The sequence below is a fragment of the Ixodes scapularis genome, unplaced genomic scaffold (genome assembly GCF_016920785.2).
Source record: "Ixodes scapularis isolate PalLabHiFi unplaced genomic scaffold, ASM1692078v2 PGA_scaffold2__306_contigs__length_199485367, whole genome shotgun sequence".
Classification (NCBI taxonomy): domain Eukaryota; kingdom Metazoa; phylum Arthropoda; class Arachnida; order Ixodida; family Ixodidae; genus Ixodes; species Ixodes scapularis.
The window spans coordinates 75,781,780-76,070,137 of NW_024609857.1; the positions used below are offsets into that span (position 1 = coordinate 75,781,780).

Consider the following 288,358-nt stretch of genomic DNA (forward strand, 5'->3'; position numbering starts at 1 on the left):
TGGGCGGGCGCCCCCGAAACAAAATCCTGGCTATGTGCCTGCACCGTGCAATGACTTAAATGTCGGCTAAATATTGCTTTGCGGCGCTTTTGGAATATGTGCCTAATAACATGCCTACCCTAACCGATCTGTACCCACGCACAATAATCTCCATAATACCTCACCCCCTTCCTCCTCATGCCTTCCACATCTGTCAGTTGGAAGAGCTGGACGAGCTGGACCGCCCCACCCCGGGAAGCACAACTGACAAGGCCTCAATTAGTGTCACACATTCTCAACGTCGCAGGGACCATGCTGCCGCCCTCACTACCAGCATCTTTTTGACCGCTAATGATCGAGATGCAGATAATGCGGACGAAGCATCATTGTAAATAAAATTTGTCTCCCTCTCCCTCCTAGCTGTTAGCCAAACGTCTCCAATTAGATAAAAGTAATTGGTTTTTCGGCTAAATGGATACAGGCTCCAGCATGTTAGATTTCCTCACACCTGGACTAACCATAAAGGGCAACTCCGCTTCATTTTTGGTTTTGAAAAAACAATCCAGTCCTCTTCAGTATCGCCTAGGAAGACCACACGTGAAATCTTACGACGCAGTTCTGTCTAAATGTTTCTTAAACGGTCCGGCAAACTTTGCAACTCGCCAAGTTGCCGAAATGGGCTGACTTGAGCGGGCGAATTCAGGTGCAACCAACAGCGCAGTCAAGGCTACGGCATGGGCGGAGCCAACATTGAGCTAAACGCCATCTACATGGCCACCTTTTGCTTGTTTTCACTTCTCCGGGCGAGCGTAGCGCATGACGTCAGCAACGTTGCCTCTCAGCGCCCAGCAGTGTCCACGTGATAGGCGTAACGCGCCTGCGCAGCGCGTTTCTTGGGAGCCGTCCGGCCGCCCGCTGTTACTGCTGTCTTCCGCGTCACAACCGCCGTCGTCGTCTCACCAATTGTGATTATTGTCTCTCGGAGTTTCGTCCACACTACGGACACCACGTGCGCGCACGCTTATGCCGCAGTTGTGCAGACGTCGTTGAATGCCGTAGACACCAAAACGTGGCGAAGAGTGTGGTGCAGACGACACCCGCGCCTGCCACACGCCCGCCCCAATCCCGCCCGTCGTTGGGCCGAGGATCACGTGACATCTCGTACCACGTGATGGCCATGTACTTGGCGACCCGAAGCCAATGTTGCCGGGCGGAGCCGAAGTTTCGGTTTCGATTTCCGCTCGTGTTTAAAATCAGATTTAAAAATATATATCCCATTTTTCACGAAGCAAACGACGTAGTGTGTTTTACTAGGGCTTTTTAATTCGAAATCAATCATCATCCCGAAATCTCCGGAATTGAGCGGAGTTGCCCTATAAGGGCTGCATGTGACCCCCCCCCCCCCCCCCCCCGAGGTCACGTGACCCCTCCTCCTCCGAGGTCATGTGACCCCCTCCCCCAGGGTCACGTGACCCCCCCCCTCCCCCCCCCCGAGGTCACATGACCCCCTACCCCAAGGTCACGTGACCCCCACCTCCCCGAGGTCACGTGACCCCCCCCCCCCCGAGACCCCTCCTTGAGGTCACATGACCCCCCCCCCCCGAGACCCCCCCTTGAGGTCACATGACCCCCCCAACCCAAGGTCACGTAACCCTCCCCTGGAGGAGATTCAAGAATGAGGGGAGGAGGAGGATAAGGAGGGAGGAGGGGTATAGCTTCCGCTCACTACTTCCCTCCTCCTCCTCAAAAGCTGCGCTCTAATTCGGCGTTACACGGCTTTCATTTTTTAACTCGAGATTAAAGAAAGAATATTTTATATGGCAAGATTTGTAAATTCACTCAATTAGGTATGATTGGCTGTCTCTATGGGATTCATTTTATATCAGATCCGTCGTTTACTTGCCATCCCATGACATCAGACCTTCTGAGGTCACAAATATTTTATAGTTAAACATACCTTAATATAAATGAACAAGTAGAACAACCTTCACAATTTTAGCAGGGTTTTCGTCTAAGCATATAATGCAGTGAAAGGTGTAGGAAAACTTTTCAATATTCAAATTGAAAGTATTTGGCGAAAACTTTTCGCTTCAAACTCAAAATCCACTTTTGCATATGACTATAACTTAGAATCAACTGTTTTTCAAAATTGTCATTGGCCTACATCAGTTAATGTTTTTGTTTATTTTTTACCTTGAAACGACTGAGGACACGGATGATCGCATAATTACCTCACGGGATATACTCGGAAGCAGGCCTGAACGTAGCGGGTCAAACAGTTTCAAAAGAATATACAGGAAAGGAGACAAAGTGAGGCCTTCTGGTGCTCAACGAGAATGTACGACGACCACTGCGGCGTCTCTGTCGAAAAAGCCATCTGTGGTTCCACAACAAAGTGTCCAACGATTGGGGTGTTGCTTGAGGCTATCAACGAAAAAGGATATTTCATTTGAACCTGCCTTCGTGTTTACTCGAGCGGCTCTGAAGAGAACAAATAAGTGAAACAAGCGCCGACTTTCTGCACACTGAGGGGACGGCTTCCTTGAAAACTAATAGGAAAGAGGAGACGGTGACCCGCTGGGTGTAAAAATGACAGCACAGACTTATCCTACAAAGGCGAAGGGAGAGGGGGGTGCAGGTACAGCCCAGACGGAACACTCCGGAGACATATTGCACGAGCACCGACACCCGCAGATGGTCCCCACATGAGAAGAGTGAGACAAAGTCGGTGAAACGGACATTGTTTGCCGCCCCTACCACCGCGGATGCTGCTTCCTTTATCTCCCGGTTTCGTGCTGACTCGATTCTCAGTCGTGTGCTAAACCAGACAATTTTTTGTTTGTTTAATGCGTGGAGTTACAGTTACAGCTACCCAATACAAAAGAAACAGTCTTACAGTTACAAGTTACCAGCAGTAAAGAGTAACTCGTTACCAAAAAGTAACTCTAGTTACCAGTAACGCATTACTAGTAACTAGTTACTGCCCAAGACTGCTTGTCATGCACGGTCTGGATACGAGTGCTTCGCTCTTACCAGCGCTTTAGTCGTATAAAAAGCGGCCTTTGAAGCGTCATCTTCGATGTCGCTCATCAAAAGCATTGGCTTATCAATCATTGCAAATAAATTGTGCACATCAAAATGCTGAAATGGGGAATCACGCAAAAGAAAGAAACACCCTTTGGGTTTAAATTTTTCTAATTTCTCAGTTTACCTTTCTTCTTACTGTACAGTGTAACAAATAAATAATATTGTTTTGGTTTGTGATTTCTTAAGTTCAATTTTTGTACTGTGACGAGAAAGTAACGGCGTTACTCTTTTTGCGGTAACTGTAACATTTTAGTTTTTGAAGCCGGTGACTGTCACTGTAAGAGTGTTACTTTTCCCCCCTAGGTATACTGTAACTGTAACACTGTTACTTTTTGCTGTTAACGTGCCCACGACTGATGACTAGGTTCAATTTCTTTGTTATGCTGTGGTAGTAAATACCGGGCTATGGGGACAAGTTCAAATAAAGTACCCCTTATAGTTTGATCTCCTGCCCATCGTATTATCGGGCACCGAACAATGGTTCTGAGCACTGCGACACTTTGCGCACCATACTGCTCGACATTTAGAGTCTTTACCCAAAAGGAGACTTTGCTATCTTTGACGACTTAAATTTTCCAAACATTGACTCGGTTCATCTTACCACGAGCAACTCAAATGCTGCACGAGAGTTTTTCAATAACTGTTTGAATTTTAACCTCACCCCAGTTGTTGAACAACCCACCCGTGGCGACAATATTCTTGACCGTACCCCTACAAGCACACCAGAAATAATAAAAACTGTCAACTGTGTTGCTGGCTTAAGTGACCACGGCATCTTGATCATCGAGTTATCTATCCCTGTGCCGACGCTGAGCCCAACTGTTCAAACAATTCGTGAGCCATAACAAAGGTGATTACTACGTCACCATAAATCGGAACGTGTCATCGTTCTATCAGTCCAATGTCGAAAACCTTCGTTCAAGATCGGTGGAAGAAAACTGGTCACTATTTAAAAACAAACTTAATATTTTAACTGAACAATTTGTTCCGAATGTTATTGTACACAGCGACGGGCAACCCCTGGTACAATATAAAACTTTGCAATCATTATAAATAACAAAAAGAAGCGCATGTATGGAAGAGCTAAAAAAGCAAATAATAACAAAGTCCATGACAAATAATTTTCATGTCTCAAATCTTGTACAGAGCGTAAGGTTGACGAAAAAAAAGTTATTTTCTTTGGGCCTGCCAAGAATTCTGCGAAGTAACCCCCAGAAGTTAAGGTATTTTCACCCAGAGATAATACTGACTCTATCCGACTAAAGAATGAAAATGTAGATGCCGTGTCTGAGCCACATTGCGCTACAGCTTTGAACAAATATTTCTCTTTCATACTATCAAACGAAAGCGTTGATCATATACCTATATAGTTTGCCTTGCTCTGGTTTTGAGCCCATGGCCCCCATTGACACTAACATTTCTGCTTCCAGAATACTTTGACCTATAGGTTTAAAACTCTCATCATCTTGTGGTCCAGACAATATTAGCCCCAAAATTCTTAGCAACACCAAAGTAATATCTAGTGAATTCCTCACATTCATATTTTCTTAGTCATTACAGCAGTATTGCCTATACTCCGTTTCACCTCCAGTCCGAGCGCAGCGGACGCTAGGAGCTATCCCAGCCAATCCAGCGTTGAGAGAGTGTCATGTACGTGACCTTGAGCTCCCTGCGTCGCTCTGGCCAACTGAAAGGTCACACGACTTTCTCCCGACGCTGGATCGGCTGGGATAGCTTGTGACATCCAGTGTGCTCGGACTGAAGGTGGAACGGCGTATACCATTGGACTGGAAGCTGGGGAAGGTCATTCCGGTCTTTAAAAGCGGTGATCGTGTGCTGGCCTCAAACTATCATTCCATATCATATTTAGAAGCCAATCATATTTTTTTACAATCATGCAATCAACATGAATTTCGTAGGGGTTTTTCATGTGAGACGCAACTGTTTGAACTCAAACACAAGTTAGTCACTAACCTTGACTCGCAGGGCCAAACCGATGCTGTATTCCTCGACTTCTCGAAGGCATTCGAAAGAGTTCCCCATCGTCATCTAATTTCAAAACTTTCTATCCTGGGTATCGACCCTTTGGTCCTTTCTTGGATTCATGACTTTCTCTTTTCTCGCACTCTGGCTAACAACCACATGTCAGATTTTACTAACGTTATATGTGGGGTTCCACAGGGGGCATTACTAGGTTCACTACTGTTTCTTATTTTTATTAAAGACTTATCAATTGTAGGCTTTGTCTCTTTGCTTACGATTGTGTCCTATATCGCAAAATTACTTTGTCTGATGATCATTTGAATCTTCCGAGTGACCTTGACCTGATTCATGCCTGGTATTTCAAATGACTTATGTCATTAAACATGCCAAAATGTAAAGTACTTCACTTTACTTGGAAACATGTAACACCATATTTTTCGTATTCCATTGGCTCTAGACTAATCATCTCTGCCTGCCTACATCTATAAATATCTTGGTGCGACACATTGAAACAGACTCAGCAGAGGCTTCACACACTCTCGGGTACATCAAAAAAAATCTGAAGGTGCCACCATCTCATCTCCAGAAAATGGCATATGAGACTTACGTTGGACCAAAGTTACAGTATGCAGCAGCAATTCGGAATGCTCATCAAATTTATCCCATTAACCATCTTGAGTCAGTTCAAAATCGCACAGCCAGGTTGATTCTTAATGATCATTACCGAAGAACTAATGTCTCTGCACTGAAATTCCAGCTGTATAAGTCGCGCCATAAGATATCATGCTTAACCCCCATTTCATAAAATTTTCTATTATAATCGAATGCTTCATAACTCACTCCTACTTCCTCCTAGAAGAGCATCGTCACGACTAAACCACACCCCCCGTATCACATGTATCTCGGATCACAAACTACTTCAACCAATCAGAGAGGGAGAGAGAATAAACTTTTATTCTGAGCATTTCAACACGGTGGTCTGTGCCGGATGGAAGGGCTTCCCCCTTCACGAGATCCTATATGCTGCCTTGTCTGCCTGGCCCCTGTTGACCAATTGAAGCTGATTCTCCAGGGCAGGGCTGGACAGCAAGTTCATCACTCTACAGGGGGAAGGGTGAGGGTAGTGGGTGGTCTTGATTGAATCTACACTCGCCTATTTTGTGACGGAGGGTTCCTATCTCTTGGCACACTGGGCAGTTCCCACTGTATTGAGTGGGGAACATATGCAACTGAGTAAAAGGGGGTGGGGGAAGGACCTTGACTGACTTTGCCTATACGCTACCTGTTCCTCCAGCGTTAACTTAAGATGCGGGGCTGGCAGTCTTCGCCTTTCCTTGCAGTAGAGTGCCGTATTTCCTTTTAGGTCACCATGGGTTGGTCCTGCACCTCTTCCATGGCTGTGGCCCGGTAAGTCAGCGTGCAGGCCTGCTGGTGAGCAAGTTTGTTGCCCTCTACCACGGAGTGGGCAGGTACTCATTCAAATTCTATGGGCTCCTTTGGGGGTCTATTGTTTTTGAGCATCTGAAGCGCTTTTCAGGACACCGAGCCCCCGACTGGAAGCTCCGGAATGCTTGGTGTGAGTCGGTGATTACCCTGGTTCTGCCCGGCAATAGGCGACCCTGTCTTGTTCTGCAATGCTTCGATTACTCTTTTAGCTAGTGTATTTATGTACCAGTTTTATTTCACACACACTTGTTCTCACTGTTTATATTACTCACCAGCCCTGTCGGTGTAAGCCACCTGTCTGTATTTATGTTGATGTTTTGTATTTTTCATGTACTTCCCCCCCCCCCCCCCCCCCCTTCTTATGTAATGCCCCAGTTGGGACCTTTGAAGTTACAATAATAATAATAATAGTAATAATAATTTAAAAAAAAAAAAAAAAACTGCCAGCAACATTGGAAGAGTTTAGGAGCGGGGGTGGGGCCAACAAGTTTGAATTCCTGTGCCGACGCAACTTCACACATAACTTGAGCACAATATATCACATTTCCACTCGATCTGATCGGCATTCCTAATCAGTTTTATTTTCATATGTTCAGTGACAATGCAAGCCAGTTTTAAACACTCTATTTTTATAATATTACTTTTTCGTACTTCTCAATGCAACATTTTCATGACTGTTCCCCAGATCACGAGAGCCGCGCACAAGTAGCGATCCTCAGTTTGGGCATCTAGGACGTAGTACGTAGCTGTTGTGCGTCTCGTACGCACTGCAAAATCTGCGTAAAACGATCCAAAACTTCTTTCAGCAAGCGCTGCGACCCAAGGGGGTATCGGAAGTCGAGCGTGTTAGCGCACCGCAACTCGTACGGCGAAAGGTCCCACTGCCAGGGATCCCCACCCCCACCCGATTCGATCTGTTGTGAGGCACAGACCCCAGGCTAGCAGTCGTACTGTAGTGGCTAAATTTTCTCATCTACAGCCTGAAACGGTGTCGCCAGAACCTAGACAGGGCGATCGCACGCTATTTAAAATAGTGAGCGTCCTATTTTCTTCCGCTGTGCCCAAAATGACGACAGGGCATGCGATTGAAAGACCAGCGGACAGGCGGGCTACCACTCTTGCCTTCGAATCGTTCGGGAGTCGGGCACCTGCATTTGCACCATGATTGAAGAAACAGAAAGAAGCGACGTCAAATCACATTGACACAGAATCACTCCAAGCTTCCTTGCTTGTGCCCTTCAGCTCTGTGCGCCGTCAGCCGTATCAACGGTAATCAAAATTAACAACGCCTGCCGCGCGCGTTCCGCTGCTCATACAAACAACAACAAACAATCAGGGTATTTTGCTGCAGAAAGTTACTTCCGCCAGTTTTAGCGAAATACGGATTGGCTCAACCCCTGCTGAACCGGCGTTATTCAAGGTATTGAATTTGGCGTAAGGGTAGTGTGTTTGGGGTATGCGAAAAAGACTACGGTATTGACTATGGCGTACGCCGAAATGACTACGGTATTGATTTTGGCGTACGCCATAACCACTACCGTAGTCAAAGCGGAGGGGTAGTGAGATCCGCGTCCTACACCGGCGTATGTTCCCCTGCTTTCACCGTCCTTCTCCTCCTCTCCCGTTTTCCATGCGCGGCGGCGCGCGCGGCTCCGCTATTCGCCAAATTTAGTCACTTGAGGAGCAAAGCATCCAAAGCGTGCAGGAAAGCCGGCGCTCCGAGGCTGAATGCGCAAAACTCTAGTCGGATTCTCCCGATCCTCCAGTCCTAGGGAGGCTATCCAGTCCCTACGACCGCAGCGCCGCCGTGTACATCCGATACCTACCCGCGTGGGCGCCTGATCCCACTACTTTCTAGTATGCGCCGCCTTTTCCACCGCTTAGTGGCGGGTATGTCGAGAAGTCATTTCTTGTTTCCGCACTTTATAAACTGCATTTGTTTCTTTTCCGATCTAAAATACTGAACAAAATCTACTTTTATACATAACTGAAACGGTTTACGCCACTTATATTTTGTATTTCGACTAAAAAGAAGCTTTTAGCGGCCCTGACCAGTAGTAAGCCCAGGACAAAAGACGTCATATATCGCGCGCTTTCGGTACCGCGGGTCGCACCCGTCGGTGGAGGTTTCCGCGTTGTTCGGTTAAAATATGACGTACTCATATTTAGTTACTTTCTCCGTGCCCGCTGGCTTGCCCGAACCCCAAGAGACGTGGAAACCGCAAAAAAGGTAGATGCTTAAATATGACTGCAGGTCCCCTTTAAGGCGCAAGAAACGAGGGACACAAGAGAGAAAACAAGGACTTGCAATCCAATCCAATCCAAGATATCTTGCAGTGCGTGCCAGCGCGTGCGGCAGAAGCTAGAAGCATAGACCACAGGCATAGACGACTTCGGGTGCAATGCAGTTTGCCTGACATTTTATTTATTTATTTATACTACTGGTCCTTGTTCAGCACCATTGTAGGAATGGCTACATTCATAAGATTACAAAATAACAAACAAACACAAAAAATAAATGACACTAATATGTCACAAAAGGAAAAACATGCAAGCAAGTACAAATACAATCTTCACTCAACATTGAAATGTTTTTGTACAGAATCGAGAAATCAAATTAGGGAGCTAGAGCTCGTTATTTCAGCGAGTAAGTAATTCCAATCTTTGAAAGTGCACGTGATCCTACAAGTTTGCTCGGGACTCTGGTCACTCACAACCTTTATTCAAGACGCCGCCACTCGGCAAGCTCTGCTCGACCCAGTCTACCACGGAACCCTCGACGTTCTCCACAGTAGCAACGGATGCCTCGGATCGACGCAGATGCCGGCCCCAGGGTAGTCCTGGCGGGCCATGCAGACACAGCCCGTTGCCCAGTGCCTCGGGCAGGATCTCTGGAACCTTGGGTTGCACTGGAATGTGTGGATAGAACACTTACAGCTTGAAAGCTGCATGAAAAAAATCGCCTGGCTTTTTGGACACTCCTTCAAATATGCACTTGGCGGGGTTTTTAACGAGCAGAAATTTCTACCGGATTTAAACGGATATATTTCTTCCGCTAAATCTAACTCAGAAATTGCGATGCGACAGTGACATGTTACGCCGCTGTACCATGTGACGGAATGTGATGGTGATGTCACGTTCCGCCAACTTGTTTTTTGTTTGAAACATTTAAAACCACACAGTCTCAAAAACAAAAAAAAGTTGGGTCGAGCTTTGTTTTTGACCTTGCGGTATTAATGGTTATAGACCGACACGCTGTTTACAAACAAGCCGGCGTTTGCCCACACCAGGTGTGGGCACTGCGCGTGCGCAGAAACCGAATTCGCGTGAAGGGAAGCGTCTGCACATGCGCAGTGCCGCCGACAGCGCCACCGCAGCTGCGTGACGTGAGGGCCGCGTGTTGGTCTATACAACTGAAGTTGGTTCATCTCTGCTGTGGAATTTAAAGAGAAACTGGTGATCCTAATAGCATTTGATTTGGCTGAAAAGTGGCAGACTTTCTGATCACTTCTCGCCAAAATATTTTATCGAAATAATTCTGCCAAAGCAACTCCAGAGAAAAATAACTTCCCACGCAGTCACTGGTTTTCCAGACTACACTGTTCACACAATTCCAGAAAGCGACTATATACTGACAATACTGGGAATCCTTTTGTTCTCGCCAGAACTATGGTGCTTGGAATGTGTCCCCGACTGGTGTGTTTACCGCGTCCCAAAACGTGGTCCCTCGATTTCTGCCTGATGACGTCACAGAAGTGTCATGCTGTCTCCGGTCGCGATCCTGGCGGCGTCCCAACAGCTGTGGTGTTTGTGGCAGACGTCTGTTCTGCTGCAGGTCGCTCTCCAGCGTAGCAGTTCACGGAAGTTTCAGCAGCCAGAGGTTGGGACGCCATGACGGCAGCGACATTCGCGTTTGGTTGCACTACTCGCAGCTTCTCGTTATCATTTCTACGACCAATTGCCAGGATCGTGACATGCAACAGCATGACACTCCGGCTTCTGTGGTGTCATTTGTTGCGCTTTGGGACCCCTTTTGATGTATGGGCAGCAGGACGCTAAACACACCAACCAAAGACGCACTCCAGGCACCATACCAGAACAATTGACCGTCGGACTTGCACCACGTGACCCCTCTGTGAGCGATAGAACGTGCAGAAAGTGTAATCGTGTAGCGCAGATCGGATGGTTCCGTGGTCCAACGGGCATGCACCTTCTATACCCCATTCACCCTTAAAGACTGCAGCCAGTGCCACAAGCACGAGAGCTTGAGGTTGCTGCTTTAAAGCGTTCTTCCGCAGAACGAGCACTCGCGCTTAAAATGCATTTTTCAATGTCAGGAGTGCGGGTATACTGCCCTGTCAGCTTACCAATGGATGGGGTATAGGTGCGCAAGGTGGCGCTGCTACCTGCTCAAAGATTATGCTCTTCTCTGTAGGCATGAATAGCGGGATTAGCCCACCATATAGCTCGGGATTCAAGCTTCTTATATGTATAAAAATAATCGGCTGTCTCACTCTCTTTCCTCCCCTTTCTCTAGAAGGTTTTTGTAGCATTGCGATTCCAGACACCAGCAAACATGAACGCCACCTACTGTTTCATCATACAATGAACTGCAGCGGATGCTACGAGCCATCCCATATATACAGTATAGACCACTTACAACGTAACCGCTTATAGTGCAGGACCGGGTATAACACGGCTTTCTTAAACCACCGGTTCGCCTCCCATAGAACTCCATGTAATTACATACCGCTTAAAATGCAGGCGCACGAAGGGAAATACCAGTTATAGTGCGGTTTCTGGAACAGTAGCCGACCGCGCCAACTGACCACGCAACGAGTACGCTTCCCTGTGTGACACTAGATAACGGCGCGAGCCGCAAGCGGCACTTGCGGGGCAAGGAGGTTGCTTGAAGAAGCGGGGAGAAGCGAAGAGAGAGGCTTCAGTTGCCATAGCGACGGAAGGACGCACGCACGTGTCGTTCACGTGCGTGCGTCCCTCCGTAGCGTTGGAAACAACCGCGACGACAGACTAATCGCAGGTTGAGAAGTGTTCGCGCGCGTTGCATGCCGACAAGGCATGCCGATCGCGGACCGGCTGCTTCTATCTGCAAACATGGCGTCGGTTGTGATCGCCGACGTAGGCGGCATGGTGGATGCTCATCGTTCCGCGTAAAAGCGCTATCCTTGACTGCGAATTTTCGTTGTGTGTCACTATGATAACCCAGCACGTACCAGAAGGGAAGATCCACCTACTCGTGCGGCGATGTTGTGGCGGCACTCTCAAAACGGCAGAAACGCCCGTGTCGTCCTGTTTGTTTACTTCGACTACAGTGGTGCTTTCTAAGCATTTGTGTTTTCGAACATCGCCCGGATATTTCTTATTTGGAGCATTTCATGCCTGTGCTCAAGTTGAAGGTATTCCTGGCACGTACCGTATAAAGCAGGCACGTAGCCAGGGGGGAGGCCCATGGGGCCCGGCCTCCTCCCTCCCCCCGAAATCTGGCATTTTGCTGGAACCTCCTCTCCCCCCTCCCCCTCATTCAGCATTTTGTCATGGGCGGGCCCCCCCAGAACCAAAATCCTGGCTACACGCCTGGTATAAAGGATGCGAATTTTCATGCGTTTTCATCACCGGAGAAAAGTGATTAGGGTTAGCAATCCTGAACGCTTGCAACGTCCGTCCGCAACCCGCGACGCCGTTAAAAGGCTGTGCTAGGCAAAAATCGCTCATTTCTTTCAAAATGTGTGACACACTTGAGAGAGAAGTGTACTAGTATGGTGAAATAAAGACTTAATTTCCTCAAACTAAGCTTTATTTTTCATCTAATATAAAATAAATTCTTTTACAAAGGTAAGTTGTCTGATCATGCATTTTGGCCTGAAAAATTGATGTTTTGGTTATAGCGCGGATTTTCGCGACTCCCGCGACATACGTTATATGCTGTCTACACTGTAGACGTGCCATGGACATTACACTTTTCCCCAGAGCCGTATATGTAGAGAGTTTGGCCATTCGTTGGGAAGTATAGGAGACAAATGAGGCGCCATTGGCTGAAAGCGGGCTGGGCGTGTTCCAGGGCGTCTTCAGAAATTCGAATGTGACCAACCAGAAGCCGGAAATAATGCCCTGGCGGTGGTGGCGAGAAACAAACCTCATAACTGCATTAGAGTAACTCTCGATGACTGAAAATATGGTACACGTGATGTTTCAATCACGCTCATCCAAAATGATGGTGGAAGAGTGCGACTAGCGGAACGATCGACATAATCCGTACGCCAATTGCCGAGGGCCGGGAATCTGCCGTCCAAGCGGTCACACTCTGTCCGATCAAAACAGAGTTGAGCGGTGCATTCGTTTCTTACATTTTTCTGCATAATCAGGATCAAAACAACACGTGCGCGTGCCCTATTTCCAACTACAAAGAGTTACTATACTTCACTCTAACGCGCTTATTAAAACCATTTACAAACATAGACCTTTGATCAGAAGTGTTGCTCGCTACCACCGCTAGGGGATTCTTTTCGGCTTCTGGTTGATCAAGAAAGCATGCCAACCCCCCTTTCCGAGTCTGGTGCACGCCCTGGCTCTGCCCGCACCTCCCATTGACCAAACTCTCTACATATACGGCTCTGCTTTTCCCCAAAAACACGCCAATAAACATCCATCGGCATCAAAAACACAGATGAACATTCGTTAGTTTTCAAAATACAAAATGTGTTAAAACCGAGAAAACACATTTCTGGGAATTGTTTTTTCTCCAGCTAGGGCTGTGTTTGTTGAAACCCTCCCCTCTCAGTTTTGACAGTTTTGACGAGAATTTTTTCACCGATAATCACCATTTATAGCGTCCGTTCGAGACAAATCAACAAAATACACTGACATTTAAAAAAATAAACGAACACCGAAAGACACTTGCATATTTCCTTTATAAATAAACACCAGAAAATCTACAGCCTATATATAATGCCCTTCAAAATGATCCTTATTTAACCCTCAAGAGTCTCGTCTTCGCAGGAAATTTGTTGAGGCAGTTAATTGATGAAACATTTTGACGGATTGGGGGGGGAAGAAGCACTTACGTTAGCAAGACATCTCGCATGCTGCCACCAGTCGTTGCTGAAGGACGATGACCTGCACCCAAACAATTATTAAAGCTTTGCAAGCCATGACGTAATAAAAAGTCTACCGTAAGTGATTTTCTGAAAATTTCAATGGGAAAATGGCGGCCGACGGAGTCTTCAAACACATGGGGCTCTATGGCACCAAAAACCGAAAACGGGCAAAAATGGGCTCCATTTTCCAATTGAAATTTTTAGAAAATCACTTATAACTTTTGATTAAGTTATCGGATCAGGCTGAAACTTTGGCATCTGGTTGTGACCTCTAGCTCTACCTTTGGGCGGAGAATGTGCGTTTGGTGATGCCTAGTTTATTTTTGCGGTAAAAAAGACCGTGCAAATTTTCTTTTGTGACACCCTGTATATTAACAAAATGGATAATTGGGCAAGTTCGTACAAATTCATCTAAAAAGTGTAGCGGAGGCAGAGTTTTTGAAGACCGCTCTTCCCTCTCCGCTGTGCTGTCTGCAACGAAGACACGGCTACTACGCAAACATGCCGCTACTCTTGCCTGCAGAGTTCCGGATTTCGTAGCGGGTTGCAGAGAGTGTTGTGGGATAGTGGAAACTATTACGAGAGCTCCCTGTAGTCGTGGGAATGCACCAGGTCGAATCGAGAAAATTAATTGATTTTTTGGCCCGCATAAATAAACTAGGCATAACAAAAAGTTTAAACTTTGCAAGGATGCAACGCTAGCGGTGGTGACGGAACGAGAAAGTTTGAAAACGTGACATTACTTGGATTGAATAATAAAAGAGAAAAATGCGCCTGAGCGTATAATAATCACCAATCTGAGTAATGACATGGTGAGTACCTGTAGCACTTATTTCAGGGCAAAAAAACTAGGAAATTAAAAAAACGTAGCAAGGAAACAACAGAATGTTGTCTGCCAGGCATAGCTAGCAGATGACAGAATGCGTAGTCTGCTCGCCGCGCCTATTGGGGGATGTCACCACAAGTCACATTCTTCAATAACTCGGTCATCTGCGAACGCGCCCTCCATTGACTCTGGCAAGTCTGTAGGTCTTGCTTTTTTGCAGAAAGAAAACTAAGCCTTGAAATTTCACAAGGTAAAATCCAACACCTAAATGCACATTTGGTGAAAGTTGGAGCTTTCTACGTGCAAGCGCAGATTTTTCCGGTTTGTTTTATGGCGACTAAAAACCGTGGCCACCTTATATTTTTGATGGGTCACACGGTAGCAGTGTATATGGGGAGCACTGATCTAAGTATTTCATGCATTGCGCCTCTACCTCGTCCACTTTGAGTCTTTGCTCCATCCACTCTCTTCCCGCAAAAGGCATCACAGGTAGGACTTACTCTGCACAGGCAAAGAGAAGGACCAGACAGGCCAAGAGCAACATCACCTCTCTTCGCGTACATGCAGTCCTGCACAGCAACCGCATGTTTGCACACTCGTTTGCTTCCGAAAGACATTGACGGATGAGGGCTCTTTTTAGTACTGACAAGCGAGGCTGCAGCCAACGTCCATCCGTAAACAGTCTCGAAATATCTCAGAATCAATATCCTCAGGTAAAAAAAAAAAAAAAAAAAGAGACAATGGCTAACGAAAGAAACCGCCCGGTGAGAAGACACAGATAGAGTGCTTATGCATCATTTATCACTTTGGCATGAACCGGTTACTGCTTGGGATGATGATAAAAATTGTATTTTATTTAACGATACTGCAGCCCTCCCCTTAATGTTAGAAGTGCAAGTCTACACAGTACACATCTTTGCACCAAACAAGCGAATGCTGCGCAAAATGCAGGTTGGGGCAGAGTGCTTCGCCATGGTTTACTTCGTTGTGCGAGGAACCACGGCGAGAGGGAAAGCGCTCTCACCTCGATCATGCAGGTTTTCGTGTTAAGGCCTTTGCTGTTTGTTCCCTTCCGTATTCCGTTCGGCTTCTGTACTCCATTCACCCCTAACCTGATAGTGCTGTGAAAGGAACACTCTCGCCAGACCCAATCAACCGTCTCTTTTTCATCACTTAACTCCGCTCTCCAGGCATGGGTGGGCCACGTGACAAACGATGCGACGTTTGACTAATCCAACAAGCACATTGCTTCCAGCGCACTGTCAGCTCAGGAACAGGCCTTGCACAAAATTACTCGGTGGTCTGACAACACTGAGTGTCGCCATTTTAATGTTGACAAGCGTCGTCGGTACTGAAGCATGGTGAAGGCATCGGCGAGAACCGAACGGGCAGCGTGCGATGGCGCTGCAGCTGTTTTTTGCCTTACGAGCATGGAATGTGGACAAACAGTTTAATTAACCTACTGAAACTGTCTGATGAAACTCTCGAGAAGGTTGAACCTCGTTGAAGCAGCGGAGCAAGTCCTATGCCTTTGCTGTGGAAGCTTACAGGCTGCCTTCTTTGATAGGATGAACCTCTGTGATTCAAGGTATGTAAACTGAGGCTTTTCTGTTTGACAGCATAAATAGGCACGATGCTTATTAGTTGGTAATCAAATGGGTGTATGCGTATTGTACCTGTTGTTAACCGAATGCTGTGCGTGCATTTTGTAGCGCGCTCGGAGTGGCCTCCAAAAGTTTCGTCAGACAGTTCTGTTCGTCCACGTTCCATGGTAATGAGGCGGAAAAACACAGCGGCCGCGCCATCTTACATTGCCCGTACGGTTGTCTCTGAAGCCTCCACCATGCTTCAATACCGACAACGCTTGCCAAAATTTAAATGGCGACGGTTTGTGTTGTCAGACAACCGAGGAATTTTGCACGAGGTCTATTAACGGAGCATACAGGGATTTCTCCAGAGCTATTAGGTCGTATAAATAAGGCAACAAATAAAGTTCAATAAAACATCACAAAGATTTCCGAAAAGAAAAACACGTTAAAACAGCATCGTTGGTGCTGCTACTGAGAACTGGCGTCGTACAGTTGGATCTGCTCTTGGGCGTTCGTCTTGGGCTTTTCAAGTGTCTTCTTCCATATGGTGCCAACTAGACCGTGTGTTTCCGTTTTCTCCCGGTGCAGAGCAAATAAAGTCTCATATTTTCTTACATAATGTTTTAGAAATCTACTCGCAAAATTTTATTACGATAAATGCACCACTTGAAGACACCTCTGGAATTTCAATGCACTCCGTTCAATGGCTTATTTATACAATTTTCTTTTTACGACTGAATGGTGCTCAAAACACCCTGTAATTTAAGGTTTCTCAGGTGTTTTTTTTTTTTCTTTTACTAGCTTTTGCTACTAACGATTTTGACGTTGAAAGAATTCGCATCTTCTATTTTTGAAATTGTTCACCTTATCACAAAGGACAGGAAACACACTTCCTTCCTTCGAAATGTTGCGATTCTGCCGCGTAATCGCGAGGGGAAAATTACAATGTTCCCCGAACTGCAGCCGCGAGCGGTGGCCGTGAGAAACACGCGGCGTGACGTCAATGGGGGTCTTGTAGTAGAAAGATAGCGAGTTGTGCGAATACCTGCTCGATAAAAGGTAACTTTTCTATAAATCTTATAGTTCAAACAAATATAAGTGCGTCAAAAACCTGGTATCATTAACAAAACTTTTATTATACGGAGTTTTAGTGGCGCCATCTATCCTAGATCCACAAAACAGTCAGCTCTATCTGCTCCTGTGAACAGCCGCCAAAAGTTGGAGGGGGAGGGGGACAGGGTCGGATGGGTATGGACGGACCCGGACAAAACTTTCCTCCTTTCACCATATTGCTCGCGCTGCGCCCGCCAGCACGTGGTCACGCGATCGCGAGCGGATGAGTTCTCGCTGCTCATGGATGGCTCTAGAGAGAGACCTTCACCGGAACTCCGCGCCAACCCCATTGACGTCGCAGCGCACGCGACTCGGAAGATGGTGTAGTAGTTGAGAGGCGCCGAAAACCTCAATCTTCGTTCATTTTTAAAACAAAAACTAGGACATGCAGGCAAAAGCGTTTTTTTGTTCTCTAGTTCAGAAAGGTCGAGGCACCAACTCCCAAATTATTTAAGCAAAGCAATGCAACTAGCACAGCTCCTTTAAAGGCAGACCAACAAGCAGAAAAAAGAAAGCTCGCCCTCGCCAACCCTTGCTTTCCTCCTCGCCGTTTCTCCGTCAACAAAAAAAGAACTCCTCCTTCACATGGCCACTTAGAATTAGAAAAGATTAGTCCAGTGACCATTTAGTATAACATCAAAAAGAGATGCAGAAGCCATGTGTCTTTCCTTCCCCCAACCCTTCCCTGAAGCTACACCCTCCCCATCATCTTGACCCTCGGATTCAGCCGACAGAATTCGCTACGCCCTCCTCGGACCAGTCATATTCTACCTTTTGCCATGTGATTAAGCTCCCGCCCAAATCCATGCGCGGAAAGCGGAATCGGAAGATAAAAGGGAAGCGGTCGATTGGTTTGGCGAGTGCGTAGGACCCACCACGCCGTCACCTTAAAGCTGAACGGAGTGAAAACTAAAGCTCAAAAAAGTCTGGCCACGATTCTTCCCGCATGTTGGCACCTGCTTGCCCCATTGAGTTCCTCCTGTGGTTCGTTCCCAGCAGTCTAGATAGCATCTTGCCCCCAAGAAAACATCAACGACACCATTCTTTTTGTCCAAAGTTTTCTGAACATCATTTTTTTTAACCCTTTCAACAACTGCATAAAATACTGACAACGGCTCAATTTTTGCGAGGACCTAATCTCGATAAATTTCGTGATTTAAAAATGTTGAGGAAAATCGATCGCACGAATACATTGCTCCGTGGCAATGGATACATATCAAATCACCTTCAGTCCTAAAATTTCGCGCCTGCAAGATATTCCCGAAATTCATACTTATAGTTGTGGAGGTCTTCGAGCCTCCATCCCACATTCTTCTAAGAACTAATGTGCAACAAAAGCATAAAAGATTACACGTCATAGTAGGAGGCTCCAGCACAGCATAGGCTCGGCGTTTCCGCCAAGGTTGGCATGACAACGTTCGACTTTTGTCTAAAAGAAGCAAGCACTGCAAATGAAGGCGATTCACCACTCGCTTCGACCATGAAAGCTCTGCTGTGCCTTTCCGAGACATCAATGGGTTCCCTCAGAACCTCTCCAAAATACAGGTTTAAAGTGACATGCGAGACACTGTCAGACTGCACATCTGCGCTCTTAAGGGTGCTCAAGACATCGCGGGACCAGAGGACAATTTGTCCAGAGATGCTTGTGCTTTTGCCATCTGCTGAGACTTCCTGTAAAGAGTGGTCCATTTAAAATTTACCTTATGAAGAATACAAGTATGTCATAAAGCACCAAGGAGAATAAGCCGCAAGAGGGCGGTTTGGAGAAGTGGGGCTAGTGGTCACACCACAGAACATACATCATGCTGCCACACCTGGCTTGGCGCATGATAACAAAAAGAAAACACAATTAGCAACGCAACATTGCCGACCCTATAAAAAATATCTGCATTCACCCCTGAGCTGACAGTTATGCACCCACCGAGTTAACCAACCGCCTCCCTTTCGTCGGCCAACCCCGCTCTCTGCGTGTGGGTATGGGCAGGAGCACGATTGCCTGGAGGAAGATAAATGTATGACTGGTTCGGCGAGCACATAGATTCCACTGCAGTGCCAGCTTAGGGGTGAACGAACTTGAGTCCCTCGTCCAATACTACTCTTGGGCCCGTCACGAAACGGCCCGAAGAGTGATCCACGAAAAAAAGAAATATAGATCCAAGCTGCTGTTCGAGTCAAGCGAATGGCAACACCCCTTTCGGCGCCTATTTCTTGCCCGTGTGACGAACGACCGTCGTTAAACTTCGAAGGGTTCCAAGCCGCTGCAAAAAGCACGTTAAGACAGAGAGCAGGAAATGGGAGGGGAAACAAAGGAAAAGATAGAAAAACTTCTGCCAGGAAGAAGAGTTTTGCAAGCCGGGCTTTAAGACGAGTCTGCCCAGTCCCGGCTTGAAATAACACAACGCGGAAGTCGCAAGGGTCACGCAGACTTCGGTCGCGCGGACAAAGGAGACGCACAAACTGCCGAAGATGTTTCCAGAGAGCTGAGCACGCTGCACAACCAACAATGCCAGCTGCTTTTCCTGTTTATTACCATTCCTCGAGGTACAACACAACAATTGATTTATGACTTGAGGCAACAGGGTCCACACGCGATATAAACAGGAGTCCAGTAAAAATGCACAGCATCAACACCTCTTCTTTCTACCAGTCATGTCGAAGAGTTTACTCGTTTTAAATACAAGTTTGGGGGAAAGGGGAGGGGGGGGAGGGGGGGGTCTTGAAGTGCAGCTTGTGAGACGGTCCTTGCACGTCTTGCCCTTGTTGCAAACGTCGCTCGGTTGTGGGAACCACTCGCTCCAAAAATGCTTTCTAGTCACTGTCGCAGAACACTTGCTGCCGAAAGTCGCAGACAACCCGGGTGGCGCTTCATTGTCGCGGTCTACCGGCACTGCCGTCCATCGCTGCCCTGCCGGTCGATCGACTTGCGACTGTTTTTTTTTTTTCCTGGTCGGAGACAAGAGAACGCCTAGAATAACGGAATGTGCCTTGGCGTGCCTTTGGTATGGGTTGGACTGACTGCTCAACACAACGTTAAGGGGAGCAAACAATGGTCGGTGCACAGATAGACGACTCCTGCCACGACCTCGACGTAGAAGCTGTTCCACGACAAAACTAGACAGACGTCGCTCAAACAGTTTCACGGGAAGCTTTACAGCGCAACGAAAATGTGTGCAAAACCACCTAATGAGACTTCTCGTGCCTCTGCCGCTTGTGCATTATCATACGCCCGAAGGTCTAAAAACAAGGTAGATTAGCTTTGCAACAAAAAAATAACTTAACGAGGTTGACAAAAAAACAAACAAAAAAAAACCTTCTTGGTGCGAGCGGCAAATGACCGAATTACATCGCGGACGGGGCATTCCTCTTTGCGGATCGATAAATTAAAAACGCCGGAGAGGAGGTGCGGCAATACCGTTATGGGCTACCGCACGCCATATCTCCTACTTTGATCTTGGACAGGAGACGCAAAGAAATCGCTCCGAAAGAGATCCCCGAAAAAACGGGACGATGCGCCGAGAGAGGAAAAACACGACCGACTGCATAGATCAGACAGCTAAAAGTGCCGGCGGAGCAATGCACCGTAATGCAGCTTTCTAAAGAAATAGGGATGACCCGGAAATCTGCGCAAGAAGAAAGACCACGCAAAAGCCGGAGCGGGCGTCTCGGCCCGCATTGTCGATGGTTGCGAAATGCACTCCAGGACACCGAGTACGTCTTTGTGGCAAAAAGCGACCGGAGCGCCTCGTCGTCTGCGACGGACACTCGGAAGCCAATCCGTAGATGCCCAACCTCATCCAAACGGATTACGATGTCAACCCAACTCATTGTTTAAGATTAAAAAAAAAAAAAAAAAAAAAAAGAAGAAGAAGAAACAAGCAAGACAAAATCTATTCTCCTCGAAACAAGCTAAAGTCATGTTCCGCCCAACGCCCGGCACGAATCGGATGAAACCGGAACGAAACGTCTGCACAGAAGTCGGCCGGGCAACAAATGCCGATCGAAGGCGAGCAGTTGGATTCGAAACTTTAAGACCAAGAAAGTCAATGTCCGTCGTCCCATGCATACAAAAAAGAAGAAAAAAAAAAGGGGCATTTCATTAGCAGATGACGCGAGTCACACTCCAGACGAGGCTGATCGTACGGTGACTCGGCGCACAGGACCCCCGCACAAAGGGTGGTTCGTCACACGTTTCCCGTCGCGTCGCGCGCGGCCACCCGGACACTCTCAGCTGACCGAAGAGGACTGCGGGTAGACGAGCACAATGGTGTTGGGCACGGGGGCGGCCGTGAAGACGACGGTGGTGGGAGCCGTCTGCTGTGGGCGGTCGCAGTCGTCTGAGCCGGACACCTGGAGGCACTGCTGGGCGGCCAGGGCCTCCTCCTCGAGCCGCCACTGGTCCGGGAAGTCACTGCCCGGGTGCTGCTGCACGTGCAGGCGCAGGATCAGGTCCCGGATGTCCGCCCGCTTCTGGGCCACCCGGTCCTCGGGGAACCAGTCCCCCAGGTCCAGCTTGAGCAGCTTCCCCAGGTTGGGTGGATTCTGTGGGGGAGGGACCACGCAATGTCCCTCTCTTTCTGAGATCGTCGCTACAAAGACCCCCCGTGTCTAAGTAGCTAGTCAGCCAATGACAGTCTGAGCTCTCGCGTCTGCTCTGCAGTTTTACGCATTCCCCTCGCTCGGCTGAAGCCTCCAAGTTGTAAGTGCACTAAAAGTAATTGTGTTGGTAAAAAGTAATGGCCAAAAGTGAGTTGGCCCCAAGCGGAATCTGGTGTCTCAGCTTCACCATAAAATTCTAGAATTCTGTAATGGCACCCTCTTAAAATGAAGAGATAAATGGTGAAAAACATGAGGTGGGCTATCTTTGGAGATGAGACAGTCAAACCTTATATTAAATTAATGATAGTAGTAGTAAGCATTGTCTTAAGGGGGGACACCACCCAAAAGAGTAAATTTTTGAACCACTTGTCGGATTTAAATTATATTTACACTGCTTGTTTCTGTTGATGTTGAGAACATTTCTGCCAATTTTTGTTAACCCGGGTGAAGTACAAAAAAAATTGCAAACGTTCAAAGACGAAAGTGGGTGTGTCTGCTTAGGAAAACTATCATTTTGAAATTACTTATAAATTTGTTGTTTTCATGTGTTATATTGCATTAGGACAGTTCAAAGCAGATAACTATGGAGCTATATTTCTATGTTATACCATCTTTCATGACAAAAAAGCCACATAAACACAAATACAGTTTTTTAAATTTCCATCCTTTGTCCAAACTTTTAGTTCTTGAGCATGAAAAATGACAAAAATAAAAAATACAAGCTCATAGTTATCTTCCCCTTAAAATTTCACCCCAGAAAAATTCATAAAAATGAATCCAAGTTGCATAATAGCAAAATGATAGTTTTCCTAAAGTGAAATTTATGCCAAAAAGTGGAATGGAGAAAAATGCGTTCAAAGTGCTCCAACCTCTACCTTTTCTTTAGCATCAGTGGACCGAAAATAATTTATAAAAAATTAACTGTGCAGTGTAAACTAATGAAACTTTCTGGGAATACTCTCTAGATGTTGGTGGATGTAAATATGACATTTTTTAAAATGAACTTTTTTTTGCAGAAATTGTTTTTTCTGGGTAGTGTCCCCCCTTAAGACGGAAAACCTGAACAGTTGGCCACTCCTAAAAATCGGTGCGAGTCAGTTCACGGTTGGGGAGTGGTGACATAAGAACTGAGACTGCAGATCGTGGACACGGCAAATTTGCGTTTCACGAAGTGATAAATGTAAGAATTTGCTACAACTCGCGTGTCACGGGAAAGGATACCGTAGATTGCGGATGCAGCGGATTCGCGCTCGATGTTATGGATATTTATCTAAAGAAACCGGATGGGCGATCTTTCGCGGGAGGTCGTTGATACAGGATTTTATGGTAGACGAGAAACTTGGCCAGCGCAGTACCACTGCTGGCCTGGTGTCTTTGACGTGCATCACGCAATAGTGATGCACAACCGCATGCCGGCACGATTCTCATCTAGATCAAAAAGGGGCTGGGGAGGGGATTGAGGCCAGGATCCCTGGGTTCCGCAGTGCGAGCTTTCGCTGCGTGTCCTCCGATTTGCGATGCGCTAACACGCTTGGCTACCGATGTCCCCTGTAGGTACGCTACAAAACTGTATATGTGGGTCGCACCGACGTCGCGTCAGCGGCCATTTGGGTGGTGCTGTTGCTGAGCGCGTACCTTCTGTAGCAGACATTTCGCACTGCAGAATTTATTTTTCTTGGGAAGAACGAGCAGGAATGATTGCCAGCAGGATGCGACGACGTCACGCGCGAGTCACGTATAATGCAAAAAAGGCAGAATCACAAAGGTACGAAACATACAAACCTCTGTGACACCTTTTTGTTTGCTGTTTGAAACATCCAGCATTGCAACAACTCAGAGTTGGATGTTCCAAAAGAGGGCCAAAAACCAGCACTGATGTGAAACGAACAACCTCCCTTTCTGCCTTTCTAACAATCTCTCCGATTCAAACAAGAACCTCCAAGCTGAAACGATCTGGCCCCTTCAGCAAAATGCTGGCCACCATTTTAAGGTCTTCGGAGACTCTGCCCGATATCAACCTGGTCGGTAGAGCCCAGTTGTTCCCTGCCATCTTCTGTGCTTCTCGCAGATTCCTCGAGCTCCCGCATTTTCTCGACTGTCCCTGCCCAGAAGTAAAGCGTTTTTGCAAGTTTGTTCTATTTTGGCAGATTTCAGCCACTCGTTCGTGCACAACATTCCCTAGTATGAGTATTATTGCTCAGAGTCTCTAGCCTGCTTCCTTTCTTTAGTGTGGAGTCCTGGAGGGGCTTCTAGGTTGCCATTCAAGGCAAATATGGGTTCTCCAGCAGTGAGAAGTTTGAAACCCCCGGTCAGTACACACGGTGAAATAACGCTTGAACAAACTTTGAGGAACCTCCAGAAGCGAAAGTCGACTCAACCGAAAGCACTGGACACAACAAGCTTTTGTTAGGGAATTTTACAAAAGCTCATTCCTACGACCAGCTTGTTCAACTGGAGTTTGTTCAAACTGTATTTCACTGTAGACAGAAATGCACGTGAGGGGCTGTCCAAACAGGACATGTTTGCTGCATTCACAGAATTTGGTGTGCCGGAGGTTTTCCTCCAATCCTAATCCGCTTTGGGAAATTTTTTTTTTCTTTTTTGCAGGGGCGAAACGCTTTTTTTTGATTTCGTCCTTGGACAGGGGCTTGGAGCGTGGTTTTGGGGCCTTCACCGTTGTCGTCGTCAATCCCAACCTTCCGAAAACAAAATAAAAAGGGGAGGAGAACACAGGAAGGAGGCAGAGAGAAAAGCCATGCAGTTTGCTCGGTTGATTACCTCGTTCGACACAGAGGTGCGTGCTGCAATTTTCATGTCTTTTTCAGCGAATTGAAGCTACTCAGGGCGACATGCTGGCTAAGGTTATGGCTCTCCAAAATGAACAAAAAAGTATGAGTGCTTCAATAGGTCAGCTGTCTGCGAGAGTAACTGCTATTGAGGCGGAGCTGGCCGAGGCAAAAGCTGTGTCAGGTGCTGCAACATCGGGCGTCAGGTGTCGGTTGAGATAGCTAACATTCAAAAACAATCTGATGATCACAAAAACCGACTTCGACCATGTAATCTGTCATTTTTTGGCTGTCCTGACGCTCTGAATGAAACGTGGAGTCAATCGGAAAAAATTGTACTTGCTTTCTGCTCAGAAAAACTGGGCATCCAGCTGGACCCCTGCAATCTAGAACGGTCGCACCGCTTGGGTAAATTTCAAGATGACAAGAACAGACCTATTATCGTCAAATTTTCTCGTTTTAAAGACAAAGAGAGTATATTGGTTTTCGGATTTAAGCTGAAAGGAAGCGATTTTGCTGTCCATGATGATTTTTCCGCTTCAGTGCGACAATCTCGAGCCAAACTATTTGAGTACGGAAAGAGCCTTAACGTATCTTTTAAGGTGCGCTTTGATAAATTACACATCAGTAACACACGCTATTTCTTTGATCAAGATTCACAGTCAGTTGTCGAGCTAAATGCATAGCAAACAAAGCAAAAAGCTAAGGGAAAGATAATCAGTTCCCGCCACATTGAACCGCGCGATAAAAACCAACTACATTCTGTTCTTTTTACCAACATTCGAAGTGTTATACCGAAGCGCGATAATCTTTGTGCCGTCACGGCGGACAGTGAATCCGATATCGTAGCCTTAACAGAAACATGGCTTCATCCTAGTATTGATGACAAAGAAGTATTCCCCCATAATGATGACTGGAACATTTTTCACCATGACAGAGCCATTCGATGAGGGGGTGACATATTTATAGCTATAAAAAAAAAAGTATTTCTTGTTTTGATGTTACGATTTCAAATAGAAGCATCGAATTTTCTGCGATATGTGTTTGAACGCCATCCAATAAAATCGTTATGGCTGTATGTTACAGACTACCTGACTGTGATTCATCGTTCACTATCACTCTTTCCTCCATATTGGTTGATATTAAAAACCGTTTCCCAAAAGCTGACTTGTTGCTTTTTGGTGATTTTAATCTTTTACTAATCGATTGGGTCAATGTATTATCTGATGGGTCACGCACATCGACAGAATTTCTTGACATGTGTCAAACCTTTAATCTGATGCTGGTGATTAACCAACCGACACACACTGGTAACATTCTCGACCTCATTTTAACTACATCACCGGACATTGTAAAAACAGTACGTCATTGTAACGGTTTGAGCAACCATAGTTCCCTTCACGTTGACCTGTCATTCCCGGTATTTGTCAAAAACCCAATCTGTAAAATTATTCACGATTATAATAAAGCCAATTACGTAGCAATCAACAATGATTTATCAGATTTTTATAGCTTGTACGTAACTGAATTCTCGATAAGATCTGTTGAGGAAAACTAAGTACTTTACAAGAATAAAATAAGTGAGCTGGTTAGATTATACGTCCCTACTTTACGTATTAGGACGGACTCATCGAATCCATGGTATAATAAAGCGCTCTGGTCATTGTGCAATAGGAAAAAACGACTGTTTGCAAAGGCAAAACAAACTAACTTATCTGTTGCCTGGGACGCTTGCTACACTACGCTCAAAAACTATGCCCAAACCATTAAGCAATCTAAAATTAAATTTTTTTCCCAGGACTTGCCCGCAATCTTGCAAAATAATCTGAAAACATTGTGGAAGCTTATGTCACCTAAAAGTGGCCACGTAAATATCAATCTGAAAGATATTGCTGGTGAGCCTGTACCGGAGAAGGAGTGCCCTTAGTGCTTAATGAATACTTTTCTTCTGTGTTTACCACTGAATCCCCACAAAATGTTCCAACTGTCCCTGAAGAGTGTTATGATTCCATGTCGTTGATTACTGTTAACTCATCAGGTATCGTTAGGCAAATGGAAAAACTACCGCTCACTTCCTCAGCTGAACCAGACAATATTAATGCAAAGATCTTAACAAAAAATACCGCCAACATTTCCAGTGAAATTCTCAGCCCCATCTTTAATCAATCTTTTTCCGAGAGTTGTCTGCCTTCCGACTGGAAGATTGGGAGGATCGCCCCAGTCCACAAACAGGGAACTCCATCTTCCGCCTCAAACTATCGTCCCATCTCTCTAACCTGCATTGCGTCAAAACCTTTTGAGCACAAATTACATATTCTAACATCATGACTCGCCTAACGCCAAATAATTTTTTCTTCAGGCACCAGCACGGTTTTCGTAGGGGGTTCTCCTGCGAGACCCAACTATGTGAATTTGTTCATGAACTGCAGACTAACCTAGAACGCCATATACAAACCGACGCCATATTTCTCGACTTTTCGAAGGCATTTGATTGTGTTCCCCATCAACGTCTGCTTTCTAAACTATCCTCCCTAAATTTAGATCCCCTTGCATATTCATGAATTAGCAGCTTTCTCGCGTCTCGTATGCAATACACGGTTGTTAACGAGCATGAATCAAAGCTAACAAACATCACTTCGGGTGTACCTCAGGGTTCCGTCCTTGGCCCACTGCTTTTTCTTATTTTTATTAACGACCTCCCACATGACAGTTCCTGCAAAATACGACTTTTCGCCGATGTCATCCATAACACCATCTCAACAGACACTGATAATCTTTTCCTTCAAATGATCTCATAAAATTAACGACTGGTGCGGAAAATGGCTCATGTCGCTTAACAAATCTAAGTGTAAGCTAATCCATTTTACCCGCAAGAAAACTCATTTACCCTTTCATTAAACCCTAGACAAAGACGTGATCGAATCAGTTTCAATGTATAAATATCTTGGCCTTAGACTAACGCCTGACCTCTAATGGAAACCTCACATCGAAGCCGTTTCTGCAGAGGCTTCCCAGGCCTTCGGATCTGCGAGACGCCCCTCCTCAAGTCCGAAAGTTGGCATATGAAACTTATGCAAGGCCAAAATTAGAATATGCATCTGCAATCTGGAGTCCTCATCAAGTCTATCTAATCAATCACCTGGAGTCAGTATAAAACCGAGCCGCCCGATTTACCTTATCATCGTATGACCACTTCACTAGTGTCTCTTCTCTAAAAAGTCAACTCGGGCTTATACCCTTACTCATTCGAAGGAAACTCTCCCGTTTATGCCTTCTTCATAAAATTTATTATCATTGCCCAGAACTAAAGAACGCCCTGCTCTCAACCCCCGATAGAATATCCTCCCACCTAAACAACTCTTGTGCAATAAAACATAATTCTAAACAACTCTTGCGCAATAAAACATATTTCTGGTAAAACTAACTCATTCCTCCCATATGCCATCACACAGTGGAACCAGTTGCCATCCTCCATCGTCAGCACCTCTGATGGAACAGTGTTTTACGATAATTTACTAGCCCATTATGTATAATTTCTCATGTTCTTGCTTATAGTTACTGTTATTGTTCTACTACTGCGTCTGCTATTGTATTCTTTGTATTACTGCACCCCCCCCCCCCCCCCCCCTTATGTAATGCCCTAACCGGGCCCTTAAAGGGGCGGTGCAATGATTTTAACACTGAACGAATGTGCAGCTTGTATTTTTTATATTGTTTACTTCGGCATAAGTAAGAGAAAAAGTGCCGCCATACCCCGAACTACCTCTATTTCTCTGCGTAATCGCAAAATAAAAAACGTTTTTTTCCCCAACCTGCGGCCACATGGTGGCCGCAAATGGAACCTGCGGTGTGACGTCATTCGGAGTGGTTTTTGTAAGTGATAGTGTTAGGCAATTGTAAGCTTGATTTAAGGTTAAGTTTAAAAAAATCTTGTTGTTTAGGCATGCAGAAACGCTTCAAAAGCGTTTTTGCCGCTAAAAGGGTATGAATTATTTGTGGCGCCATCTACCGCAAGTCAACAAAAGCTGCCGTCATCCGTCGACGCCCGAGGCGCCTACGGCGGCTACACGAGCAACCCGGACGTTTCGTCTTTCCCTCGCTCGACGGAGTGCGTTGGTCGTAGTCCGTAGTATCGTGGTATCGTTATTGTTCCTGGTGTCTCGACCTCGACTTCGACTTCGACTGCACGCCGCGTCGACTGCCCGCCTCACAAGTCCAACTGACTTACTATACGCAAGCATCTTGCGCTCGACGTCGCTCAGGCCGTCCGCCCATGCCACCATGTTGGTCGGAATTCGGCGGGAGAGCGGGAGAGCGAAAGAGCGGCGAGCCTGGCGAGCCGGCGAGCGCTGGGGAAACGGAAGCCAGAAGAAACCAACCGGAAACCAACGCCACTCCGAATGACGTCACAGGCGAAGCTGGTGCCGCTTCAATGTTGAGTTGAGGGGTGCCAGAGATACCAATTTCTTTTATTTTTTTTAATGAAAACTAGGGCAAGCAGGAAAGAATAGTTTTCGGTCCTTCGTTTTATATGTGTCCGGGATCAATTCCCGCAATTAATTAGCCAAAGTCCCGAAATTGTTGCACCGCCCCTTTAAGGTGAAAATAAATGAAATGAAATGGAATGAAAGTGTGCGTGGCATTTGCTGTGTCCCGTTTGGATGGCCCCGGGTGTCGATTTTTCAAGGTTCTAGCCGCAAACGCCGCGCGAAAAAAGGTTCTTCCGGGAAAAGGGACCCCACCTCGAGGAAGCTCTCGACATACTGCAGCAAGTAGATGCCGCAGTCGCTGTAGTTGCCCTGCTGCGGCGTCATGGGGGTGTACCCCCTCATGTTGGAGGCGCAGAAAACCAGCTGGCTCTTTTTCTTAGCCCGCCACTCCTCCGTCAGGTACCTGGGGGACAGCAAGTGGGCGGGAACAGGGTGACTCAGCGGACGAGAGTGCGGTCGGCCCGGCGACAACGCCTCGGACGAAGACTCTCCCCCGAGTACTTTGCGCTCTTCTTAAACCCCCAATCTCGGGTTGTGAATACATTGCGTGGTTCGAGTTGCTAGTCGAGAGCGTTTCACCTTGTTCTTAAGGGGAGACACTGCCCAGAAAAAAGAAATTTCTGCAAAAAAAAGTTGATTTTGAAAAATGACATATTTACATCCACAAACATCTAGAGAGTATTCCTAAAAAGTTTAATTAATTTTCACTGCATAGTTAATTTTTTATAAATTATTTTCTGTCCACCAAAGCTAAAGAAAAGGTAGGGTTTGGAGCACTTTGAACGCATTTTTCTCCATTCCACTTTTTTGTATAAATTCCATTTTAGTCAATCTATCGTTCGATAATGGAAAAACAGGGAAGACTCATTCTTCCCTTTTCCTGACTGAAATTTAATAAGGAATGCGGCTACGGAACTTTTTTGTCACTTAACGAATGTCTTTTATAAAAAATATTTTGTCGAAGACACAGAAGACCAAAAAGTTGACCAATTTTGCAGAAGAGAAAATTTATAGAAAAAAATTACTTCTTAGAAAAAACGTTCCATAGCCACACCCTCCAGGCATTCTGCTACATATCTAGTTAATAAAAATCTTGAATATCGTGATAATTTTCTGACGATAGATTAACTAAACAATGTAGGCGTGTTGCTGATGGAAGCTACTCTAATTACCTTTTCATTTAACCGACAGACCTGAAATTTTGTTATACACCCTCTAGCATGACCACCAGCCTACCCTGTAAATTTAATTAATTTTAAGACAAGGGTTCAAAAGTCGACCCCCCTAGGAGGTGTGTCCCCTTAAATCCCGAATCTTGAGTTGCGACGACAGCAAACGGTTTAAGTCGTTGCTGTTTTTGTAGCCAATATGGAGCAGAAAAGTGTTGGATTTTGACGTAGACAAAACCGTCTATGTCAAAATCACCAGAAAACTATCAACAGTTTTACTGTTTGACGTCGGGAGTACCGCCGTGGTGTCTGACGCATCCCCAACTGGAGTGTTTATCACGTCCAAAAATGCGATCCTTCGATTCCCGCCCAGTGACGTCCCGGATGTGTCATGCTGTGGCGGCATCCCTGACACCGGTCACGGACGTGTTCCAGACACCACGGCGGTACGTGCGACGTCAGACAGTGAATAGCTTTCTGGTGATTCTGACGTGGACAGCTTTGTCTTCCAGGCGAAAATCAGTCCACTTCCAGCTGGATTATGGAACTCGAAATGAGGCAGTTTAGCTGGAAGTGGATTGATTTTCGCCTGGCAGCTAAGATGAAATCTTTTCCATTTCCACTCCATACCGGTTGCCAAAAAAAGCAACATTGACTGTCTAATGCTTAGGAGAGCGTAGAGTGTGCTCATCTTTCGTCTTCCTCTCCAACATAATTTGTCGGCAGCGAAACGATGCTTCGTCGCTGCAAGACCGAAGAATTCCACGATGACAGACTGCCAAGAACACAGTTTATCTTATATTTTAAACCTAAATGTGGAGGACAGCTTGGTGTACAACTCTACATTGTGGACTAATTATTTGCTTAGTTACATTCCAAGCCACTTGGTGTTATGCACTTGCTCAAGAACCCCCATCAACATGTGGAGATTGGTTACTTTTACCAGATCGACGGACACATACGAGCACCGGGAATCCGACCAATGATTAAATTTTCTTCTAATCCAGGTAATTTATAAAACTACAGTGACCGATGTAAACATTGGTAATACTAAAGCTCGCTTTCCTGACTGCAAATAGAAGTGCAATAACCAAAATGAAGCTGAGCAGACGTTTCAGTCTACATAACCACCCTACACTCTACATAGTTCCAGTGCAACAACCTTAGGCTGCTTAGCAGAGAGGAACTGCTAAGTGACAAATTTACTTTGCAGTGAAAGAAAAACACTTGGAAGTTAAACACAAAGACCAGAAGCCCTTCATATAGCAACTCTTTTTAGAGCTGGACACACCATTTTACTTTAAAACACCTGCAAAACGTAAAAAAAAAAAAAAAAGAAACATTTTTTTTTGCAATATTTTACTTGCATCAAAATTTATTTAAAATCGAATGCAAAGAGGGGTGTGATCCATGCGAATTTCAGGGGGCAGTGAGGCTTTATGACGATGCATGAAGTCGTAGGTATACCGTAAAATTCCGAAAGAACGCCCGCCCAAAATGAAGAGATAAATGGTGAAAAACATCGGGTGGGCTATCTTTGGGGTTGCCACAGCAAAACTTCATCAAAAACCGGCCACAAACCACGTGATGCAGGAACTGATACCGCAGATCGTGGACACCACAAATTCGCGTGTTACGATACAATGAACAAGTGGGAATTTGCTACGAACTCCTGTGTCACAGGAAGGGATACCACAGGTTGTGGACGCAGCAGATTCGCGCTTCACGGTGCTAAGGACCCGCGGAAATCCGCCGAGAACTCGCATCACACGGGAACGGATACCATGGTGAAAAACATCGGGTGGGCTATCTTTGGGGTTGCCACAGCAAAACTTCATCAAAAACCGGCCACAAACCACGTGATGCAGGAACTGATACCGCAGATCGTGGACACCACAAATTCGCGTGTTACGATACAATGAACAAGTGGGAATTTGCTACGAACTCCTGTGTCACAGGAAGGGATACCACAGGTTGTGGACGCAGCAGATTCGCGCTTCACGGTGCTAAGGACCCGCGGAAATCCGCCGAGAACTCGCATCACACGGGAACGGATACCGCAAATCGCAGACGCAGAAGATGCAAGTTTTATGGTGCAATAAACATGCGGGAACCCGCTACAAACTTGTCTGTCATGAGAACCGATATCGCGTGCGCAGATTGCAAACAAAAAGGCAGGAATCCGCTCCAAACTCGTATGTTACGGGAACAAATGCCGCAGATCGCGAACGCAGCAGGTTCGCATTTCAAAGTGCAACATACACATGGGAAACCCGCGTGTTACAAGAACCGATATCGCGTGCGCAGATCGCGGACAAAAACGCGGGAATCCGCTATAAACTCGCTTGTCAGATGTGGCGGTACAGCAAATTGCGCGACTGATGCGATTCCCATCGGCCATTGCGTGACGTCCGGCGGGAATCGGGTAGTGGGCGATGTTTCGGAATTTTTTTGTTGCAGAAATTTAGCCAGAAAAACAGGATAAGCAATCTCTCGGAGGCGGGCGTTCTCTCGGAACTTTACGGTAGTTTCCCTAGAGCCCCTCTTCTCCAGTCTCTCCTAGGACCTTCTTCGGGTAGCTATCTTTGCATTGTTTTTGTGAGCTGAGCAGGCAAGTCTAGCCGTCAAAGTTTGAATGCCACTTTGCGCCGACCGTCGTCGGATCCGTAGCCAAAGGGATCGAAAACCGAGCAGCAGGTCGGAACTATGACCGCCACAACAATGGCAAGTCGTACATGCGAGCTTCAACTGAAGATCGTTCCACGGTCCAAAGACCGGTGCATACGCTCCCTTGAAAAAGTGCTCATGAAGATCTTTGAGGAAAGATGTCCTGGCCATGCCATATCGACAGAGATCGGGCGTGGCCGCAGCATGTTTAGACGAGATGGTAAAGATGTTTAGGAAAGTGCTGCATCAGAAATCGCTACGGCAGCATGGATGACGACGCTGTCTGCGACAATGAAGGTGCCCCAGACAATAGCTGCGGGGACTGCAGTGATGAGTGTATTCAAAATAAAGGTAGGGTTTCTAGAAAAATCTGGAGATTGCTCTCCGTAACTAGTGCAAGCAATATGCGAGGTATTTTTTTTTCTTGTCAAATTGGCACGTAGGAGGTAAGGGTTTTATGCCGGAGCAGATAACACGTGCAAAAATATGATAGGTGAAAGATGACATAAGGTCATCAGCATCCAAAGGACGAGTGAGGTACAACAGGGGGTGCAAAAGCCACTTACTCTCTTAGCGTGGACATTATGCGACACTTGTTGCCTTGGCCTCCTCGAAGAGAGTCCAGGATCAAGATGTACGCTTTCCTGCAACATCAACGAAGAAAAGAGTGACTGTTCAGGACGGCTCGTGCACCAAAAAATCAAAACAACACAAACAGAAAAAAAGAGGAGAAAGAAACACCAACAACAAAAAATTCCCTTTTTAAGTAAAAAAAAAAAAAAAAGATTCCAAGGACACCTATCGTAAAATATCGGGCAAGCGCCCACTCAAAATAAAATAATCATGAAAAAATGGGGCATGGGCGCTTGTTCGGTCATCAATTCTACATATAAATGTACTGTGCATATTTTCTCAGATCTTACAAATTTGGGTATGGGCGCTTAATGTGGTATGGGTGGATGCACGGTATTTTACGGTAAGCACTTCTTATGAGTTGCAAGTGCGAAAGCATGAATGTCGTTCTTCCGCTCCCTTAGTTCGTCTGCGGTGTACTGACGTGGACAGCCACGTTTTGCTACTGCCGAGGTTGCGGCCGCCGACGGTATGGACGCCTCAGGCGCCGCCATGCTCCTCGGCACCGAGAGGAGCAGAAGCAGCCGCTGGGCCCCCCGGCAAGGACTCCAGCAAGGACCTCCAAAAAACAAAAGGTAGTGCCCTTGGCCACTTTTTTGTGTTGTGCACTTGATTGCTGGCCAATCCATCAAGCTGAATATGTAACAACAGCTTACTTCCCAAGTTCGGAAAAACCAAATCCGGGAAAGTTTCTAAGGGGCGGAGGGTTGCGATTCTTAAAAAGAAATATTGATAACAAATTTCCATGAAGACAACTTCATTACATTTATATTGGACTGCTCATGCTAGCGAGATACAGCTGGGCCTCGCTATCATTGCAGCCATAGGTTGTAATCACAAAGATTCCTTGTTTAAGTTGCTGGGAGGGGTAATTTGCGTTTTCCGGGAGATCTTTCTATCAACTGGGAGATTTTTCTGTCAATCATACAACTGTAAAAATTTGTCGAAATTTAGGAGTCTCCAGGGTAATACGGGAGACTTGGCAGGTATGCCATAGTGACCTATACAGTCTAATCTACGGTCTACTGCAATGTAAAACGAAAAGGGCTTCGGCAAAGAGGATGATAACAAAAACAAAAGGATAGTCTAGCTTAGGAGCAGCCCTCTGGAATGTTTCATAGCCCTGTTTCTCTCCTGCAAGTGTATGTGTTGTGACAAGACAAACTAATGTGTTTTTATATTGTCTTGCGAAAATCCTGAGAGGATAAAAGACACATGGAGCAGAAATAAGAAAGCACAATGAAACGGCTGGTCCATCCCATGGGCATCATAGAATCTCAGTGGCCACACCAAGAAAACCTGGTTCAACTCATGGTTCAACTTGACGGCACAAGCGACAGGTATCGGAAGCTTATCAAGAGGCCAAGAAAAATGAGAAATCTCAAAGTGGTCTACAGACAGCAAGGTCTACACAGTATTGAGGAATATGTCTGGAAAGATTTTGGCTCTGGTCTGGGAACAAGTTTGCCTGAATAACAATGCTTTGTGTTAACTTTTTATTTACATGAAGTCAGAACGACACAAGCTTTCAACTGGGCATGAAATCTTTTGGCCATGCTTCTCGAGACCTTTGAGAGACAACGTCCACTGCATCAGCAGGTTTCTCCTTACATGACTTTTATGGGGCAAGATCACAGAGTAACAGAAGCCTCTGAGCATCCACTTTGGTCAGACAAGTTGTTAGCCTGCTGGTGGCCAACAACCTTTAGGCAGACTTTTTTGGGGAAGATCCGTTGCCTCAAACCGTTAATACCAGGCGACTACTTGGATAGTCTAAATTTTCTTTGAGATGTCAAGTTTTGCTGGACAATATTGGACCCACTTAAATTTGCTTTATTGTCTTATTACAGAGGCTGAACAATTGATTTTTTTTATCATAAATATACATTCAGGATGGTATTTGAGATTCAACAACATACCACACTGATAATGCTGTTTGCATACAACACTCCAGCAGGGCTGCATATTTACTTCAATCTGGGTTTGCTTCTTGTAACACATATCAGAAATAATAATTAATTGCGTTTTCATGCCGCAAAAACGGACATTTGTTTGCTATTAGTCTTGTCTCGTTAATATGGACCTGTGTTCCCCAAAACAATTGTTCATTATGTTAGTGTTTTATAATCATGAATCAATGTCAAGATCACAAATAATAAACAATGAATGATATGTTACACGTTTTTGAAAAAAAAAACTGGAGACGCAAACAAAGAAGGGGACGAACACAAAATGGCATGTTGTTAATGTTTGTCGTCGGCAATTGGATAGGGAAAGAAGGGCAAGTGAACCGGCTGGAAACCCCTAAAAATTTTAACCAAATTGTCAGTGCCCAGGTCTTATCTGACCACAGTGAAGATCTGAGTTACTTCTGTAACCAAAGAGCTTCACTAATCTTTTGTTGTTTTTCCCCCCTTTTTTTTTGCACTTCTGGTTCGTCTTTGAAATGTCCATATAAAAAAAGAGAATAAAAACATGTATTTACCATTTCGCATTTCTGTATTTAACATTAACAAGGTAGAATTGTCCGAAAACCACTGTAACAAGACACAACTATATTGTGTTAATAAATCGCAGAGATATTTTTGCGCCATACCGTATTTACTCGCGTAATGAACACACTTTTTTTCCCCGATAAATTGACACACTTTGCGCAAATGTCATTTTAGGTGCCTACATGACACGGCAGGGTACTGTAGCATATCTCCAATAAAGGAGGCACACCCGCAACTGATTGTGGGTGCGCCACGGTAACCATGCTCTGTAAATTGCGAATCCTTTTTAAGGGGGGACATGGGTCTTTGGAGCCAAAAACTTCCTAAAACTGCATTCTTTTGAAAATGGCGATGGCTGTTGTTCTTCTCAATCTACCAGGCTTCTAATTTTATGGATGAATGTTTGAGCTATATATCAATTTATAATGTCTACACGGGCTGAGTGTGTATTGAAGTTGACTGTAAAACATTATTTTCACAAAACACAACTTTTGGACTCATTGAAAATTTGCAGGAGGGCTATCTCAGCATCTAGCGCAGATAGAAATATAACTTTTCCTGAAATGTGTAGCTAAATGTGTGATGCATACAATGTTGAGAGTAGATTTTTTAATATAAGCCTAGAAAGTTTTCTATTTGATCTTTTGTTTTATTACTTGTTAGCCCTACACTGAGCACTGAACTTCAATGTGCGGTAAAATCACTAATAATGGATGTATCTTAAAAGTACTTCCAACATTGTATTCTCTACACTTCATAGTATATAGCCATGTGTTAAAAATGATATTTTGTTGAGCGTTTTTTTTCCTATCGTTGGTCCAAACAAAGGCAGGCAAGTTTGAATTCTCTTGAGGACAATTCTACTGACTAAGAAAATAACCAGATATACGAAATCAGCACAAAACGCTGAACAAGCTTATGCAGTTTCATTGGGTTCGGTCATAAAATAAGAAAAAAAGCTCTAAGACCAGTGTTCCCCCTTAAGGGCAAACTTTTGTCCAGAGCAATAAACAAAACTTGAACTACTCGCAATACATCTGAGTCAAAAGCAGTTCAACTGCATGTAAGGTAGTAGTAGCACAAGACTACCAAACCGCAACCTGTCTTTCGATTTAAAACGCATTCCATTTCTCCTTTTGGAGAAGTGCTTGTGTGACCGGGAGGGAGGCGGGGGAGTGTGGGGTGGGGGGTTAGGGGAAGGAGCCGTGGGCCGCACTTTAACACGCAAAGAGCCGCAGCTTGGCCACCCCTGATAAAGAGTATTGGAGTCTATTTTGTAACTTTTGTTTGTACCTATGTTTTACAAGTTAAAAACAAAAAAAAAAGGAAAAAAATTTAGAATTAAAAACAGCGCTGCGTCCGTGTTACTTTTTCGTCTGGTCCTCGTCTTTTCGGGCTGTTTTCAATTCCGAAGTATGTACCAACTCGCCCAAGCCTCAACTTTCTCAACTTTAGGAAAAAAAAAACATCAACAACACACACTACTTTGTCTTCATTCCTTTCCCATGAAGCGCCATCATCAAGCTTCATGTCTGCCACTGCAAGTGCGGTAATCGGCACTCTACAGTCAATGATACAATGGCTGTAGATACCTCAGGAACAATCCTTGGTCAGGTTTCATACAAAGAAGCAAACCATTAAATAGTATTCTTATTCACAAAGAAAGCTCGCGAGGTTTTGTTCCCCAGAACCATCAATAAACTCGGCTCTTGTCGGCATGGAAAACCAATAGACCTTTTGCTAAATGACTAAAACACTACGGCGCATGCTAGGTTTGTAGGCACATGCATTGCACATGCTTGTCCTGTGCCTCAGAAAGATTTAAAGTAAATGATCAAAATAAAAGTTGTTCCTTTGCCATTCCAGTGCAGCAAAGGCAGAGGTAACACAGAACGTGATGTGTTTTTGTGGAAAAACTATGCACGCATGTGCAGAGCTGTATATTGGGAGAGTCTGGCTAGTGGATGTGGCGACAGAGGCGCCGGAGAGGAGAAAAGTGAGGAGGAAAGGGAGGAGAGCACCAAAGGAGAGAGGAAGGGAGAAAAAAGGGAAACGAGCGCCATTTTGACGCAAAACTTGCAGGCGCAGAGCACTTTTGAGGCTATGCGTCGTCTGCTACGAACTCATTTCTTTTTCATCTGAATGAAAATTTGCGTTCAAATATGGAGAAACTTCATTTGTTAGCTTTTTAAGCCACCGAGGAATAAGACTATAGTCAAACCCGACTATATCGAACCCGTTTACATTGAATTATCCCTTATATCAAACTTCGTGCACAGTAATGTTACAGTGATAATATACAGCAAAAACCTACGGTTACATTGAACAAAAATAGCATCCGCTACCGATATATTGATCTGCCAATGGCGCTGTTTTGCTCTGCAAGCTAGCTCTCCCCCAAAGCAGGCGGCCAGCAATCTCATTGATTGCTTGGAAGAAAAAAAAAAGAAGACTTTTGTAGAAAGAGCGGTGAGAGGGTGCCCCTTACTCCCTCTCCCCGCTCCCTCCACAGAAGAGAATGTTAATTTTTCTTCCAAACAATTACCGCTGCCGCCCAAAAAAAAGCCAGCTTGTTTTGCTAGCTGGCTTTCCCCCAACGCCTGCCTTGGGGGAAAGCCAACTTGCAGAGCAAAACGACGCTCTGCAGGAGAAGGTGCGCCTGCTCGGACGTGCTCTGTGCTCTCGGCATAGTTCGGCGCTAACGCGCGAATATAGAACGCAGCGGCCCTAGCATTTTGGAGCCCGTCGATAGCGTAGAAAAATATTGTTATCGCGGATGCAATGAAAAAAAAGCAGCAGAAGATGCAAGACTATTTCATTGTAATATGTCAGCAGAAGCGGATTTTTGAGAGTCAAATTCATTAACCCATTCGCTACCGCGCGCGTCGCGCGCTGCCGAACGTCCGTATTGCATGTTTTTCTCCTAAAACAGGGCCACACTACGTGTGACTGTTTTGCTTGTATAATAAGCTTTTCAGTAAAACTAAGTGCAGAATATAAAACTCGGCGCAGAAAACAAGAAAACATATTTATTTACATGCTTAAGTGGTTCTTCAAGTCTTTAAAGGGGTCATGAAACGCTTTTCCAACTTTTTCCTGTTTAGCTTTCCTCCTCAACTTATAAATCGCCCATTCCACCAAACAGTTAAAGAAGACGAAAAGAAGGGAGGCCCCTCTCGCTCGGAATCTGGATTGTGTAGCCGGACAGAGCCATTGTCCCCCTAGAAGATTAGCCCATCGTTCAAAATTCAGACAAAAGTTGCTTTCCCCACTCCGTTCATCCCGAAGCTGACAGTGCTGTTGAAGCTACGTGCTCCTTGGGCCAGCCACACTTGCCACGTGAGCGTGGCAAATGTGGCTGCAGAGAATGAAGTCAGGTGATGAAAGGGGGGCGGCTGATTGGTCCGGCAAGCGCGTAGCTTCCAGCACAATGTCAGCTTAGGGGTGAAGGGAATAAGTGAGGTCCGGTTGCGTGTGACGTCAGCTTGGACCCGATGACGCGCTTTTGGGACCGTGGATGTATCACAGTGAAAAGGCAGAGAGGTTGCGAAGGGGAGGAGGTACGAAATAGTCCGCTCTGTTTTCAAATTTTCGCACTGAAAGTCGGACTTTTGACTTTCTACCTTTTTTCTTTTGGTCCACTGAACGATGTGCTATTAGTAAAATCCCAATCTGAAATGAGTTATCCCAACCCAAAAATCGTTTCATGGGCCCTTTAAATCAATAGGCCCTCGCAGATTCTTCCTCTTATGAAAGATCTCGAAACACTCCCTCCTCGGTCGCATAGGCGTCTCACAACGAGTGCACTCTTGTCGTGATGCAGACTCAGAATTGCTGTCGGAATCGCTCCCTTCGTCGACAGAAGGCTGCGAAAATTCACTATTCTAACCAGACGTCCCGTAATCATCGCTGTCGAAGAGGATATCTACGATTTCATCGTCAGAAAGGCGACACCGTACACTGGATGCTGCCATCTTCTCCAAGCAGGCAGCGATCGGGCAGGAAAAACGACACACAAAAGAACAAGCTCAAACAAACACAGCAAACAGAACGACCCTCGCCATCTGTTGGCAAAGTATCTAACAACACTATCCTAAGTCTACATAGCGCACTATTTATGATTGGCTCTTTAAAACAGAAATTCATGCAGACCAGCGAATCACCGGCTTTGACAATATGGCCCCTGATGGCACGCCTGGCGATTCAACGACTTCGGTAGCGAATGGGTTAGAACGTTTAAATCAAATTACCGCTATATCGAACCAGTAGACGTTTTTTTGCGAGTTCGATATAAATGGGTTTGACTTATATTACTTCCTTGTCAGAGCCTGCCAAATAAAAGGAAAGAACTGAAATTTAGATGTTGATTCTATGCATTCCACCGGGAGAATAATAAAAACGGCGCTCAGCTGGAAGGAGCCGGGAGTTCACGCACATGTGCTCACGCCTCTTGCGCTACAGTGTGGGCTGATTGGCTGACGCGGGAGGGGGACGTTACGGCGGCGAGATCATAGACTGGCCAAACTCTCCCCATATACGGCTCTGTGCATGCGGAGAGTGGATGGCACGAAGCGGCCCTGTGCCGTGCAAGGCGCGAGAGCTCAGTAGATGCTTTGCTTGTGGGTGCCATCCTCTGCAGTTGCGTCGTAAATGCGATATTCTCGGAGCCTGATGGAATGCGAGATGCAGCAGACGGAGCTTGCGGAAAACAGAACAAGTGGAACGCGGCAGCGCCGAGCAGAGCCCTGGCACCAGCTAGCGGCGAAAGAAAACCAAACAGTCGAAACTATCTAACCCGTTCCGGCAAAGGAGTACTATGGTTTTTTTTTTTCTTCTCTGCTTTTCTGTTGCTCTTGCACTCTTTTTCTGGGGTAGGCAGGAGTTCCCTCATTCTATGGAGCAAAGTGCCACTGTATGTCTGATTATGTTGCCACTGTATGTCTGATTATGTGATGTTTTAACCCAGCCGGGTGTAACACGGAGGCACTTGAGGAAGAGGTCTGGCTGGCACTGGTGTCAAATCAGTGAGGAGATGAGCACTACGTCAGCATTTGGCTGGCAGTCGGCCTGTCGACTTCCGTTGCTGGCACCTAACTGAATATGGTTAGGTGCCAGCCATATGACTCATTCTGAATTAAAACGATGACAAATGCACGTGCCGACTACCATTCGTATCAATTCTCGTTTTAAAAAACTAATGCTGTAGTAGCTACCATATGTTGCAAATATAAACACATACCCGACACGCTTTTTGATGATCAAGTCACTTGGCAAAAGGTCTACTGCATGACCCAACTATTTCCTCTCACTCACAAAATAGCGAAACAGTAACCTTTGCTATAACGAGGAAGTCGAGCGGATCGAGCCATTTGTGGTGCACTTACTCTGCCGTGGCATCAAATGACTTTGGTAAGGGGTTTTCGGCATCTTCTGCTTCCAGAGGTTCCTCGGGCTCCGAGTCCAAGACACTCTCGCCATCCTCCTGACTTGAGTCTGCATGTCAGAAGCGCCGCCGACATGTCTTCACAAATTCACAAAGCCCCCCGCTATCCCATTTACAACGATTGGAAAAGCACACCCTCACCCTTCAATGGCGTGCAGATGCAAAGCCCAGCAGCGTGGAAACAAGCATTCTGAAAACTGCGGTTTACACTGAGGAGTCTCGAGGAATGCCTATCTCGAGGCACTGGAGAAATAAAGCGGAGCAGAAGCTACAAACCTTCGAATTGACAATGAACACACTAGGAAGTGCTTGGCACATAGTTTTGCACGAATGGATGGCTCAGTTCTGCAAAAACAGTGCCTAAACTGGAAAAATCCTTTACTTTGAGGCAGGAATGACTGAGGAAATTTGGAAGCTTGGGGAAACCCCAAAGGGTACTCGACCCCGGGTTCTACAGTTTGAGAACACTCGCTTTGGAAAAGAGACGCAAGTCCTCAAAACTGTTTCCTAGAAACAGAGGTTCCTTCACCTCTCAAACTTGCCCAACCATACCCATTATAAGCAAACTGCTTTTGCGTTTCGTCAAAACTAAGCACAGCACGACCGTATGGTACCAAGTGCGCCGTACGACGTAGTTAGCCCAAACGGGACACAGGCACTTTTTTGCATATTCAACCAGACGATGCAATGACGGGCACCCAGATTTACCACTTAGGTTATTGCCCCGAAAGAACACTTTCCACCATGCTAATACTGTTGAGACCGGTTATAGCGAAGTCAACGGGAATCGAAAATCACTTTGCTGCATCCGCTATTTCGTTATAATCGACTCCGGTTAACGAAGCACGAACGGGGAAGGGTAAATCGTAATCGCTTTGCTGTAGCCTTTATTTCGTTCTAACCAACTTTGTTCTAACCGGTCTCGACAGTAGTTTTAAAGAATATTTTTATGGTCTGTTTCCGAGCGTAGAGTGCCGTGAAAAGTTCTCACGAAAGCACAATGACAAAGGTTGCGACGGGATCATGTTGCCATGTTGCCCGGCATCGGTGTCCTGTCGTGTCGTGACGGGACGGGACGCTGCGACACGACGGATGCAGTGTCAAGGCCCTTTCATACATTTGCATTCGGAGCGACCACTATGCTTACGAACGAATGCAACCGCTGCAACTTCAACAACAGTACGCGACGTGTACACACACATGCAACCGGATGCAACCACACGAATGAACAGCAAATGAGAAACGAGCTTCAGCTCTTGCTCCTAGCCAATAGTAAGCAACCCAGCTACGCTTACAAACATGGCGGACGGTTTCCTGCCCGACGCGAAGTCCACCATCCTCACCGGAGCAGCCGGAGGTTTCAGCTATGGCGTACAGTCACGAACATCTGCTGTGTGCCTGCAATAGCTGTGCAAAGGCTGGTTCAGACATCTGAAACAAACCCATTATCCACGACTGCATCCGTTGTGACCAAAACGAACGCTCTGCGCCGCGCGTACACTCCTGCAACCACTGCAACAAGCGCAGTGCGTCGGCAGCACGGCGACCGCCTCTCCGCCGTTGTCAGCTATTTCAGCGGTGCCTCTAAAAAGAAGGGGACGCGCTGCCACTCACTTGCGTAACAGAAAATAGGCAGACCGTCTTCTACGACCACAAACATAATTTTTTTTATTTTTCAGGGAACGCTTGCAAAGTAGTGCATTAAAAAAAAAAAAAAAAAGATGCCATACGCCGTCTTTTACGATCACGACTTTAATACACGACTTTGCCAACAGTTAAAATCTCGCCACACGCCTTTTGTATGATTATAAAAGACAATGTAATCTTAGGAGCGATATAGCAACATAAATATAACAGACCTGCCAACCCTACAATGCTGAAAATACTACAGGGGATGCCAAAAAACACTACAATTGTGTGAAGAAATATGAAAACTGTTTTATTCTTCAAAAACTTGGTCTGGGTAAGAAAAATGCCTCAACTAGGGCACAAACACATCATACATTGCACAAAATGTCTTATTCTTCAGAAGTAGAAGGCTGGGCCAACACCGAGGAAGTTGCAGCTTTTGCTTTTCTTAGGAAGTTGTTGTCGAACACTTGTTCATGGCACTTTCCGGACTGGCTGCATCTCACAACTAACGACTGTTCAAGAGTCTTTTTCGACATAGAGGAGCGGAACTGCGTGTGTTGAGAAGGTAATTCCCAAGGCAATGACGTTTGAAGCAGACAATTTTTGCACGCAGAGGAGATAGGCTTTTTGGGTTGGCCGGAGCGGGTCACGTGAACACTGTGATGTCGCCGCGACGTCGCCTCGTCGTCTGCTGCATGATGCCGCTCATGGAATTTTTTAAAAAAAATTACGTCCTTACTTGGCACACAACTCAGCACAAAATATTCTAAAATGTTCCTTTATCATATCAAAAACTATCGTCGTTCCGTACATCTCCACAATACTGAAGAAACAACGATTTTTTCACGTTCTCCCCATGCATTTCTGACCGGAGTCGGAACCTCCGGGAGTTCGCCGCTAGTCGCCGAGAGATGGCGTTCTAGATTGTGCTACTCTGCTCTGAAAGAGCTATAGAGTGCTCTAGCCCGGCCCGTTTTCAGCCAATGGCGCCTCCTCATTTGTCTCCTATACTTCCCAACGAATGGCCAAACTCTCTACATATACGGCTCTATAGCGGCTATACCACCCGTTACAACACTGACCTCAATGACAATTGCCTCACAACGACGAGCGGTAGCTTGCGCCTCCTGGCATACAAGTCAATGTACCAGTGTTGCCAACCCCAACTTGTAAACAGGCGAGATGCAGCTGAAACAAAAACTTTTTTTTTCTTTTTTTTACACAAGGTGTGGAAAATCATACAAATATTGTTGTTAATACGATAATCGTAAGAAAGCGCTAAAAAGCGGACACTTTACGATAAAATCGTAAAACTTGGCAGGTATGAATATAATTTCGTGATCAGACAGACGTTGCGAGAGAGACGTTGCGAGCGTTCAGGATTGCTAACACTAATCAGTGATCACCTTTCTCGGGTGATGAAAACACGTGAAAATTCGCATCCTTTATACGGTACGCACCAGTAATACCTTGAACTTGAACACATGCATGGAATGCGCCAAAAAATAAATCCGGGCGATGTTCGAGGACACAAATGCCAAGAAAGCACCACTGTTGTCGAACTAAACAAACACGACTGCGCAGACGTTTCTGCTGTCTTGACAGTGCCCCCCCGAGATCGCCGCACAAGTAGGTGGATCTTCCCTTCTAGTACGTGCTGGGTTATCATAACGACACACAACGAAAATTCACAGTCAAGGATAGCGCTTTTACGCGGAACGCTGAGCTTCCACCACGCTGTCCACATCGACGATCACCACCGACGCCATGTTTGCAAATAGAAGGAGCCCGGCACAACCGGCAGGCAACACACGCGACCGAGCTCTCCTCGACCTGTGATTGGCCTGTCGTTGCGGTCGTTCCCGAACGTAACGAAAAAGTTCAGCCCGGCTCAACTCCTTGCGTTGCGAACGAACGAAACGACCGTTTGGCGCTTCGTTGCTATGGTAACTCGTCATTCCAACCGGTTGCATTCGTTCGTAAGTGTAGTGGTCGCTCCGAACGCAACTCTGTGAACGGGCCTTCACGCGATGAAATAGTCTCGTCACCCACCTATCCTGTCCTCGGGCACCTGGGGACTTGCTGCGGGGCTCTGCTCGGCAGAGGCGACCCTCTCCTCCTGGGGCACCTCCTGCGGGGGGCAGGAGCGGGCCACTAGGCCCGGGAAGCACACCATGGCCAGGAACCAGTGCGAGTTTTGGTTGATCGGCACCACAATAAAGTCCTTGGCAAAGATATCCACGTGCCGCGTCCACGTGCGCACGTTGCGGTGCCGACGGGCCGCAGGCCTGCACGGAGCGAACGCACGGCCAAGGCTCTTCACTCCCGCTTTTCGCACGTACACTGAAAAATTACAGCCACCTAGTGGCAGTCCCAAAGGCTCCTACACTTCTGCAGTAATGGCAGTGATAGGAGAACGAGATCACCTAGATCGCTGACAGAATGTGAACTTCCCCCTCCCCCTCTAAAAATATGCCCCTGTTACGGTTAAAAGGATACTCCAACGAAATTTGAAATATTCCCGTCGTGTTCAAAGATAGGTTGAATATGATCCACAATATCCGTAAATGACCATCGCACGTTTGTATTTTGAGCCTGGGTGGCTGTATTTTTCGTTATAAACGGCCCACTCTGGCAAGCGCTCGGAGAAGGCCCAGCGGACACCACGTGACATCCAACGCAATCATGACGTAGGTCGTCTCAGGACGAGCAAAGCTACGGCGAGGCTGACATCGAGAGGATGGCCTAGTCGTTCCAGCCACCGAAGCGGCTGGTTTTGTACGAATTTTGAGTGATGGGTTAATCTTCTGTAATCTTGTAGAGGGACAATAGCGACTTCTGCGACACACAAAAGACATTCTCGGGAACAGAGGAGTTCCTCCTGCCCCTCTTCTCTCGTCGTGGCCGGAGGCGAGACAACCTTCGTCACTAGCTGTCAAGGTTCCTAGACGGGCATTACAAGCGAGGCGCTAGCGACATCCACCAGGTGCCCTTTGCTAATCGTTTAATTCGTTTTAAAATTCCTTTTCGTGACTTTTTTAACAAGATATTGGTATGTTCAATGTGATGCTGCTCCGTTGAACACATATAGACCATAAAATAAGCGCCGAAATTTCGTTGTAGTATCCCTTTAAGGCTGCTACAGTAGAACCTTGTTGATACCATTCCCGGTTCATACGTTCATGAGTGAAGGCATGGGAAATGTCCCATAGAGTTGAGCTGTTGTTTTTCCGGTTAACACGATTCCCCGGAAAGTATGCTCAACATTCTGCCGAATGTTGATAGGATTATACGTTTCTTGGCAATCAACACTGCACTCGCATATTCGGTTTAGAATATGCGAGTGCAGTATATACATCTAAACTGCATATACATCCAGTTCAGATGAACCAGCGCTAATCAGCCGTCCTCAGGGGCATACAACTGACATAGCACGCGCATTTGGAGCCCGCTGATAACGCCGCTGCTGCGTCTATTGTTCTCCGCAACTTCCGAGAGCCGTCCGGGTGCACAAGGGCGTTTACAGAACACACAACACGGTTTTACTGTCTTAGCTCATTATTCGATTACTGTATTTACCTGAAAATAAGTCGACCCCTACTTGCTGAACCCACCGAGAATTTAAAAAAATAATTCAAATATAGGTCACCCTTTTCTTAAACAGAGGAAGTTTGGGCAAAAGAAAGAAACAAACATTTATTTACAGCACTCTCAGCTAAATCACAACGCAATGCCAAAAACTCAATCATTGTCAGACCTTCCGAAGATGTCATCGTCGTCGTCGGAAGCTTCGTCAGCTTGGTAGACATCCTCACAAATTCGCAACAATACCTCACTGACACCGTTGCAAAATGACAACAACAAACGAGAAAAAATGGAGACGGGCGAAGCAACGAAAGACCAAATACAAACCGCGAGCAACGTGCCAGCCGCCATGATCAACAAAAACAAAAATAACCTTTGTGTTTTTGTGCATGTTTGTGAGGGAGAAAGGGAAGGAGGGTAGAGGAGGGGCAAGGAGCACGGCACCATCGCGTTTCTCTCCCTCCCCTTCCCCCCTTGCATAGCGAGGGGAATGCGTGAACGGTGCTGGCAGCAGACAGTCGCAAAACCCGACGCCCGAGGGATGCGTGCGAGCGGCGGCCACGGCGGGCAGGCAGCTGGCTGCTGCTGTTCGGTTGTTTTCGTGCACCAAAATCTTTTTGAAACAAGAAGTGACGCGGCTCTACGTCGACGCCAACTCGGTAGCTCGATAACTCCATGCCCTCGGTAGGGTCGCAAAATTTGGTTCCGATTCATTCTCGGTAACTCCAGAAAGCACTTAAGACGCATTCTTCGGAAGGCTGAAAGCACCGATTGCAAGAGTGCGCAAGAGTAACTCTAGACTAGGACGTACAAGGGAGTAGTAGCGGTAGTAGTAAATGAATGAATCTGGCATTTCTTTCTTTCTTTCTTTGCGTTGGCTCAGCCCTGGTTACTTCATCAAGTTTTGCCAACGCTTCGGCAGCTTTGGCTTCGCGGTCCGTCCCAAGCCCATGCCATCCTATTTCACTATTTTTCCTGTGCCGTGTAATCTCGTTTCGTTCTGCGATAACGTCGTGAAAGCGACGCCATCGCAGAACGGTTTGTTTTTGAACCACTGCATTTTTTTTTTTGTGTGCGTGTGTGCTTTTTGTATGTTTTCCAGGATTGTACAGGTTCCAGGGTAATATTTTTTTTTCTTGGGGTTTCTTTAAAACGTATCAATGAGGTTTTACTGTATACGAGTCTTCAGAATCTGATCCAAAACCAACCTCCAGGCATTCGGTCCCCAGTTCGTCATCCACAAAGTGGTAGAGTATGCTCGTGATGTCATAACCCTCGACGATTGTACCAGTTTCTTTTGGGATACAGCCCGAACCATGAAATATCCCGCCATGACGGTGGATGCTCTGCGGTCCGCAAAGAAGGTGAACTCACGTGAGGCCAGCCTGTCCCTGCGCCCTATGGTTTAGCCTCTGGGTGAGCCGTGGATAGAAGAAGGAGCTGAAGACGTGGGTTCGCCTCTGCACCTCCTCGCACACCTTCTCCTGCATCAGGTATCTGCACAGGCAAGGGCACCTCATGTTCTCACACACTAAGCAGGCTGCAGAATCAGTGCCCGATTAGGGCATTTGGGGGCCCTGGGCTGAGGCTATTATGAGGCCTCTACCTATGATAATAGTGGTGGTGATGATGGTGGTGGTGGAGGTAACAATGACGACGGGAATATGTATATTTTTGAACTTGTTAAATCTAGATATGTTTCATCGTATGATTATTGTCGAGCCTTGTTTAGATCCGTAGATTCAATGGAATTCAAGTTTTCCTTTCTGGCATTGAGGTGGAAGCGATTGTTTAGAAGCTACTTTGCAAATAATCAACCGCTCTAGCAATTTACAATATAGTAATTTTGAGGTACCAAAATTAAATCGAATAAACATTGCGGAAAATATTAGGATTTGTCGTTCACATCCAGCAACTTAACCACAAAAAAAAACCAAAAAAAAAACAACACTAAATTGCTTTTGTTTAAAATGTTGACCCCGTTCATGAATTTGTTTGACTAGAATTACAGCTAGATTAATAGAGTACATGCCTGGGCCAGTTTATACAAATTGGTAACAATGTCGACTTGTAGCACAGGTGACCCTCTTGCTAACATGTCGAGTGACATCATTAATCACACATAAATTGAGTTATGCAGCAACCGAAAAGGTACCTGCAAAATTCCCGTTCTAATTTCGCTTCCCCTAAATGGCATGCCTCGCAAATCGACAACTGCCACGAAAATCTAGAGCCCTTATTCTCGTAATTGTTCCAAATTATTGGAAGTGTTTTAACCTCTAACTAGCCCTCTGTTAATTAATTACTGGTCTGAACAGTGAAGGAAGTGACATAGGCAAGGAAGAAATTTAGTTGGTTGAAGCAGTCGTTTTCGGGATCAGACTACTTCGTAAACGCTCCTCTAATAGCAGAACCATCGTTTCGCAAACAAACACAGACTTCCATATTTAAAGCGTGCGATTCTAAGACATCGACCGCTGTCGTTCGGGCACATTTGCGTTTAAAGAATTTATCACGAGAACATCAACAGATGTTTTCTTTTTGTATCTACACGCTGTCTTTTTGAATGGGGAAAATGTTTTGCATCAGATTTAGTACTAATCTTGTTCTTTTTAAATGCAGTAATTTAGACCTCAGTGGCCATTTTGTTCTGTGACTCAATGTTAAAAAATAAGAGGTTATACCTCAGAGGTTGGTGAAACCATTGCAGTATTCGTATCAGTCGCTGGAAGGAAGAGTGTTTAGTTGCACTGGCAGACCAGATATCGACTCTAGAGCACTTCCTTGCAGCCAGTACCCATCGAAAACTGTTGAGGGGCGTCTTAAGAGCTGGCTCCTTGAAACGTCTCTTCGTTGGTGGCTATAGAGACGGTGTCTGAATCGAAACTTATCGTTCTGGAATAAACTCCATATGGAGTTTCGCGAAAAGGTCTAGAACAACATGTGTGAACCATCTGCGTTGCTTGCTTAACTTCCTGCCCACAATTGTCTGTAAAACACGCTAAGGGGGCCCCAGTACAAAAGAAAGCTCCATAACCGTCCTTCCATCAAGCTCCAATTAAAAAAAAAAAAAAATCTAACAAGGCTCGCTCTTGTACAACGAGCACACAAACGCCAGCTGATCTAGAGACGAACTTTATGGCATCTTTGTTTCCTTGTTGAGGAAAAGAGAATGAGAAGGCCATTGCGCCAGAGGCCCTTCGGAGTGTTTCTTCTGCTTTCTGCCTAAACTTTCTTAAATATATATATATATATATAAAAAAAAAAAAAAAAAAAAAAAAAAAAAAAAAAACTAACATTTTTAAATTTTCAGAAGCCAGCATGGGGCCCCCTGACAGCCTGGGGCCCAGGGCTGCAGCCCCTTAGCACATACCTTAATTCGGCTTTGTACAGAATGACAATCAAAGTGAGTTAATGCAACTTTTCACAAATGGCGTAACCACCGAACCCAAAGAATCCCAGGATGAAGTGAAAATGCCTTATTGGTCAAATTTTGGTGCATTGTTAAAGGCCCGTTCACACTCTTGCGACCGAGTGCGACCGAGTACGACTGAGAGAGACTAGTTCTCTTAAAACTTGTTAAATGTTTTTAAAATGAGGGAACAAACTGGCATTGTGGCGCCATCTATGCGGTGACCCTGGAACTGCATTTCACAAGAGCGAAGGTTTTGTGGGGATTTCCGAGGTCAAATGTGCGTAATACCCATAGAAAGGCTCGTTTATAACATTGACAAAAGTTTTTCGAGCCAAGAAAGAAAGGATAATGCGCGAGAAATAAAAAAAAATATGCGGACCACCGAGTTTACACTGCTTCCCAATATATGGCGCCAGTGTGTTTTCTGGTTTAAGAAGTTGTAAGGAACCTAGGTTTAAGAGGTCGCAAGAGTGTGAACGGGCCTTAAGTAGTAAGTCATAATATTGTTATAACCCGACAGACAACCCCTCCCAATTTTCACAAAGACGGTCTTGTAAGGCAGAGGTTCTCAAACTGGGTTCCAGGGAACACAGGGGTTCCACGAGCTGGTCTCATGGGTTCCGCAAACACACAAATTGCAACCCCCCCCCTTCCCCCCCCCCCCCCCCCCCCCCCCCCCCCCCCCTCCCCCGCCGCAGGCTGCGCGGCAGGACCATGCAAAGCGCATTATCTCACTTTGTACTGACATCGCGACTGATATGGTGGGGATATATGGGAAGCAACACAAGCAAAACTGCCGACGATTGTCCATCGGTTGCTTCTCGGTCGGCAAATATAGAGAAAGGGGGGGGAGGTTCCGCGGCAGTTTTTGAGGCTTCCTGGGGTTCCGTGAGACCAAAAAATTTGAGAACCCCTGTAATGTAAGGTATTACTGTAACAGAAGGATGGGTCACTCAAGTTTGCAACAGCAGTTAAGAATCTGAGCAAATGGTGTAAGCCCCTATCACCTAATACGACAACTTTGTCGTCGCAAGAGCGTATGAATCATGTGGCACTTATGTCAGCCACACATTAGCTCGCAATAATCGCACTGCCACTTTCACAAGGTACCTAAAGGGAAATTTCTAGATTAATGTTTTCACACACCAGGCCGCAACGAGAAAGAAAATGCCCGCGATCGACAAGACAGCATCCCCAATGACAAATCCCCCCATGCAGGATTTCTCCCAAAAGCTTGGCACATTCTTCACCACAACAGAGCCGAAGATGCTTGACGAAGGATATATCGCATCATAATCTGTGACGAGCAAAATGGTTGGCAAATCAGCCGGAAACATAGGAATGTGGTCGGTGTCAACTGCCACCGATTCATGTGCTTTTAACCATGTTGCGGGGGTTCTCACACTGGGCTCCTCAAGATCTCAAATTTTTTTTTACTGTTTCTGCCTCTAAGTGTACAGTTGAACCTCGATTTAACGGAGTCGGTAAAATCCGCAATTTACATCGTTACATTGAAATTTCGTTGTATCGAAATTTTGTGCCTAGCACGTAAAAAATCAACGAGATGTGTTACAAGTGCAAACACTCACCAGAAGCAATCTTTATTTGCGATGAAAGTGGTCAGTGACCTTCGCCTGCAACTTCTGCGATATTAATAACGGCGTCACACGGCGTCACACGGCGTTCAAATGCCCACAGTGCATGCATCGCACCTTGTTGCTCATATGCACTGATGTACCGCCTCAGTACGTCAATCGCGTCGAGCACCTCACGGCTGCTCGGCACCTCGCAAGGGTCATCGGCGTCCGCCTCGTTGTCATCGCCTTCCGATTCGCCGAGCACGTCCTTCACGATGGAATCATCGGTAACTTCTTCCGCAGTGATGACGCACGAGTCCCCATAGAGAAAGTCCTCCAGAGCGACACCATCCGGAACAACTCCGTCACTACGATGGGACTGCCATGCTCCCGAAAGAGTCTCTTGGTCTTGCTTGTCTTCTTTAAGGAGAGCGTCTTAGCTTTCATCGCACTAACTTTCTCTGTGAATGGTAGAGGAGGACGAAGTCCCTCCGTTTGGTTCCTTGCTGTCCACTTCCTTGGGAGCACTGGCTGCGCGTGTTTCGAATCCAGCTTTCCTGAAGCAGTTCTTGATGACCTCCTTTGCTGTGACCTTCCACGAAGCAGAGAGCATCTCGAGGGCTTGAAAGATGTCCACTTTTGTTTGGTGCTTCAAGCGAAGATCGAGCAGAAGCTTGTCAATCAGCCGCTGCCGACACGAGCACTTGATACTGTTTATGATGCCCTGGTCGAGCGGCTGGATCAGCGACGTGCAGTTAGGCGGGAGGAACTTCAGCTCCATGTTGGTCAGTTCCAGGTCCTCAATATGGTGGGCGGAACAGTTGTCGAGCACCAGGCACACACTGCGGCATCGTTCCTCATTTCCTCAACGAACTTCTGGAGCCAACCGCAGATGTTGTGGGTCATCCATGCCTTCGAGTTCAAAGTGTACTCAATCCCAAGCTCTCGAGCACCTCTGAAACATCGCAGCTTCTTGCTCTTCCCAATAATAAACGGCAACCGCTTGTCACTGGCAGAACTGTGGTCCGCAGCCCGCTCTGTTTTCCCCTGTGGCAACGATCTCCTTTGAGAGCCAGCATCCGGTTCGGGAGCATTTGGTAGAAGAATCCAGTTTCATCTGCGTTGTAGATGTCTGCCGGCTGATAGCACGTCAGGATTCTGGGCATCTCTTTCTCGAGCCAAGCAACAGCTTCAGGCTGACGCCGACTCGCCACTCACCATCTTCCCGACGATCTCTTGCCGAGCTTTGACCTGGTGGAGCCATCCACTGCTGGCTTTCAAGTCATTGCGGTACAACAGGCATCCAAAGTCCTTCGCCTTCTGCTTTACGACAGCACCACTCAATAGAGCGTCTCGTGCCCGGGTATCCATAAACCAGGAGAAAACTGCCTTGCTGACGTCTGGGTAGATGGCGGAATTCAGCAGTTTTTGCTGGGCACTTCTGCCATTCTTCAGAGCACCAAGGATACTCTATTTCGCTTTTAAAATCGTTGAAAGCGAGCTCTGCGGTATCTCAAATCAGGCCGCGACATCCTTATTTTTGCCGTTCGAAATGGCTTGCAGGATTTTTAACTTCTCTTCAAGTGAAAGCATTTTGCATATACCGCCGCTCATGGTGGCAAAGCACGTGAGGGTGAACAAAGTATGTACAGTTAGACGAGCGAAGCGAAGCAAAGCAAAGCAACGAAACGAGGCTTAAAGAGAGACTGGAGTGCCCAGGCCTGCACGGAATGCACGCACATGCGCTAAACACACGCACACCCGCACGTTACACTCAACACCACGCATCATGCACACCGCACTCTGCAGAGAGCACCTCACGGGCATTCTTTGAGATGGCACTTTCTGCGACTTCGCCTCCCGGTGCTGTTAGCATCACACTCAGAAGCCCGTCCGCGTGAAGTAACATCTTCAATCGCTCGCGGTCGCGGTAAATTCTTTTTTATATTCTTCACTCCTTTTACGAAATATTCCTTTAGGGCCTTCTTTTTTGGTATTTTACGGCGATGGCACTTTGTTATATTGAAATAGCCGCAAAAATGACTTCATTATACGAGGCCGAAAATACATGGTGTTCTATGCCCAAAAAGACCTTGTTAAATCGGGAATTTGAGGTTCAACTGTAGTGTCCCTCCAATTTCAGCACCGTTTTAGCAGATCTGAGCTACTTATCGATGTATAACTCTGCACAAAACGCTCCCCAGCATGCACATTGTTTAAAAGGTCTATCGGCTTCTGCATTGCTTTACTGGATCAACGCCGAGACTGGGAAAGGTTTGTCGGTAATGAATCAGGAAAGATGGGGGCTCCTCGAGATCAAAAAGTTTCTGAACTCCTGCCCTAGAGTACAGTGGTGAATTCAGGGGGGGGGGGTCCAAATGTCCTGACCCTGACCCCCTCACCCCCTTCGACATCCATATGCGTAAACTTTTAGGGTGGGGAAAAGGGATGGGGGAGGGCGTTTTTTCAAACTTCTGATACGCTGACCTCCCTCCCTCTGGGAACATGTTCATCCGCAACTGCTAGTGTAGCCCTTTAGCACTGACGGTGCCATGCACGTGCCCCAAAACGGGTGACCCGAGGGTGCCGGGGGGAAGCTCACTTGAGGTAGAAGTCAATGATGACGTCGTTGAGGAACTGGGCCTCGCCGAGGCACCGAAGATCTGCCCTGTGCACGGCGATTCCCCCCGTCTTGGGCGGAGGAGGGTACACCAACAGCCTGAAAGCAGGACGGAATGCGACGAATGTCAGGTCCCGACGGCTGGCGAGCACGGGCCATGCACAGCCGACCCCTCGACTGGCTCGGCTTGCTGAGGGGTGGCGGCGTTGCAAAAGACTACACATGCTCCAAGGGCGGCACCATACCTTGAGAGCTGGGTACTTTTCGAATAGTAGCTTTCCCTAGAGTCACTACCAGTTTCATGAAAAGTATATTTTAGTGGTGCATTTTATCTTTGAAAATTTCATGGCATAGCTCCCTTTTTGCTAGCAGACGATCGCATTGTCTGATTTCGACCTAGTGCATTGCTTGTTTGCTGCGCCTACTATATTCAAATATGGTGACTAAACTCGGACAAAACAAAGCACACTCGCCGTATTGTCATACTTTTTGTCACAAACTTTTGCGGCACTTTAAGTTCGGAAGACAGCCCTAAAACGCGCTCAGCGTTAAAGTGTGATCAACATATTACCATGCTTTGCATTCTCTAAGACTACAAAAATAGAGGGATTGAGGGGGGAAGGGGGTAAAACACCTCTCACAAAAAGCATCGGACAGACAAAGTTCTGAAGTTGCTTACTTGATGTTTGGCCCTGATGGGACTTCTACTGCGGAGGTAGCCTAGTAATGACAAGGGAAGAAAAAAGTGCAAGAATTAATCGCAGCAAAACCCCAAAAAAATTGAAGAGCAAATTTCCAACCCTTGAATTCCAGCCCAAGTTCATATTTATTACTGCAACCTAACATTTTTAATACATACTTTCATAGCTTCGTGTTTTGGCCACCATGCGCCACGAAAATTAGGTCTTTACGGCGGGACCGCCGAATGTACGCTGCACAACTTTGTGCTCCAGCACACAGCCGCGTTTCCTGTTTGCTCATATTGAACAATAACTGCACACAGAAGCACGGTGGACCGAAGAACTGAAGGGAGCGCACTACCTCCGAGAGAAAATTTCAGGACTGCCACATCAACCTTAAAGGGGCCCTGCAATCATATTTAAGCGTCTACCTTTTTTGTGGTTTTCACGTCTCTTGAAGTTTGGGCAAGCCAGCGGGCATGGAGAGAGTAACTAAATATCAGTGCGTCTTATTTTTTTAACCGTACGATGTGGAAACCTCCTCCACCAACGAGGGCGACCCGCGGTACTGAAAGCGCGCAAAATGTGATGCCTTTGGTCCAGGGCTTACTACTGGTCAGAGCCGCTAAAAGCTTCTTTTTAGTCGAAATACAAAATATAAGTGGCGCGAACCGTTTCAATTATTTATAAAAGTAGTTTTTGTTCGGTAGTTTAGATCAGAAAAGAAACGAATGCAGTTTATAAAGTACAGAAACAAGAAATGACGCGTCGACAAACCCGCCACCAAGTGGTGCAAAAGGCAGCGCATACAGAAGGGAGTAGTGGGATCAGGCACCGACACAAAAAGGTCCCGGATGTACGAGTCGGCGCTGCGGCCGTATCGACAGGAGGATCCGACCGGCTCCGAGCGTTCCGAAGGCCTTCGGTACCTTCGGCGAGAAGCTTTGTCTCGCGGTTTCGCCGTTTCGCGGTATGGCAGCGCGAACTGATCTATACCCCGTGTTTGCTGTCGTTTGTGGCCAATGAAGTGTCGTGCCGAATTAGTGTTTAATCGCGCAGCAAATGCAATAAGAGCCGCTCTGGCCGCCCGCTGCATACAGCCTATCCATAACATGCTTTAGTGGTGCCCCCTCGCGCCGTCGACACGGAGTGCGGCAGCCGCAAGCGCTCGCGATGAGCCCACTACCCCTCCTCTAGTTCACGGCCACTCAAGCAACCAAGGACGTCATGAGGGAGGTTATTTTTTGCTTGTTTTTTGTAATTTTATTTTGCCTATAAATTTTAAAATAAAGCAAATTTCGAGAAAATAAAAGTTTCACTAAGTTACTACAGCAAAACCTCGTTATAACAAAACGAGATATAACAAACTAATGGATATAACAAAGCAATCATAATTCCCCTTGCTTGCTAATAGTGGGAAGAAATGGACATTGGCTATAACAAACTACATGGTTATAACGAAATAATTACGACCGCTCCTTCAACTTTGTTATAACGAGGTTTTACTGTACATTCAGTGCGCTCAGGTTCGGTGCAAGTTAAAAACCAGTAAAAAAGTTCTTGCAGGGCCCCTTTAATAAGCACAGCAAGGTAGAAGAAAATATGTAGCGAACGAATTTGTACCAAATACTTGGCGAAGCTATCACTTGTCAATGGTAGCAGGAAATCGTTTTGCAAGCTGGATGTGTGGTATGCATACCTGCCAACCTGTGGACTTTACGGTTACGCGAAGCGATGTGCAGCTTAATGTCAGCCTGGCCAGCGTGCGAAACGCTTACATCATACGTGCACGTGCTGCAGAATCCAAACTTCTCTCGCTTTTTAGGCGGCACGAAGCACGGAAATTTTGACATGTAGGACTTCAGGAACACCTGAAAGTACCTCTTTTGATGTTTGGAGTTTGGCATTGCGTCGCAAAGCCACAGTGACCAGGAGAATGCTACAGGTACACGTGCAACAAGCACAGATGCCGTACTTCTCGCCTCGAAACTGGCCGAAACAACGAGGCCCAACAACTTCTGAACACGCCGAACCAACGTGCACCCGTGCACCGCCGAACACACTAACAGAGGCTTTGAGCTTTGGATTGGTTTTCGATCCGTGGCCACCGGATAGTAAAAACCACGACGCTGCTGTGGATGGTACCTATCGTCCTCTTGTGGCGGTGCAAGATACCGCCAACAACAAAGTTACAAAAACACAAAAAAAAAAAAAAATAATAATAATAAGATAAAATAATTAAAAAAAAAATTAAAAAATATATTTTTCGTAAGATTTGAAGCAAGATTCGTAAAATCGTAAAATTAGTCCCAATTCGTACATTTTACAAAAATTCGGAAGAGTTGGCAGGTATGGGTATGGATCGTGGTTATATACGCTGTTGACCATTTGACCGCAGCGCCCTCTCGTCTATAAACGTTGAGCCAATGCATGCAAAGTTTAACGCGATTATATACGCATTTGACTGCATAGCCCTCTCCTGAATAGATGTTGAGCGGCTACATGCAACGTTTCACCCCTAACATCCCCACCTCTTGAGTTACTACATACCACACCTCAAAGCCAACTCTACTCGTACCGCAGTCATGGCCGAGTGGTTAAGGCGATGGACTAGAAATCCATAGGGGTCTCCCCGCACAAATTCGAATCCTATCGACTGCGCAAACATTTCTCTTTTTTTAAGAAGACAGATGGGATGGCAATCGATGTGAGCACGGACGCCAGACAGACGGACAAGGAGAAACTCTAAAAGCTTCGCCCCTAAAAGTGGATATGCGTAAAAGTGTGCGTTTTTACTCGCAACAGCTACTGCTGTCGATTCTTTGCACACTGTGGGGAAAAGTTGCCGATTGTTTGAGGTGGCTACGAGGCTGCGTTAGTGCGATCGAGCAAACAAAGAGCGGATATTTTTATAAAAGTGCACGTCATTATGCGCATTAACAGCTACCGTGGCGAAAAGCTACGGATTTTCATGGAGGACTAAGTCACCGATTGATGCCTCCAGAGTCTCGCACGTAATGGTGGATCCCTGCTGTAAAAGAAGAGCGCGGCCCCACCTGCTGGCAGTTGGCACCGGCGTTGGAGGAGGTCCGGGTGGCCCGTGAGCCCGCGGAGGTCGTGGGGATGTTGTGGACCACCACGTGCGTCACCCCTGAGGAAGAGCCGGACTGGGGCAGCAGCACAGATGTCCCGGGACTTGCTGCAGCTTCGTTCGATGACCCCACGCCTTTCTGCGCATTGCAACACGTCGTGGAATGCCGACGTTACTTCAAAGTGTCATGGACGCAGAGTTGATGTAATAATCTAGGGCAGGGGTTCTCAAACTAAATTCTGCGAGCACCCAAATTGCAGTGCTCCCTCCCTCCTCCCCAGTTTAACCTTCCACGGACCCAGCCATGGACGAGATGGTGTTGCGGGCAAAGCAACCTCACCCTTCGCACTAATATGTATATATATATTTTACATTGTGCGCCAGGTTAATCTACCTTCTTATTCTCTATAGTCGTCCCCTTTTGTCTTACTCTGTCAGGTTCACCATCCAAACGCCTTTATTGCCCGGTATTATTCATTTTGAGGCTTGCAGCGGTTCCCTGGGACGAAAAGGTTTGGGAACCCCCTGATCTAAGTGGAAAAGTCTTGCACGTTTCGGCCACTTCGGAACGGCAGGGCATAGACGCGGACACCGATTGTCCAGGTGGGACCATGTTGCTAACTACGCTTCGATATACACAAAGCAGAAAAATGTCACTTGCAAGGTCTGTACCTAGTGTCTCTATGGCTTTATTTTGTACAAAAACACCAATGTCATGCACTGTATAAAAAAAACATTTACCAGCCTTGTGTTAATTTATTGTACAGTCACAACGATAGCTGTGAAACATTACGGGGAAGTCGTTGGGCATCGGCGTTGCGATCATGCGCTGTGGGGTGTGAACAAAAGCGTTCGGGACAAAATAGACATCTGACCACTTTGTTCAGAACACTTTTGTTACTTTTTAGTTTTGGTGCACATGAAAGCACGTCTCCTGGCACCAGCTCCTGGGATTGACGGTACCTCGACATCATTTTGTTATCAACTACAGTCAAGCCCGGTTATATCACGCTCGGGGTATTTCTAATTTTTGTTTAAGGGGACACACCCCCTACGAGGGTCAATTTTTGAACCCTTGGCTTAAAATTAATGCAATTTACAGGGTAGCCTCGTGGTCATGCTAGAAGGTGTATAACAAAATTTCAGGTCTGTCGGTTAAGTGGGAAGGAAATTAGGGCAGTTTTTATCAGAAACACGCCTAGTCGGAAAACTATCTATTCGCTAGATATGTAGCAGAATGCCTAGGAGGTGCGGCTATGGAAAGCTTTTTGTAAAAAGTCATTTATTTCTATCAATTTTCTCTTCTGTGTCTCCGACAAAATGTCAACACTTTTTGATAAAGACATACGTAAAGTGACAAAAAAATTCCATAGCCGCATTCCTTATTAAATTTCAGTCAGGAAAAGTGAAGAACGAGCCTTCCCTGTATTGCCCTTATGAAACGATAGACTGACTAAAATGGAATTTGTAGCAAAAAGTGGAATAAAGAAAAATGTGTTCAAAGTGCCCCAAACCCTACCTTTTCTTTAGCATTGGTGGACAGAAAATACTTTATAAAATATTAGCTACGCAGTGTAAACTAGCAAAAATTTCTGGGAATACTCTCTAAAAAAAAAGTCAAATTTGGGGGGGTTTAACATGCCAAACCAATGGCGGGCATCTGGCACGCCCCAGCGAAGGAATGAGGATTATTTTCGACCACCTGGGGATCTTTTGACGTGCAACTGAAAGCTCGGTTACACGGCGCCTTCTCCGCACTAAGCCTCCGTCAGATTGCGGGCACTTCGGCCGGGATTCAAACCCGCCACATGGGGATCCGTAGGCCAGCACTCTCGCCTTGAAGCCACCGAGGTGGCTGGGAATACTCTCTAGATTTTAGTGGATAGAAATACCTATGTAATTTTTCAAAATCAACGTTTTTTACTGAATTTTTTTTTCTTTTTTCTGGGTAGTGTCTTTTCTTACATCACAGTCCAAACATCCCCTCGAAAATCAGATGTAATAGTTAGGAGCGTTGTCCTTTTGTATCCAACTTCCATGGTGGGGGCACTGCATATAGCAAACGAAGCCCAGTCGCCCCTTGCTTTTTCGTGATCCGACTGCGCCAGTGGCGGGCGAGCTGCGTTGCTTGGCTGGCAGACTTCCAAGCCAGCATACATGCAGGGAAGATACGAAGATACACAGCGAAAAAACAGTTCTGTTGGGGGAAAAAAAAAAACAAAAAACAAAAACAGCACATCACTGTAAAAAAGAAAAGAAAAAAAAAAAGAAGATGGCAAAAGCAAGGGGAAGGGCATGGGCGTGCGCACGCAGGGAGAGCAAGGAGTGCCCGCTGTCGGAATGTAACGGTAGCCTGCGCCCTTCCCCCAAACACTGTTGATGCTGTACGACTCCCTCCCTGGCCCCAAAATAAAATACCTAAGCGAAAAAGAAAGTCTTCGGCAAGTCGAGTGTGCCGACGGTTGCGCAACCGCACTTTGAACGCTTTATCTTTGTTTACCTTTTTCTTTTGCCGTTATTGCTTTGGCCTTTTTTACAGCGGAGAGCTGTTAAGGGCTAGTTTCCCAAGGATCGTGTCCGGTACCAAACAAATATCGACACCCATGGTCGACACAACACTCTGGTTGCTGCCGTCGCTCATAGATGGCGGCAACGCTTTTTTGGAGGAAGAAGAGCGGGAATGGAACGAGCGGCGATGTGCGCAGCAGCGCCAATGGTTCTGCAATCGCCGCAAGGCCGCTATCACCTAAAGTTCCACTGCGTCGAGCGATTCCGATTTTCTTGCGAAAGAAGAGCAGATCGCTCGCCTGGAAAGCCACTGCCGAGAAGAGAAGCTACAGCTCCACTGCTCTTCCTTCTTCACAAGAAGGAAAGGCTGAAAGTTTTTTTTTTCTGCCTTTTGTTTTTTGTCAGAATTTAGTGAGCTTCCTTGTTTGTTGCTTGCCTAACTTTTTCCTATGGTTCAAGAGATTTTTTTTATGCATTTTACTTTTCCGTCTTGCTTTCATTTTTATAGAAATTATTTTTGCGTTTTGTCGCCATGCTGTGTGGAGATCCCAACCAGGTGCGCGAGTAAGCGTGGCGGTGTTTGCAGTCTCCGCCAACTACGCTCTACTGCATTTAGCATCTCTTGGATGCTCTATTTGGTAAGCTCCCGTTTGTCGCGACCTGCGGTATTAGCAGAGACGCCAAGAAATTTCAACTCAAGCTTAACTTATTTTATTTATCAAATTATTCATATATCAGACTATTTACGATCCCCTTTGAATTCAATATATCCGGGTTCGACTGTATTTTTGTCTTTTCAGAGAGTGCATGCAGTGGACATCAAATACTACAAAGAACACTCTTGTTTCTTTTTCCAGGGCACATAAAAGCATGTTTTCCGGCACGAGCTCTTGGCATTGACAGTGCTACAGTGGCAATTTGTTATAGACTATTTCTTCACTATTTTTCAGACAGCACATTCAGTGGGCATTGCATTCTACACAAGCTCTATGTATAAGACGGCTTGTTAACACTGTGGCGTAGTTCCGTGGTAACACCTCTGCTTCGCACGCAGCAGACCCAAGTTTAATTCCCACGGGTGGCAAGCAATCTTTTTCAAGGATTTGGTAACATACACGGCGGACACCTTACTATGTCAAATACAACATAAGCAACAGACGTCATTTTCTCTGGTGGGAAAAGCGTATAACAGCTATCATTGTATAGAAAAGTTAAGCAGCATTCGAGCAACTTACCGCAATATACCAAGCAAGTGCACATCTAAAATTAGAAGGTAATTGCAAAAAAAAAACAAAAAAACTTTCAGCCTTTCCATTTTGGTGAAGAAGGAAGATCAGCAAAGCTCTACCATGGTGAACCGACCTCAAGGACAATTTCTTGGACGACCTCAAGGACGACGACTAGAGTAGGACGTCTAGGACGACCTCAAGGACGATGTCTAGGACGACCTCAGGGACGACATCTAAAACAACCTCAAGGACGACTTCAAGGACGATTTCAAGGACGATTACTAAAACGACCTTAAGGATGACTTCTAAGACGACATCTAGGACGACTTCTAGGATGACCTTGAGGACGACATCTTAGATGACGCCTAGAAAAATTAAGCCTTTCCACTCTAGTGAAAACCAGAGTGGAAAGGCTGGAAAGGTTACTGCCATCTATGAGCGAGGCCGGCAAGCCGGTTGTCGCCATCGCTCATAGATGGTGGTAGCTGTCCATAGCGCAAGACATTAAGATGTCAAATTGCAGAGCCACCAAAGCAAAAGCCTCACCTGTGGGGATGGCCTCAAGGATGAGCAGTAGGGTGAGGGTGTCTGAAAGACATCAAAAGTGATTCAATTAGTTAGAATAATTCTGAAGCACTTTTTGGAGCAGTCAAAAGTCCATTCTGGAGCAGACAGAAAAACCCTTGGAGATTATACAAAAGGATGACAATAGCCATAGTTTTGTACAAAATGCTCCACTAGAGCAAATAAAGTTATAATGTATGCTAGAGGTTGAACTGGCGCCAGTGCCTATGCGACTTCCGAAATGCAGATTGAAGCAGACAGCAACCAGTCTACTTTTTGCGCTGCTCCTGTGCATTCCTATGGGAAAATGCACATGCATTTTGTCTCTTTGCCAGAGAATGATAGGAATCACCTTTGTTACTTGGGTCGTAGTAAATACTAGGTAGCTCTGTTAACATTGCAAAAGTGTAATTGCTTTGGTTACAGTATTTTTCTTCACGAGTGAACAATGTTAAACTTTGCTATATTTAAGGCCCAGACCTGTTTCGTAGCAGGTCTGTAAAAACGAGCAATGATTCTAAACAAAATAGCAACCAAAAGGAATGTAGAGTCTGTTCAAGGTTCGCCAGCATTTCGGCGGCGCTTATATATTGGTGATGTGCCCATCCTGTCACTATAAGAAAATGACCCCGTCTTGCATCTTTTCGAGCAGTTAAAAACACTCAAAACGTAAAGTATAAGGTATGTGGGTTATGAAACGTGTTTCTTGTCATTAGTTCTTATGCCGGGCAGCTTTAATTGTGCACTTGTTCTCTGGCGTCTCCCTATTATTAAAAATTTAGTGCATTTGGGCGATGTTTTGAACGCAGAACAAGCATCTTCGCACATATTCATGAGCAGAAAGAATAAAGCGGTACTTATTTATTCCAAATTCAAACTATATTACGTGGCCTTCAATTTATTTTGATTGTCTACATGCACAGAGAGTTACTGATCCATTGTTACAGCGTAGTTCTTTTCCAGACATCCTTCGTTCGTTTCGCACGTATATCCCCCATACTGGAAAGCGCCGACATTGTGTTCGCACTAACAGTGTCCAACAGTGCTCATAAATGCACGTATGAAGCTGTTTTAGCAACGTGTTTAATGCCATGAATGTGAAAGAAAAACGCCGTAGCTGATCAATTATTTTGGCTGCGTGACCAAGTATGGACAAATTATTTGCGATATTTTCTCTTATTATTAAGCGCAGGGAGAAAATGCACTCCCTTTTTCCCATAGAAATGCATTACCAGAAGTAAATTTTCGACTGGTTGCTGTCAGCTTGAATTTCAGACAGCACACTAGCGCCAGTTGAACTTCTAGCATACATCATAACAACACTATGACTGGAGCAATCAATTTTGAAATACATGCTGATCAATGAAGGACACAGCAAAAGCTTGTGATAGTGGTCATTTAAAGGGGCTGTGCAAAAATTTTGGGACATCGGTCAAATAATTGTGGGAGCTGTTCCCTCTCACGTCTGGGGTAAGAACCTGAAAACCAACTTTGCTTAAAGGGCAACTCCGCTTGATTTCGGAAATTTTGAGATAGTGGGTGATATAAACGTGAAAAATACTTCAAAACAACCCTAGACCGTTTGTCTCATTAAAAGCAAAATATTTTTTGTGCGATCTTGTTATTTACCACAATCGCAAACCGAAACTCAAACTTCGGCGCAGCCGGGCAACATTGTACTCACAACGTCAGTTGCATACGCACCCACGTGGAATAAAAGGGGTCACGTGATCTACTAGCGGTAACCCAAGAAAGACGCGGATGCGAGGGGAAGGGCGAGGACAGAGGAGGGAGGGCGGGCCTAGCCGCGGCGGCGAACAGGCAACGCAAGCAGCAACGAAGCAGGCTATGTAGGCGGCAACCCAGGCGGCTAGCACCGGTTGGCAGGTGTGTCATAAATTCATCCCGTACAACTCTCTCTTCCTCTTTTTGTTTCTCTTGTTCTCGTTCATTTTTTTTTTGTCTGTCTCGCCCACTGATTTTTATTGTAGTAGGCTCGCCTCTTTGCTTGCTCAAACGTGGAGCGCGTCCGTAGCGCCGCCCGGTAAGCTCTCCCTGGAAAAGAAAATACAAAAAAAAAAAAAAAAAAAAAACTGCGTATGCAACAGACGTCAGCCACAACGGAAATACAACGTTGGCTGCGCCGCACGTCGCCCGCTAAATTAGCGGATTTTGGTGACTGCGTCTCAGTTTTTGTCGGCCGGTTTAGTGATCTTTTAGGCGGTATTACGTTATAATATTTGACATTCGGTCTCTCTAGATGACACTAAAGAGAGTCGCAGTGTTTGGTAACAACCGAGAATGGAGCGGAGTTTCCCTTTAAGTGCGTTAGTTTCTTTTTTAGACTGTCAAACAGCTGAAGTTTTGGACGCCTCCGAACCGCATTCATCTCTTACACAGTCTTCCGGCGCAGTGACATGTAGCCAGGTGCACTGGGGACACAGTTTCCGGTTGGTTTCTCTTTCAGAGCCTCCAGAGCGTGCTGCCTCTGCTTGCGATTGTCGATGCACATGGTGTCTTAAAGGGAAACTCGCCCGCGTCTAGCGTCGACGCGAGCAACAGCGTCAATTGAACCAGCACCGTTGAGCCAATGCCCCGATGATGATCGAGCTAGGGAATCGAAACGCAAGCGCTACACGTATCACCGCGGCGCCAAGCCATCAGAACGCTTCCCCAGCGCGACCTCGTGGTTCTGGAAGGAGTTCATCGAGAAACCCTTCGGCGCCACGTGTGTGGCCGCCTCTGGTTCGAGCCAAATTCAACACAGCGAATCCCCATTATAGCTAAAACCCAACATAGCAAATCCCACCAAAGTGCCACCTTCGCTGGACTTCCCTTTTCGCGAGGTGGAAGGGCTTTCAATTTTTAGTTTCTACTCTGTATTCTGGCGTTTGTGCTTCTGCTTTGTACATTTCGTAGACCAACCAACTTGACACAGTGTGCCATGGTTGAGAAGAAATAGCATGCGGGCAAAGAGCTCATCTTGAAGAAACTATGAAACAAGCATATCTCCAAAGTGGCAATGGTCAGAAGGAGCTGAACAGCGACAATGAGTACAGTCAAAACCTATACATCCCGGTTCTCGTCCCCTTTTCATTACTGCTATGCCCTCGTGTACTGTAACCTTATGTTTGTGTTATAACAGTAATATCTTTCTTTGTTCTTTTACTTCTAGGGGCTTTAAAACCTGCCCCTGCATTACAGTCGTGGTCATGTCATGTACGTGCAAATACGGTAGTCCTTTATATCCAAACATACGTTATAACAATATCAGTAATGAACAAAGTTGGCTCAATGGCATAGATAGGAAGACCAACCAAGCTTTACGAATCAATATGTTATAACTGAATGTCTGCCGTAACTTAATCTGTTGCAACAAGGTCATTCTACACCAGGATCGCGACGTTTGACGGCGCGACACGTTGGCTCCCGCGACACAATGTTTTGCCACTTTGGGACTGATGCTGATGCACGCTCAGGATAGAACAATAAACACGCCAGTCCCAGACGCACTCCAGGTACTGTACCTATGATAAGGTTGCTCCATACAGAAGAAACACGACGAGAGCGCAACGGTGCATAGTTACCGGAGGCACGGGAGAGGACTTGATGAGAATTTCGTTTGCCGCCGTCTGGTCGATCTCGTCCAGCAGGTTGGCTGGAAAGACCGTCCGCAGGAAGTATTTCTGGTCGTCCGTCAGCGCCGGGTCCGGCAGGAACGTTATTCTTTTGTGCCGCTCATCTGCACCGGACGTCCACGTTGCAATGTCAGTTTTTCTCTCTGCCCCACTTCTGAAGCCGCGTTCCCAGGAACCCCTCCCTTCGGCACAAAAATTCCGCCGATGGTACTGGCCACGTATGAAGGGACTACCCAGTTTAAGCAATACCTTAGGATTTTGGAGCCGTGTCCCGACACACATGACCATAAGTCGGAAGCTCTCTTGTGCACGCACGAGCACACACGAGGGAGCGAAAACTGGTTCACGCATTTATGTTTGATCGTGACCGAATGCGGGGAGGCACGTGCAGGAAAAGTAAACTGTGAAGTATCCAACAATCGGGCGCATGTTTAAAAAAAAGAAAAAAATTTCTGCAAAGCACACTGATTTTGAAAAATGTAATATTTACATCCACTAACATCTAGAAAGTATTCCCAGGAAGTTTCATTAGTTTACACTGACAGTTAATTTTATATATAAATTATTTTCAGTCCACTGATGTTAAAGAAAAGGTAAAGTTTGGAGCACTTTGAACGCATTTTTCTCTGTTCCACTTTTTGGCATAAATTTCACTTTAGAAAAACTATTGTTTGTTGATGGGACAAAAGGAAAGACCCACTCACTGTTTTTTTTAACTGGAATTTTATGGACAATGCAATATTGTTTTTTTTTATTTTGTGGATGTCACTGCAATGTTATCATAAAATAAAATTGCAGTGGACTCCTCTCAAACGGAACTCGAAGGGACAGAAAAATTTGTTCCGTTTATCAGAAGTTTCATTAAAGCAAAGCACATAAAATGAGTGAAATATGACTTTATTTCACAAGCATGATGTCCAGCTAATGTAGCTGACTAGAAAAAAGAGGTAATGGTAGTTTGTTTTGCATTTTGTAATCGCTTTTTGACGAAGTAGGTGTGCATGCCTTGGAGGTACAAAGGTTTCTGTTGACTGCTGCACCTTCCCCAGAAATAGTCTTAAAGACTAGGCCGTGGCGCTTTTTAAAACGGCTGAGCCAACCGTCGCTCATTTTGAAGTTATCTATTCCCAACTGAGACGCAATCTCTCCAGCCTTTTCTTCGAGGATGGGGCCGCTGATCGGGAAATTAGCACTTCGCGCGCGCTTAAACCAGAGAAAAAGGACGTTCTCTATTTCCTCAAAAGGCGTCTTTCGCATCCTCCTTCGGTCGGTGGCAAACTTCCGCGCTTTACAGCGTCTTGAATCTTTTCTTTGTCCTTTGATATCCTTGAGAGTGTAGACTTCGGGATATCGAACTTCCTTGCGATCTCCGTCTTCGAGAGGTCACCACGATCCAGCTGTTGAAGGATCTTCATTTTCGTAGCAAGCGAGATCGCTTGGTGCGGCCGCTTTTTTACCGCTTCCATCACAACACGGCAAGCGGACGCTGGTTTGTGTACTCGATGGTAAACGTGACGCGCAACAGACGAGGCGCTAACCCTAATGGCGGTAGAAAGACTGGATTGGATTGCCTTAATATAATGGCTTGGATGGATGGATGAATGGCTGTACCGTACCCTTTGTAACGAGCGGCACCTCGCGTCACCTAGCCTAACAACTTTTTTTTTTTTTTTATAATAATATTGGTATAAATTTTGTTCTAACACAACCCCTTTCCCTTTAAAGTGTCCTCAGTCTTGGCTATTGCGTACTCCATGGTTGTGAGACTGCTGTAGCTATTTCCGATGTCCGCGGTCGCCATGGGTAGTTTCGGTTTCGGTCCCGTTTAACCGAAGTAAGCAAAAAGGGGGGTTCCGATTACCCGAAGAATTTATCATTAAATACATAGGAAACCAACTGAAACAACCTTTAGAGTTCCGTTTATCCGAATTTTCCGTTTAAGCGAGTTTCGTTTAATGGGAGTCCACTGTACTTTTAGGAAATTTTGTTTCCACAATTGCACTCTCCAGGCATTCTGCTGCAGATCTAGTGAAGAAAAACATTAAGTATTACATTGGTTTTCTCAGAATAGCTTTCCTAAACAAAGTCAGTAAGTTCCTGATAAAAACGACTACAATTTCTCTAACAACTCATGTATATAGATGAAACTTTGCACTGCATTCTGCCTCACAACTGCCAGTATACATTGTAACTTTCATTCATATTAAGCCAAAGGTTCAAAAGCTGACCTTCTTGGGTAGAGTCCCCCCTTAAGGCGGAGAAAATCGTCCAAGGGGGAACTTGCCTGTGCCGTTGGGGTCGAAGTAGCAAGGCAGGTTGCGGGACATGCCCAGCTTCTCCCGCAGGGAGCGCCCGCACTCGAGGGTGGTAGTCACGTACAGCACGGGCATGTTGCGGGACAGGTGACCCAGCACCTTGGTCACGTCCGTCACGCCCAGGCTCAGGCTAACCTCCTTGCCCTCTGCGGCGGGACGGCAATGACATGCACCGCATGAAAAGCCGGCAGCCATAGTCTCATCTGTCAACCGTCACTGGTATAATTGCAATGTACGAGAAACGATGGGTTTGTATGGTATTTTGATCCGAGGCACAGTAATTGCAGTTTGTGCATCGCTTAGAAACAGCTTCAATATTGGTCCTAAAACAGCTCCATCACTGGCCCTATCTCACGAGTCACACATGCCGTTACCAAAGGTAGCGGTTGGAGAGAAAGGAGTAACTCCCCTCTTACCGTCTTTTGCAAGTCCCAGATGTCAGTTATGTCCCCTTTCGAGATTAGTCAGTCACTCAAAACCTGTACAAAAGCGGCCTCCCTCTCCTTCCGACCCTTGGCTTCCATAACGCACCCAACTACGGTGTAACCTTGTTGCAACAGATCTGGTTACAACATACATTCGGTTATGGCATACCGATTCATGAAGTTTCGTTGGTCTTCCTATTTATGCCAATGAGCCAACTTCGCCTATTCAGGCTCGTTCACACTCTTGCAACCGAGTACGACCAAGAGAGACAAGACCGGTTTTTAATCCTCTTGCGACTTCTTAGGACCGGGCACGCTGCTGCGGAGCTGGTCCTAAGAAGTCGCGAGAAGATTAAAAACCGGTCTTGTCTCTCTCGGCCGTACTCGGTTGCAAGAGTGTTAACGAGTCTTTACAGATTTCGTTGCAACATACATTCCGATATTATTTACTATATTACAGTGTTTTGTAAGAAGTTTACCATTTCATTATAGCAGACTCTTCAATAGCAGCATTATTTCGGACCTTGTGCGGCCCTGGTTCGGTGGTGGCGCCATCCATTTTGCCAACTGCTGCCATCGCACCTGGCACCTTGCGGACCTCATATGTCCCAAAGTATGCACTGATGACAATCGTCGGTACAGCTTAATTAAAAATCACCACCTTTTAAAGTTCATGAGTTTCAATAAACCAGCTCTTTTCTAGTATCTTATCACATTTTATCAGTATAACTGGTTAGAGCAAACTGCCGTTGTAATCCACCTCAAAGTAGGCAGTAAGAGTATCTGCATTCTGCATACCCCTATTACAACAGACCAAAATCTTCGTCACTATCGAGATCTCTTATAATGAGCCTAGTGACAATATTGTAGTGAGAGGATAGTTTTGTCGCATCGATGACAACAAGAACAGTTTAACGAAAGCTTTGAGCAGGAAGCAGAGCTTCTGGATGCCATGGCAACAATATTTTAGTTTTTTTTTTTTCCCACAGTTGCATGGCCGGCAGAGCTCGTGGCATGAGCATTTGGCAGCTGGAAAAGCTCTCTTCCACCGTGGCAGGCGACGGTTGTGATGAGCCAAATCAGTTAATTTATTGAATAAGAATGCAATTCCACGTTAATAACTGGCCTTTACCTGCCAGGCCAGTGGAGGGTCCCTGCCGCTCCCCAGAGATGGGCTGGGGATTAACATACACCAGTTTGAAGGTTGCATGGCGTACAACCAAACTTTAGGTTACATGGTGTCTGCTCCACAATAGACCTTCCTCAGATCAGAAACACTGTTCTTTTACGTGCACCAAACAAACAGTGTGGGTCTATGAGACAAGACATTATTGCACCCTTGCAATGCCCTCCTGGCCTATCACCAATCTCTTCCATCTAGCCAAAAAAGAAAAAAAGAAAAAAAAAAGAGACGAGACAGAACAAATTATAACGAAGATGATCCCTCATCTTCGTTATAATTTGTTCTGTCTCGTCTCTTTTTTTTTTTTTTTTCTTTTTTCTTTTTTGGCTAGAACTGCAAATTCCTTCGTTAAATCGAAAATGGAATTTTTCTGGAACTAAAGAGATACTTCAACGAAATTTGAAATATATCCGTAGTGTTCAAAAATTGGTTCAATATGATCCACAATATCCGTAAATGACCATCGCACGTTTGTATTTTGAGCCTGGTGGCTGTATTTTTCGTTATAAACGGCCCACTCTGGCAAGCGCTCGGAGAAGGCCCAGCTTAGAGCGCGTGACATTCGACGCAATCGTGACGTAGGTCGTCTCGGGACGAGCAAAGCTACGGCGAGGCTGACGTCGAGAGGATGGCCTAGTCGTTCCAGCCACCGAAGCGGCTGCTTTTGTACGAATTTTGAGTGACGGGTTAATCTTTTATAATCTTGTGGGGGGACAATAGCTACTTATGAAACACACAAAAAGGGTTCTCGGGAAGACGGGAGTTCCTCCTGCCCCTTTTCTCTTGTCGTGGCCGGAGGCGAGACAACCTCCGTCACTAGCTGTCAAGGCTCCTAGACGGGCATTACAAACGAGGCGTTAGCGACATCCACCAAATGCTCTTTGCTAATCGTTTAATTCATTTTAAAATTCCTTTTAGTGACTTTTTTAACAAGATATTGGTGTGTTCAATGTGATACTGCTCCTTTGAACACATATAGACCATAGAATAAGTGCCGAAAGTTTGTTGTAGTATCCCTTTAAATTTGATAAACCAAATTCTAATATAACACCATACGGAGTGCTAGTGTGATACCACATTCCCGAAGTGCTCACACGCCAAGAGTGGGATTTACAAACACACGAGTTTAGTCCATGAAGACGACCTGTACCACTAGTGCGTGAAGGAAACCTTGAATCTCTTGAAGGAACTATTTAGTTTTCTTTTTCCTGACACCACAATCTGTGACCGCTGTCCACCCGTATCGGTCAACTGCGAGAGCCAGTAGGCTCTCGCACTGAAGTCCACATAGCCCACTAGAGACGGAAAAAGAGCGGCCTTTCTGATCCAAGCATGAGTGATTTCCGGGTTTTCTTTGAGAGCGAACACTTTTCAGGGGTGAAGCTCCTTAAGGTCTTGCCTTGTCCGTCCGGCGTCCATGCTCACATCAATCTTGCCGGTGCTGGTGCTGGTGCTTGTGAGCTCACGTGCTCGTGTAAGGCAAAAAAAAAAAAAAAAAATAATAATAATAAAGAAAAAAAAACAACATGTCTGCACAGTTGACAGGATTCGGACCTGTGCGGGGAGACCCCAATGGATTTCTAGTCCATCGCCTTAACCACTCGGCCACGACTGCGGGATGAGTAGGGGGCTCTGAGATATGGTAGTAACTCAAGAGCTGGGGATGTCATGGATGAAACGTTGCATGTAGCCGCTCAACGTCTATACAGGAGAGGGCGCTGCGGTCAAATGCGTATATAATCGCGTTAAACTTTGCATGCTTGGCTCAACGTTTATAGACGAGGGGGCGCTGCGGTCAAATGCTCAAATGCGTATATGACCACGTTCCATACCACACATTCTCTTTCTGACATGGATAAAAACGAACGAAAGGCTCGGCATGCTGCCGCTCAGCGTCTACGCAGAGAAGCACCACCAGAGCTTCGCCCCAATCAACATCATTCACCACGTGGAGATGCGGTCAATTTTTTTCTTCGGGGCTTTGTTTCACGGCGACGCAGAAGTCGGTGATAGGAGAAAAGCACAATGTCGTCGTCTCTTTCCCAAACCCAGCAACCAGTGTACACGATTCGTATTCCATCGTACGTTGGCTGTACATGCATGCCGAAAGATTTGAGACACTGGAGAGTCCGAGTAGAAAGCGCGCGCCGGATGTCGGCTCCATGATAAGTGCCGAGCGAGGCCCTTTTCCGGAGGCGACGGGAGCACGAATCGATTCGCCGTCTTGCGACGATAGACGCACTCATTCCAAAGCTCCTCGAGGTGTTGTCGCTCACCGTTTTGCACGGTGCGAAGGGTGAACTCGAAGCCCGCCTTGGTGGCCGTCACCCAGTGGTGCCCCGCCGCCACCTTGTGGGAGCCCACCCGGATGCTACGGCACCGGAAGCGCATGCTGTCCGGCAAGCCGCCTGGGGGCGGCCCCACGGGGGTGGCCCGGGCCCTGTTCGCCCCCCGGGGGGTGGAGGGCGCCACGCTTGTGCTGTCTGGGGAGGCCGCTGTGCTGCCCGCCGAGGAGAGTGGCGACGACGGTGGAGACGACTGCGACGTCAGCACCACCACCGTCGGCGTGACCGGATGGGGCGACTCCCGCTATGGGCGGAGGCGGGGCAAAATGTCAGCAGGCTTTCGTGGGTGCAAACGAAACGCTTGCCCCTCTTGGAATAAGTAGGGCATGCGCCGAGAAAGTGAGAGAGAGGAGAAGACCAAAGCGCGCGGAGACGTCTGAACGCTGAGCTTCAATTGGGAAGATTGGTGGGTAGACCTAAAGCTAGCTGTCTTTGTCTCCACTGCACTCGTGAAACATGTACGAATGCGAAAGCCAAGCGCCAAACACCTGCATTCTATGTTTTAAAGTGTTTGACAGCAGAGTGGTGACAAAGGCAGCTAGCTTTTAGTTCTAACCAGAGCTCTGTGTTCTGATGTCTCCACAAGCTCTTGTCTCCTCTCCCCCACTTTCTCGGCGCACTGTGTTTTGGGGAATCTACTTATAAATCCCCCCCCCCCACAAAAAAAAAAAAGAAAAAAAAAAAAAAGAAAAATTTGAAGAAAAGAAAAATTACAAACAACCACATAAAGTGTGCTGCGACTGCCCGAGCAGACTCTCGCTCTGGCCTGCTCAGTGGATCTCGGGAGCCGGTGCGACAACAATAAAAAGAAGAAGAGATGCCTTTCGCCTAAGCTCCGGGCCGGGCGTCTCAAATTCTTTTCCGGTAACTTCGAACACCGCCGACACTACAATTACACGTGCAACAATCCCACACAGACGCCGCACTGCTCGCCTCAAAACTAGCCAAAACAGAGAGGTCCAACCATGCCTGAACACGCCGAACCAACGTGCGACACACGAACAAAGGCTTTGGGCTTTGAATTGGTTTCGGATCCGTGGCCACCGGATAGACAGATAGTAAAAACCACGACGTGGCCGTGGACGGTACCTATCGCCCTCTTGTGGCGGTGCAAGATACCACAAGCAACAACTTTTTTTATATAATTTTTTTTTCGTAAAAATTTGAAGTAAGATTTGTAAAATCGTAAAACTAGTCCCAATTCATACATTTTACGAAAAATTCGGAAGAGTTGGCAGGTATGCAACGGTATCATTTTCCGTGACACAGGAGTCCGTCGAAATTCCCGTGTTTATCGCATTGTGAAATGCGAATTTGCGGTGTCCGCGATATGGAGCATCACTTCTTACGTCACGTGATTTGCAGCAAGTGCCCAAGTGTTTATCATTAATTTTTGATAAAGTTTTGCTGTGGCATTCCCAAAGAGAGCCCGCCCCATGTTTTTCACCATTTATTTCTTCATTTCGGGTGGGCGTTCTTTCGGAACTTTACGGTGCTATTGTCTTGCTCCTGGCAACAAATGTTCCGTTCGTCACCCGACATGTAACTGTCTACCCCAACCTTATATATATGATCCATGCGTGATGAAATATAAAACAGATGATTCAGCAGTCGATCGGGAAGTAATGGATTAGTATGGCACACCTTATAAAAGAGACAGAAGCGAGCTATTTTTTGGCATAAAGCAAGGTTAGGAAATGAAAGGGTCGGTTTCATGGAGATTATGACGGCACACGTCGGAGCCAGGTTTAACGTCGAGAAATTAAGCTAACACAATAATCGAGGTTCATGCTAAACGACTTTCAGAAGTCTTCGACACGATTCTTGTTTCGAGCTTCCGGTGGTACCTACACGATTATTGAAAAGCACCAACATTGCAGCAAAGAATTGCATTCAGAACTTTCAAAGAAAAGCGTGCAGCAATGTAATGTTTCTTCCCAGCTTGCTACCCAGATCTTTGCACATTTTCCTCCGACTCTCAAACATTTTGCCAACATTTCCAGGAAGGCTATCTTTTCCTACGATTTGAGGCTTCTTTTCCAAAAAGACACGCGAGGGTATTCGTGGATTCAGCTGGTGGCGGGTGGATGTCCTTCGTTGCCTCACTCACCAGTGGGCAGTGCACATCCTTGTAGAGGACGACGCTGTTTTCCCGGGTGGCAGTAGTGGTGGTCACATGGTGGTTCGTGATCACCCTGGGCACCTCCTCCTGGCACTCCACGTCCATCTCCTCGTCCGACGAGATGGTCAGGCACTCTGCACAATCACACGCCATCACTTGGCCATTGAGCGTCGACTTATCGTCGACACGCAGCTTACAGTGGGGCCCCTCCATGCTTTGTTAACGGTAAAGTTACTTCCACTCTGAAGGACGCCAATGCAAAGCGAATAAAAATGCGGGTCCCGGCTGCTTCTGGTATTTTAGGGCATTTTAAGAGGGGCAAAAAATATACTTGCAATTCAACCTGTCTCAGTCAAAAGACGGCAGTAATGTGCATCGAGCAAATAAATCACAATCCACTTTCGGACAGTGAAATCGTGAAAGTGGTTAGGCCTAATTTTACACACTCCAGGTAAATGCAGCGGGGTGCACCCTCTGCTGTAGGCTGAGTGTGTCTGGTAGCCTCTCCGTGAACGAAACTTGATCCGTGCGAGCAGGCTTCGGGGGTCCGCGGTTAGACTTTGTACGGTTCTTTTACACGTAGTCGTGGATTATACCTGAGCGTGCCCGCCGGATACTAGCAATATATATTGTCTTACAAGTTCTTGTCTCGTGAACGAAACTTGATCCATGCGAGCAGGCTTCGGCGGCGGTGGAGGGGTTGGATTTCGTAAGAGTTCTTATACGCATAGTCGCAGATTATACCCGAGAGTGCCCAATACTAGCAATATCTATCACCTAACTAAGAATGGTGGTGTTGCTTTGCGTGCTGAGGCACCCCAACGGCACCCTGAAAGCACCCTAAAAAGTTTGCAATTTATAAAGCATGGTTATTGTGGCGCACCCCCGACCAGCCGTGGGTGCGCCTCCGTCACTGGAGACAAGGCACAGTACCTTGCCGTGTCATATTGGCACCTAATATAACATTTGCATGAAGAGTGTAAATGCAAAAATTTTACCCCGTGTAATGAATGACACCCCCCCAAATATGTGTCAATTTTTCGGGAAAAAAAGTGTGTACATTTTGCGAGTAAATACAGTAATGTCGGCTGCCGGTGCTTACCAGGCTCCCTGCGTCCCCTGCGCCCCACGGCGCGTCCCAGCTTGGCAGGCGTGTGGCCCGCTGTCGACAGCAGCTGCCGCGCAGTGCTGGCAAACGTCGGCATTGCCTTGAGAGGGCTGCGGCCGTTGGTGGCCGGCACCGCCCGGGCTACCACCAGGGCAGAGCCTGGCACCTGCCCGGCCCCATCCACCGAGGCGGCCGCGAGCAGGCTGGACTTCTTGACCACCGTCACCGCGCCCGTCGCCTCCACGGCGGACAGAGACACCGTCGTGGTGACCTGTGTGGTGGTGCCCGTCCGGCTGCCGTAGAATGTGCCCTTAGCCAGCTTGGCCTTGCAAGGCGCGTGGTTGGGGGCTGTTGTGGGCAGGCGCCGCTTGCAGTCTTGCGGTACCCTGGACCTGGGGGTTGAAAGTCCGATTCGGTGGTTTTACCGACACTACCTACAATGATAGAACAACACTGTCGCATACCTGCCAACCTGTGGACTTTCAAATTCGTAAAACTCCCGCGGCCGCGGGAAAGAAAGGGGGGGGGGGGAATAGTAAGAGGCAGGCACTTATCCCTGCTGTTAACGCGAAGTGATGTACAGCTTAATGTCAGCCTTGCCACCGTGAGAAACGCTTACATCACACGCGCAAGTGCGACAGAATCCAAACTTCTCTCCTTTCTTGGAAGCGTGTAGCATTCCAGGAACATCTGAAAGTACCTCTTTTGAGGTCTGGAGTTTGCCATCGCGCCGCGAAGCCGCTGCGACTAGGGAAATGCTACGAGTATATGTGCAACAAACAAAGACACTGCTCTGCTTGCCACGAAATTGGCCAAAACAGCGAGGCCCAACACGCGAAACCAACGCGCGCCGCCGAACACATGAACAAAGGCTTTGGGCTTTGGATCGGTTTTGGATCCATGGCCACCGGATAGACTAATAGTAAAAATAAGGTAAAAACCACGACGCTGCCATGGACGGTACCTATCGCCCTCTTGTGGTGGTGCAAAAAATTGCCAGCAGCAATTTTACAAAAGAAAAAAAAAAGAAAGAAAGAAAAAGAAATTACAAAGAAAAATTATACATTTTTTCTTGCAAAATTTGAAGCAAGATTCGTAAAATTGTCAAATTAGTCCCAATTCCTACATTTTACGAAAAATTTGGAAGAGTTGACAGGTATGCTGTCTTCACGGTCGGATAGCGCCAACTCGGCAATCGGATCTGAGCCCGATGCAGAGCGTCCCTCGATGCGCTGATTGGAAACAAGGCTCATGTCCAACTTGTGCCTTCGCACAATCTCGCTGCGATCCCGTCACAAGTGCACGGGCTTTGAGTGTTCTAGGTGGTGTTGGTTTTGCGTGCCAAACCAGCAAGGGCATCTGGCATGCCCCAGTGGAGGACCAAGGATTAATTTCGACCAGCTGTGGTTCTTTTGGTATGCAAGTGAGATCCCTGCTACACGGAGCCTTGAGGTGGGAAGGAGTTGGGGTTTCGAGATTAACTTTACAGTTTGAGATGTTGCAAGGATTTTAGAAATTTCACAGATTTGAATCTGACTGGTTCCAAGTAATTGACTTGTGTAGGGGAGGAGGAGGGGTGGGGGTGGGAGGCGGAGCTTTTTAAAACATGATCAGACACAAAGGCAACAAGAGATGCTTTTTGTTCGAGGGCGACATATACCGTAAAACTTTCGTGAGCACCTAATCATTTTCGCAAAAGGTAAAAACAGAAAGGCAGAGCAGCTAATTAACCTGGTTGATTATACCAGTTGGCTACTCCGTGCTTGCGGAGGAGGGGGAAGGTGACGAGAAAAGTTTTTAAAGACGAGGCCAAGCAGAAAATAGAGGTGTAAAAAATTGTAGAGCCCTTCCACTTGGCATGAAGATGGAGGACCAACGAAGCCGTTATCTATCCGACGTTTAGGACAATGCCTAGAGGACGACGTCATGAACAACCTCAAGGACGACTTCCAGGACGACCTGGAAGACGATGCCTAGAAGACGACATCTAGGATGACCTCAAGGACGACCTCAAGGACGCCGATTAAAGGACGACCTCAAAGATGACTTTCAGGAAGACGCTAGGACGACCTCTCAGACGACGTCTAGGACGATCTCGAGGACGCCGCCTAGAGGATGACCTCAAGGACGACTTTAGGGTGAAATCGAGGACGATGCCTAGAGATGATAACAAGGGATCAGGACCTTACTATCTAATAATGTCAAGGAAGGCTGACTCACGCTGGTTGCCCCCTTTTTATTTTTATTTATTCATACTTGCCACAACCAATGGGGAGTTTAGGAGTTTCCTGTCAACATCTGCAGACACATTTTTTCTCAGATCCCAGCCAACTAAATGCAATCGCAGCACTTGTGTGGCGTTCTTCCATCACAAACGTGTGTCACGGAAGCTGACTAGGAGCAAACCATGTAACGCAGTTTCTGTTAAAAAAAAAAAAAAAAGAAGAACATTAATGATGTTTTTTTTTGTGAAAAAACTAAAATTCTAAAATATCTTTCAGCCTTTCCACTCTGGTGAAAAAGGAAGACCAGCGGAGCTGTACTATGGTGGGACAACCTCAAGGACGACTTCTTGGATGACTTCAAGGACGCCTAGAGGACAACATCTAGGACCTCAAGGACGACGCCTAGGACGACTTCTAGGACGACCTCAAGGACAACATCTCGGACGACCTCAAAAACGACTTCTAGGACTACCTCGAGGACGATGTCTAGGACGACCTCAAGGATGACTTCTAGGAAGATTTCGAAGACAACCACTTAGATGACCTCAAGGACATCTAGGACGACCTCGAGGAGGACTTCTAGGACGACCCCGAGGACGACTTCTAGGACGACGCCTAGAGAAATTCAGCCTTTCCACACAAAAACTTAAACATATAAAAAAGCGAGGACGAGGACAGGAACAGGACATCTTTCTTCTTCCACTCTGATGAAAACCAGAGCGGAAAGGCTGGAAAGGTTGCCGCGATCTATGAGCGATGGCAACAACCAGACAACGGAAAAGCCGGTAGTCTGGTTGCCGCCGTCACTCATCTGTCCAGTGTTTTGTGTCGAGATTTATTTGTCCACGTACACGAAACTGGGGAAACTAGCCCTTAACAGCTCCGCTGTAAATTAATGTTTCCAACTCCTTAGCCTCCCGTGCTAATTCTTCTGTGAAGCACAACACAACATGCAGTCAGCGAAATTTAAACCCAACATCGTTCCAAGGCTCCTTTAGTTAGTCAGAATTAAGGATGTTGCGAAACTGCCGTTGTTCGAGTTCAAGCAGGTTCGACTTTTCAAACGTTTGTTGCGAAGTCAGACAAATGTTATACGATTGTTCGCATGCGCGGGAATTAAGAACGAGCCGAACCACCTGGCGAAGGGGGTGCAATGTTTGTTGGGTATATTGTTTAATTGTTTTACATTAATGAGCCAACTAAAATGTACACATTTCTTTTACATTGCATAAGCACTGGCATTTATTTCATTAAATATAAAAAAGCTTTAGAAACTATTTGTTCCTTAAAATTATAAATTTTCGCGTAGCAGCCAGGCAACACCGTAAGTCGATCTTCATTAAATTTTGCTAAAGGCTAGATAGTCTGCAGCTCAAGTTCGACGGAAGTTCTCGACATCCCTAGTTAGAAGTGGCATTTGGCTCCACAGGAACTTCAATCGAGGCGTCGTTAGGAAAGCCCCTTGAAAGTGCCACCCACGACCTTAATGAGAAAAAAAGAGTGCAAGGTCTGCTCACATGTGGTGGATCTTGATGTTGGCATCGAGGACCTTGCTGCAGAAGTCGCACGTACGCGGGTTGTGGCTGACCTGGCCGCAGTGGGAGCACACCACGTACAAATTGTCATCGCCACTCTGCAGGGGGCCCTGGAACGACAGATGCACGCCCCGTTTCATTCATTTACGCCCTCCATAAAATACGAGAAGAAAACAGCATTGGGCAAAGGAGCACTCGACACTACAGCCCAACAATGCGAACCAAGGCATCAAAACGACTGCCTTCTCAAACCGGGTTCCTAGGAAGCCCGAGGTTAACCAGAGTACCCATATGGGTACCCCAAGCTCCCAAATTCCCTCGGCCGTCCCTGCACCCCACTAAAGTAAATTTTAGCAGACCGGAGCCCCCCATTGATGCAAAACTATAAGCCAAATATGTATCCGCAGTATTGTTTACAAGGTGTCTGTAGGCTTCTGTGCTGTCTCATGGATTGGTGTCAAGACCGAGATGGGTTTCTCGGCCGCCATTAGAGAGAAGTTTTCCAAGATAAAAAAAGTTAGAGAACTCTCGGCCTATGCAATCTCGAGCGACAGCCGAGGGACGTCTATTCCTTCTCACCGTTCTCCGAATAAAACAATCGAGAAGCTGACGGAATCTGTTAACCGCAGTATGCACGCTAGGGAAGGAAAGGGTAATGTTTTTGACTTCCGTCATGTGCCGGCAAATGAAGCGACCAAATCGAGCCAACCCTCTGTAGCCGAGCACAAACCAGGCTCCTGCTATGCACACTTTGCTAACTCCAACGAAGCAGCAAGATCGTAGCTTTCTATACTTTGCTTCACTTCTCGGGGGGAATTGAACCTTTTGATCTTGAGGAACGCTTACCGCCCTAATCGATAGCCGGGCAGCCCCTCTGGATGTCGGCATCGATGCAATTAGCAACGCCGAGGCCTCCAGAGTTCGTAAACTATGACCAGGTTGTCTAGCAAATTATTATTTTGAAATTCCCCAACTTTTTCAGGCTTTCCCTGACAATTTCAGGTGAAATTCCCTAACCACTGTAGAGGCGGTTAAGTATGTAAGACCATCACAAAACAAGGCCTTGAGCATTGAGCACTGTGAGGATCATTTTGCACGGGCTTAATTCAACCTATATGTTCCGAAATATTAGGGTTCGTCCAGTCCGGATTAAACTGGTGCTTTCTTGCCGCCGACATCGTCAGTGGAGAGGCCACTTCCGGAAACACGACGCTCAACCACATACATCAATAAGCGAATAGCAGCATGGCCGCCAGATGCACACTTCTGGATAATTTCGGCTTAAGGCTTGGATTAGATAAGGGTCTGCGGCTTTTCTATTTGTTACTAAATCTAGTAGCACTAACTCAATACAGCCTAGTGTAGCGCACTCAATCCAATCAAAGGCTTGGACTGGATTTCTCGGCTGTTCCTTTTGCATTAGGTAGCACACTCTACATCGAAGGAGCAGAGCTTGCGCTCCGCTCTAAGCAGAATTCATTGCCAATTTTTCTGCACTCAAGTCCTCAAGTCTTTGCTCAGGGCACTCGCTGGCGTTTCCGGCTAATTTTCCCTGACTGGGCTCGCTTTTTGACAATAATTCCGAGTTTTTCCGGTCATTAAAATTTCCCTGACAATTCCCGGCTTTCCCGGTCGCTAAACACCCTGATGACATACCTACTGGGGAGTATTTGGCAGATAGCTATGCATCAAAGGATGGCTTGCATCCTCTAAAATAATGCATAAATTCTAAGGACGCTTTATTTAAGGGCAGAAATGGCCGAGGAACTTTGGGAGCGAGGGCACATCCTGGGTGGCAACACTGCCCCAATGTCCTCTCCACACTACGACGTTACCAATAGGGTGAGAGCGGCAGGGGGAAACTTAAAGGGGCTGTGCAAAAATTTTAACGCTGCAAGAATTTGCAATCTTCTACTTTTAACATTGTTTATCTTGTGCCAAAGGGCAGACAAAAATCTCCTTTCATCGAAATGTTGCGATTCCACCGCGTAATCGCGAGGCAAAAGTAAGAATATTTCCTGGCCTGCAGCCGCGAGCGGCGGCCATGAGAACCATGTGGCATGACGTCAAAGGGGGACTTGTAAAAAGATAGCAAGTTGTGCAAATACCTGCTCGATAAAAGGTAATTTTTCTATAAATCTTGTCGTTCCAACGTAAATTTAAATGTGTCAAAAACCTGTTATCATCGACAATACTTTTATTATACAGAGTTTCAGTGGCGCCATCTATCCGAGGTCAAAAAAAACCGTCAGCTCAATTATCTGCTACCACGAAGCCAAAGGAGGACGGGGGCAGAGCTGGACCCGGACGAGCCTGTTGGCACTTTCCTCCTTTCGCCATGTTGATCGCGCTGCGCAACAAGCACGTAGTCACGAGCGGGTGAGTTCTCGCTGCTCACTGATGGCTTTAAAGAGAGCGCTTCACCGGATCCCCGCGCATCCCCCATTGACAACACAGCACACATGACTCGGAAGGTGGTGAAAGAGTTTAGAGGCGCCAAAAACCTCAATCTTCGTCCATTTTTAAAATAAAAACTAGGACATGCAGATCGCTCGAAGAAAAGGTGACTTACCGTTTGGTTTGCGCTGGCAGTCAGCTTGCCCGGGCTGCAGGGATTGGCGTCGTGGATCCCCGGCCTACAATGTATGCACAGGTGTGTCCGACCCCAAAAAGCAAATTCGAGGGTTCTACGTGCCAAATCGACGAAGGGTGTTTCGCACGCCCCGGCGGAGGATTTAGGATTTGTTTTAACCACTCGACATTCTCCGGATTAAGCCTTTGTCCGAGTCCAGAACCTCGGCCAGAACTCGAACCCGCCACTCAGTGGACGGTAAGTCGACGCTTAACCTTGGAGTCACCGAGGCGAACTACGTGTCTGATCCCCCACCCTCGTACGGGAAACGCCCCGTGGCAACATTACTGTTATTTTAATTAATTTATTTATTTTTAGATACTGCAGCCCCATCGGGGCTATTGCAGGAGTGGGGGGAAAAATCACAAAACATTGTACAATAAAATCAACCACTGTCAATCACACACAAAAACTCGTCTGGAGGCAATTAACAAATGTTACCAGGTAGCAAATTCCAATGTTCAATTGATCTAGGAAATAAAAACTGTATTTGAACATGTTCGTATGTACATAAAACGGTGCAATGTTTAGGTAATAATGGACTTTAGGATCTCAGTGTGACGTTTATTGGAAAGAGGACTTAAGCTTAGAGCAGAAAGTTTAGAGGATGAGGAAAAATCTCCGTCGTAGAGGCTGAAAATAAAATGTACTGCTTTCTTTTGGATTGATTTGATTTTGTGAATATTAAGATTGTTTCCAGGGATTTCAAATGATTGAACCATACTTGAGGTTAGGGCGTATTATTATTATTAAACTTTGCTGTAACCACGTCGAAACCCGTGTTCAAGATCACATAAAATGTTAGTTTCAAGGAACACCATGATGTGTTTGTAGATTATATGTTATAATAACTTGCATAAATGAGATGTTAAAGAAATTGGCCTGTAATCAGTTAATGAATGTTTGTTGCCGGATTTATACAATGGAAGGACTTTAGCAAGTTTCCCAAACCAGGGAACTGTTGCGGTTGACAGCGATTTCTGAAAAATAATAGCGAAGTACCCACTAGTCCAAAGAGAATACCGAACAAGAAATTAATCATAAATGTTGTCAAGGCCAGGGCTTCTTTTAGTATCTAAATTCAACACCATGTTTAGCACGCCCTCATCACACACAGTTACATCACCAATCGTACAATGTGAATCATTTTTGAAGAGAGGAATTTCGGAATTGTCCATTGTAAACACCGATTGGAAAGACGGTGAGAGTGCAGGCGAGCTCGTGGTAGCTAATCATGTCGTATTACACCTGAGACTGCGGTGGAAGAAATCGGAAGAACTTTCAGTAGAAGGAACAGACACAGAGAACGGAAAATCTTTTCTTTCTGTTTTTGTTTGCGCCGGACATCCCATGACGCATCGCGCTCTCCGCTCGCTTCTCTTCGAGCGCTTGCTCGAGTGCACCGTTTGGAACGAAAAATATGGCCAATCGTTCAAAATACAAACGTGCGATTATGATTTACGGTTAATATCCGTCATGCTTGACTCATTTCCGAACGAAATTTGAATATTTCAATTTATGTTTCCCTACCCCTTTAAAGGGGTCATGAAACGCTTTCCCAACTTTTTCCTGTTTAGCTTTCCTCCTCAACTCATAAATCGCACATTCCACGAAACAGTTCAAGAAGACAAAAAAAAGGGAGGCCCCTCTTGCTCTGAATGTAGTTTGTGTGCCCGGACAGAGCCATTCTCCCCCTAGAAGATTAGCCCGTCGCTCAAAATTCAGACAAAAGTTGCTTTCCCCAACCCGTTTACCCCGAAGCTGACAGTGCTGTGGATCCCAAGTGCTCGTTGGGCCAGCCACCCTTGCCACGTGATCATGCTCCTTCGCGCATATCCACGCGCAGAGAATGAGTTCAGGTGATGAAAGGGAGGCGGCTGATTGGTCCGGCAAGCGCATAGCTTCCACCACAAAGTCAGCTTAGGGGTGAAGGGGCTAAGTGAGGTCCGGTTTCGTGTGACGTGTGTTTGGACCCGATGACGTGCTTTTGGGATCGCGGATGTATCACAGTGAAAAGGCAGGGAGCTTACGAAGGGGAGTAGGTACGAAATAGTCCACTGTGTTTTCAAATTTTCGCATTGAAAGTCAGGCTTTTGACTTTCTACCTCTTTTATTTTGGCCCACTGAACGATGTGCTATTAGTAAAATCCCAATCTAAAATGATTTATCCCAACCCAAAATTCGTTTCATGGGTCCTTTAATCACAGAAAGATAGGCCACTCCAAGTTATTTTACTGTTAGAATCAATGATGACCTCGTTGTAAATGCGAGCTAGTTAGCTATGGTGGGATATAAGCGAACATTGCTGATTGGGAAGTAGAGTCATCTTTGCTTCATCGTTCTTTGCCACAATAACAAGTTTGACAGGAAAACAATCTAAAAATAGCGTTTTTATTCACCTTTTCTTGATTCACATTGAAAGGTAGCCCACTTCTTTTTTTCACTAGGTCTGCTCTCAATTTTAGGTGGGCCATCTAACGCGATATTACGGTATACACGGTGTTACTCGAAGCAATGGACAAATCGCACCTCTACAAGGTATGCATCACACGGAAAACAAAAAAAAAAGCTGATCTCCTATTAGTTTCCTGGGAAAATAGATTAATGGTAAGCAATTGCAGCCTATAGTAACTTTAGTACCTCTGACAGACACAGACTCGCACACAGAGAGATAGAGGGGGGGAGAGGTGCTTGAAAGTGTAGGTCACCTGACAAGGCTGTGGCTCAGGTCGGTGGCAGGCTGCCTGGGAGCGCAGCCAGTGTCCATGGCAGGCAGGTCTCTGCCGGGAAGACGCCCACCATGGGAGGGGCCCTAGCGACGCCCGCCCCTCCTAGAGGCACAGCAGAAGGCACAACTTGTCAGCACTTGTGGGTATTTTTTGGACAGCACCCCCACGCCCTGGGGGGATCGGTGGCCGAGTGGGCTGAAGCGCACACCCAGCTCGACGCGCGTGGAGCGAAAGCTCGCGCTGCAGAACCCAGGGATCCTGGGTTCGAGCCCCACCCCTGCCCGTTTCGATCTGGATGAGCATCGTACCGGCGTGCGGTCGTGTATCACTACTGCGTGGTGCACGTTAAAGACCCCAGGCTAGCGGTTGTACTGCACTGGCTAAATTGCTCATCTACAGTGTAAACCAGTGTCGCCCCTACTGGCAGACCAACCTTACGCTGTATAAATCACTAAACGTCCAATTTGACTTTGACCCCCACGCCCTTCCCTCTCAACACCCCTGATGCATTTCATTAGGCATGCCTTCTCCAACTGGGTTCCACAAAGTGCCCATGAGGGTTCAACTGCTTTTCCAGTTTAAACTCTATCTTGGCACACCTGACAAATAATGATGAGCCAAACATTCTTTACTAGTATGTGCACTATTCTTCACAAGGTCTGCTGGCTTCTGCTCCGCTTTATAATATTAATGGCGAGATTACAAGTCAGAGAGATGTTCCTTAAGATAGACAAGTTTGAGAATTAAAAGAATTCGGAAGAATTTAATTTTTATGCGAGAGCGTTAAGGAGCTCGTGTAGCAGACAAGCCAGCGTCCGCAGGACGAGAAAATCCTGATTGGTCGATAGGGTCATGACGTCACAGCCACATGACCTCACGCAGGAATTTCAAACAACCCACAACACTCGCATGAAACGTGATGTCACACGTAGAATGAAAGTAATTAAAACATGACCTGTAATGCGAATTAAAGGTTGCTGCATGTCTCAAGTGATTTCACTTAATAAAGTAATTAATTTGCATTAAAAAAATTCAAGGATTTTAGGCATGATTTAAACTCACGACCCTTTGGTTGCGAGTCAGACACGCTACTGATTAGGCCATGCAGACACGCTTGCACGGCATTAAGCATCCTCCCGTAATTCTTATTCCATTTCTAGATTTCTTAAAAGTTTCTTTGTTTTCTTTAAGGACATTACATAAGGACTTGGCAAAAGTAGCAGTGCCACATGATAACCAACAACAAAAGCACAAAAAACAAGAGTGAGGCACTAAAGTGTGATGTAAAAGGAAAACAAAACATCAATCAGAAAACTATAAGACATGTTAAAAAAAAAATGACAATGAGAGAACAAGAAATAAAATGACCACTTGTATATCTAACACCAGAAAGGACACAAACATAAATTATAATGCAAATAAATGCAAAGGTGCAAGCGAGCTGGACAAGAATGACAAAAATAATCCCTGGAGAAGGGGAACAAGAGGGACAAAGGACAAACACAAATCTCCAAACACAGCTAGGTGACTGGTGCGCGGCCGAAAAAATCCGCCTGGTCCGGGAATCGAACCCGGGACCTCTCCATTACAGGAGGAGCGCTCTACTGACGTCTAACCCCTGGTTAGCTCAGTTGGTAGAGCACTCCACCTGTAATGGAGAGGTCCCGGGTTCGATTCCCGGACCAGGCGGATTTTTTCAGCCGCCCACCAGTCACCTAGCTGTGTTTGGAGATTTGCGTTTGTCCTTTGTCCCTCTTGTTCCCCTTCTCAAGGGATTATTTTCGTCACAAATATAAAACCTGATAGCCCCTCAAAAAAAAAAATAGAATAATTGGATTTCTCAAAGCCTGGGGGTCAGTAATTGACACGAGTGTGTTGGGAAGATTGTTCTCGTCCACAATAGTGAGTGACAAAAATGAGTTATCAAAAGTGTTAGCGGAACCAGATATGCACTGATGGTGACAAGAGCTATTAACGCCACAAGACAATCATGCAGGAAGATGCAAAAGTAATCTCCACTTTAAGAACAAAAATACAAGAAGCAAAAAAACAAACAAATGTCTCGCTCCAAGTAAAGAATTTCCTGAAGAACCACTCAAACTTTTGCAGCCTTGTCACAATAAAAGGACATGTTCACTACAAAAAGTGAAAGTGTTTTCAGTCTTTTCAAAACACTAGCTTGAAGCACAGGGGAAGTAAAATGTTGCCTATAAAGTTTCCTGATCTTGCTACTGCCGAAAGACACATCATCAGGCAAACTAACTGGTACACGGACATCTGTGTAACATATTTGTTTTGACACTCCCAATGCTATACTTTGCCTCACTTTAACATGGACTAACCGTAAAGGCTGCGAGCGAGAGCTCCTTGTGCTTGACCGCGCCTCGGCTGCATGAGCGCTTGCATAGTCGGAGCACCTGTCGAAGCTACCCATTCACACTCATAGCCACTGCAGTTAGTCCGTAATAAGGGGAGAAAAAGTATATAAGCCTTTTCCGGCAATAAGATATTTGGATGAGACTGAGCAAAACATTATTAGGAAGTCTTAGGATAGCGCACGCAAAAACTTTATGCATGCAAAGAATACCATCGTCGCCACTGCGAACGTGCCGAGCGCTAACCACAATTTGGGGGCGTCCTTTTTCAAAAATTGCGCGCATATGCAAAAAGTGTGCGTGCCTCCAAGGAGGATTTGCGATATGCCAAGACATGCACAGAAAAGACCGGCTGCGAGGACTGCACCTGCGACCGCCTGTTGCAAGTGCGACGTCGGAGGCATCCTTGTGACTGCGATTACACATTGAACTGTTGCACTCCTATGGGAGGTGCATGTCACAAATAGTTTGGAAGACACAGCCAGGTGGGCAATGATCGCTGTCAACTTCGGACGTGCGAACGCTTCTCGGCGAAGGACGGTATACGAGAAATCTGTTGCCGAGGCGATCCGAGCAGACATGACCGACAGGACTGCTTGCATCACATTCTCATACTTAAACAAATCTAATATGTTACTCTGGGCCAAAAACTTGTTTTATTACTTTTTTTTTCTCAAGTTACCGCATTTTGCTGTGTGAAATAAAAATTGTTACTCTATCTCGGTGGCATTGGAAGAACGAAATGCTTGGGTCATGCGTTGCGGCAGAGAAACACAATTCTAAAACCCTCTAGCGTAAAGTGTGCTAAAATTCTGTACATTATTCTACAACTCCTTAATTCCCCCGCTATATAGGGCAAAATTTAATCTCAGTTCCATCGAATGACATTATATCATCAACCAATCGTCCACCTGCAGTCAAGATCATGAGCAGCAGAGGAAAATGCTATTTGATCCACGGGGGAAAAAGAAGTGAAGAAAGCTACTGTTATGATGACCCACACAATAGAAACGCACAAAAGGGGGTTTTGTCCCCCTTTTGTGGTTTTTTTTATCTCCCACAAGCTATAACCAGTAGCACTGGGCCCTTCTAGTCTGGAAGTGATGCAAATCCAGACCCTCCACTGGCAAGCCTGTATCATAGATCATTACAAGATTAGACCCCTCAAAAAAAGGATTGAATCAATTCCGATATCAGACGCCTCCGCAACTGCAGGCCAACAATGAGATAAGAGATACGAAGCGTCCGACCACCTCGCATCTCACTGCATCAGTCTTGAATGAGACGCTCGACCGACTCGACCGTAATAAAACAAATTGCCAAATTACCCGAAAGCACACTCTCCTACAACAGACAGGAACATAGGCAAACACGTTCCGACGACATCCTTTGCAAGAGTTGTGAAAGTGTTTCCTCCAAAGGCAGGAACCAAGACAAGCGCTGTGTCAGCTGAGCTGTACTTGGCTATGTACCGACACTAGCTTCAAGTAAGCTGGACTCGAAAAATCACTCCTCCACTATAAATAGGCCATTAGAAATGTTTAGCTTTAACCAGCCTTAATACATTAGGAAAGTTTATTCATTAAAAAAAAAAAAAGTGAGCTTTAAAAGTTAGTAATTTTATGCAACTGAGGCAGAAAGCAAAACCCTTGTGTCACTCTGTTGACGAAATGCTACCGAAAGCAGGCTACTGCAAATGATTTGTTTTGCTTTGATAAACAACTTGATGGGAAGGTCCTTCCCAATTTAAAATTTCCGGCACTGTGCGTGATCTGGGCATGCAATACTTTTAACGAGGTACCTCCTCAAGACTAAAGCGGTATAGTAGCGTGCAACATCGACTCTGCGAACCGCGAGAACAGGAGTCTGTACGAGAGTAAGGCAGGAAAGTATTCAGTAAAAAAGATTAACCAGCGAAAATGGACGCAACACCTCATATCGTTACTACAAGAAGGCAAGTATAGGCAAAAAAACATTAGATTGGATCGCAGATTTATTAAAGAACCCCTGAAAAAAAAAAAAAAAGTTTTTTTAACAGTCTGATTGGGACACGCAAATCAAAAAATTAATTTTACCAGGAAAAAAAAATCTTTTTAGAGCAAAATTGACGGCGCGAGACGCAATTTAGTTGGCTTCAAGTTGAGGTGAAAAGTGTGAATATCGCAGATGGTCATCCGGAATGACCCGTGTTGTCATGGATTTTGCGTGCAGAATTTCAAATAAATCTCTCGCCGTCAATATTGCGTTGAAAACTGTTTTTTCGCGTAAAATTAATTTTTTTGACACGCGTGTCCCAACCAGACTGTTTAAGGCGGTCCCACGGCGGCCATTTTGAACAAGCCACTAGTTCAACCGGTAGATGGCGGCACTCATCCGTGTGGCCAGAAAGCTGGCTCGTGGCCCAGTGATGTTCCTCCTCTGCTCTTTATTTCCTCCTTTATGCTGTTCGCCCGTGCATGTTCAGCGCTCAGCGCGTGTTCCCGCTGACACAAATGCCAGTAAACGTGCCAGTGGTGCCAGCAGTGCCCAGTTCGCACAGAAGAGGAGCCTAGCTAGCTCATCGACCCGATCGAGAGTGCCTAGCTGGGCAAAATTTGTTCTTTGACACTGGCTTTGTTCCGCGCTGCAGGGTTGGCAAAGAGATTTCGTTAGAGGCTCACAAGCCAGTAGCTATCGTTTTGACTACTCAAGAATTAAAAAAAATAGTCAATCAATCAGTGAAGAATTTTATCAAACGATAAAGAACATATATAAGACATGCCTTGTCAGCATTTCGTGAATGCAAGAGCCTTTGCACGGCATAAGCGTCTAAATTCATTTTCGCTGTAAGTCAGAGCGCAGCCGACATAACATGTCAATGAGGCCAATCAAGCAGAGCCAAAAAACACTATGTCACGGAGCTCAACGTCATAGAGTATGTTTGTTGTCACCGGTCAAGGCAAGCGAGCGCACAATGGCCTTGCACTTTTAGTATACGTGTTTGTGCTTGTGTACCTTATAGTCCTTGACTGCATTTTTGATCAATGATAAAACAAGCAAGAGCAGACTTTTTTTCAAGACTGGTGTTCAGAGGGACACTCTATATAACTCATTGTTTTGATGATAGTTTGATTAAACTTGATTACCACTTATCTGACCTTGTATATAACCATCCCAATATTGTTGAAATAGTATGCCAAAGTTGAAGAATCTGCACGTTCAAGAAAAGACTAAAAGTGCATTTTATTGCCCCAGTGACCTAAACTTAAAAATTGTTAGGCGAGTGGGTAGCAGATTTCAAAGTGTATTTTATAGTGCTTTTGATATTTTTCTCATTAATAATTATGTCTATTGATAATTTGATGTTGAAAAAATATACCAACGTCTTAATGTATCTTTTTTTATACAGTAAAACCTCAATATTTCAACCCCCGCTAATTCGGATAATTTAAACTGCCGATTTGGTCCCGTCAAACGTGTGTATTAGTCAATGGCACCAAACGCTCATTATTCGGAGGGAACGCGGCGCGGTACGGTTAATTCGGATGAATTCGGCAGGTGGCGCTAGCTACCGTCCGTTCCAAACAAGGAGGTTAGAAGTACTAGGAGGGGGCACGTTGCGATATTGGTGAAGCCTAGTAATAAAAAGTTTAAACGATATTGTGCCCAGTGCGACCGCAGATCTCTCTGGCGATTGGTGCATGTGACATGTCACGTGCAAGAGAATTGTAGGAGAATTTCTTGCAGGCTTGCGCGCGCTCTGTCCGATAGGTTTTATGAGATTGAAGGCTAAACAAAGGCTAGCTACGGTCACGAGATGTGGTCATGTTGGCCTGGTAAGTGAGGAGAGTAAGGAGCAAAATAAGAAAGAGGCGAGGCGTCAAGGGAGCATGGCTTGTGGAGGTTACGCGGCTGACGTCCATGCCCTCTCCCACCCTTCTATTCTCCATGGTTCCAAAGGGTATGACCTCTATCCATTCGAGGTGCACACGTGGTTTTTCCGGTTTTCCCACGATTCTTTGCTCTTCCAGTTCTCCGTGTTTCACACCAGTTTTCCTCTGCATTGCCGTGCGTCAGCGCGCTACTCTCCTGGCATGGAATTGGCAGAAGCATAGCTGCAACGGAAAAAGAGTAGCACAAGTGATCGACGACTGGAGTGGCAAAATCGCAACATGCGGTGCTGTTGTTCCCAAGCGCACCCAAGCGCACAGTCACGTTTCATGCCTCAACACGTGGTGAAAGCAGCTCATTCTAAACCGCACATTTTAACAGCTATCTTTCGATTTTTCGCCGGCCACCCCCGCGTTGAAACATGCAACGTGACTGGCTCTCTCGCTATCGGCGCGCTTGGGAAAAATAGTGCCGGGTGTCGCGATATTGCCACTCAGATCATCGGTCAGTTGTGCTACTCATTTTCCATTGCAGCTGTACCAGGCCAAGAATTTAGCGACGAAAGTGGAAATACGAAGGGCCTTGAAGGATGGTCTCTCTCGACAAAAAGTGATGGAAAGTTACCGTACGCCAAAAGAAGCACTTTGGTCACGTAGGTGAAAATTGAGGCCGAGATCCTACGGGCTTTCGAGAGCGAGAAGTTCAACGCGAAAAGAAAGCGGCTGTGGAAGGTGGTGTACACGAAAGTAGAAGAGGCCTTGCTGTGCTAAATCAACAGCGCACGGGATGCGTAGCTCCGACAGTACGAGTGCGGTGGAGCACTCGACCGCGCTAAGGAAAGTTGCCGTATCCGCCCAAATGTCATCCAAAAAGCAGGCGGCAATAACAGATTTCTTCTCAAAATGAAGGTAGGTCACAGGGAAACATTTTCGCGCAGTTTTCTTTGTCCTTTAGGTATTTCGAATTTCGGATAATTCTGACATTTTTGCCCGTCCCATGAGATCCAAATTAACGAGGTTTCACTGTATATATATTTTCTGTTTGAATGCAATAGAAATGAAGAATTTTGCAGTAACGCTGACGTTGTATGTTAATGAATGTGATCTGAATGATGTCGATGTGAATGATTTCTATTTGGAACTTCTGATGACGTTGATATTAATTATTGTGAATACGATACTTAGCTAATGTCAATTTAATTATTTTATGTATAATAGCTTTTTATGTTTACACTGGTCCTGTAAACCGTTGAATGCTGCAAAAATGGGCTGATGGCCCCGTCAGAAGACTTTTTCATGCGAAAAGATTATTTGCCCCGGCAGCGTCGGCGGCAGCATGAGCAAGCGATGGCACAAAAAATGGCCGACGGCGCAAAGAGTAAAAACACGTAAGTGGTGCTCGGATTGACGTCAAAATTTTCACGAAGGTGCCTAGAAACAAAGTGAATGAATGGCTTTGGAAGGAAACTTTGGTACATATCGGTCTGGATGGAAATCGAACCCGGGCCTTCGGGCTGCGGGACGAGCACGATTTCCCAACGCCGGGGCGGCTGCACGGTTCTGTCTGACTAAGGTGGACGTAGTGGGTGCGTCATTGCACATTTCACGTCGCATCCATCTGGCTGACTAAAGGTGTGGCCTAGTGCATGCGTCATTGGGCACGTGACGGCGCAGCCAATGGGGAGAAGGTGGCGCCACGTCATGAGTATATAAAATGAGTGCGCTGTCTCCCGCGCGTAACACACCGAATCAGCAAAAAGAACTTTAACACATGTCGAAAACATAAATCAAAAACCTTCCACCAAAGGGACTACAATGCTTTCGTATTCCCACACGTAAGCAGTCTTAAAGGGCAACTCCGGTCCATACTTGCGATTTTGGGATTATGACCGTTTGTAGCGCAGCCAGAGTCCCTGAATTGCAAGGTGTAATTTGTTTCTCGCTATTGTGCATAGTTTTAAAGATATCGACGCCTCAAAGTTTTGTTTGGGGCAAGGCCAACAAAACCGAAACTAGCCGCTCGAGACCCCGGCAACACTGGAAATCAACCGCTATGTGGACGTGACGTCAGGATCGTTCTCGTTCAACGAGTACGCAGGCCAAGAGGCACCTACCTCTGTTGCGCTAGCTGTCTAAAGATGGGAAGCAAGCTGATTTTGTTTTCATTCCGTATACGTGGTAGTTATCCAGCATATGTAGCAACAGTTAGTGCGTATACCCGAAAGCTAGCGACTAGAAAACCCGTGAACTCGTTCGGTGCTGTACTCGGCGGCCGCTGCCGTGCGCGCGCTATGCCGTACTCGTTGCTTGTATACCCAAAAGCTAGCGACTGGGAAACAAGTGAACTCGCTCGGTGCCGTATTCGGCGGCTGTCGCTGTGCGTGTGGTCTTCCGTACTCGTTGCTCGCCCTAAATTGTCATCAGGGCTCCGTGGATGGAGCAGCGTTGCTCTACGCCGTGCTGACAGTGGCGTACAGTACTGGGGGCCCTCTCGCTTTCGCGCTGCGGGTCAGTCCCAGACAGAAAACTTTGAGGCTCTCCGGCGTAGGCCGCGGTGCCCGAACACACATGTGCTAAGCTGTACACGTCTGTTTTTTCGTTCTTTTTTTCCCCTCGGGCACGTAGTCCAAAGTCCGCTCGTCGAACAGCGTTCACCCACACCTTCTCCAATTTCTGGTCCGTTGGAAACTTTGAGAAAAAGCACCTCTGGGCTGAGCAGCGGGTTGTTTGAGCAGCCCAGTGCGCTAGAAGTTGTACTCGGCATCTTTCAACGAACAGCTGGGTGGTCTTGGGCGCACTGAGTTGCCTTGGTGTCCTCACAATCAAATAAAAAAAGGCTATACCAAAGCTACATGGGATACAGATAAAAGCAACAGTTAAACATGCCAATCACAAGTCGAAGTAGCGGTGGTAGCGGCTCAAAGAAGCGCACTCCGCACAACGCCCGGACCGGAGGAAAAAAAGAGAACAATACTGATGTCAAGGCCCAATGTTGCTTTAGCGATCGACAACCCGCTGGCCGCCCGCTAAGGAGTAGGGGCTCGCGGCGGGTTGCATTTTTATTATCGGCATTAGCTGAAAATGCGGCGTTCCCTGGACGTAATATTTTGGCTGGGGTCGTATTTTGTGTCACTACAGCGATACCAGTAATTTATTTCATCTTGAGTTTTGGCCGGAGTTGCCCTTTAAGTGTCTGTGCCGAATTTCCTTTAACATTCTTTTGCCGCAGCCCCTTGGACACATGTATGTCATCAAATAAGGATAATTATTATTATTAACTCACGCACATTCGTTGCCGTAACATTTATTTTTATTTTTATAACATGTGCACGGGAGAACTGCCAAGCAGTCCGGACCATCCAAAGTTCAGTGTGTCTTCACATTCATATGGCCGTCTACACGTTCACGTTCAAATGGCAAAACACCGTAGACAGTGTTCTCTTTTCAAATGACAATGGAATCGTAGACCACAAGAAGGTATATGCATGCTGTCTTCACAATAACTGTGAAATAAGATAGTCATAAGCCTCTAATGACTTAGAAACTTAATGGATGTTCAGGCTGAATTGACTCAGTGTAAACAGTAAATACAAGATGGTGAATAACATTGTAACCGGTAGAAAATGCCGACTTGTTACGTCTGATTTACATGATCTGCTTCTGCTTGAAATGACCAGTTTCCACATCAAGGACCGCAGTTTCCGTCTACAATTATTTTGCAGCATGAGGGACCTCGCAACTGAAAATAGCGGGCAATTCACAAAAGCTATGCGATGGTAGCGGGAACCAGTTGGAGCTTGAGCGGCTGGCCGCTCTTCAGAGCCGAGTTACCCTCTCCCTCTTACCGCCGGCCGGGCCGCTGAGTCATGGAGACTGCTTCTCTGTGGGGTGGCGTTCCTCGAAACTACGGCACACGCCAGCCAATGGAGATGCATCCATCAATTCGCTGTTACAGACTACAGGTTTGTTACATGGGACAGGGAAATTTAGGTGCCGTTTGGCGCCACTTCAAAAGCTGATAACGCTGGTTGGCTTCATAAAACAGTTAATGCTTTCGCATTAAAAAAAAAAAAAGGCAGGCCGAAGCATTCACGTTACCAAGCCACTCCCTCCCAGAAGGTATCGTATTTACACGATTGTAGGTCGACTCGATTGTTAAGCCAACCCCCCCGCATTGCACATCAGCAAAAAAAAAAATCTTTAGATGCGCATTTTATTGCGAACACGTGAGAACGGCAAAGTATCTATTTTGATGCCTTCTGGCGTGCTTTGGCTGCGCACACACGCGCGAGGTGCATGAGATGGCCAGGCGTTATCGAAACTAGGAAGTTCACGCTGCAGGTGGGACAACTGAAGCTGCTCCCATTTCCCACTCCGTCCGCGACCAGACTACGACTCGTCCGCACTGGTAATGTCAGTCTCGTCGTCATCACTGCTATGTTCTCGAAGCCCGTCGTCGGCGTCGTCCAACGAAATCTCGCACTTCGCAAATGACAGAATCCACTGCATCTTCCGCGCTTGCTCGGCGATCGCATTGGCGTCACGGGTAGGGACCGACTGCGCACGTTTGCGGCATACCGTTGCATGCCTGACCTCCAACTCTGAAGGCATGCCGACCTATCCAGACTTTGGCCCACGGAAGCCTTTTCGTTTGCCGTCACAGTTTAAGAGATCCTGCGCCACCGCAGACCCCACTGGAGCATCACTGGCTCCGACGGGTCGAACTTGCGTTTAACAGCGCAGCTGTTGGTTGCTTCTGAGTGAAGAATGGCCATAAACAAGTACCGAAAACCCACACTCCCCGGATCACGCGTTTCAATACAAATGAATGTAGTTAGCGCACTAGCATGATCTTGTTACTCTATCAAACGATGTGCGACCGTGAATTGTGCGAACAAATGCGAAAAGAAGCCGCGGGGTCGCGGGGGGTGAGCGAGCCGTGAGGCTGTTCCAGCGGCCTCCGGAGTGGCTCTTACATGAAGTGCCACCACCCACCGAGAGTCGGGCGCTCCGTACGCTGTTCACCGCCGTACATTCGGGTTAATTTGCGAATTGCTATCAATAATACTCATTCGTGCACATAAAAAATAATTAATTTGTAAAATGAGCGCACAGAACAGTGCAATGCTAGAGGTACAGCCGGCTGAACGCGTAACAAGCCGTAATGTCCATGATATCGCGATTGTTTCATTTCTGCCGGCGGTGAAATGCTTTGGTTCGATTATAAGTCGACCCCCGCGCTTCAGCTTTTCAAAAATTGAAAAAAGGGTCGACCTACATTTGTGTAAAAACTGCATGTGCGGGCAAACCTGCGGCTTCCAAAGAATGACACTTTTTGTTTATTGCAAATAAACGTATGGTTTGACTAATAAACTTGATGAAAGTCATTGAAAACCACTGTATAAGTGAATATTCGAAAGATTTTAACCACATGGTGCGATAAAAGTTCCCCCTCAAGTAACGGGCGCAGGGCGGGTGGTTCGGAAACGCACAAGAAACAAAACAAAAAGGCGCGAGCGTGTCGAATTAGGACGCATTTTTGTGACGAAGTGACGAGGCGCTGGAGTGCCTCTTGTGCCAGCTCCTCGTGCAAGCCGCTTCCATAATCTGCTCATGATCGTGATCATGATCAAAGAAGGGGGACATCTGTTTATTCTAGCTAATACTATGTTAACACTACTAAAGCCTCTTAATCTGTTTACGTTTGTCTTGCAAGTAGCGTCAAATGCGCCAGTGCACTAGACCCGTGTCTCGTGTGGCCCTTGGAAGCAAATGGCGGCTTAATTGAGCGGAATTGAACGTGCAAGATGCCATTCGTTTTTTCTTTAGGACAGTTACTGCTGCAGACGTCAGCACGTGCGGCGCGTCGAACACCATTCCCTACATTCTCCTTTGTGGTTGGGTAATTTAGCTTTAGGTCTATAGGCTCTCAGATGGCGTTGAAGTGGCTGGGGCACATATAACCTTCTCCACTTCTTTGGAGTCACACGTCTCGCCCCTACAGTTTACTTTAGGTCAAATTTTCACCTAAAGTTTGCCCTCATACAGGTGCACTCGTACACGCCTGCGTGGTGAAAGCGTTCAATGTTTGCTCTTTCGTTTGTCAAACTTTAATCGATTAACTGGTTAAATTTAATCGCCATTAAAGCATTAATTGATTCATCGGTAGGTTATTAGATCAAGTGCCCAGACCTAGTTAAAACGTAATGTAGGAAAACATAAGCAAACGCCCCTGTGTGTCGCGGAGTTGAGTGACACGCAGACGCATCGGATTCCAGTCGGCAAGTGCCGTGCTTTATTCGAGCCGCCGATTATATAGCCTCGCAACGGAGGAGCGACAGAGTGAGGGGGCGCCACTTGCGACCTCTACATCTCCCCTTCAGGGAAAAAGACACAAACTTGTTGTCTTTATAAATTAAGTCTCTCGGGCGTCTTGACGCGTCGCCCGAAGCGAGAAACTCTGCCCGGTTGCTGAGGGCACACTGGTGACTGCGGCGTGGGCACCGACGCTGTGCCCAGCACTGGGGATTCCGCCAGAGACCGCGGAGACCCAGTGGAGCGTTGTAGGGGTTGCGGAGGCGGCGAAGCATCATGAGGCACTGGAGGTAGAGTCGATACAGCTGGAGTGTCGGAGACCGGCGAACTAGCAGACTCCACTGCAGGCTGAGATGGTGTAAATGGAACCAGATGACGACGGTTCCGCTCAAGTATGCCTGTGGGCGTCTGCACAACGTACGAGCGAGGTCGTCTTGCTGGCCCCAAGACACGCGCAGCTCCAGGTACATCTGCAAGCCAAACATCTTCGCCCGGAGACAGCGGACGAAGTGGACGAGCGGCGTGGCGCCTGTTGTAGTCCTGTGCCTGTCGGCGTCGTGCACACGAGTCTCGCTGGTGGAAGAGAGTCCTTGGAGGCGTTCGAGGGATCAGGGCCTCCACAAGCTTCGGCACCGTGGTCTGCAGTCTTCTCCCCATCAAGAGTTGCGCTGGGCTCCATCCACTTACTCCCGGGGTGTCGCGATAGACGAGCAGGGCCAGGTAGGGATCCTTCGTCTTGGCCAGCAGGTCCTTCACTGTCCGCACCATGCGTTCAGCCTCTCCGTTGGCCTGCGGGTACCGGGGGCTGCTGGTTACGTGATGGAAGCCGTAACAAGCAGCGAAGGAGGCGAAGTCCCTTGAGGAGAACTGTGGCCCATTGTCGGAGACGACCACTGTGGGAATGCCAAAGCGGGCAAAAATGCTCTTCATTGCTGCAATAACAGCCGAGGAAGATGTCGATGATAGGGTAATCACCTCCGGGTAGCGCGAATAGTAATCTACCGTGAGGAGGTAGTGACGTCCACCTACTTCAAACAAATCAGCCCCCACCCGAAACCAGGGCCTGCTCGGAGTCTGGGAACCCATGAGTGGCTCGTGGCGCTGTACCCGAGTCTGAGCGCAGGTCTCACAGCCGGCCACCAGCTGTTCCAGTTCAGAGTTCAGTGTCGGCCACCACACGGACTCGCGCGCCCGTGCCTTGCAACGGCCAATCCCCTGGTGGCCCTCGTGCAGTCTGGTCAGCATGTCACGTCGGAGCACCGCAGGAACCAGGATCCGGTTGTTGTAGAGCAGCAGCCCCTCACAGACTGTGATGTTGCTCCTCGTGCTCCAGAAGCAACGTAGATGGGCAGGAACTTGCGACGCTCGCCGCGGCCACCCACGTTCGCAGAGACGAGCCAGATCCATGCAGGTTCCGTCTTCCTCCTGGTGTTTGCGCAGTTGCTCAAGACCCGGAGCAGTAAGGTCTTGCCACCCCTTCACGATGTTGTTTACGAAGCGCTCTACATCGAGGGAGTCGACTTCCAGACTGGCAACCTGCGTAGTAGCTGGAGCCCGGGAGAGGGTATCGGCGGTGGCGATAAGCTTCCCAGGGACGTAGAGCACCCGGAACTGGAAGCGAAGGAGCCTCATCCGCAGCCGTTGAATTCTTGGAGGGACGAGGTCTAACTCGGCGTTGCCCAGAAGTGTGACGAGAGGCCTGTGATCAGTCTGGACGTCGAACTGGATACCCCGCACGAACTGTTCGAATCGTTCAACTGCCCATGCCACGGCGAGTGCCTCCTTTTCGGTTTGGCTGTATCTGGACTCCGTCGGAGTTAGTGAACGACTTGCAAATGCCACTGCACGATGCTCTCCGGAAGGTTGCTGCTGCAGGAGAACTGCTCCGAGGCCGTAGGAGCTGGCGTCGGCGGACACAGTCGTGGGGTAGGTAGGGTCGTACCGGGCCATGCAGGCGGTTGAGCTGAGCAGCCCTTTCAGTTTCTGGAACGCTTGCTGCTGTGCAGGACCCCAAACCCATGTACTGGACTTCTGAAGAAGAGCCCGGAGGGGTGCTGTCGTGTCCGACAAGTGGGGAAGAAAACGTCCCAAGTGATTGGCCATCCCCAGCAGTCGTCGCACTCCACTGACGTCTGAGGGAGCCTTGAGATCTGCGAGCGCTTTGATCTTCTCCGGATCAGGACTGATGCCTCTGTCGCTGACCATGACGCCCAGGAACTTGACTTCACGCGCCGAAAAGACGCACTTGGAGCGGTTGAGCTTGACCCCGGCTGCCTGGAGACGCTGCAAGACGTTGTTCAGGCGACGGTCGTGCTCAGCCTGAGTGCTGCCGAAGACCAATATGTCGTCGATCATGTTTACCACACCCTCGAGGCCTTCCAGGACACGGCTCATCTGTCGCTGGAAGTATTCCGGCGCCGAGCAGATGCCGAAGGGGAGGCGTCGGAAGCAGAACCGCCCGAAAGGGGTGATGAACGTAGTCAGTTCTTGGCAGCTTTCTGCAAGCTTCACCTGATGAAAGCTCGCCGTTGCGTCGAGTTTGGAGAAGACCTGGGCTTGTCCAAGTTGTCCCAGGGTGTGCTCGACGGAGGGGAGGATGTGTCGCTCTCGTAGGACGACCTGGTTGAGGCGGGTCAGGTCGACGCAAATTCGGTAGTCGCCAGACTGCTTCGGAACGACGACGATGCCGGAGCACCACTCTGTGGGGCCGTCAACGCGGCGAATGACCCCGTCGGCTTCAAGCTTCGCAAGTTCGCGCCGGACAGCGTCATGGAGTGGAAGGGGAACCCTTCTCGGCGTGCTCAACGAAAAGGGTCGTGTCCCGGGTTGGAGACGGATGACGTACTCCTCTCGCAGTTCGCCCAACCCGTCGAAGATGTCTCGGGAAAGAGGCGTGCGCTGCTGTGGCCCTTCAGAGCTTGTGACAGCATCTGCGAACCGGACGACGCCCAGGGCCTGGATTGCGGGGAACCCAAGTAATGGCGTGGTCGATGCTGGCAGCACGTAGATACGCTGGACCGTGGTCGTTCCCTTCCACGTGAGAGTGGCGTCGAAAGTGCCCAAAACGGTCAACACGTGGTTTCCTGGTCCCGTGAGCTGGCCTTCTGCCGGTTGAAGTTGTGGAGGGAGGCCTGGAAAAGTCTCGGGTACGGCTGTGACTTCGGCGCCGGTGTCGATCTTGAAGTTCACGGAGTGACCGTCGACGGAGACTTGCGTGAACTTGGCTAAGGGGCGCGGCGTCACCGCGTGCAGCTGAAGAGAGCCAAGTCGGTCCCGCTGTTCGCAAACGGCTGCGTAATGACCTTTCCGCTTGCAGCGGCTGCATATGGCGTTCCGTGCCGGGCAGTTCGCACGGGGGTGAGCGGTGCGGCCGCAGTAACGGCAGGGGCTGTCGCCGTCGTGCTTGTCGCGGGCCGCGTGCTTGCCAGTGCGAGTGTTCTTGCGCTGTAGGTTTTTCCCGGAGCGCTGTCGACCCTCGGAGTCGTGCTTGCGTGTCTCGGCGACCACGTGGCCGGGAACAGACTCTGCGAAGAGCGTGTCACGTGCACGTCCGGCGTCCTCGTGGACACGAGCCTGGAGGCGGGCCTCGTCCAGCGATAGCTTGGGACTTCGGCAGAGTTTGTCGACGAGTGCCTTGTCGCGAAGCCCCACGACGAAGCGGTCCCTTACGAGTCGGTCTTCAACTGCGGTCGACGCATAACCACATTTCTTGACGAGCGACCGGAGCCCCGTGAAAAATGCGTCCACGCTTTCGCCGGGTTCTTGGATGCGACGATGAAACACGACGCTTGCGTATACCTCGTTGGTAGGATGCACGAAGTGGCGTGTGAAGGCTTCTTTGACGGCGTCGAAGGACAGTAGCGCTTCCGAAGACAGGCCGAATGTCTCAAGTACGCGCCGAGCCTCGTGGGAGCCCATGAGGTAGAGAAGAGTCCGTACCTGGACCTCGTCGGCGGCGTGGTGTAGTCCCGAAGCGAAGCGGAAGTCTTCGAAGACTGTAATCCATTGTTCCCAAGTGCTGGGGTTCGCGAAGTCGAACGGAGGCGGCGACGGGAGGGACGTGTGGGGACTGTCGAGCGGCTGTCCGCTAAGCCTTGTCTCCTGCTGCGTAGCTGGCGTAGCCATGCCGGCCGTGTCGAGCGAGCGAGCCGAGGCGAGGCGAGGCGAGGCGAGCGAGCGAGCGGGCGGGCGAGCGAGCGTTACGCCGCTGCTGTCGTGACCGCTTCTGACACCATGTCGCGGAGTTGAGTGACACGCAGACGCATCGGATTCCAGTCGGCAAGTGCCGTGCTTTATTCGAGCCGCCGATTATATAGCCTCGCAACGGAGGAGCGACAGAGTGAGGGGGCGCCACTTGCGACCTCTACACTGTGTAAGTGGACGTTGCCTCGTTCAGCATAGGCAACCTGCAATGCTGTTTGGCGCTACACGTTGCGCCATCTAGCGACTGCAAAATAAAGAAACTGGGTAGGCCAGGACTACGCGAGTCGCGGGGGCCGCGGGCAGGCGCATGCAGAAACCATGTGTGAACGTTGCATTTCGGATCGGCGTGAGTTTTTTTTGGATCCGTTTTTCGTAAAAGTAAGTCCCAACTTCACGTCTCTATAACCTCACCGGGTTCCTGTGACATCTCGCCTACTCCTGGAGTTCTTCCAAAAAATAAACATTGCTACTGCTGCATGAAAGACGGCCACAGTCGCGAAGGTGACTCAAGGATCAAACTTCACCACTTCCCCAGCTTCCCTTCGAGATCTTGGGAAGCGACACGGCGACAGAAGTGGATTACTGCAGTGCGACGCAACAAGTAAGTGAATTTTACAGAAACTGTTGGGAGGGAAGTGAACGAAAATATATGTGCAGGCTTGGAGAGTGGTCGGACGAACTCATTTTGCGGACTACTCGGCAAAATAACATATTTATACAAATTGTATTACGAGTCGCTTTGACAGCCACATTAGGGAAATACGATAGGAACAATCGGGGCGATTGTTGCTTCGCTGTGGCGTCGAGAATCGGGCGATCAGGTCTTCAAGCGAAAGGCTCGTCGGTCCGTTCCGGTACTCCTAATGCCGTTCGGCACGCGTGGTCGCAACCAAAACCTTCCAAACCTGCGAGTTTTCAAATACTAGTGGACTTTCGTAGCACAAAATTTTGTTTGTTTCAGCAACCAAATTTAATGCTGAGTCTGGTAACAGTTGTGACGGCATGCAGAAAGCAGGATGCTAAAGGTTTTCTTTAGAAAAATCTCATGCGAAGCGTAAATATCCTTTTTTACGCGTACACTTCGTTGCCTGTCGCCATTTTACACCAGGCTTTGCAATGTGCGTACGGTTCTGTAGCATGTAGAGTTTGGTTCTAATTACCCAAATTTTATTCTAGTGTGTGTGGGCGTCGGGAGGAGAGGACGGCCGAGCGAGGCGCGAGCGGGGGCCAGCCGGCGAGGAAAGAGGAAGAGCGTGCTGCGCGAGGCTGGGGCCGGGCAGGAACGATAGAGCCGTTCTGGCTGGTCTGACCCATGGCGATTCCCGGGAGCATTCCACCAGCGAAGTTCGGATCAGGACCGGCGGAAGCGGCGAACCCTGACCATACTGGCCTAGTCCATGACGATCCCGGAGTGGTTCCGCAGCGAGACGCGAGACTCTGGCAGTGATAGCCCAGAACAGCTAGCCTACGCAGCGCTGGCGTGGGAAGGGCGATCCGCAGGCCTGGACACGGGTCCCGACTGTGAGCTCTGAACGACGGGCGACAACTAGGGTCGGCGGGTCCGGAGTGCCGGCTCTCGAAGACGGGCAACCGGGATGTACAGTAAACCCATTTGTTGTATTGTGTCACTTCCTGGCAAACGAGCGAAGCACAGACCGATCGGGCGCCGGGCGGCCACAAGTAGTGAAGACAACTCAAACTGGTGTCCAAATGACGACTCTAGAATATTCTCTCAGCACTTGGACCTAGCAAGGTTCCCGATTAAAAAATCGCATAAAAGAACCAGGGACGCAGGTACACACGGGGACTGCTGAAATCGGGGTCGCCGCCGCTCGCAACGGCCCGGCCGGAAAACTGGCCGCCCAATTAACAGAGACGCCTCCGCTTGTGGCGCTGAATGCAGTGCTCTCGTGGCGCCGCCTGGCCATTGCCGGCTGCCTATAGTGAAGAGCAATGGCCGGGCTAGAGTGAACAGGTGCGATTGTTTGTTGTTTGTTTATTATGGGGTGTCGGGAAAGGGGGAAACCAGGAGATGTGGGCCTCAATTAACGGGCGAGTCGCTACCTGGTTGTTGGGGAAAGAGGATAGAAAGAGGGAAGATGAAGATTATATACAAAAAAAGAAGTTAAAAGGTCCATTTTTACAACTAATCTAGTTATAAATATCCGCCCAGTTAGTTATCAACATAGTTCAGAGCCTTTGGTTAGGGAGCGAAGTAGACCAAATCACAGTCTATCCGCCAGCCCAGTGTCACGTAGAAAGCGCAGAAGAGCGCGGAAGGCTTTCTCCGCTGTTCCTCTGGTTCCTCTAGGGTTCAAAAGTTCTGTGATAGTTGCATATGGCAGGCCAGATAGTGTGTAGTGTTGGAAAAGAGTTCTTCTGGCCTCGTGATGTGTGGAACAAACCAGCAGGGCATGTTCTGTGCCCTCTGGGTCGCCGCAGGTGGGGCAGTTGGGATCCGCTTTGCGACGCATCATGTGGAGCCGCTTGGCATTGTATGGGCAACCAGCCCGAAGCCTGTGGAGAAGGCTTGTCTCAGCCTTGGGGAGCTTGCGGGGAGCCACGGGTGGTGGCCTCCCCGTTGCGACCCCTGGATGTGGATGCCGTTCTGTGAGGATCTCACGGATGAATCGATGAGCCTCGTTGAAGCGATCCAGTAAGAAGGTTGGGACTGGATCGTCATGTGCTTTTGCAGCCAGCTGGTCAGCCCGTTCGTTGCCAGGAATCCCGACGTGAGACGGGATCCATTGCATAGCAAGGCACCATCCCATGTCTCAACTGCCGCTGCCTCAGACGCGACTCTCGCCAGCAGTGGGGTTGCATTATGAAGTCTCTGAAGCTGCTGAAGAGCACCTCTTGAGTCTGTGAGTACGACAGCTTTTGTTGGTGAGGAGGTGTTCTTAATTGACTCAAGAGCAGCCCAGATGGCAACGAGTTCTGCCGTGGTTGACGACGATACAAAATTTAGCCTGCCCGATATATCATAGCCCATTTCTGGAATGGTAATCCCAACCGTGGCAGTCCGTTTGGTGAGGTTAATTGAGGCGTCTGTATAAACATGAACCCAACCGTCATACATTTCGTCTATGCGCTCAAGAGCGATTGAGCGAGCGACAAACCCTGGGACATTCGCCTTGCGCTGTGGGATTGGGAGCGTCGCATGTATCTCCAGGGGAGGACGCGTGGAATGTGGTGGTTGAGGGAGGATAAATTCGCTAGGAGCTCCAACTTCAAAGTTGAATCGTCTTGCTTGGCGCCCGAGGTGAGAGTTTGGCCGGGCAAAGAGATGTTTACGGATTGTGTCCGCAGGGGGGAGACTGCTCATACGAGCGATGTTGCGCAGCGCTCTCTCTTCAAGTCTTAAAGACAGCGGCCACTCTTCCGCTGCAACAATTGTAGCCACGTTCTCTGCTGAAGGAGGCAGTCCCAAGCAGCTTCGTAGTGCGGACCGGTGAAAAGCATCGATGTCTCGAATTTGTGCCCTTGCAACAGCCAGTAGCGGTAGTGAATAGAGAAGCCTGGACATGATGAGCCCTTTGTACATTTGAAGTAGTGCACGTTGGGATGCACCCCAGGAGGAGCCTCCAAGCTGTCTAACGACACGTAGCAGTTGACGGCAACGTTGAAGTCTCTTGCGTACTTCAGGTCTCCATGTCACCCGATCGTCAATAATAACGCCGAGATACGTGTGGATTTTCACCCTTTTAACTGGCGTTCCAGCAAGTTTTAGTCGTAGGGCATTCTGTGGTGCTCGGCCTGTGGGTCGGTAGAGGAGTGAGGCAGTCTTTTCCGCAGATAGAGTAAGGCCTAGTCGCGCTATGGCCAGTGCAGTAGAGTCCAGTGCCACCTGGAGTCGATTACGGATCCCTAAAGCGTTCCTTGAGGGCCCGACACACCACAACGCCACATCATCCGCGTAGATTGCCATGCCAATCCGAAGAGCTCGATTCTTTGCTGGGAGACATCGAGGGAGGACGCTCATGGCAAGATTGAAAAGAAGAGGGCTCAATACACTTCCTTGGGGTACCCCTTGAGCAATATGTCTAGATGTGCTAGTAGCATCTGGCAGTTTCACGCTCATGGACCGACCGGAAAGAAAAGACTCAATTAGAGATAAGAGTCTGCCACAAACCCCAAAATGCTTTAGTCGGTGGATGATGGTTGGATGTGGCAATGTATCAAATGCACGACTGATGTCGAGGAACACGCAGTGTACCATTTGCCCCGTAGCCTTGGCTTCTTCTAGGGTTGAGGCAAGGTCTCCTATTGCATCCGCAGTGCACCTCTTGGCTCTAAAGCCAGCAAGTTCGTGCGAGAAGGCACCCACTCTATCCAAAAGCCAGGTTAGACGTTGAAGAACCATTCGCTCAAGAACTTTTCCCAAGCAACTCGTCAAGGAAACCGGCCTGTAGGATGAGGATTTTTCTATCGGCTTCCCTTGTTTGAGTATGGGAATTACTATCGATTCTTTCCATGCATCTGGAAACGCTCCTGTCCTCCATATGTCGTTGAGCTTTTCAAGTATGCCTGGGTGGTGTACAGGATCCACGTTCCTGAGCGACTGGTAGGTTATGCCATCGGGGCCCGGAGCGCTTTTCTTTCGACAGTGATGGAGCGCTTGAGTGAGCTCTTTTAGGGTGAAGTCTGAGTAAGTTGCCAACGATGTCTCTTTGTCTTGAGGTTGACTAACCTGGCTTTGCGGTGGATTTGTCAATCTTTCTTGGTATTGATGTGGTGGAATAGAGGAGCGGGAAAATTCATCCGCTAATAGCCCTGCCACTTCCGTCATGGACATACCAGATTTGATTGCAAACCCTGCAATAGGGTGTCGTGGAACCTTCGCGCCGGAGAGAGCTCGAGCGATCTTCCAAGCGCGCTTGCCTCCACCTGGACCACCAAGCGATGCGCAGTCCTGGCTCCATTGCCACCGCTGAAGTGCCTTGGTGTGTCGCCTGAATTTAGCGTCAATTCGGTTGTAGCGAGTCCAGTCCCATGAGGCGTTGGTGTGAAGCGCCCTTCGTTGTGCCTGCCGTCGGGCTGCTCGTAGGTTAAGCCACTCAAGGTCAGGAGAGGGGCTTGTAACTGGAACTGTGACGGATCGCGTTGAAAGCCGCAGGCACTCCGCAATGCATGTAGTAAGGTCGTCATAGTTGCCTACAATGGCAGAAGAGAGGTACTGGCGGAATAGGTCCCAGTTAGTGACTTTGCAGACCTTGAGGTTCTTTGGAAGTGCTCTGGGGTGTGTTAACCTGATGGGAACATGATCACTCCCTCCAGTGTCCGATTGGGCTGTCCACAAGGCGACAACTTGTGACGATACCCACGTTATGTCTATTGTGCTGGCGTTAGATCCACGTCTACAAAATGTCTTCGACCCGTCATTAAGAGCTCGCAGTTTTAGGGCTGCCGCAGTGTCTTCGAGCTGTCGTCCCCTGGCGTCCGTTCGGGTACCGCCCCAGGACTCATTGTGTGCGTTGAAATCTCCACATATAATAAGCTGTCCTCGGCTACGTTTGTGAATTTCGTTTAGCACCTTTGCGTCCCATACGCCATGCGGGGAAATATATGCAGAAATAACCGTTGTGACGTGCCGGCCAATTGCGATTATCACCCCGGCGTATTCTGCAATTTCTGAAGACAAGTCCGAAAGATCAAGGGGGGCATGGTATACATCGTCACGGACCAATATTGCAGCTCGCGATCTTCCATCGGTACTTAGAGTTGCACTGTGATGAAAAACATAGGGAGACAGACGGACCTCTCCTGGGATCACGTACGTTTCTTGTAGAGCCAGTACATCTCTTCGTTCAGTTGCAAGAGTTTGGCGGAGAACGGCCAAACGTGTGCGTAAACCATTTACATTCCACTGAAGGATAGAAGGAAACAATGGGCTACGTCTTTCTCTAGGGGGAGTTTTCTGCTGTATTCTTTGTGCACTGTTTCCGGGGTTACTTGTTTGTTGGCAGCGTTGGTCATTCGAGGGTCCTGCTAACATACCCCAAGAAGAGGAATCATAGTTTGCAGAATCGTCGTGACTGCGCGGGCCCATGATGCCTCGATGTTTCTCAATATAGTAAAGGCTATGTTCGCAGCTGCTCTGATTATGGATGTCCATCCAGGTGCTTCGCCAGAAGATGCGCTTTTGTCCTCAGCGTCTCCCTCTTGTGTGGAAGAGCGCTGTCGTGTTTGTGGCGGTTGCTTGGGTGTTTGCTTCGGAGGTTCCGATGTAGCCGCTGCGTGCGCACCGTTCCCAGCACTTCCGTGGGCACCTTCTGTATTAGGAGGCAAAGAATGGGTGCCTCCAGTTACAGACGCGTAGGTAACAGCTCTTGACTTCGAAAGGTGTTTTGCCTGTTTACTCAGTATCTCTGGCTGGGCATCCTCTTCGCCAGACCGAGATGCCTTCTCGCCCTCCAAGGCTGACCTGGCCGCACGAAATCCAATCGAATTGGTCTTGGAGTAAGTGAGTATCTTCCGCTCTTTGATCCACTTCGGGCAGGCATGTGATGTGGCCTCGTGATCTCCCTTGCAGTTGACACATCTCAGTGTCGGTGACTGACACATGGCATCGGTTGCTTCGTGGTGTTCTCCGCATCGTTTGCAAGCCATAGCGCGCGTGCAGGAGACCTTCTTGTGACCAAATCCGCCGCAGTTGTGGCATTGGAGCGGTTTCTCCTTATAAGGCAACACAGGGTGACGAACATACCCCAGCAGAACATAGTTTGGCAGTTTACTGCCTTGAAATGTGAGTTTCACGACGCGCGACTTTCCAAGACGTCTGATGTCGGCGATCTTGCTCTCTGAGCGGAGATTATGCTCTAGCTGTTCTTCTGTAGCGTCCATGTCAACATCCCGGATGACGCCAACTGTCGTGGGCCCAGACAAAGCTAAGTAAGGTCGAACCGGTATACCACATAAGTCCGTGGTTTTCAGAAGTGCCTGTGCAGCTTGTTCGTTCAGAACTTCGACGGCGATCAGGTTGAGACGGTCGTTGTACCGGACCTGACAGGCAGATTCTTGACATATGCCTTTCAGTGCTTCCGTAAGCTTCAAGCTACTGATAGATGTTAATCTTGTGTCTTGATTAACTGGCACGAAGATTATGGTAAAGTCATCGGTTTGTCGCTTTGATGGACGTACCGTTTCCGTGCTTGACCACGAACACGTCCTTTTTGTCCTTTTTCTGGTGACGAGATTCCATTCCCCAGTGGAGCCTTCGCTGTCCATGTCAACCATCTCCGCGACGGAGGGCGTCGATGAAGACTGCGAACATGCAGGATCTTTGCAGTCCAGGGCTGGCTCCTGTTCTGAACTGCCCGCTGAACGTTGTCCAGCTGGTATGGTGCTGCTTATCTCTGATGTAGACATACCTTAAGCTGGGCGGCGTGCCGCGGCCTGCGATGCCCTAAATGATGATATCCACCCAGGATATCTGGTCCAAAGGACCAGTAAAAAACGTTTCCAACCCAAATTTCTGAAGAGGTAGGTGCGATCTCTTACGGCCTTTGCACTGGGAGTAGTTGCTCTCTGCGGTGGCAGCTTGGAGGGGTCGCTGTAACCCTACCGCTCCTACAGCGCTTCAATTCCTTCTGAGAGGCACCTCCTCCTCACTGTGTTGTCCTCTTTGCTCTAGGCTTGAGTTGGACATGTTTCTAGAGTAATTAGACCCACAGGTCATGAGGCCGGATGCCTTCAGGGACCTATGCGGAAAGCGTCATTCTTTTTGTCTCAGGCTTTAAGAAACAAGTTTGTATAAACAAGCATTTGATTATTGTAAGCCAAAACTTATTTCAATAGGCTCACTAGAGTTATTTCGAGCAAGTATAGTTGCCCACACTTTCAATCGCAGTGGTCGAGGAATAGTTGTTCACGATGGCTCAGGCGGTGTTGGGCATGGTTTTGTGGTCGCACCCCTATGCGGCTAAAAAAGTCCCATTGCTCCTCGGCGAGAGTGAATACCACAAGGAAACCGCCCTCTAGCCCGGTCATGGAAGGACATGCAGGGCAGCACTGAACATCCCGCTTGATTTTGTTTCGCAACACTCATTGCGGGGACTCTGAAAATTGAAAGAGAGGCGCGAGGAAACTTCACGAGTTGTTATCCTGGGCTGGCTTGCTAGAAGAGCGTCTCAGCTGAGACCGAGTAAAAGAAAGCACTGCAAAGGGTGGGGCGCACGGCTGTCTTGAGACGCGGCTGGAGTCCCGCTCAGCTCGAGCGCTGGCTTTGGCATTGCTTTCTTTCCCACTGTCTCAGCAAAGCAAAAGCAAATTGTTGTGTGTATGTTTATACAGCCGAAGTTAGTCTGCCTCTGTGAGCATCTGGTGTCTCAGCTGTAGATGAGCAATTTAGCCAGTGTGGTGCAACTGCTAATCTGGGGTCTTTAACGTGCACAACGCAGTAGTGCAACACGACCGCATGTCCGTACGATGCTCATCCAGATCGAAACGGGCAGGGGTGGGGATTAAACCCAGGATCCCTGGGTTCTGCAGCGCGAGCTTTCGCTCCACATGCTCCGAGCTGGTGCGTGCTAGCCCACTCGGCCACAGATCCCCCCACAATCTCAGCTGAGACGCTGTTTCTAGCAAGGAGGACCTGGCTGCTTATTATTGCGAAGGACAAGAGTCATGGTTGGTGTAAAGAGCGACGTGGAAGTTTTGAGTCGTTGCATTATTAAACTAACACCATGAAAGTTGATCGTCTGACATTATTCATATTTGAATAAATGAAATAAAAATTAATCCAAAGAAAGACTACCTAGTAAGGGTTTCAAACATGTGCAATGCTTTTAATAGAGCACTTCATGGGAAGGGAGTTTATTAGACCCTTTTCCTCAGCCTCAGATTTGAGCCACAATGACTGGCTGCTTGTTGCCTTACCATGAGGACCACTCGCTGTGGTTTGCACATAACACTCTCCGTAAGTTGACTACGGGTAGAGTAACATTAAAACTGAAAATCTCAAATCCCTGCGCGATGGCGAACAAAACAGAACCAGCGCGGTTGGAAAGCTGGAAGCTTAAAAAGAAAAAGTATGTTAAAAATTTTGGAGTGAGGTGAAGGAAATTACCTTTCGTTGTCGCCATCATATATAGTTCAATATTTGTACCTTTCGTGGTGTTGGAACATGGCGGGCAACATTGAACAGCTTATTTATAGGCGCTAGGTGTTTTCGAGAACTTTCTCGTGACCCTTGTGACGCGCTTCTCGTTTTTCTTTCCTTGCAAGATTAACTGTGACTGACTGCAAGAACGAGGAAGTAGCGCGAGGAAATATTTGAGAAAAGAATCCTCTGCGTCAGGGACAGAACCAGCGCCACTTTTCCTGAGCTTCTCAACCTCGAATTTCAGCCACCTTTCAAAAGATGGCGCAAGTGCGTGTCGTCTGCTACCACATAGGTCCTTTTTATTACTTAGGAGAAATAGTATGCTTTAAAATAATTGCAATCATAGAAAGTGATTTTAATTAGAATGAGAAAAGCTCTAATTAAAAAATTGTTTAAATAGCTGTCATATTATTTGATAGCGGTTTCTTGCATACAGAGTCGAGCTTCAAAATAGTCCCATGATTTCAAATTGTTTTAAACAAATCTGAATATGAATACAAAAACATCACGCTTGCAGTGAACCAGCTCAGTCCCTCTAGCATACAATTAAAAAAGAATTAGATTAGATGAAAGAATGCTGTCTGAGAAAACCAAGAACGCCTGAAGGAAACTTCTTTGAAATTATAGCACAATCAAGTTGTGTTTACAAGAAAACTGCTCGCGTTTCACTTCTAATATTTTGTATGCTGATTTTTTATGTTTACCAGGAGCATGCCCTTAAAACTCGTTGCTGCGTTATGATGCGAAGCCGAGTTACGAGACTTTAAAATCACATAAAAAAGGCTCTTTTTGAATAAATATAGAAAAATGTGAGTGAGCTAATTAAGAAAAACACATATACACGGAACTAGACCAGTCCTTCATCTACTCAATAAAAAAATAAGAACAGATCTTGGATGCATTACAAGTCTAGAAACTTGGAATGCATAGAGGTATGTCTGAAAATATCAAAACTTGCAATTTTTGTTAACTTATTGCGCGTTAAGTTTTGAAAAATGCATAGAAAATTTTGCACTAAAAGACCGACGATGAATTGGCAACTTATTTGCAAAAAGAATGAAATACGTGGCGCGCGCACAAACGCGACATTTCTACCGCAAACAGGAGCGTTAGCACAGCTGCCACCAATATAATGGTTTGGGGCCGTGGGACCACCGCCTTAATAAAAAAAAACATTGTTCTTTTTAGGGGCCCTTTAAGTTGTATGATACCTGGCCAAATCTGTTACCCCTTCAGGGAGGGCAGAGTGAGGCCCAGTGCACTTCAAACCCAAGTGCTCTACCGACTTATTATGGCAGCCAGCACATAATGTGTCTGTCTCCTGAAATTTAGCCCTATACATCCTCGTTTTCAAAACTCCCATTCTCGCCTCAAACAGTAAAGAACTTCCCAGTGAATTGTCGAACACATTTTCCTTTCTGGTGTCCCGCTTTTGTATCCTATACATTGTTAGAGCTAATTTTTCCTGCATTCTTACCTGCCACATTTTTCTTTCTGCCTTTCACTCCCTTTTCCATTGAAGTAGCCTGCTCAGCCCCATCACTAGTGTGCAGGTATTTAAATGTAAGCTTGCGGGTTCGGTTTGTCCATTTTGTGTTGAATTTTTCATGTATAAATAATTGAATACCGCCTGTGCCCACCGCATTATCACCCATTTCGGTCAACCTTTGTTCAGATTTCAACTTACTAATTGCTTCTGCTCTCAACAGACGACCAGCCCATGTCCCCCTGTACTCCCTTGTTCGATGTCTTCGTGCTCCCATTTTCAATCTGCCTACGCTTCTTTGTCAAATTTCTAATCCTGGTTGAACCTGTGATTTCATACACAGTACCCCATTGTCAAAAGACAGTCCTGGTGCCATCATTCCTTTCCATATACCTCCGACTACTTTGTATCTATTATAGTTCTACAGTGCCTTGAGCTTCATAATAGATGCATTTATTTACCCTTTTCTAATTATATTCTCCCCATGTTCCTCTAGATATTTCCTTCCCTCATTCAGCAAGACTCCCAGGTACTTGCATTTTCCTACATGGTCTATTACAATGTCTTGTATTCTCAGGGGTTCCCTTTTTCCGTTGTTAAAACATAATTACTACAGACTTGTCGCTACTAAAACTCATGCCCAACGTGTCCCCCTCCTGTCCACATATTCCAGCTAGTTCCTGTAAAATATCCTGGTTATCTGCCACAAGAGCTATGTCGTCCGCATATATCAGTCCTGGTATTATCTGTATTACATTTCACCCTCCTTCCATATAACTCGCATCAAAACCTAAGTTGCTCTGCTCTAATTTCTTTTCCATTTCACCGAGATATATCATGAACAGCAGGCAACAGTGGACAGCCCTGCCTAAGCACTCTTTCTATTGCTGCGGGTTGTGTAGTTTCTGCTTCCCATGTTATAACTACCTTATTGTCTTTGTACACCTGCTGAAGAAACCTAACCAAATTTGCATCCAAGTTATACTCCTGCTGCTGATGCCAGTTTTTTCTGGCTCACATCATCGTACCCTCCATGATGTACACAAAAGCTAGTCATAAAGGAGCTTGGTTCTTCATCGCCATCTCTATACATTGTGTGGCAATGAATAGGTTACCTTTCAGTCTTCTATCTCTTCGAAATCCGTCTTAAAGCTCACCCAGTATTTGCACATCTTTCTGACCATTCCTCCATTCTCCGCTTTCCTATCTGCATAGATAATCTGTATATAACTGAAGTTTGCGTTATTAGGGGATACGCCTCAATGCTGTCTTTGTTTCCTTTGCCTTTATATATTAGTCTCATCTTAGTTTCCAATCATTGGGTACCTCTCCCCCATAATTAGTTCATTAATCACACACCCTAACTTCAATTTGCTTGATTTGTCCTAGTGTCTTAATGAGTTCCATGGGCATGTCGTCTGGGCCTGTCGCTGTACCTGCTAGAACCTTACTTTTTGCATCATCCCATTTTCTTGTGGTCGTCTCCATTGTTACATAATTTTGCTCCTCCTCTAAACTGCTGATGTCAGTGCTATCCACTGTAAGTGTTACGGGTTAACAAAAAATAGAGCTGCAGGTGAACATCTCTCCCTTGGAAGTTTGGGTTTTTCTTCCTCAAAAACATCTCCGATTCATCAATTTTTTTTTTTTTTTTTTAATTTCCCTAATTTGATTTAAAAATAAAAGGCACAGGCAGTGATGCAATTGGTCAGAGTCACTTTGGAGCAGCAAAAAGTACTTGTGGAGCGTAAGCACACATTTCTTTTTTATTTGTACCAATGTGAATTTTGTGTTAAAGGGACACTGACACCCCCCAAAATATTTTTTTCATTTTTTGCCAGGCGATTCATAATGGTGTCGGAATACTGCCCCATTAATATTTTGCTACAGATTTTATATATATATATATATATTTTTTTTTTTTTCGATAAAGCCAAAAAACGCAACTGCTCGAAACTGAAACCGAAACCCACGCACCGCACGGAGATGTGGAGAGGAGAGAGTGAATGGCGGAAGTCACATGGCTACATCCAGGTGCAGCAGACGAAAAGCGTTGCGGGATCCGTTCGCCGCGCGATTCCTTTGCAGTTATGTTTGTTCCGCTCGCTGTTCTGTCCTTCAAGGTGAGTTTTTTTGGACATTTAAGTGTTGGCAATTAGTAGTGAGTACCCGTGGGGAATTCCCGTGATTGGCACCGAAAAATATACTCCTAAGATGTTGCGTGAGGAGCTGGATCACATCTGAAAGTGGCATTGTGCGGCAGAGGTGTCAAAAATGGAATTCCATACCATTTAGTTCAGCGACGTATCGTCCAGAACAATTGTATTTTTACAGTTTTTACAGTGATAATTGTAAAAAAAAGAAATATAAACATTGAAAAATGTTTGAAAAAAAAAAAATGGCACACCCACACTAGGGATTGAACCCGTGCCTGCTGTGTGTGAAGCGGACGTCTTTCCACTGAGCTACTGAAGGACTCTTTCGTTGGTAGTAATGCATCCGGTCGACTTTATGTCGGAAAGTTTGCTGCCGATTTCCCTACAGTACATGCACTCCCGGCTTGAAGTCGGGCAACACCACACCATTGACCACATTCGCACCATATGCGTGCGTATTCAACCCGATGTACGCACTTTGTGCTTGACGTTTAAGTGAGCGATGTCTTCAGCCACAAGAAGGGACGACGGCTCGGCGACGTCTTGGTGGTCAGGCGTGTCGTACAAGATCAATATCAATTCTTTTGATCGTTCCAAAATTTCTCTTTTGAAGGATGACATAATTCGCCGGTACCGTGAACAATAGTTCTGAAGTAGAGGTCCCACGCCCGTCGTCCGCTGCCACCCGCGAGTCCCACGAAACGCGAAACGACGCCATGTTGAGAATTATGCAGTGAAGGCCCAGAATGCTTCTGGTTGTCTGTGCAACCTTTTTTTTTTTTTTTTTTTTCAATCAATGTATTAGCAGCTTTTTGGAAGCCACAAAAAATAGGTTACAAACTTTTTTTTTTTTTTTTCAATATTTAATATAGAGTGTGTGCCTTCAATGATCCACTACTTTGATTAAATTTGGTGGTCGCGTCAAAACCTTAGAAAACGGCCCGTGATCACAGAAAAGAGAGTGAGCACGACTCAAACCGGCTAGTTCTCGATCGGCGGCTTTTGGGCGGAAAGAAACCGAATTTCGAGCCGCAAATTCTGTTTTGGGTACTTGGGCTCTCATATGTCACGCACAACTCAAGAACTCGGCGAGCATAAATACCCTGTCAGTGTCCCTTTAAGATTTACGTGTTTATATCTACTTTGCATTCCTGCTTCTCTGAAACCTTTTGATGGCATCAGCAGCATGCAGGTTTGATTCCCTATCTAGCACCTTGATTGCGCGTAGAAGCAAGCACAAGGCACAGAGACAAGCTGTTGATTGATGAAGTGCAGTACAAACTTCTGTGCATGGTTATTATAGGTATGAAATCAAACTTAAACCAAAAGGTATATTCCACTGAAATAATGTTAGATTATAATAATTTCGAGCATCGAAATTGATTTTTTTTTGTTTTAAATTATAATAAAACTGCAGTTCATAATTTAGATAGAAAATGATTTTGTCATTGATTATGACATAAAAGAAATTTTTTAACCCAAACTATAATCAGCATGTGAAAAATAAATATGCTCTCTTAAACAAAAACAATCTTTCTGAACTCAATTAGGTTATTTCCAGGCTTGCACTAACAGCTCCAGGTAATTTAGTTCACATTTATTGCATTCCCTGTGCCATAAAACAGATGGAACCCATATAAAGGTAATAACAAAATGAGAGTTGACATAAAATATAATCATATGGAACAGTTCATGAAAGTTTGTTTGTGGTACTAAGTATACATGATGAATCTCGAATGTGAAAAAGATATGGTCAGGATATTGTAGTCTATCATACATACTAGCCAGTTTTATTGAGAAGTGTGAAACGTCCCGCTCTGCTAGCTATCCAGCCAGAACAGACAAGCACGAAAAATATTGCAAAAATTCCTTCAATGTTTGATACAGACATCAAATCGAATATGATGTTATTTGAGGGTGGTATAGCGGTTCTTGATTTATTTTACTGTAAAGTTCCATCCAGATGGAAGAGAAAAGCACCACTGAACCTTTGTGCAGCATACACGAGGGTTGATCCCTATGCTACTTTCCTGACCCATTTCCGGAGTTACCCCCCATTCACACTGGAAGCGGATCCGCGTTCGCGAAGCGGTTGCGAAAGCGGTTGTATAAAGATCCAGTGCAATTGCACGCGCATTTGATGTCATCGTGTGCGCGTGCAATTGTACTGAATCCTTATACAACCGCGTTCGCAACCGCTTTGCGAACGCGGATCCGCTTCCAGTGTGAATGAGCCCTAACAGCACTCAATGTTCCTATGTTAGTTTTAATGTAGTCTTTAAGCCAATAACACTTTTCCCAGCAATCCTAAAACATTTATACTGCTTCCTGGAAAGAACCTTGTCCAACTTCTGGAAACCACGCACCTCTGGCCTCTATTACCTTGTATACCCATTAAAAATCTCCTCCCATGCACATGTTACCTTTGTTTTGTTTTTTAAGAGTCTGTAGTCATTGGGAGCCAGGTTGAGCGATTATGGTGAATATCATTTCCGAAGCTTTATTTAGGAATGGTAACCATTGTAATGCAAGACCTGATGCTGGGTGCAATGTCGTAATGAAGAAGCACTGCCTTTCTCCAATTTCCACGACGTTTCTTCTTGATCGCAGCGCATCATTTTGCAATTAGGTTCGCGTAGTAAGAACCTGGTATTGTAGCTCCACCTTGTAAATAATAATAATAATAATAATAAAAATAAAAAGATTTATTGAGTAATTGTTATTGTTACTCTAGCTTGGATGAAAAGCAACAGTGCTTTCTACTGGGCCCTCGGGATGGAACCAACGGGACTTTATAGGGCTTGCGGTCGTTCTATCTGGACGGAACTCCAGAACCTCCGTCTTCATGTACTGTAAAATACATGATATGTTTGCGAGCCCCTAATGTTCGCAAATTTTACGACTTGGAAAATTTGCAAACTTCAGGGAGGCAAATATTTCTATCATCTCGAGAGGCCAATTTCAGCCTTTAGAATTCGAAAAAAACTTAATTGGTCGCAAAGATGACACCACTGCCCAATTCGCAAAAACTGGGGGGCGCAAAAACAAAGGGTTTTACAGTACTATCGTGATGGAGGCTCAAGAATAAAGAAATATATGACAAAGAGGATAAATGACCTGAAGGTTTTGGTTACGACCGTGTGCGGGATGTCTATGTGGTCCATTATCTTAAGTTTCGTTTTTTTCTCAGTCTTCATATCCATCATGAGCCTACAGAAGCTTGCCTGCATGATTTCTTTTGTTTCGACATACTCTCGGCAGTTATTTAGAGGGCTAAAGCGGGAGTAGGCAAGCTCTACAGTTGTGAAAAGTCGAATTAATTGGACAGAGGTTCAGCTAGCAGCTGGTCCTAAAATAGTGTCTGGTGTCTTGTAAAAGCATGAGAAAGAATGTTTGGAGATCTAGGGCCATGGAAAGAAACTAATGACATACAGAGATAAATAAATATTCGGGACAGAGACGGTTTCCTTGAGGCTACAGGCTCCTTTTAGATTGTTTATGAAAAGAAAAATAAATAGTCCCGAATGATGCCCAGTGGAAGATGCTGCAACAATCCGGACAAACTTTGAAACGTCACAACACAATTAAAAGGTTGTCATTCCTTTCATGAACCCCACCAGTGACCCGTCTGAGTTGTATCTGACAAGGAAACTTCACGACGCCACGTAATCACTTTTTTTTTCAGCTTTGTTGTTATTTAAATAGCTACATTCTTTCAATTTTCTTGACCACTAGCCAACCTGAGGTACCTAGCCCAGCAGGTATGCAACGGTCATTTTGCCGAGTTGACTGCAATAACTCTACCACTCTGGTCGTGTGGTGGCACCGAGTATGGGAGGCACTGCACACTAGTGGACGAGTTAAACTTGTACCTGGTATTGAAAGGATAATGCCAGCTTGCATGTAAACCCAACACCAGGACTATGCATTCTTGAACTAGAGGCTGCAGAAATTGAACAGCAACTGCAAATGAGCAGGCAATATTTAGCATCCATTTATCTATCCATCCTCAACCTTTCTAATATGGCCCGATCAAAGCATCAAGGCACTAAAAGCAAAAAAAGTTCAATTTAAAAAAAAGAAAAAAAAAAAGAGGAAAAAAAAGAAGAAAAATGTAAAAGGCGGTTTTTTCAAGACATACTAAGTTCCTGAAGAGGTTCTGTCTCTCAGCATAAAGTCAGCTACCATTATCATGCTCCTAACAGGTTCTCTTCGTGAGGTTTCAAATATAGTGAATTTTTTTTTATACATGTTTTAAGTAACAGTGTCTAGAGTACCATCCCACGGCACTCTTGCATAGCGTACAAGTGCCATCCAACGGTATTCCACTCACGCGTTCAAGTGCCTTCCGAAAGTCTTGTATAAAACAAATTGTTGAAACAAGATTTTCGAAGCGTTAGCAAAGCAGTGGTAAGATGTGTGCCTCATACGCAAGTGGTCCCAAGTTCAATCCACAATGCGAGCTTATCTTTTTTTTTTCTCTCTCTTTAACATTTTGTTTTGTTGAGGCTTTTAGCAATATTTACAACATTTCTTTTTTACGATTAACATTGAAAAAACCTAATGTTGTCGACGAAACTTCGCTGAACAAAAGGGTATGGGACTTCCCCTCCAGAGGTGCATGGGGGGCGCCAGGGCTTGGGTTGCCGGCTAGACATGGGCGTACCAACTAGGGGGGCAAGGGGGTCGCTTGCCCCCCCCCCTGAGACAGCCGCCACTGGGCAGGGCAAATACTGTCCGTCGGCGCCCAAGAGATACCACGGACACCTACCTCCAACCCGGGGGGGGGGGGGGGTCTGGTTTGCCCCCCCACTCAAAGACAAGTTGGTACGCCACTGCAGCTGGATGTTGTGAAGCGGCATGTACGACGGGGACAAGTGGGTTAATAGTTTTGTAATTAGCAAAAGCATACTGTCGCCGCGAAGTGGCGTGAACGCAGGCGGGGGTGTGTGTTAACGAACTCCCCAGTGATACACGTGCCGTCCGACTTTCTTTCGGATGGCACTGTAGACACAGCCTTCAAGTAAAAGTAGGCTCAGTCAATAAACATTGTCCCGGCTGACCTCGAACCTAACCTCAACGCCAATACAATGCAAACATTTCAGCAAGGGTACCTGGAAAGCAAAAAAGCACTGCCCCCCAACTAAGACTTGGCCCTCTCTTTATGAACCTACCTAGGTTCTGCCCGGTCCTTCATCGAGGAATGCCGGCACTCGACGTCTCTTCGGGTCCTGGGACGTCGTCAGGATTGCCTCGATCGAGAGCCTGCGTTCCGTGCAAGCCAGAGGCTAACTGAGTGCCCTGCCTTCATTTCACGAGCACGCGCATGGACGAGCGTGCAGAGAAGACACCGATACGACGATCATGCCGGTATTTCAGCTAAGGGCAAACCACTGGCTCACATTACGCGACAACTCGCCCCCGATGCGTGCAAGCCTAAATACTTACATATCTTGAATTTCAGGCCGTTAGCATCCACGAAATTCGACGTTTTATCAACTTAATGCCTACAACTATTTTCGTTTTTCCCTGCACACGAACGAGTCATTGGGATACGTTGCCACGGAAGGCGCAGCAACGCATCCCAATGATTACCCTACGCCGAAAAAAGAAATTCACACTCGAGGTTCGGAGAATCAACACTCGTATAGGTATATAACAAGATTATATAATGGTTTACAGCTTTCCCCATAGCAACAGCTAGAGCTCGAACTGCGGCAGCTCTTTTACGCACAGAGGACGCGGGTAGGACTTGTCAGCGTGTCACACGAGCCCCCCCACAGGAAAGAGAAATAAAGAAAACAAACTCAGCAAAGCGACTGCAATGCGCTTTTCGGCCAGCTTTCCTACAAGACTTGCCGCCTACTCGATCATCGAGATGTCCCTTTGCTTTCCCCCTCATCTAAGTAGCTGCGGCGATTGCTAGGCTAATTGAATCACACGCAATCTCAACAGACAGATATGTTCCCAACTCGTCGTACCAACATTTCGCCGTTTTTTTTTTTTTTTTTGTTTTTTTTTCTCTCTCAACGATAACACGATGTCAACGGTTTGAGAAGGTGGCACGTTCGTGCAAGGCATTAACGTCCAATATCTAGGCACCGCTTTCCAATTTTATTTTACTTTTTGTCTTGCTCAGTTCGGTTCTAGCTCGCAGGACGTGCTCATCGGCGAAGCTCGCGGAGGCGATATGCTGCAAAATACAGCACTGCGAGGAAGGCTTTTTAAAATTTCTCACACAATTTCTAAGTGACCCGATAAACAGATCAGTCTTGGAGGCCAAAGAAGGCTCGCGAAAGCGGCCACCTGACCAGCGTATTTGAAAATCGAGGAGAAAAAGCGATCCCAACGACGGTGCCAGAAGCGACTTGCCGAGTGGCGGACGCGAAGCATTAAGCCTAACACCACAGCGCATTGTTTGCACACTGCAAAAATAAACACGATCCGTCGGTGCACATTCTCGGCAACAAATTATTGCCCGTTCAACGTGGAACAAACGCTGCTTACCTGATCGAATAGCGCTGCGCCGCGTTCAGTCGTCCGCACAAGTTTCCGTCGAGCCTCGGCGACACTTCATGGTTGGCTCGGCGGAAATACTTCCGGAAGAAAATAAGAAAAAAAGAAAGAACCACCTGGGATAAAAGTACCCCGGGTGTACGCGGAAAGATGACCTGGAAGGGCTCCGGTCCTGGTTTAGAACCTCAAAGCTACTAAGCTGCCGGCTTGTCGGCGGTGCAAATCGTGCGACAAATCCGCCAAAGTCCAGGGTGTCTCACGGTGCAGAAACCACGGTTCACTTCGGAGGGAGAGCAGACACCACGCAGAGGGAGGGCTGAAAATGCTGCACAATGCAAACGCGAAACATGAGATTCAAGCGCATTTGGGGAAGAATGTTTTGGGTTAACGAGGCGCTCGAACGTGAGTAATTCGACAAGTGCCTCGAACTGAGCACGCAGATCAGGCTTTCTCCGCAACAAAAAGCTAATGAAATCTTTTTTCTTTTTTTTCCCGAGATGTAGAAAAAAAAAAAAAGGATGAAGTGTGTTTGGTGTCGCCACCTAGTGGGGGGAACCCGCTCATTTTTTGTTTTTACTTTTATTTATTGTGTGCAGGTAAGCCGGAGGCTGACCGGAGGAAGTAGTGGAATGCGTGATAAAAGCGCGCGTTCAAAACTTCCAAGTGTCGTGGTGTTGTTGCAGAGCCCTAAAAACGTTGTTCCGTAGGTCGCCAACGAGACTCGACCGCGATGGTGTGCACGGAAGGAAGTCACGTCTAAACTCTTTAAAAGTTTAGTGCTCCGCTTGTTCTAGAGATGGAATGCAATACCGAGTACTCAGAGTACACGCCACCTTCGTCCCCACGGCATGAGCCCCTGTCGTGCAGCGTCTTTGGTAAGTAATCGATTCCTGGGATACAAAACTGATGTGAATTCGTTCACGTTTGCCGTGGTTTTCGTTGGTTGTTTAGTCTTTGTTCTGTGTCTTGCTTTTCCTGTTATCTCTGGATGCTACAAGTTAAATGACATGCTGTCAGTGAATGAGAAAATAAGTTCCAATGTATGCAAATCCTTCCAGAACAATGTACCCTTTCGGGGTGTTTTGTAATTTGGAAGGTTACCGTGATATGCTTTCTGTATGTAGTCTTTCAACCGTGAAATCAAACAGTCCAACGGTTGCTTACTTACTGACTCCTTTCTTTTTTCAGCAAAGCTTTAGAAGGGCCCTGCAAGGACTTTTTTACGTGTTTTTAATTTGCACCGAACTTGAGCTCACTGAACGTGGCAACTTAATAAAGCTTTTTTTTTTTTTTCTCGAACTTTATTTTAAACAGCAACAAGGTACTGCGGTGGGCTAGTTGGTTCATACTTAGTGTTTGAACAGCGCAAAGACGACAGGAAGATATAAGAGAAGAGGACAGGACGAGCGCTGATAGTCAGCGCTCGTCCTGTCCTCTTCTCTTATATCTTCCTGTCGTCTTTGCGCTGTTCAAACACTAACTATTTATTTTAAAAGTTATAGGCAAATTACAATTACAAAAACAAGCAAAAAATAACCCCCTTCATGACGTCCTTGATTGCTTGAGTGGCTGTGAACTAGTGGAGAGGTAGTGAGCTCAGCGAGCGCTCACGGCTGCTGCACTCAGTGTCGGCGGCTTGAGAGGGCGCCACTAAAGCACATTCTGCATAAACTGTATGAAGTGGGCAGCCAGGGCGGCTCGCATTCCATTTGCTGCACAATTAAACATTAATTCGGCATGACACTTCATTGGCCACAAACGACATCAAACACGGGGTAAAGATCAGTTCAGAACGGGAACAACTTCGCACTGTCATACCGCCAGACCTGAAGCCAAACCTGCTCGCCGAAGGCCTTCAGAACGCTCGAAACCGGTCGGATCCTTGAGCCCGTATACGACCGCAGCGCCGCCGCGTATATCCGGGACCTTTCTACGCTTGTCGCTCGTCGGTGCCTGATCCCACTACACCTTTCTAGTATGCACTGCCTTTTCCACCACTTGGTGGCAGGTATATTGACGGGTAATTTCTAGGGAGGCTCTAGTGAGGGTGGGTGCAACTGCTAGATTGGGGTTCACGAAATATAAACACCTTTTAATTGCTAAATTTTGGTGGGGGTCTACGGGGCAAAGTGTCGTTTTATTTCCTAATTCAGGTCATAAGAGCCCATTAATGTGCTTGAATAATTTACGCAAGGTATAAATGATTACTTTTCTATAGCCACCAGTTTTGTTCCGGTAGGTTAAGTATTTGTTTAACGCGAAAAATGGTAAACTCCGCCATCTTGGACGCTGCTGCTTGTCTGGCAACCCTGCTTTCTCCTCTCGATGTTTGCCATTCCCGGAGCGAGAAAGGCTACGCCAAGGCATTCGTTGCTTGCAATGGGAGGCAAGAGGAGGAAAGGCACTTGGGGCAACAGAGTTGCAACAGAGCAGGCATCTGCTCTCGTGCAGGCAATATTGGCTCATATCCTTTCCCAATCCTCTCCCTCATGTGCCTCCATTCAATTGCATACATTCTCCAGGATTTGAGGTGCGCCCACCCTCACTAGAGCCTCCCTAGTCATTTCTTGTTTCCGTACTTTAGAAACTGCATTTGTTTCTTTGCTGATCTAAAATGCTGAACAAAAACTACTTTTATAAATAATTAAAACGGTTTGCGCCACTTATATTTAGTATTTCGATTTAAAAGAAGCTTTTAGCAGCCCTGACCAGTAGTAAGCCCAGGACCAAAGACTTCACATATTGCGCGCTTTCGCAACTGCTGGTCGCCTCCGTAGGTGGAGGCAGGGCCGGAGGCAGGAATTTCCTGAGGGGGGGGTCAGGTGTTGGTCAGCGTACCATTTGTTTAGGAACCCCCTCCCCCTCTTCCTTGTTTCACACCCTAAATTTTACACATGCAGAAATCAAGAGGGGGGTTCGGACTCCCCCTCTAAATCCACCCCTGGGTGGAGGAGGTCTCCGCCTCGTCCCGTTAAAATATGACGCACTGATATTTAGAACACGCTGGCACCTTCTATGCTGTGACCCTGGAACTGCATTTCACAAGAGTGAAGGTTTTGCGGGATTTTCGAGGTCAAATGTGCGTAATACCTATGAGAAAGGCTTGTTTATAACGTTAACAGAAGTTTTTCAAGACAAGAAAGAAAGTATAATGAACGAGAGAAATAGAAAATATGCCGGACTGCCAAATTTACACTGCTACCCAATAAATGGCGCCAGTGTGTCCTCTAGTTGTAAGAGATATTAAGAGGTTCCAAGGCACTTGGTTCTAAGAGGTTGCAAGTGTGTGAACGAGCCTTAAAAGTCTGCGGTTTCCTAAGACAGTTTTTGAACCATTGTAATTCTCTACGTTTCATTACTAAAACTAACCCAAAGCTTAGCAATTAATGAGCATCAACTTCATAACATTGCTTTTGAAAACGGTCAGGAGGTCTAGGTCCTGGCGTTAGTGGCGTTGCCAGGGTGGAGGCTTATGGGGCTTCAGCTCCTCTCCCCCTAAATCCGGCCGGCCCTACAAATACACGTGTATATTGTAGGGCCCCCCGAGAAGAATTCTTGGCTACACTACTGCCTGGTGGTGTTGACATCGTTTTCATGTGAATAATTTCTGACTGAACTATCCAGTTATGCCAGAAAATCTACATACTCATAGTCCTCTTTCTGCAGTTCACTTGCTGCAGTTGACTTGATACCAAAGCAGTATTTGAAGTATCACCGTGGACAGTGCATAATTAAAAAGCAAATTGAGTTCTGTCATTTAGAAAGCCGCATGGCGTGCCAGGCCAGAATTGAGTACAAGGTAATTTGGAATTTTTTGGCAGAATTTGAAAGCAATCTTTGCAGTCCCATAACTCGGTTATAAATTGGCACACACTTTTATAACCTTCATTAGAACGAAGACGTGTTCACAATCCAAAGAAAATTTGTAAAATCCATTACGATACGTGTCGGTACCTTGAGTTGACAAAATCTTGGAAGGTGTTTTTGACCTCATCTTTTTTCTGCAATGTTTTGTCCCACAAAATGTGATCTGGATGTTTAGCAATGGGAAAACTGTTGGGGCAAGGTCTGAAGAGTGGTGGATAAGCGAGAGCTTCGAGCCCAAACTTCCTCAACTTTCGTATCATGATCTGTGAAATGTGCAGGAGTAACGGTCTCTTCTAATCAACCAATGCTGACTTTTTTTTAAATTTCGAGTGCATTTTGTTGAGTTTCCAAAAATACAATTTTTCTCTGATACAGTCGAATCTCGTTAATTCAAACTCGAGGAGGACCGAAAATTTGTTTGAATTACCGGGAGTTTCCTCCCATAGAGGCGCATAAGATGGGACCTGCATGTTAGTTTGAATTATCGGGAAGTTTGAATTAAGAGAGTTTGAATTAGCGAGATTCGACTGTAGTTCCACCAGGTGTGAGGAAAGAAAAATGGGTACTTCCAGTGGTAGACCACCAGACAGTGACCGTGGTCTTTTTCGTGGTCATATTGGGCTTAGGGAAACATTTTTGAGGCTGGAGCGATGACCAATGTACAGAATATTGCCTGTTATAATCAGGAAATAATTTTTCATCACATGTTGCGATTCCGTCAAGAATTTGGTTGTTGGAGTACCTTGTGAGGTGTGAAGTTAGAAAAGAAAAGATATTCCAGGAATCAAGACGAGGTCAAGAACGTCTTTCGAGATTTCGAAAATTCATGTCACCAAGTCCGAACTTTTTTTTAAAGTGGGATTTATGAACTTTTATCACATTTGCAAGGATGTATTGGCCCTAAGGAGTTTACAGAACTTGAAAGATTGGTATGAATTTTGCCAATACTTTTTGAATTACCTAATACAAACAAAGCACAAAAGTAGCAGGAGCCAGTAGTGAGAGCTTAGAAAAGAACCTCTTGGGGGAGCTCCAGGTTTGTAGCTGACATTTCCCTATTTTTTATATTTCTTTATTACACCTGACATGAGGGTTAGCACACCAGAAAATTACTTGTCAATGACTGTCTTGAAATGGGTAAGGTTGGAGTGGAGCTTGGTGTCGGTGGGCAGATCATTCCAATCCTTTGCTGCCAGGTCAAAGAGACAACAGAGGTGGGCAATAGTATGGACGCACATTGGATAAATGGTTCTCTGGTGAATGATGCAGCTTGAAACATGACGAGCTAGTAAGATAACATGCGTAAGCATTCAAGGTTTGGTAGATTAGAGCTTGAGATTCTAGTTTAAGGGCACTGGCATGGTGTGAATGAACTGTCCTGCCCAATTTTGAACAGATTTCAGTGTTTTACAGTAATTAGTTTGGTGCGGGTCCCAGACAGCAGATGCATACTGTAGTTTTGGTCAAACTGGAGTCTGATAGGTTAGTAATTTTATTCATAGTTTGCATTTAAACTAGGTGACTCTGAGGCAAAGCGCCAACCTACGTATCCCCAAATATCAATTTAAAATCTGGGCCAAGGTGCCCGCAACCTGACGGAGGCTTATTGCGGAGAAGACAGAGATTTCGGTTTACTTCAAAAGATTCCGGGCAGTCTAAATTACTTCTCAATCCTTTGCTGAAGTGTGCCAGTTGTTCTTTGTTGGTTTAGTGTGTAAAACCCCCCAAATTTTGCATTCAACAAATTTCAGAGCCTTCGGATGTCACGGTTGGCCTTGTTTTCACGTGCCGCAGTGACGCGCACCCAAGGAGTGTCACATGCCACATTCCGTTGGAAGCGCCATACATCTGGCTCTTTGGACGAGCGTTCTACAGGAGAAGGTTTTCCCAACACCACTTGACAGAGCTCTTTTGGGCGGCTCGGTAAGCGTCACAATGCAAAAGCCTTCATTGTGAAACTATAGCTGCATTCGTTTCTCACAGAGCACAGATATTCGAGCTCTTTGCTGAATCCAGATGCCACGAGATTGTGATCGGTAAGTATTGTCCAATGTTGGAAACTACCCAATCTTTTTCGAGGACCAAACTTTTGTCCATTTCACGACTCGCCCACAATTTATAAAAACTTAATTGCAGGAATAAATTGGCAAAATGTAAACATGGTAGAAACAATATCGAGATGCTTTCCTTCATTCAGCATTAATTTCAATGTGGAAAAATACAACGGTAAGACTTCGCATTATTGAAGCATGAAGTGCTTTTTAACAGAACCCCCAATCCCAAAAGTTTGTCTATCCATTTGTCCCTTCTGTGCATTTCCTGCCAAATTTAGCGGGGAAACTGAATTGGCGTTTAGGATATCTGATGTCAATTGATTTTTTCAGTTTGCCCACTATAGTCGGCGGGGAACTTTATGTCATGTAACCCAACGTCACATGGCCTCACTACTTCAGTTTCCCAGCTAAATTGGGTGGAAAAATGGACGTAATCTTACCTAATGTCGCATCACCTGTACGCCGGTTCACTTTCCCTGCTAAATTTAGTGGGAAATTTGATCTCCCGTGACATTACGTCAGAAGACCTATATAGTATCAATTTAGTTTCCCTGCTAAATTTAGCAGGTAAATTGATGCTATGTGACCTATGCACCCAGTTTCCCCGCTCAATGTAGCGGGGAAATTGTTGAAAATAAAGGTTCTTCATTCCCTGAAATGACAGTTTAATCTCTTCTAAATAATTTTAAACGATTGTATCTTAAATACTGCATTTCATGCATTATGGGAGTTTGGAGAGAAAGGTCGCTGCCAATTTTTATGTTTAAGTTCTATCAATATGTTTGACATGAAATAAGGCACAAGTGGCAAAGCCTGAACAGGCAAACCTGAATGACTCTATAAGCTAGCTGGCTTATAGAGCATCTTTATGATTCTGGGAGTCCTCAATGGTAACTGCCAAGTGCATTTACATTTGCCCATGCAAAAGAATGGAAGCCATCACCTGAGGTTTTGCAATGTTGCGAATTCAGCGGTTCAGGGGCGTGGTTGTGATCTCCTGTGCTCTGTGTATTGTTTTGTATTAAGGGGGTAAGAACATTGCTGGAAGTTTTACTTTCTTTTGTGTCCTCTATTTCTCAGTTTATTTTCTGCTTGTGAACACTATGTTGGTGGAAACGGGCAGTTTGCACCCTGAGACCGTGTGATTGGCTGCAAAATTAAATGGCTTTATTCCTACGAGGTCAATTGCATGCTTGAAAAGTGAACCCGATAGTGTCTTGAGCGAAGCAGGTCACACAAAGTTATTGTGAATGCTTGTTTTATTTTTGTTCAAAGCTTGCTGCCCCCCCTTTGGGGCTTGTAGGTTATTTGTGTACTTCTTGCACAATTTATCATATTTCAAAACTAGCTTTGCCCGGTTTCACAAAGTATTATGCTCGCAAAACAAAAGAAAGTTGTTTTTAATGGTTATTTTGGCTTGATAGTTTTCGCTGTCTAAAAGCTGTACAAAGCAGAGTGTAGATGAAAGATGCCTTGTGCAGAGAACTTGAAACAGTAGCCGTAAGAGTAGTTCTGATAGACAAGTTAGTTTACATCCAGGGCTGTTAACCTAAATGAAATTTGCATGGTGCCCTGCTTTAAGCTCCAAGTGGTGTTGCCAAGTTGCAGCAGGATGTCTCAACATTCTTCAGCTATCTGAGGCACGAGGTTGAGAGGTAGGTCTTTTTTTGCTCTGAATATAACATACCCTGTATGACTGAAATTTATTTAAAAGACAAGCAGGCTGATGAACCAACCGTTGGTTGGAAGCACGTAAAGCCACTTGGAGTGTATGACTGGAGGAGGCGTGGCGCACATTGGAGATAGTTTAGTATCGCTCTGAAAAGAGCGGAATGCGATGACGCAGCCAAAGTGAATTGGTGCACACTGATGAAGCACCTTCCTTTCCCTTCCATCGAAGGGACATTTAACCGCCCAAAGTGCTAGCAGCGCCCCCACCAGCTGCCGCTCGGCCACGCACTTCAAGTGGGTTTTTCATATTGGTGGAGACTGTATATCTTCGACAGAAATATTAGCTCGCCATGTACGAGCCACACTTTTTACGGCTCTTTTTGACATGTCTGGATGTTTGTGCCCACCTATGCATGTAGCATTGTTCTTTTCGAGTTGAATTGTGCCAAACTCGAAGCATTTCCCAAAGCTCTTCGCACTTTCATCGTGGGAAGCGGTACGGCGTGCCAGACATGAAACAGTGCTCACCTGGATCAGGGATACTGCCCCTTTCGCTTTAAGGCTGCTGGACGACCCGAATTCGACTATGGACGTCGCCCGTCTTCGGGAGGAAAAGGATGTCTTAAGCCCCAATGAATTCTGCATTGCCGTGCTTCGAGAGGTCCACCAGACCCTCCTCTGCATCGGCCATATCTGCGACTTGCCGCAGGCTGCAACCGCAGTGGTGAGGCTTGTTTCTTTCTCAACTCTGTAACAAAGTCGGTTATTACGAAATAGCGGCTACAGCAAGGCGATCATGATTTCCCATTCCCGTTTGTACTTATTAAATATATTTGTGTTTGTTTTGAGCGAATGAAATTGAGTGTCTTCCGCGGAAATAGTGAAGATAAATTATGAAAGTCTATCACTGCGGCCGAGCAGCCACCCAGAACGGGCCGCAGACAATGCTGCAAAGGCAGCCGGTGGCAGCCGTTACATCGTCATCTGCTCCCCTCCCCGCTCCTTATCTGGAAAGCTGCTTTTCCGCATAGCACGCGGAGAAGTCGTCGGGATAGGGACGTTTGGAGCACTAGCGATGACATACAGACGGGGACAACAGAGATTGAATCGAGCCTAGATTTATAGGGGAGCAACTCCAACCATGGAGAGCCTTTGCAATTTAACGGCGGATGCCCCCTGGGCAAATTGGTGGAAGTGTGCCTGCATTTAATTGTGTATGGCCAGCGTGGCAAGGAAACCAAGCAGAGAGGCTGCAGCTCATTTTGCAAACACGGCTCACAAACACCGATAAACACGAACTTGAGTGTGAACTCGGTGCTGTGTAAGCTTCTTTGTTTGCTTCTTGTTCCGTGTCTGCGTCGCTAGTCGGTGTGGTCGCTCACTGGACAAAAGTAAGTTTGCTGCTCAAGCGCCGATTCGGCGAATCATTGGCACTCAACGATGGAGAATCCCGGCACTGCTATGGGGAAGACGAAGGCAATCTTCTTGAAACAAAAACGTGCCATCCTGGATGAAGCGCGCATAAATGTAAGGAATGCCGTCCACCGCCGATATCCTTCGCGGCGGCCGTCGCAGCTGTCGATACGGTCCGTATCGATACGGTCCGTTTCTCGATTGGAGCTTTTCGCAGTTCACAGAAAGCAACTCCGATCTAGCAGAGAGTGCATGCGGGGAAGCCTCGACCCCTTTCTGCAGGCATTAAACATCTGTCGTGACGGACTGCGTATTCTCTTTTATGTGTGTTACTTTTATGGAGTCCAGTTATAACAGAAGAGCGGATAAAGAGAAATGACTTTTGATTCTCATTGACTTCGTTATAACTGGTCTTGACAGTACTTCATTTCACCAAATTTTGGCATTGAGCGAACGCTACGGCCCCTTCAAGCCAATAGGCCTATTGCTACATTACCCAAGCTCCAAGGAGAATGCAGGGAATGGTATTCCACGCGCCACGCCACACGCCTTCCCCGTATAAAAGACTCCAAGTAAATAACCAAAATAAAGCATTGACAAACGCACGTGCAAGATGCAATTTGTGTTAGGCATTTGTTTTAGAAAATTTACTACTGCTGACGCCAGCACGTGCAGCGCATGGAACACCAATCCCTACATTCTCCTTGATGCTTAGGTAACATAGCAATAGGTCTATCGGAGCAACGGAGGCGAAGCATGAGAGCCTTACCAAAGGCGCGGGGGAAGAGGGCGTATCCCAAACAGTTGGAGAAGGGGAAAAGGAGGAACTTTTTCCTTTTGTGTGTCCCAGACATTGCCTTTTTCCCCCTGGAAGATTCGGCTAACTTTCTAAATTTTCACAAATGCGGCTTTGCTCTCTCTTTCCCCGTGGCTTTGACAGCACTGTGTGCGACAAGTGAGATAGAGTATTGTCATGTGGCTTTCTTCTACACGCTGATTGGCTCACTGGGACCGTAGTCTTCACCATTTGCCAAGTTATGGTTAGACAAACTGTACAATTTCTGTTTGCCTATTCGAAATATATTACTTGCCCTGTTGACGGATTGTGGAGGAAATGCCACAAATTCCCACTGCGTTATATTTTATTTTCGAAATTGTGTCTTGCAGTCCCCCAGTTCGAATGCTGCTGCTCTATTCCACCTGTGCCTTGAAGTGTGGTGGTCTGCGTTTCAAGTCGCAGACAGGATTGCGTCGTCCGCTATCCTCAAAGGTTGAGTAAATTTAGTTGTCCTTATTGCAGTAAGGCTTCAGTGTCGAAACGTGGTTGTGATGTTTGTGGATATGCACCTTGCCCATGTACTTCAGTGTAGTGCTTGACATTGCTTTCTTTGTTTAACATCATTTGGTCAAGCATGGGACTTTAGAAAGTTCTTTCCTCGTGTAGCTGTGCGTGCAAACAAGATGTTTCACCAAGCTACTGTCTTGTGTTTGTGCCTTTGATAATATTGCAGACTTGTGAGATGGTGAGATTAGACTCATGGGCGATAAATATACATTTATTGGCGTGCGGTGGACAACGTCTGCTCCTCTCTCCTTGAAATGCTTTTCCTTGAAAGACATTTCAAGGAAAGACATTTTCTTTTAAGGAAATGTTTTTCAAGGAAAGTTTGTGGTTGACAGACATAGTTTTAAAATCCCAGCCTGCGCACTTCACAAGTTGGTTTCCTCCTGATGGTATTATGAGCAACTCTGTGCTCTGCACTCTGTGCTCTGCAAAGATTGTTGATTGTTTCAGAGGCAAGGGTAGGCAAACCGTCCGGCATTTACAGGAAGCGACGCGGACGTGTGCTTCTGCGACTTGGATGCTTTCGGGCAGAGCGGCCCATTTTCTCAAGTGGCCGTGATATTGCTGTGGGACTTGTGCTGCCTGGCATCCAGGAGTTACGGAACGGTCCGTGTGGTCACTCGCTCTTCGTGCATGGCTGACTTGTTTGAACGTTTTCAATGCTGACTGCAGAAGCTTTCCCATCATAGTGTCACTGCCAGTGTGCATACATTGAGGGGGTCATAGAGGTCTCTTTTCATCTTAAAAAACTTGGTTACTTCTAGGATTGTGCGAATATTCCAATTTTCAAATGGTGGTTTCGAATAATACACTATTCAATATCAGCTTCAAAATAAACTGCAATATATATTTTTATGTTGATTGTGGCAGGTTAGTTCCATTATGCGCTTTTTACCGAGCACTGGTGTACTGCAGAGAAGCAACACTCAGGGGAGCGGGCTCCATGGGTGTTGCTTCTGTGCAGTGCACGAGTGCTTGGTAAGAAGTGGCTAACACACCGCGATCAGCCCTTTGGAAAGTATGAATATTGCAGTCACGTGCTTAGGAGAAAAGCACGCATCCAAAGCGGGATGATGTAGGCGCGTTCCTGATGTATTTAAAAAGGAGTGGGAACTTTGGTGAATGATGCAAGGGTATATATGTTAGACAGTGATGTCCTAACAACTTGCATTTATCAATTTTGAGACTGAAAAAGGGTACTTTCATATAGTTTGTGACAGGTTAGGAGTTCAGGGGAAGCTTCTCCCACCTTTTTCTACTTTAGCAGAGTAAATGCTGGAGAGGAGGCGACCTTATATCTGGCATTTGCTCTGCTAAAGTGGAAAGAGGTGGGAGGAGCTTCTTCTGAACTCTTAGCCTGTTACCGACCATAGATTTATAAATTCCTCGAAAAAGCATAACTCGGCATCTCCATAGGTTAAATTTTATGTCTAATCTGTCGTTTATTTGCCTCCCCAATGTAGGCATTGGACTTCCTGAGGCCACAGTAATATAAAAAAAATATTGCCGTAATATCCCGAGTCATCGCCATCCTTAAGTCATTGCCCACCCACTTTTTGGGCTAATATCAATTTCCAGAAAAACGCCAAGTTATCGCCCACTCCTACAAATACCCCAACTTGGACTCCGCAATCCGCAAGCATTCATCCCACTTGAATGATGCGGCTGTGGACCTTACAGTTCGAGGACCTCTGTGACAAAGTAAAACGAAGGAGGGGAAAACACTTCACTTTGTTTACGCATTTCCTCTGCGAGTGACCCCGAAGTCATAGTGGATTTGTGTGAAAAGAAAACATTGCAGATAACGAGATAATGAAATGAAAGTTTGTTTTGCGTAGCAAAAATTCCTCCCGACAAAAAAGAAAAAAGTTTGAAAGATTACATAACCGGTAACCCATTCAGGGATCGCGAGGTAAACAAACGCCCTATATCCTGGAATGTAACCGAGGAGTGTAAGGTCAAGGTCTGTCCCCAATGAAGCAAGGTCGCCACGAACCCGCTCCTTCTCCCGGCACGTCGCGACCACGGTTGTGCAGTGTTTAAGACAAAGCCAACGGGTAAATAAAGCTTGGCTGGAACGCTGTACAGAGACGTTTGTAGAGTGTCCAATTTCGAGTTCTGTGTTCATGGTGCCGTCCACACCCCGCAGCAATGCCGCCTTAACCCGTGTGGATGGCACGCCGTGCATGGACGCACGCATGTATGCACCAAACAAGAAAGCTGCACAACAGCTTGCAATTGACAAGGCGTTGGCTTGGCCCGACGCCAAAGTATTTGCCAACGCCATTGCCGGCTTTCCTGCTTCCCCAGCATTGCTCTTCGTCGCTTCTTTTGTCCGCCTACTCGCTTTCTCGTTGCGCCTGGTTGGTTTTTCTATTTTCTTGTGGACATTTTTATTTTTTCTAACGAGGAGAACATAGCGGTGTTGGAAGCATGCTTTCACGAAACAAACGTTCATGCTGTATGCCGATTGACGGTGTTCGTAGCGTGTATGCAAGCAACGGACTTCGCAATAGTAAATTGTTCTTTCATGTTTTGAGTTTAATGCATCTCTTGTGTAGTCGCGCTCGATAGTACAGGAAAGTGGGCGTTTTAGTTTTCTGCTTTTCTTTTCCAACTTTTTGTGCTCACTCACCGAGACGTGGCCCACCCCACTTTTTCTTATGAATTTCAGGCGGCAGGGGGGTGGGCGATGACTCGGGATATTACGGTAGTTATATTAAAATTAGCTGAAAAGTGGACAAGTGGAAGCTTGGGAACAACCTTCTTGAGTTCAGCTAGCTTTTCGTTTAAACATGGTGCAACAATGGTGAAAGTCTTGAAAAAACTATTCCCTATTGGAAATACACCTTTCAGCCCTGATTTGTTATGGGACCCTCTCAGTGCTTAAACCCCTTCAGCTCGTCAGACCGTTCCGCCCGTCAGACCCTTCAGCCAAAACCCCCTTAGCCCATCAACCCTTTAGACCCCCCAAATGACTGAACCATAGACAAAAGATGCAGTTTTGAACATTATTGAAAATTTATTTCAGACATTGGGTTTTACATGCATGGTGTAACTCAAAAAGACGATAACTAACGTTTGCTCAAACCTGGGCGCAAGCAGCTGTAGACGAAAGCTATCGGATCAAATAGAGGCAACCGAGTTTTTTGTCTCAAAAGAATGTCTTTGAAAGAACTCGCAATGCCGCTGGGTAAATTCCTGATATATGATAATTCAACTGATAAAACCAAGCAGTTGCACCACACAAACACATACACACCGCCAGTAAGCACGTTTAGTGAAAACCCCAAACGTGCAACCAACATCTGCCCCCATCGAGAAATCCTGGACACAAACATGGTGTCATCCTTGATGCCGCCATGGCGGCGTTTTCTGCGTCTTTTTCGCTCGCTGGATGCTTCTGAAACCAAACGGAAGAGAAGGTGTGACAGGGCTGGATAGTGGCCGTCATCCACGGTATTGGGACCTGCAGTGCCATGACCTCAGTGCACAGGCAGTACATGCAGTGGGACGCTGACCCCGACTGCCAGGCTTGCAATGAGCGAGCTGACAGCGGCCACCTCCTCTTGGAATGCGCACCGAACACGACGTTCGAGCGGTGCTGTAGGCAGCCTACGCCGCACTGGGGTTCACCTGTGGAACCAAGGAAGAAACCACATGGATCAATACAGGGATCTTGCCTCACAATAAGACAGAGCAGACTGGATCGTGACTACTGCGTTCGACTTCCAACGCCGCTTGGCCAGGGCTTCGTCAATTCTCCACATGGGGTGGTTGCCCTCGGTCGCCTCCTTGGCGACCTGACACCCAGGCAGTGACAGACGGGCCTATGGCCCCACACCCATGATTGCCTCTGTTTCCTTTTCCAACTATACATCGCCTATACACACGCAAACATCTCAATTTCTAAAACTCGTGGCCGCCCGATTACAAAATGGCTAGGCGGCTTCCCTGACGCATATATGCTGAAGGGTCACGTGATCTCTACTACAACCCTGTTGAAACGATTTTGATGAGTGGTGTGGTTTCATGGATAGGATTGGGTCAGAATGACGGTTAAGAGTTGAACGTGTTGATACATACTTGTCAATATATCAGCTTGAACTTCAAGCAGATATACTTGCAGTGATTGCGACAGACCACACAGGCCTCTCTAAAAGTTATGACGGGTCTCTTGCACCCTTTAGGAATTCTTAAGGGGTATGTCAGGGTCTTTAGAAAACTTTGATGGACATCTCAAACACATCAAACATCTTTGATGGGTATGTCAGAACATTTGAAAAATCCTAGTGAGCCCCATAGATGGATACTCAATAGGGTTTGCTTAGAAAGTATATGTTAGGCCAAAACCGGTATTTGCTTTGAATTTGCTTCGAATTAGCTTGAAACTCTGAATTTACCATTTGCATATGTCTACTTACTGAACAGTTTTGATATCCTCCTCTCTTGCATTAGATACTTGTTCTTTTTTTCTCAACTTGTTTTTTTTTTCACTCTTTTCTCAATCTTTAATACTTGGTGTGTTTACAGTCCTGGGATTAGGATAGCTCCCCAAAGAGCCAATGTTGCGCTATGGTTTCCATTTTTTCCGCATCTTGCCAGAGCTCTGTGGCAGCAAGTGAGAGGCGGGCGTTCTGCTGTGACTGTGTGCGGCACCTCTGGGAAATGGTCATGGACGTCATCCACCGGAGACAGGAGCACCATGGAGAAGAGGTGGGCCACCCAAACCTCAGGCTCGCCTTGCGGGAGCAGGATTATTCCCTGCTCCCGTTTTTTTTTATCTGGACGTGCATCCTACATATGTGGACATGCAATTTCTTCTAGTATCTGGTGAACGTTAAGGACCCCAAATTAGCAGTCATACTGCATTGATCGAATTGCACATCTATAGCAGAGACACCAGACGCCATTTTAAGGGAGGGCTACTTGTTGCTGCCTCTCTGCATCAAATTTTATTTTTTTACGTAGACTTAGTGTGTGAGCTTTGAATCCTCTTTATATACCGTAAAATGCTAGGCAAGCGCCCACTCAAAATTCAGAGATAATCGCGAAAAAATGGGGAATGGGCGCTTGTTCGGTCGTCAATTTTACATATAAGTGTACTGTACATATTTTCTCAGATCTTAGAAATTTGTATTTGGGCACTTAATGTAAAATGGGTGGATGGGCGGTATCCTACGGTAGGCTTATTTTGGGTTACTTTTTTTCTCAAGCAAAGTTTCCAAATGTATGTTTTGTTCAGTAGGATGGGAGTGAAATAGCTTTTTCTTTTAGAAATTTCGGACAACATTCTGGCTTGCTTATATACTCCAGAGCAGGGAATGCAGCTTGGATCGCGCTCAAGCTGGGTTCCCTGGAATGCAATGTTCCTCGAGCACCCAAATTTGTTTTCTGTAGTCCCTGCCCTTGAGGAAAATGTTTCTCCACTTTAAATATAGTTTGGGCATAGGTAGCTGAGCGAAGCATCCATGCATGACTGCGAGTTGGCTGCCTTTCTCTTTTGTTTGCACATTATCAGTGCCGGGCTTTGTAAGCCTCTCAAATCTTTCATCGCGAGAAATTCGAGAGAAGTGGGGTGTTGCCCAAAGTTGAGACGCTCGTTCGTAAGAAAAACAAGGGAGTTTTCGTTTGTCGATTGTAGTACAACGTTGCGTGCCTCTCTCGCTCTGGATCAATCTCTGCAGCCATTTTGGGCATACCTCAACTTGGTACTGGAAGCCCTGTGCCGTGGCAGCCCTACGGAGCCGGGGGGAGATGTGGGTGAGGGACTTTGCTCTCTTCTGTCGGTGGGCAAGCAAGGGCTGTGTCTGACTCTCGGCTTCCCCGCAGGAAAATTCAACCTCTCCTCGCTCGCCTGTGCAACCGGCGGCGACGCCTGCACCCCCGCGTTCTGCCTCTGGCTTCTGACCAGCGTTGCCGAGGTCGACGGCGGGTGCATGTGGAAAAAGGTGGGCATGCACCTCTTGGCGTGAAACAGTCGCCGACAAAATAAGAACGGCGAAAAGCGTCTTTCGAACGCTTACTGCCTGTCTGCATCCATGCACTCTGTGCCTTCTGCCCTGCCTTGGCTGCGCGTGCGCGCAAGGTGCGCAAGATGGCTGAAGCGTTGTCGAAGGTACAAAGCTCGCACCGGACACAGGACAACTGAAACTCCTCCCCGTCATTGTCACCCGTCAGTGTCTTTAGCATGTTTTTTTTTTGATAAACCGCCTACCTGTCTAGGAATATTGCCGGTTTCCACCCCAGTGAATTTTGTCACCTCAAAAAATGGCGATCCATCTAAAATTTAAAAAAAAGAAATGAAAGGGAGAAGGAGAAAAATTTTAATAGTTTTTTAAAGCAGATGTTGCACCCTTCACGTGGTGTTCCAATGTTTCCGAAATACTACGACCCCTACCTTAATATCCCTTGAGATGCCCCACCCCCGAAAGGTACCCCACGCCTGAAAAGTAACCCGCCCCTAATTTCGGTTTGATTTGCTATTTTCTTTTAAACACCGAAAGATAGCTTACTCCTAATAAATGTGTTCGGATCAAGGATGACCTTGCCGTGACTGCATCTAGTTAGCTGTGGCAAGAAATAAGCAAACATTGCTCACTGGGAAGTACAGTCATCTTTAGTTTATTGCCCCTCACCACAATAACAAGTTTCACAAAGACACATAATCTAAAAATGGCATTTTTTCAACTTTTCTTGATTGCACACCGAAAGGTAGCCCACTCCACGGTAGATCTAAAACCAGTCGTTCATCTTTTTTATCGGTCCGCGGGGTTTTATGAAAGAGTAGGCACATGCAGCGACTTCCTTCACGGTGGCTTCTCAGAATCCACGTCCATCCATCAGGTTCTCTGAGCAATCTAATTGGCTAACTCCTAATGTTGGCAGTGTGACGACCCTAAAATCTTTGTCTTGGTCACTAAATTGTCACGGGCTCTGTCGCTGGAGTGAGGCACCCAAGACTGTCGATAACAAAAAATTGCAACTTTATATAGGTAGCGAAATATTTACGGCATACAGTGGCTCACACTCGCAAAAAAATTAGGAATGTTCCGGCCGAGTTCTACGCTACTACGCGATAAGGAGTTCCAAAGGCGAACACTCACACACTTGGATGACTCTGCTTGGGTGGAGTCTTGATGGGAACTTGGACGTCTCGGTGGTTGTGCTGAAGTTGCGCCGAGTCCAGGAACGTCGAAACTCTCGATGATGTTACCCCGCAGCCTCACCGACTCCCTTCGTTCCGCTTCCCACCGGCCACACCTCGCCTCCCACCCTTTATGTCCGCCGCCCGAAAGAGAGCTCCCCGCTGGGCTTTCTTTCCTTTTTGTTGCCTTCTTCCGGCTTGTCCATCTCCCCCATCGGAGGGTAGACGTTTAGCAGTTTGGTCCATTTCACCCATCGGAAAGTAGATGCCCAGCAGTTTTAAAGGGGTACATCTGCATTCCTCACCACTCCCGAAGGGCCCTTCCTTGCTTGCTTCGCTCTTCTTCCCTCTTGCCACCTCTCTCCCTGTCACACGCGCACACACGCCCACGCGCACATCGATGACGGACTGTGAGGCGCACCTCACAGTTTAGGAGAGAATCCGCTCTGTTCAACACACACACACAGACGGCTAACTGTGAGGAATCATCAGACGGGAATGTCACAGCAGCACGCCTCTGGTGCTTCAATTTCTTTCCCTGGGGTAAAGATTTCCATAGCACGATGAAAAGGTTCCAGACTGGGTAATCTATGGACTGTGACGCCATGTGTCCTGCCAGCCTTGTCTGTACTTTGCTGCCTTGCTGTGATGGTCCCATTCAACAGCCATTTCTGACCCATCCCCCCCTCCAGCTCAACTTTCTTTTAGGCAATGTATTGATTTCTAAATGCATCGGCAGCATTGCCGAGTTAGCAAAATTTGTGCCATGCTCTATGGTTACCTGTTTAGCCTCTGTTTACGCATAGAATGGAAAAACAATTTGAATTTTAGCCTTTGTCTATGTAGGTCAGTGTGCCGGGCGTTTGGGAGAACAGAGAGCCATGTTTTTCTCACCTGGAATATAAACTATGCATCAATGAATGCTCAGTCTCCTCCAAAAGGCGCCTGTAGCAGTTGGGACTAAATGCCGAAGTTTCAGAATTTACTGTTATCTGAGTAAAAAGTTACCAGCGATTTTTGAAGAGAAAATGGTGGCCAACAAAGCCTGCGAATGGGTGGAGATAAATGATGTCAGATGCTGGGAACAGGTCTCATTTTATCATTGAAACTTTAAGAAAATCGCTCTAAACTTTTCAATTACATTAATGATAAGTTCTGCGGCACCTGGTTCCAACCCCTTCCGCTACATTTGCGTAGACTGAGCATTTGGGCATGCATTATTCTTTTTTGCGGTGAGAAAAACTATTTTTTTCCTCTAAACACTTGGTACTATATCAGAGGTCATGGTAGTTTTCTGCAAATTTAGGCAGATGCCCAATGTTTTTCGTTTAATTGGTACTTATATACCTAACTTATACTTAATCCTGCACTGTCACTTTTTGCTTGAAAGCTGAATTAACATTTAACTAGTTGCTTTAATGAATGCATATATGCAGCAGCATAGACTCCATTTTCCCGGGGGGGTTTGCACAATTTTTTTTACACCGGCAATTATCAGTAGTTTATTTTAGGGGGTACATTTTACAGCGTATGTATATCGCCATGAGTCCGTCGCTGTGTGTTATTTTGTTTACATACCACTACTAGAAGCTCGTTACATGGCACGTAAACAGCGTCTCAATAAGGATCATGGCCCGGGGGCAGCTCTACCCCCCCCGGGATCTCGCCAGGGGGGGAAGCACAAGCACTAAAGCCCCCCCCCGTAGTCTACGCCTATACATATATGTAACATTGTGATGTATGCCAGAAATACAGGCATGTAGTTGTCGGTCCACTTCTATTAACAAACTACCAACATTAAAAAGCAATTTGTCATTTTTTTGGTCAAAACCAGTTACTCATAACTTGTTGTCATATTTTACTGTTTCTTAATTCTTTTTTAGGGCAAAAGCAATTATGTCATGGCCAAGAAGTTTGTGCAGTCAGCAACAACGAACCATGTAAGTCTACTGCTTCATGATTGCTAGGTTGCATATTCTCACTGCATCATTGAGCCCTTGATGGTCATTCTTCCATATGGTTTTGTCATGAATTTTGAAAATAATTGTCGTGGTCTGCTCGATCAGCAACTGATTTTTAAGCTAGAACATTAGAAATTGTCCCGTGGTTACTTCATGACCCTCGTTTTTTTGTATTAGGTAACCTCCACTTTTGGAGTGCAGCTCTTAGGCGCCCGTTTCCAGGTTGAGTGGCATCGCTGTCAACATAACTGCGCATGTTGCATTATGGGAATAATGCAACCAAGCTAAACTGTGCATTGTGTTATGGGAAAATTGCCACATTAAATTTAGCGGGAAAAACTTTTGCCGAAGTTCCCTGCTAAATTTTTTTCCCCGCTAAATTTACCGGGGAATTTTCACAGATATTTTCTTGTTTCCCCGCTAAGTGTAGCGGGGAAATTTTCTCACTAAATATAGTGGGAAATTTTTCCGGTAAATTTAGTGGGAAGTTTTTTCGGCAAATTTAGCGGGAAAATATTTGATAAATTTAGCAGGGCAAATTTTCTGCCAAAGTAGTGGGAGCATTTTCGTAAAATTTCCCCGCTTAATTTAGCAGGGAGGAGGTGGGCAAGGTATGGAAGGGGAGGAGAGCATAGCCTCCCCTTCTCCTCCTTAAGAGCTGTGTTGTAATTTTGTGTTACAGAGAATTGGAACTGTCTTTAATTTTTAGCTACCATTATTTGCAAATCACTTGTAGTGGGCTTATATCCCTGTCAGACGAGCACCTAAAAGGACCTTTACGCCAAAGGACCTTTAGTGTAAATGTCATTTAGGCAGTGCCATACGGCAAATCAAATGGCATTTAGCGTGAAGGTCCTTTTCGTGAACCTGAGTTCTCACAACTCCTTTACGGCGGCTAAAGGCCTACTCTCGTCAGCAGCGGTCTACACTGGAGAAGTGAATAGAAATAAAGGATCGTACAGATATCTAAAATCAATGCGTCTGCATTTTTATTATTGAAAAAGAGCGTGTTTCACGTATATTCTGCACAAATCTCTCTCTACTAATAGTTTTCCGTACTCACGGCCCCAGCTATCTAGTAGGCCTCATCGTCCCGCTGCTCGCCTGCTCGCGTGGTTCGCTTCGGCACTTCGGTTTTTCTCCTCTCGATTTTCCTTACAATCATGGTTATCTAGCTTTTATTTCTCCACTTTATAATTTATCATCCTTTAATAGTGTATTGCTAACTGTTTTTTTTTACATAAATATTTCTGTATCTCACTCTCGCGTCGTGTGACATGTCGAACAACGGAGGAGTGTCCACTACTAGGAAGGAACCACTGCGCTTCCATTGGACAGTTGAGGCGACCTGGGTGCTGATACGACTTTGGGAGCTTCTAATGTTTTAGGGCTTCTACTAGCCTTGAAATAAATAAATGCTTGTTTTTAAATGTGACTTCTAGATTTTGCACATTTTTATTGTTTCGTCTTAATACTTCTTATATGACTGTTTTAAGAGGAAACAATGCAGACTGGGGAAAATGTGCGCAGCAGTTTGAAATTTAAGAAAAAGAAGAAAATTGACTGCCAGGCATGAGAGATTGCTATTCTGTAGTGTTGTGCAAATACAATTCGAAAGTTTGAATAGTAGTTTCAAATAATATACTATTTGATATTCGCTTCGAGATGCACTGCAGTATTCATATTTTTCGAAGTGTTGATCGCGGCGTGTTAGCTTTGTTGAGCACAAGTGCACTTCATAAGAGAAGCAACAGCCTTGGAAGCGAGCTCTGCAGGCGTTGCTTCTCCGCAGTGAAACTGTGCTTTGTAAGAAGTGCACTCAACGTGGTAACCCGCTGCGATCAACACGTGGAAAAGTATCAATATTGAATTGTGTGCTTGGGAGAAAAGCACACTTTCAAAGTGGGATGGCACACATGTGTGCTTGGTGTATTCAAAAAGAAACAGAAACTTTGTGATCGTTGATATCTACATTGCAGCAAAAGTTTAAAAATTAAATTGTGGCTGTTTCGCGAGAGTATATGTTAGGCAGAGATACCCTGACAACTTGCATTCATCATTTGTGATTTTCTTTTTTTTCTTTCAAATTCATTGAAGAAGTACTATTTGCATATAGCAAGATTTGTAAATCCACTCAATTAGGTATAGCTGGGCATCTCTATAGGTCTAATTCCATGTCAAATCTGTCGTTTACTTGCCATCCCAAGGCATCAGACTTTCTGAGGTTATAGTTCCTAAATAAAGTTGCTGGCGGATTAATACCAGCTTATAAATGAACAAATGGAAGCTGGGTTTTCGCTTAAGCATGACACAACTGTAGTGAAAGGCTTGGAAAAACTATTTGATATTGTCACGGGTGGTGACGAATAAACAAGAAATAAACAGAAATAAATAAACGTTTAATGTGGCGAACTTGTGCCAAAAATAAAGAAGGAAACAGAAGAAAGCAGAGCGTCGCGGGCGTCGAAGTCGGCGTGTCAGCAGAGTCGAACGCTGGGGCGAAACTGACTCGACAAGGTCGCGGGCGGCCTCTTATCTAGAGTGCGTCGCTATCTCGAAGATTCGGCGAAAGCGGCTCGAGCGTCGCGTGATCGGGGCGAGAATGAACACGCACTTTTTAGAAAACAAAAGCAGGAATAAATGATAGAAGTTACAAGCGGTACATGAATAAACGAGAACTTTCTGGAGGTCCATGACCGAGCGTTGCTTTCTCAGCCCTGGGCGCGGCATTATCCCCCCCTTTAAAAGTGCATCGTCCCGATGCAGCACAAAAACGAAAAACAAAAAACAAAAGGACAGCAGAATTGCTAGCCGGAGTTCATAGTTCACAGTTCACTCGTCGACGAGAGTGGAGAGTCCTATCGTTCGTAATACGGCTTCAGCCGGACGACATGCACCACCTCGGGTCGCGGCTGACGTCTTGCAGATGGGCGCGTTCCGTCGGGTAGAACTTCGTAGTTCAGATCGCCGAGGCGTCGGATGATCTTGTAGGGCCCAAAGTAGCGCTTCAGGAGTTTTTCGCTGAGACCGCGACGACGAATCGGCGTCCACACCCAAACTCTGTCTCCGGGCTGAAAGTGGACGTCGCGGCGACGAAGATTATACCGGCGAGCGTCGACATGTTGCTGGTCTTGAATTCGTAGTCTGACTAGCTGGCGGACCTCTTCTGCCCGTTGAGCAACCACCTGGGCGTCATCGCTCCCGTCGTTGACTGACTCGTGCGGCAACATAGAGTCTAGCATAGTCGTCACCGCCCGGCCATACACCAGCTGGAAGGGCGTCACTCCTGTGGTCTCTTGCACTGCTGTGTTGTAGGCGAACGTGACGTAGGGCAGCACTACGTCCCAGGTCTTGTGCTCCACGTCGACGTACATAGAGACCATGTCGGCGATTGTTTTGTTGAGCCGCTCCGTCAACCCGTTGGTCTGCGGATGGTATGCCGTTGTTCGACGGTGTTCCGTGTGGCTTAGACGCAGGATCTCTTGGGTCAACTGTGCCATAAACGATGACCCTCGGTCTGTGATCAGTACTTCGGGGGCGCCATGGCGGAGGACGATGGACTCGATGAAGAACTTGGCGACTTCGACAGCAGTCCCCGAAGGAAGGGCTTTCGTCTCGGCGTAACGAGTAAGATAATCGGTGGCGACGATTATCCAGCGGTTCCCCATCGTCGACGGTGGAAAAGGACCCAGCAAATCCATTCCAATTTGCTGGAAGGGCTTGGTTGGCGGGGTAATCGGCTGAAGGAGACCTGCTGGCTTTGACGGTGGTTTCTTGCGTCGCTGGCACTCATGGCACGATCGTGTGTAGAGATGGACGGTCTTCGGAAGCTTTGGCCAGTAGTACTTGTCACGAATCCGGGCAAGGGTCCTGCTGTAGCCGAGATGTCCGGCCGTTGGGTCGTCGTGGCACGCTTGAAAAATTTCTTCTCGGAGGCTGGCGGGGACAACCAGTAGCCAGGGGGTTTCGCTGGTTCCGAAATTCTTTCTGAAGAGCACGCCTCGCCGCAGGACAAAGCTCGGTAGGTCCCGAGAAAAGACCCGTGGGACAGAGCCTCCTCGACCTTCGAGGCTGTCGATCAGGGAGCTAAGTTCCGCGTCGTCGCGTTGCAGTGCCCTCATGTCGGTAGCGTCAACTGCGCCTAGAAAACGGGCGTCGTCATCGTCGTCCACGCCGGAGATTGAAGGTTCGACTGGAGCCCTAGACAAACAGTCAGCGTCATTATGCTTGCGGCCGGACTTATGCACGATGGTTACGTCGAATTCCTGCAGTCGAAGGCTCCAGCGGGCGAGGCGTCCGGACGGATCCTTGAGGTTTGCGAGCCAGCAGAGGGCGTGGTGGTCTGTGACCACGCGAAACGGGATCCCGTACAAGTACGGGCGGAACTTGGTTATCGCCCAGACGACAGCAAGACATTCTTTGTCGGTCGTTGAATAATTTTGTTCTGCCTTAGACAGCGCCCGGCTTGCGTAAGCGATTACTCTCTCTGCTCCTCCTTGTCGCTGAACGAGTACCGCACCGAGACCGGTATTGCTGGCGTCCGTGTGGATTTCAGTCTCCGCCGACTGGTCAAAATGTCCGAGGATAGGGGGCGACTGGAGCCTTCGCTTGAGTTCGTCGAACGCTTGCTCTTGCTCCTCTCCCCACTGGAACTGCACGTCGTCTTTCGTCAGATGCGTCAGCGGTGCAGAAATTTGCGCAAAGTCACGAACGAAACGTCTGTAATAGGCGCACAGCCCAAGGAATCTTCGAACGGTCTTCTTGTCGGATGGCTTCGGGAACTCGGCGACAGCGGACGTCTTGGCGGGATCAGGGCTTACACCCTGAGCACTCACGACGTGGCCCAAGAATTTGAGCTCACCATAGGCGAACCGACACTTGGAAGGCTTGAGGGTCAGCCCAGCAGCTTTGAAGGCCTGTAGCACGGCTCGCAGTCGTCTCAGGTGCTCGTCGAATTCGCTTGCGAAGACCACAACATCGTCGAGGTAGACGAGACAGCTTTGCCATTTCAAGCCGGCAAGGACGGTGTCCATAACGCGCTGGAAGGTTGCCGGCGCTGTGCACAGCCCGAACGGCATTACTTTAAACTCATACAGTCCGTCCGGCGTGACGAAGGCCGTCTTCTCACGATCTCGTTCGTCGACCTCAATCTGCCAGTACCCGCTCTTCAAGTCCATCGACGAAAAGTATCGGGCGTGGCGTAGTCGGTCCAGGGTGTCGTCGATGCGTGGCAGTGGGTAGACGTCCTTTTTTGTTACGGCGTTCAGTCGGCGATAGTCCACGCAGAACCGAAGAGTCCCGTCTTTCTTTTTCACCAGGACTACCGGTGAAGCCCACGGACTCCTGGAGGGCTGGATAATGTCGTCGTCAAGCATTTCTTGTACCTGCTGCTGGATGGCTTCCCTTTCTTTCACGGAGACCCTGTACGGCGGCCGATGCACAGGGAGTGCGTCGTCATCAGTAATTATCCGATGTTTCGCAACCGTCGTTTGGCGCACTTTCGACGACGTGGAGAAGCACTCACTGAACTCGGCGAGAAGGTCACGAAGTTGTCGTCGTTGTGGGGCTGGGAGGGATGGGTCGATGTCGAGCTCTGAGGACGTGATTGTCTTCTTCTGCGTCGGAGAGGCGTCTTCTGAGATCACGGCGATCGCGGCTGAGTCTTCAATTTCCTCGACGTAGCCCACAGTTGTACCCTTTGTAAGGTGCTGCGACTCTTGCCGGAAATTGGTGACAAGGGCTACTGTACGCCCGTCCTGGAGCTCGGTTACGCCTCTTGCAATGCCAATCCCTCGTCCGAGGAGAAGTTGGACGCTTCCTTCCAGCAGTGCTACACCGCAGGTGGCTCCTTCGGTCCCGACGGGCACAAAGACACTCGACAGCGGCGGCAGGTTTACGTGGCTGGCGAGGACTCGCACTGCAGCTAACGTCGGTTTGGTATTTTCCACCGATGGGGCAGGCTTCCGAAGCGTCAGCTTGTTCTCCGCAAGGTCGATGATGGCGCCGTATTCACACAGGAAGTCCATTCCGAGAATGACGTCCCTCGAACAGTCTTGCAAAACGACGAACTTCACAGGGCATGTTTCGCCGTGAATCTCGACGCGAGCGGTGCATCTCCCGACTGGTGTAATCAGGTGTCCTCCGGCGGTTCTTATTTGTGGTCCATCCCACGGCGTCATGACTTTTCGAAGGCGGCGAGAGAGCCTCCCACTCAAGACTGAGTAGTCTGCTCCGGTGTCCACGAGTGCAGATGCGTCGTGGCCGTCGATGACGACGTTTAGGTTATTGGACACCACTGCAGCGGCGTCTTTTTGGTCTTTGGTAGCGTTCGAGTGGGGGCCCCCCGACGTTCGTGGAGGATCTTGGCGTCGGTCGTCTTCGGCAACTCCACCTCCAGGGGTTGCCGCGCCTAGTTTCCCCGGCGAGGAGCGAGGGGGGACAGGCTTTCACGTCGCGGTCGGTGCATCGGCGAAGCTGGACGTCCCGGTGACGGCGACCGGAACTCTCGGCGGGACGCAGGCTCGGGGGACTGAGGTCGTCGCAGGTACTCGTCGATCTCGATAGGGCGTTCACCATGACGGGGGCGCGGGTCGTTCGGGTGGAACCCGCGTAGCCCGAGTCGTCGGTATGGGCATCGGCGGTAGGTGTGGTCCACCTCCCCGCAATGGAAGCACAGAGGGCGTCGGTCGGGCGTTCGCCACAGGTCGGTCTTGCGGGGTGCGCGAGGCTCCGGGCAGGCGTACTGGACCTGGTCGTCGTGGCGTCGGTCGTGCTGCGGCGCAGGAGACTGACGTCGGGGCGGCGTGACATAGGTGCGGCGAGGAGGCGGTGGCCGTCGGGCCACTGCGGCGTAGGTCAGGGCGGGCTCTTCGGGTGGTGCTACGCAGGCAGGAGCCTCCGGTTGAATTGCCCGCTGGACTTCTTCGCGCACCACTTCGGCGATCGACAGCTCAGCCGGCTGGTTGGCAGCAGGCAGCAGCTTGCGGAGCTCCTCCCGTACGATGTCGCGGACGATTTCCCGAAGGCCGTCGACACCGGTGGCGTTCAGGTCTAGTCGGCAAGATGCGGCGGTTCGAGGAGCAGGCACGCCGGCAAGTCGATGGTAATGGCTTGCTCGGGCCGACAGCGCTCGCTCGATGTTAGTGGCTTCAGCCACAAAACCGTCGACGGTTGTCGGGGGATGGCGGACAAGGCCCCCAAAAATTTCAGCCTTCACGCCACGCATGAGGACGCGAAGCTTCTTCTCATCGGCTGCCTCCGGATCGGCTCGGGAACATAGGCGCATGACATCCTCTACGAAGCTGGTCACGCTTTCGTTGGGGCCCTGCACCCTTGTTTGGAGAAGGTCCTCCGCTCGCTGCCGACGGTGGTGGTTGAGGAACGTTCGCTTCAACTCCGCGGCGCAGGACTCCCACGTAGTGAAGGACGCTTCGTGGTTTTCAAACCAATGCCTCGCAGTTCCTTCAAGCGCGAAGTAGAGATTGTGGAGGCATTGTTCAGTCGTCCATCCGTTGTGGCGGGCTACACGTTCGTAGTGTTGCAGCCAGTCTTCAACGTCCTCGTGGACGTCTCCGTGGAAAGGCGTTGGAGTCCTGGGTGCGATCGGCAGGTACACAACGGCAGAAGCGGCCGGGGTCTGCGCCTGGTTGGCCATCGTCGTCTTCGGCTTGGTCGTGGGTGGCAGAAGTCCGTGTTCCGGGGGTAGACCTCGGATGCGGCGACTTAACCGGGTCTCGATCTGGTCTTCGTCGGGTCCTCCGGAGCTGGGGTTTGGACTTGTACTGCGGGAACTTGGAGGGCTGCGCCGTACGGACATGTGATTACCCCGCACCTCCACCAGAATGTCACGGGTGGTGACGAATAAACAAGAAATAAACAGAAATAAATAAACGTTTAATGTGGCGAACTTGTGCCAAAAATAAAGAAGGAAACAGAAGAAAGCAGAGCGTCGCGGGCGTCGAAGTCGGCGTGTCAGCAGAGTCGAACGCTGGGGCGAAACTGACTCGACAAGGTCGCGGGCGGCCTCTTATCTAGAGTGCGTCGCTATCTCGAAGATTCGGCGAAAGCGGCTCGAGCGTCGCGTGATCGGGGCGAGAATGAACACGCACTTTTTAGAAAACAAAAGCAGGAATAAATGATAGAAGTTACAAGCGGTACATGAATAAACGAGAACTTTCTGGAGGTCCATGACCGAGCGTTGCTTTCTCAGCCCTGGGCGCGGCAATATTCAATTTGAGAATATTCTGCCAAAACCATTATTCGCATGGAGTTCACTTGAAACTAGAAATTTAATATTTGCACGTGACTAATTTTCAGGTAGACATGCATGTAGAAACATAGAACTAGGTTAAATATGACAATTCTTAAAGTATGAAAAAGTTGAAGGCTCTCAAGAATTGAGGATCACTTTGCATCACTCAGAAAGTCTGAAGCTTCTCTAAAGAAATCTAAAGCTTCTCAAGAAGCCTGCAGCTTCTTAAGAAGTCACAAGCTTTTATGTTTGAGTTTAGATGGAGGAAACTTGAGGATAGATTTTGGCAATCCTAAAATGAAGCAAGTGGAATTTTAATAAAGAAAAGAATTTGTAGCAGTACTTTGGTCATACATGAAAAAACTGTCATAGTACATAAACTGTGTTCATTAGTCAATAAATCTCGATGCCATCATTATGTACCAAGACCTGTACTGTGGCTCTCGGCGAGAACGCCATTGGTTTTCGTTGTGGCCACATGATCACTTACTCCAGCTGATGGGAGTGATACGCCATCCGCAAAGAGGCCCCGCCGAGGCAGCGACACTATATACTGTTCTCTCAGTTCTAACGCTTTTGCATCTCGCTTAGACGTCTACATTTTCACCTTGCCAAAAACGCATTCCATGTTATCAGGTTTGCGGTAAGGTATGTTTGGGCGTGAAATGACTCAGTTGTACCCTTGCCCGATTTCAGGGAGAATCGGACATGAGGACCATTCTCAAATGCTGCATCACGCTGCACAGACTGTGGGAGCCGAGCCTGGAGCTGCTGCTGCCACTCTTGGAGTTCTTCTTGAAGAACCTGGTGGGCCTTGGTTGCACCTCTTGTAGCCATTTTACAGCCCCTTAATGTGAGGGGCTTGGTTCCTCGTTCACTGGCGGTGCCTCTTGCACTTGCTACGTCAGGCAACCCTCCAAAGACCAGCTGAAAAGCAAAGCAAGGATTACCTTAGACTGTTGCAACTCAAGAACGAAGGGCAAAAGTGAGTCGGGCCAAGGAGGAGGAAGCAGACGAAACGCTAAAGAGAGAAGGGGTTTCCCCTTCTCTTCTCCAGCGTTCCCTCTGCTTCCTGCTCCCCGGCGCGTCTTACCCTCGCCCTTAGTTCTTGAGTTGCAACGGACTATTCGCGACTCCAGCGACCTATAGGGGGCGCCACCACCAAACAAACATGGCGGCTGAGTCCAGGTCGCGTCGGCTCGGCCGGGCCGCCTGAACAGGTGGCGCGTTCAATTTAACAGATTTTCTTTTGTTTAATGAACAATTTTATAGGTATTTGAACTGAGACTGTTCAGTGTAGCCGGTGCACATAAACTTGCAGAACCTAGATTTGTTTTCCAAGTGTGTTTTCTGTTCTTTTCATGTCAAACTTTCGTTTCGGAGATTTCGTTCGAAACCGAAACTATGGGCTCTGGAGAGACGGTGATATACTAATCAGTTTTGCTCATCTAAGAAAAGCGGCAATGACTGCAGAATTCTCCCACCGGCAGTAATGTTCAGCTAACTCATATGCCTCGACCATGCGACTTACCTGTCCGCGAAATCGGGCTTTTGTGCGTATCCGCGTTTAAGTAACAGCTTCAGTTGTCTGCTCGGTCAACAACTCAGGCTGCAGGAAAATTACGAAAATTAAGCAAGCGCTTCTTGAGCCAAGGATCATGCTAACCCGCCGGCACCCCACTGAGCAGCTGATACTCGTATTTCAATTCAGGTTTTAGTAACAATCGAGAAGTCATTTTGACGAGCGGGTTATGTATTATATTACGTACTACGTCCCACTAAAGCGATATTAGTATATTCTTCGGTTTGAAATATGACCTTAGTTAATTAGCTATTAAGTGAACTGCTGAATAAAAGTATATTTGACAGACAGAGAGATACTAAGTTAAACTTAACCAAATGGTTCTAGCCGGTAGCACGGAGACGAATGCGGACAAACTGAAGAGAGTCTTCATTGGAGATTCACGCAGAACCTCTCTGCACTGAACTTGACTTCGAATCCTGAAAGGAAAAAATGAGTATTTTTGTGGCCGGTCAACCTGAGCAATGTAGACGTATATTGCTGTTGGCTTAATTCGACGGGGGTATAATATAAATAATGGAGGCGCGATAAATCATAATGCCGTGACAGCTTCTAACGTTGCGAGACTCGTCCCCCACCTTTTGAAAACAGATAATTTCCCTCATTCTTCATTTGCAGCGAGCAGGCTTTCCTGAATCAAATAATTGCGAAATCAGCTCAAATCCTTCAGAGCGGTCCAGAAGGTTTTTCGGTAAAAAGCAGCCAAGATGAATAGCCAACGCACCGACCGCCGTGGGTGGCTCAAACTTGAAGCTAATCGAACACAACCAAACTCAAGAGAAGCAGCTATCGAACCTTCCCATTCACTTGACTGCAGCATTGGTGTTCCCTCCAGTGAAATGCCTCGTCTGTCGTCCTCCCACTGTTCTACGTCCTTATAAAGAAACCCCTTATCAGTTACCAAGTAGTCGTCACTTTGAATGTGATTTGAGACAGACAAGAAATCAAAACGTTTTTCCGCGATTCCTCCCCATCAAAGAAATCAAAAACACGTGATGGAAGGAAGCAATCTGCTGAGGCTTCGCCACACTAATGAACACTCAGGCAAACTTAAGACATTTTCGAACCTTCGTGAAATTACATTGTTCGCCACCGCGCCGACAACACGTGTCCGCGAAAGCCACCAGAGATGCGGAGGGGCGCGGAGCGACCTGGACCGGCTGGCTCCCGGTTTATCCGCTTGGTGGCGTCCGTTTTGCTGGAGTCGCGAATAGAACAGTGGTTCTCAACCAGTGAAGTTTCGAAAACTCCTCTTGACTGGGCGGAATTCAAGGGGGACCCAGTCTAGCGGGAAGGGGTGGAACGTATCAATTATAATGTCTAAAAGGCAAATGAAAAAAAAACTAAATGCCCGCAAATCAACTTTAAACAACCCTACTTACTCAGCACATTTAGGTTTGGTTTATTTATCTTTGTGGGACAGCCAGGTTCGATAAAAAAAATTTTTATTGCTTAGTTTCATTAACCCTTTCATGGTCACATTTTTTGTCCAAAGACGCGCCCCCGTGGTCGGGTTTTTTTACTCGATGCGATAGCAGAGAGTATACACTAGTCTATTGTCGCATAAAAAAAAAAATAAGACCTAAAATAAATAGTACACACGCTTAAAAACATCTGAGGCACACTCGCTGGAGGCAGAATGAAACAAAAAAGACTAAAACTTCGACGCGCCCGCTTCTGAGACGGTCTAGCAGACGGTGCGGCTGTGTGTCAGACTCCGGACTTCAAACCGAGCTGGTTTCCAGTTGTTGATGGGATGTTGAGCTGTCATCCAACTCAGAGTCTGAGAACGGTTCAAAGTCTGAACCCGAAGAGCCATCGCTCCAATCTTCGCTACACTACCCCCGAGCAGCCGGCACGGGCGGCCATCTCAAAAGTATCACTTGCACAGAGCGTCCAGTTTTGCAATTTAAAAAACTGCACCAAAACAAACACAACCGGAGTTATGCAGTCGTAGTTCCCTACAAACCCACCAGATGTCAGCACGTCCCCGCGAACGCAAAACATGACTTAGTTTTATGTAATACCAGTCAGAAGTGTGACGGGCACATAACTTGGGAAACTGGCAATCTACATCAACTATAGATTACATACTCATGTCACACAAAATATATGGTAAGTTACAAGTAATGAAAATAGATGAAGAAGGTTCCAAAAGTCTTGATAGTGATCACAAACGTATTAAGCTGAATTTTGCCAGAGAAGTAAATGCTGAAACTAGACAACATAATTCAGAGCAAACTTTCTGCAGCGACAAAGAGTTGGAAATAGTTGTTGAAAGAATAGAGGCAGCAGTTTCAGTGCAACGGTATACAGATTGGACCTATGAGAGCCTAACTAGGCTTTTTGCTCTAGAACTAGACAAAGTTCAGAGTAAACGAAAGGGGAAGCAAGGACATAGATCAAAAAGCTGGTGGGACAAAGAAGTGAAGCAAGCGATACAAAAACGTCAGGAAGCCTCTAGAGAACACAGGTATTCCAAGCGTAGTGGGGAGTCCGAAACGGGAGTAAAAAGAAAATGGGACAATTTTATAACATGTCGCCGAGAGGCATCCAGTTTGATCAATGCGAAAATTCAGAGAAAGGGTGAGGAATGGATGAGTAATATAAGTAAGAAAGATAGAAACGCTGCCAAGAAGTTTTGGGAGCACTTGAACTCACTCGGTGAAACGACGCAAGCTAGACAGAGGTTCATACTGTCGCATCAGGGAGATCAATTAGATGGAGATGATGCGATACAATAGGAGCAGTGATGGAGGAGAAATTCCGGGAACGGGTGCATGTGGAAGATAGGAGAACCGAAGGAAGTATCAGTCCAGTTTGTGACATCGCAGATTTTGGACAAAGAGAATGGGAAAAGGCGGAACGAAGAGTCCCTAGTGGCACGTCGACAGGCACAGATGGTATCCCTATCAAGCTGGTGAAGAATTTGGGTCCTAAATCTAAGGCAAAACTAAGGGAGGTAGTGAGTACCATGATAACAAAAGGAAATATTCCAGATGAATGGAGGCTTAGTAGGATGAGTATGATATATAAGGGAAAGGGAGATAAGTCTGATATTAGGAATTATCGTCCCATAACCGTGACACCGGTTATTTACAGGTTGGTAATGCAGATTATAAAGAATAGACTGGAGGAATGGGTAGATTGCGAGGACATACTGGGCGAGTTACAGAACGGGTTTCGGAAACAAAGAAGGTTGGAGGACAATTTATTTTCTCTAACACAGTGTATAGAAATAGCGCAAAAAGAAAACAGACAGCTCTGGCTGGCATTTCTGGATGTCGAGGGTGCCTATGACAATGTGAACCAAAGGAACCTGTGGGACATAATGGAGAACTTAAGGGGGGAGGCTGGTCTTTAAATAGTAAAAAGTTGGAGAAAATTCACTTTTGAGAAAATGGCTTTTCTGGAATGTAGACATACCCACCCAGCTCTGTGCAAAGTATTATTGCTCTAACTAATTTTTAAGTATGAAAGAAAAATATAAGGTCTTAATTTTCTATGAACATTCAGTAGGAATACACATACTTCAAGGGCTTTTTGCTCTCTTCACACTTTTTTCCCAAGTACCGATGCCTTACAGGCGTTTTCTGAAGTTTGTCTTGGACAATATTAACGAATTTGGTGCCATTTTAATTGCGAAGAAAGGAGCTGTGCGGTGATGCTATTTTTATAGTCTTCCAGTTTAAAAGTTCTATCCAATTAATTACTTTCTTAAATAATGAGAAAGCATCTCTTTTACACTATAATTGCAATCGTTTTTTAGTGACATAACCCTCTCAGTTAAGATCTAAAATAGCATCACTGCACAAATTACACCCTTGTGAATACAGTTGCATTAAAAATTTTGATAATTTACGAATACTTTTTCTCTAACGACCCGTAACAAATGACCTAATCAAATTAGGCCAATCTCCCATAACTCGGGTTCTAGTAAAGATATTCAATATCTGATTGCATATTTGGAATAGGTGTGAGATGTGTTATACCAGTGTATAATATGATAAGTATTCCTTTATAAATAAAAAAATTACTCTAAAGCCCCACATCACCCCTTAAACCTAGATGAAGGACTAACAGCACTATTAAGGAACATTTACAAAGATAACAAGGTGATTATAACGTGGGAAGGAAAGGCGACAGGGAAAATAGAGATAAGACGAGGCCTTAGGCAGGGGTGCCCGTTATCGCCTTTGCTGTTTATGTTGTATCTGAGAGGATTGGAGGATAGATTAGAGAAGAGTGGACTTGGATTCGACCTTTCTTACAGTAAGCTAGGCCAAAAAATTCAGCAATCTTTACCAGGATTGATGTATGCGGATGATATCATACTAATGGCTAACAACAGGACAAAGTTGCAGGAATTAATGAGCATCTGTGGTAGGGAAGGAGAGGAATTAGGTTTAAAATTCAGTAGCGAAAAATCAGCAGTCATGATTTTTAACGAGGATGAAGTGGAGAGGCTGAAGATACAGAATATTACAGTTGAGAGAGCTAGTAAATACAAGTATCTAGGAGTATGGATATGTGATGGTGCAGAATATCTGAGAGCATGAAAAGTATATAATAGGTAAGGGCAACAGAAATACAGCTGTAATGAAAAATAGAGCACTTTGGAATTACAACAGGTATGAGGTGGTGAGAGAGATTTGGAAAGGGGTCATGGTGCCTGGCTTGACTTTTGGAAACGCAGTGCTATGCATGAAATCCGAAGTGCATGCGAGACTAGAAATAAAACAGCGCAAAGTAGGTTGGCTGGCTTTGGGGGCACATTGCAAAACGTCAAACCAGGGAGTACAAGGAGACAGGGGATGGGCTTCATTTGAGAGCAGGGAAGCGGTGAGCAAGATAGAATTTGAGGATAGGTTGAGGCAAATGGATGGGGAGCAATGGGCACGAAAGGTTTTCAGCTATTTATACATGAGGAGTGTCGACACAAAGTGGAAACAGCGCACTAGGGAATTAAGAGGAAAGTTTTTGGGCTATAGCGAAGATACGGAAGAGCAAGTCTCAGTTAAGAAAGTTAAGGCCACAGAAAGTGATTGGTAGCTAGAGGGAATGCAGACAAAGACGGCTCTGGAAAGCTATAGATTAAACAAAACAGTTATTGCCAAAGAAAGCATTTATGACAATTCTAGGGGAATATCATTGCTGTTTGAGGCGAGGACGGGTGTTCTGCGAACCAGAACATACAGAGTGAAGTACCAGGAAATGGATACAGTGTGCACTGCTTGTGGAGAGGAGGACGAGACGGCTGAGCACTTGATACTCTACTGTAAAGGGCTTCACCCTATGCTTACCGAAGACAACATAGATTTAATAAAGTCATTGGGTTTTAGAGACAGCGAAGGGAGAGTGGATTTCAAGACTGTAGAGATTACCAAGCAAAGATTAAGTGAATGGTGGCAGAAATCGAGAGAAAACTAGGTATTTTCTTATTCACTGATGGCAAGGGGGTTTCATAGCCTCACTTTCTTTGCACTGCGAAGTGAATATAGATTTCACATTTAAATATTCTAAGCTTAAATGGTAAAACAAAATGGCTAGGTGGCGTAAGCTACCACCCGATCCAAAGGGCTCAGCCGTATTCATCCATCCATCCATCGCACCCGTTCAAGCAAAGGCGCGAATTTCTGAATGAGCAGTCGCGGACGTACCGGTACGTCAGCAACCATGCGGGACGCTCCCGCACTGACGTACAGGTACGTCAGTGACCATGAGAGGGTTAACGGTCAAGGGCTTCGGGGACCCTAAGAAGGTCTTCAGGGATCCCAAAGGGTGTGCAGACCCCCATTTGAGAACCACTGACCTAGAACAATGGTTTTAAGTAGGGGTGTGCGAATGCTCAAATATACGAATGCGATTTGAATAGCAAGTTCTCGAAATCTGAATTCCTAGCATTCGGTCTCTCGAATATTCTGTGTAATTGGCGTGAGATGCGCAGTCGGCGATAAACACAAAGATGACCAACAAAAATCCAGTTTTTTTCTCGTGTTTTTAGCGGGTAATGAGGTTAGACAGGACGTGCGAGAAACAAATTTTGGTTCGACCGTTCCACTATAAACTAGTGCAGTGGTTCTGGACCATCAATGGTTCATGGACCCCTTGTGGATCGGCGGAGATGACTGAAGACCTCGTGCATGTTGAGGGGAAGGGAAAGTCATAGGTCAATTACGTTAATGATCTAATAAATGGATAAGACTAAGGGATAGTGTGAAGAAGACTTCTCTCATTGACATACACCCGAGAAAACTCGCCCGAAAATTGTAACGTTTCTTTCTAGATCTGAAAAAAAGACAACTTTTATTGCCGGACTCGACAGGTGAGGCAGGGCTTTGCGGACCCCTAGAATGCTTTCGCAGACCTTCATTTGAGAACCAATGATCTAGTGCACGGGATAAATAATGAATGCCACAAACCTTGTAATCGCAAGTTTAATCACGAGCGTGACACAGTCAAATGAATTGTTGGGATGCTGGAGCAAACGATGCAGCACCGTGCTTTATTTTCTTCACAAGTAAAAACCCCTTCGCTTCAAATCCAAGCGTCGGTGCAAAACATGCTCGGCGCGCTTCACGGAGATCGGCGACCGTACGATCCAGTAGGAAAATCGGGCTGACCACGCTGTGGAAGGACCGTCGTCATTGTTTTTACGCCTGAACCTGAACAAACCCGATACGTTGAAACTGAACAAAATGGGAAAGGAACGGCTGTAAACAGAGGGAGCAACTGAAACTGGGGAGGAGGTCATGGAGAGCGTGTGCAATTTAATGGTGCACACATCACATGCATGCTTGAGTTGGTGTGTGGCAAAGAGGATAACGGGAGGACGCTTTCGCCTCTTCCTCGCATTTCGCATTGCAAACAAGTTCCATAAACCACGGCAGTGTTGGCGGTGGCGCCACCCGTAGGCCAGATAGTCTACTGGTTTCCCTAATGTTTCGCAGGCTGGAGAAGGTGCAGAAATATGAGTGGTGCCAGCTCGGGAGTGTGAAGAGTACCGACGCTCTTCTGCTTTGCAAATTTCCGTGCGCTTGACTCCGCACAAGCGTAACCGATGCCGTATTTGCAAGGTGTCCTCAAACCAAGGCTGCAGTTCCTATTTCGTGCTTGTCTTCTCTATCGGGAAATGCAGTCAGCCAGCTTTCTGGCCTCCATTGGAAGCGACATGACTGAGTGGGTGAAAAGTCGGATCTGGAAGCATTTTGTAATGAACTCGCACCAAGAAGTGACGTGCAAGAGATGCGATACGAAACTTCAAACCCCGTCGAGCACGACGACGCCATTGGCAAACCACCTGAAGAACAAACATTGATTGTGGTACAGGTTGTTTTTAACAGAAAGTGGAAAGCAAGCAAGGACAGCACGTGACTTGCTGCCGTTCATCAAAGTGCATTGAAGCCCGGAAAGGAGTCGACGCAGCGTCGGAGAACGGAAATAATCACCGGGATTGCCCGGATGCTGGCTTTTTACCTTCAATTGTACAACAGTGTTGAAAGCTGAGGATTCAGAGAGCTAATGCATCACATGGACCCACTCTACAAGATTCCTAGCCTCACTACATTTTCCAAAACAATCGTCCTCGAGTTGTGCTTGGACACCGCTAAGGCTGTGAAGGAGCAAATGTGCGCAGACATCGAAGAAGGCGCACAATCAATCTTGTTTACAAGCGACATGTGGACCTCGAGAGCCAAGGAGTGCTACACCAGCTTCACCTGCCACTGCCTGACTTTTGGCTTCGAGGTGAGAGCTTATGCTCTTGCAAACCAGCTTGTGACTGAAAGCCACACTGCCTCCAATATCCTGAAGCATCTGCAGACTTTGATGGACGACTGGGAGCTGCCACTGCTGAGGGTACCCATCTATGTTGCGACGGACATTGCGGAAAACTTTTGTGGAGTTCTAACAAGCTTTCCTTGTATCCCAATGCACTGCATGGGTCATACATTGCTACTGGCCATAAAGGGTGCCAAGGAAGAGACTGCAGGAGTACCTACCATTCTAAACAAATGCCGCGCAATTGTCGGCTACTACAAACACAGTGCCGAAGCTACAGCAAGACTGCAGGACTTGCAGCGTGAAGCTCCCCCGTCAAAACTCGTCCAGGACGTGGAAACCAGATATAACAGTGAATGTCACACACTCTCCCGTCTTTCGCAGCTTCAAGAAGCCGTCTGTCTCGAGCTTGCCACTTCTGAAATGATGGTGCCCAACCCGACACCACAGGAGTGGAAAACGGGGGCTGGGCTTGTCAAAGCCCTTGAGCCAATCGCATCGGCGACCAAAGATCTGAGTGTCCAAAATATTCGGCATCATCATTGGTGATCTCATTCCTTTATGGAACACAGGTGGTCCTGAAAACCTGCATTGCAGCAGATGACGACACCTCGAAGTTTGCTAAAAAGCCCGATGAAAAGCATGCCCAACGAGCAAAAAATTCCGAGGACACCTAAGCAATTCTTACGAGTTGTGAATGCGAAAACATTAATGTTCCTTTTCCGCTCCCCTAATTTGTCTGTGTTGGACTGGCGTGGACGGCCATATTTCGCTACTGCCGTGGTTGTGGCCGCCGACGATATAGATGCTTCAAGTGCTGCCATGTTTCTCGGCACCGAGAGGAACAGAAGCGGCTGCAGCACCGGCAGGGAGTGTGGCGGTAACTCGAAGTTTAAGAGCATGTTTTGCGCTGAAGCCTTCCAAGAAATGAGACTCTTGGAGCTTGCGAGAACTGAGCTGCAAGGCTCTCCACCAAAAGTGTCGAGTGACTGTACCAATGCTTCAATATCTGGTCCATAAGGAATGCGCTGGCAGTATCTGGGACAACACTGAAAGGCTGGCAACAGCATCTGCAAGGATCCACCAAAAGTGTCGAGTGACTGTGCCAATGCTTCAATATCTGGTCCATAAGGAACGCGCTGGCAGTATCTGGGACAACACCGAAAGGCTGGCAACAGCATCTGCAAGAAAGCACTCCTGTGCAAGGGGTAACATGGAGGAATATCAGTGGCACCTTCGAGAGCCTACCTGCAGTGAAGACCAAGATCCTCTAACATTCTGGAAAGAAATGAGCAAATGCAACTTCCCTGGGCTGTGCAAGCTGGCCGTTTATTTATTTATTTATTTATCGTGGAGTTGAACATGTTCACCAATAGCTAAATGCCTTACCGGTGGTACACCATAATACATTAAAAATGAAACAAGCAATGCAAACACTGCAATAATGAAAGTACAAAGACAACATTGAAATGCAGATGTGCTATGTCATTTTTGCTACCACTATGTTTTTAAAGTCTAAAACTCGTAAAGACATCTTTTGCAGGTGATGTAAGATTGTTGTACAAGTCCACCATTCTTGTGAGAGGTAGGGGTTTGAATGTCTAGGAACACAAAAAAGCTAATTATATCTCAGGAAGCAAAATGGTGCACGAATGCTTATGTCTGTTAGCAAGCCGGGGCAAGCTATTCCGCTGTTCAGTAGTTTGTGCAAAACTAACATATTCCTAATAGCTTTTCTCTGCAAGTGGGATCTGTTGCAGTTTACAAAGCGGCCAGCTATAATCAGTAATATTTCTTGCCGAAGTATCGGTAAGAAATATTACTGATTACAGGCAACAAGTGAACCGAATGAGAAGCTGTTTTCCATAGCTGGTAACATTGTGACGTTGCGGCGGGAGAAGTTGACACCAGATCACGTGTAGCAGCTGCTTCGCTTGCACCAAAATATGTAAATACTTGAGCTCATGTTGAATGAAATCACTACTTAAAGTTCGACTTGATATTCAACTTTTTTTCTTGATTCGATTCAGTATTTGATTTGCGAACGACTATTTGGTATTGGCACACCCCTAGTTTTAAATAATTCTGATCTCGAGGACCTTTCAGTCTCAAAAAATACCTGCCTCCCCAAATCAATAGCCACGGAACCCTTCATGTTCTTGGAATTGACTTACTGTAAAATACCGGACAAGCGCCCTCTCAAAATTTAGAGATAATCGCGAAAAAATGGGGGGTGGGCGCTTGTCCAGTCATCAGTTTTACATATCAATCTACTGTGCATATTTTCTCAGGTCATAGAAATTCGGGAATGGGTGCTTAATGTGGAATGGGCAGATGCATGGTATTCTATGGTGGTAAAGCAGTTCAGAAGCCTAGAGATCTTGTGAACAGGAAAGTGCATATTAAGAAGTGCTTGGGACACAGCTATGCATCAAGGAATGGCTCAGATCTTCTCATATGGTCTTCAAACCTGGAAAATGATTTACTTGGGGACAGGAATATCTGAGTAAATTGGTACCTCTGAGAAACCCCTAAGGGTGCTGTAGGGAACCAAGTTTGAAAATCCATAACCTAAAAAAAGTAACTTTTTTTTTTGTTGTGTTTGTTTAGGTAAAGTTGCTGGCTTTGACCATCTTTCTGTCATTTTTTGTCTGATTCGAGCGGAATCTTTACACATGCTATTAATTTGGGTGCTAAGTTCAAATGTTTGCTTGTTATTTTTCAATCTATTATTGCTTTCAACAATATCTACTTTCTCACAAACAGTTCTGCTCAACTATTATACAATACCCCCTAGAAACAGCACCACAAAGTATGTCTGCATGTTCTCCAGACAGTAGATAGTGTAACCAAACTATTCTTGGATCTTAGGCTTATTCTAAAAATAGTAGTTATATGTTCAAATACTTTCAAGCACAATTTGAATAAGTCATTGAAGTTATTGCCAATTAGAAGATCTTACAGTTAATGTTTTTTAGAAATCTAACTGGTGTTTCATTTTACGATTAATGAGAAGTTCTTATATCCAAAGACACCAAAGGGAAAAACTGTGTTGTGACGAAAAACGTGATTTTGACAAACCAGGAAATGCTTGTCAAGACTTGCATGGTGACAGCCTGAACATGCAACTTTGAATCAATGCAACTAATTAAATATGCAATTTCTGAAAATAACATTAGTTCAGTCGTCTTTTTACGTAAAATGCCCATATTCAGCATAATATAGATTAAATTTGTTGTTTGAAAGAAGACATGTTTGACCACAGCATAGTTATGTACACCTCAAGTTCTTACCTTGTTTTTACCAGAATAACAGTTTCCAAGAGCCATCAAAGCCTACAGGTATCCAGGGGCTTGTTTTATGGTAAGTAGTTGTTTTCTTCCAATTGTAGCTGTTGAATAGTACTTTATTTTTTTTTACAGCGGAGCTGTTAAGGGCTAGTTTCTTGAGGATTCTGTCCCCTGCAAAGAAATGTTGACAAAAACTCTGGACAGCTATTGCCATCTATGAGCGACGGTGGCAACCAGACAGCTGGCTTGCCGGCCTCGTTCATAGAAGGCGGCAACCTTTCCAGCCTTTCCACTCTGGTTTTCACCAGAGTGGAAAGGCTGAATTTCTCTAGGCTTCGTCCTAGCTGTCGTTCTCGAGGTCGTCCTAGAAGTCTTCCTTGAGGTCGTCTTTGAGGTTGTCCGGGAGGTTGTCCTTGAGGTCGTCCTAGAAAGGTTGTCCTAGAAGTCGTCCTTGAGGTCGTTGTACGCATAGTCCTTGAGCTTGTCCTTGTGGTTGTCCTAGACTTCGTACCTGAGGTCGTCCTAGGCGTCACCCTTGCGGTCGTCCAGGACGCCGTCCCTGAGGTTGCCCTCGAGGTCGTCCTAGAAGTCGGCCTTAAGGTCGTCCTAGACGTCGTCCTTGAGGTGTCCAAAGAGTCGTGCTTGAGGTTGTCCCATCATTGTACAGCTTCGCTGGTCTTCCTTCTTGACCAGAGTGGAAAGGCTGGAAGTTTTTTTAATTTCTTGTATTCATATTTTTTAAACAAATTGCAACTTATCTGACAAATAGAGGCCCCAACACTCTAGCATTTTTACTGCAACACAGCTTTTATTGTCTAGAGAAAAATATACTTTTAAGTTACATGTACAAAATGAACTACCTTTTATTTTCGAGATGCGTGTGTGTGATTTCTTCTGGGAGAAGTACCTTTTTTTGTTTACTGTTCTGATGCAAGAGAGCAACACTTGTGATACCACTGTCGCTGCAAGGGTTGCTTTGCTGCAGTGCACCTGTGACGGAGGGTGGTGGAGTGCACTTGAGATTTGAAGCAGTCTGCCTAAAACAAACCCCAGAAACATTTGAAACTGTCATAAACCTTTAAAATCTTCTGCTTGACTCCAGTGTCAGACTGAATATGGCTATATTTGAATTGATATAAAGGCTTTCAATATTGGCACATTTATTTAGCTGCATTTAGCTTCACGAAAATCTCTGAATTTTATTTTATTTATTTACACATACTGCCAACCCCCTTTTGCAGGTTGTGGCAGGAGGGGTTGAAAGATTTATTTTCACAAGTTATACAAAAAACAACAGAAAGACGCATTCTCAGTAGAGATATATGCAGAAATGCAAGAATAATCCATTTCAAAACAAATTTCGGAAGGATTGAAAAAAAAAAAAAAAAGGTCAGAAGACACCTAAGCACTTCTTATGAGTCGTGAATGCGAAAGCATGAATGTCCGATGCTGTGGATGCTAGAGGCGGCGCCATGTTCGTTGTCTGCGAGACGAGCAGAAGCCTCCGAGCGTGCGTCAATGTGTCTGTTTCAACCGGCGCGGGGCCCGTAGTGCCATGGGGTTGCGGCGGTTAGTTTTATCGGTGCGCTGGCGCCACGGACACGCAGCGCCGTCTGGTGGCGATCATTGAAACTGATGCATGCAGAGGCCAATGGGACCCTCTTCGCCGCGTGCCAGCCATTGGGACCGTTTGGGATCAGGGAAACATGGTGCCGTTTCCGCGCTTCAAACTGATGACGTCGGCTTACTCCGTCGGACAGTTAATGCTTTCGCATTAATAAATCGGCTGATGTCAAATTGACATGTGAAGTCTCTTTCATTCCTCGATGGTATGTGGTAAAAACAAAAATTTAAAAGGGTTGCTTTGACACAGAAAGGGAACAAGAGCCCTATTGTTGAGATTTCTCGTGGCACGAACAAGTCGAGCTGTTAAATGCCTTTTAGTGTCGTATGTCAAAATCACAGTTTTAACATGCAATATAAAAATTTTAGTCTCGTTGCTGTCTAGTCTATACAAAATAAATTTGAGCGATTCCGTAAAATAGGGCAACGAATTCGTGTCTTTTGTATTGGTTGTATATAAAGCGCAGTGTAAATCTTTGCACTTTCCTTAATTTGTCAACCTCAGTAGCTGTGTGCAGATCTCAAACTTGGGAAGCATATTTTAGGATAGCTTTTACCAGAGTTTGTATGCAGTGAGCTTTATATCGGAAAAAAATTGTGCTTCAAATTACGCTTCAAGTACCAAAGTTTGACGTAAGCTTTGCAAACAACATGGTCAACATATACATTCCATTTTAACAGCTGAAGGAAAAAAAAACACTCGTAGGTATCTGTACATGACGACACTTTGCAGGGAATTATTTTTACCATAGTAAGAGAAATTAAGTGGCGAATCTTTTCTAGAAGAGGTCATCTTTACACATTTTTTTAATATTGAGTGTCAACTGCCAGATCAAGCTCCACGCTGACTGCCGTGTGGTTAAGTAACCGCTGATCATTCAGTTTTCACTTCTTGAAACAAAATACAGCCATTAGCAGAAAATCTCGTCAACACCAACAAAATGTCATTAATAAAGATAAGAAATAAAAGTGGTCTCAAGACAGAGTCCTGGACGACTCCTGACAACACCACAAGCTGGCTCAGAAGAGGCCCCACCCAGAAAAACACAAAAAGATTGACAAGCCGTTAAATAATCTTGAAGCCAGGAAGTAATCTTTGAATTCTTTAGAACAGGGGTTCTTAAACTGGGTTCCGGGGAACACAGGGGTTCCACGAGCTGGTCTCATGGGTTCCGCGAACACCCAAATCGCAACCCCCCCCCCCCCCCCCTCCTCCCTCCCGCACCGCAGGCTGCGTGGCAGGACCGTGCCAGCGCCTTCATTTCACTTTGTACTGACATCGCGATTGATATGGTGGGGATATATTGGAAGCAACACAAGCAAAATTGCCTACAATAGTGCATCTGTTGCTTCTTGTTCGGCAAATATAAAGGGGGGGGGGGGGGGGGGGGTTCCGCGGCAGTTTTTGAGGCTTCCTGGGGTTCCGTGAGACCACAAAGTTTGAGAACCCCTGCTTTAGAATATGGGCAAGTTTTAATGGTACTTTAGGGTGAGAAACCCGGTCGAACACTTTCGAGTAATCAATGAATATAATATCAACTTGTCCTTGTTGGTCTAAAACTTTAGCAATAATATGTGTCATTTCAACCAGCCGCATAGTTGTTAAAAGGTCGTGACAAAAACCATGTTGGCCATGGCAGAAGAAATTTTCGGTTTCAAGAAGAATAGATATATGCTTGAACGCAATGTGTTCGAGTCTTAGCGCATGACAGTAGCAACAATATAAGCCTATAGTTGTTCAGTGATAATGCATCCCTTAATTTGTAAACAAGGATGACCTTCGCAGCTTTCCACCGATTGGCAACAGCTGCATCTGACAAAGATTGTGCAAATAAAACAAGAAACCTCGAACACAATTCGGCGTATCATTTTTAAAATGCTTTAGGAATGTTATCAGTGCCCCAGGACTTCTTATTATCGAGGTTAAGCAAACAACATAAAATGTTTTGTTGGATACTTTAATATCAGGAATGCAGTAATCAGTGAACGGCGGAGCGGCCAGACAAGCACCACTATCTTCGGTGAAAAAGGAGCCAAAAAAGTGAACAAAACACAATGCCATTGTGACAAAACACTTACCTAACTGCATTGGGTGGGCAAAGTGTTGGCAACTGCTGTTAAGGCCTGAAAACATAACAGTTTTTTGTGACCTAATGCTGGCTTTAGGAACCCTTTTTTCTGCCAAGGGCAACAAGGAATAAAGGTAAAAATTTAGGGTTGGTTTGCATGAAGGGACCTTTTTCTCATAAGGCCTGGAGATCTTTTAAGAAGATTATTCAACAAAATTAATTTCATTGCATCCACAGAAATACAATGTCCGGGATAATATTGCTCTGACCCTTCCTCAATCTCTTCCAACACAGGAAGTCAGGCCAGCAACTCTACCAGCAGGCAAAGCTCCGGACAGAAGCCGACACGACGAGGTGAATGGTCGACAGATTAAGCTGCCAACATGTTTGCTCTTCAGCCCTGGCATCCTGATCTGCATGAAGCTCGAAGCCAAGAACTGTGCGAGTGTAATGTTTGGTTGTGCATCTGGTGTTGTGGGAGCATCCTAGTACCATACACGCTTCAGTACCTGTCACTGAGCGTGTCCAGTGGCTGAGGCTCGGCTGTTCTTGGTGGTTGTTGTGCTAGCAGATACTGTTACTGCGGATTCGTAGAGCATTTGCAAGAATCTGTGCTGCCCCAATTTCGCTTTCTTTTTTCATCTTAGGAGTTCGGAGAGCAGTTTCGAGCTGTTCCTCACACTTATGGCAAGGAGCTTGCTCAAATACTCGTCCTCTGGAGCTACAAACCTGTGGAGACAACTGCGTGGAAGGTGAGCGCAGTTGGACCAAACAAGATAGAGCTTAAGATTGGTTTGTCTCTAAGAATGGCCTATATCGGAGTGTATTTTCTTGTAGTAAACCTAGTGCACATTACGTTGATAGTGTCTTTAGGTGTTTAAGTTCAATTTAGAATACCTTAAAGAGCATTGCAATGAAATGAGAAGCACCACATGGCACAGGCTGGCATATTGTATTTTTAGAACTGATGAACGAAGCTACTTTTGAGCTGTTTTCACTTTTCCCTGCCGAATATGATTTTGATTGCTCTAGCACACAGTAGGTGCCATCAAATGTTTTTCTCTTTTTTAAGAGCAAAGAATTATGATATGAAATACAAGCAGGTATCCTTGAAACACTTAAGTTTTTCACCACAATAACTACTATGTTTGTCTCATAACATGGCCACATACTTGCATACTTTCCACACTTGTGTGCTAAGGTGCACACCTCTTGTTGAATTTCAAATGTTGAACCAATGTTTATAGTGAAATATATTTTATTGTGGGCTCTACTTTTCACTGGAGACCAACCAAGTAAAGGGGGGGCATAACCTCTATGCTGGTGCTCTTTAAGCCACAAGTTGACTCATTGGTGCAACAAAAGTAATTGCCATGTTGGTCTGTAGGATACCAACCCACTCTGGATTGTCACTTTGAATGTCTGACTTTATTTTTCTGTTTCAGAATCTACAGCAAGTTCCACACCAAGAAGATGCAGGAGCTGACGGAGATGGGCCTGCAGAACTGCTCGCTGCTCTTCCTGGTGCTTGCCTTGTCCGTCGAATTGGAAGAAGTGGTCAGTCCCTGCACATCTCAACCTTCCATCCAGGGCAGCATTTTACAGCCTTATGAGTCATTTCCAAGTAGTGAACTATTGAAAGAGCTCACAAAATGTGGCTCTGCTCAATTTTGGCTTTGAGATGTGTGCCTCCTTTAATTCATCTTTTAAAGTTTTAAAAATTAGGATATTTACAGTATTGAAATTTAATTTGTAAAGTGCATGGTGCTTAATCTCTTTATAAATCTGGTATTAGATTTGATATAGCTTGTTTTCTTAGGTTCTCAATGCAATGTAGATGCAAAAAAAAACATGTTCTTCTGCACACATGAGGCAAGGCAACACACTTTAAAAAAAAGGAAGGCGAAAGCATTATAGTCCCGCGGAAGAAATGTTTTCGTGTAATGTTTCTACACGTATTAAAGTTTAGGATGGCGTACAGGGAGACGTCGAGTGTGCCCTGCGTCAGGATGACCCGGCCTAAGAGCCGCAAACAAAACCACGAAAGTTCCGAGAGGCGCGGGGGGAAGGGGGGAAGGGGGGGGGGGGGGCGGGCGGGGCGGGCGGGCGGGCGGGCGGGCGGGCGGGCGGGCGGGCGGGGCGGGGGGGGGGGGCAAACTTTTACCCAAAGCAATAAATCAAACTCGATCTACTTTCAACCTATCCGAGTCAAAAGCAGTCAAACTGTACGTAATGTAGCAGTAGCACAAGACAACGAAACCGCAACCTGTCTTTCGATTTAAAACACGTTCGATTTCTCTTTGGGGAAGTGCTGGGAGGGAGGGTACGGGGGGGGGGGATAAGGGAGGGACCCACGAGCCGCACTTTAACACGCGGCAGCTTGGCCACCCCTGTCCTAGAGGTTGACGCCAAGTACGGCCCACACTCATAAATGTTGACGAGCTCAACGAGCTATGCTCGATCAGCACTCTGCAGTCGCCGGCAGCCATGTTTGTTGCGGTTTCAAACCAATGTGGGAGAAGCAATCTCAGAATACATTTGAAACAATAATTACTCTATTTTGATTGGGTGCCTCTTAAACATGAAAAAATAGTTGATTAAAATACTATTATGGCACGGAGATACAAATTTACAACCAACCTTTCACATCTCAATCTTATCTCCAGCCAATGAGAGGTGTAAACACCTTGTAAGCCCAGTGCGGGGCTTAGCGGGCTGAGACCTCCAGATTCAGCACCTAATTTGCGGTTAGCGACATAAATACTATTGAAAAACAAAAATAATATTTTTCGTCGTAAAATTTGTTTTTAATATATGTGGTCGTTAGAAAAAAGATTATTTTTTCATTGCATTGTCCCTTTAGCTGTGTGAATTTGCCACAGGGTCTTATATGTCTCGTTCGGTTCAGTGACGAGAACGTTGAAACTTTTTCCTGCTTGTGCATGTACATATTGGGGTCACATATGCAGGCTTTTCATATTTGCACGCTGACCGTGCAAATATGTGAGTGCGACTTATACAAAGGTGCAACTTATTACCACCTTTTTTGGGAAAATGCTTGTTTATAGGGGGGTGTGACTTATAGATCAGAAAGTAGTATAGCTACTCTCAGCTCCAGTAAATGTGACCATAACTTAATTGTTCTGTACAAGAATCTTTTTTACACCTCTGTTTACCACTCTGAGCTTCCCCAATGCATTTCATATTTCTAATTCATGCCTTCAATAAAGCCTGAGCGCAGTGTTGGGTAAAGTACACCTAAAGGTACTTGAAGTAAAGTACAAAGTAAATGAGTGGTTATGTACTTCCAGTAAAGTATTAAGTACACAGGGCACACTGTACTTGAAGTAAAGTACTATAAATGCCATGTATTTTCAAAGTCAAGTACAAGTACTTTCTAACGTAATCTTTCATGATGTCTTTTCAATCCAATATACAGTGTTTTTTTTTAATTTTTTTTTTTAAATTGAGATGTAGAGCCTTGCACGGATAACTGTTTGATCATCCGCATCCGATTCGAATCCGCATCCGCAAAGTCGTTATATAATTGTATCCGCATCCGATCTGCATTTGCAGACTTCGTAGCCGCATGTGAACCGCATCCGCAAAATTCTGAACAAAATTCTGAACAAAATGAATGTGCGAATTGAGGGTCGAATGACCCTCAATTCTTTTTTCTCGCGTAATCCTCGTACCCCCAAAACTGCAACGGCGAAAGTCGCCTGCTCGCGAAACCCGCATGATGCACGCTCTCTCCACCGCCCACATTTTCCGGCGTGCCGCCGTTTGATGCTCCAAGTGCCCAAGGCACCCTAGGCAGCCTAGCGCCATCTCTCAGACGCTAGTCACACTGTCATTAAGCCGGTTTCGCGTGCGGGCAACTAGACGGCGTTCGCGCAGCCCGCGGTCGTCGAGAATTTGGGAGGTGACGACGAGGGGCTACGACCAGCGATGCTAGGACTGATTTGGACCGAGGTTGTTATCAGTGATGTAGGTCAGACTGTATTTGTAAATAAATCTTGGTTTGTGTATAACTTGCGGTTTTATTGTTAAGGTAAGTCCTGTACTGGTAGTTCTCAAACCTTGTAGATAGCTGCCAAAGCGAAAACCCCAATTTGCAGCCGCCTCGTTTTTTTTTTTTTTTTTTTTTTTTTTGAGTTTCACGTTTTTGCGGAAAATTTTCCCCGCGTAACTCTCGTACCCCCCAACTTTTCATAGATTTTCCGCAAAAAAAGTGTGAGGATTGTGCGAGTAAATATGGTATTTATAAAATAAGCGATCATCCTTCCAGAGGCACTTTACATCGCTTGAAAGGTTATCGCAGTTATGAGATTGTCTTTTTGAGAGTCCGTGACACTGACACTATGTCCAAAAGATGCGCTCAAAAGCAAGGAGATTGTGATATTGATTTTCCTTTTTGCTGTGTAAAACCCACTTCAAGCAGATGCATATTTTATAAACATGAAAATTAACAGACAGACTATTGTGATTAAGGACAGACTATTGTGTCATTTTATTTAGGCCAAACAATAAAAAAGAGGGAGAGGGAAGGCACTGTTCTTTCCCTGGCAAAGAAGAACACGCTTCCCGGGACGACTGATTCTCCTGCATTCTTTACTTTTTCTAGGGACAGCATTTTTGGCGAGATAGAACGTTCTAAAGCGATCTTTGGTGAAAATCAAATCTTTCTTCCCAATTGGCACCTTTTATCTAAATGAGTAGTTTTCTCCGACAATACGTTTGATGGTGCATTTCATAATATCACTCACTAATTCACTCTACACTATGCGGTCGCACACGTTTATGGGCCGCCTCGACAAAAATGTAGATCCGGACACACGGATATCCGATCTGCATCCGCAGCCCCTGGATTCTGCATCCGATCTGCAATCCGCCAAATCTGATTCATTTTTATCCGCATTCGCCAGCTTATTGCGGATATCTGCGGATATACAAAGCTGTACTGATATGCATTGCCCCAGTGGTAATGGGGGTGCATCAGCTATTTTAGGAAATGGCAGTGAATTTTGGATGAAGTCAAGTGGCCGCATAGTAGTTGTTTTACACTCGCTTACGAACTATCCAACACAATCATCTTAAAAGGGAATTATTTGTATCGGTCTTATAGCCGCCATTACTTCACTCAAAAAAATTACCAGATGTGTCTTGAAAGACGATTTTGCATTTTCACATGACTACGTGTACACCATTTTTTTGTTTGAGGTTGGTGAACTCTTATGCTCGACCTCAGAAGTTGTGTGCGGTGCTGGGAAAGCCAAGGACATGAACGCGTGGTTCTTGAAAAAGCTAAATTTCATCGAGACCGAATTGGAGGAATGTACTTTGAAGTCGAGAGTTGTACTTTCTTCGGAAAGTACCAGAAAAAAAATACTTTAAGTAAAGTACAAATAGATACTCAGAGAATGTACTTCAAGCAAAGTACAGGTTTGCTAAACCTACTTGAAGTAGTACTTTAAGTACAATATACTTAAAGTACTTTCCAACACTGCCTGAGCGCTACAAAAATGAGCTACGATTCCTTCTTGTTTGTGTGTGTACGCGCAGGTAAAGAAAGAGTTGACCCTGTTTGAGATGCTGGCCGCCGGCACCTCCCCCGCAAAGCTGTCTGTCATCATGAGGGGCATGTTTGCATCTCTGCTGGCGCTTCAGGCGAACGGGGTCGACCTGGCATCGAGCGCCCGACAGGTGGCGCACTGGTTCTTTGCACACTGCCTGTGAGTACAGCTGACGTGCCACCTCTGTCTCTGCGTGCAGAGGAGTAGGCCATACTTCTAACTTGCAACTTGCTTTGTCGGCTTGGATTTTTACGCGTTGCCCTGGACTCTCGTAGTTATGCATTTACGGGGTAGTTTACAATTGGAAGCATGCAACACCAGTAGGGTCTGCGCCGCACTCCGCCTTGGCTGTGCCACCAACGACGGCACCTACATTATGTCACATAGTGAAGCGCTGACAGGCTCCGACCTTTTCTAATGCACACGCATCGTCTTGGTGACGTCTGCGCCTTCCTGCGGCCGCGTTGCTCGATTTCGCTCCAGACTAAAGGTTTGGCATTTTGGTATTTGAAAACATATTCATGTCCAGCATTGTCTGTGTGTGTGTTCTTGCGTCATTTCACCTGCATGAGTTGTTTGAAGCTTGGGTTCAATTGCGTGCTCCTTTGTTGTAAGCGGAAATGACGGCAACACTTGCCCATGTTTTTCGCTCATCTGTGCCGTAATATGCCACTACAAAGCATTTGTGTGTTCGACGGTCTGGGAATCACTACTGGACAACATTCACCAGTGCCATTTGATCGAAAAAATGTACATTAAAAGTTTTTTTTGCTACCCTTTTCATCAGATTGCTCTTCGCTTGCTGGCCAATTGAGTAGACATACTGAGAATGAGATGAGCGCGGCTGTTTTTGCCTGCGCATTGAGGGGATCTGTTTCCTCAATTTCCAGGCCTTGCGTACAAAAAGTGAACATTGACTGTGGCCCTGAACGTTTTATATAGCACTGTGTTCAGATAAGCTGACATTAATTAGAAACTGAGGTTGACTGCTACGCACAGTGTCAATTCAAAATGCTTCTGCTATGAGCCGCATTGTGGTGCCACTGTATTGTCGCATGCTTCCAATAGGGTCAATACGCCTTCAGTAGCATTCTGATGCATAGAGCAAACCCCGATAAGGTCGACTGATCAGAAGGGTCTACGCAGGTTTGTCCTAAAACGGTTTTGCTGTACAGTTAAACCTCAACAAAATGAAGTTGTACAAAAAGGTAGAAGTCTTTGTTCTGGCATCAACTTGGTTGTGCCGTGGCTTGTGTAACTAAATAGTGAAATTACCTTCCAAGTACTCTGAACCTGGCGTTGCAAATAAGCTTGGTATTTGTAAGCCCAGTGTCTCTTAAACCTCTGAAATAGCGGGGCAGGGAAAAAAACAAAAAAACGTGGTAGCCAGTAGTTTTGGTACCCAAAAATCTCAGGAAAAAAAGGGCAGATTGTGATGCTTGATTGCATTTCTAATAAGAAAAATGGCCATGCATGATTGTGATTTTGTGTTTGCTGGAATGCTCAGGGGGGAGAGAGAGAGAAAGAGAAAATAAACTTTATTTCCACACGCCTGGTTCGGCGCTCGTATGCTCAGGGGAAAGGGGCGTGTCGCAATGCTTAGAGGTTTTTTTCAATAGAAAATAACTTCACGCATGATAGTAGTATTTGGGTTTCTAGGACGTTTATATTTGTGCATAGGTTGAGTTTGCACCATAAAAAGACTACCTATTTCAAAATTGACTTGAGTGCCCTTCTAAGGTCGGCAGATGACAGTGAGCTCAGAAGCTTGCTGCCCTGTGTCTTTGTCAGGGAGAAAGCTGGGAAGAGCTCCGACAGCAGTTTCCTCCAGCAGAAGGCAGCCCTGCTGCCCCTGTTCTTGGAGGGAGTGGCAGACGTCTTTGATGCAAGTCCAGACCTCGGGAAGTCGGAACATGCCCTCTTGGGTGAGGGTTTCTGACACCTCACCCTGATTTTAAAAAGCTGCCATGTGTGAGACCCACTTGCCCTGTCATGCCGTGGACTAGCAGTGTTGTGGCCAGACTTGGTTCTATACAAGCAGAGCTTTGCCACTTTGCTGCAAGGACACCATACCTGCCTCTCTATTCTGGAGGGTTTCCTAGACCAATATAAACCACTACGATTGGCTGTACACGTTTCCAATTGGAAAATAGAACAGTGCATTGAGAACATCAATTTAGCAAATAATCTATGTACAGTAAACTTCCGTTAATTCGACCTCGACGGGACCTCGAACTTTGGTCGAATGATCCGAATGATCGAATTAAAAAAAAGACAGAAAAATGCTTGACCGTAAACTTCCTTTTATTGTCCACAGTACTCACGGATGGTCTGCTGCCGTCTGCACTTAAAATGCATGTCTAAAAGCATGCTCCGGAGAACAGCATAACTAAACGTCATGACCCCAGAATATCGCGCACTACAAAAAAAACCGAAAGAAGTAAGTTTTACGAGCCGACTTTGACCCCGAACAGCCAGACCGTCAATGACAAAGAAAAAAAAAAAAAAAGACAGAAAAGGAAACAAGAACTTGCGCTGTCTGACACAACATGGACCGCACACGATGCTACAGAAAAGCGCTTTGAGAGCGCGCTCTGAGAAAGCTTTACGAGCCGACTTTGGCGCCGGGCTGCCAATCCGTTGGCAACAAAAATAACAAAAAAAAAAAAAAAAAAAAAGAGAATTTTTGCTTTCCGGTGCACAAGATGGACCGCACACGATGCTACAGAAAAGCGCTTTGAGAGCGCGCGCTGTCTCCGTGCTTGACCACATACTACATTCTCCGCGCTATCTCTATGCCATATTGGTTGCGCTGGCTCGTGTCATTCGCTACGGTCTATCTCAATGGCGTAGAGGAGCAAATGCATATTTGCGCACGTTCGGCTTTGCAGCAAAGGGTCCGTGTTTCACCGTACGTTGGTGGTTTTTCTGCCGTGGTGCTGTGGCAAAGTGAGCCCGCGCCCATTGGCTCGGGACAAATTATCCGATGCGGAGTCTTCCCGAGTTCGAACTATCAAACATTTTCCCCCCTTAGAGATGTATGGGCGCTCGCCGGGACTTTTGGACACGATCGAATTAAACTAAAAGTCGAATTAACCGAGGCCGAACTAATTAAAGTTAACTGTACCATGTTCTCTGGACCACTAATTCACTGGTGTTTGTTTGCCAACAAGCTCACTACCGACCACTATTGGCAGACCTTTGCTCACTTCCAGTTTCCTTCTTCCTTATTTTTGTTTCACATCCTTTTGTTTTCTGCTTTCATAAACATATTAGAATTATTGGTTTCCCAAAGAAAAATAATCTGGTGCGATCGCTGTGCATTGTGGAAGAACAAAGAAACACATTACCGGAAGTTTACTGGGGCAGGAAATACTGTGACGCCCTCATGTTATCAGCTGCCTCCGAACACTGTGAATAGTCTGCACCTGGCATCCAATCCGCAAAAATAAATTTCAGCTGAAAAGAAGAAGTTTTTTTGGGAGTAATTTGCACTTGGTACAGAGTCTACACCAAATACATGGTTCGCACCTGGTGCAGAGTCTGCATATACAACAATTTCCTTACACAGCTTCCTTTCAAAAATGCCTTCTCTATTACCACAAAAAAAGCTTATATATCTCGAATAAATAAGAAGTTCATGTATAGTCCGCATTGTGTGAACTTTCAGCCTCTAAACGTGTATAGTCCGTGGACTGCAGACCGGAAAATACAGTAGCAATTGCTAGCACATATCATACTACATTTGCGCTGGGTGGTTCGACCAGTTGAGTTTTTGTTCCCAGTGCTATTATTTTTTTAAGAGTTGAGATATGTACATGTGGGATTGAGTAGAGTGTATTCATTAGGGCAGGGCACTGCTGGAGATTCCAAGGGTACTTTATACTGTTTCATAGCTTTTGTTGGGGACAGAAGCATGCTTATTGATTGGTGGTGTGCGACCGTCAGTCACAACGTGCCACTATCTGTTGTTTGCGGGTGAAAGCGTAGCTAGTTTTGCTTCTTTCTGACCATATCAGGCAGCTCTAATAACCTGTCTCTCAGTACCTTCACAATGTACGCAGCACAATACTGTTAGTGCAAACAAGTGATCATCACTTTTTCCTGCTTTTCTTTTAAAATTGAGCAGCTGTAATGAAAACAATTACCGTAATATCCTGAGTCATCGCCCACCCCACTTTTTGGCCGAATATCGATTTCCAAAAAAACAGAGTGATCGCCCACCCCTAGAAGTACCCGAATGCGGACTCCGCGATCCGCAAACATTCATCCTACCCAAATGACGCAGCCACGGACCTTGTGTTTGGAGGACGTCCGTGACAAAGTAAGAAAAGGGAAGAAAAGACACTTCACTTTGTTTACGGATTTCCTCCCCTATTTCCGCGGCACCAAAGTCTGAGTACATGTGTGCAAAAGGAAAACAATGGAGATAAAATATAAATTTATTTTGCTTATAAAAATGTTGTTTGGAGTCTGGACAAAAAGAAATTGGAAAGGTACTAACTCAAGCAGTAACCCCACCAGGGGTCGCGAGGTCAGCGAACATACCATCCCCTAAAATGTAACCACGGAGTGTAAAGTCAAAGATCAAAGTTCGTCTCCACCAAAAATTAGGTTACTGTGAATACCCAGTCATTCTTCCAGAACATTGCAACCGTGGTTGGTAAGGTTGTGCAGTGTTTCAGACAAAGCCAACGGGTAAATAAAGATTTGCTGGAACGGCATACACAGATGTTTGTACAGCATCCTATTTAAAGCTCTGTGTTAGTGGTGCTGTCCACGCCGCAATGCTGCCTCAGCCCGCGTTGATAGCATGCCACGCATGGACACACACACATGCACCAAACAAGAAAGTTGCACAAGAGCCTGCCCCTTATAATTGACAAGGCGCCCAACTTGGCCCGACTCCAAAGTATTTGCCAATGTTATCGCTGGCTTTCCCGCTTTCCCAGTATAGCTCTTTGTCACTTCCTTTGCTCGCTTGCTTGTTGCACCTGGTTGGTTTTTCTATTTTCTTGTTAACTTTTTTTTTTTTTAGCAATAGAACATATATGTTGTAGAAACATGCTTTCACAGAACAAACATTCGTGCCATATGTCAATCGGCAGTTTTAATCGTGCATACGCAAGCAGCGAACTTTGCGATAATAAGATGCTTTTCATGAGCATTTCTTGTATAAAACAATAAAACTTATTCAAGTTTTGAGTTTAATGTATCTTCTATGCAGCCCTACTAGAAAAAGCTAAAAAAGCACCAATTTTCCTGTATGTATCATACAGGAAAATTGGCGTTTTCTTAGCTTTTCCTAGACGTTTTGTGCTTACCCACAGAAACATTTCCCACCCTATTTTTTTGTGTATTTCACGCAGCAAGGAGGTGGGTGACGACTCGGGATATTACGGTGGTGTGACAGAAAGTTCTCATTCAGAGCAGTTGAGTAGGGTTGTGCGAATGTTCGAAACTTTCGAATATCAAAGCGAATAATGCCATATTCAATTCGAAGTTCGAATCAAAAAAGGCTTTTCGACAACTTCTAACATTTTGAGGTATTTCAAAGTTAGGAATGCTGCAAAACATTAATTCAGACCACAACAAAAAAAAAAAAAAGCGAAACAAACATGCAGTATATACTTAAATTCACCAAACAAGGTTGGAACACAAGTAGCAGTAAAAATAGGAGCTACAAGTCTAATCTTTTGAATCTTGCGGATAGTATTTCTAATATCTATTGCCAAAGTGTGTGTGCAAATGAGTGTCTGTATTTTTTCCTTAGATAAAGTGTCTTTTGTGGCCACGCTTGCTCATAATTTGTGTTCTTGACCTTGATTCACTATTATGGACGATCCACATTATGGATGATTTTTTTGGGTAGCTATAGTGTCCATATTAATGAGACTTGACTGTATGGAAATGAGAGTAATTATGTAGGCAAGCTGGGGAACTGGCTACCCTTCCGACCTTGTCGTGTTTGTCCTTTTTTTTTTGTTCCCTGGTCTCCAGGGTTCCATTGGCGGCCAGAAACTATTCGCTTCGCTTTTAAATTACTTAATTGTATTAAAAATTATTCGTACAAAGTAACTATTCGCTTCATATTCACTTTATATTTTCTTCAAACTGGAAATTCCCTATTCGCACATCCCTAAAGTTGAGCCCTAAAGTTTGGTGCCTACCAATACTCCGAGTAAAATGCAGAAAAGCGCCGATGTTATGTTCGCACTAACAGTGTTGTGCATTGTACCCCATTAGGAAAGAAGACTACTTCTAAAAATCCCTGCACGCAACACTGCGCACACTGCATTATGGGGCATTTCTGACTGCAGAGAGGAGTGGCATGGTGTAGATTCCGACTGCCCCATTCATGAAGTAGTGCATCTCAGCTCTGCACTAAAATAAAGTCCTTAATCGCTTGCATTGCACCCGTTGATCTTCGTGAGAGCCCCCGTTAAAACACAAACCTCCAGCAACCATAAGGACCTGTCTAGACTTGGCGAGGAGTAGGAGTACAACTGGCCACGTCCCATACCTTTCTGGCAGCCTGGCTACCACTCCGGAGTGCAGCATGACCCCCCTGGCCCACGAATAATTTAAGAAGCCTATCGAGGAGAAGATGGAACAGGATGGCCGGCCCAGTATACTTCTTCCACATCAAAAGCCCCTCCCCCTCCACCAAAAAAAAAAAAAAAAAGTGTCCCAGCATTTTATTTGTATTGGTAGGCAACACCCGCCGTATCATATAAATTTAAGGAAAGTCGCACATTCAAAAATGCAAGCGCTGTATTTGGTTGTGACGGTATGTCGTGGAGTGAGGTTGGCAAGTCGAAACCGAATCTGTGGCCAGGGCTTTCCCCAAGATGATGCTTTGCATGACACTATGCTGCTAGGATTGCATCGATTTTGCGAGAGGTCTATTGGCCCAGGCTAACCTCTCATTCCTTCATCTGGAATCTGTTTATTTTTCGGTACTTAGAACTGACCTTTTATTCATCCAGTGTGGCCATGAGTAGATATTGCTTTGCCGTGTGTTTTCTGACTTTGAGAGCTTCAGAATGTGTAAACTTTCTTAGTCTGATTTCAGGTGAGGTTTCTTTAAAATAGAGAACTGCAAGACACCGGTAAACTGGCAAACTTAAGTTCCAGTTGCATTTCAATACGGCATTCCCTTCAATTTCTAATGTCCCCTTTTTCCTAATAAAAGCTTTGCTGCTTAAGGGGGCACATGGCCTGGGAGGGGCAACTTTTGAACCATTGTCTCAAATTGATTCGAACTTTAAGGGTGAATTGAAGCCCATTAGGATTGATGACACCTAAAGTTTCAGCCTTGTAGGCCAATTCTACAACATGCTATGCTTAACAAACCATAGAAAGAAGTGACTTTATTAGGAAATGTATTTAAGAAAAATAATAGTTGCAATCCACAAAATGCCTGGTTTAATGTGAAGTAGAGTGCCCATAGTGCAAGTTAAGATACAAATTAATTGTAGAAAATGCAATTAGAGAAAAACAATAACACCCAAAAAGAGCAAAAGATTTCAACAATTTTCTGTGTTTTAAAATATTCAGTTTTTGTCATGAAGAATTTAACTTTTTCAGTTTATGAGCACCTTAAAGGACCCATGAAACGAATTTTGGGCTGGAGTAAATCAATTTATATTGGGATTTTATTAATAGCACACCGTTCAGTGGGCCAAAAGAACAAAGGTAGAAAGTCAGAAGCCTGACTTTCGCTACAAAAATTTGCAAAACATAGCGGACTATTTCGTACCTCCTTCCCTTTGTAAACTCTCCGCCTTTTCACTGTGATACATCCGCGGACCCCGCAGCGCGTCACCGGGCTACTAGCCATCATAACCGGGCCCCCGCAGCGCGTCACCAGGGCCCAAGCGCACGTCACACGACACCGGACCTCACTTAATCCCTTTACCCCTAAGCTGACATTGCGGTGGAAGCTACGTGCTTGCCGGACCAATCAGCCGCCTCCCTTTCATCACCTGACCTCATTCTCTGCGGGTCGGTATGCGCGAGAGAGCGTGATCACGTGGAAAATGTGTGGCTGGCCCAACGAGCACGTAGCTTCCACAGCACTGTCAGCTTCGGGGTGAACGGGGTGGGGAAAGCAACTAGTCGGAATTTTGAGCGACGGGCTAATCTTCTAGGGGGACAATGGCTGTGTCTGGGCTACACAAGCGAGATTCCAAGCAAGAGGGGACTCCCCCCTTTCCGACCTTGAACTGTTTGGTACAATGCGCGATTTATGAGTTGAGGAGGAAAGCTGAACAGAAAAAAGTTGAAAAAGCGTTTCATGACTCCTTTAACTTGTTCCTCAGGAAATTTCAGTCCAGGACACTACTGAATTTAATCTTTACACTTTCAAAATATCAAATGATACATTTCCTCATACCGCATTTCCTGCCAAAAAGTGAAACTGAGAAAATGGCATTTGAAGTTTGATCTTTAGGTTTTACAGCGGAGCTGTTAAGGGCTAGGTTCCCCAGGATCGTGTCTGGTACCAAACAAATGTCGACGCAAAACTCTGGACAGCTACCGCCATCTATAAGCGACAGCGGCAACCAGACAACCGGCTTGCCAGTGTCGCTCATAGAGGGCGGCAACCTTTCCAGCCTTTCTACTCTGGTTTTTACCTGAGTGGAAAGGCTTAATTTCTCTAGGTGTCGTGCTTGAGGCCGTCCTAGAAGTCATCCTTGAGGTCGTCCTAGACGTCGTCCTTGAGGTCGTCCTTGAGGTCGTCCTTGAGATTGTTCAAAAAGTTGTCCTCGAGGTCGTCCTAGACGTCATCCTTGAGGTCGTCCTAGACGTCATCCTTGAGGTTGTCCTAGACGTCGTCCTAGGCGTTGTCCTCGAAGTCGTCCTAGAGGTCGTCCTAGATGTCGTCCTTGAGGTCGTCCTAGACGTCGTCCTGGAGGTCGTTCTTGAAGTCGTCCTAGGCGTCGTCCTTGAGGTCGTCCTAGATGTCGTCCTTGAGGTCATCCTAGACCTCATCCTTGAGGTCGTTTTGAGGTTGTCCTAGACGTCGTCCTTGAGGTCGTCCTAGACATCGTCATTGAGGTCGTCCCACCATAGTACAGCTTTGTTGGTCTTCCTTCTTCACCAGGGTGGAAAGGCTGAAAGTTTTTTTCTTTTCTGTGAGTCCGAGGTAGGCAAAATTCACCTGGAGCATTGTTAGCTCCTTCCTCTTTGAGACTTGGTTGTTTCCCCGGCAATAGCTACCACTTTGTGTCGTTTGTAGGCAAGCTAACTTTTGCAGCAGGCATTCCTCGACAGATAAAATCGCAAGAACTGAGAGGAAAATGATACTAAGGAAGAGCAACAAAGCAGGAATAGGATCTGAAGTGGAAGATAATGTGAAAGGGTGTTACTGAAGATGACACAATATCACGTTACCGGGCAGGGCCAATCATAAACCTGTTTCGGGTCTCAACCAATAAGATTGCTCATACCAAATTTTCTGGATTTTTTCTGTTTAGATGTATAGGGTTCTCCTAGCCATTGATACTTTTAAACTTGGTAGGCCTCTACAGGCTAAATCTAGAGTAAATGGCACTTCCAGTGAGGGTAAGATGTTCTGGCTATGTTAAACGAGCATGAAGCAGTGCCAAATAAACGCAAACAAATTGCTCCCTGCTGACTCAGAGGGCTGCCGAAATGACGGAAATATTTTATTGTGAGATAAATCCTGGATTTTTATAAGTGAAAGTTTCTGAAACCATTCTTTGGAAGTTAATATACATAAACATATCATTTTTGAAGAAAAAAAACTTTTTTCTGAAAAATTTGAATTCTGAGGCCATGTCCCCCCTTAACTTAGGAAGCCCTTACAAGTCCAGCTCTAATTTTCTTGTGTATGCAGACAGATGCACTCACAAACCCAAACAGGCATGTCATCCCAAGCACAGAACTGGCAACTCATTCATGTGTCAAGTGCCTTACTTTTGGACTCGTATATTGGACTCCCACAACATTGTGCTTTTTTTTTTTTGTTGTTGATAGTTTAATGGTTAATATTTTTTTCCGTATGTCTTAAGTTGTCATTTTGCTTTTCTCACCTCTTGATTCTAGCACCGGAATTCGGTCAACTCTTAGAGCAGAGCTCTCCGTCAGAACAGGCAGCCATTTTAAGGACACTTCAGGATGTGATAGAGAGGGTCAGGTAAGTTCTTCGTCTCGTTTTTCCAGAACCTAGTATATGCTTTGCATTTTTTCTTTATTCTGTTGTTTTGTGCACTTGAAGAAACTGTCTTTTAAGCTGTATGTGATGGTATGTCCTTATAGGATGCTGCACAGAAGGAGTCTCTCCCAGGGTGCTTTGCTGATGCTTCATGATGCAGAGCTTAAGGAACAGCGGATAAGTAAGTGAATGTTTCTGTCCTTAGTGGCTAGGTGTTTACAGCATAAATTGGGCAAACGTTTTGCTTATAATTGCCCCTGCTCTTTGCCTGTTCAGCATCTTGGTGATGTAGCTGTTAACTTTGAATTTGGGGAGATCGATGGCTGAGTGTGTTAATGCACTGGAGCACATGGAGCAAAAGCTTGTGCTGCAGAACCCAGCGATCCTGTGTTCAATCCCCAACTCTGCCCGTTTCTATCAGGATGAGTGTTGTACAGGTGTGCAGTCATGTATCCATACTGTATGCACAATGAAGATCCCAGGCAGTGGTAGTGCATTGGCAAAATTTCTCAACTACAGCCGAGACACCAGATGTCCATTAGGGCTGACTACGATAACTTCCGGCTATCTAAACATTTACATAACACTATTACAATTACTTCTGTGAATTTGGAAAGCTGAACTTGGCTACTCTTACCTGGTGATTGATGACTCTTTTGTTCTGGTTATAACTGCAAGCTTGCGGTTGGCCAAAATCACACTTGTAAGACAGTGTTTGTAAAATTGGCATGTCAGCCTGTCTGATGAGCAGCATACCTAACGAGGTTTGTGTAAGAGATCTTGCTATACTAGATTTATCTGTGCACCAAACATTGGACTGGTCTGTGGAAAACCCATAGTGTAAAATGCAGGCGGGCTGGTGTTGACCTAGTCGAGACATTTGTCAAGATTTGTCTGTATGCAAGTCCCGTTTCCCTCATGTCTGGTTCAGATATTACGTTGTTTGCATTCACGGCAGCTGCAGTCACATTGAGTTAATGGGACCACCGTGCCTCTATGTACTGCGTTACAACCAATCTGAGGCACTGCGCTAAGAAGCACTCACGAGTTGAAAAGATGCGCACTGATATCCTTCTACATCCTTGATCAGACGGTTGCAAGTGACGTGACCAATCCATCTAAGTACTACCTCAATTTTGTAGCCATGCTGTGTACAAGGCATGGTTGCGCTGGTTACTTGTCTTCGCTGCTGTTCCAATTGCTGTGAATGCAACTGGTGCAAATGTTGGAATTAAAGTAATAAATGCCCATGCGGGATTGTAAAGTGCTGATCAGTTGTGAAATTCACACCAAAAGCTTCTGGACGTACTGTACATGGTGTTAGTAAGTCCAGAAACAAACAAATTTTTTTTTGTGTAAAATAAGTTGTGGCAAGCTTGTGCTGCTGCAGTCATCTCCCGTTAATATGGACCCCATCAGTATGAATACCCCGCTATATGGACACCACTTCCAGGGAGAAATTGGGAAAATACATGCATTTTTGTCTCACTAATATCAACAGCTTACATTACGGACGATTTTTTGACGGGAACGGAGGTGTCCAGATTAACGAGACATCACTGTATGAGCATTTGAGGCACTCATCAACAAAAATAATGGTACTGTGAAGAGTTTCTTGTTTTTAGTGAAATTTGCTATGGTGAGGTTCTTCTACATGTGATCAAGCTCTTGCTGCAGTTGCAGAGGTTGTGAAGATCAAACAATGGAGGACTGGGTGTTGCATTGTGACAAAGAAGCAGCTCACATGGACCTGTTTGCTCTTCTGTTTATTGCCAAAAGAAGTGATGGGCAAACCTTCTGGTACTCTGAGGCCTTCTGTTCCTGTTCACAGACATGAGCTTTTACCTGAGCATCAGACAGTTTGGTACATCAAAACGATTTGGACAGTGTGAATTTATTTTCTAAACACCATTACAAGTACAGTCGAAGCTCGTTAATTCGACTCTGACGGTTCCTCGAAAATAGATTGAATTAGTGAAGAGTCGAATTATTGAATATCGATCAAAAACGAGTAACGACGTACGTCACGAGAAGCGGTGAAAAGCCAACCGTGACGACAAAGTTTTATTTCGAAAAAAAGCCGATATTTTTTTGCTGCCGCATTCCCGTCAGATGTTTCGCAAAAACAAATTTCCGCATATCCTCAATGTGCGGCCACATCGTCCCGTCGGTGTCTTCAAACATTGCGAAGTTCGCAAGTACATGGAGCGCAGCGGATGCTTCGGCAGGAGATGGGCGTGGCGGCGGCTCTTCAGCGTCACTCTCGCAGCTGTCGTCCTCCTGACCCTCGGGACGCTGAACCGATGCGATGATTTTGTCATCAGTCAATTGACCGCACACAAGCACTCCATCATCTATCGCAACGTAATCATTGAAACTAACGTTTTCTAGTAGAGCGGACATTAGAGCACTGCACTCTTCGTCAAAGTTTTTATCTTCAATTGTGGTTGCCGATGTTGTAGCCGATGCAGTTGCCGATGTAGTAGCCGATGCAGTTGCCGATGTAGACGTAGTAGCCGATGCAGTCGTCAAACTCGCGGTATTTCCATCACACGAGAAACCACAGTGACGAAAGCAGTTCGCGATGACCTGGCTTGGCATGTTCGTCCAAGCTTTAACAAGCATATGAATCGCCGCCAACAGAGTGACTTCATAGCGCTTACCCTGGTCCAGACAAAGCAATATTCTTGCCATGAGATGCTTGCGGTACAAGCCTTTCAGGTGTTTGATTATTCCTTGATCCATTGGTTGCAAGAGTGAGGTGGTTGCAGGTGGAAGGAAAATCGGCCGGATCATAGACAGCTCCGGCATTTTTGTGTGCGCACTGCAGTTGTCCGCTACTAACACGACCTTGCGCCCCTTGGACGTGAACTGGCGGTTCAATTTTTGAAGCCAATCTTGAAAGATCTCACGTGTCATCCACGCTTTTTTGTTGAAACAGTAGTCCGTTGGAAGCCGCGGGATGTTCCGAAAGCATCGTGGCGTCTTGGATTTCCCGATCACCAAAAAAGGCAGACGTTTCGTGCCTGTCATGTTGGCTGCCACGAGCACGGTTACCCGCTCTTTACTGCGTTTTCCCCCAGTGCAAGGATACCCTTTGAACATTATCGTTTTGTCGGGGAGAGCTTTGAAAAACAACGCCGTTTCGTCGCAATTGAATATGCCCTCGGGCGCATATTCCGCAAGAATACGTGCGTGCTCCGACGTCTCCCAGTTTTCACACAAATCTTCATCCACATCGGCTCTTTCACCACACACATGCTTAAAAATAAGAGAGTGCCTCTCCCTGAATCTTGCGAGCCATCCCTCGGAAGCATGGAATCCCTCGACGCCCAAACGTTCGCCTAACTGTTGAGCCTTTGCGCGAATCATGTCTCCAGTCATCGGAAGGTTGTGCGTTCTTACTTCTGTCACCCATTTGTAAACGGCTTCTTCGAGTTCTGGATGGGCTGCACTGCGAAGGCGTTTTCTTGAATTCACAAGTTGTTGCTCTTCGAAAGCTTTCACGATTGCTGCTTCATTCCTAATGTAGGTAGCAAGCGTGCTTTTCTTGAGGTCATACTTTTCGGCAATTTCTTTTCTGGACAATTTTCCCTCTTTAACTTCGTTGAGTACGTGAACTTTTGTTTTTAAATCATTCGAAGAGTACTTTCCTCGCTTTTCTTTCAACATTTTCCGGTATGAGCGTTAAACGCCGCGCACTCCAAAGAACAGAAACTAGAAACCGCGTGACAGCACGGTCCCTCTTCATCGCTCGCTCATTTTTCTCCAGTCTCCTTCTCCATCCTCCCGACGTTCTTTCTCACTTCATCGCTCACTCATTTCCCTCTCGTTGCTCCCGTCTCCTTCCGCGCGCCTCCCCACGTGATTGGGCCGGTGCGCTCTGACTGGGTCTTATCTCGACTAATCAAATCAACCCTTTCTCCGGCGCGAGGCGCCGGCGAAAGGGCGCCTGTTTGCGCGGACGCTCTTTCGCGGTGCGCGCCTTGGCTCGAGGTGCCGGGGGTGCCGACAGGCATCGCGCGTCTGTGGATGTGTCGCAATCAGGCGCGGGCTCGCTGCAACGGCTGTTTGCCAATATGGGTAGGGACGCGTGTCGTGTTCTGAGGCGCCGTTTTAACCTTTAAACTTATAGTGTTAGCTTAAAAAATATTTCCCGGTTACGAAGATGCTGGCTCCCGGGACGAATTATCGGGTTGGGGATGTTTATCAGATCGAAATACCGGGGTTTTCTGCCTATTGAAGCTTGTACATTTCTGTTGGTGCTAAATGGAAGGGTCGAATTAACGCGATGATCGAAATAACGGGAGTCAAAATAACGAGCTTCGACTAGGGGGCGATTTTACGCTGTAAAAGCGGTGAAATAGCTCTCGAGGGGTCTACCTTTTGAATGACAACGATTGGGGTGCAAGATAGGCCTGCATTATGTTATAGGTACTCTTCAAGAACTTTATATGGTGCAGCTTTATGTGTGTGTGCAGTCTGAAAGAACTTTTATACCTAGCATAGTTTTATGTTATTTCATTGTCATTCCAATTGCGCTGTAGACTGAAGGGGAGTACCAGCCACTAAAGAAGCTTTCCGATGCCACTGAAGCCATACATACTTTTACCTCACTTCCAGTCCTTTCGCTTGGAGTCTTCTAACTCTGGGTGTAAAATGCAGTCATATCACAACCATGCTTGTCACCAATAATGACTTATGGTTACCCCTATTTCTTACACAACGAAGTGGACAGGACCATAAGCTGCTGGCACATGAGCAAATATCAGGCGATACAAACAAGCAGCTGGCTTCCTGGTGGGGATAGACAACAGGGGTAAAGGGTGTTTCTACTTTTAACGCAGCACTCAAGTGACTCGAGATGCTACAGGATTCAGTTGCTGTGGAGTTTAGTCATAGTTGACATCGCCAACTTTCTTGAACTAAGTCATGGTTGTAAACTGTGTTCCAACTGGGCATCAGGTAAGGACAAACTTAAACTAACCTCTCTTTTATGATCTCTCTGGGAAGGGTTCAGCGCTGCTGTCTACAGCGGCATCCTGCAGTTTGTGCACAGGGCAGTCGTCGCACCCATCGCTGGCCCTCCTCCACAGCCGTACAATGCCGATGCAGCAGTGGCTGTTACACTCCTAGCTTTGGACCTGTAAGTATTGAACATTCAGTCAGTTTTCTGTGCTGTGTCAACCAGCATTCAGCTTCTCATTACCTGCTTCTAAGGGCCACATCAGAATTAATTAACAGGTTCAATATTGTTTTGCCCTTCACAAGTTTTGCTTGAGTGTCTGGTTGGCATTTCCAAGTCTCTCTTTGTCTTCAATACTTAATCTCTTAAATGCTCAGATGCAGAGCCAACCAAAAGGCTCGGTAATAACAAAGCATGTTTGCAAGGTCAATTCTATATAAATTCTACAGAACATGGTGACAACTTAATCTCTCGCTACTAATGCTGAATATCCTAATGTAGTGGACCATTCTAGGATTTTATGCAATGACAAATCAATCTTTACAGGCTATTTTTCAAACGTTTAGATTTTAAGGAATGCCGACCTCTAGGGATGTGTAAATAGTGGACCTTGACTTTAAAGCAAATAGTGGCTTGGCCGAATCATTTTGAATCGAATATTGAATAGTTTGTCCAAGCCTTTCACCACAGTTGCACCTTGCTTAAACAAAAACCCAGTTAAACTCGTGAAGGCGGTTCCCAAGCTTCCACTTGTCCACTCGTGAGGTAATTTTAATCTATGAACTGTGGCCACAGAAATCTAATGCCTGCATTGAGGTGGCAAGTAAACAATAGATTTGACATAAAATTAGTCTTATAGAGATGCCCAGCTATACCTAAATGAGGGAATTTATAGATCATCTTGCTATATGCAACTATTTTTTCGTCAGTCTTGAATTTGGAAAAAGAAAAAAAAAGTTAATCACAAATACTCAATGTAGGTTCCCATTTTTTTTTAAAGAAAACAACTGGCACGCAGATGCACAATCCTGTTTTGAAAGTGTGCTTTTTTCCTAAGCATGCGACTGAGATATTCATATTTTTCGAAGTTTTGATCGTTGCTGGTTAGCCCCGTTGAGCGCGCTTCTTACCGAGCACTGGAGCATTGTGGAGAAGCTACATTGGCGAAGCTCGCTTTTGTGAGCAGCTTTTCTGCAGTACACCGGTGCTCTGTAAGAAACACGCTCAATGGGGCCAAGGCACAAGGCACGTGCGCGTCAAAACTCTCCGATCCGACGTGCAAACTGTCGGGATGATGGCTGGAGGCGAGAGTTCTTGTCGCACCAAAGCGTCGAACAAGGGCTCCGGCCGCACCGCCCTTTGACTGTAGGAGGGCTGCAGCCAATAGCATCACGAATGGCGCTAACGTCATGCTGTCACGTGAGCATAGGCCCGACCGTGGGAAGCGGCTGTAAGCGGTGCACCACGCGAGTCGTCGTTGTGAAGGGAAGTCAACGGACGCCATAGAGTTTTCCCGAGCGCACAAAACGAGCTGTTGATTTCGCGCGTCCATAGCAAGCTGACCTTGTGGGACCGATCGAGACTGTCGAGACCCGAATATACTCCGTTTCACCTTACGATGGCCAGCAGCAGACGTTTCGAGCCATTCCAATGCTGTGTGAGTGTCACGTGAACTTCGGGAGAGACGCAGCAATGTGCGTGGTGAGTACTCGCTTCGCTGCGATGACTCCCGAGGTCTGCTGCGGTCCGTCGTGATGAAGTGACTTTGAGCAAAAAAGCACCCTCACGTAAAATCTTCAGACACGCACACTTTAATGGAATGTAATAAAAATATTGTGTTTGTTTTAGAGTCAGAAAAACTACAAAGGGCGAGGGAACTATTTTAGGTTTCTAGGCTAGGTGGCGCAAGCTACCGCCCGTTATAAATACAGCCTTTGGCTTCCATCCATCCATCCGGTAGAAGGTTACCCGAAACTGAGCGGAGCTAAACGGAACGACGCATTGGAAGCGTGTGTCTCGAACTGTCGTGTGCGGCGAGTCGGAGCAGCCATCTTTATGACAGTTGGCACATCAGATCGGATAGCTTTGTTGCGCATGTGTCTCGCGTTTAACTCGCTTTGCTCAACACTTCGAAAGGTACAAATATCAGACTTCATCTCGAAGCGAATATCGAATAGTGTATTATTCGAAACTGGTACTATTTGAAAATTAGAATATTTGCCTGGAATGAGAACCAAGGAACCACTTTCCACTTTTGTCATTGTTGGAGTAAAGCTGTGCCTGGTAATCTTTACTAAAAGAAGCATGCAGACTTTGTTGGCAGTGGTACTACATGCACTTGTGAGTGAGTGATAGGAGCACAGATTTTCTTTGAAATTTTTTAATTTGAATACAAACTAGCCATAATGCAGGCCTGGCAGTTCTTTTGAACTCAGGTACAAGTGTAATAGGGACAAGTGGGTCAACAGGTGGTGTTTTATGTGTAATGTACGTGAAATTGCAACAGTCAATTTTGGTTGTGCTCGTACTCTGCATTCTCAAAACTGTGTAAAATTTTATTTTCGAGGGCAGCTTTCACTGATCAACAACAAAAAAAGTGATAAAAAATGATGTAAATTTGGTTTATTTTATATAAATCTGATTTATTTGATTTAAGCCATATTTATTTTATTTATATCATGTTTGTTTCATTTAAATCAGGTTTATTTGATTTATATCACTGTAGCTCAGAAGTAATAATACTTGATCATAGGATGTATTTTTAAACATGGCAGATTACAATGGACTTCTTCCAAAACCGACGCGCCCCATCGCGGCGAAATACCACGCAGTGCACTCTGGGAACTAGTTGGCCACTCAGTTTCGGTTTCGACTGAGCAGCTTCATCTCATGCTATCACGCCGCGACCAAACGCGCTGCTTGCGTTTTCGATTATCTGACTTTGCACGAACGTACAATACACTCATTCTCGAGCGATACAAAACGAAGACCGGGGCACTTTCCTTAATTCCCGAAACACCGGATATTGTGCGTGCGTATGCGAACGTAGTAAGTCGTGGCTTAGTCACTTCACCCCACGAGTACATCTTTGAGCTCAATGTCAGTAATCCCGTCTAGTACCAGTGAACTACAACTGAAATTTGTTCGTCTGGAGCCTTACACGCATTTTGTTTGCCAAACGTACGCTTCTTGTTACTTCATTGGGCGAAAAGCAAGCCGCATCCTCACAGAGTATCAAAATTGAGGCCAGCGTTTACGCATAAACTTTTAAGGAAACGCAATAAATTCGACCTCACTACTGCACAAAAGTTACTATGATATCTTCCTCGCGTCATTATATATCTCCCACTCAAATTTTATGCTGATAGAAGATTAACTTTTCGCAAACGTTGTAATCGGCTAGCTACGACGGAGACCCTATAACAAGCGTCCCCTACTCCTGGCTAAGCCTTTTTGGACGAGCTTTTACTGATACCCGAGATCTGTGCCGGGAACGGTGTGTCTGAAATTATCTCGGCATACTCAGGCAGGAAGAAAGCGAACACATAACAAATATTATGGCCATTAGCAACCGTCAAATGCGCTTTGAATTCGTTCGAGCACTTGTGTGAAGAATGTCGCACCGTGCGCCGGACGGGCATGAACCCCAATGCGGTGCGCATAGGGGTTCATGCCCGTCTGACGCACTTCCGGCGAACGGTGCGACATTCTTCACACAAGTGCTCGACTTTTGCATTCTTAAAGCGGTCTGTATGCGCGAATGTTCCCATATGATTGCAGGATAACTTTATGCGCATACGCGATGTTGAATATTAGTGGAATGCAAGCGGGTGGGGACTTCACTTCGTGCAGTGGTGCGGGTCAGTACAGATAAGAGATAAGAAGTGTGTTAAAATTGAGCTTTTCAATGGTACCTCCGAGTTTTCCCTCGCATACTTAGGCACATTAAGAAAAACAGTAATTGCAAAAAGTAATATTTCGTCTATGGACGCACGAAGCAAACAAACTTCCTGATCAACAACACTAATGTAAAGGCGCGAGCTCGATGTATGCATACTTATTGGTTGCTACAGCTTGTTCATTCGTACACAAGCAAGATCCCCGAGCACCCGAGCCTCGCAACGTCGAGACTCCCAGCACTGGCTCGTCCACATACCTCGATTGGAACGCTAACAGGAAGGCTCAAGTACAAAAATACAACAAGCATGTGTTAAGACAAGCTATACGTCTCGGGCTTGTGCTAAAGCTTCGAGGTCTGGCCATTTAGGTTAGTTTAGAGACCACAAATGACGCTCTCGGGACCAGAAAACAATCTCTTGTCGACGCGTCGATCGAAACCGAAACCATGCCACCCTCCTCCCTGGCCAACTAGTTCCCAGAGTGCAACGCGCGCCGTGTTGCATGCAGGGCTTTATGGAAGTAGTCTATTGGTATCCGTCCAATAACTCATAATTTTGTGGAAGAAAGTAGTTTAATTAAAGACATTTTAATGATATAAACCCATCATATTAGAACAAAAACGGATTTTTTTTTTGTTAGTTAGTTAAACAGCTCTACTTGCTTTCTTTTTCACATTCTGATTTACTTCCCACAGGACATTACTTTTTTTTAGTTTTTATTTCTTTCACAGGTGGAATGGGAGAAAAGTGTAATGCTCCGATTGTTCAGAATAGCACTGGTAAACAAATGCACATAAAAAGGAAGCAACAAATGATTGATAAATGGTAAATAAAAAATATTGTCGGGATTATTTTTTTCAGGAAAGGTTTCATTTTAAATCATATAGGTAAACTGGTTTGACTTATACAGTAGAACCCGGATATATTGAATTCAAAAGGGATCGTAAAATAGTTCGGGGTGATTTCAGATAAGATCGACCAAAGGATGGCTGGTCGACATTTTCAAATCAACTGATGTTTTTATATGTTATTGTCTAGTGTCTGGTATGAACGAATCCAAACTTAGTTTTGACTAGAAAAAATACTTGGGGACAGGAAAAATCGTAAGGCATGAGGTGGTGGACAGTTGCATTAACGCGCACTGATGGAGGGGGCCCGTTTGAGAGTGAATAACTAAAGCGATAACATTAGGAGAACTCTAATACGTTTTAGGCGCAAACTATGGGTATAGCTTGCTTGTAATATAAAGTAATCATATTTATTTAAAATTTATTTATTTTTCTAAAAATTGACAAACATGCCTGCTCGAACGACAAATGGCAAACTTTGGAGGTCTGTATCTCATGAAATAATTTAATCATTATGATATAATTTGCAGATATTATTCTACTAATATATAGCTCATATTTAAAAAATAACTAAGGTATCTGTGTGATACAATAGTTAGGATATATTTAGTCAAACACGGAAAAAAAATCAAACAAAGAAAAATTCCGATGCGAATAAAAAAAAAAACACCACCCTCGATTTTTTTTAAATTTAGGGAACCTGTTATACTCTATTTCGGCATTCATTTCCATTAAAAACATGTTGCATCATTTTATTGAGAAAGAAGATACAACTCCCCAAAGTAGGGTCCTTTTTCAAAGCCTACACTTAGCAGTGTTTTATACAAGAACTGACTCTGAGTTCCAGTTTCATGAAACCAACACACATCTTTTATATATTTTTATTCAGATGAGGCCAATGATAACTAAAGAAATCGTTCACACACTTAAATTAAGGAAAAACTACTGTGTACAAAGAGGTATCATATTAAGAACTAGTGATCCGGGAAAAGATCATGCAGCCATCGGCCACTAGGAACTTTGTTTACTTTATTCTCCTGCGACACTATATGCTATTCCCTCTTCCGCTCTACCTTCATCTCTCTCTCTCTCATATATATCCCTGATATCTATCCAGAACAAAAACATGTTCAAGCATTCCCTTTCTGCGGGGTAGTGTTCTGTGGCTAGCAAAAATCATTTCCTCGCTAAGCTCACGATTATGGCAAAATAGTTGCCGGAAACCGCAGACGACACTCGTCGCTAGTTCTGGCAAAACGGCCGATACAATCTTTTTTTCGCATTTCCCCGCTCGCTGTCAAGGACAAGGGGGTTTGCTTCACCCAGCAAAACATGGCCGCCGACACCTGTTTACTGAGCAGTCATGCCTGTCGCCATCTCACTCGCTGGCGTCACGGGCGATAATATCAGGCACAAAGGGGCACACCAACCGGCAGCATTATCCCCAAATACTCGAGCCTCGCGTAAATACATAGAGTGTAAACGCTGTTGCCATGTTATCGTAGTAAGACCGCCCCCCCCCCCCCCCCCCTCCCCCAACGGGGGACTGCAGTACGCGACGGCGTACTAACACAACGGCGACGATATCGACATCGCGGGCTCCGAATTTTCCCATAGTTCTGCTCTACGGGCTATTCTTCGAAACGCTTGATATTGTGTACGCCCGCCTGGAAGGATTTCAGGCGCGTAGTTAAGATAAGGCGGTTCTCCGCGGCAAAAGAAAGCAATTTCACAAAAGCTTAAAAGCGGCGGCGACGCGTGTGCGGTGAACGCTTGTAGTTTTGGTGTAGACAGGGTGTGTGTGTTCTCGTTGTTGACACCAGCCGGCGATAAGGCACTGCAGGCGGTAACTCAGTACAGCAAGGGCTAATCCGAGTGACCATCAACGTAACCCCACCGCCAACCCCTCGCGAACCGGTTGCCGACATGGCTCAGGCTGTGTCATGAACCACGTGGTAGAAGCTCGGGTGCTTTCATATCAGCGCGTGGAGGGACGACAGTGCGATTCCGGAAAGTCTTTTTCGAAGGCCGCTGACCACAATTTTTTGTCTGGAGACTTTCCCTCTTTCTTCCTTTGACGTGGATCAAGCTTTGCCGACAGCCTCAGTTGTGACCTCTCTTTTCAAATGTACGTTTGCAGTGAGTGAGCTCCTCAGCCTCGGACTTGTCACTTGTGCACCCAGTAGTTCTTTCACTTGGCAATTATATGCCATCAGTTGGGGTTTAATTTCTATTATTTATGTATACATTATGAAGACGTCCTGGAGCTCCGAACGAGTGTTTTGTGCAGATTACTTTTGCAAACACAAAAAGACTATACCAAAGCAGCGGAATTTTCGAAGTGTTGGCGAGTTGGACCTAAACTCGTTGAAGCAAATTCTTCCGCCTGACTGTTCCACCAAAGTGAGTGCGACGGACTACCTGTGCTACCATTGCTTCATGCACATCACTAAGGAGATCTCGATGCGAAGCTCAGAGCAGTGCCCTGACATATTTGTGCCAGCTGAAGAAGCAATTGAAGATCTAAATCGCAGCATACTACCTACAGATGTGTCGCCGCTGAGACAACCAAGCGTCGTAAGAAGTCGGGACAGGCCTGCCTATGTCAAGAGAAAGCAGACAGAACTGGAGCAGGTTGCTGTCAAGAATATACGCTCAAGGCTACGTATTGCGTACGACAGGGACGCACCATCGGGGTCGTCTGAACCAACATGCTCCACATGCACTGAGTGGATGGACAACTTTCGGCAGGCCTTTGAAACTGCCACCTCTCTCCGGGAACGTTGTCTACTGCTTACACTCCTGCCGTCAACACTGACGAAGAATGAGGTTCAAAAGATGATTCCACAGGCCTCAATGTACCTCATCAGTAAATCCCGAAAACTCAAGAAAAAGCATGGCGTGTGGTATGAGCCGGATCCTTACACGAGGTGCAAGGTGAGCCCTGAGAACCTGTCTGCTGCCCTAGAGTACTTCACGAAAGACGAGTTACAATGTTCGCGCCAAAGTCCCAACCAGAAGGACGTCATGTCATGTCTGTCATGCTCAACGGAGAGAAAACGTTCGTGCCAAAGCGCTTCATGACACGCTCAATACGAGAGGCCTCTTGTATATACAAAGACAAGCATCCCGATTCCGGCGTTGGGCTAACGAAATTTTATTCGTTGCGCTCTAGATGGGTCCAATGTATTCCACACCAGAAAGTGTGCGTTTGTGTGCGCTGCGCCAATTATTATCTTTGTATTGCCGCTCTAGAGAACGTTACAGGCTCAACATTCAACACTGGTGAAATGAACTCGGCATTTCTGTGCGAGCCAGCAACAGAACTGTGCCTTCAAGGAGACTGTGATCACTGCCCAAAAGGCCAGTTTCTTACACTCCAGGAACTTCATATCCCGGAGGATGAAGAGATTGTGCTTGCAACATGGGAGTCCGGCGACCTTGTGAAAAAAACTTTGGAACCTGAGACTTTCCTAAAAGTCATCCAAGTGACGGTTGGAAGTTGGGTACTTCACAACCATATCCGGCAAACGCAAGGTAAAGCGATCTACGATGAAAAACAGTGCATGCAACGCGGGAGCATTGTCTTTCATTTTGACTTTGCTGAAAACTGGACCATCGTGCTTCCTGACGAAGTGCAAGCATATCACTGGAAAAAAAAACAAGTTTCGATATTTACATGTGTAGTGACGACAAGAAAATCTACAAACAGCTTTGCCATCATCAGTGAGGACCAGGGTTGTAAAAGTTACTTCAAAAATGTACCTAAGATACAGTTACAGTTACTCATACGAAAATGTACCTAGGTGCGTATCTAGCTACTCGCTTAAAAATGTACCTAGGTACAGGTACAGTTACTTCAAAGGTACTTTTTATTTTCACGTCAAGTATTTTTCTCAACTTTGTCACATTAATATTGGAATTAAATCCTTTGTATATTGGGATGTACACAAAAACAAGTTTGATAAACGTGCCTCATTGGTGTCAAGGGGAGAAATAAGGCAAAACGCTCTCACCAGAGCGTTCGAAGACTTTGTCTTTTTCACTTGAGTGCTCGATTCGACCTCAGAATCTGGACTTCTTCGAAATGTTCATCCGACATCTTCGATCGCAGTTTGGTAGCCATTGTTCCTCCTATGCTAAAAACGCGCTCCACCGCCGCACTGCTTGGAAGCCCTGTGTTGAATTTCAAGAACACGCTTTTAAGCAGCGGCACGTGCTTGAAACAGTCCAGACTTCTTGCCGGAGCAAGTTTGGTGTACTGTACAGTCGGCGAGAAACAGCCACCGGAGGAGTCTCCAACTCGGTAGAAGTTGGCAAATGGCAAAACAGAAGGGCCCGGGGAGCTAATAAAGTCACTGGAGCGAGGCACGTGACGGCGCTGCACAGATGTCCACATCGGAGTTGAGTCCTGCACGTGCCTTACTCTCACGCTTCAATAGGCTCACCGAGGACACAGCTTCCACTGTTTCCGACGTCCCGCTGCCCCACCCCTGCCCGTTTCGATCTGGATGAGCATCGTACCGGCGTGCGGTCGTGTATCACTACTGCGTGATGCACGTTAAAGACCCCAGGCTAGCGGCTGTACCGCACTGGCTAAATTTCTCATCTACAGCTGGGAGACTCGTCGCCCCTGTGAGGCAGACCAAGTTCTAGGCTGTATAAACACACACACAACCCAATTTTTTTTTTTGACGTCCCGCTCAAACTCGCTTGCTGACGTGGCTTGCCCTTCAGCGCCAGCACTGGCATCGAAGCCATCGGCGGGCCCTGAAGACGTTGGCCGCGTGGAGAAACGAAGAGTCGAGTGCACACGCACCTAACCTTCGCAAAGCAACGACGCGCGAAAGTCTTCAATGTTTCACGTTTTTTCTTTTGTTTTTAGGAAGGAAGAGAATATTTTAACGCGAGCGCGTTTAGGAGCTCGTGTCACAGAAAATATGTCGGTGGCGTGACGGGAAAATCCTCAATGGTCAATAGGGTCGTGACGTCACAGCCACATGACTTCGCGTGGGAATTTCAAACAACCCACAACGCTCATGTGAAACGTGACATCACGCGTGGAATGAAGGTGGTTAAAGACATACAAATTAATGGTCGCCGCATGTTTCAAATGATCCCACTTGATAAACTAATTCATTTGCCTTAAAGAAAACTTTGAAGAATTTACGCAGGATCGCACCCACGACCCTTTGGTTGCGAGCCAGACATGCTACCGACTAGGCACGGAGGGCTTGGGAATGGCACTGTGATGCTGCCGTCATTAGAGTGCCTCGATGTCTGTCTGTGTCAGGGTAAAGGCATTATCGCATCGAGTGTTGTTAGCGCGTGCCGAGCAAACACATAAATAAACCTTGTGGGGTAAAATGGCATCAAAGCACTGGCAAAAGCTCCTCGGTCGCGCCAGGAGTGTTGTATCATAAAGACTAGGTCCTTGTGTGACTCAAGAGCATGAGAAGCGGTTGAGAAGGCCATGCGAACGGGGCCCGATAACTCTATCGCGTTCAACTCTTAAAGGCGAAGGTTAATCGTCCTTCCATTTTTTTTTCTTCACAAACATTTTCAGTTTTGTGAAGTGCAAAATTTTAGTTCGATTTATTGAGTGGAAACACTACGTAATGTTAAATTGATTTACGACTGTAATTATAATTTATTTTCAGTTATATGTTATATTGTATTTTCTACGATTTTGACAAAGTGAATAGAAAAGTACCTGTAAAAAGTAACTTCACTTAGTTACAAGTTACTGGAAAATGTACCTAAGATACAGATACAGATACCGAGAAATGAAAGTATCTAGGTTTGTACCTCAGGTACAACAAAAGTACCTAGATACCAATTTACAGTTACTTGTACCTAGGTACTTTACAACCCTGGTGAGGACCTGTGTCACGACGCCGCTCACGCTTGCTTGGCTCTAGAAAAAGTGAAGGAGTGGGTTGAAGACAACGTTGCGTAAGTGACGGCGCCGCCAGTCATTTCAAGAATCGCTACCAGCTTCACCAATTTGCAAAGGACGATTGCCCACAAGCCCAGTGGTTATTTTCTGCATCTGGACATGGGAAAAATGCATGTGACGGAGTTGGCGGACTCGTGAAGCACCAGGCCACGCTGAACAACCTGAGAGAACGTTCAGTAAGCGCAATTCAGACGGCCAGGACAATGGTGAGCGTTCTATCAAAGAAACTGAAAGGCGTGCATCTTGTATATCTGGACGAAAATGAGGTTGTTCGGTATCGTGAACAAAAAAAAGAAGAGTGGCTGACGGTGCGCGCCTTCCCTGGCATTCAGTCTTGGCACGCGTGGCGGCTCAGCAAGTCATCAACAGAAGGGACCTGTGACGTATATGTAGCACGGACAGTCGGATCTGCTTGGAAGCAACTTTATTAAATGGGTACAGCGAGGAAAACCTTAGCGTAAAGTGCCGAATTTGATTTCCCAAGGACTGCTCATTTTGAATGCAGGGACATCTTATTTATCACATTTTTCTTCACGGGGTGTTTAACCTACTGTTTTTGTTGGTGGTTACTAACAATTTTTATCTGATCACTATAAAAAAAATCCCAAAATGTTATCCTCGAGCAGGATAAAATATATCGGCTTGCCACGATTCATTCATACACCGAGCATCGAAGCTGCTCCAGTTAGGCACTATGGCATCCGTCACCTGAAATTGTTTGTAATCGTACAGCCAACCTAAATATCTTACTATTATATCTTTGTTTTTGCGTGTGGAAGTCAAGTTATTTATTTTACTCTAGATGTAAAATATACCGGAAGGTACAACTTCACACTGCATCATCTTTTCTCAAATCATTAGTCTCTAATATGATACCACTTTGTACGCTTATGTAAAATGCTGTATATAGTTTCTCCTCCCTTTTACTGTGTGACCGATCGCTCTTTTTATCAATGACCTCATCTGAATAAATGTATATAAAAGATTTGTGCAAGTTTCATGAAACTGGAACTCAGAGTCACTTCTTGTATAGGACACTGCTAAGTGTAGGCTTTGAAAAAGGACCCTACTTTGGGAAGTTGTTTCTTCTTTCACAGTGCAATGATGCAACATGTTTTTAATAGAAATGAATGCCGAAATAGAGTATAACAGGGTACCCAAATTTAAAAAAAAATCGAAGGTGGTGTTTTTTTTTTATTCGCATTGGAATTTTTCTTTGTTTGATTTTTTTCCCATGTTTGCCTAAATATATTGTAACTATTGTGTCACTCAGATACCTTATTTATTTTTTCAATAATAGCCATATATTAGTAAAATAATGTCTGCAAGTTATGTAATAATGGTTAAATTATTTCATGAGATACAGATTTCCAAAGTTTGCCATTTGTCGTTCGAGCAGGCATGTTTGGCAATTTTTAGAAAACTAAATAAATTTTTAATAAATATTATTATTTTATATTACAAGCAAGTTGTACCCATAGTTTGTTTGTAAAAAGTTTTAAAATTCTCCTAATTTTATTGTTTTAATTATTCACTTTCAAACTTGCCCCCTCCATCAGTGCGCGTTATTGCAACTGTCCACCTCTCCCTGCCTTACGATTTTTCTTGTCTCCAAATTTTTTTTCTGGTCAAAACTAAGTGTGGATTCGTTTATACCAGACACTAGACAATGTCATATAAAAACATCAGTTGATTTAACAATGTCGACCAGCCACCCTTTGGTCGATCTTATCTGAAATCACCCTTCGATATATCGATAATTTGATATACAAAAATATGAGTTGAAATTTCCGCGCGTCTCTGCTAATACCGAAGGCCGCGACAAACGTGACCTTACTAAATAGAGCCACTAAGATCCGCTAAACACATTAGAGCTTAGTTGGTTAAGATCACAAACACCGCCGCGTTTACGCGACGGTGTTTGCTATCGTTTACGCGCGCGCGACCTTCGCACAGCACCGGCGACAAAACACTGATTAAAAAAAAATATGAAAGAACGGAAAAAGCGAGCTGCATAAAAACAAACAAAAAACGCTCGATCCATAAAATAAAGTTAAGCAAGCAACAAAAAAGAAACCACTAAATTCAAGCAGCAAAAAAAAGAAAAGAAAGAAAAGACGCGCAAAGCAAAAACGGCGAAAGGAAAAGGTAAACGAAGATAAGGCGTTCAAAGGGTTTAAAGTGCCATTGCTCAACCGTTGTGTTCGACACACTCAACTTGACAAAGACTTTTTTTTTTTTTTTTTTGCTTTTATTTTGGGGCTGAGGAGCACTCCCTGCCTTCCCTTGCGCGCGTGCCTTTCCCTTTGTTTTTGCCATCCTCCACTTTTTTTTTCTTTTTTTACGACTGCTTTTTGTTGAGTATTTCCGTGCGCGTATGCTGGCTTGGCGGTTTGCCAGCCCGGCAACGCGAGCTATGTGCTCCGCGGGCGGGCGCAATCTGACGGTGGGAGAAGCAAAGGGCCGCCGTGCTTCGTGCTTCGTTTGCTATATCGAGTGTCCCCGCCATGGGAATCCATGGAAGTTCGATACAAAAAGACAATGCTCCTATGCAATTACATGTGATTTTCAAGGGGATGTTTGGACTGTTTGATATAAGCAATAATTCGAAATACCCGGGTGTGATATAACAGGGCTCGACTGTATCACGATTTAAATCATCTTCATTTTTATTCTCCACCCTGCTGATCGGTATTGGTAGGCAGCACTTCAACAGGCCGACTGATATGCTCCATTTGATTCCTCTGCAGGCCTTCTAACCTTTCGATGCCAGTCAGAGCCAACTTCACGAGTTTGTTCGAGTACTTTGGATGCTCCACCCAGGTGCACCCCAGGTTGGTGCACTTGTCTCTGGAATTTGCATGTGTCTGTCTTGATGCAAAGTACAGTCAAGGCCACTTATAATGAACACGACATAACGACTGAACGTTTGTTTCGTGGCCCCATTTGGGTATCTTCGATGCTATAGACCCATCAGAGAAAAAAGCGCCACCTGTCGTACGCAACAGCAACTAGTGGCAGCCGCCATGCTGCAGGATAGTGCGCGCCGCTGCATACGCTGCGTTGGCCGTAGACGCTAGTCGATTCCTGCCCACGATGCCAACGTACTGCAGCGTACCCCTCTGTAAGCAGAGTGGGTATCTGGACAAGTCTGGCAATAAGGTACGTATTCGGAAATGTACTCGTTATCGGTTGACGGCGGCGTAGCCGCGCAAACGTTTCCCTGCTGAAGTGCAAAAACGGACCACGAACCGTTTTCACGCTACGCTTTCTTGGGTGTTTGAGTCAGGTGTTTTTAATCTCACTTTGTTGCGTTTGGAGGTAGAGTTTTCAACTTTCAGCTAGCTTGAAGAAATCAAGGCGTCAAATACAAATATAATGTTGCTCGTGGTATCGCTTGTGGACGTGACAGCTTCGCGAGCGCCTAGCTTCAGGTATGCACGAGCTCGCGGTGCTTCAAACTTGCCCGTGTAAATTATATGTTAGGTACGCATGAAGCCATACGACCTGACGCTTTAAGCTGCCTGTAGCGCAGACATCTGTGCAGCGCGTGCTTTATGCAACTTCTGCTTCACTGCAAAATTTGCTGCTCTACATTTCCCAACTCTAAAATCCTCCTCCTCAAGAAAAAGGGACTCGACGTATCAAGTAGGAACTTGTGTCGAATACGTCTTTTACTTGTTAACTTGCGCATTGAAATTTTAGGTCTTAATTCCAAGCAAAAAAACGCGATTTGACGAGCGACGAGTCAAGCGACGGCACAAGCGACGAAAGTTGGCTACGAGCTACGAAAATGTTTCACTGTCGCTTGTCGCGTCGCTTGGTTTGGGATTTCTAGAAAACGACGCTCATCGCCTTGGTCGCTCGCTTGTCGCTTTTATGCGGTGTGCTTCATCGCGCGACTGTCCGAGTGACAGCGAAGCGGGACCCCTGCGCCTGTTTTGTCGCACATCCGGAGAGTACTGGCGACTTCTAACTACAGCCCGTAAATTATAACCGGTTCCTATCATTTTTTGATGACATGTTTGATGTCGTAACTACAAAGATCTTAGTAATTACCTTTTTCTTGCGTAGTTGGCCTTTATAGATGCGGCGACCACGAACCCCTCAGCGAGAAAGTTGTAACTTCTGTCGAATTGTCGTTCCGAGTCCGATCGGCTTTTGAAGAAGCGATATACCTAGGGTTCGGAGTTTTCGGTTTAAACCGATAAAAACCGATAAAAGTACGCCGAATCTATTTTCGGAAATTCGGTTTTAACTGAAAAAGGTCAGTTGTAGGTTCGGTGTTTTCGGTAAAAACCGATAAGAGTATGTCTAATCCGTTTCCTAAAATTTGGTTTTAACCGAAAAAGGTAAGCTTTTCAGGGCCGCGTCAAGGGGGCGCGGCCCTGAAAAGAGCCGCGCCCCCTTGACGCGCCCCCCCCCCCCGCGCCCCCTCCCCGTGGGGGAGGGGGCGCGGGGGGGGGGGGGGCGGGGGGGGGGGGGAGAGGGCTTTGCAAGGTTTGACATTGAGTGACGTCTTCGTGATTGCCCTCTTCCAAGGTTCATCATGCAACAAAAAAGCTCTTGGATTGGCCTTCGCGGGACACCTGTGTCCTTTCTGTGATCGGGCTTAGTGTGTCAAGTTCCCGGTCCTAAAAAGAAAGTTCGAATGTGGGCTAGCATAAGGTTTTTCGCTTCATGCACTTCAGAGGACATCGAGGAAAGCCGTTAATACATTCCTTACCACCCACTCTCAAACTTCCCTGTGGTTAAAAACATAAATACAGTGGATTTTTTTTTTGACATTCCGCTGAATCTTGTACGGTCATCACCTCAGACGGTCACGTCGTCAGAATGGGAAGGAAAAAGAAGCGCGCTGAAGATTATGCCCTCGAACGATTTTGAGGTGTGTCCTGACGGAAGTTGTAGCGAAGACCACGTATGTATTGGGGAGGAGATCAAACAGTCATGCCTCTAGCGGTACGCTTCAGCTGTGGGGACAACAAACCGTATTTTCTTGTTTATTTTTGATCTGAGAAATCGAAGATGACGATTCGAAGGCCGCTCCTCGTGCGACTAAAGCACTGGTCAAAACGAAGCGCTCGTGCCCAGGCCATGCTAGGCGAGGTTCAATTTCTTTGTTATGTTATGTGAGTAAACACCAGGCTGTGGGGACAACAAGCTCGATAAAACGCCCCCTATAGTTCGATCTCCTGCCCAATATGTGCCGTTATTCTTTGAGTGATCACAAATATCACAGCTACAAGGATCATTTGATCCGGTGTCCGATGGTGTGTCTTTTATATTCACCGAAAAAAAAAAAACGGTAAAGTTTTTTTGGGAATAAATTTTCACCGAAAAAAAACGAAAATTGAATTTTAAAATAAACACCGAAAAAAGTATGCTGAATTTTGAAAAAATAAAAACCGAAAACGCGATAGCCTAGATATACCTCATCATCTTTAACGGCTGGGAGCTGGGAAAGGTCGTTCACCCAACCCGTGATCGGGAAAACGCTACCTGCAGCCATACAGAGGCGAAGGGATCGACGAAACCAGAACGCTACAGTCAAAACAACCATGCCGGCCGCAACAGGGTCCTTCCCAATGGCGCCGGCCGCCCAATGTTGTTAGACTCGTTCAGCGGATTTTTGCTGTTGCCAGATTTTTTGAAAGGGGTCTATTTGAGTTAGGTTTTTGTAAAAATAATCTTACGACAGGGTGGATTAATTGAAACAAAAAATTTACAGAAGTCGTAGAGATTTGTGGCATAAGTGTCCAGAAAGTGAGGTTCCTGAATGTTAGCAGGAAATACAACAAACTTGCTGCCCAATGCCGTGTTGCCGGGAGGCATCACGGTCTTGGGCAGCAAACAGACAAGTTCTGAAACTTAAAAGAACTAAAATTTGGAACTGTATCGTTTCTTTTTTTTTTCTTCTAAGGACTTTGAATTCTTTTTAAGTCTCCCGGTAGCACTTTTACTCAGCTTGCACACCCCTCCCCAGGGCGTCCTGCCGCTTCCTGTGCCTTGTCCTGTCGGAGTCCGATGCCCGGGAGGAACTTGCGAGGCGGATTCCCAACCTGGAGACTCGACTCGTGCAGTCGTGGCTACGCTGCTGCGTCGCCATTGTTCCGCCTTGCGACCAGATGACGAGGCTGTCCGGGTCTGGTTGCATTTCCTCATTCTTTCATTGAAGCTGCCATCTCTTCCGAACTTCCCCCCTCACTTTGTTTCGCAATGAAACTGCTCTCGAGCTGGCCAGTCTTGTTAATAATAATTGTTATTAACCTTTCAATCTCTTGAGTTTGAAAGATTTAGAAAATTTTGAACGTGCTTAAGATTCGAATTTAGAAAGTTGGCAACTTCTGATTCCTGCCGAGGTTCGAATCCGGAAAGTTAGACATCAAGGTTTCTAAAAGTTTGGGTTTGAGAATCGAACACTTATTTACAATTCAAGATTGAAATTTTTTTTTGAAGATTTCGAATTTCATTGAGAATCAAGAAAGAAAAATTTGAAGCTTTGGAATTTCTTGGAGGAACAAGTTAAAAAACTTTCAAGGTTTCGAATTTAGGTTTGAACTTTTTTAATCTTGTGGACGGAGATTGAATTCTATGGTTTGATATAAAGATTTCACGGATTCATTTAGAAAAAACTCCTGCAACAAATTTAACTAAAAACATAGCACATTTTTTTATATTGTAAAGACTCCTTCTTGATAATATTGTGTATGTCGTACCTAGAGTACAACCAGTACTACTGTATTTACTCGAATATAAGTCGACCAATAAGATAGGTCAATGCCTTTATATTAAACTCACCGAGAATAAAAAAAAAAAATTTGAATATAGGTAGACTTTTTATGTTCTTTTTCTTAAACGACAGAAGAGGGTTGGGGCAAAGGAAAGAAACAAACCTTTATTTACAGCACTCTTAGCTAAATCAGAGCGTGGTGCCAAAACCTTAATAATCTCAGAACTTCCAAACATGTCATCGTCATTGGAAGATTCGTCAGCTTCATCAACATCCTCACAAATTTGCAACAAAACTTCACTGACACCGGTGCAAAACTGCGACAACAAGAAATGAAAGAAGGGGAGGCAGCGACGAAATATCACATACAAAGACGCAAGCAAAGCAGCAAGCCGTTCGAGCTGTTGTGAGCAACAAGGAGCGAAAGTAACCTCCGTATTTTGTTTTGCTGCACGTCCGCGAGGGAGAGAGGGGAGGAGGGGAGTGGAGGAGGCAAGACAGTGGGGCAAGGTGCATGGCATGTCCCTTGTCGTGTGGCTAAACCTGACGCACGAGGGATGCGCGCGTGCACGAGCGGTGGCCACGGCAGGCTGCCGGCTGCTGCTGTTTTGGTTGCTTTCATGCACCAAAAGCTTTAGGAACAAGAAACAGTGCAGCGCTACAGTGACTTCGGCTCTGTGTCGGCCCTGGCATTTGTTTTCAATGGGATATCCCACTGTATGGAAAAAACACTGTATACACAAGGACACAGGCACAGCACCCAACAGTTCAAGGTTGAGGAGCAAGGAGCCAAACTAAACTCAAAACCCCCTCCCCCCTTGTCCTTCGAAAATACAGCTGATCACGCCATGACCGATCATGCATCAAGCTTTCCACATTGCCGACTTCTCTCAATTCGATGAATGCACGATGTTAGCCACTCTTAATGGAGCTGACTACTCAATTTTCATTTAACAAATGATACTGAAAAAAGAAAGCACTGATACAGAGTTTATCATCGTGCATCGGCGCCATTCTTTGTGTCTGCCTTTCTTTGAAATGCCGCTTGCATGAGGAAATTGGTATACTTATGTTCAGAAACAACTAAGTTTATGAACGACGCCCCAGAGAAGCACCACTGTTGCATTTCAAACCTGCAGACTAGGGATCTCTTGGCAAACATTTTACCCCAAGGCAACTTATGGTGTTCTATACGGAAGAGCCCCTGTGCAAAAGCCAGAGGGAAATACCTCGGGTACGGGACACGAGTCCGAGGTGCCGAGGCCACTCTGAAGCAAGCCGGCGGTACCACCTAAGATCGGCTAAGCGAAGCTTCTGTGCAATCTCCATTCTACTCCACAGTCTAAACCTTAAGGGTAAAGTTGGTTTGAACTTTTTCAAACTTTTGTTTGGAAGTTCTAAGTTTGTCAAGCTTTTGAACTTTGCAGATTCCAAGGTATGAAAATCGTCAAAATTCGTAGCATAATGAGTTAGAAAGTTTGAAAAATGTAAAATTTCTTATCGCGATTAATTCGAAAGTTTTGAAAATAATCTAATTTCTCGGTGTGAAAATTGAGAACATTAGAAAATTGTCAAACTTTGTAATGTAAAAAGTCTGAAAGTATGAAACGATTTGAACTCTTTTGGGCACCTAGATTTGCTCTTAGAACTTGGTTTAAAAAAGTCCTCGGCATTTCTATTATTAACAGACGTAGCAGGAAGAATAGTGGGAGGAAACGGTACACGGTCTTGCGTCCATGTATGGCTTTGTTACGTTTAAGTTGTGCTTGAACTGCACAAACACTTTTTGGCCATATACTAGGAGTAAAGACCAAGAGAATCTGGGTGCTCAAGAGGAATCCCTAGGGCTACTTCAGAGAACTTCTAGGTTCCCAAGAACCCAGTTTCAGAACCCATGTTGTAAGGCACAATCATTAAATCTGGCTCAGAAGTTCCGCTCCCCCAAGTTTATAATAAGAAAGCAAGAAATAATTTTGGACTTTACTTTATGGCTGCTACCATATGACATCGACTAACACTGCAAACAGCTTTATGAAAAAATTACAGGCACGCTCATTCGACCAAACGTGATGAAATGTGGTGGCTTTACAGGAGCACCTTTAGTGAAAAACAATTAGGAAAGGAAATGGTATGCTAATGAAATGGTTGTAATATGCTACACACATCGAGGACGACGTCAAGGATGGTGTCGAGGATAACATCTAGGACGACCTCTGGGATGGTCTCAAGATTGACGTCTAGGACGACCTCAAGGACACCGTATAGGATAACGTCGAGGACGGCGTTTAGGACGACTTTGAGGATGATGTCCTAGAGGACGACCTCAAGGAGAACCTCTAGGATGACTTCTAGGACGGCCTTTAGCATGACGTCAAGGACGTCAGGTCATGTCAGCCTCAGCTACTGAAACTTACAAGCTTATGTAAACGGAGCTTACACAACCGGTGCTTATGTGACCTTGATTAGGCGACCTTGTACTTCAGCCACATGCGTTACGTGACCTTGAGGACGAGGAAATGACCTTGAGCGTGGTTGGGCCTATAAAGCTACCGCTTTAAAAAATGCCAGCTTCTTTGGTTAACAAAAGCAGCCTAAAAGGGCTTTCCTGAAAGGCTTACGGGATGGGCGTCAGTACAATCAGAATGTGGGATTTAGCACATGCACTTACTACTAACTGGGTTCCTAGAACCCTGGGGCTCTTGGGGTTATGGGGGCTGTTTCACAAGCACACAAAGGTCTTGTATTACCCTTACCTTTCTAGTTTACATTTAAGTGCAGCTAAAATAAGCATTGATGCATGGCTAAACAATCCTACTTCTGCCCCTGCTGTGTGGCATTCCCATAAGCAATGTTTGTGAGCCTCCGAACTGTTCTATTGCATGAACTTTACAATATACAATTTTCTTCCAAAAGCATTTCTCTGGACCAATGTTTCTCGAATCGGGGTCCGCAGACCCTTTAAGGTTCCTGAAGGCCTTTATGTGGACCCCGAAGGCCCCAACCATCAGTCAAGCCAAGCAATAAAATTTCGTTAATTATTGATGCTGGCTGTCCCACAAAGCTAAATAGACCAATGTCCTGAGTGGGTAGGGTTGATTACTCTGTTTCAGAGCTTCAAAGCTGGTTTGCATGAATTTCGTCTTTTTATTCACCCTTCGTCATAATAATCGTCCAATACCCTCCCCCGCATTGGTGGATGGGGTCCCCCATCACGTCCGTCGAACCAGAAGTTCGCTCCATGTGCTCCGAGCTACGGAACCATCAATCCCCTCGAAAAACCATAAAGTGACAGTGTTGCTTTTGTTTAGAGCAGTGCTTCTCAACTACTGATGTTTGAGGGACCAAAGCTGCCGCCGCAGAACTCGGGGACCCTGGGTTTAGTCCCCACCCCTGTCCGTTTCGATCTGGATGAGCATTATACTGGCGTGCAGTCGCGTGTCACTACCGCATGATGCGTGTTAGAGACCCCAGGCTAGTAATGGTAGTACAGTGCAAAGTGTCTCATTTACAGCAGAGACACCAGGGACCCATTGAGGTTCAATAACTTACTGCCCTGCATAAACGTACACACATTACAATTACTTTGTTTCAAGGTATTTCTCTTGAATACACTTCACCAGGTCCTATGGTGCTTTACTGCTCTCTGCTATGCTGGCAGATGTCCAAGCACCTCCAGAGGCTAAGATCAATGTTTCTGCCATGTGTTTTCAGGATGGTGCTGGAACTGAAGGAACTGAACGAGCTCCTCCTAGGAACCTTGACACGACCGGACGGAGGTGAAAGCCACGACGTCTTTGTGACTCGTCTCTTCACAAGCGTGGCAGAGGCCAGCGACATCCTCTCCGACGTTGGTGACACAGCGGGTACAACTCGATTGCAGCAGACGCTAGCACTCTATCTGCAAGACTTTGTGGTGACCGTGGCAGGAGTGCTGAAGAGCAGCTCGGCAACTAGTGCTGCACTGCAGAATGTTTATGCGATTTGCGGTCAACTCTTCAAGCATTGCTCGACTTTACTGTACACAAAGGTGAGTCGTGGTCATGTAGAGGCACGTCTGCAATTGGATCTGTTGAGGGTGCATGTGCTCAACGTCGGAAGCAGTGGATGAAGTAACCATGTCTTTTTAGGCTCTCACTGACGTCATTGTCAGTTACATTCACAATTATCGAAGCACTGGTTTTTCTTCTGGGGTTTCTCAGGCTATCCATTCAGATGGTGTGGAGTGACAAGTTTAGAAAATTGGGTGCAGTTGTTACGACATGATATAATATTTCATTTTAATTTTTGTACTTGGAGTGCAAATGCAAGAACATATTGAAATTGACTTTGTGAATCAAGTTTTAATATTTAAATCGAGTTCAAATTGTTTCTGGACGTTTTAGTTTGACTGTAATTTTGAATTTCTTGGTAGTTTAAACACATTTTGGTATGTGTTACTATTAAAAAATGACAACATAGAAGACAACTCGGATGACCCATATTACATATACATATTTGCCTGTGTCGTCTTCTATGTTCTCGTCTTTAGAATTGAATTTGTCTAGATCTTCATATCGTGGAAAGTTAGCTCACCTTGAAATTTGATAACTTCTGTCTCTTTGGTAAGGCGCAACTTGGCCAGTGAAGTACAGCAGCTAATTTGGGGCTTTTGTCGGACATGATGCCGCAGCGATTACATGAATGCGTGTCGGGGCAATGTTTGTCAACATCTGAGCTGGCAAGAGCAGTGCATCTTGTTCTTGCATCTCCTCTAGATGGATGCCTTTGAACTTCCTCTTTTGGATATCCCCGTTCCGGCCTTGTTCCCTCGCAGGGTCTGTCGGGCTGCTTGCTTCCACAGCTGCTGGACTGCTTGGTGGTGCCGAGTGTTGTCCATGCCAAGAAGCCCCTGTCCCAAGCTCATCTGATGGCCCTCAAACACCAGCTTCCCCAGGTGAAAACTGTGCGGCCTTGCTGGCAGAGACTGCCTCGTCGATTGCATAAGCATCCCCACCTTCTCCTGGTACATCAGCTTTTGAAGCAATAAAGGGACTTGTAATTAGTAATTAGCATGTAATTATATTACCATAAAATCTGTATTCATATACCGTAATATCCCGACTCATCTCCCGCTTCCCTGCCACCTGAAATTTATGAAAAAAGTAGGGTGGACCTTGTGTCACTGGGTAAGCACAAAAAGTTCAGGAAAAGCTAAAAAAAATGCCAATTTTTCTGCGCACATTTAGACCGCGGACATTTAGACTGCAGCACGGCTGCACTAGAAAGACAGTGAACTCAAAACTCGAATTAGTTTTATTGTTTTATAAATTTTTATACGCCTAATCAGCGAAGCACGTGGATCTCAACCACTGAGTCACAACAAGACATGACAAAATTAATAGCAACTTGAAGGATATAAAATAGACGGTGTGCATGGTGGCAAAAAGTGATTACAAAGAGCACTACAGAATGTTTTGGGATCTGATATGATGACAGCAGTTTCAGGAAGAACATTTCAGTGTTTGAAGGCAAGAGGAAGGGCTGAGTTATTAAAAGCAGATGTTGAGCCAAAAATGTCTTTGAAACTTTTGCTGTTATTTTGTTGATGAGATAGATTCTTCTAAAAGTGATGTGCCGGATTGAACTGGATTGTAATGTAACCGATGAAGTAGACGAAGAAGTGAAATTGGTCGACGGGTCCTTAGAGGATGAATAGTATAATTTTGCTTAATGAGAGAGGCACTTACATGTCTAAAGTACGAAGATGATATGAATCGAGTGGCACGGTTTTGAATGGATTTTAAATGGTTAATTAGGTACTTCTGGGCCCGTTTGCTCGAAGCACTAACCGCGGCTAAAGTTAGCCGCAGTACCTAGGAGAGGGATTTTGAAATCACGTGACTAGGCTTGGTAGGGATGCGGGGAAACATGGCGGCGCACCAGCGAGTGAGCGCCGCTCGCTTTGGAAATAATATGTCGTTGTAGCTGCAATATCGAGCGCGTTAGTCAGCAACGAATAGTGTTGGAGGCTTTCGCTTTGCCTTACCTCAATTAAACCGCACAGCATGGGCAATCACATCGGCGCATTTTTCAGATAGTGTTTCGATTCTGGGCATTCCTAAGCCTAAATGAACGCGATAATTGTCGGCATGGCAACGTCTTTGGAAAGCGGATTGCCTTGACTCAATCGGCCGGGTATTGATAGCACACAAAAGCAGACAGCGTTCCAACAGACTTTCTTCTAAATTATCCAAGCATCGCGAGGAGAACGCTGGAAGTGTCATTCTACGGTCCACGCGCGCTGGCCTTCCTTTTATAAAAGATTCAAAGTAAAAAATCATAACAAGGCTTTAACGAACGCGCGTGCAAGGCAAAATTTGTTTTATACTTTTTGCTTTAGAACGGTTACTACTGCAGACGCCAGCACGTGCGACGCGTGCAACTACAGTCGTAGCCAACGAGCTCGTTGGTCGTAGCATGCACCTCGGTGCTTGGATAATTTAGAAAAAAGGTCGGTTGGGACGCTGTCTGCTTTTGTGTGCTATCAACAATCCGCTTTCCAAAGACGTTGTCATGCCGACAATTATCGCGTTCATTTAGGCTTAGGTATGCCCAAAATCGAAAGACTATCTAAACAATGCGGCGATGTCATTGCCCATGCTTTGCGGTTTAAGTGAGGTAAAGCAAAGCGAAAGCCTCCTGCACCATTCGTTGCTGACTAACGCGCACGATATTGCAGCTACAACGACATATTTATTCCAAAGCGAGCGGCGCTCACTCACTGGGACACCGCCATGTTTCCCCGCATCCCTATCGAGCCAGTCACGTGATTTAAAAAAATCCCTCTCCTACCGTATTTACCCGAAAATAGGTCGACCACGAAAATAGGTCGACCCCTATTTATTGAGCCCACCGAGAATAAATAAAAATTAATTCAAATATAGGTCGACCTTTCTTTTTTTTTTTTTTTTTTTAAGGAACAGGGGAAAGTTAGGGCGAAAGAAACAAACCTTTATTTACATCACTCTCAGCTAAATCACAGGGCGATGTCAAAAAAGCTTCGTCAGCTTGGTAGACATCCTCGCAAATCGGCAACAATACCTCACTGACACCGTTGTAAAATGGATGACGACAAGAGGAAACGAAAGAAGGTGGAGACGGGCGAGCGACAAAAGATCAAACACAAAGACATGAGCAACGCTGCGAGCCCCGTGAGTAACACGCGACCCGCCGAAAAAAACAAAATAAAGTACAGTAAAACCTCGTTATAACAAAATGGGATATAACAAACTAATGGATATAACGAAGCAATCATAATTCCCCTTGCTTGCTAATAGTATGGAGAAATGGACATTGGCTATAACAAACTAATGGTTATAACGAAATAACTACGACCGCTCCTTCAACTTTGTTATAACGAGGTTTTACTGTAGCTCCGTTTTTTTTTTTTTGTGTGTGTTTTTTTTGTTTGTTTGTTTGCGCGTTTGCGAGGGAGAGAGGAATGGAGCGCATAGGAGGGCAAAGTGCATGGCGCATCGCGTTCCTCTCCCTCCCCTTCCCCCTTGCCCAGCGAGGGGAACCCTACAGGCGTGATGGCGAAACTCGACGCCCGAGAAATGTGCACGAGAGCCGTAGCGGACACGGGCTGTCGGCTGCTGCTGTTCGGTTGTTTTTGTGCATCAAAAGCTTTTTGAAACAAGAAGCCGCGCGGCTCTACCGCGACGCCGACTAGGTGATGGATAGCTCCATACCCTCGGTAGGGTTTCAAATTTTGGTTGCGAATTAGGTCGAAATTCTTTGGTCACGATTATAGGTCGACCCTTAATTTTTGACAACATTTCCGAAAAAAAAAAGGTGGACCTATATTCGAATAAATACGGTAGGTACTGCGGCTAACTTTAGCCGCGGTTAGTGCTTCGAGCAAACGGGCCCAGATTCAAATTTCTGGCGGACCTAAAGGGGGACTGACACATCAAAATCATATTTTTTTTAATTATCCGAAACGATTGAAAACGATGCCGGGACATCACCCTCAAAATTCGAAACTTGGGAATTCAGTATTTCTGAATTAAAAAAACAATTTCCAAATGCCGAATTCGAAGTTCCCGCGCGATCCGTGCCAGTGCAGTGAGTCAAATTTTGCAGTCTCCTGCGACTCGACTTTCTTTCGGACCTCCGCTCCGTTGCCACTGCGACCCGAAGCGAGGAGGAGGTGAGCAGGCGGGATAGAAGGGCGCCGGCACGGGAAAAAACCAGTTTCTTCCCCGACTCGCCGATAATCCTCTGCTCGAGCGCAGCCAAGTTTTCCGAGGGAGGATACAAATCCAGGAAGCGACATCACACCGAAATTTGATTTTTGGTATTTCAAAAAAAGGGGCTGTAGTGTGTTTGCTATTGCTTTAAAAAACATGTTTTACGATTGCCGTTATTAAATGTTATAGAAATGTAGCCTACAAAGCTTCTAAATTTCCTGATTTTTGACGTCACCGATCAAAAGGAGCAAGGAGGTGAGCGCGGGAAATATAAACGCCAAAAATAAAAAGGAGTGCGCACGCGCGGGGAAATTTTTTTTTGTGTGTCTATGACTATAACTTACATTGTTTTAGACAATTAAAAAGAATACGACCTTTGGGGTGCGAGTGCCCCTCTAAGTAGTGTAAGCTAGTTGACGTAGATGTGCGAGTGCGACTTTTAAGTTTCATTTTAACTAACCGTGTGTATGTGATGATTCAGCGGTGATAATGTTAATATGAGTAACCCAGGACAGGTTGGAGGTTATGATATATGCTGATGTATTTGCGTGAGGAAACAGAGGCGAGAGGGACATTATTTGACAAGTATGAAAATGTTGAAATGGAGTGTTTTCTGGCAAATGAAAGCAAGTTACACTTAGAGAAGTTTAGTTGCATTTGCCATTTAGTGCACCCGTCAAAAACCTAATTAATATCACTGTGAAGGATTTCACGTTCATTAGAGCTGTTCACTTTCCTGTATAACACACAATCGTTAGCAAAAAGTTGCATGGGAGGTGATATACTGGTTGGGAGATTGTTATAAAAAGGGAAGAGAAGAAGGTAAGAACTGTACCCTGTGGAACTCTGGAGCTTACATCAATGGTGGTAGATTAAAAGTCATTAATCACAGTAAATTGCTGTCTGAGGTTTTGAAAAGTTCAGATCAGTGAAAGTGCTAAGGAATCTGAACTAGGACCGGAAAGTTTTGATATTAGGCGACAATGTGGGACGCGATCAAATGCTTTGGAGAATTCTAAGAAAAAACCATCATTTTGTGAAAGGTTGTTTCCATTAGTATGAGTATCATGGGTGAATTCTACCAGCTCTGCTTCACATGAGTACCCCTTAGAGAAACCATATTGATAGTTGTAAAAGAAGTTATTTTCAAGATTACATCAGAAAATATTCGGCCAAAACCATTATTCGCTTCAAATTCCCTTCGGGGTGGCGCCGTGGCCTGGCGGTTTGCTTGCGGCGGTCATTGGGCCATGGCGGTGTAGCTCAAAGTCGGTTCCTCTGGCGTCGTCGTGTTGATTGGAACCTCAGGTTGGAAGGCCCAGTGAACTTCCTCTCGGACAACCTCAGCGAGCGACAGTGAGGACGGGCGATCCGCAGCGGAGAGTATCTTGCGAAGTTCTTCCCGGACGACTTCACGGAAGATCTCCCGAAGGCTGTCGACCCTGCTGGTATTCAGGTTCAGAAGGGAAGCAGCAACAGTTGGAGCAGCAGGCGCACCGGCGATTTTGTGGTAGTGGCTTTCTCAGGCTGTCAGGGCGCGCTCGATATTGGTGGCTTCGGTTACAAAATTATTGACAGTCGTCGGGGGATTGCGTACCAATCCTCCGAAAATTTCACCCTTCATGCCACGCATGAGAGCGCAAAGTTTCTTCTCATCGGCGGCCTCCGGATCGGCTCGGGCACTTAGACGCCGGACATCTTCGACAAAGATTGTCACTCTTTCGTTGGGGCCCTGCACCCTTGTTTGAAGAAGGTCCTCCGCTCGCTGCCGACAATGGTAGTTGATGAAAGTCCGCTTCAGTTCGGCGGCGCATGGCTCCCACGAAGTAAAGAAGGCTTCGTGGTTCTCAAACCAGTGCCTCGCGGTGCCCTCAAGTGCGAAGTAGAGGTTCTGGAGGCGGTGCTCATCCGTCCATCCGTTGTGGCGGGCTACACGTTCATTATGATGCAGCCAGTCCTCTACGTCTTCGTGAGCTTCACCGTGAAAGGGCGTCGGAGTGCGGGGAGTGATGGGCAGGATGACGACGGGTGGTGTAGTCATCGTTGCGGTCCGCTTCTTTGGCTTCTTTGGCAGGGGTCCTAATTCCGGGAGTTGGTCTTGAATACGGTGGCATGCTCGGGCGTTGAAGTCTTCTGCGAAGGGTAGCCTCCCGTGGCTGAGCCCTTCACCTGACCGGCGTGTCTTCGGATGGGTATGGTTTACGGGCTTAGACTGCAATACCCCGCACCTCCACCAAAATGTCGCCGAAAGAACAATAAATAAAAAGGAAGAAATAAACGTTTAATGTGGCGAGCTTGTGCCCAAAAATAAAAAGGAAACAAAAGATAACAGCAGAGTGCCGCGGACGTCGAAGTCGGCGTAACAGCAGAGTCGAGCGCTGGGGCGAGACTGACTGCAGATAGTCACACGAGGCCCTTATGTACACGCTTTGGCTTCTGGAACAATCGACCTAGAAGGTTCGGCGACTAGAGCATTCACACCTCGAACAAGCAACAGAGTTCTCGAACTCACCAGGACATTAAACTGCAAGAATAAATAAAAAGGATTTGTATCTCCCGGGAATCGAACCCTGGCTCTTCGCGTGGGAAGCAAGCACGATAACCGTTAGGCCACGGTCGTGCTGCCTACTTGGCCAGCTGCACGCGCGGCAATATCCTGTCATAGCTAACTAGCCGTATTTATGCGGGGCCATCATTGATCCTAACACTACTATTACTAGAAGTGGGCTATTTTTCGGTGTTTAAAAAAATATAGCAAATCAAGCCAAAAATAGGGGTGGGCTATCTTTCGGGGTCGGGGCATCTCTAGGGATTTTACGGTACTTAGGAATGACAAGTAAACGATGCATTTGACATAAAAGTAAACCTAAAGAGGTGCCCAGCTATATCTAATCGAGGGAATTTATAAATTGTCTTTCTATATGCAGATATTTTTTATCAAGGTTAGAATTTGAGAAAAAAAACAAAACAATTGTGAGTGATGAGCATAGGTTGTCAGGGACATCTCTGCTTAACATATACTCTCACATAATAACCACAGTTTAATTCAGAAAGTTTTGCTGCACTTGGATATCAATATTCACAAAGTTTCAGTTTCTTTTGACACAACACGTGCGCACATGCGCCATCCTGCTTTGAAAGTGAGCTTTCCTCTCAAGAATGTGACAGCAGTATTTATACTTTTTGAAGTGTTGATAGCTTTAGCCTCATTCAGCGTGCTTCTTACCAAGCGGCGGTGCACTGTGGTGAAGCAACGTTCGCAGAAGCGAAGTCTGCGGGTGTTGCTTCTCCGCTGTGCACCAGTGCTCAGTAAAAAGTGCACTCAACAGGGTTAACCCGCCGCTATCAGCACTTCGAAAAATATGAATATCGGAGTTATCTCGCAGCGAATATCGACTAGCGTATTACTCAAATTCACTATTCGAAAATTTGAATATTCGCGCAACACTAGAAATATTTCTTCCGCGAATGTCAAAAAAAGTTTTTGTTGCTTGGCTGACAAGCAAGGGTTTTGCAGACCCTAAGAGTGCTCATTTAATGACTGCTATAGCAGACATACTCAAATTTTAAGATACGACAGGTGCCACCTTTTATCGGGATACAATTCCCTTTCCGTTGTCTAGTCACTGACAAAGTGGGAACGGAAGAGAGGAGTTTTAGTCGTCCTGCCTCCTGCGCGAGTTTCCTACTGTCGGCAACGCTTCAACATCTCGAGCACCTCGAGCGTGCACGCAGCCAAAGCACAGCATTAGGCATGGAGCGCATGCTGGAGGAAGGGTGTTCCAAAGACATGCCCCACCGTTCTCATTCTTTCGATGACTATAATTGAATCGGTGTTAGGTCTCATTGCCATTTTGCATGCTGTCATTGTATGCACTGATCGACGACTCTTTGTGCAGTTCCTGGACGGCCTGCTGTCGTTTCGGATAAGGCTGGACCCCTACCTTCTGCGGAGGGTCAAGGACATCATCACCCACTACCTCAGCCTCTTCTCACTGGTGAGCAGTTGCCCGTGGAGCAGCGTTTGGGACGCCGAGTTTCAGCTTCTAGGACAGCATTCTCGTAATGTGAAACGCGCAAGAAAACAGGCTTCGGGGATTATGTACCGTACAAGTATGATTCCGCCGTGCCCGAATTCAAATGCGCACGTACATTTCACTCGGATATCTGAAGAAAAAATTTACTACCAAATCTTTTACCTAGCTGTCTGTTTGTGCAAGAGCCCCACTCGTGTAAGTCACATTGTCAAATCTTTACTTTGTCACTTAACCAGTTGGGGAGAATCCACACAAGGATCTTGCACTGCCAACTCCTAGCTTGATTTCGTTCTAGCAACAGATGAAGCTTGTTGACGATTTCGTGTTTTGTTATTTTCTCCAATTTATTCTTCGGTGCCACGCTTCATTGCAGACACAAAGTGCCATCTACAACACTGGTCCACATCCGTTACTGGTAAGCAAACTCTCTCGGTGGAAAATTTACTATATGCACTTTTTTTTTAAAGGATGACATACTAAACCTAAAAATTTAAAACTGTTTTTAAAAAATTTATTTTTCAAATTTAGGGTTTTCGGTCTTAGAAACTAATTATACACCCTTACACTAAATTTGATAACCGTATGCAAAATAGTTACATTGATATAAAATATTTTCAACACGTTATGGGGCAGCCAACAAAGCTGGGGTTGAGGAGTTGCCCAGCCCCCGGAGACATTTTTTCTATCGGACGCATTGGTGTCAACAAACATGCCATCGTCTGTTGTTCACCTTCAGAAAGTGAAATCATGAAAGTGCTTAGACGTCACTTTCTGTAGCAAGTGAAATTCATGGGCACTTTATTTTTTTTTTTTATTTTTTCAAGGAACGCCGAAGGTACTTTTAAAAATGTTAGCAATTTGTAGAGTATGGTTGCTGTGGTGCACCCACGACTAGCCGTGGGTACGCCTCCGTCAGTGGATTTATGCCATAGTAATGCCCCCTAGATGGGCAATTAAATTGACATTTACGCAAAATCTGTAAATTTGCACTGAATTTTACCCCGCTTAAAGGAACTGTGCAACGATCTTAACATTGAAAGAATTGGCATCTTCTGCGTTTGATATTGTTCACCTTGTCATAAATGACAGAAAACACTCCTCCTTTCATCGAAATGTTGCGATTCCGCCGCGTAATAGCTAGGCAAAACTTAGAATATTACCTGACCTGCAGCCGCGAGCGGCGGTCATGAGAAACACGCGGCGTGACATCAATGGGGAATCTTGTAGAAAGAAAGCAAGTTTTGCAAATACCTGCTCGATAAAAGGTAACTTTTTTATAAACCTTGTCGTTCCAACATATATATACCGTAATATCCCGAGTCATCGCCCATCCCCGAGCCATCGCCCACCCCATTTTTTGGGCCAATATCAATTTCTGAAAAAACACCGAGTCATCGCCCACCCCTTCAAATACCCCAGCGCGGACTCTGCGATCCGCGAACACTCATCCTACCCGAATGACGCGGCCGCGGACCTTACAGTTGGAGGGCGTCCGTGACAAAGTAAAATGAAGGAGGGAAAGACACTTCTTTTTGTTTACGCATTTCCTCCGTGAGCGACCCCAAAGTGGTCGTGTATCCGTGCAAAAAGAAAACAATGGAGATAACAAAATTAGAGTTTGTTAATGTAACCGCAGAGTTTTAGGTCAAAGTCTGTCTCCGCCGAAGTAAGGTCACCGTGAACCCGCTCCTTCTTCCCGCCCGTCGCGACCGCGGTTGTGCAATATTTTAGGCAAAGCCAACGCGTGAATAAAACTTTGCTGGAACGCCCTACACAGACGTTTGCAGAGCGTCCCAACCGTGCATTGATAGCCCGCCTTGAACGGACGCACGTATGTACGCACCAAACAAGAAAGTTGCGCAAGAGCTTGCAATTGACAAGGTGCCCGACTTGGCCCGACACCAAAGTATTTGCCAACGCGACCGCCGGCTTTCCCGCTTTTCCAGCATTGGTCTTGGTCGCTTCTTTGGTCCGCTCGCTCGCTCGCTCGTTGCGCCTGGTCGGTTTTTCTATTTTCTTGTAGACTTTTCTTTCTTTTTGTACTAACTAGGAGAACATAGTGGTGACATTCTTTCACGGAACAAACGTTCGCGCTATATGCAGATCGGCGGTGTTTCTAGCGTGTATGCAAGCAACGGACTTCGCTATAGTAAAATATTCTTTCGTGAGCATTTTTTTCTATAAAACAATGAAACTAAATCGAGTTTTGAGTTTGATGTATCTCTTGTGCATCAGCGCTAGATAAGCAGAGAAAAATAGGCGGTTTTTTCCGCTTTTTTCAGGTGTTTGTGCTCACCCACCGAGACATGGCCCACCCCACTTTTTTAATGAATTTCAGGCGGTAGGGGGGTGGGCGATGACTCGGGATATTACGGTAAATGCGTCAAAAACCTGATATTATCGACAAAACTTTTATTATACGAAGTTTTAGTGGTGCCATTTATCCTAGGTCCACAAAACCGTCAGCTCTCTCTGCTATTGCGAACAGCCGCCAGAAGCCATAGAGGGAGGGTGACAGGGCCGGATGGGCTATGGCCGGACCCGGATGAAACTTTCCTCCTTTCACCATATTGTTCACGTGGCGCCCGCCAGCACGTGGTCACGCGGTCGCGAGCGGATGAGTTCTCGCTGCTCACTGATGGCTCTTAAGAGAGAAGTTTTCCAGAACCCCACGCCTACCCCATCAACGTCACCGCACATGTGACCCGGAAGACGACGTACGAGTTGAGAGGCAGCTAAAACCTGGATCTTTTTTATTTTTTTAAATAAAAACTAGGGTATCCAGGCAAAATCTGTTTTCTGTAGTTCACTTCAGAAGTGTCAGGCATCAACTTCCACAATAATTTAAGCAAAGCCCTGAAATTGTTGCACAGCTCCTTTAATGAACCCCCCAGATATGCATCAATTCTCCGGAAAAATAAAGGGTGTTTATTATGCGAGTGAATATGGCAATATGACTAAAATTGCTGATCTAGGCCATTAACCTAAGTGCTAAAATTTGACGCCTGTTGATAAACTCTGGAAGTCAAATGAGAATTAGTGCCGAAGTCATGCTCATGCTGACAATGTTGCATAGGGTACAGGAGAACATGACTGGTCACTTCAGTCTACGTCAAAGGGACACCTACCTCTGCACCGTGTGGTCAGCAAGTGTCATCCAAACTTCAAAACCATCATGATCGTTGAAGGGGTTACAGTCAAAACTGCCAGGGAATCGTTGGAAGCCTACACAATAAAAACAAAATTCCGATGACACCTAAGCACTTCTTATGAGTTGTGAATGCGAAAGCATGAATGTTGTTCTTCCACTCCCTTAGTTTGTCTGCAGTGTACTGGCCAACACTACAGTAAACTTTCGTTAATTCAACCTCGACGAGACCTTGAAATTTGGTTGAATTATCTGAATGGTTGAATTAAAAAATGGACAGAAAAATGGTTAAAATTAAACTTCCTTTTATTGTCCAAAGTACTCGTGGATGGTCCAGTGCCGCCTGCTCTTAAAACGCGTCTCCAAAAGCATGCTTCCGAGAGCAGCAACGTGTCTAAACATCAGGTTCACAAAAAATTGCGTGCTACAAAAAAAAAAAAAAGAAGAAAGAGAATGCGCATTTTCCGACGCGCAAGATGGGGACTGCACACAATGCTACAGAGAAGCGCTTTGAGAGCGTGCGCTGAGAAAGCTTTGAGCTGACTTTGGCGCCAAGCAGGCAGACCGTCCGTCAACGACAAAAAAAAAAAAGAAAAAAGGAAAAGAGATCTTACGTTTTCCGGTGCGCAAAATGGGGCGCACACGATGCTACAGAAAAACGCTTTGAGAGCGCGCGCTGGCTCGTGTGTGCCCGACTATGTACTATGTTCTCCGCGCTACTCCACGCCAGATTGGTTGCACTGGCTCGTGTCATTCGCTAAGGTCCATTTCAACGGCGTAGAGGAGCAGGCGCATATTTGCGCTCGTTTGGCTTTGCAGCAAAGGGCCCGTGTTCCGCCGTTCATTGGTGGTTTTTCTGCTGTGGTGCCGTACAATGTGAGCCCGCGCGCATTTGCTCGGGACGAATTATCTGATGCGGAGTCTTCCCGAGTTCGAACTACCAAACTTTTCCTCCCATAGAAATGTATGGGTGCTTGCCGGGACTTTTGAACACGATTGAATTAAACGGAAAGTCAAATTAACCGAGGTCGAACTAAAGAAAGTTTACTGTACTAGATTACCTCAGTTGTGGAACTGCCGCGCAAAGAGGTATTTCCCTCATTTACTTCAATCTGCTTCCTGTCGTTCGAAGTGCCATCTCGATTTTCGTTTACAAACTGTGTGTTCCATAGAGTATGCAGAAGCGCCATCTAGACGCTGCGCTTCAAATCATACGTATCCCATAGAATACACTGCAGTTACCAAAGCAGCCGTCCGGCGCGTCGAACAACAGGAGGCGAGTCGGGGGGGGGGGGGGGGGGGTACTGCTTGTGCATGCAGCATCTATATGAGCAGTTCCGTAACTGAGCTAATCTAATAACGTTGGTACTGGTGAGGATGGCCATGTTTCGCTACTGCCGAGGTCTGCCACCGACGGTATAGATGCCTCGGGCGCCGCCATGTTTTTCGGCGCCGAAACGTGCAAAACGTCTGCAGCACCCCCCCCCCCCCCCCCCCCCCCCCCCCCCGCCTCCCCTCCGGCAACGCCTGACATGAGAACGACGGCCGAGCGCGCACACTCATGAAGCGGCCACCAATGGCTATCTAGGAGCCGTTTTGCTCCACCAATGGGAGAGTGGGCATTTCTTTCACGTTTTATCGCGGTTACAGATGCCGCCGGCTCCGCTCCCTGGAATAGTTGACGCTTTCACATTAAAGGGAGGGGAAAGAGTCAGACATCTGTTAATTTATGTGGGGAAGAGATTATATTCTTGGGCACATGCTGATTCCGTTACAACATTCACATTTATTTTCATTATTGTTTTTTCAATAAAACAGCACTTGTCTTTGGTTTTTTTTTGCACTCTGTGTATTTAGGTTAACAATTCTTTACTGTCCAAGTTGTATAAAATTAGGAATGGACCTTTAGTCCTGACCGACAAACCTCTGCTTGTACTAGGGATCAAAATTTTGACCACATCGAGCTAACTGATGTGCTCCCCTGTGATAGCCGTTTCTCTAAGCGCGCCGGCACAAAACAAGTTTTGACACATTGACATCATTGCAAGAAGATGATGCTTCACACAAGAGTGCTGGTGCTAAGCAGTGAATCCATGACTCGAGCGGCGCAGTGCAAGTGCTATGGCTTGGAGGACCAAGGTTCTGGAAGTTTGGATGACGACATGACCAGCACAATCAACAAGCGAGCTTTAGCTAGGGCGACTAAGCACGTTGTGAAATAAATGTTTCTACAGATCTCCTCCCGTCCCAGATTAAATATTGTTGTCAACCTCTATATTTTAATTTTATTTTTTTTTTGCGAGTTTTTTAGTATAGGGGTTGATCTGTATTGATAATCAACCTAGGTATATCAGAGTAAAACAGTTAGTTGTGTCCTGTGAGAAGCACTCTCTACTGCAAGCAGGCACATAGCCAGGATTTGGTTTTGGGGAGGGGAGAGAGGAGGTCCCACCAAAATGGAAGATTTCGGGGGAAGTGGGGGGGGGGGCCTGGCCTCCCCCCCCCTCCTCCCCCCCTGGCTATGTGCCTGCCTTTCAGCTGTGAGAGCAAAACAGCGACAAATTGGCAATAATTTGTTTGTACTGTGTTGTGCTCTGTACAAGGATTTATTTATTTTGTTTATGTAAATAATTAAACATACTGCGGGCCAAAAGGCCCAAGCAGGAGGGGCACACAAATTTGCGTACACACCCTGTTGAGTATACACTGTCACAGCAAAAAAGGTCTTCAACTTACAGAACTGAGATTCACACGTACACCAATGTTACGAGCACTGCAACAATGTATATACACATAACAATCCACATAATGACTGTGCCAAGAAATCTCAATTAAAGAGAAAGTACTGTATATAAACATCAATGCGCTCAATACATGGGTATATTTACACATATAAAATACACTTCTAATGATTGTATACTTATACCTTTGCCTATAGATGTATTGTATTGCCTCTTTTTTTCAACATTTTTTATGTGGGCAAATAGAAATTATGCAAAGGCTATTGGGTTTATTTTCTAGCTGTGTTCCGCATTGCTCCTTGCAGGTGGTGCTTGACACTGGTGCTGGGTCTCGTGCGTCTCAGAAGCGGGAGCTGTATGTCTCACTTCTGCTGGACTGCATCTGTGACAACTTCATCCCCAAGAAAGGAGTGGCCCACGCGCATTTTGGCCAGGTGAATGAGACAGTTTCTACTGAAAGGCTGCAGAAAGAAAGAAAGACATTTTTCAAGTTTTCATGGAATTGGAAGCACCAGCTCTGTGCAGAACAGGCGAAGTTGGTGATGAAATTGTATGATTTTTCTCTCTAACATAGTTAACTGTCTCTACAGCAAAACTTCATGGAACCGACAAAAAACGTTTGCCATAAAGTACCTTTGTCTTACGAGTTTCGTGGGAAAAATTGAGCACGTAAAGTTAAGGCAGGTCTCCCAGATAGTGACCCATCTGCCAAAAATACACCAAAAATGTATCTTTTCACCGCAAAAATAAGGTATATATCGCCGAAAACTTGGCCTCTGTCCAAACGTAGTGCTAGTGGTCCAGACCAGATGCCAAAGCTTCAGAACTAATCATTATCTTATTCCAAAGCTATAACTGATTTTCTGAAACTCAATGAAAAGATGGAGCTCATTCTTGGTAGTTTACACCATTCAGTCCCATGTATTTTTGGCAGCACCACTAATTACCATTGAAAATTTTCAAAAATCGCATATAACTTTTGATCTATGAAGCTGGGCGTTCCACCATGTGTAGTTTATTTTTACGATGAAAAAACTCAATTTTTTGGGGGGTACAGCAATTCCTAATTTATTCCGGATCTCATATTTTGTAACATCAGTTAAACTCGGAAGTTGTTTGGGGGATCGGTGGCTGAGTGGGCTTGCGCACACCAGCTCGGAGCACGATGAGCGAAAGCTCGCGTTGCCGAACCCAGTGGTTCTGGGTTCAATCCCCACCCCTGCCCATTTCGGTCTGGATGAGCATTGTACCGGTGTGCGGTCGTGCATCACCACTGCGTGGTGCATGTTAAAAGACCCCAGGCTAGCAGTTGTAATGCACTGGCTAAATTGTCTCATCTACAGCTGAGACATGAGGCGCCCATGTGGGCTGACTAACTTCCGGCTGTATAAACATACGCACAATAGAATTACAATTACTAATAATTTATCAATAATTTATAATATTTATCAATAATTTATATTCCTAATTTATAATCTATCAATAAATTATCAATAAGTTATCAACAATCATCGGCATCGGAAGCGGCAGAGCGCCGCTTCCGATGCCGATGCACCGACTCGGGGATGCGGGCAGGGAGCAGTGTCAATGTTCCGATGTTACTTGCGGCTCCTGCTATTGACGCTGCCTGGCTCCTGTTGGAATTGGGTGAAAGGAGCAGTGGAGCCCAGAGGAGATAATCCCTCCGGGAGCCCCGACGCATGCGCCTGCGGCATACTTTACTCGCATTAGCGTCGTGCGGGAGATGGGGAGTGTTTACCTAAAGTTGCTTGAGGTTGAGAAAAGTGGCTGGCCCAAGTCTGAAATCGCTAAAGAACTAGACATTCCGGCATCGGCTGTTCGACAATGTCCACCATTTTGCAGAACAAGCAAGGCATATTGGACAGGTTCGTGAAGTTTCTCATCCAGGAAAAAGTGCGCCCGTGACCCGAAGATGAAAGATTGCCAACTGCCTTGCGCACGTCGAATTTTCTCTCAAGAGCATGCTTGCCGAGCCGGCGCACGATTTCCATAGCTGCAACAATCTCTACGGGAGTCTGTGGAAATATGGTTGGTAAAGCCACCGAGGATAACTTTGATTCATTGGCACTTGCCGTCCCGTTTTCGCTCCTGCCAGGGATGCTGCGATCATAGACCTTGCGTGCGGCCGGGCTAAGCAGAAAGAGACGTTGGAGATGCACCTCGGGAAACGCCGACGACTGCGGCAACGCGAAACATTCTACGGCTGCTTCGAAACAAAGTGGAGTGCAGTGACAGTGACAGTTTTCTTGCAATGCCTGTGGCAGTTTGAGAGCTGATGCCCGGATGAAATTATCGGCAAACTCCACTTAATTATTTTTTTTACTCAGCAAAGCTGCCGTGGGATGTTCATAACCAAGGTTTGTTTGATCAAATATACGGTCAAAGTGTTCCGCAGTGTTCCCGTCCATCTTCAAGGCTGCTGGCACCTTTCTTGGCCTTATCGCTTTTATCGAATTACCGCTTATATCAAACTTTTGCCATCCCATTGACTTCGTTATAACTAGGGATTACTGTATTTGTTTACTACTGCTGACCTTAAACAGTGTTCAGAGCAGGGTCCGGACGTCCCAATTACATCACCCGTGAACATTATGGCGTGACGGGCCTTGACACCTGAACGAAACCTAAGAACAAATTATCACAGAAACAAAAAGCATTTAATAAAGATACAGTATAGACCACTTACAACGTAACCGCTTATAGTGCAGGACCGGGTATAACGCGGTTTTTTTAAACCACCAGTTCGCCTCCCATAGAACTCCATGTAATTTCATACCGCCTAAAATGCAGGCGCGCGAAGGGAAATAACGGTTATAGTGCGGTTTCTGGAACAGCCCGCCGACCGCGCCGACGCAGCGAGCATGCTTCCCTGTGCGACACTAGGCAACGGCGCAAGCCGGCGCGAGCCGCAAACGGCAATCACGGGACAAGGAGGTTGCTCGAAGAAGCGAAGAGAGAGGCTTCAGTTGCCATAGCGACGGAGGGACACACCTCCGCTGCATTGGAAACAACCGCAACGACAGACCAATCGCAGGTCAAGGAGAAGTGTTCGCGTGCGTTGCATGCCGGTCGCGGGCCGGCTGCTTCTATCCGCAAACATGGCGTCGGTTTTGGTAGAAGCTCATCGTTCCGCGTAAAAGTGCTATCCTTGACTGTGAATTTTCGTTGTGTGTGGCTATGATAACCCAGCTCGTACTAGAAGGGAAGATTTACCTACTCGTGCGGCGATGCTGTGGCGGCACTCTCAAGACGGCAGAAACGCCCGTGTCGTCGTGTTTGTTTACTTTGACTACAGTGGTGCTTTCTAAGCATTTGTGTTTTCGAACATCGCCCGGATTTCTTATTTGGAGCATTTCATGCCTGTGCTCAAGTTGAAGGTATTACTGGCGCGTACCGTATAAAGGATGCGAATTTTCACGCGTTTTCATCGCCACAGAAAAGTGATTAGGGTTAGCAATCCTGAACGCTCGCAACGTCCGTCCGCAACCTGCGAGGCTGCGCCAGGTAAACGTCGCTCATTTCTTTCAAAATGCGTTACAGACTTGAGAGAGAAGTGTACTAGCCTGGTGAAATAAAAACTTTCCTCAAACTAAGCTTTATTTTTCATCTAACATAAAATAAATTGTTTTACAAAGGTAAGTTGTCTCATGCCATGTATTTTGGCCTGAAAAATTGATGTTTTGGTTATAGCGCGGTACCGCTTATAGTGCGGATTTTCGCGACTCCCGCGACGTACGTTATATGCGGTCTACACTGTAATCAGAAAAGAATGTGTTGCTATCAAAAGACCTTGGTATTGAGAAATTTTTAACATTGTGCTCAACCGGCAGTGGCTAATTCGCAAATCCAGAACAGATTTTTTTTTTTTTGCTATTCTTTTTTTTTTATTGGTTGAGAGGATGTTGGAATGTTGTCCCTTTGGTTCCCTTTCTTGTCTCGGAGATACATGCTGTTCGTATAGTGCGTGCATGCAAGAAAAGTGTAAGAAAGAAGCAGCACTGTGCGGTCGCTCACTGCCAGCTGTGGTCACTACAGCTCTCTTCCCCATGAGCCTCATTTTCTATTCACATCGCATAGTTTGCATGAAATCGATTATTTTATACCTACCTCAAAAATTCACAGTAGCGGTCAGTTTTACCTTGCTAGGCCGTGTACCTTATTAGCCAAACATAAATTCATTGCGGCAGTCATAAGTACACAATGAAACTGCAGAGAATGGGCCCAGCTAGGGCTTTGGTTTACTTCAACAGACAATCATTTTTGTGGAAGTGTTGTTTTATATCAAGGTGTCTATTTCCCTTTTGTCACTGTTAAATTAGAGCTGCAGAGAAGATTAAAGACTACTATGTATAAATTAACTTTCTGAAAGCAATCCAGCACATCGTTTAAGTTTGACAAGTAAATTCTCCAGCTTTAGTGAACAGGAAATGAATGCTGACAGTCGTTTGGCTCTTTCCTTCCTTGTGCTGCAGGGAATTCGCTTCATCCAGGAGGTCGTGAAGCGAGTGAGGCCTACTCAGAATGAATACAGCAGGTATGTTTAACCCTCTCGATCTTCTCACTCAAGGACCTCATCATGGGCTCAATGCAATATGCCTGAACATTGTCCTCTGGAAATATTTTTCAAAGAAACCCGATTTTAGCATGACCCGCTTTATAGACTTAGTTCTGGAGGGTAATGCTGTCTCTCGAGTTAGTTTTCTTCACATTCTGCCCATTCAAGAGTTGTCGGAGAAAGAGGAGAAGCTGATGCTAGCAGTATTTTTGTTCAAATTGGTCGAAACCAACAGGGGGGTCGGTGGCCGAGCGCGTCAGCGCACCGCAGTTCGGTGCATATGGAGCGAAACCTCGCTCTACAGAACCCAGCAATGCTGGGTTCAATTTCCAGCCCTGCCTGTTTTGATCTGGATGAGCATTGTACTGACGTGACGAATTTTAACAGTGGGCTCATGCCTACATCTCAACTATCTGAAGTTTTCTTGAAGCTTTGTTCACATATTGTGTAACATTGAAGTTTACTTTCTGTCAATTGGTACATCTTAAACTAGAGTGGGTTCTGAAACGGGGCACCAATAAACCAGGGGCCCCTTGAGCTCATATTCTCTCAGCAGTCCCAACTCTCAGTTAAAGTGTTTTCCAGTTTAAGCACTATCTTAAGAGATCCGAGCCATTAATTGTGAACCAAACAGTTCTTACTTTGTGCCTAATTATTTACAAAGTCTGTAGACGTCTGCACTGCTTTATTGCATGAACGCCAAGACCGGGAGGTGTTCTTAAAGTGCAACTCCACTTCATTTTTACGATTTTTGGGTTATGATCTGTTTAGTCGAAGTCGGCGACCCTGAATCACGAGATATAATTTGTTTTTCGGTAGTGTGTATAGTTTTGTAGATATTGCGAATGTTTTAGTGTGTATTTATAAATTTGCTGGCCAAAAAGCGAATCCAACTGCTATAAATATGACGCAGTCAGTGCCGGTGCAGCGTAGCTGTATTTGTTTCTTGCTCGCGGACCGAGAGAAAAATAAATAATGGGAGGTAGATGGACAGGTGTATCCACAAGCGGTCTAAGTTGTTAAAGCTAAGGTGCCTTTATGTGTACGCTAGTTAGATCAGCCGCGACCTGGTGCGTCCGGCCGATCGTGCTGGGGCAGCCAGAGGACGGTACGCGAGCAGCGACGGCACCGCATTGTTCTTCAAAGACGCGTGTTTTGTGGAGAAACCCGCAACAGTCAGCAGCCGCAGATCCCGTGTGTAGGTGTCTGACGTAAAGTGCTGGGAGCAAAGCTTCGCGTTGGCGCTCGGAGTCGACAGTCTTCCGAAGTCTATCTGGCGAACGGCACCGACCCACACCTTGTGCCTCTTCCGGTCTCTTGGGAACTTGTGGGACCGCAGCTCCGGGTTGCGCACCGGGTTGTTGGTGCAACCCACAGCACTACAAGTCATGCTCGACATTGCCCAACGCGAGTCCGGCAAGTCTCTCCGGTTTCACGACGCGCGTGAGCGAGCAGCACCGCTTCGCTCTCTTCCGCGCTGTCGCATAAGCAATGCTGGACTTAAATGAACTGCCTGGACGCTAATAAAAATGGGAGAACACGGGATAATGTGGTAAGCACCTCTTGCCGTCAGCAGAATCGCAGAATGCCACAGGAAACGAAGCATTCGCGGCGTCCATACGAGAGCGTAGGACTAAACCTACGTCATTGCCCAGTGTTGCTTCACTAGCTCACCCGGTGCCAGCGTTACTCACCCGCTTTCGTGCCGCTAACCGAGCCGGGAGAACATTTTTAATATTGATTTTAATTGGTAATGCGGCGTCGGTTTGACGTGGTGCCAGCGTTACTCACCCGCTTTCGTGCCGCTAACCGAGCCGGGAGAACATTTTTAATATTGATTTTAATTGGTAATGCGGCGTCGGTTTGACGTGATATTTTGGGTATGACCTTATTTTGACCCCCTAAAGCAATATCAGTCATTTCGAGTCGACTTTTTGAGTGGAGTTGCCCTTTAAAGGAGCTGTGCAACGATTTTAATGTTGAAAGAATTGGCATCTTCCGCATTTGATATTACTCACCTTGTCACAAATGACAGAAAACACACCTCCTTTCATCGAAATGTTGCAATTCCGCCATGTAATAGCGAGGCAAAACTTAGAATATTCCCCGACCTGCAGCCGTGAGCGGCGGCCATGAGAAACACGCAACGTGACATCAATGGGGAATCTTGTAGAAAGATAGCAAGTTGTGCGAATACCTGCTCGATAAAAGGTAACTTTTCTATAAATCTTGTCGTTCAGACATATATACAGTGTAGACCGCATATAACGTATGTCGCGGGAGTCGCGAAAATCCGCACTATAAGCGGTACCGCACTATAACCAAAACATCAATTTTTCAGGCCAAAATACATGCTATTACGTTTGTAAAAGAATTTATTTTATGTTAGATGAAAAATAAAGCTTAGTTTGAGGAAAGTCTTTATTTCACCAGACTAGTACACTTCTCTCTCAAGTGTGTCACACATTTTGAAAGAAATGAGCGGCTTTTGCCTGGCGGCGTCGCGGGTTGCGGACGGACGTTGCGAGCGTTCAGGATTGCTAACCCTAATCACTTTTCTCCGGAGATGAAAACGCGTGAAAATTCGCATCCTTCATACGGTACGCGCCAGTAATACCTTGCACTTGAGCACACGCACGAAATGCGCCAAATAAGAAGTCCGGGCTATGTTCGAGGACACAAATGCTTAGAAATCACCACTGTAGTCGAAGTAAACAAACACGACGACACGGGCGTTTCTGCCGGCTTGAGAGCGCCGCCACGACATCGCCGCTCGAGTAGGTGGATCCTACTCGGGTTATCATAGCGACACACGACGAAAATTCACAGTCAAGGATAGCGCTTTTACGCGGAACGATGAGATGAACGCCGTCTTCGACGACGATCACAACGTTGATCACAACCGACGCCTTGTTCGCGGATAGAAGCAGCCGGCCCGCGACGGGCATGCAACGCGCGCGAACACTTCTCCTGTCGTTGCGGTTGTTGGTTTCCAACGCATTGGAGGGACGCACGCACGTGAACGACACGTGCGTGCGTCCCTCCGTCGCTAGGGCAACTGAGGGCAACTGAAGCCTCTCTCTTCGCTTCTCCCGCTTCTTCGAGCACCCTCCTTGCCCCGCGAGTGCCGCTTGCGCAACGCTTGCGGCTCGCGCCGTCAGCGCCGTTATCTAGTGTCGCACAGGCAAGCGTGCTCGCTGCTCCGGTCGTCGGCGCGGTCGGCGGGCTGTGCCAGAAACCGCACTATAACCGGTATTTCCCGTCGCGCGCCTGCGTTTTAAGCGGTATGTAATTACATGGAGTTCTATGGGAGGCGAACCGGTGGTTTAAAAAAACCGCGTTATACCCGGTCCTGCACTATAAGCGGTTACGTTGTAAGTGGTCTATACTGTATATAAATGCGTCAAAAACCTGGTATCGTCGACAAAACTTTTATTAGACGGAGTTTTAGTGGCGCCATCTATCCTAGGTCCACAAAACCGTCAGCTCTCTCTGCTACCGCAAACAGCCGCCAGAAGCCAAAGGGGGGAGGGGGACAGGGCCGGACGGGTATGGCCGGACCCGGATGAGACTTTCCTCCTTTCACCGTATTGTTTGCGTGGCGCCCGCCAGCACGTGGTCACGCGGTCGCAAGCGGCTGAGTTCTCGCTGCTCACTGTTGGCTCTAAAGAGAGAAGTTTTCCGGAACCCCAGCCTACCCCATCAACGTCACTGCGCACGTGACCCGGAAGACGACGAACGAGTTGAGAGGTGGCAAAGAACTGGATCTTTTTCATTTTTTAAAATAAAAACTAGGGTACCCAGGCAAAATTTGTTTTCTGTAGTTCACTTCAGAAGTGTCAGGCATCAACTTCCACAATAATTTAAGCAAAGCCCTGAAATTGTTGCACAGCTCCTTTAAGCTTTCGGTCGAGCCAGATGGAGTTTCCTCAAAATCGCAAAGTGTGAGAACCCCAACGTAACCCGATAAACCCGCAGAACTCTGTCTCACGTTTTGTTGTTTCTCGCAGCATCATCAAGGCTCTCCTTCCCGCGCTGTTTGAGAACCTTCTCAACTCAAGCACCGACGCCAAGTTGTGTCGTGAGCTTGTCACGCAGATCCTGAGGGACAGCAAGGACAAGCTCGGTGCCGGCGAACATGAGTATGAACACCCAGAGCACTTGCCACATATACTGTATATTGTCGCGCACAAGTCAGCCTTTTCAGAAATGGGTATCTCAAATTAGAGCATCTCAAAAATAAGTATCCTGAAAAAAAAAAAAAAATCAATGAAAGAATATGTGTCAAAATTTGGGGCGGAGGGGAAGGTTTAGGCCCGCATTCAGAGTCGACCTATATGCGGCAATATACGGAATATGCAGTAGCTTTTTGAGTGTGCCTCCTGAGCATGCTTCTTGAGCTTTGCAAACTCACAGACTAAAATGTGTTTACTTAAAGCTTGCCATTGGTGCACTCCGCCCATTCCACATTAAGCGCCCATTCCCAAATTTGTAAGATCTGAGAAAATATGCACAGTACATTGGTATATAAAATTGATCACCGGACAAGCGCCCATCATTTTTTTGTGATTATCTCCTAAGTTATAGTGGGCGCTTGCCCAATGTTTTACGGTATATCTACACTACATGTGTTTCATATATCTAGGTTTTTCATTGAATGTTGGCCTAACTTCCTGCAAAAGTCGTGCCTATCAAAGAGAAAAACAGTTAGTGTGATATTGGTAGGGGGCCATAATCTACGGTGTAAAAGAGGTGACATGTGGGGGGGGGGGGTGAAGGAGCAAAGTGAGAGCAGGGGTGGGACTGAAAGAAAATGCAAGCTCTACTACTATTCAGTTCGATGTACAAATGCACATTTTTCAGAACTTCTTTTGTTTAAGGGGGGACACCCCTTAGGAGGGTCAATTTTTGAACCCTTGGCTTAAAATGAATGAAATTGACAGGCTAGGCTGGTGGTCATGCTAGAGGGTGCTTAACAAACTGTCAGGTAAGTCGGTTAACTGGGAAGGAAATTAGGGCAGCTTTTATCTGCAACATGCCTACATTGTTTAGTTAATCTATCATCAAAAAACTATCACAATATTGAAGATTTTTATTCGCTAGATGTCTAGTAGAATGCCTAGGAGGTGCGGCTATGGAAAGCTTTTTGTGGAAAGTCATTTTTTTCTATCAATTTTCACTTCTGCAAAATTGGTAAACTTTTTGTTCTTCCATGTCTTCGACAAAATGTCAACATTTTTATAAAAGACATCCGTAAAGAGACAAAAAAATTCCATAGCCGCACTCCTTGCTAAATTTCAGTCAGGAAAAGTGAAGAACGAGCCTTCCCTGGTATTGCCATTATCAAACAATAGATTGACTAAAATGGAATTTATACCAAAAAGTGGAACAGAGGAAAATGTGTTTAAAGTACTCCAAACCCTACCTTTTCTTTAGCCTTGGTGGGCAGAAAATAATTTATAAAAAATTAACTATGCAGTGTAAACTAGTGACAATTTCTGGGAATACTCTCTAGATGTTATTGAATGTAAATATGTAAATTTTCAAAATCAACGTTTTTTGCAGAAATTTTTTTTTCTGGGTAGTGTCCCCCTTTAATTGAGCAAACAAGCGCCTTTCTTCTTAACTTTTAAACAGAACATGCCAAATACTGTAATCCCTTGTTATAACGAAATCACTTTTCTAGAATTATCGCTTTTATCGAAGTTCAATGTGGTCCGGACCGAAATGCATGCATTTTGAACTGGATTATTTGAAGTGTATCGGCGGCCGACTGCGCTTATTACTAAGGCTGAGGTGCCGAAACCACACAAGCATACACAGGCGCATGCAGAGTCCTTTGCATTCTTTCCCTCTTCTCCACCGAGGCAAACGACAAGCTGGAAAAACGGCAAACAAGAAAACTGAGCAAACTGGTGATGGAAGGCAGAGTGCGCAGAGCGCTGCTTCCGATGCCGATGCACCGACGCAGCCAGGGAGCAGCGTCCACGTTCTGGAACTACTTACGGCGCCTGCAGCCTACGCTGCCCTACTTTTGTCGGAATTGAGTCAAGGAAGCGATAAAGCTGATAAAACCAGGAGAAGATCATCCCTTTGGGAGCCCCTGATGCACGCGCCTGCAGCATACACGTGCGTTGTATGGGAGAGTGAGAGTATTTACCGAGAGTCGCTTAAATCTGCGAGGTTGAGAAAGTGGCCGTCCCAAGTTCGAAATCGCCAAAGAATTCGACATTCCAGCATTGGTTGTTCGACACTGTCCACTATTTTGCAGGACAAGCAAGGTATACTGGACGAGGTCGAGAAGTTTCTTATGCAAGAGAAAGCGTGCCCACAACCCAGAGATGATTGATCAACAAGAGCTTTGCGCACATTGGATTTTCCCTCGCGAGCATGCTTGCCGAGCCGGCGCACAATTCCCGGAACTGCAAGGATCTGTACAGGAGTGTGTGTAAACACTGTGGTGAAGCCACTGAGGATAACTTTTATTTGTTCACGCTTGTGGATGCAGACATTCCCATTGTTGCTCCTGCCACGGGTGCTGTGCTGTGATCGTAGACCTTGCCTGCGGCCTGAGTAAACACAAAGTGACGTCAAAGAGGCACCTCAGGAAACGCCGATGACTGTGGAGATGCGAAGCATCCTACGGCTGCTTTGAAACAAAGCACAGTGCAGCGGCAGTGACAGTGTTTTTGCGATGTCTGGAGCAGTTGGAGGAATAACACTATATCATTTTCGTGCCAGAGCCAGCAAAATAAAAAGAAAAAAGTGAAATTTGATGTTGATTCCATGCATTCCACAGGGTGAATGAATGAAAGTGGCGGCCCTCCCTGCACCGCTGGGAGCAGCCAGGAGCTGGCGCGCATGCGCTCGTGCCCCTCCCTCTGCGCCGTGGGCCGATTGGCTGACTCGGAAGGGGGCGTTACGGCGACGAGATCATAAACTGGCCAAATTCTCCCAATATACGGCTCTGCCCTGCCCCATGAAACACGAGAGCGTAGGAGTCGTCTTCAAATGCAGAGTCATACTCAAACAGATCTGCCGGCAGTTTAATACTCATTCTCCTCTAAACTCCTGCCCAAAAAAACATGAGAGCGTACAACAGGGTTCTCCTCATGGTGGGCGGCAGTGGCTTTGCCGCCCATTGCTCCGACTGACCGCCCATTGCTCTCACTGACCACCCACCGCTCGATTATGTCACAGGATGACGATGTGATTTTGCTTGCGCACATGGCTGCAGACCGTCGTAAGGCCTGCACACTGCCACATTATCGCGTGTTATCGCATCACCGACTGCCGCCACTCTTTCAAACAAGGAGAGCAGAGCCCTCCACCATCCGCCGGCAACGCCTGGCAGGAGGGCGGCGGCTGAGCGCGCGCTCTCATGAAGCGGCCGCAACACCCCCCCCCCCCCCCTCCCTCCCTCCGGCAGTGAGAGCGGTGGCTGAGCGCACACTCTCGTAAAGTGGCTGTCAATAGCTATCTAGGAGCTGTTTTGCTGAGCCAATGGAAGAATGGGCATTTCTTTCGCATGCTCTTGCGGTTACAGACGCCGCTGGCTCTGCTCCATGGGATAGTTAATGCTTTCGCATTAATAAGAGACCAGCACTCACAGAACACATCTGAACTAACAGGATTCACGGAATCACTTTCACTGAAGTGTTTATTACACACGTGAGAGGTTCTCGAATTTTGCTCTTTTATTTTCAATTTGATGAGACATTCCTTTTTCAGTTTTATTTTGTCTGAATCATAATAAAAATTACACCCTATTTGCCGTGGTGGATTGTAGTGGGGTAAAGCGCTTGATATTCTATTTTCATTGTCCAGCTTTTTGTACTGGGGTAGAGAGCAGCACACCTCCATCCCAGCACTTTGACACCTCAGCGTCAAAAGTGCTTGTTAGCGTGACTACGCATGCCACGGTTTCAAGCTTTGGCAAAATTTCCCATTACAAATATCACTTCACCAAATAAACGCAACACGTGAAACAGGCTTTGCACGCATTACCCAAGCAGCACATGAAGCTAGCTGACGAGGCGAGAAATCCAAGATCTTTGCAGTCCATCCTACCTGCTACGTCATAAATGATGATGATAGCTAGAGAAGCGCCCCCTGTAGTTCTGCATGCCGCCAACAAGACACAAATAAGGAGGTCGAATCGAGGAGAGTCCCTTTTCAATGAGAGCGTTTGCCACCGCCGCCTCTGAAAACAAGGGGACGACAAAAAGAGACTGGCCATCTTACCTAAAAATAGAGGTCAGGGTTCAAACTATTCATACGGAAAGTGTCTACAACAGTCGCGCAGGCATATTCCATTCAGCAAGCCAGCCAGTCGTGGGCAGACTGTCTTGACCAGGGACGTCGGAGCAATGTTACGTCGTGCCTTGCTAGGCCTAGCGTTCCTAGTTGGCCCTTGGCAGAAGCCTGGTCGGTATTATTGTTGCTGCTATAGCTTTTTTCGGGTATTCGTGGTTTCAGTGTTCGTCTTCGCGGCATGCAGTTTCGAGTATTTATTTGTTTTTTCTTGCTGCTTGAATTCGGGACGGGTGCAGAGAACATGTATAAAAATAAATGCCCGTCGGTCGCCGCAACGACATAAGCGAGCAATGTTGGCTACATGGGTTCGATCGTAAAAAGTGTGGGAGACAGCTCTGTAGCTGTCGTAGGGTTCCACCGTAACATACGCAAAACTTACGGCAATTTCACTTTGTGAATACGGATTTGTTCTTAGGTTTTGTCGTATGTACCTTTTCTGCCATAAGATTGTTTCATGAATCTGGACTCCGTTACCTGAAGCTTTATTTAAAATCGCAGGGAGCACTTTCCCGTCTTCCAAAATAAATGAATATTGAGAAACAGTCTGTGACAGAGCAAAATGACATTGCCTGAGGTTCCTGACACCATGCTTAAACCTCGGGGCACCGCATTTTTTAATCATGACGATCGCTAACTGCGCCCGCCCTGCACCAAACACCAAAGTGGCGGTGTCCATGAGAACATTTGAGGTGGAGTGTTGATACTTTAACCATGGGTTCTCCAACTCAGTTCCTAGGAATCCAAAGGTTTCTCTGAGTTCCCTCATGGGTTTTCCGAGCGCTTGAGGTTTCTTGACCCTCCCTGCCTCCGAGTTATGAGTGGTTTTCAGTTTGAGCAGCAAATCTTAGCCACTCGTTGATGCATAACTTTCAGCCGAACCCTCTCATCTACATTATTGTTTACAAAATCTGTAGGCTTTCTCACTGCTTCAATAAATTAACACCTGGTTTGGGAGAGGGTATTTTCAGTAGAGACGGGGGCTCGTCGAGATATAAAGGATTGAGTACCCTTGCTGTAAGTGTAGCATATTTTGTGGTTCTAGTAGCCTGCCATCTACAAGGCAGTCTCGTGGGTGTTCCTTTCCTCAAGGTCCCTGGTGGAGGCGCTGTCGTCGTTTGTGGGACGCAACCTGGCGTGGAGTACGAGCGGCGTGTTCCGCCTGCTGCACGACGTGGCCACCCTGCATCCGCGGCTGGTGGCCGATGCCATGTCCAAGGTCACCGTCGCCGCGCAGGACGTGGAGCGCAAAAGAGGAGGCGGCAGCGATGCAGCCATACGGTAAGTGCACGACAAGAGGAGAAATCCACATGTTCGTATAAAAATTTTCACTATGGTCATCGACGGGATGAGAAATAGTGGAGAGAAGTTTCAAAATAAACTCTAGCGCTCCGAGGCAAGGACAGAAGCAAAATTGGACGCCACTGTGTGCTACCACGGTGGCCTGCAACCTTTTGGCATGGTCTTCTTCGAGCGCTACCATGTCTTTTCAAATTCAACGTCAATTTGCGCAACAATTGCCACTAAGGGGTTTCACCAGGTCCCTGTTGTTTCGTCGAAACACGTTTCATGAACAACTTTGCGTGGACACACATTACATCAAAACTATGTTTCGTGGAAACTCGTTTTGTGGACACGTGCTCCTGCGACATTTTTTAGACAGCATATTTTTTTGCTAAGCTGCTAAAAGCTGCCATGTAATTCACTGAGGCATGCTGCGCAGGCAGCAGGGTTGTTCAACGAAACGTTGCAAGGTTGTCTATGAAAGGAACGCAAGAAGCCCTTTGATGGAACAAACTGTCGATAAACGTTGCATGTCGACGAAATGTCGTTCGATGAACCGATTGCCGCTACAGGTGCTGTAGGCGGGCCATCCAAAAGAGACGCCTTGCCGTTTTCATCTTGTCAGTGACTAGTTTGATCATGCCGACAAAAACGGGTGCGACATTGAAAGTGTCGAGCTACTGCAAGTAGTGTAAAGTGTGTGGGTTGCACATGTTTTCTGTGCGTGTTGGGCAGTAGGGCCGACGTGTGCGGGCCTTACGCAATCACACTTTTCGTATGTATAATAATTTAACACATTCTGTGTCCCTCAACTCGTGCTCGAGCTTGCAGGACAATGCTGTTCTAGGGCTTGGTCCAGTGCTTTAGCGAGAAAGTCGGCGAGATCACTGACCACCGCGGTTGGACAGCACCACGCTCGACCTTGGTACAAAGGCCCTTCATGTTTCAAAAGTAGCACAAGGTGTGTCGATGCACGAGGCACGTGCAATGTGCAGCCCTTGGGAAGATCATGGCAGCACAGCACAGCACTGAGCTAGATTTCAGACGCCATGTTCTTCCCAGAAGCGGCGCACGGCACGTGTCTCGAGCATTTTTGCAACGGTGAATGACGCCACTTTTCCCAGGATAGAGGCCATCATAGCGCGACACTGGCCAGTTGCGGCACACATTTTCGCCGATCGAGTGTCCAACTTGGAGCCCCTGTGAAAACACTTTGCTTTTGATAGCTCTATATGAAGTTTTATTTATTCAAATTCAACTCAGACTTCACACCTCTGTTTCTCAGACTGAAATGGGTTTAATATTGAACATCCTATGCTTGCATTTCAGAAAAAACCTGTCGGACCTGCTGAGTCATATTGAGAAGTGCAGATCGACGATTGGCAAGATGTGATATCATCCAGTGTAAAGCTGGGGGTGGGGGAGGGGAGGGGGAGGAACTAGAATGCATGCATTGTGTACATATACCTGTCAGATTGTCGACAGTTGTGCCAAGTTTGTATGTCATTAGTACATGTACATGACCATACTGAAGAGTTGTACATACAAGTCCTGCAATGCATTGGATTTCTTACTGCCATTTTACAGTAATGAACAAGTCTTTACTTATGTGAGTTATATTTGAATTGTGTTCAAAGACCGCTGTGGTTACTGTTCTAGTTTGCCTGCAGCAGTGATCACAGTTTTCTTTACAAGGGTGTTTTGCTAAGCCGAAACATGTCAAATGTCGATTAACTACAGTCTAAGCTCGTTGTAAGAGACCTTGATTTTGACCAAGATTTTGGTCTGTTGTAAAGGAATATGTTGTATGCAGATATGAAGTTAAGTCAATGGTATGTGGAGGAAAACCACCCAAACTTCACAAATCGGTATGTTATATCCAAATGTCTGTTGTAACCAGGTCTGTTGTAATGAGCTTAGACTGTATCCTTTTTCAACATCATTAATTGATACTTCGACTGAATAAAGGCTTTACCTGACAAAGGCACGAATGAATCTTGTGAGCTGCAATTGTTGGGACTACATAACCGAAAGAAGGCAAGGAAATAAAAGATTTGATTTGAAAACATCTTTACTAGGACGTTCAGGGCCTACTCTTGCCCTATGATGTCTGTATAGTTCCTTAAGGGTCAAATAAATTAACCTCGGCGCCGTCCCCTTGAGTCACGAGCCTTTGGAGGGCATCCCAGATGAGCTTGCAGTATGCTGGGTTATTTTCCTAAAAAGTTATCAAGGTATTGCAAGTGGTGGGCCAGTGGTCTTCTGGTAACGAGGCTGGGTGGTGTTCCCGGCTGTCGGTACACCGAGCGCAAGTTTGTCTGCTTCTTTTGCAGGGGTTCTGGCGATGTCCGAACGTTGAGCTCTGATTGGTTCTGATTGAAGGATAGTGGGCAGACCTCAAGGCAGCTTGCTTTGAGGTCTACTCACTATCCTTCAGTCAGAGCCAATCAAAGCTCGGCCTCATTCTGATGTTGCTGCAACTCCTGCACAAGAAACACACGACTTGCTCTCCGCATAAATAAGCTACGCTTTAATTTAAAGTAACAATACTTGAGCCTTCAGAGGGATTGAGATTAACAGCTGTACCCCTCATAACAAGTGGTAGCTTGCACCACCTAGCCTAAAAACTAGAAAGGAATATGATTTCTGCCCTTGCCTTCCTAAGTCAATTTCCTTCCCCTTCCCAACGTCGTACATAAAGCTAGGAAAATCGCATTTTCAAACGGTTGCCAATCGCAGCTTACTAGTGCAGCTTATTAGTGGCTCTAGTTGCGGCAGTCTCAGACCAGGTGGTGGACGATGGTCGCGGGTCTGCAGAGGCTTGCATTAAGTTTGTCTCGGAAGATGACTTCTCTCTTGACCGGCAACTGTGCCGCATGCGTCCGGAAGAGTCCGAGGTAGACTCGCTTCCTTCCGTTATATACTCAGGAGGTACTATAGTCGTCGCCGACAGAGTAGGAATAGCAAGAGGCCCTTGCCTCTAGTGCACGCTCCTATTTTTAACGACGCTTCAGCATCTCGCAAGCACCAACCATGCATGCACGGCCAAGGCGTGTTGGGCGTCCAAAGGAGACACCCCGTTGTTCTCATTCTGTCGGCGATCGCGGTGGGGCCTCAACCTTTTCCGGGTCAAAACCTTCTCTGTAGGGCATTCGTGTTGACTGGCGGCACCGGTGTTCCCCGTAGGGTCTTGTGTGTGGACCGGTGAGCCCCGTCGTTTCTCATCCCTTCTTGTCCGGTGTATATCTGGAATTTGACTCCTGTGTGGGACAAAATCCTGGCTAAATGTCTTATGGGGCTTGACTTTGCTGTTTTGGGAATATAGCGGGATCTGGGTTCTTGGTATGCTTTTGCTACTGTATGTGGACATATAGATTTCTTACACATAATGCAGGGCTCCCCCACGATGGGTGGCAGTGGCTTTGCCGCCCACTGCTCCAACTGACCGCCCACAGCTCGATTATGCCATAGGATGACAATGCGATTCAGTGCGGAAAGGGTGAGGGGATGGGGGAAGGGGGGTGCTCGGCAGAGGAGAAAGACAAAACAGACAGACGCAACGAACGCGGCGAAGCAGTTCTCTCTGCAGGCGGGGAGTGGCAGGGAGCAGAAAACGCAGAGGACTTTTCTTTCACTGCTCAGTGCTTGCTTTATCTTCGCCTCTTTGCTCGCTCCCCGCCTTTCCTTCCCCACTTTTTTTTTTTTTAGTGCAATTTGATATTTGTTCTATCATTGTGGCATAGTGCCACTCTCAGGGCCGCAAAGTTAGAGAACCTGCGCAAAGTGCGTTCTGTTGGCAAGCCAGATTGTGTTGCATTGCAAACTTGTATCCACCCCTGAAAAATTCCTGGGGAGAACCGTGGCATAGTTCATTGTGGTGTGGGTATAGCAGGGTTGTGTGCACGTTTAGACGGGAAAATTAGTCGGCGGCAATGGCCGTCCAGTGTCTCTGCTGGAGATGAGACTGCTAGACTGGAGTCTTTAACGTGCGTCACGCAGTAGGTTTAGGCGGCCGCCCAATGGTGTAATGCTCATCAAGATCAAAGGGGGCAAGGGGTGGAGATTGAGCCCAGAGTCCCTAGGTTATGCTGCACAAGCTCGGAGACATCATGGCCAAGGTGCTCGCAATCTGACGGAGGCTTATTGTGGAGATGATGCCGCCTAACCGAGCTTTTTGTCGTACATCAAAGGTGCCCCAGGTGGTCGAAATTAGTCCTCAGTCCTCCGCTGGGGCGTGCCAGATGCCCGTCGTTGGTCTGGCACATAAAACCCCTAAATTTGACCTGATAAGCTCGGAGCTTCAGCTTCTTAAAGGTGAAGCTTGAACGAAAATTGAAATATTCGAATTTCGTTCGGAAATGAGTCAAGCATGACGGATAATAACCGTAAATGATGATCGCACGTTTGTATTTTGAACGACTGGCTATATTTTTCGTACAAAACAGTGCAAGCGAGCAAGCGCTCGAAGAGAAGAGAACGGAGAGCGCGATGCGTCATGGGATATCCGGCGCAAACAAAAACAGAAAAAAAAAAAAGATTCCCCTTATTCATGATGTAGCAAGGCTGGCGTGGTTATGAGCTTTACCGTTGGTGACGTTGTCAGCGTTGTGGTGGTGTCAATAGTGTCAACGCGTTATAACCGAGCCGTTCGAAGTACCCGTGGGGTGACGAGCATGTGGCTGGCCCAAGGAGCATGTAGCTTCCACAGCACTGTCAGCTGAGGGGTGAACAAGGTGGGAAAAGCAACTTTTGTCCAAATTTTGAGCAACGGTCTAATCTTCTAGGGAGAGAATGGCTGTGCCTGGGTACACAAACGAGGCTTTGGTACAATGCGCGATTTGCGAGTTGAGGAAAGCTATGAAGGAAAATGTTGAATTCCAAAGAGCAGCGCTGCTCTGATGTAACCTGCTACATCTTGACGATGTAGCAAGTTCCCCAAGTTTGCTAGATTGCCTCCCAAATAGGCTCCACATGCATCCATCAGGTGCACATTAAAAGATTGTTTAATTAGCTTTAAAATGAGTTTTCTGGTGCCTTTGAACGAAAGACTGGTGTCCTTGAGGTTATGCTGCAACATGCAACACATTAAAGCTAAAAAATAAGCGCTGGAATTTCGTTTCCGTACCCCACGCCTGGCCAGCTTTTCCTCTTGGAAGCTCCCATCATGATTGTGTAGAGTTTTCCGACCAGCACGTATATCCGGCATTATTACAGCATCTATTAGAGGCTAGTTACTCCAATTCCTTTGTGTAATGGCAGCTCGCACGCGGTGGGCCCAGTGGCCACACAAGTGTTCTTTGCAGGCTCCACGGTCATTCATTAGCCTCAATGCTTCGAGGAATTCTTTCGTGGGCATATGGCCACAAGCCCTGTCAGCTGTTCTTGGAAGCTCGTCAACATGGCAGCTTCTGTGATGTAGCAATGTACAGGTACAAGCATCACAACTGCATGTTTCAGGCATGATCCACCAGGTATAGCATGCAAAAGGTGTTTGTATGTTTGATTGAAGGTCGTAAAAATTGCTGAGAAGCAACCTGTAAGCAGTGGGTGATGAAGGCACACTGGGGGCTACCAGCAAAGTGTTTTAATAATTGTAGAACTAGATTTCTTAGTTTGACCACCAAGGATGCACGATGGTACTGATGCAACGGGATGACAATCCTACAACTTTCAGTTCAAGCTCCTGGCAATCTTTCTATGTACCATATTTTCTGGGCTATAGTCCGCAGACTATATATGTTTAAAAGTTGAAAATTTTAGACTGTTGAATATCTATGCGTGTGGTCTATACAGGAATTTTGTTTTTCAAGATCATTCATTATGACGGGACGGAATTTTTAAATCGAAGAGTATGTTGATGATTCATGTACGTATAATACAAGCTTCTTTGCGACCCAAAAAAAGCAGACATTTGTCGAGGTGTGCCGTGTACGAGAAGATTTTCGTGTCAACTAAGCACCAGGTGCGGATTATCTAAGGAGAAACTTTAATTTTTGACCCTGAATTTACCCCTGGGGACTACACTAGGTGCGGACTATAGCCCGGAAAATAGGGTAGTACTGAAGGCCCCAGTCCCATGCTGACGATTTTGAGAAGGCAGTTTGCAATTGATTATCACACAAAATTTGCCAGCATATATAATACAAACTCCCAATAGATTAAAAGCTTAAAAAATTTTACTCCCCAACATGCACCATGGTATAACCATAAAGTTCAGGAAATTGGCGTGAATTTCGGTGTGAACGTCATTCTCCGGGCTCCATTTGTCGTATCTGTGGGCCACAAACATGAAGCACACAAAAGCAATACATTTTGCAGCTGGTTTCAAAGCTGCCAGTCCGAAGGCTTTGACTCACATTCGCGTCTCGCTTATGGCAAGTTCACTCTCCAATATTGATTTTTGCATCCGCATTAAAAAAAAATTTCAAATATGCTAGCTATCTATATAGCTTTATAAGCCCTGCCATTGGAAAAATGTACTCGGGAGGATTCCTGGAAAAACACCGATAAATGTGTGGCAAACATATTTGCCAGTCCAGTGGAAAAAAAATATTAACCAGGCATCCGATAAAATTTTGAACGTTTATTATGATTTCTTTCCTCATACCGTCTATGTACAGGTGGTACGGAGCTGACATACTAAGTGCTGGCACAGGTCAATGTAATGCTGCCTTTTTGACGATTCTGACATGGACAGCTAAAAAAAAAAAAAACGAACTGGAGTACCTTTCCCTTAAATTATACACCATTTCCCTTTCGTTCGTTTCAGTGTATTGCTTCTTACTTTTTTACATGATTTATCTGCCAAGCTTCCACACACGATAAAGGCTGATTTTATCTTGAGGAACCCAGAAGACTACCGTAAAGTACCAAGCATCCACCTATCTCACAATAAGTGCCCACCCCTCAATTTTGTAACATTTGGAAAATACACAAAGGACATGTTGACCTAAGAAGTGCCCAACGCCCAGTTTTACATGATTATCTCAAAATTTTGAGTGGACGCTGGCTAGGGATTTTACTGTAGCCATTCTCTTCCTCATCTTCTATCAACCCACTAAAAGGACACTAAACTCCCAAACATCTTTTTTAAGAAACAAAATAAGCTCTCCAAACAAAAATAAAACTTTTTAAGGCAACATTTATGCCACAAAACAAAATTTTAGTTGGGAGCGATTTCGACTTTTAGGTGTTTGCGATCCAGGCACCTAAAAGAAGAGATGTTTGGGAGTTTGGTGCCCCTTAAGCATCCATCCACGTGCAAACTGCTAAGTTGTTTTCTCAATATTGCCACGGTGGGAAGGAAGCCACCCGTCTCAGTTGTGTGCCGCCGTACTCTGGGCCCCCCCCTTCATCCCCTGGGGCGGTTAAAGGGGGCGGTGTAGGGCCCTCGCCGGGGAGGGCCCCGGCAAGTCGGAGCACCTCGTGCTTCTCCCTGAAGTACTGTCGGAACCAGTCAATGTGCTCCCGCTTGCGCTGGACCGAGATGTAAGGGTTCTTGGACAGGCCGACCAGCACCAGCTCCATGAAGTGGCGCACGGGGCCGGTGCGGGGAAAGTCCTCGATCAGGCCCTCCAGGAACACGTGGTCCGTGAAGGGCACCTTGGCCTCCTCTTCCAGGCCTGGGAAGACAGGAGAGAGAGTTTGGCTACATTACCTGCATCTGCAGAGATGGCGTAATGTTTGTTTCCCTTGCCAGTTTGGGTGCGAGGTAGGCACGTTTTAAATTCGATAGGATTCCTTGGTGAACCCCCTGCACTTTCATGTCTGTCTTGTCTGTCTCCAACAAAGCTGCTGTGGGCTGCTACAAAGAGACCGCTTGATCCGTGGCGCTTACACTCCACGGAAGAGGAGCTTTTTCAGATGTTGCAATCATGCCAATGAGGTGCAAGAGCGCCAGCGACGTGTGGAGGAGACTGTGGAACAACGCGAGGTGAGTTTATGTAAAGCTCGAGAGGCAAGAAGCAACGAGAAGGCCAGTGAAACAGACCAAGGCCGGCAACTTTGGCTGCAACGCGATCGCCACTCGAAATGGGGAAGACGAACATCGGCAACGAAATGGCGCAACGACAAGCAAATACAAATATTTGCTGGCCAAGATGTAGTTCCAGAAGTATTCTCCTGCGGCGTGGCGTGCAGCATGTGCAGCATGTGTGACCACTTGGGGTTCTGGTCGGACGAGTGCGCCGTGAACGACCGATTCACGGGACTCCTTTCAGCAGCATTCCCCGACAATTCAACAGACGAGTTCGTTACGTGAACAACATGCCAGTCAAGCCTCAATGTTAGTAATGTTCCCCGGCAGTCCTGCAGCAACACAGAACAAGAATCTGTGCAGTGATTTCGGCAACAATTTGTTTTTATTTCATCAGCCAATTTTCATGTAGTTCTGTAACGTCTGGCTGTAACAGCCGGCTGTAGAGGCCAGCTCTAGAGGCCGGCTGTAGCAGCCGGCTGTAACGAAAAACTGACACCAAAAAACATTATGCCCATAGGAAACCATACAGAAAGACTTTGGTCCCCTGGCAGAATTTGAACTCGCCACTTTGAGATTATGAGCCAAGAGCTTTGCCGACCGAGCTATCCGGGGCCAGTAGTCAGGCCACGCTAAAACAGTCTTTGGTGCGGCACACAAAGGAGCGGTTGTGCACTTCGTCGCGTTTCCTGTCATGCTGCACCATCCCACACCGTGTGTCAGAAATTAGAGTGAACCTTTGGTAGGCGGCACTTTTTAGATGCCCTTCACTTCTCTGGAAGGCCTATCACACATTCTGTGCTTACTAGTCTTCGTCAGCATGATCAAGCACGTATAAGTTTTTTTGTTTTTCAGTTTGTGGGCTTGTGCATGGGCTTGGTTTACCCAACTTGATGCAACCCAAAAAATTTATACGGCAATCAGTATCTGAGGAAGAAGTTTTTGCGACAAATCTTCAATACTATACAAGTGTACCCCATCAACACTAATAGAAAGAACATAAGCACCGTTTAGAATCGTGCGCACTTTGAATTTTGAAAATCAAAGATTTCATTTATGTATTGCTTGCGGATATGCGGTCCCTACTGCCTGCTCGGGTAGTGCGTAGCGATGCTCCTGTGCCACCATGGTGCTTTGGTTTTCAGGGGCTAGACTAGTATATTTTGAAATGGTTCACTGGGTCCTGAATAACAGAAACCTTGATGTAACAAAATATGTGGTATAACGACGCCTGCAATTCTTCGTACTACAACGGCGCTAGAACTAAAAACTGTCAGCCTTTCCACTCTGGTGAAGAAGGAAGACCAGCTAAGCTGTACTATGGTCAGACGACCTCAAGGGTGACTTCTTGGACGACCTCAAGGACGAAGCCTAGGGACGACGTCTAGGACGACCTCAAGGACGACGCCTCGAGAAATTCAGCCTTTCCACTCGGGTGAAAGCCACAGTAGAAAGGCTGGAATGTCATCATCTATGAGCAAGGCTGGCAAGCCGATTGTCTGGCTGCCGCCGTAGCTCATAGATGGCGGTAGCTGTCCAGAGTTTTGTGTCGACATTTCTCTGCGGGGAAACTAGCCCTTAACAGATCCTGGGGAAACTAGCCCTTAACAGCTCCGCTGTAAAAATAAGTCGGCTACAAACCAACAAGCCCATTTCGGGATGACGAAATGTTAGGCTAGGTGGCACAAGCTGCCGCCCGTTAAAAAGGGTATAGCCATTACCATCCATCTATCCATCCACAACTGCATATGGTACCGCCACGGCTCAAGTGAAAGCATATACAATAGCCGAACGATTTTTCGGACGAAAATACGGACATGCTCTATTATTCGGACATCAACGCGAAACCGTCGGTGACCTGGTGGTTGTTGTTCAGACCCATTCTTTCTGACTGTTCAATTTTTAACTTTTCTGACCTCTTTCGAATCCTGAAAAGTTGGTCGGCTACTGTAGTTGTATATGAAGGGAAAACTCGAGTATGCACTGTAACCTTTACATGCTTTTCCTCTTCAAGGATCACTACATACTATCAGACAGCATGGCAAACCAGAGGCTCGCAGCCGTCTTGGAAACGCGTAGTCTCAGATGATGCAGGAGTTCCGCACTACTAGGCTGCATTCAAAAGTGGATGAAATCCAGTTCCCTTTCCAGAACCACTCTATGGAGCCCCCTTTCGAAACGTGGCAATGGAACTGTCGAGGGTCGCCATTCTCGTTGGACGCCAGAGAGCTCACCGGCCTCGTTGTTGATGGGGAAGGTCCAGAGCTTGCCCTGCTCGGTCCACAGGATCATCTCCTCATAGGCATTCCTCGGGGGAGGGGTCGCCAGGAGCCGCAACTCCCGTTGCTGCAGCCTCTCCCAGGTCTCCAGGCGGGGGGCATCTGCGACGGAGCCAACTCAAACTTTGAGATCTCGAGGAGCCCCCATCTGCCTCAAGCGGCAACCTGGGAACTTCTCCCAGTCTCGGCACCAATGCAATGCGGACCTTGCAAACATTAATGAGAATACTAGGGAGTGTTTGGTGCATAGTTATGGATCGGTGAGTGGCTCAGGTCTGCTAAGGTATCGCTTAAACTGCAGAAACACTTCACTTAGAGACAGGGACAGACGAGGAAATTTGAGAGCTTGGGGAACGTTTTGACAAACCCAGTTGGAGAACTTGCACAGTAGAGTAGGGGTTCCTAGATGCACAGGGCTGCTTCGGGGTGCCCCCAAAGCTTTTCAAGTGCCCATGTTCCCTTTATTGTCACCAACTCTGTGATTGGATGTAATTATTTAGTCAATGTCCTCAAGGTGGAGACGATTTACACGAAGATAAATTGACCTTCACCCGAAATGAGGCGCAATTCTCGCCTTCCAGGCAACTGGTGTGCTGCTGAAATATACCACCTGCTGACAATGTAATGGTATGTTCCAGAACACACGTACAGTAATCCCTCATTATAACGAAATCACTTTTTTCAAATCATTGCTTTTATCGAAGTTCAACGTGGCCCCGACCAAAATGCACACATTTTTAACCTGGTTATTCGAAGTGTATCTGCTGCCGATCACGCTCATTACGAAGGCTTAAGTGCCGAAAGCATGCAAGCCTGCACGGAGACCTTTGCGTTCCCTCCCTCTTCTGCACCGAAGGGCAAGGGAATGCAAGCAATAATTAAAGAAAAAAAAATCAATGATTACATTTTTAGGAACATGTTATGCACCGCGATGGACGTCTGGTAGAGAGTGTAAAGTGATAATTAGCAGATTAATTATCTAAAGTCTGCCAACGAACTTTAAATATTCCCCTCAGCTGGCACACTTTAATTATAAAATTCGTGCCAGTTGTGAGAATTCAAACAACAAAATTCTGCTCCGCACTATTCTCTGGCAAAGTTAAGCTGTGAGGAGACAAGAAACTGAAACAAGACGCAAAATCAGCAACAGCCTTCACAGCAAGCCATTGAATCGCCATTAGCCGGTAAGGGTCAAATGACCGTAGGAAAGGCCCACCATACTCTGCTTTGTGCACTCTTTCTATGTTGGCTTTGGTATGGGTTTAGACTAGACAAGCTAACTTCGCCTGAGGCTGGGGCAGAGCATAATCTAGTCGGAATTTTAGCAACTGCTACGGCATAATTGAATGATGCGGAACAAACTTCGAATTGGGATGTGCCAGCTGAAGCTAATATTTAGAAAGTTCAGTAACGGATATTGGGTAACTAATTTGCTAATTATCACTTTACACTCTCTACTTGATGTCTGCCACGCTGGAAAACGTTATTCTGAGGAAATCGGTTTTCTATTTTCAGTGTCTTTTTCTTAAAATTTATTTACCATCTTAGAAAAAGCATTTTGTATGTGGCATATCATTAATTTGTCCAATCCTCGGACCGGTGTTTAAGGTAGGGAGAAATAAAACTGCAGCTTTTAGGAAAAGTCCCGCAAACCTTTTTCCTGACGTTCGTTGGAGAAGATGTTGAGCCGCACGCCAGAGCCAAGGTCCATCTTTTCCTCGGAACTAAATGCGAGAAAAGAAAAATTGTTTATTCATTTAGGATAGATACGCACACCAATCTTAGATGAAGTGTGAAAAGGTTTAAAGACATAAGCAGACACGTTTCTATCAGCACTACAAAGAGAAATAAGCGAGTGCACAAATAGGCAAGGTGAATTTAAAAAAAACGTTCGAAATTAGAATATTCAATGTTGAAATTTGGTCCAGGGACAGAGGTGTGATTTTTTTTTTGGAGGTGAAGAATGGAAGTTAAAAAGCAGAGTTGCACAAGCAACGAGATATTTTATAAAAATATTCCAGGCCTCAAATCGACACAAAAAATGTTGAAGTATGAGCACAAGTAATTATCCTCCCTTTCGTTTCCTCAACAGCCCAGCCATGCTTAGAGCAACAAACTGCACCTCTTGTCTTCGGCCTAGCGCTCCCACTAGGCAAGAGGGGAGATAAATATTACTGCTTCCTGTCGGCTGCAATTAATGAAAGGTCTTCACGTCAGAATGTAATGTGCAGCCTGTGAGCCCCAGTTTTGGCCACCCTTGTTCTAGCGGCTGTGGCTTTGAAATTTTAAAAACTTCTGAACAGCCTTTGATGTTACTACCGCAGTATCTCGAGCCATCGCCCACCCCCCTTTTTGGGTGAATATCGATTTCCAAGAAACCGCAGAATGATCGCCCACCCCTACAAATACCCCAACACAAACTCTACGATCTGCAAACAGTCATCCTACCCGAATAATGTGGTTGCAGTTCAGGGATCGCGAGGTCAGCGAACGCCCCATATTCTGGAGGCTGGAATGTAACTGCAGAGTGTAAACTCAAAGATGTAAGGACAAAGTCCGTTTCCACCGAAATAAGGTCAGCACGAACCCGCTCCTTCTCCCGGATTGTCGCGACCGTGGTTGATAAGGTTCTGCAGTGTTTAAGACAAAGTCAACGAGTAAGTAAAGAGTTGCTGGAACACCACAAACAGACATTTGTAGAGGTCCCATTTCGAGCTCAGTGTTCATTGTGCCGTCCACGCCACGCAGCAACGGCGCCTCGACCCGCGTTGATAGTACGCCGTGCACAGATGAATGCGTGTATGCACCAGACAAAGTTCCACAAAAGCCTTCCCTGTGATTGATAACGAGCCCAACTTGGCCCGACGCCAAAGTATTTGCCAACACGCTCTCCGGCTTTCCAGCATCGCTCTTCTTCGCTTCTTGCGCCTGCCCGCTCGCTGTGCCTGGTTGTTTTTTCCATTTTCTTGTTGACTCTCTTTTTTATTTTCTTAACTAACGAAGGCAACATAGCGGTGTTAGAAATGTTCACAGAACAAACGTTTGTGCTGTGTGCCGATCGGCGGTGTTCATCGCGCATATGCACGGAACGGACTTTGCGATAGTAAAACCTTCTTCCGTGAGCATTTCTTGCACAAAACAATGAAACTAATTTGAGTTTTAAGTTTAATGTATCTCTCGTATAGCCACACTATATATGTACAGAAAAATGGGCTTTTAGCTTTTTCAAAACTTTTTGCACTTGCCCACCGAGACATGGCCCACCCCACATTTTTAAGGAATTTCAGGCCACAGGGGGTGGACGACGACTTGGGATGTTACGGTAAGCAGGGAGTGTAGTAGAGCAATTGCAACGTTTGTTCCAAGTGCCACAAAGCTGCACGCAACTCTAGCTTTGACCTTTCAACACAAACAGTTCCTAGCGTTATAAAAGCAGGACACCTGCAACGACTATACTAGGCATCGACTATTTATGCCACGTTGTCGAGGCTAGCGGAGCCTTCGCGGCGCTCCAACTCCGTCGAAGCTAGTTGCAAAAGCGTGTGCGAAAGGGACGCAAGACGAAGCCAAGTGCTCTTGCAGCAGCGCGGGGGTGCAGCAGCATGGAAGCTACACTGGCCTCGACAATGTAGGTAGCAGTAAATAGTCGACGCCAATTATAGCCGCGGCCGAGAAGACGCAATGGTCATCCCGAGTGCAACGGGGCAACTTCTTTTGCAAGCAGTCTCTGCGTGGGAAAATACGAAATGCCTGCTGGCCAGAAAGGGGAACTTCAAAAAGGGCAAGGGCTTGCACTGACCCCTCAGTGGGGATGACCCTCTTGCGCGACCCCCTCTCGTCCCTGCCGACGGCCTGAGCGAGGGCGTCGATGGTTCCCGGCAAGACCGGAGTCCCGAATGCGGCTCCGTCCTCGGCGACACCGCGCCGGGTCATGCCAGTAGGACGCTGGCCGCTCTTTCGTCCGCTCCGCCGGTCCACCTTCATGCCCACAAAGAGGTCGCTGGAAGGGCAAGACCATAGAGTTAACGTTACAACCTTGAGATAAAGGCTGCAACAATGGGGCTGCTACGAAAATGGAACGGAATATTGGACAGGGAGGAAGACGGAGTTCTGCCTTCTGTCTGCGAGAAGTAGGATGCTCTTCTGCGTGACACTAAAGGTCGGTTCAGACATGTGCATTTGAGTGTGCTCGACTACATTACGAGTGTGTTCCGCTTCGACGTGTTGTGCGGACCTTGACTGCTATAGCAACTGTCTGACTGTAAGCAGGCTTAGCTGGCGATAGGCCTACCAGCACTAAAGGTCTGAGGTCTGTCTATGCTTTGTTCTTGTATGAACTTCAGGTGTGGTGCCACCGACAGAGGAACAGTCTTGGTAGGTATGCATGCCACTCCTCGTGTCGTCCGAAGAAAAACAAAGCTATACTGTGACATTAGGTGTTTAAACCTGACCAATTTTATTTTTATACTTAATTGACAGATGCTACTCCTTCTCATAAAAGGTCTCATGGAACCGGGCTTTAAGAAACAGTACAATCAACCCAACCGCATTTGTCAACACAAGGAAAAACAGCATCGAGCAAAACAAAAAAGGGAACAATAAAAACAAAAGTGCATTTTGGGAACCATATTTACACAACATAGTATATTATGTATGTTTAAGAAATATGCCAAGAAATACTTTAAACGAGGAATAATTGTTGCACCACAAGGAATTATGCAAAGACGAGGGAAGACTATGGCGTCATGTTCATCATAAATGAATGCAATTTTGTTGAAACAACAAAAAAAAGCCTCGCTTTGAACGATTTAAAGATACGGCATCGGCAACATGTAGTGAACACCCCCCTCAAGTGACTAATTGATATGCCACACAAGGCAATGGCACACGAATTTTGTGGCTTGGCTTAAGATATACTAGCAGCACACACTACTGCTTTGTTCATTCCAATGTGCAGTCTGCATTGTTTGCATTGCTGTAAGAATATGTTGCGAATTGGATATGAAATGCAATTTCATATGGATTGGCGTGCTTGCAAGCTCCCATTATGTACACCTGACTAACAGTTAAACACACACTTTTTAATTTAGTCATCAACTAGCCTCAAATATCAGCCGAACAATGACCCTGCCTTCAAGTGACCCGAGTAAAAGTGTGCACGCAACCGACGCAAGAGGTTTCTTTCCCGAGCCTCCAATGTTAAAAGAAAACGGGAGATCTCACCCCAGGTGTGCCTTGCTCTTGTCGTCGGCGAGGTCCCCTCCTGCATCCTTTTCCTCCTTGTGTAGCCTTAGCTTGGAGAGGAGTTCGGACTCTGTCTGCTCCTGGTCTCCACCCAGACTGGCAGCCACCTCCTTGACCGCCTCCACCATCTGCTGCTCGAGCCCTTTGGTCCTGGACAGCACACGTTGCTCGTCAAGAGGCATCTAAGACGGCATAAGAGATCACACAGCTCAGACAAGACAGCCTAGGGCTGTTTGGACTTGGTGTCCATTAAAGGTCAAATGTGTTGAGTCGGAAATGTTTGACTAAAAGGCGGCCAGTGGGCCGAGATAAGGACGATTGACTGCTTATGTCTTTGCTGTAGCGTAGTATGACACGCCTGGGCCGGTTTGCTGGTGAAAAAAGTACCTGGCCTTTCAGCCATTCCTGCTCAACAGATGTAAGCCTTGCCTGTCATTTTCTTTATATCTCGATTAACGTGACCTTCCCAGAAATAAATTTTCATGCCACTTATAAAGTATACAAATGCGATTCATTTCACTTACATTTGAAGCCTGTTCACGTTCCTTTGGCACACAAAATCGGACTCGAATAATTAAGGCAAGAACGGACTTATGGCAGCCATTTTCCTGGGATGCTAGGTGCCTGTGATTTCTTGTCCCCATGGAGCTCGTCACATGATCTCAAAATCCCTCTTGCAGCTGGTTTAACCGTCAGGAAAAATACCCGCATTCTCCAGCACAACGGTCCTGGAGACTTTAACGTGAAGTGTCGTGCGGGGATGGTTCTGCAAGGCTTGACAAGTATTTGTATACAATCCGCCAGAAGTAGATGTCGAGCATTACTTATGAGCAGGGTTCCGTGTTTTCGTACAAACGAAAAACTCAGAAAAATACCTGCCGGTCAAATTTTCGTGAATTCGGATTTATTATATAAACTCTGAATTTCGAGGTCACTTTGTTTCAAAGAAACGAAAGGGAAAAGTCTAATCTACAAATAGGTTTGGTACAGGGTTAGTCAGTGATCTTGCGTAGAGGCCACTCCAGTTTCCTTTCAAATCTCAAATCGTTGACAAAATGGTGTACACCGTTTATCTCCTCAGAGGTTTGTTCAGGATGGGTCATTGTCCTTCTGCGCCATGACAAAAGTCACTGTTCCAGTTTCACGTTTGCACCCTACAATTTTGGCTTCCTAGAGGGCGGAGAGGTGTTACGTTTCTTCGTTAAGAGGATTAAATGTAGCGAGTTCGTTAAGAAGGAAGGGTTTATGTACAATATTTACATGTTCGTTCCAGTTGCTGCCGGAGTCACCATCGATTCCTCCGTTCTCCTCGTCGTCTATATATTTTCTCGTTACATCTTCTTCTTTTTGCAATAATTATTTAACAAGAGGTTCTGTTTTATAAGACAGAAAGCTATAAACTCATACATTTCATTGGAGAGGTAGGGGGCAGCTGAAATCACTTCAGCACTCCACTCCACGCAGCAGTTGGAGTGGTGGAATGGAATGGGAAGGAAATTACTTTCCAAGCGACTGTCAAGGAGTTTCTTGATTTTAAATTATCAACATCTATTGAAGCAACAATTTTTTTGAAGTATAGTAAGTTTAATTTAGGACAGCGTCATACCAATGGCGAGGGTGCCAACGCCGAATCCAGCTGGAGAAATATTATTTGATACAAGTGAGTTTTTATAAATTTGGTGCGCTTTTGTATGTCCGAATATTTTTCTTTTTGTTTTAAATCCTGAACAATTGGGAACACAGCTATATTAAACTCCGAATTTCCTAAAATTGGAAGACTAACAAAAATAAACTCGGAAAGACTCCGAATGCTGCACACGAAATGAAGTTTAAAAAGTACCCTCCGGATTTTATCAAGATAAACTCCGAAAATACGGAATCCTACCTATGAGTCGGGTTCTGTGTTTTCAAGTGTATTATTTTTTTTGGAAACAGCGTTTTTCTGTGCTCATTTTCAGTGCCAGGCAAGAAATCAGTGTTTATTGGGGCTTATGTTATAAAACAACTGCATATTTATAAACTTGTGACCCCAAATGATCCCCCCCCAACCCCACGTGTCCTCTTTTTTTCCAAGGTCCACGGAACTTACCCCTGTGACCCAAATATCCTTAAGCAACGTCATCCTAATACCGAGAACAAAAGGAGATGGTGCAAGGGATGTGGTTCAAAGAAAGAAGCAACCTTACGAACAGTTAGTATGGGTTGTGTTCAGGCTAAAAACAAAAAGCCGCAGAAAACATTTTCTACCCCCAAGCCCATGGAGTTTCCTATTGGAGATAGCTCCAGTTTGGGGTTTTTCAGTTTTCCCCCCGATTCTGAGAAAACCACTTTGTGGGTTATTTATAGAGGTTTATCGGTATTTACCGAAAACAAGGGGTCCTACCTATGAGCTCGATGGGGAGTGTAATTGATGCCAGGGTGTAAGATGAAGCGTTAAAGAAATGACTGCAGCTTCTGTTCCCGGATTCTGGCCTCCCAAGCTACCAGCTGGGATCATTATGGCATACCTGCCAAGTCTCCTGCATGACTTGGGAGACTCCACAATTTTGACTAATTCGTACGGTTGTTTGATTGACAAAAAAATCTCCCAGAAAACGCGTATCCTCCTCCCCGCTTAAACAAGCAGTTTTTGCTGTCGCAACAAAAGGCTGCAATGATAGCGAGGCCCGGCTGTATCTCGGTAGCATGAGCAGGGCAATGTAAGTGTAATGAAGTTGTCTTCATGTGAATTTGTAATCAATACTATTTCATTTTAAAAAACCGCCATCCCCTCCCCCAGCTTAGGAATTCTCCCGGATTTGGTTTCTCCGAATTTGGCAGTATGCTAGGGAGAGCTAGACTTTTCACGAAACCAGGATTACAACCCGTAGAACCCTGCCTTACCAGTGACAGTTTCTGAAAACAAAAGGACATAAATCTATGGGTGAGAAACAAAAGCTCACAAATCTTGACCTCCGGAACTCATCAACACTGAAGGCATAGACTGAATGAAACTTCAAACTCTGTGTGACCCCGCCAGGCACGTAGCCAGGGGGGGGGCCCCCCCCCCCCCCCCACTTGAAATCTTCCATTTTGCTGGGGCCTCCCCTCCCCCTCATACAGCATTTCGTCATGAGCGGCCCGCCCCCCCCCCCCCTTTCCCCTCCCCTTGAAACAGAATCCTGGCTACGTGCCTGGACCCCACAAATACTTTTATGCAATAATATGGTCAATGTTTTTCCAATGTAAGAAAAATTATACGGACAAATTATAGTTATTTATTAAAGTCACTCCACCTTTTTCGCCTGTGTTCTGAAAAACCTGCTGTACCGTAGAAGATTTGCTTGCTTGACACGGCATTCGTGGAAAAAAAATGCTGGTAAACGTCCCAGAAACTCACTTTGCGGCAGCTTCTCTCAATTCAGGCTTCTTTGGCCGTCCTGGCTTGGCCAATTTGAAGGAAATACTTGAGGGGTCCGAGCTTGACACCGATTCAATCTATGAAAGTAGAGGGTGAAAGTCAGTGGTAAAGTAAGTCGCACAAAGATGACACAGGTTACGAAGGCACCATGGAGTTGTAACGTTTCAGCTTAATCCTTTGTCGCAAGTGACCATTGAAGCAATGTGTCAGCAAACATGCATAGCATACCAATAAACTTCCTACAACCTTGCGTTTACAAGAGCCGGTTTTTCACCAAATAACCCGAGGTTGAGACAGTCTTTAAAGGGCAACTCCAGTTGAAAATGAAACCAAAATGAAAGACTGGTATCGTTTTAGTGGCACAAATATGACCACAGCTAAAGTTGAGGCTTGGGCGAGTTGGTGCATACTTCGGAAATTAAAAACAGCGCGGAAAGACGAGGACCAGACAAAGAAGTGACACGGACGTAGCGCTGTGAAAAAATAATAATAATGAAATGCGCCATGACACAGCCGTACAGAGTATGTGCCAAAAATCGAGCAGTCACGGAACTAGAAAATTCATCTCTTTGCCTGATAGGGCCACAGAAGGACTGCTTACACATGCTGCACCCAGCCTCGCTATCTCAACAGCCTCTAGAATTTCCCGAGTAAGCTGGTCTCTATGACGCTTAACAACCTCACACCGTTGGAAGTCGGGAAGGCAACCACAGTCGCGGCAAAGAATGCCCAGGTGACCAGACACGGTTGTGGAGACACTGTAAGCGTGCTCTCTCAACCTCGACCACAGCCGAAATATTATGTCATAGTGAAGCCGCATACTCCACTAAAACCGATTTTAAAGATGCGACCAGCTGCTTTTTAGCGGGCGGCAAGTGGGTTGCGGGTGCAGCACCCTTGTGATGTCATGTCGCAGTGGAGGTGCGGTTCATTGGTTGTACCGCATACCATAACACCCTTGTGACGTCACGTTGCGGTCATATGGCTGATGATCAGTGTTGCCATGCCTCTAGCAGATAGTTTAGGTTTTGCCGTAGACGCCCGAAACCAAACTTTGAGCCGCAATATTAATAAAACTACAATATTGGAAAAAAAAAAATTTTAGTTTAAGGACACTGTTTTAGCTGAAAACAGTCGTAATCCCGAATTAAAAAATATTGGCCGGGGTTGCCCTTTAGGGATCTGGGTATCTGTAGCTGTGTTCCCACCTGAGCACAAGCTTTATGAGACTGTCGCTGCACATGAGGTCATGGCAAACTTCTATGGTGTTAATTATACACTATTGAACTTGCCGCTTTCACCGTGCACTAATTTATGTTTTTTTTTAATTTGGGATTACGATTGTTTTCAGCTAAAGCAATGTCCCTAAATTACAAAGTAGAATTTTTTTTTTGCGACGTCACCTTGCTGCAGCGGTACAACCAATCAGCCGCAGCTCCACCGCGAAGTGATGTCACAAAAGCGCTGCGCCAGTGTTCCTTGGCTAAAAGCTGACCTGCTTGCTGCCTGCTAAAGAGCAGCTGGTTGCATCTTTAAAATCGGTTTTAGTGGAGTATCCGGCTTCACTTTGATGTAAGATCTCGGCTGTGGTCATATTTCGTGTCACTAAAGCAATACCAGTAGTTGCCCTTTAACCCCTTGCCTACTCATTATTTTCTTGAAGGAATATACAGCAAAACTTTATTTTAAACAAGCAATTTGCATTAAAATAAGCTTGATTTCCAGGTGTGGCATCTTGCTTGAAATTAGTACTTCTGGTCCTCTTCAGTAGTTCTTCACAGCGTGAGAGCATTGAAAATATTCAGGAAGGTGGAGAGCAACCTTGCACTGTCCACATTCTGATGTTGTTTCACTCTATTTCTTGTTGGCTCCGCATACAATGCATGCCCGTGTCGGGTTCTTCGTCGTCAGATATGCCTAAGCATTCATCACTTCCAAAAAGAAGTTTTTGGATCTCTTCGTCGGGTGGAACTCCGCGCCGAAGCCATGCTGTTTTGGCGCAAATGCTTACCCAGCGCACTTTTTTTTTTCTTGGCTGTATGGAGCGCTTTTTCTCTGTTGAACAGCAACACAAAAAAGCAAAGAACAATGGGTGGTGCTGCCATCTGTTGGAGAGCGCGCTTAACAAGCACCGAAACCGAAACACGAGTCACACTCGTGATTGGGCGTCATGGTCCGTAAAGGGTGGCACAACTGACACTTGCTATTAGTAGTCAAGGGGTTAAGCAGACATGCATCCTACAAGCAATGTGGCAACAAGCTCTCAGGCAATCACAGAGATGCCCTAAAATAACTGTCTTGTTTACACAGATTTTATAAACGAAAGGTTCTGAGATGAAGAGTTCGAAACAATAATTCCCAGAAATCGGCTCAGCAATGCCAACTTCAAGGCTCAGTTTCGCCAACTTTGCAGTGGCATGTCTTTTTGTCTTTCCTCTTGTCTCTGCGAACGGCTATAAATTGCTGTTCCCTTCCAAATAACCTCCGCTGTGTTTGAGATTTTGTGTCGTCCACAATTTTATTTCTCCTTTTCTCAGGGTTTAGATTGTGATAATGCCAACTTCATTTATTGTATTCATTACAAACCATGTTCGCTGCAATGGCTGTCTATGCAAAATCATTTATTTATCATACATTCTTTTTAACCTCTGAAATGTTCTTGCATAGGAGCAGGGCGGATGTAGCTCAAGCTCCGACGAGGGCACCCTAGCGGCAAACGGGTCAGCTTCTGCGTTGGCTCTGCGTTGTAGCTGCAGTAGCGGGTAAGCGCTGTAGTTTCTGAGATGGCTATGCCGCACCAAAAAAGCCACAACAATTGCTGCATAGGCGGCTGCAACAGTATGTACAGAGCGTGACACTGCTAGCGCAAACAAGCGATTGCCGGTTTTTCCAATTTTTCTTTTTGAAACCAGGAGATGTCATCCAAGTTATTATTGCTACGGAAAGAGCTCATTTAGTTCTATAATGTAAGCGATAACATTTCATGCTCGCTAATACTATTTAGAAGTAAATTGCGAAAATGTGCCGATGTCATGTTCGCGCTAACAGTGTCGCGATGTGTACAAAGATGAGCATGGCACAAAGTTTTATGGCTTCCTTTCGAAGCCGTACATGGCAGAGCGCCACACGACCTGGGTAGGACTTGTGCGTCGATGCAAGTAAGTGGCGCTTCACCTTGCAGTTTGCGCTTTTCTTTAAGCTGCTGAAAAATAATATAATTAGCTTGTTCTAGCAACAATGGAACAACATGAACACCTAGAACTAACTCCAAAATGTGCAGACAACACTTCACCGGGAACGAGAAGTGGAACGAGATTGCCCACCGAAGCTGCAACCCACTCTTGGATGAGTTTGTCAGCCTACAGAAAGAAAGTAGTGCTGGAAATTGCGGAATGGCACGAAAACAATCGCCTGGTTGTTGTCAAGCTGATTCAGAAAGCAATAAACCTACATTATTAGTGCAGTCCACTCAATCCCAACTAAGAAAACTCTCTTATGTACTTACGCGAAGCTCAACATATTTTGTGGGTGCACTCAATTTCGTCTGCGGAGTACAGTGCACTGTGACATCCACTTGTCCGTCAAAACGGACCTCCTTCACTTCGTACACATGGCCAGATTCGTGACGGAGTTTTTCCTTTGTCATATTGGCACCACAGAAGCTTTCCAGATTTGTAACCGCCTTAAACCCTGTCGTAATCACAATGGTGACACTGTCCGCTGTGCTGTTCATTGCCATGGCTTCCCGGTGATTCTGCGCCGGCCACCGCTAGGTGGCGGCAAACAATAGGCAACCGCCGCGACGCAGCTGGCTCGCCCTTTTCCTATATGACCTATTCATGTAACAGTGCTTGTGACTGCAGTAGCCTACGCCAACAGATTGTGTGTTGTAACCTGCTTACATCACATAATCACCATCACTGTATTCCGTTCACCCCTATGCTGAGACTGGTGGAAGCTACACCCTCATTGGCCCAGTCATACGCCTCTCTTTTGTCATGTCAACACGCTATCGCCCATAACCACATCCAGGGAGCCGGGTCAAGTAATTGAAGGGGGCGGCTGATTGGTTCGGCGGGCACATAGCTCCCACTCTGGTCTCAGTTTATAGGGTGAACGGAGTATAGACGCGGTAAGGTATGAAGGCTCTCTAAAGGCTGTTATCCTCAGACGTACAACTAGCAGACGCGGCATTGCGCAGAGCATACAGATGGTGATTGGTCTCAGATATTGAGTTCCTGCTCGCCGGCCAATGAAAAGCGTGCGTTCTGTGCTACGCTGCGTTCGCTGCGCACAATGTCAGAGTATTGGCCTCGAGACCCAGATTGAATTGTGTGGAAGTGTGCTTTTGTTCATCCATGGTTCTCTATGAGGCACGTGTTGATTCCATCTGTCCACAATGCGGGTGGAGACAAGGCACCCACACTAACGGCACAGAGCACGGGCAAGGGTGCTGAGCACGAGCTCCTAGCAATTGACTCCAGTAGGTGAGCGCTGCATTGTCGCCTCCCATGGCTTCGGCCTTGCGTGCGTAGCATTCGTTTTGCTCCAAGTAAAAGTAAAACAAAGCATAGTTCTGCTTTTCACCATATGAGCCGTGTCGATCGAATATCGAGGCGAATAACAGAGCGGCAACGCGGACCGCCATGGCACGGGTTGCTGCCTTTCTACAGTACAGTGGCTCTGTGAACATTACTATTTCTTGAAGTTTTATATGTGCTACGTTCGAAAACGAACCATGTTTTCCTGGCGGATAATTTTCTTTTTTGATGCCACACCGGCAAAACAACACGAACAGCGGGGAGATGTCGAGCCAATGCCCACCTTCATGTCAGTAAGTAAAGCGGACAGCTTATCCATGGCCGCTTTTTTAGCTTGATCAGGTTCCTTGACTGTCTGGTCGGGCTCATCGGGAGTCTTGGAAGACGACGAGCAGTGCCTCGGCAGCGCCTTGTAGGCGCACCTGGCACGCAGCGTGCACCGCAGAACGCCCAGCATCGCCCTGAAACAACATGTCGCGAGCCAACTGTATTAGACAATTATGAACGCGGATACTCAGAGCCTCGATGTGTAATCGAGCGAAACAAGCTCTATGCTGCAGAAATATTTAAATATATAAAAGGGAGGCATATTTATAACCGTGTTTAATACCTCTGAGCCGAAGCAATGTGAGCGCACATGGACGTCGCCATGTTGAGACAATAGGTTCGCAGCGTTTGGGTCGGGTTGGCGTTTGGTAGCTGGTCGCTCTTAAAAGCTAGATTAACATTTAAAATATTGTAATCATTTAAGTAAGAATATATAATATTTAGTTCTTATTATAAAAGATTATGTTCGCAGAAAAAAGATGTTTGTACTGCGAGGCTTCTATTGTTCTCACTGGCGGTCCCAACATCAATTTGCTTCATTATCAAATAAAAATTTCCACAGAAAGAAAAAAAAAACGAGTTTAAAAGTTTTAATAATACCCTAATAATTTATGCCCTAGGATGGCCTATGCATCCAAGGAGGATAGAAGGGTAGGAGAGGGCATGACGTCAGGCGCGTAGCCTCCACAAGCCATGCTCGCTTGACGCCTCGCCTCTTTCTCATTTCCATTTCGCACGGGACATGTCACGCGCATCAATCACCAGAGAGATCTGCGGTCACGTTGGGCACAATATCGTTTAAACTTTTTATGACTAGCCTTTACCAATATTTACCATTTGATTCTAATCACTCAAAAGTAATTCAGAGGGGCATTGCCTCTGCATGCCTGAGGGCTGGCTTAACGAAGTCTTGCCCACATAAGATAGAAGACAGCTTTAGGTTGCAGGTATTGAAGCTAGAGGAAGGAGGCTTTCCACCTACGCTTCTTGTGGGGGTGGCAGAGGGTCTGATAAAGAAACTTCGGGGAGGATATGGTGTTTTAGGAGAGAAGCCAAGGCGTAGGCCAGTTGTAATACCTTAAGTTCATAAGGTGAGCCGTACAATATAAAGAGAGTGGGGCAAAAACATGGGGTTCCCGTATTACTCTCAGCTCCTCAGAAACGGGCCAGATTGTGTGGAAAAGTGGGGCGAGGGGAGACACGCGTCGATGTCCGTCAGAAAAAACATAAGACCAGGTATGTGGAGTGTAGCGAGGGCGTGGTTTACAAGATTCATTTATCATGTGGCAAAGTATACATAGGCCAATCGGGACGTTGTATAAATGATAGGCTCGGGAGGCACTCACTTGATCGAATGACATTTTAGCGAACGCCCACGTTTTACCGAATGACACTTTAGCGAATAGTCGGACGCCGCGAAGCGGCGTTTTCGGGTGGGCCAAATGGGTTCACATTTTTGTAATGAGTTGCCGCAGACTGTCGCCGCGAAGCGGCGTAAAGCGCAGCGCGGCGGGTGGGTTAACGCGCGCCCCCGTTATTCGCTAAAACGTTAATTCGCTCAAACGTCGCTGTTCGCTAAAATGTCATTCGCTCATGTGATATGGACCACCCGATAGGCTCAGGGAGCATGCACTGTCAGTTCGATCGTCGCCCTCGGGAAATCTGGCTGTGCACTATGACAGATGTGGGTGTGTCCCGAAGTTTGACAACACCATTATCTTGGCCCGAAACCGAAACAAAATGACAAGGGAGGTATCCGAAGCTTTTTTCATATCTGAGTGCGTTGAAGGAACGTGTGTCAGCGCTCCATCTATAGCCCTGTTTGGCTCTGAGGTGGCGTTTTTAAAATCTTTCGTAAAGTACGTAGATAGTGGACAGACGAACACTGATTGGGTGATGTCGCATTTCTGTAGTACATGTCGCGATTTTACGGTGTATATATATGTGTGTTTTCTGAGAATAAACTTCAGTTGCAAGTAGCGCTCTGTGTTGTTCGTTTCTTTTACTCGTCCGTTGTTTTTAGCGCTTTTACCCTCACGAAAATGAGAAAGAGGCGAGGCGTCAAGGGAGCTTGGCTAGTATTTGCTTGGCTTGTGGAGGCTACACGGCTGACGTCATGCCCCCTCCTACCCTTCTAATCTCCTTGGTCGAACCGAAACTCTTATCAGTTCAGTTGAGGTTCGGGTTCACTGCTTTCGGTACAGTTCCGGTTCAGTGCCGGAAAGCAGAAATATATTGAGAATATATTTTCCGCTTTGTTTTGGCAATAGGCTCTATTTCCGCTGATTTTTTTTTTTATTTTAAAATATACATCTTTATTTAAAAAAAAAGATTTATATATTTTTTTCAATATTGGCGAATCAGTATAATAAAATCTAAATTAACATACAAAACGTCGTGTTTATACGACTCAACATATATTTGTTTATCTCAGTCACATATATTTTACCCGAATCGAATTGTTGTCACAATGTGTGGTAGGTCGCTAAAATACCCGCGATTGGTTCAACCTTGCATCGCAGTATTAAAACTTGAATCGTATTTGTGCTTTTGAACTAAAGATTTAATTAGGGTGTATAAAATCATGGAATGGGAACTTCCTCGCCATGTACCATGAAATATAGCTTACGAAACATGTTTCACAATATAATGACGACGCAACTGAGCTAAAAGCAATAATACTTTAAAAGTGCCGAGAAAGTTTTAGGACAAGCCCTTTCAGTCTGCATTTTGAAAAGACACTGAGCGACAATCAACTCGTGCTTTCCTAACCATCATTGGTAATACTCAGCACCGTGATGCAGGCGAAGATTCATGCAGAAAGGAGAAATCGAAATTGTTCACTCTAATCTATATGAGTCTTCGTACTCAGATCTAATCTGGCCTAAAATAACGCGTACCCAAGCGAACCTTTTCTAAAGGGTGGTTCCCACTGCCCCATTTCTTACGTTAAGTTACGTTACGGAATATTACGCTGAAGTAACCGGGACCTCTGTGCACGCGACATTCGAGACACTAAAGTTTCGGTGACTTATACGTAACTTAACTTAATGGAAGAAAATGGGGCAGTGTGAATGAGCCTTTGCACAGAATAAACTGCAGTGATGGAAGCGGCACTTGACCTTTTGCAGTAGGTTCTGTGCAAAATATTGGTTTGTAGTAGCCACTAATGTTTCTGTAGCAGATGCCGACATCTGTTAACAGACCACTTGAAAATGAAAAACTGCTTGCATCTCAAGGAGTTTATTGATATAGTGGTCAAGGGTTCCTCTTTGATACTCGAGCATAATACTTATTACCGTTTGCTATAGGAATAGATAGGGCATAAAGCGAACACAGTATCCTTAAAGAAGGCTCAAGTAAGAGTAGGTTTCATTTACAACGGGTATTAAAAAAATGGTTCAAAAGTGAATCACAGCGCAACACTTCATTGGGATAAATCCTCTCTCCCGTCTCCATTTTACACTCGGTAGTTTGTTTAGCCCGTAAATGTAATTTCTGTAGAAGGCCAGCGAAAACCAGCATATCCGCTAATATGTCTAACAATAAATATGCGTCCCGCTCGTTCAATGAAGCTAAAAAAGTAAAAACTCTAATGCCATAAACAGCAAATGCAACCACCCAAAAATATCATAAGAGCCTACACTTGTGCTTTAAAGGAGACACTGCTCTTTAACGGCTCAGGAACCAGACTTACGTCAAAGCTCGCTGCCCTATCGATCGACAGTTGCACGGCAACTACCGTATTCATTCACATATATATAAACACGAACGTTTGTGAAATAAAATACAGCTGTATTTGAGACTCTGTGTGTTGTGTCCTCCTTCGTCTACTCCCAGTATCGGGGTTTGTCTTAATTATATATAGACACTTGTTTTCTTCTCCCTCTTTCTCTACTGTTCTTTTTTTTTTTTTAATTTAGTTAGAGATTAATTTGCCTATCGCACTAACCCAAGCGCTGCCCTATGTCAGCCGCTGCTCCTAGCACTCCGGTGCAAAGCGGTGAAGCTCGACACGCGCACGCTGGTGAGGGCAGGCGAAGGTGGACACGAGCGGCGCAAGTGCCACGCTACTTTGCAGTCACGAAACGTAGGCATGTGACAGACACGACGATCGAGTTATCCCACCAGGAGTACAATACCCTGGTTTTGTTTTATCACAGTAGCCACAATCGGCAATCCTACTATTTCGCAAAGTTTTGTCGGGACCCTTAGTTCCTGACGTCGACGACATCGCCTGGAAACGTAGACAAGGTCAGCGATCAACCATACAGCGCCGGCCAGAGCGTTTGATGCCCGGCATCAACGGCTCCGGCCGGTTGATTCGCAGCATCAAAGCGCGATATCATGGCATTCGTCATCTCCTTGTACGAGTTCTTCCATCGGCTGAACGATCTGAGTGAAGCGAATGTCCTGTGACATGCGCTTTTAGCATGTGTGCTTGTGGTTGTATATCTCCGAGCCTTCGAATGTATTCTGACCTAAGACGAAACAAACTATACGGTGAGTAGAGACGCCGTGAAATTCATATTTGTACAATTTTCTTTCCTTCTACTCCTCTGAATATTCGAGTCGACCAATAATAAAACATGTTTGTTTTGTTTTTGTGTTGTTTTAAGTCCATCTTGGAACAGGTGTAGCGCAACTTTTAGGAAAAATGGAATTTTGGCGCAAGATGTAGCAGACGTTCGTTCACTGCGCTATTTGGCGCAAATGGCGCCGCACTTCGATCACTGAAACTGGCATGGCCTGACTGTTAAAGTTTGTTCTTGAAAAGATGCTGGTCAATTCCACTTGCAATTAAACATCAGCCTTATTCATCGATGATTTTTTTTTTAAATAGAACCAAGTAGTATTTCCTGCGCTACTCGACATGGGAGCTACTTAATTGGTCCCTTTCTGACGGTCTACGTGCGTAGGTGACGTCACGTGCCCCTGTGTACTTTGTTTTTGTCCAGGCCACATACTCGCAACAGTCATGAAAAAAAAATAAAACGGAATATATTTATTGAAGTGTCTTCGTGACCCAAAGTTCCTGACTTTGGGTGCTCCTGAAGCTTAAACTAAAAATACGTGCAAAAAAAAAAAAATAAAATAAAAAGGAAGTTGGATGTTTTTTTTATTTGAACTTTTGTCGATCAATTAATTTTTCTGACGGCACCAGGAAAGGTGTATGCCAATGTATCACGTGGAACCGGAAACAAAAGAAAAAACAATATTGCTATTTTTCAGTGAACCGCGGAACCGAACCAAACCGTTATTATTTCTTTATTTTTTCCGTTCCAAAGAAGAAAAATCAAAAATGGCGATTTTTGGTTTACCGAGAAAAAATGCGGCATGTGGAGGTATAATGAGAAAAGGTATATACTTTTATACTTCCATGTTTCAGGTGACGTTTTTCTCGGTCGAATGATCAAAACAACGAAGGCTTTGGAGAGCATTCCTGCACGTTTTCGCGCACGTAAACCTTCTCGTGTTCGTGGTAGGAAAATTTAGGCGAGCTGCCACATGGAGATATTCTACGTCCTTAAAGGGACCATGAAGTCAATTTAATTTTTTTGTTTAAAGAAGGTGTTTTCGGAAGCATTGGGGTCCTGGCATGCCACACAATTTCTTCTAGAACGTTGTGACTCTTATTGTGGTACCTGCAAATAAATTTGCGAAACCGAAACAAACATTCAGATTTCTTCCCTTTTTTGCCTCTGGAAGAGAAGTGACGTTAGGGAGCACTGTCGGCATCGGTAGGATTTAGTGCACACTCAGTGTGGTTCCCGTGGTTCGCTCTGGTGCACGGCGGTCTGTGAAGAAAAGTGAGGGAATAGCGTCTTTCCTCAGACAAGGGAACTTCATGTTTTTACCCAGACTCCGGCTGACGTGAAGGTGCTGCTCAAAGTCTTCTGGTCGGAAATGCAACGAACAAATCCTGGCACCGCTGTCCACAGCTCTACGCAAGACGACGGCGCGCAACCAAATGCTGCGCATTGCTGCATCGGTCGGCAGTTTATGCAAACTAACGTCACCCGATCGACCGCACGTCTTTAGCCGACCTTTCGCGCAACCTACTACTGCACATAAACGCGGCATGATTGGTGAGACATGCCGCGTTTATGTCTCACCAATCACAAAACCAAAACCAAAAGTCCGCCGCCCCCGGCGCTCGTACCTTTTTCTTTTCTTTTTTTTTTTTGGTCCATGGTTGTTCGATGCTTGTTACGCGCCCGAGGTAGCAGTGCGGGATGCGTTCAACCAGTGACAAACGGAGGGATCACTTCAGATTATGCTTTTACACACGGTATGAAACCTATTAATTCCCAACTACAACTTCAAAAGATTATCCAACGTTCAAATAAAAATTTTTCATCACATCTCACCACCGAAATCGAAACCAAGAGCGCGTCTATCGTTTGAAACAATCGCTGGACGAGGAGCCCGTTGTCGTCACGCTTCGACGGCGCACTTTAGTTCACCTCTCTGTTGCCGCCTCGGTGGGGTCTCAGGCATCGTTCCCGGCGCTATTATTACCGCGCCTAGGGTGACCACCTTCCTGCTAGCGAAATGCGGGACACGCGGGGGGGGGGGGGGGGGGGGGGGGGGGGGGGGGGGAGTAGAGGAAATTTATTAGCACACGCACCACGAACCCAGGCTCTGTTAACACATTTAATATCCTGTGCTGTTTATACACCTGTATTGCGCCCATTAAGCTCAATTAATTTTCACTCCCAGTGATATATATTTTATGCCAAATGTCAATGCATCAAATGGAAATAGGAAACAGTAATCTTTTTCGGGTTATTGTTTCCTGTCAACGCTTACTTTTATCTACATGGTCATACACAAATGTTTAACATTATATTCTAATCTACAGCAACCCTTTCGCGTTGACACACTGATTTTAAAACAATTACAATATTTTATATTGAAACTTTTGGTGAGCAATTCTTTTTAGAATATTTTGCCAAGGGGTGAGGCACAACGGAGCATGCGCGTCGGTTCTTTTTTCAAGAACGACGGTTGCTTCCCACAATGCTTGGATAGAAAATGGTGTACCATTGCGATTCACACGATTATCAGCGACATTTACGCTTCCCCGTGCCCCGTTGTTCGGCAGCGCCATGAGTTGCAGAGTGAATTTTACGACAGTATGAAATGCGGGACATTTTGAAGATTTGAGAATTTCTTGCGGGACGCGGGACACGAGCCCTCAATGCGGGACAGTCCCGCGAGTCGCGGGACGGGTGGTCACCCTAACTGCGCCTGTTTGCTCGATTGATTCGGCACCTAAACTTCTGTGCGGGCTAGAACTTGGTCAACAGTATCTGAGACGTGCCTGACATCCATTTCAATCGTCGAATAAAACTTCGAAACTGCCTTCGTGGTCCCTTTAAACGTGTAAACCACATAGCAAAAACAACAACAACAACAACACCAATTGTTTTTGTTTTTTACATACTTTATTAACGGTCTTTAGTTCTTGACTTTGTTACTAAGAGTATGAAAGCTAAACAGGAAGAAGGATGACGATAGCGCTTGTCAAACGAACGCTGCAAAATGTCGCGGACGCGCTCACAGTCAACACGCTATCAGTAATAACGAACCCCATCAGCTATGGGGGCAGGTGATCAGCGCCTTGCGCTAAAGTTCACTGTGTCCGCTGCTTCTGGACGCTGCTCTTCGCCGACAGCTGCGTAGGAGCCCCGGGGCCGTTGGCCTTCCAGGACAGGTAGGTGGTCCAGAAGAGGGCGACCACGCTCATTCCCAGGGGGCGGTAGTCTTTGGGAACGAACTGATATATGAGTCCCTGGGCCGCCGGCCAGAAGACCAGCCTCGTCTTGAGTATCGAGACGTACTTCGTCCTGATGGCGTGCTGGATGGCGGCCCACGACAACCCTTTCAGAGCGCCGTTCACGGCGATGTAGCCCAGGAGGACGAGTGGACTGACGAACAGCTGACTGAGCAGTACTTTGACGAGCGTAGCGGTCAAGCCACCGTCTCCCACGAGCCGCTCCAGGAGCACGAAGGACAGCACTTGCACGGGACCCGTGAAGACGAGTCCGGTGACAAAGCTTCCAGCAGCTTGTCGAGCGTCGATGCTGACGGACGCACCACGGGTCACAGTCTGAGACAGCAGGTTAGCGACGAGGCTCACGATGGCGATGCTCGCAATCCGCGTGCCCATTGGGTTGGTGTGGAGCAGGTCGTCGTAGAACGAGGCTATTCGCATCATCTCGGAGCAGGAGTTAATTCTCTCTGCTGCCTCGCGAACCGCATGTTATGATGTACAGGACTGAGCATCTGCGGGGTTTCCGCTCCAGCAAACAGCTGGCGGTAGTCGTACATGTTCAGCTGTACCGAGCCACGGAAGTACGTACAATACGTGTCAACCTTTGGCCCTTTTTGTCATTAAAACTCGTGAGACGCGTCCGTGGGCAGTGAGGGAAGACGCACGGCGGAGAGGGCATGCAGCGCAAAAAATATTAATATACTTTTATTGCAATTAACTATACCAGTACTTGACATAAATCTGGCGGCTGTACCGTATAAACATACACACAACACAATTATTATTACAAATATGGCGGTATTGAGAGCAGCGATAGCCCGGCAGCATACACCGCGCGCAAGAGAAAAATTACCGCTTTTTTTTTTTGTTGTTATCTGCCAGATGGCGACATCACATTTCCATAAAAATTGTCGGCTCTCTTTTCACTGACATATTCATCCAAGCACGTGCTCACTGGTCGCACATAGTACATTTAATGCACATACATACATTAAAAAATACAACGTGAAAATACGAAAATACAAACAGTGTAACTCTGGTAATATGTAGGTGTCCATTTATCTCTTATAATCTATATTTTTTATTTATTTTTAGAGCTCAGCTCTTAGGCACCCGTTTCCGCCTTTGGCGGCGTCACTGTCGGTGTAAACGCGTCGCTAAATTTAGCGGGAAATTAAATTGGTGTTGAGATCATGTGACGTCAATTTTACCGCTATATCTAGCGGGAAATTGAATTGGTGTTGAGGTCATGGTACGTCGGAGAAACTGAATTTGTTCATAGGTAACGTGACACGAAGCCATGCGAAGTCGTGTCACGCTAAATTTAACGGGTTAAGATTCCCCGCTAAATTTAGCGGGGAAATTGACGTCACGAGACCTCAACACCAATTCAGTTTCCCCGCTAAATTTAGTTGGGGGAAATGACGTCACATGACTTCATGTTACATGACGTCATATCCCCGCTGACCGAAAGTGCGCTCCGCGAACCTTTGGTCAGCGGAGCGCAGGAGGAGGAGAGGAGGAGGAGGGGCATACCCTCCTCTCCGTACCCTCCCCTCCACCTCCTCAAGAGCTGCGCTCTAGTTTCCTAGGTTTGCATTACAGAGACTTGTAAACGTCTTTCATTTTCTGTGTTAGTCATTTGTTGCTATGTTCGTGCGTTTCGTACGACCGTTTTCTGGCTCGCCGCACTTGCTGTATACATCCATGAGTAGAAAACCTGTTACGATAAAGACCCTTGCAATCAACCAAAGGCTTCCGTAGCCAACCAACTTCATGCTGGCAAACAAAACAAATCATAACACACATACAAAAAAAAAAAAAAGTTTTAACGCGGTGCGGGAAAGCGGAGCCGCAGGGCGTCGAGTTTTGGGTGGTACATAATTTTCCCTTTGCTTTTGCGAAGTCCAGGGTTTGAGAAGCAGGAGGCTTCTGAACCTTTTAAAGGGATGGTGAAGCGAAATTTGGATTAAAAAAAAAAAAACAATGCAGGAGATGTAGGCGGGACGCTACAATCCCTACAACACTACTAGTCAGGCGATATCCCAAATGGGCGGCCTTATTTTTGGAAAAAGAAGTCGAGATTGAACCAGGCCGACGAGGCGCGTGACCGCCAAGATACCTAGTTTCCTCCTCTCTTCGCTTCGCTCCCTCAAGGCCGCGAGGCGGAGAAGACACGAGGCCGTTCCCTCTCGTTCTCGGAAAAACATGACGTCAACATTCCTGCCAAATGCGCCTCTTTTTTTAAAAAAATACGGTCATCCGTTCGAGATATGGCTGTATGAGTGATGTTTTGGTGTTTGTAGCATCCCGTTGCACGCTTTAGCCGCGTGTTTTGGGGAATCCAGATTTCGGTTCAGCATCTCTTTAACGACGTGTCTGACAGTTCGATGGCGTGCAATTGCGTTCTTTCGATAACGGTACCGACGACGACTACGCAGTGCATGCACGCGCACCGGCTTCCGAGGGAGAGTGCTACCGCCGACGCACCGCCACGTAAAAGTTCACCAAGGTCGTCACCATAGCCACCATAACCGGCAGTATAGCGACATGTCTCAAGCTTTGATAAAATGTCCTACTACAAATATCACTTCACCAAATAAACACAACGCGTGAAACAGGCTTTGCCGCGCGTAACTCAAACAGCGCATGAAGCGAGCAGACGAGTCGAGGGATTCAAGATCTGCCGGGTCTGTGCCAGCCTGTCCTACCTTTGACGTCACAAACGATGATGATGATAGCTGGAGAAGCGCCCTCTGTAGTACGCGCTCGCTGGCTGAACTTCCGGGATGAGGGGGGGGGGGGGGGGGGGGGGGGGGCCGAACACGTATGACCTCCGCTTCTTGGGAGTTTCAAATCTCGCTTCTACAGCTTTACTTTATATCAACATTTCACCTAAAGTTTGCCTTCATACAGATGTACTCATCCACGTCTGCGTGGTGAAAGCGTTGAATTTTTACTTTCTTGTTTGTCAAAAATTAACCGACTTACCGGTAAAATATAATCGTGATTAAAGCATTACACGATTAATCGGTACGTTAACCGATCAAGTGCCCAGCCGTTTTTTACCGCTGTGGCGCTGCTGCCAGCTTACCGATGGTACCATGGTGATAGGGACACGAAGCATGCATCATGGGGCTGCTCTCGGCCACTTGCATAAGTGAGCGATGGCCACACTTTCCCTATACTTGCCCACCATTACGTCCTACAGCACTTTCGAAAGCTTTTTATCCTCCCCCTGCTCCTCGAGAAGGGAAACGAATTCGCTTAGCACCTAAAACTGGTTCGACGAAAATGTAAAGATTTGGTGATTATTTCCGGGCACTTTTTTAATCAGCCCTAGGAAACGTCAAGCCCTATTAGCCCCGAGAGCGAACACAAGCGTCGCTGCGGTCGCAGCGCCCTGATTGGGTGAGGTGTACCGTGACGTCAGGGGGAGTACTCCGCTCCGCGACCTCGCATCGGCTCGCTTCCCAGCACCGGTTTCCCGGTTTGGTGTTGTGTCTCGGAAGCTCTTCGAGGAGCTGGACTTCGTGTACCCGGTGTACAAAACGTTGAGTTAGGCCGATATTGACGTGCTTCCGTACATTTTAAAAGCCTGCTTGCCCCTTTTATCTTTAAAATTGGGTTACAAATCCCGAAAGCTATCGGAGGAGGCAATTCCGCAGATGAACCTCCCCGTCCGTCCACACGACATAAGGCAATCTTGCGAAGGGTCGGTGAAGCGGTGGCGCAAGTGTTTCAGACGCTGGAATTCTGTTTCTTGCCTGTTCATGATTTAGGACGATATTACATCCCGCTTTCAAGGCATTTGAAGTGGCATTTATATCATGGGCCTTTGGGTGGTCGGCAAATTAGCTCGCGACCCCGACTTTGCGCTTCCCCTCTGCATGCCCTGGTTCGCAGATGTTTTAAAGACCCTGCATCTGATGATCTTCGAAGTGCTCGTGGAACAGGGCTGTTTTACGTAAATGTAGCTTCTTCGTGAATTAATTATATAGTTTATACACGTATGCAGGCATATTTCTTAAAGATGCAACATTACTGAAAATTAGTTTGTATGGTAGCAGCAAAAACGGCCGAAGTGCCCCCAGTTGCCTGTATGATATGTATTGAACTGCCCAAAATATGCACAGCAATGGTGCCGTAATTTGGAATGTTTATACTTTTTCCTGACATTCTTTATTCCAGCCTTGGATATTAAAAAAAAAATACACCGTTTAGTCTGAATTGTCATTTCCAATTAAAAGAGACACTGCTGCAGGCCCCCAAAAGCTTCCTCAGCCTCGAAACTCCCTACAGCTGGACTCTCTGACAACAGAGGAAAACAGGAGTAAAAGCAAGCATTCGAACGTCTGTCCAGCGGTAGATGCAGCACTAGTAGCAGAACATGTGAAACCTGTGAAGGGCGACAGTCTGCGTGAGAAAGCTTCTGGTACTTTAGCTTCGGGGCAGTTCGATTTAAGTAAAGTCTCAATTTTAGGGCTTAAGGGACTAATAACGAGCTAGACATCTTCGCTTACGTTTGTTATACATTTCTTGAGGGTTGATATAAACAAGTCCACAAATACCACCCGTGTAGTCCTTTGAAATACTATCCGAATCCAGCAAAGGTTAAATGCGAGCACTGTATATAATAAAGGTTCCTTGTTTTTTTACTTTGCTCCTGCACTTGGGCTGTCTTACTTGTGATTCTCTCCCCATGGCCCAGACTGTATTTAGCATGTTGCTCGAGGAGTATGCAGCTTTTCTGCTTCGGCGATCTTGTTTAAAAGCAGAGATACAAAAAAATGGTACACATAACCTGCCAATTCATTCAGACCATCAACAGCATTTATTGTGCGAGATGTAGATCTATAATGATGCTCCTGCAATTGTGGCCATATTTCTTTATTTTCATATACCAGCTGCGATTCATGCGTTGCCTGCCCTGTCAAGCATGCTTAAAATGTTGGTTGAAGTTTCAGCTCTAGCTACAGGCCATACCCCAATAAAGGCACATATAAAAATTGACACTTCCTAAGAAAAACATGCCAAAAAAATGAAATAGAAATAGAAACGAGCGCGCCGACAGCTAGCGTCGTCGCAGCCTCCACAGGCCGAGCGGGGCGAGTCGGCGAAAAATTCTCTCCTCACCGTGACGTCACCCCGGTTCGCCGTAAGGGGGCGCCACGCGAACTTCTCGGGGCTAATACCCGTAGTATAAAGAGAGAGAGAGAGAGAGAGAGAGAGAAAAGAAGCATTCCTTGAAGTAGTGACACAAGGAACAATGCGTGGTCTCATTAAAATTTTAAATAGTAAAGTAGTTCGCGTGACGAACAAAGTGAACAACCGCAGGTGCATCTGTATATTCCTAGCACGGCCGTTTCTGTTGTACACAGTTAGACTGGCGCTCCTGTAATTCAGATGATGAATGATAACTAAACGTCATTACGGATTCTTGTTTCAATAAGGACTCTGTTAGAATTGTGGTTGTTCACAATTTGAAACATTTCGTTAGTAACATTTCTGAGTCATCGTACTGTATCGACAGGCAAGAGTATGACAAACAGACGGAGTCGTGAATATCGCGACTCCAGCGAATATAAGCGGCGCGCTGGTCAGGAAAAATGGTGGACGAAAGCAGCTGATCGTTTTCGTCATTCAGCCATGCGGATCACCGTAAATTTCTTGCACTGCAGCGTTAAATTGGACTTATATATGATAGCAAAGCAATTGTTTGACGGTGGAAACATTCTCTAGTCAGTGCTTAGCAATGACACGGCGGAAGCAGAAAAAAATACTAGAAGCGATGTTTGTTTCTATGCTGCCTACGAGAACCAATCAGCGATAGCAGTCGACGGAGTCGAAACGACCGCCTCTCCTGAGCTTCTCGGCGTTGCCACTACGCGGCGTCGATTTCGCTCGAGTCGCCAACACTCCGTGTCACTAGTTGCGTGCAGTACAGGGGAAGGCAACTCCAGGCGAGGGGAGAAAGGGCAAGCACTAGGAAGGCTAGGGAGGAGTAGAGAAACCTCCTCTCCTTTCTAACGTTCCTATAGTCGGTTACAAGTCAAGAAGGTAGGAGAAGCTCCTCCCACAAGTGTGATGCGCCCGTTTCAAATCCCTCCGCAGTCGAAAGAAGAGTTCACTGGAAACGCTCCTTGTTTCGCTTCAATGGATTCCCACTTGTCTCCGATCCCACTTTTTAAGAAAGCGACCTTTGTATTCATCGGAGGGGGATTTGAGCCCCTGAAAGCAGCCTTTGTATCCATCGGGGGGGAAGCTAATCCCCGAAAGTCGTATTTGTTTCCGTCGGTGGGGGAGAACTCTAATCTCCCTCTCGTGGCTTCCACAACGCTAAGTCAAAGTCGAAAGATAAAGCAAATATGTTCAGAAAGGCAAGCCCTTCCTCGCGCGTTGGCCGCGACGTCGCGGAAACGGTGGGACGCTATTGGATGCGGAGGTGGCGGAGGGACATCTGATTCCCTTTGAGGGGCATTTGCCGCTACCTTCTTAACCTTTGTCCCCTCGCCCTTCATTGCCCTCCTTTCCCGTCCCACCTTCCTAGCGCTCGGTGTTTCTCTCTTTGAATGGCGTTGCCTTTGCCTGTACAGCAAACAACTAGTGCACGGAGTATAGACCCACAGGGCAAAGCACTAGTAATATTAAGTCAATATTTATTAGGTTCCTTTGGTTCTCTGAAACTCTCCTCTATTTCTAATCAAACTCAGAAAAAGGCGAGCATAACCGTGTTTGGTCTCCGTATCGGCGTCTGCTCTGCAGTCACCATACTAAAATTATGAATATATGATCCGAATGGGACATTGGGCATTCATTTCTAATTCGGTGCCAACGGGCTAAACAATTTTACTCGCTTAAAGGGATACTTCAACGAAATTTGAAATATATCCGTCTAGTTCAAAATAGGCTAAATATGATTCACAATATTTATTTATTTATTTATTTATTTACATACCCCCAAGGCCCTGGGGGCGTTACAGAGGGGAGTGAGTGAAAAAAACAACAACAACAAACAGTAATAGAAGACATTATAAGTCACGGGTCACTTTCGCAAAAATAATTAGTAACAGCACTTTTAAACACATCTAGCGAGGGTAATAATATTAATGACGCCGGACGGTGGTTCCACACTGGTGATGTCCTAGGAATGAAAGAATCGTGATAGGCTGAGGTTTGAGAATGAGGAACGCCGACTTTGTACTGATGATCAATGCGTGGAGAAACGTAAGGTGGGACGAGGAAGAGCTTCTCTTTAAGAATGGGGTTAGAATTGTGTATTTTATAGAAAAGACATAGACGAGAACACTTACGGCGCAAAGAAAGCAGTGGCAAGGAGAGAAGAGATTTCATGGATGATACACTAGCTGTCCGGTGATAATTATTAAGTATGAAACGAGCGCCGCGGTTCTGAACTGACTCGAGATGAGAAGTGAGCGCCGTCTGACCAGGATCCCAGATTGAAGCTGCATACTCTCATTTTGAGCGAACCAAAGATTTGAATAATATTAGTTTGAGAGAAACTGGCGCTAAAGAAAAGTTACGTTTTAGGTAGCCTAACAGAATTGGCATTAGCAATGATGTGGTTAATATGAATATACCAGGAGAGGTTAGAAGTAATATGCGCACCGAGGTATTTATATGAAGTCACACACTCTAAAGAAACATTATCAAGACGATAGATAAAAGGCGAAGTGTTACGGCGAGACACTTTCATTGTTTTACATTTTTTTAGTGTTAAGTGTCATGGACCACGGCTTGCACCAATCAAGAACAGCATTTAAGTCGTTTTGAAGAAAGAGAGAGTCAGGATCATTAGTAATCTTACGATAAATAACGCAGCCATCCGCGAACAAACTGAGCGATGATGAGACACACAACGGCAATTCATTGATGTAAATGAGGAATAACAAAGGACCTAGAACGGAGCCCTGAGGGACTCCAGAAGTAACAGAAGACACCGAAGAATTAAAGTTATTTACATGAACAAACTGAGAACGATTAGTAAGAAAACACTCAATTTAAGTTAATATCTGAGGGTCAAGATTGAGTTTGCTAAGCTTGGAGAGTAGTAGTTGGTAAGAAACGTTATCAAATGCTTTGCAGAAATCAAGAAAAATACAGTCAACCTTTGATTCATGATCAAGTAATGAAAATAAATCGTTAGTAAAGACAAGAAGTTGTGTTTCACAACAAAGAAATTTACGAAAGCCATGCTGTGAGGACGAGAAAAAAGAGTTGGATTCGAGATATTTAACAAGATGTGAATAAATAATGTGCTCTAACATTTTACAAGGAGTACTGGTTATGGAAATGGGTCTATAATTCTCGGGGCAGTGTTTGTCACCTGATTTATGAAGTGGAACCACCTTGCCAGTTTTCCAATCTTCAGGAAGGACACCAGTAAGAACAGATTGCTCAAAAATCTTAGTAAGAAAAATTGCACTGTAAATTTTAGTGTTCTTTAGAAACTTAGTGTTAATATTATCAATATCACATGATGAAGACACTTTGAGGTTGTCAATCAGCTTAACAATCCCATCAAGATCAAACACAAGTGGGTCCACGGGAAAGAAATCATAATTAGGGTAAGTAACAATGGAACAGCGTACATCCCTAGAAAACGATTGTACAAACACCTCATTGAGAACTTTTGCAGAGTCATCGTTAGACATAACAATGCCATCAGAGTCATAAAGCAAAATATCCTTGTCTTTCTTGCCATTAAGAACGCTCCAAAACATTTTGACACCAGTTGATAACAGACGGGGCAAGGTTTGGCTGAAGAAAGTTTGTTTAGCGTCCTTAATTGCATTTCTGTATACATTTTCAGCGTTGTAATAAGCCGCCAAGCGCTCAACAGTGTCTGCACGCTTAGCAGTGCGGAACAGGCGTTTCTTTTTATTTGAAAGTCTTTTCAAGGCACTATTAAACCATGGGGACGTGGAGCTATTAGTAAGAAAGCGACGTGGGACGAAAGAATTGATAAGGGAATTGACTTTATATTTGAGCATTGTCCAATTAACCTCGACAGAGCGTTAAAAAAATTGGATAGGAAAACGCCAAGGAATTGCGCCAACTCGCTGTTTATAGACTCAAAACCATCTTTGCCATAATCAAAAAAATAGTTATTCTTCGCTTTTGTAAAGGCAGATACAAGAGCGCTTAGGTGAAAGTGAAGTAAACAGTGATCGCTGATGGCAGGTAAATACGTAAGAGAGGATGCAAGATCAGGCGCAGTAGAAAGTATAAGGTCCAGCACGTTCTCAGACCAGCCTCTGCTGCGTCGCGCGATGACAGCGCAGCAGAGGTTGGTTGCACTATCTCTCCACGGGGCGCGGTGCCGCCGGGGCCCAGATGCGCTCCGATAGCAAACCGAAACTTAAAAACCCGTCGGATTTGTGCGGTTTTTCAGAGAGCCGTAAAATGCTTCGCGTGCCTTCTATCGTTCTGCAATTTGTTGATTTAGTGTTTTTCGACGATGCTGAGCAATTTTCTAATTGAAACCACGCGCTTAAACACAATATTAAAAAAGTTAATTACGCAAAATTAATTAACATCTTAATTATCTCGGACTTTAATAATTTTTCTAAATGGGCCCCTGACCCAGGACCAAAACGACACAAGCCTTTTTTCGTTGCGATAAGTGGTTTTCGCAGGAGCGATTTGGTCTGAGTTTTCTGAAACACCTTGTATATATATTACAGGTTTTTTTTTTAAGCTTAAAGGAGCGATGCAACAATTTTTGTACTGTGCACAAATACCGCTTAAATCGGATCCCTAACGTTAATGACCTATGAAACACGCGTTCGTTTTTCACCCCACGTAATAGAAGTCCCAGAAAAAAATTTAAGAAAAACGAGCGGCGTTCACCCCCTCAACTCGCAGCCAGAACAAGCGGCCACGTGATCTGGAGCCGATTATATGCCGCCAGTGTTGATCATAGCCACGCGCAGGGGTTGGCAAAGCGCAGGACACGCGCTGAGTTCCAGACATTGTTATGGCTCGGCTGTTGTCGTCGTTGCAGCGATTGGACACGGGTCACAACCCGAATGCTTCTCGAGCTAGCAATTGTCACGAGCCCAAGTCGAGTGCCCACGCAATGCTCGGGTCCAATCTATGAACCGCATTCAAATATCGTCACTTGGGTGTACTGGGATCCCCGAGTTACGTCATCAAATTTTGCAAAGGAGAGATTGAATGAAAATGATCGCTTTTGTCCTTGAAATTACACCACAACAAAGGAGTTTCTTGGCCAATGGTGTTGCGTGTGAGTATCCTGGAGTCCGAGGTGTGCCAGTAAGCTAGTGTAGAGAGAAAAACATTCCAATTGAATATCGTTGCACAGCTCCTTTAACAGATTTGTTTAAAAAAAGCCGTGAAAGTTACACTTATGCCACTTGTGGAGGTGAGTTATACGACCAGGGGGACATATTATAGGCTTGACTGGTCTAAAGAAATCCCCAAGAATTACGAGGGAAAAAAAATAGATATATAAAAAGTCTGGCATAGTGTGAAAAAAAAAAAAAAAAAAAGATAAACGTTTTCCTTTTTTTCTTCTGACCATTTTGGCGCGTTTTTGTTACGCGGATCATAATGTTTTAGTCTGGGAAGTCTTGTGGTTAAGAGGCTTAACTTTGAAGTGAAGATAAATTGTTCATATTAAAACACTGACTAAGTGGCACGAGCCGCCACCCGATTAAAGGGGCCGTGGAACGATATTCGGAAGGCATGTTTTACACTTTACACGAGCTTATTGGCACTCAGGGTTGGGCAGTATCGCGATAGTATTTCAAAAATACTTTTAGTATGTATACTAAAAGTTAAAAAAATGAATCGCGATACAATTTTTCATTCAGTATTTGTGTTTTAGTATTGGAATTCATTTTTGGTGTAGTCCTCGTATCGCCGTACAATCCTGGGCCAACGAATCTCGTTACAATATTCGAGAAATAAGGAACCCCCAAGCGAAAGTTCCAAAGTCTGCTTCCTTTCTCCTTTCGTGCTTCAGAAGGGTCGAAGGTACAGTGAATCGGACCTTGAGGTATTGTTATCAAAGAGACTAAGTTTTGTTTCGAACATAATGACCTCAAAATTGGGACTCTCTTTTTTCGGAGTGCTCCAGTTGGGTAACTAATTCTTGTAGAATCTACAATACTATTTTTTGTAGAATTGACGAGCTTTACAACAATACATTGCTCTCCCAGCCCCATTTACTAGGGCCAGAAAAAAGTTATCTCCTTCAGATCATCATATAAAAAAGCATCATTTCATTCTAAGGCGACGCCTTGAAGTGATCGGAAAAAAGGTACCGACATGGGACTTGAAAATGCTGACCATTTGGGGAGTTTTGGGTAGATATAAAACGAATTTAGAGGTTCTTGTGACATTGCTTCGAAGACGCGTGCGCGCGTGCAATATATCTAAAAGAGAACTGCTCTGCATCATAAAGTATTTCTAACCTACTGAAGACTCGCTTAGTACCCACAGCTTTATGTTAAAAGAAAAATGACAATTTTATGCGAAAATAATTTCGGGCTCGAGAACGCCTAAGTTCAACTTCAATCTTAACCTCCCAATTAGTAGGAGTTTTTGTTTTCACTGGAGGACTCGTTTTTCGCTTTAGAAGTACAAACCTTGTCAACGGAGCCTACCTATTACCACATACAAGCGTGGTCTTCATATACATTAAAAACCAAAAAACAACAACAACGACAAAAAAACAGTATTTGCATGGCTTAAAGCTTTTTTCAGTTTGAAAACGGTCTTCGTTCGTTTTATTATAAACACGTGTTTGTTGACACTTGTGAAGCGCTTAATCTTGTTCGCTAACGTGACTGTGCCCAAATCGGCAGCGGATGATCAACGAGCTATTTAAAAAGCTACTAAACTTACCACTACATGAGATTTGTGGCACAAAGTTGCTGCATTTCGGTTTTACAAATAATAACTTTTGGCCGGTTATAAGAAAGTTCACATTACAAAAAGGCTTTTTTTTTCATGTATGTGAGTATTAGTGTTTTGGCGAAATGAATTTCTGCATTTTTATTTCCAAGTACTTTTGTTTACTTTTCAAATGTATTTCTGATATGTATCGTGATACGTTTGTACGGATGTATTTGAGTATCAGTATTTTAACAGTCGTCGTCATGTATCCCCATATTTGTATTTCCAAATACGTTTTAGAGTGTCTCTGCCCTCCCTTGCTGGCACTAGATTGACCCAACTATACTCGCACGCAAAGTCACTGACCATGAAACTCCTTTGTTGCGGTGTAATTTTTAAGACAAAAGCGAACGTTTTCTTTCAATCTTTCCTTCGCAAAACTTGATATGGCGTCGCAGTATCCCCCAGTGACGTTATTTGAATGCGGCTCATAGAATGGACCCGAGCATTGCGTGAGCACTTGGTTTGCGCTCCTGATAACCAATAGTTTGACAAGAACTCAGGCAGTGGCCCGTGTCCTAGCGATGCAATTACGGCAATAGCCGAACCACAACAACGTCTTGTACTCAGCGCGAGTCCTGTGCTTTCCCAACCCCAGCGCGTGGCTATGATGAACTTGGCGGCATATAATCGGCCTCAGATCACGTGGCCGCTTGTTCTGGCTTGGAGTTGAGGGGGTGAACGGTGCTCCTTTGTCTTTCATTTTTTCTGCGACTTCTATTGCGTGTGGTGAAAAACGAACCCGTGTTTCAAAGGCCATTATCGTCACGGATTCGTTTTAAGCCGTATATACGCAAAAAAAATCGTTGCATTACCCCTTAAAAAGCATTCAGCGGTATGCATCCATCCAACTATATATGGTGGCCCATTGTGCACGTGAAATGTGCAGGGTGTCTCTAAATATTCTTTCAGAACATAAATTAGTGAAACTGTGTCGGTAGGTTAATTGATACCATATGCTAAATTTGTTCTAGAAAAGCTATTCCTGCTGTTAAGGTTCTATTCATTAGGCGCGAAACACAATCAAATTTATTGGAACACTCGAATAAAAGAGATAGACCGAGAGAGGGAGTTGAATGAATAAATGAAAGCTGTTGAGACTTGCATTGTACTTTTGGAGTGGAACTTAATTCTAATAAAGTTCCTTAACTTTTTTTACACAGTCGTAACAAAAACTAAAAATGCACCGCTGCTCATGGGGAACAAAACAAAACAAAACTGAAAAAGGAAAGGAGCAAAATAAGTGGAACGGCAACACCGACAGGACTCTCCTCATGCGTTCACCGCGACTATCTTTAATTACAACCCAGGCGCTGACAGAAAACAAAGCCTTCGTGGCAACCAGATCTCTGCAGAACAGTCTTGAGATCCTTTCTCCCTCTCTTTCTTTCTTCCTTTGTCTGCAAGAAGTGATCGATAGTAGCACGCAGAAAATCCTGCTCGAGGTTCAAGCATCTGACAACAAGAGCAACCACTTTTCCCCGAGCGCGCTCCTGAAAGACAACGACATACACACGCATTACAAAACAAAAACATAATAAAAAAAAAAAAAAAAAACGCAGCTTAGCATGCACGCGGAAGACAATAGCTCAAAGTTCGGTCGGTTCCTCGCTGACTGCTTCCTTGAAAGAAACCAGAACCAACAGGCAAACTTGCCCTACAAACTTTGTTAGCGCTCAGTCCCAAATAAAGAAGGTGCACTCGACTTCTCAAGGAGATGAAAAGAACGCGAGGCCAATCAAGTTAGGCTTAGTGGCGGCAACAAGGGCACCCGGTCGTCGAGACTGCGCTTGCGTGTCACGTGTAGGTTCTAACGCAGAGCCATGAAAATCCGCCCTTCTTTCCAAGGACCTGAGATTAAAACCTCCGCCATTGCTGTTGCTTCCACATGTTGTCAGTGCCCATCCGGCACCGTTCCGCGAGTCGGCATTGCTTGCGTTTTGGGGCTTAATTAATGCGAACCTTATACCTAGATAAGCTGAAAAAAAGAAACGCTCACACACGCTTTGATAATCCAAATCTTAAAGGGGTGACTTTGTCACTTCGGCATTTAATTTATTAAATGAATATATATATGCATATATATATTGCTAAAGCGAGGTACACTTGTAGTTCACAGCAAGCCTTTGGAGCGACATTTTTATCCATGGCCTTTTTCGTCGCCACAAATATCACGCCGCCCGTCCTATAATTGCTACGTTAAAGAAAATACCCGGGCATTTTTTTATGGTCATTGATTTACTTTAAAATTTTCCTTAACGCATCAGTAAACGTCGCTGAACTTGTAACCTAAATATTATGGCAAAATATTTCGTTTAAACCAGGGTGTCGAACCGGAACCGAACCGAACCGAAAACCGGAACCGAACCGGTATTTTTTCCGGAACTGAACCCGAACCGTTATATTGTTATCGCGATGAACCCGAACCGGAACTGAACCGAAAAAAACAAATAACGGTTACCGGCTCATGTCAAAACGGTTCGGCCACGCGTGTGTCAGTTGACGGCACAAGTGCCGTCAACTGACACACACCTCGCTTACATATTTTTCTTCTCCAATCAGTCTTAGGAATATAAACGCTGCATCCATGAATCTTGACAAACGCTGCATCCATGAATCTTGAAAAAGGAACCAGTATTGCGCTGGTCGCGGCTTGCACGGAAGAAAAAAAATTAAAAGGCTGTGCAAAAAAAAAAAAAAATATCGCGTTACGGGATTTCATTTTTCTACAATCTCGTAAATCCTAAATGCTGCTGTGTGCTCATTTCATAACACGTTTCTAGAACGCGCGAGTTCTTGAAGCTTGCTTCCATCGGAATGAGAAAAGAAAAGGCTGTGGAGCTTGATAATAATGCATCCGGTTTCGTATAGGCACTTAGAAGCTAACATATTTGTGAGACAGCGAACTCTTCTATTTTAATATTTATCCTATTACGTCCTTCTGGTGTGGCGTTCGGTGAAGTGCTTTTCATATTCCGTATCTTGTTTAATGAAAACTTCTTTAAGGGTCTAATTTGAGTTACCGAAGGCTAGTTCAAATAAAGAAAGCTGTATTTTCTCCCCACTGTTCCTTCAGTTGCTTACACGCCGAGGTGGCGGGATAGTTAGCGAGTTCTACTTGTAAGTGGGTTTGTAAGGAGGTCGCGGATTTTACAGCTACTGCGTCGGACCCAATCAAATGAAATCCGAATGCGTAGACATCGGTGAGGTAACCTTTGAGTGCACATAAAGCAACCATTCCTGGTAGAAATCCCTGAGCCTTACACCACGATGTATCCCGTTTCGTATGTGCTGATTTCAGATGTTTTATTTGTAATTTATTTTGATGTTGCAATTTGTCATTTATAATTTCCGAACCGGTTCGCGAACCGGTTCAGCGCCCCGAACCGGTTCGCGAACCGGTTTGCGGATCGAATTAATCGAACCGGAACTGAACCGGAACAAAATAAATTTACCTGAACCTGAACCATAACCGAACCCGTATTTTTTTCGGTTCGACACACTGGTAAACTATCTCTTTTTTAAAGAGAAGGTCTCTACCGGAAACAGTGACGCCAGCAGCAGGCAGGGGTTCACTCTCTGAGCAGTAGAATGTGCTCCCAAGTAATGACAGAAAGCTTAATGGGGTCAAATCAATTCCTTTGAAGTTTGCTCCAGAACTCGTGCAGCAGCACGAAACATTGACAAGGCGTTATTTGTTTTCCTTAGACTACCTGCTCGACCTGCACGGCTACCTGCCAGTGAAGTCACCGCACTGAAAAACGCTGGTATATTTTAATGTTTTTCTTTTTTGCGTTACCTTCATTTGCCAATTGTACAATAATTATCCTCAGTTTAGAGGCCCTATATAGCATGCCAGGAAGGGCAAAGGCTGACCGTTCAGAATAGTTACATCTAGTTGGCTTGGGTAGCGGAAAAAATCGCCGGAGTACCCCTTCAATACCCAAATCGACGCAAAGAGGAGACAGAGCGGGCCGGACGAAGAAACAAAGATTTCGAGAGAGAGAAAGAGAGAGAGAGAGAGAGAGGGGAGTTGTCAAAACAATAAATAGCAAACAAACGGTCATACATTCAAAATAATATGCAAAGATAATTTATTGATTCAGGCACACGTAAGATTGCTTGAGCTCTCTCTTGATTTTGAGGTGGTTAATATTTCTTGCCAAGGTGCAAAGACCCACATTTGACTTCGCAGTCTTCAACTCGAAAGGCATGTTTGCAGAAGCGAACACTTCGATCAAGGGCGCTGCAAAGTTTCGTAGATTTGAAAAAAAAAAAAAAAAAAGTAGTTCAGGGAGCTTAGCGGAACGCTTAACGAAGTCGTTCCGTTTGCTGCAAATGCATTCTTCAATTTATTGTATGTTTTTGGATGAGCTGATTAGCGCGCCCTATTTGGCAGGTGAGCGTAAGCAGACGTAGGTTTTGAAGGGGGGTTAAATGGGATGAAGCTAAATGCGATCGTGGAGCTTCGCTTGCCGAATGTACACGAGAAGCGAATCTAATATTGCCTTTCGGTTCTGTGGAGTGCCCTTTGTTTGAATCCATTCCTGCAGCGTCGCCGATCTGGCCGACAGAGGGAACCCACTGAGGGCTGTGTCCCTGTGAGGACGGGGACCCAAATCATGCGGGGGGCGTTAATCAGTTTCATATAGGGCAGAAGGAAGGCTTTCTGTGATCCACCCCAAACCTGACCCCGACTCAGTCTGCGCATCTCCTCAGGGCGGCGTTTTTGTCAGCGGAGTCCTAGCGATTTGTAACTGAAGAAAGTGTTGCGGCAGAAGTCCAGCCGGGCGGTTGAGTAGCGCAGCACCTTTGGCTGCTGAGAATGTGAGGCCGGACTACCAAATAGTCAGCGCTGTTTCGTCCGGGTTCACTTGCATGTTGGTTTTGAATTCCAAGTTTTTAACAAGCGGTATACCACGCACTATATCTAGGGTTCCGCGATTTAGGTTTTATTTTTACAAACTTCGGCGTACTTTTTTCGGTGTTTATTTAAAAACTGAGTTTTCGGTTTTTTCGGTGCATATAATTTACGCCCACAAAAGTTGACCGTCTTTTTTCTGTGAATATGAAATAAACACAAAGGAAACCGGATCACATAATCCTTGTAGCTTTGATATTTCAAGTTTGTGATCACTCAAAAAATAACGGCACAGATACATTGAAAAAAAAAAAAAGGGCACTTTTGGGAAATATGTGCAACTGTAAAAGAATCAAGAAAAACATAAGTACAGACAAGTCAGCTATAGAGCCTATGCCCAAAAAACGTGGAACTTCACCTTCTGTACATCAGGATTACGTGATCTTATTATAGGAAACACACATGTACTTTCCCAGGTTCTCGTTGATCCGCACTCTTTTTCTCCTGTTAATATGACCCTGAGCTTCAAGAATAACACTGAACACTGGCAGGCTGAGGAGGTGAAGCGCTGCCTGAGCCAAAATTGGCAAATCAACCAAATCTGACCGCCAAAAGAGTCACTGTGCAACGTTTTGAAGCGTAACATATTTCGTGTACTTTCTAAACTCTGGCTGCAGAGGTTGCATCAAGTCGGTCTCCCTTACAACGAGTTTGAAAACATGATCGTATATGGCGAAGTCCTGGGGCATTTCGAACAACGCTCCGATCGATGATGCGCACATTAAACCATAACGTCGTGATGGCATCCGTGTATTCCATACCTTCGGACACGTTTCGGTAGACACTGCCGCTCTACTTTAACGCCACGGCTGTGCGGTACGACTGGAAGGTCAAAGTGGCCTTTTTCGGTTAACCTCGAATTTTAGAAAATGTATTCGACGTACCTTTGTCGGTTTTTTTATCGGTTTAAACCAAAAACGCCGAACCTACAAACTGACCTTTCCGGTTAAAACCGAACTTTCGAAAATGGATTTGGCATACTTTATCGGTTTTTATCAGTTTAAACTGAAAACTCCGAATCCTAACTATATCGCGACATCATAGGTATATATTTTCATGCCAAGGGTGAATTGCTTCGTGGGTCAATCCGCTGGGAGGCTTCGGGGGAAGGCAGCCATCGCCACGCTAAATAGCGGTGCGCTCAATGTACAGGCTGTTTGATTTCAATCCAAAAAGATTTTTTTCAAAAATAAGAGTTGAGAGTTAGACGAGTTTTGGGTTTTCCCCATGTATTTATCAGGCTCGGTAGACGTTAGATCAAAGAATAATCATCACGGTAACTTGACTAATTAACTAATTAAATAAAGATATTAAGAAATCTTTTAATAACCTTTTTAATTGTTGGTTTCAGGAGTCATGTCGGGATTGCAGAATTGGCGGAAGTTTACTTATAGAGACCGGACCCATTTGAAACAATTGTGAGAAGGTAATGGTTTTCTAGGTATTAACCAATCAAAGTTCGCGTTTCTTCGCACGATTATATATATAAAAAAGAAATTAAAGCTCCAATCCACGCTTTGAAGGTGATTGGACAGCGATTCTGTGGTATCACCTGCAACGATTGCCCACTGCAATATAGACCATTTTTATGCCAAACGCCACCAGATGGTGCTCAGTTTTTGACGTGCCAGAGAACTTCCGGTTTATAAAAAGAATGAACAAAGGCCACCTTAACACCGCTGCTTGAAATGTAGATGAAACGTTTAACCACCCATTCTCCAGGTAAACGCAAAAGAACGAAGGAGTGCGAGATATGTTAAAATGTTTTGAGTATGCCTCTAAACCAACTTGGGCCTCCTCCAAGATGTAAAATTGTACAGTCGAAGGCCCTCGTTAAATCTCGAACTTTGTTGCCCGTGCATCATTTATGGTTTCTAGCACGGGTGACATAAGCAAGCTCATCAGATTTGCAAAGACGGTGCGACGGGATGTCGCTTGGGACGCAAGCGGCAGTTCACGTTTGTAACCAGCAATACGGTCCATACCAAATTACCGACGAAAGAAAAGGAAATGCACCGTACCAAAACATTTATAAATATGAAGGACTTCGAACCCTGCCGTTGCCGCAGTAGCTTATGTAACCGCAATCTTTACCGAGAAACGCATGCGGGGAGCGCTACGTGCTTATCATCGTTCGGCGGGCCTTATAATCTATCACGTGGTTTTCTTATTGAAACAAGGGTGGAAACCACATGATAAATCATAAGGCGTGGGGGAATGGTCAGAAGGCACGCGCGTGGGTTTTCTGTTGACGGGAACGAAGAAATCCCACCTGCGAGTCATAGACAGCTTCGCTGTAATTAGAGGTACGCGTCGCAAGCCCTGTTTACATGACACTTGGAAGAGTGACGTCGTCGTTTCAATCACGTCGTCACCATCTAGGCAGCGTGTCCTTGGTGGGTGCGCCGATCACGTGACACCGTGACCTAAAGTTTACGCCCGTCTTTCGCTTTCAAGCGTCATTACGGACAGAGCGCCCTTTTTGCCCCCCCCCCCCCTCCAAAAAAAAACAAAAAACATTATCTTTTTTTAAACTATTTAAAATGGTTTGGTTTTTCATAGCAATTGCCATTCTGCGATTCCCCATATGACTCATAAAACTAAACTAAAGAAACTTCTTAACAAATTTTGGATAAGTAGTCAACTTAGCATGCCGACTATACCCTCATCTAATGTCTGCCGAACCTGATAAATACATGGTAAGGACGGCAGTCGTCTAACTCTCTCCTCTTTTATAAAATCTGTTTGAATTAAAATAAATCCCCTGTATACTACCCTACGGGTTGTAGCACGATTCCCCCTATGCAGTTATCCCGTCTGAAATGCCAGAAGCCCTTTCCCCCCGAGTGTTAAAAACCCCGTCGACAAAATACCTGTCTCGCTTCCCCCGAGTATCAATGTTCCTTGTATCAATACTCTTGTGGCCAATTCCCCTGCTATGCCAGCGCTGCGATCCTCTTGATCACCTTTGCTTTTTCAGATAGCGAAGATAGCGAGAGAAATGAGAGCAAGTGTTTATTGCCAGTCATCAAGCGAGCATATGTTTAGCGCCCCGTCGGTGCCCTTAAGGGCTGTCGAGGTGGATTTCATCGAGAGGTGCAGCAAGTATGTGCACGCAGATGTCGGCTTGCTGGGGGTGTTTTATTGGGTGGATTGTTTCGTTTTTATCTTTCCCGCATCTGGTTCACTTGCTGAGCTGTGCAGAAGTTGCCAGTTCCCAGTCAGATCTGTGTTGGGGTGCCTTTCTAGGCCTCCGTTTTTTTTGACTGTTTTATTTGGCTATGCAAAACCAACTAGACCGACTCTGTTGTTGAAACTGTAATAGTATGTCAAACTCTCTAACATCAACATTAAAACAGTGCACAGAGCCGCAGTGTTCTGATCTTGGCCGGAAAAGGTCAAGCGGATTTTGGCGTTGGGGGATTTTGGCGTTCAAGAATTTACAACAGGGGTTTTGAGATGTAATTTTCGAGATTGGGTTATTTTGTGCACCATCCACTATTGAATAATTGAACCAGGTGTGCTAAAAGATCAGACACAGAGACAAGTAATGTTCAACCAGTGAAGAACCCTCTGACGAAAAAGGGAATATACTTCTTGCAAAATAGAGCCATCCTAGCTGCGTAGTGCCACGCAAAGCATCCTGGGTACTTTTTTAACCACCATTTCGGTTTCGATTTGCCAACCTCAATTCAGAATATCCCGTCCCGACCAAATACAGTGCATGCATTTTCGAATGCTTAAATATATGGTGTTGCCTGCCAATACAGGTAGAATTCTGGGACACGTTTTTTGGAAGCTCCCGACGTACGAGAGTTTGTGCGCAGGTAAACAAACGAAGAGGTGTACTGGGCCGATCATCCTGTTCCATCGCCTCAATGTCCTAGGTTTCTTAAATAATTCGCGACACAGGAGGGTCATACTGCGCTCTAGAGTGATATGCCCAAGCCGTCAGAAAGGGATGGGATGCGGCGGGCCTTACTCCGACTCCTGGCTAAGTGTAGGCAGGTTTCTACAGCCACTGGAAGTCCGTGTTTCAGCGGGGGTTCTCACGAAAATGAAAGGGTACAATGCAAGCGAGCGCTTACTTTATTTTCATGCAGTGCTGAGATGCAATACTTCGTCAACGGGGCTTCGAATTCGAAATCATGCCACTTCTCTCCATGGCCACAGAGGTTCCATAATGCAACGCGCGCAGTGTTGCATGCGGGGATTTTTGGAAGTAGCCTATTTTTTCTGCCACGGACTCCGAGATGTCCGAAACGCGGGAAGGAGATGTGGAGTCGAAAGTGTTGCTATTCATGAAGACTTACCATTTATGCCACAATTGTCCATTCGCCCAGGCCACCTGTAGAACCCTACAGGAGGCCAAGGTCAATGACAGGCTCCTCTATCGCAGCAGCAGTAGATTTTTTTCCTCGAAACTAAACAGCTGGCATAGACGGGGATTCTGCGCTATACAGCTTAGTGGTTGTAAAAGACGAAATAATTTGACAAACCTCTGTAACGCGAAATTACAGCGCAGCTCTTGAGGAGGAGGAGGAGTGGAGGGTACGGAGTGGAGGGTATGCTTTTCCTCCTCCTCCCCTGCTCCTCTCCTTCTCCATCTTCGAAAAATTGTCACATAATAACGGCTGCGCGGATCTTTTTGCGAATTCCAACTTTAAAGACATTGAGGCATTTTCGAGACATTAAATAGAACAAATGTTTTATTATAAATTTAATTACTATTCTTAAAAAAATCATGAAAATTGTCAAAATCGGCTTGTTCGGCACTCTTGTGGTTGGAGTGAATTTACAA

At 46.0% G+C, this 288,358-nt stretch overlaps 4 protein-coding genes across 4 annotated transcripts; 1 reads left to right on the plus strand and 3 right to left on the minus strand.

The window, feature by feature from the left end:
- Positions 1-19,603: 19,603 nt before the first annotated feature.
- On the minus strand, positions 19,604-121,102 carry LOC8050534. Its single transcript, XM_029995623.4, has 20 exons — positions 120,590-121,102; positions 119,257-119,347; positions 84,555-84,677; positions 81,787-81,850; positions 79,197-79,324; positions 75,449-75,846; positions 74,335-74,480; positions 72,156-72,468; positions 68,241-68,417; positions 65,906-66,060; positions 62,301-62,342; positions 57,983-58,156; positions 54,926-54,966; positions 54,229-54,345; positions 48,009-48,131; positions 45,102-45,337; positions 41,359-41,467; positions 33,413-33,490; positions 29,263-29,413; positions 19,604-21,677 (listed from the first exon to the last, which is right to left on the minus strand). The coding sequence occupies exons 3-20, from the start codon at positions 84,611-84,613 to the stop codon at positions 21,363-21,365; spliced, it is 2,826 nt and encodes a 941-aa protein (XP_029851483.3). The 5' UTR covers positions 84,614-84,677; positions 119,257-119,347; positions 120,590-121,102; the 3' UTR covers positions 19,604-21,362.
- LOC8050532 (protein MMS22-like) lies at positions 120,728-237,131 on the plus strand. Its single transcript, XM_029995613.4, has 32 exons — positions 120,728-121,473; positions 126,217-126,388; positions 126,449-126,501; positions 128,102-128,174; positions 128,752-128,914; positions 130,771-130,873; positions 131,433-131,554; positions 135,554-135,664; positions 136,636-136,711; positions 136,781-136,899; positions 139,979-140,035; positions 149,004-149,114; positions 160,976-161,031; positions 164,945-165,004; positions 165,298-165,402; positions 166,096-166,207; positions 170,216-170,385; positions 172,018-172,151; positions 180,301-180,391; positions 180,514-180,590; positions 185,423-185,555; positions 198,832-198,915; positions 202,068-202,226; positions 206,526-206,841; positions 207,628-207,747; positions 214,945-215,043; positions 215,456-215,497; positions 221,277-221,405; positions 225,465-225,526; positions 229,558-229,689; positions 234,953-235,141; positions 236,474-237,131. Exons 1-32 carry the CDS (start codon positions 121,395-121,397, stop codon positions 236,535-236,537), a joined length of 3,573 nt encoding a protein of 1,190 aa, XP_029851473.3. The 5' UTR covers positions 120,728-121,394; the 3' UTR covers positions 236,538-237,131.
- Positions 237,132-241,712: 4,581 nt separating this feature from the next.
- LOC8050540 (28S ribosomal protein S31, mitochondrial) lies at positions 241,713-259,241 on the minus strand. The gene is given in 9 exon segments (XM_029995615.3): positions 241,713-242,493; positions 242,495-242,766; positions 245,354-245,500; positions 247,052-247,122; positions 249,198-249,398; positions 250,622-250,792; positions 254,022-254,119; positions 258,867-259,044; positions 259,194-259,241. Coding segments are annotated over 9 exon segments (1,212 nt in total). The 5' UTR covers positions 259,235-259,241; the 3' UTR covers positions 241,713-242,460.
- Positions 259,242-266,549: 7,308 nt separating this feature from the next.
- Positions 266,550-267,134, minus strand: LOC115333080 (protein Mpv17). The gene has a single exon (XM_029995622.4). The coding sequence runs from the start codon at positions 267,132-267,134 to the stop codon at positions 266,550-266,552; it is 585 nt and encodes a 194-aa protein (XP_029851482.1).
- Positions 267,135-288,358: the final 21,224 nt, after the last annotated feature.

Bases quoted from the DNA above. Each gene is read 5' to 3' on its own strand.
- LOC8050534 (XM_029995623.4), bottom strand. From the start codon at position 84,613: ATGGACACTGGCTGCGCTCCCAGGCAGCCTGCCACCGACCTGAGCCAC. The intron at 41,468-45,101 runs GTGGGTGACGAG...TCTGACATGCAG, and splicing joins GGTGCCCGAGGACAGGATAG to ACTCAAGTCAGGAGGATGGC. The intron at 29,414-33,412 runs GTAAGTGGCTTT...GCTGTCCCCCAG, and splicing joins ATAATGTCCACGCTAAGAGA to GTACCTGACGGAGGAGTGGC.
- LOC8050532 (XM_029995613.4), top strand. From the start codon at position 121,395: ATGGAATGCAATACCGAGTACTCAGAGTACACGCCACCTTCGTCCCCA. The intron at 128,915-130,770 runs GTGAGGCTTGTT...TGTGTCTTGCAG, and splicing joins CGCAGGCTGCAACCGCAGTG to TCCCCCAGTTCGAATGCTGC. The intron at 207,748-214,944 runs GTGAAAACTGTG...CTCTTTGTGCAG, and splicing joins TCAAACACCAGCTTCCCCAG to TTCCTGGACGGCCTGCTGTC.
- LOC115333080 (XM_029995622.4), bottom strand. From the start codon at position 267,134: ATGATGCGAATAGCCTCGTTCTACGACGACCTGCTCCACACCAACCCA.